Below are 280,299 nucleotides of genomic sequence, written 5' to 3' on the forward strand. Positions count from 1 at the left end.
ACTGCAAACTAACTAGCAAATTATAATAATAAAAACTATAAGTAAAAACTAAAATTACTAGGCTACCATAACTTCGTAGAAAGCTCGAACTTAGTCATAACTTTACTGAGTGCGTGAAAAAACACAGTGCCGCATTTTCTCTATGACAGCCCGACATGAACTGACGGCGGCACGGCTTTCCGATAAAAGGGCTTGGTTTGGTAGTTCCAGAAGTTAACTAGTGGAAAGTAAAAATGCTAGTAAAAGCCCGCTCAATTATGATGGTGACTAAGCGTCGGAAACATACCTGATTGAATGTGTTTTAATTTTATGTTATCAATACATTTACGAGTATGTGAGGTAATTCCCTAGGTTGTTATCATGTTAATTATAAGTACCTTTCTTATTGGAAGGTTTACAAATTAAATTTATTGGTAGTAGTGTAGGTACCAATTATAAAAGTAGCGTTTCACAAATTAAGAACTCTTTCCAAACTAGCAAGAAGAAATAACATCACTGTACATTACAATTAATATAATTAAGAGCGTCATATATCAATTCTTATTAGCTGATACCAGCGACAAATAAATCCGAGTGGAATTAAGGGTTTCCCATGGATATTTTTAAGGAAAAGTTTAGTAATTACATGCGTTTTCAGAACGCTATGCCTAATCACGTACAAAGTTTAACCCCCGATTTTTAAGCTGTGAGACGTGGAGGGGGGCTTACTATAATCGTTTAAAGCAATATTATTTTAAAATATGAGTTTAAATGGCGTACGTTGACTTACCTAAAATAGGGTTTATAATTAATATAAAAAAAAACGTCAAGCATATTTAAAATGGAAATGCTTTCGGCGATACAAAACAAAATGTTTTCTTTACTAATAAATATAGGGTGACCAAGCAGATGGCCCACTTGATTGGAATTGTAAAACAATCGCATATTAACAAAGCAAAACTTCACAGAGCTTGCCATAAAAAGTGCTACCCTGTTTCCATTAACCCGAGGTTGGAGTTAAGCCATATGTCAATCAAAAATATGTATGTGTAATCACGAGTAGGATGAAATCACAGTGTTGGGGACAGAAACAAGCGTGGCCGTAGTACTACCCCGGGTGAGCTTTGTCTCAAAAAGCTCTACTACTACCGAATAGTAAGCCACCAGATACTTTCCGACTACTATTGACATTTCGACATTACGCAACAATTATGACAGAATATTGTCATTTCGAAATCATTTCGGCCATAAACGTACAACTTACCATGAGAGGTTTATACACTTTGGGATGCAAAGCTTGCAATTTCGTCGAAAATACTGTCATTTGATCTTCTTATTTAAGCTCATTAATTCTCAAATTGATTCTTCCGTCTTACTCTCACTCATTACTATAAATACTCGCGTTAATACTAGATTAAAATATTTGAAACCCTTTGTCCTAAGTGTCTACAAGAACATTACTTCCTTTTACAATCCCATCGTTCGCATGTGCCGCCTTTATAATGATTTAGTATCAATTAATCGTAATATTGACATTTTTAACAAAAGGATAAATATTTTAAAAAATCTAATTATTAAGCACTATTCCACATTACTTTAGGGAAATTATATATATATTATTTTTAAGGGTTTACTCTTTGTTTAATTTAATTTCAAGTTGTGTACACATACGTTGGGTTGTAGCTTAGAACAAAACTTGTTATTACTTATATTTAGATCTACTTTTAGTTATTACCTATTTTGTGTACCTAATGACTAATAATAAACAGAAAAAGCCAATAGGTGTCCAAACTATTATCCGATACGGGATCAAACCCAAGACCTCGTGATCCTAATAGACCATAGGCGTACGAGCAAACCGACATCCATAATTAATATCGTATCGGAAATCTCTGGTATGATTTATTATGTCAATCCCGCGATGACAGATGATCTTCGTCTAGACCGTTCCCTAGGGAGCCTGTGCCGTGGTTATCAATTCGTTGCGGGTGAACTTAGATCGCCATTAGATATCTAGATGTAAAGGTACCTAACGCATAGCTGTAATAGTCGAGTGGTTTAAGACGATGGTATAGCTACGACAAAGATGAATAGCCATGGCTCAAGCCTCTGTCCAAACAGAAATTATTATTAGTAAAGAGACAATTTTTCTGATCTAAAAATCAACTCAATCAAATATTACCCAATACGCACTGAAAATTACGGTAAAATATATTTATGTTGTTTATATATTATGTTTAATCTAGAACATAAAATACGGTATTTTATGTTCTAGATTAAAAAACATATAATATATCATGTTATACAAAACCATTTTCATCATCAACACTTCACAGTGTATGCATGGAACACAATCTACAAAGTGACGTCCATAACAACATAACATGCTAACATATACTCTCAGTCATGCATACACAAACACACACGTACATACACATACACACACATCCACACACACACTCACAAACACTCATAGGCACACACACACGCACGCACGCAAGTTACTTATTTTAAATACCTAATCGTCAAATCCCGCCATTTGAGTATCGTTATAATGAAACCTCCAAAGTTTTCCTCAAGAAAAGCTACGTTCTCAATTAATATCTCACATCCCTAGAATAAGACCACACCACAATGAATAGTGATTTTTCTAAGAGAGACCACACAGTAAGCTATTCCAGCCCACCTCCTACCTATAATCTTACTTCTTAATATGAGATTAAACTCCACAGATGCGATATTAATGGTACTGATGTGGAAATAAAACAATTGAGATCTCTTTGGTTACGGTACGATTTTATGTGGTGCATTAAACTCTGCCTACGTAATGTTTGTGTATATCGTCTTTGTAGTATCCATTAAAAACAACCCTTTAAGTTATCTTTCTAGGTAATACGTCCCATTTTCAATGTTAAGATTTGACGACGTACGTCAAAAAACTACTTTTAAAAAGCAATACCTATACGAAATTCAAATATCAATGTCACTTTTTTCGAAGAAATATTTAAATTGATTTCCATATTTGAAAAACAAAAATACGACATCGGAACACATGAATTTGAATTTTGAGATTAAATTTCGACTATAAAACGCTCTAGGAAAAAATTAAGGAAGTTGTTTTGTGGGTTCCAAAAAAATGTTTCACTTAGTTTATTAGATAAACTCCGTCCGTACGTTTGCTTTTCGCCATCATCTTCAAGTATTAGATGAGTTGAATATAATATGGAATAGTAAAGTCAACGATCTCATATTCCTGTGAAAATTTCAAGGTTCTCGATAAAATCAATTAAAAGATATATTTTTGCAAATTATATTTCATACTAAAACTCAATGGTGCATTACCATAACCTACTCGGTAACGTCCCGATGACTTTCCATCTTGAAAAATATCCATCTAGCGCAAGCAACGAGAAAAATTCTAAAACCTATAATTTCAATATCCATCAAAAAATTATAGCCAAAGAGAAATCAAAAGTTTGAAGTACTTATGTTTAATAGAGTGGTGTAAAAGCCGTAATATGAAAAAGCTCGATACGCAAACCTTATTTATAATAAAAAAAACATTTCTGAAGTTTGTACAATGAAACATATCTCTTATTATTCTTTTTTATATATTATACATATATTGTTCTTCAAACGTCCGTCGAGTCGTTAGGTATGTTCAGTCGAATTATTTAAGATCTACTTAATACTTTTATTGGTCTTGAAATAAATCATAAATTTGATTTACTAATCAGAAGCGAAGACTAACGATTGCTTTTGATTTAGTGGCCCTATTATTTAAAATTACTTAAAGATTTCAGTTTTCCTTATTAAATAAAACGAGCGTGACGATGGATGCGCATACGATGCTATAAATCAGAATCAATAATCGAGATAATCGACCATAATCGATACACGATGCGGATGCCGACCAATATTCGTTTTATAATAATCGCGTAGGGAACTCTCATGGTCTTAGAATACATTATGTATGGATAAAAATCCACTACAAAATTATTTATTTTGCGCTTAAGTTTTCACCTAAATAATATTACACCTTGTATTTTGTTCTGCTCTCGAATTAGTCGTTTTGGACCTATTTTAAATTAGGTTCAGCAGGGGAAGGTCTATCTTTTATTAGTAAGGCTCCTAAATTTAAATCAAATAGGTTCAGACATAGTGGCGTGTTGAAGTAACTAACAGAATTTCACATCCATACTTTCATTATAAATACGAGAGTTCGTTTTTTAATTTAATGCCCATGTTTGGCTCCACTAACCGACCTTGATAAAATTTGGCATAGAGTAAGCTCGCATCCTAGAGATATACATAAGATATTTGTATCGCAGAAAGACTATTTCTGTATGGGTGAAAATACTTTGTTGCGACTTAATATAAAACCGATCTTTTGCGTAAAATTTTGTATACATGGAACAATGTTTTTTTTAAGACATTATATATCTTGGGCAGACTTTTTAATATACGAATGCAGCGGAATTTATCAATTTAAAAAATATGAAACTAACGTATACGAAATCACGGGTAGCAAATTCTTTAAGTATAATATTTGTCAGTAGCTACACCTCTTCCCCCTTATTATTAAACGTGGTTAAAACGTTGGAATAGTAACGCAGGGTTTGCTAAAAAGGTTTGCTAAACATTTGAAAGGTGCTGCCAGTTGAAGTGCGAAGCAACACTTAATAACTCGAAGCTTTGCCACTTGCTTAGCATTCGTTTGATAAACTTCAAAGCACGGTAACTTTTTAAATATATCATGACTAAAAGCGAAGGATCACTTAATCTATGATCTAACTGACCCTTAGTTATCGGTGCTATGTTGACAAATGGGCAAGCCTCGGTAAGGGCCGTGAGGGGCTTAGAAAATAATAACTTAGATCCCTTATTAATTTGGAGGCTGGCCGCCACTCCTGGCCGGCGCTTTTAAAGTTGTGTATGTCGCTTTTTGTCTAATAACTGTAGCGACGTTCTCGTTTAAAACTGTTCGGTTTATCATTTCAAATATCGATCTAATTGAATGATAGGTTGTAACCAATCCTATATTTTAAATAATTGAGAAATTATAATTTAACACTATTTGAGTCTTATTTTCAAAAGCGTTTTAATGTGATAAGGTAAGTCCTATACTTAGTCTTTTTTTTAAACTAGATATCAATTTATTTGAATAATTTTTATCAACTCATGACGCGGACGGGCCCATTACAACGCACGGGTCTTTTCTTGAAATTTCACCAAGCTCGTCAATTGTGGATTGGTAGACATCATCATCATTGAAGAATATTATGGAGAACTCTCAGGCATATTTAAGGGTTCCCTCACGAAGTTAACACCGTTAAAGCAAGTGATACCTACTTACCTAACTTAAAACGCACCCAAGTCTAAAAGTTAAAGGTCCAAACCGGTTAAGTTCCGCACGTTCGCTTCGCTCGGGGGATGCCTAAAGTCCCTCATAACAGTTATCGGGATATCACAACGACTGGAACGGAAGACATTGGCATACATTGTATTAGCCTCTTGTTAAACAATGTAATACTAAAATCACAATCATCAGTGAGTTCTTACATGGTTCTAGTTTACTAGGTTTCTTACCAGGGCATTTTTGTTCGAAGTTTTTTGTTACTTGTAGCGACATCTAGTGCTGAGTAGCATATGGCAAAAATTTTATAAAAGCAATCACAGATGGACACACTGCGATGTCAAAAAAAAATGTAGGTATAGGTACCTACACAATATGCCAAAATACCAAGTTCCACGGATATATCCTTAAAAATAAAAGACGAGGATACCCGATACTCGATTCAAAAACTGAAAGGCACGTGTTTCTGATTTTATAACTCGATCAAAAATCCAAATTTGTACCTTGTGCCGTTTGGGCAAGCCTTTTTTAGCTATAGATAGATAGATATACATAGAAAGGAGAAGATAGAAAGAATTTAACGGTGATAGCCTAGTAGCCTAGTTATTAGGACATCGGCTTCACTTTAGTACGGTTGTGAGTTATGTGCTTTTCAAGAACCAAAATCCACTTGCTTTAATGGTGAAAACATCGTATGAAACCCTCGCATGTTCGATAATTCTCCATAATAATATTCTGAAAGGCGTGTGAAGTCTACTATCTACCAAGCCACACTTTGCCAGGGGCCACCAACCTACGGCCGGGTACGTATGGCCTTTACTCTTACCATTCTGGGAAACGACCTTTGCCTGGTAGTGGGCCGGTAATGGGTTGATAAGAAGAACTGAGGAACCTGCATTTCTGAGAGTTCCCGATAATGTCCTTAAATTCCTCACTTGGCTAGCGATTAGTACGTAAAAACCCTTCTCAATCTGAAAGGAGCCCTGCCGGTACTGGATTGATAATGACGTTGCGATCAATCTAGACACACACTAATACAACCGTATAAAATTAGTAAGCTATTTTAAGTCATATTTGTATAACAAGATTACGGAAATATGGTTAGGGTAAGGGTAAACTTTACTCCAAATCATAATCACTTCTCAAAATCGAGTTAAAGCAAGTTATATTTTAATTTCTTAAAACCGCATATGACTTAGCGAAGTTACAGGTGCGTGCATATCGTACAGGAAAGCACAAGCAACAAGCGATTGACGGTACATCTTTGACCATATTCCAATGACCCTTGTATAAGCAACGTGTAACGGAATTACGAATTGCTGTTGAAGGATGCATAATTATATTTCATAAGGAATCACCCTGTAAAAATATTAAATCAAAAGAAGCATAATTATTTTTTCATACAAACTAATTCAAAACATTCTCAGTATTTACTTATGACAAACCTATTGAAGATAAAAGACCGACACGTGCATAGTACCTACGCTGCGCGACGCGTACCTAGTAAAGTGAGTCACTTGATTAAATTTTTGCATGTGGTGTTACGTTTGTATCTAATTTCTTTCAGTAAAAACTATGGCAATGGTTAAGTCAAAAACTATTAGCGCTTTTGTTTCACAGATAAGTCTCAAAGGCACTAAAATAAAAGCAGTATAAAAAAACTTTAGTAATTTTTTCTAGCGATGCCCAATGTAAGATAAACATAATCTACCTCATCTTATATTATCAAAGGATTACGCAAGATTGTAATCTCAAAAGTGTCAATCCCGTGACGATAGTCGAACTAACAATCGTTTTTTCTCGTGCTATCAATACGAGATACATTATCTTACAAAATTCCTGATGTTTTAGTATGTAGTTTGATAGTTCTCGGATACCTAGTGCGAAGGCATTCTAGTGTTCTTTTGAATACTAAAATAAAAAAGTTTGTTTCGGTTAGAAAACAAAATGGATAGGCCCAGTGGTAGTAGGCAATCTATCGAAAACGTGGAAGTGTTCGAAGTTCGCGAGCACGTCCCTTACCAAGTTGAGGTGACTAAAGCTCCTGGTGCATACGATGAAGAGAGCAATGACACGTATAACTCCTCTTGGGGCTCGGCGTGGGCAGCTATATGCCAACTGATCAACTTACTCCATCATATGCAAATTGCTATTGTGGTGTTTTGTTTGTGGCACTTTGCGTTGACTTCCCAACCTAATGGAAACGTCACTAACTTGCAGCTTCACATCGTGTTTGCGGGGACTGGCGTATGTATACATATAATCATTATTGGCTTACCTCAGGGCCCCGTGCCCACAATGAAAAGGGGGTTAAGGCCGCAGTCCACCACGCTGGCCCAGTGTGGATTGGAACTCCACACGCCCTCCATCTCAGACATGCAGGTTTTCTCACGATGTTTTCCTACACCGTCGAAGCTAGTGATATTTTAATAACTTAAAACACACTTTACACCGAAAAGTTAGAGGTGCGTGCTGGGATTCGAAATAAGCCCCCCGAAAGGGAAGTCGAAGTCCTACTCCTTGGGCTATCACTGCTTCGTATTCATATATCTTCATCTAGATATACATCAAAGCAAACGCCAATGGAGCTAACTCTAACTTGCTATTAGTTGGGAAGTATTAGCAATAGAAGATTCTAGGGTGATACAGTGCCAAAACATAGGTCATTAGTAGTAGAGGTTTTTGGGACTGAGCTCGTCCGAGTAACAACTACCTTATTATTTCTTATTTGTGCCGCCAAGCAGCATTGCGGTCGGAAGGGCGTAGTTGCCGGTGTAATTTAAGGCATATATATGAGGCTAGAACACCGACGCTCAGGTTGGTGGACACAGGGCGGTACTTAATAGGATGCCTTGCGAAGTTCCACTCGGTTTACACATAGGCAATGGTTTTCCACCAACTATCAGATAGGCAATCTTCCTCAGCTTGATGGTTTCTATAAAAAAGGTCACTGTCAGGTTTTTCATCTCAGCTCTGATCTTGACATAGTAGTTTATTTAATTTATGAATAGTTGTCGGTTATGGTAAGATAAGTTGTAACGGATATTACTAAGTCAAAAGCAATCCGATGTAACCACTGCACCTTTCGTAAAGTCTACGTTCAATTACGATAATCTCATTCCATTCTAACTCCTTTACAACATTCAGGGTATAAAAAATTATTTGTGTTTTTTCCAGTACCAACTATTTCTAGTAGAATCAATAATGACTCTACATAGATATAACTCTTGGTCATTCCAACTCAGCAAAGACAGCAAAAGGGTCATACACGGATGCCTTCAAGTCGCTGGATCGCTGTTCGTAATCGGTGGAACCTTCCTTGCATTGTCAGAAGTGGGCATGCAGATCGACACAGCCCATGGGATATGCGGTGAGTTACTCTGACTCTTATCAAGGAAATTGCAAAACACGTTCGATATCGCGAGTGACAAGATAAATTCAGTAGGTATCAAAATTATTGAGTGTTCCAATTCTTACTTGAGATAAACACATATTTGTTATACCAAATAACTTCCATGTTACTGAAAATTTTGCAAACTATGATTCATCTTGCAATCGAATTAAAAGTTCGTAGTAATGTGCAAAACTTTGCTAACACAGTTGAATCTACGTCTACTACGTAGTAATATTTTAAGCAGCCAGCTTCGCTCTCATCTCCCACAAGATAGAAAAATGATTGTAAATGTTGATATTGGAAAAGAGTAACTACTGAGTTTCTTGACGGCTCTTCTCGCTAGAATCAGCTTTTACAACCGGCAGTAGAGTCACGAGTCACACAAACAAACATACTTGACGTTTCACATGTGCTAATAAAGTAGGCCTACTTGAAATAAATGAATTTTGAATTTGAATGATTGCTCTAACCAGGCTGATTTTAAAATAGTTTTAAATGACAATGTGAGATAGTGATAACAAAAAGAACACCCGGCTAAGTTTGCTGTGGGCTTATTTTAGACCAGAGCGCGTTTGGAACCCTCGTAGATTCAGTTTTAAGATTACGAATGTAGTTATCGTCATCGTCTCAATACTATGTAGACGTCTATTTGAGTAACCAACGCATCATAAGCGCCATCTTTGGGACTATTTGAATAAAGAAATATTTGACATTGACTTTGACTTTAATAACCTTCCTAATGCTTGATTATTTCCTAATATTTGATTCATATTGTTTGACTTTAGGTTTAAGTTGGCGAATGTAGTCATCTATATCCCTTTCCAATTACATAAACATATATGTATGAACGTATATGCTATAACGCTTCATAAGAGCCTTGTGTAGGCCTACTATATGAATAAAGAATTTTTTTAATTTGAATTTATCTACCTTAAATTAGGTATCATTAAACAACTTAATCATAATCCCTTGTAAATTTACATTTCAGGTGTAATCGCCTTAAGTTTCACCATCATAAGTTTTATATCGGGCATCATAGCATTATTCTCTTCAAAAGTGCGCTTGCAAATCAAGAGTGGGCCTGTGAAAATATTCCATATAGCTGTCGGTATGTTCGCGGTCTCCATGGGTCTCATCACAATGGCGATGGGATTCAACATGGAGTACTATAGCGCCACGCATGGCGGTCTTTCAACAGCACTTATGGCTTTTGTTGTTATGATTCTAGTTTATATCCTTATTCAACCTGTTATCGATTTAATATCAACTACCCGAAAAGCTCTGTGACTACATAATGTAGCTGGCTCTACCGGTGGAGACAGTAATGCTTAATTGATTAATTTTGTAGTTAAGTTATTTGTTCTGTTGTATCTTATAACCAATCCGCAATTTTCACTTTTGACAACCCTAACTATTTTTTTTTTTGGTATCTTTAATATAATAAAAGACCATAATATAATAAGAAGAGTCCATTCGCTATGACATCGGAAACTAATAACATCGGAAATTGACGTCACAACATTTCTTGCGCGTCCTTGCGCAGTTTGGCAAGGAGGCGCAAGAAATGTTGTGACGTCAATTTTGTGACTTCTTCATATAGGGTCTTTCGATTGAATGTAATAAACATAGACTAAGGAATTGTCTAATGATTAATGATTATTGATAAAGGATTGTCTAATGTGCGTTCGCCAGTTGAGTGTCACGTCAACCTGAGGAATGTGCTAGTAGTTGTGACCCTTTTTTCTATGGGGTAATCATCATGGCTACCTACTACTTACCTACCTACCATGGGAAGGCGATGCAATGAGTTAAACACGTGGGGATCACTTCTCACAAATTATTAATAGTGGACAGTTAGTCGATTTATAAGCATTAATAATAATATAAATATTTAATATTATAAATATAAAGTGTTCCTCAAAGAAATCATCGGAAACTAAACTTAATGGCTTTCAGGTGCATGTTAGGAACGGTCTTAGGATACTTTTTATCCCGCAGAAGGATAGGATCTTACTGAACACAAAAATATATCTCTACCTGTGGATAGGTTTTTCGTAGCTTCTACCAAGATCTTGCCACGTAACTCATTATGTATTCATTTTTGTATTATCATAGTTCATGAGTATTGTAAGAGATGGCGCTAATTAGTTTATCCGTCGAATTAGTGAAAAAAAATTAATGACTTATATAATTTATATTGACAATATTATACAATATCATTGACAATATTCTGATTATGGTCAACAAGCTAATGCCTGCGTTTTTCGTCCGCGATTACCTACTAAAGTTTCTTGAAAAATCCGTGGTAACCGTTTGGTTTCCTAGGATAAAAAGCAGCCTATCTTACTCTCCGTTCTGTCAACTAACCTAATTCGAAACCTCATACCAAATATCAAAGTTGCTTGGTAACTTAGTTAGAACGTGAAGGAAAGACCAACAAACAAGTTTGATGCCTTCAATAGATGTGTGTGCGGAGCCATTCACAGGACCATCTATTCATTTTTATCTATGGACCGGTGGATACCTCCCTACCACGTAACTGAAAAAACACATGACATTACAAGATCATAACTAATCAAATTGCAAACACAGCACGCCTATTTTATTACCGCACGTTTGACATCACAATGTAAATACGTGCTTTGAGTAGATTCTTAACAATTTACGCTATCGATAGTAGTGTGACAGGTGACAAGGTTGACACTTCAAAGTTCATTGCAGGCGCACCCACCTAAGGTGGTTTTGACTATTGACCATCCATTTCCATACAGACGTTATCGGCAGCCGCAGATGATTCTCGTATTAATTATTCTGTACTTAGCTAGATCTTGCTTAGTTAAGGATTTAACATAATAATTAAAATTTGGCCACCGCATTCGCAATAATCTTACGAAACGTTTGTATGGAAAAGTGACCGGTTAGGGTAATAATAATAGCACTCAACTCGCGCACGAACAGCTTTGGGTATTCTAAAGTAATTTAAGTAGATTAATTGATTACCTATTACTTATATGATAAGTTTAAACTTTTTAAAATGAAATGCCTACCGTTTGGTATGGTAAATTAAAAAAAAATGTTTTACGTTGAATAATATTTAGTCGGGCCATCTCGTTCAGAGTAATGGGTTCATAGTACCTAATGGTGATTTATCATCATCATCATCAAAGTAACCCATTACTGGCCAACTGCAGGACACGGGTCTCCTCCTAAAATGAGAAGGTGTAAAGGCAGTAGTCCACCAAGCTGGCCCAGTGCGGCTTGGTAGACTCCACGAACCTTTGAGAACATTATGGAGAACTCTCGGGCAAGCAGGTTTCCTCACGATGTTTTCCCTTACCGTTGAAGCAAGTGATATTTAACTTAGAAAAGTTTGCTTGCTGCGATTCAACTCGGCCCCCCGAAAGGTAAGTCGAGCTCCTACCCACCGGGCTATCACCGCTTCAATGATGATTAAAAACTTTTAAATCAAAAACTATTAACTAATAATATGACTCTGTACAAAGTGGCTAGTTCTATAACTCGGCAAAACGAGCATTTGTTAAAATAGATTAGATTTTTTATGCGTAAATAATTTACCCATATTAAAATTTATTAACGTTGTTTGTATGATATAGGTTGCCTTAGTTTAGGTACAACCTGTATAAATTCTAAAATATTTTTAGAATTTATACTGGTTAGTGAAATCGTCAAAGTGTGTGCGATTTATGCCTAAATTGTTGTCTGCCAACATATTTTTTATTTTTTACGAATTATTTGAAAACCTAATAATTATGTAGCCACTTCTTATTACAGTCCATTCTCTACAAATTGTCCTCTATCTTATACAACGTGTAACCAAATTACGAAATAATAGTTGAAGGGTGCATAAGTACATTTCATAAGGTACCACCCACCCTTTAAATATCACCCTTTAAAAATATTAAATCAAAAGAAGCATATTTATTTTATATATAGGGTTGACATAAGTGCTTACTTATGACAGGGTTGTCAAAAGTAAGCACTTAGTATCTTCAATAGGGTTTTTGAAGATAAAAGACCGATACGTGCATAGTACCTTCGCTACGCGAAGCGTACGTAATAAAGTGGCAGATGTTAGGGCTTTATCTGTATTCTTTCATTAAAATCGTTGCCAGTGGTTTACCCAATAACAATTAGTGTTTCGGTTTTACAGATAATTCTCACAGACAGTAAACAATGTTCCTCTAAATCATGTGAAGTAATATTTCGGTTTTCATTTACACGTCGTATAAGGGAAAAGTTAAAGTGAATGCACAATCCATAATAATGTAGGTGTAAGAAGTGAGTGTGTTTTGTAAATTAATATGTACTTGTATTGTTATAGTATAGCATAATGATATTAAGTAGAAGTAGGTATGGTTGACTGCATGAGATATTTTTAATAAAAAGTTACGAAAAATAATCATTGTCTTTACACTTATTTACTTAATTAATACCTACAGACACTCCCAACTAAATACCTACGTAAAGAGGTACTTACTCACCTCGTCTTTATATCAATAATAATTACTATGTAGTATCCGGTGCATCCAAATGCAGGGTGTGGGTCAGTACACGATGTCCCGACAAACTTTGTCCCAACACAGAAGCCACTGGCTACAACCACAAAAAGTCTCCACCGGCAAATTTTCTGCAGTTTTAATTTTTTTTTTCGGACGGCCGATTGATGCTTTGGGCAGTGACCCTGTCTTCTGAGTCCAAGGTTGTGGGTTCATGAACGTTTTTTAGTGACTGAGTGTTTATCTGTACCTATCTTATAAGTATTTATGTATATTATTCGTAAAAATATCATCATTCATCAGTCATCTTAGTACCTACCCATAACACAAGCTACGCTTACTTTGGGGCTAGCTACGGTGACGTGTGTATCGTCGTAGTTTATTTCAGTATTTATTATTATTAGTATTATTTTATATCAACTCGCCGTACGCGGTTGACGCCGGGGCCCGGGGGCCGCCAGACTACACATCGTCGATGCTGTTCACTACAGAAATTATGGCGGTGGCTCGGGTGGCGCGGTTTTGTGGTCGCTCGTGTATGTAGGCACGACTGATTAATTATACATTTTACGCTTGATTATTTTATGTAATTGAAAATCAAGACGCTTAATTTATTATACTGAGAAATTAAGAAGCCTATGAAGAATACCTACTCTTTAAGAGCAATAAGTCAAAAATGTTGCTGCCTATGATATGATTATATAACGAACGAAGCTTTGAGTTCGTTGCTGATAGTAAATAATGTTCATCATCTTCTTTTGCTTTGTTACGAGCACAAGTTACAAATACCTTCATGCAATGCTTTCCGTTTCCGCCAAAACGGTTTTTTTTTTTTAATTTCGTTCAGAAATATTGATTAAATATGCTTAGATGCTGAGCTTATAACATTATTGGTTACGAATTTACTAGTGATTTAGTCTCAGAGTAAAGATTAATTTTAGAATATTCGTGGTATTATTAAATTTCCAATTATAAGCAGGTCAGAAATAGCATTTTATTCTTAATGTTTTATTTAATCCAATTTCCGATCTTGACGAAGGTAATGCTGCTTTATTATTATAATTAGTTAATATTTTAAGATATATATATATAAATTAAGATTTTGGTTTATAGTTTGGTTTATGTATATTTATTTAGGACATTTTAAATACAGGACACTTAATACATATTAATATAAAAATTTAATAAAATAAAATCTAATTTCCGAACGAAATTAAAATTAAAAAATAAATATCGAAAACTAAACTATCATCTTTGGTTGGCTGTTTTTGCAACTGTCAAATTATTCTGAATCTGTCATTCATAATCCGGCAAAGCTACTTTATTTTTGATAAATTGTGTTTAAAGAGAATTCATAGGAATTCTGAAGACAAAGTGCATTTGATTAAAGTATTATATTCTATCAAAAATGGTAAGCGATGATTTAACATATGACCAACTTAATACGAGACTGCTAAGGCAATTATTAGGTTAGCTAGTTATTGCTTGGTCATTCCGGTATTTTACATCAAAAATGTTTTGCATTTTTACAGGCTCGGCGTTATGATACAAGAACAACAATCTTCTCACCTGAAGGTAATTTACTTTTATGTTTCTACTTAAGAAATTAATTAATTAAATATATTCTGCTGAAAACATACCCTTTCAAATTACTTGTGCATCTTTGTTAAACTAATAAAGTAGTAGTTGTCAGTGAGTGTTTAAATATTTTTGTTCAGAATATTGAATCATCTACTTTAGTAAACAGAAATAATTAATAGAACTTCTGTTATTGTCTGCAGTTAATTTGAAAAGTTGTGCATTTAAACTACAGTAAGGTATTTTTTTGTGGCAAAATGGAACCATGCAGTTTAATTTGTGCAGATCTTTTGGTAAAGATTCTTTATGACCCTAATATTATGTTGCCAATATCACATGAGTATCAATATGTAGGATTTTTTCTTCATTAATATTTCCCTGCCCTTTTTAGGAAGGCTATATCAGGTTGAATATGCTATGGAAGCTATAAGTCATGCTGGCACCTCACTTGGGATCCTTGCAACTGATGGAATCTTGCTAGCAGCTGAACGCAGAAATACCAACAAACTCCTAGATGAAGTGTTCTTCTCTGAGAAGATATACAAGTTAAATGAAGATATGGTCTGCTCTGTTGCTGGTATTACATCTGATGCTAATGTATTGACTAATGAGCTGCGGTTGATAGCACAGAGGTATTTGCTGCAGTACGGAGAGTCAATACCTTGTGAACAACTTGTATCGTGGCTTTGTGATGTTAAACAGGCTTATACACAGTATGGAGGTACAGTTTATTTCATAAATACTTTTACTTCAAAGGTGAACATCCCTAATCTCCATATTACTTTGAATTTTCAGTGATTTACTTTTTAAATGTAGATTCTATTAATCTAAATAGTGGTGTCACTGAATAACTGAATACTAAATATCATTCAGTTTAACCTTTAATGAACTGGCTAAGGACTTAACTGCAATCTCACCTGGTTATACGTAATGATGGAGTCTTAAGATGGTAAAGCTATTATGTTAGGGAGTATGGCACTTATATTAACCCAAACCCTAATCGGTTTCTTTGCAACATTGTACGGGAATGCTAAATCACTTAGCAGCACATCTTTGCCGGTAGGGTAGTAACTATCTATGGCAGAAACCTCCCGACACATAATATACATTGTAAGATGTCAACACACATTAAGCATATAGATTATTATTTATTGCGAACACGGACCGTGTTCGCAATACAGAAATATTAAGGCGAGCAAATGTCTGGGGTATCGAGGCATACTTGATGAGGCGGCAGCTACGGTGGTGTGGGCATGTCTCACGGATGTCTGACGAGTGAGTTGCAAAGCGCATCTTCTACTCTGAACTGCAAGATGGCTAGCGGAAACAAGGCGGCCAGCTTCTGCGGTATAAAGATGTGCTGAAGCGTCATATGAAGCAATGTTCCATAGTTCCGGCAAGATGGGAGACCATTACGAAAGACCGCCCACATTGGCGGCGCTTAGTAAACACGAACGTGACGAAGTTTGAGTTGAGGCGACTTAAGGCGCTTGATGCTAAACGCGATGAGCTAAAGGCACGACAACCAGCGGCCTTATCATATAACTACATTGCCGGTGTGTTGACGTGTAGCGAATGCAGCCGTACGTTTAGCACAAAATCAGGTTATGCGAGTCATCTAAGGGCTCACCAGCGGCGCTCTCAGCCGGAATCTGAAACAGTTGCTGTGACCGAATACGGTTAGGATTGATTGATATTATTTATTGTGTTTCAGGTAAGAGACCCTTTGGAGTATCCATTCTCTACATGGGGTGGGATAAACACTATGGCTATCAGCTTTACCAGTCTGACCCAAGTGGCAACTATGGAGGCTGGAAAGCTACTTGCATAGGAAATAATAGCGCTGTAAGTATTTTCATTAAATGTTTTTTTTTTCTTGACAATTAAGCAGACAGATGGGATTAAATCTAGTATAAGAAATTAATTTCGTCCAATTTCTCTGAAGTTTAGTACGCTTATAATAATTGTCATCAGAAGTACCAATTGTCATAGTATAACTAACTTCAATTACCTATTGACCCCCTTGATATGTATATCAAATATAATACTTTCGCAAGTAAAATAAAGAACACCATGAAAAATATTAAATAAAGTTGTGACCTGTCAAAACTAAATGGTGGAGTACTTAAAAAACCCCCCTCAATATGGATAAAACTAAAGTTTTTTACATTCATATCTTAATTATTATGCTGAGATCTTCTTTTAATCATATAATAGTGTACAAGTACCAGGAGGTCTCACTCTCTTCTCTAACAAAATGGGTAAATGGGTATCAAATAAAAAGGCTGGACTAGTTATTTTATTAGTCAAGGCCTTTAATTTGACACTGTACACCATGAAAAAATTGCATGTGCAAGATGGCTTCTGAATCAAAGTGGTGGATCATAGAGTTTTAGATTGAGATATTATGTAGTCTTGAAGTGATAGTAAATGCCCTCTATCAGAATCTGAGAGATTAATATTTAGGAGATTGTGATCATTGAATCAAGGTACTTAATTAAATTTTTACTAATTAAAAAATATTGCAATTTCAGGCTGCAGTATCCAGTCTTAAACAGGAATACAAGGAAAATGAAACAACTTTGGATGAGGCACAGGCTTTGGCTATCAAAGTGCTCAGCAAGACTTTGGACATGACCAAACTCACCCCAGAGAAAGGTTAGTATCTGAATTGTAATATCAATGAATTTATTATTTACAGCTAAATGGAATAAGTACTGGTACAGTACAGTATGTATACCAATCCTCCTTGACTGGGTTGTAATAATGAAGATTTATTTAATTATAAGCTTTCCCAGGGCAACAGACAATACACATAAGAGTAATATAAAAAAAAATTATGACATAAATCAATGAAGTTTCCACTGAAGATGATTATAATGGTTTTACACTACAGTTTTAATGTTGTTGCATGAAGGTTACTTTGCTTTATAGTATGTGATAGAATGAGAGGTATCCTGAGGGGTGTCACCTGTGAAAAACGCTGCATTTCTATTCTTCAACCAAAAAAATTATAGCATCCTTTGATCACTTTTTCCTGACAAAAGCTATTGTTTAGCTACTATAGAATTTTTAATTCAGTATAGAATTTGTGTGTAATTCAAACTCTATTTCCTGTTTGGACTATTTAAATATTTTATAAAAGTAACAAAATTATTATATTTTTCAGTGGAAATGGCTACTCTTACGCGCAAAGATAATAAAACTATTATAAGAGTCCTCACAAGCGCTGAAGTTGAGAAATTGATTACCAACTTCGAAAAGAGTGAAGCTGAAGCGGAAGCTGCCAAGAAACTGCTACCCAAATCGTAATTTTGTATTTTTCAAATAAAGGTCTATCTTATCAACTGCAGATTACATTTTTTTCACTAAACGTTTGTGTTTTATTCTAATTAATTACTTTAAACCATTTTTGTCGCATGGATTTAACTAAATTCATGTTTAGACAAACATAAACCAACATAATTTATAAAATATGTAAAAGAAACTACATGCTATAATCAATTGGGCATCTGTGGGCGATGCCAATCTGCTTCAGAGCAGCGTGGTGAGTTTATGCTCTAAGACTTCTCTTACATGAGATAGCAGTGAAATGTTAACATGCTGAATGCAAGGACATCAGGACTGGCATTAAAGATAAAGAAGTTCTTTTAATTATTGCGCTTCGTTGCGTCTCTCTGTGAACTGACCCTCACATTGTCAGTTTACGGTTGGTGTCTCAATGTTGGGACGTTTTTAGTTCTTTCATATTATACCACGAAAGTGCGATATTAAGAATTATACCCTTTTCCCGGTTTCCTGTCTGCACACGCGGTAAAAATCGAATGATTGATTATTTAGTTTTTTCCAGAATTATTCAATTGCCTATAGCTGTCACTAGAAAATAATGCTATTGTATTAGGTATTTTGTAAGATTTGACTATAAGGGAAGATACTTTAGTGTGGTGTCCCCAAATGGGTCCAATGGGCTTATTGATTATATTATTTTATTTATTTTTTACAGTTTTAGTTTCACCGTTCGTTAACAATGAAGAAGCGATCATTTGATTTTGCAACTGACTATCGGGGCCTCGAAGAAGCAATAAAAGATATTTTTAATGAAGAGTTTGTTCTGAACACGAAGTTATATGCTGCACAACACTACAACCATGACTTTCAGATAACCATTGATGACCCCAAAATTTTTATTGGCATTCTACTACTGACTGGATACCACTCACTTCCACAATAGTGACTGTACTGGTAGAGAATGTAGATGAAGACTGTTATTTTTCCATTGTTTCAAAAGCAATGTCAAAAGATTCCTGCATTTTTGCGACAGTGAAGCTGCTGCGGGATCTACCGATAAGATATTCAAAGTACTTGCTGATGTGCTGATCAAGAAATTCTTTCAGTGGAGTGTAGTCCATGAGCATCTAACGATAGACGAGTCAATGGTGAAATATTTTGGACGTCACCCAGCCAAACAGTTCATAAGAGACAAGCCAGTTCTATTTGGATATAAGACTGAATGATTGCAAGTGCAGATAGTTATTGCTATGCTTTTGATATATTCTGTGGGAAATCAGTAGGAGAGACCAATAGGAGCCTTTGGGATCAAAAGTTGAGAAAGTGAATGAAAAAGTAACTCCGAGCCGAATTTGACTACCGATTCGTTACAGTAAATCGAATTTTGTTCGTGCGATGGCTTGACAACAGTGTTGTTACAAACTACGACTAAGTTTACCCTCTGAGCTTGGGCTAAAAGGTGGAAGTAAGGCTCGGCATATCCTGTCCGTGGAAGACAAAATGGACCAAGCTCCAGTTTCGTCGAAGTATGGCCCGCTATTATTTAAGGGCTATAGAAACCAAAAGACCCGATAGAAGACAGCGTAAATCTTCAGTGGTGCCAGGTATGAATCAGGATGGAGCTGGACACTTCCCTCAGAAGCAACCAAGCCAGCTTCGTTGCGTAGTATGCCACACGAAAGCACATTGGCACTGTAAAAAATGCATCAAGACATTGTGCATCGAAAAAAGTGGTTTCGAAACATATCATGCATAAGCCCATTGGCCCCAGTTAAGGACGGTGTTTTTTTTAAATATATAGAAGATTTTTTTTAGGTTTTTGCTGTAAAATGTCTAACTAGCCACTAATAGTTCGTTTAATAAAGTTTTTTTTCAAAATATTGCTGCTGGTTTGTATTTGGGTCCAAATGGGTTAATGTTACTACTACATTCGTGCTTCTTTTATCCATATCATAGACACAATTTCTAAACGGTAAATATATGTCAATGTCAAACACGACTTTGATAGATGAATGATGACTGATGTCATGTCTTGTCAACAAAATTCAATACCTACCGTCTACGAAACCTACCTATTTTTGAAATTTTGTATAAATTTTGTTGATTTGTAATTTCCATATGTTCTATTTCTAAGTGATTTCTATAAGAAATTTCATATAACCATGGCTGTTGAGAATGTAACACTTCCAAAGAAATCAAGACTGGAAATGAATGTACGGCAACTGCTTAATAAATGTGAATTGATTGCAAAACAGGAACCGATAGATGTAAATTGCAGATTAAAACAATATGTGAAATCTCTTAACGATATGATAACTGAACTTAAAACTGGTCCCGAGTAAGTACGATACTTTTATGTTTCACTACTAGTGTTCGTAATGCCAGTACTGAAATTTAAATAAAACGTATTTCAAATATCGCCTATCTGTCTACTATGAGAAATCTATTTACTGTGATAATTCAATATGTATGTTAATACTATAAAAATTAAGCTTAGTTTTCTGTACTCCACAAAAAGCACGAGAATCTGTACTAATTACTATGTAGTTTATAAGTTCTTCAATGTTTATACTCCACACCAAACAGATATTTGGCAAAGTAATCTCGCTCCAACACATGTTTACACAGATGTTACCTTTACAATGAATAATTATTTAATCATAGTAAAGTCAAAATCTCCTGAGGATAGCCACCTTTCATTAATTAATGCTTGTTTACAGAAAACCTGCCAAAGATGTTTTAGCAGAGTATACTAAGCGAGCCACTTTCTTAAAAGGGTTAATTCAAACAGCTACTCTGAATAGTCCAATAGAAAAGGTATATGGTTATACAATGGCTTTTTAAATTTCAATAAAAAATACCTTATGAAAATGTAAAAAATACCCTTGAAGTCCTAAATATATCTCAGAAAAAACACCTAAAAACTTTTTTTGGTCTCCTTAGAATTATTTACGAAATTTTCATATACATCAAGTAAAAACCATTGCAATATCAATTCTTTTAAAACATTAATTTTCTCTAAAGTATAATCAAATATATTATCGATGTCAGTCTATTGAAACATCTTCTCTCGCTTCAATAGATTCTAATTACAAAATAGTTTTTTGGAATTTTTGAAAAGGGTGTGCTAGACCTGATGAATTATTAATCAATTTATTTATATTTGAATCACATTTAAGCTTGAAGCAGTACAACTATTGTCACATGGTGCAGCAACCAATTCTGCAGATGGTTCAGCTCAAGAGATACATCAAAAGACAGTTGCTAAATATGGGGTTGAGTTGCGATCAGAGTTATTTGGTTTAGGTAAGACATTCACTTTTATTACAGTTTTTTGAAAATCCTGTGGGAACTGCGTTTTTCCTAGCCCATGTTTCTCTCAATTTTTTTAACTCAATGCCAAATCACCACTGAAACTGTTCAGAAAGACAACTCTACCGTGAAGAAGTTGGCAAGAAAATCAGCTGTTGCTCTTCAACATTCACTTTCCTATCTTGTGAGAGATGAAAACAGAACCAGATGCTTTCTAGCAATCTTGTCATTTTTTTTATATATGCTTATAGATATGTTATTATATTTGTTGCAGAAGACAGCGATGATACACTCAGGCAGCGAAATATTATAAAAGCAGCAAACTTTACAACCACAAGTACTAGTCAAGAAGACATAGACTCACTGCTCAAATACCATCAGAACATGCAAGAGAAAGTTGCGGAAAACATGGTCATGCTTACTAAGAGCTTGAAGGAGCAGTCACAGATTGCGAGCACTATTATAAAAGCTGATACTGAGGTAAGTGATTTATATGTCTGTTATTTAGACACAAGTGCCTCTTATCAAATTTCAGTTATTATATATTTGATCATCTGCCTCATTGGCCTATTGATTATCATGTTTGACTAAGGATCACAAGATACCACTTTCCTTTCCTGGGTCAGGTTAAAAACTTTTAGTTATTGGATATTTCCGTTTAGTTAGGAAATTGGGGCTCCTTGCCACTATGTCTGTTTTTCTCACTGCCTAGTTGAATCCCTACCGGTTTCTTCATGCTCAATTGTCCATAGGACCATAGGCTACCTTATATGTCACTAAGAAAGCCTATGGACAATGGAGCAAGAATGCCTATATGTCAATGTATTTAAGGAAATTAACTGTTTAATAGAACAAGGTTCTACTGTCAAAGACTATACTTCTTTAATCACAGATTTCGCCAAGGATTGTCGTTTTGCCTGTTTTTTTTAAACAAATTATAATGCAAAAAATGATTTTAAAAGAGTATATAGTATATGCATGTATATGTTAAATACATGATTGCGTGTGGGAAATGATTAAAAAAGAATATATATATATATATATATATGCTTGTATGTATGATATACGTGGCAGTGTGTATAATGTGTTTTTTATTCATTTAATGAATATTTTTATGCATAATATAACAAAATATGAGTATTCTGCACTCCTTATTTATATTTAAACTATAGGCGTCTAAAATGTCATACTACTCCGTCCGCGCAATTATCGAAAAAACGGATACAAAATTTTTGCTTCACGTATTAATAGATAGATTATATTTCCCCCATCATCCCGCATTAAAAGTGCCTTCTATTTTAATAACAAAGTTCTCGATTAGATAGGTTTTAGTTTATGAACAAATGCCCGTTTGCATGAACGACTCGAAATTACCCTGTTTTGCAATTCCGAAATAAGTAACGCCTAATCTAAGGAAATTCCTAGGCATACATCAAACTTTCACCAATAGTTATTAACTAAGAGTTGCTGAAACTTATTTTTTCTATAGACATCGCATAAACCATTACGCATTGGAGTTAGGCGTTGTAGGTTTAGTGTAAAAGGGCATAAATGTTGTTTTTAAATAGTTTTCTTTTATCTGTTTTATTTTAGGCGCTTAAGAAATCATCAGACTTGACAGACCGGAACCTCATTTCGTTAAAAGTGGAGTCCGAAAGGCTACAGGAGCACAGTCGCGGCGCTTGGAAATGTTGGCTATGGCTTATGCTTGCTGTCATTGTGGCCATATTTATAAGTAAGTGTTAGCTCACTTATAAATTAGTACCTATGTATTAAGCAAGCTTGAAACGGTGATAGCCTGGGTTGATCTCTGGCACCCAACTCTAACTTTTCAATGTTGCAATTAAATATTACTTGCTTTAACGGTGAAGAATATCTTGCATGCCTATCCATAATGTAAAGTCTACCAATCATAACATATTGTTTATGAGAAAACTCAACGAAAACAACTGTAATAGGTCAAGTCAGACTCGCACATTGAAGAATTCCTTTGAAGGAAATATACAAAATAGTTATATCCTGACTATTTTATAGTACTTACTTAATATCCTTACTATGTTATAATAGTTATAGTTATATCTTATCTACGATGTAATAGATGTGAAAGTGTGTTAGTATTTTTGTCTTTCCTTGGCGCCCTAAAGGAACCAGTCGCCTAGATTATTGGCATAGAGTTAGTTGAAAGTAGAATAACATAAACTACTTTCGCCTAGATTATTGGCATTTTGGCACTTTTTATATTACGAGAACAAAAGGTTCCCACGGGATATGTAAAAAAACTGTTATAAACGCGGACGCAGAACTGGGGCTGCAAAAATGTTTTTAAAGGGTTATTATTAGCAATGTATGTAGTCTTAGTTTCCCGTGAACATTTTTTTTTGGTTTTGTTTCGCTTTGCAAACTTCGGATATGGTCTTTTAAAGTATGGTTTGGAACGTAAAACGATTTGCCAAACGCCCGTTTGGCATCTTTAGTAATAAAAATATTCTTTTTTTTCTCACACAATCAAATTGAACTAGCATTATCCAAATTTGAGGTTTGAGATAGCATTTATAACTAACTAACTAACGATAAGGGCAGTCGCACAATAATAGTTCGTTTTGGTAACGGCCTACCCTACAAGAACCCTTGTATAAACTGTAAATGCGCGAAGTAAGCCCCACTTTCACTGAACCTAGATCAAAATTAAAAAATCAAATTATTTTATTTTCAGATATGGTGCTGTTTATGAAAGTGATGAAGAAACGGAAATATGATACGTAAACTATGATCTCGGTGGGTTTCGACATTATGTAAAAAATCTAATATTAAATATTTATTGTGTTGACATTAGGTATAAGTCTGTATATTTTGATTTTTAGGTAGGTATGGATATATAATAATTTATAGATAATGTTAAAATAAATATAGGCCTTCAATCCATGATGCTTTTATTATATATTATATTATATTTTTATTTAGGTAAGAAAGACACAGCATTTGTAATGATGAACATTGACCTTTTTACAAGTTCTTGCTTAACTTGAAGACCTCCCAGCGTTGTTGCGAGTGTTGTCTCTGGATCGATCCCTGGCTGTTAAAAGAAATAGTTTTTACTGTTACGTGCAAGTGAAAGAGACAGCGTATATAATATTTCGAGTCCCAGAAATCTTATCCATATTGATATAACGTTTCCGATCGTATTGAACTACATATACCGATCACTGCTGATTATATACGCCACTTATTATTATATACAGACGCACGAACAGACAGACCGGAAGGATTCAGTTGTTTGTTTACCCTAAAAAATATATAAAAACAAAAACCTGACTGCCCCAAAATCTGCTATCTTTATTAAACTCATACAAGAACTAAAAAGATAGAAACAAGATTTTAATTTGAGTATTTAATCTTAGTTGACAGTGTTCACAAACGCTATCGGAGGCGTAACACGCTCACTTATCCTATTTTGGTTGGTTATTTAATAGAACAAAAAAATCTCGGAGCGAGCAGATGCCTCCGACTGTGTTTGTGAATGTTTAGTCTCAAGAGCGTTCCAAAGAAATATACATACAAACATACCTACGTACATACATAAACTCGAAAAAAAATCCCCCTTTCGCAGTCGAGTAAAAAGTAACCTTACCTACTTAAAACTTAACCAAAAGGCGAAAACGAATAAGATCAATGAAACCAAAAGAATTATTTGTCAATTCAATTTATTACTACTTATCATTTTTATACTAGTCTACATTATTCAGATATCATGAATATACCAAATCCAGTTTTGGTCCTTACTTTTATATTTTTGTATAATAATTAAAGTTGTAAAGTTGTAGAGCAACGCACCTAAATCTTGCGTGGAGTGCAACTAGTAGAGGCTTCGTGAGCGATTTAATCTAAACATAGTACCGATATTCGATAGCGTGAAAGTTAACTACAATATGTATGGAATCACAAAAGCGCCATATATTGGCAATGCGGTCCACCCAGTATTGTTACCAGCTGTTAAGCCGTTGCGTATTTGTGCATTGTTTTTTCTCCGTCTATCGTGTGTCAAATTAATGATGACAGACAGAGAAAAATAAGTGTTTAGTTTTTTATTGGAACAGTTATTCGATCTATTAATGACACCATTGCTGGGCACAATCCCCCAAAAGATCTTACCCACCACGCTGCTCTAATATGAGATGGCGGCCTTAACAATTAATATCACATAATGATAATAACTGGGACCAACGGTTTAATTTGCTCATTTGATTAGGTATTAAAGGATCCATTTTTTTAATTAATCTTTAAATAGAACATTTCAGAGCGATTCCAACATCACGTATGTGTCATTAAATCTTTATGATTTTTTTTAATTTACCTTTCATTTAAAAAATCTTTCATAAGTCGTAGAGACTTAAAAAAATAATAAGTCAGGAATGGGAAAACTACAACACACAGAAATACCACTGATTTTATTTAAAGTAGCCTGGCAACCAGTTTTGGAGCAACGTGGAGCATCTATGCTCTCAATCTCTCTATCCCATGAGAGAGTAGGTCTTTTCCCAACAATGGTATATTCAGTAATCTGCGAAGGATGTTCATGCTCCAAAAAGCCCATACCTTCTATGTCTACATATATTATCAAGCTATTTTTTAGGTTAATAAACATCATATTATATATTTTACTCGGTTATAATAAATAATTATATGCAATAGTAATGACTAATATTGTCATATTGTATATCATCTAAGATGTCTTTTAAATTGCAGACCTACCAAACGTTAAATACTTTCAAATCTACTACGTATATATTAGAATATGTTAATAATTTTTCTTATGTGCGTGATTTTATTGGCCCTACTTGTTTTCATAATACAATATTATTCTTTACTTTTACACAATGCCTAAAATATTAAGGGTACGATTGTGGAGGTGAATTTCATTAATATTTTGATTTTGAATAGTTAAGGCCTTCGCATACTATATCGAATCTACACCGACTCGGCACCAACCCCTTTGTAATTGAAGCATTTAAAAGAACTTTATGTCGCAACGCATAAAGTAAGTTGTTATAAAGACCGTGAAAATAGTAGTAGGTAGACTTCTGAACTACAGCTTGCATACTAATGGTCAACAACGATTTGCTAACTCTTTTTTTTAGTTATAATAGCCGGAAACAGAAGAGGGGGAACCTGCCGGTGTGTTGAAATCCATCGTCATCGTGCGGAACTCGCCGCACAAAATGGTGCCCTGTGTCCATCCAAATGAGGTGTAGATGTGAAGCCTCATATGACTGTAATCACACCGGCAACACGGAACACAGCAATTCTGCTTTGCAGTAGTATTTCCCCGAACAAGCTTTACCACAAAAAGCTCTATGAGATGAAGTACGAGTGATGGTTCATGCCGAGCCTAGACTGGCGTGTAGACTGGCTGACACATTGTCCACTCATTGACGACTCGTGGTCGACAGACGCAGAGTCGATCGTCTGACTATGAATTGTAAACCTGAGTTTAAACTGGCGTTGGAACGGTGTTGAGTGAATAAATGAGCGAAGGCCTTTACTCTACATTTCTCAATATATTAAAATTGTATCTACTTATACTTTTCTACACTCGTATTAACAAACATGACAATTTTTCGGTTAAGAAAGCCTGTGAGACTTCATAGTGATGTTTGTGAATAAGGATGCTAAGACTTTATAGTCTGTTTTAAATACTTCAACTAACACTTAATTCCATTTCGGAAGTGAATATATAAATTTAAAGTTACAATAATAACTAATAAGGTACCACAACTAAAGAAGCACCAGCGTGAAAAAATAAATATATTATCGTATTTTTATTAAATTCTTATTATAGTATAATATAATTTTACTATGAACCTTTTGATTAACTCATTTAACAATAGGTATACTATTAGAATATTAAATTTATTTTCGTTTTATTTTTTACGTATTTAAATTTATCTTGGGGATTAATTTCAAAACGCATTTAACCTCAAAGTTAAAAATGGCTAGGCTATGCTATGTTCATAAAGAAAATACGACAGGTTCTTATGTGCCTACCAATAAAATTTGACCAATTTAAAGAGTACACTGTTCTACAGGGCGCTAAACCCCGAAATAAGGATTTAAATTTTGGAATAATATTTAAATAATACCTACTGCTTTACGCAATGTATTTGAAGGCTCAGGATTAGGACTAAACGGTAAATCGCTTTATCCTAAGATAGAGTAGGCCTGACTCCAGATACACGTTGAAGACGATGAAATAAAATATAAAAGTTAGACATATGATAATATTAATGAATTTTAATATTTCAAATTCATTTTGAAATTGCCCCCATGATATTATTCATTCAGAAATATGTAGATGGTAATATTTTTAATAGATATCATCTAAATGTTTATATTGCGAATCATATTCGCGCCATTATAAAGCGGTAACTATTTTTTTAAATGAAGCCTACAGCGAAGTGCATTTCAATATTCTACTTCTTGTCATAGACATCAGTTAGTTCGAATTTCCATATTTTGTTTGGTCCTATTTCCGTTACGTAGAGGTGGGATCCGTTTCTCGTTACTGCCAACGAGTGAGGATTTGTGAAACCCTGAAAAGAAAGAATACGATATCATTAAAACGATTCGCTAATTATCAAAGTAACCTACCGACGGAGAGAGCTGCTAGTGCAATTATTGCGTGTTCTAACAAAATCAAAAATCAGCTTGTTCATTATAGTAGAGATCCTTGACAAAGCTCAGTGAGTTTCAGGTTCTGAATACCACCGGTAAACAATGGTTGGTGAACTACCCCAACTAGACGTCAAAGGAGTCGTAGGTGCTTGCCACAAATGTCACAAGACATTTGGAACTCCTTACAAAATACCTCTTTCCAGTAGTACATAGATATAATGGTGATGAATGCATTAAAGAAAGATTCGGTTCATCATCATCATATCAACCCATAAACCGCCCACTACAGGGCACGGGTCTCCGTCCACATTGGGGCGGGGTTAATTTGGGATTTGTGGACTCCACACACCTTTGAGAACATTATGGAGAACTCTCAGGCAGGCAGGTTTCCTCACGATGTTTTCCTTCACCATTGAAACAAGTGATATTTTAATTGCTAAGTTTAAAAAAGTTAAGAGGTGAGATTCGAACGCGGCCCCCCGAGAGTGAAGCGAAGTCCTACACTAGGCTATCACCGCTCCTCAAAGAAAGATTCGGTTAGTAGATACAAAAGTCTCACCACCATAGTCGCGTATGTACTTAACAATTTGCTATAACCTATAAAGGTAGCTTAGGTTAGGTTAGTCGTACCAGGCACGAGGTGGTAGCGTCCGTCGTCTAACATTAGAGCGGCAGCTGAGAATGATTACGAATGCCAAATATGAGAACCCCGAAAAATATATGTTGCTGGCAACTGTGTCAGTTCTTTCCCCTTCCCGTTATGCCGCTTCCCGGGTACAATAGATATTGAGAGATGCAAGTCAATATTTACTCAGGTTCCTTTTATGAAATAGTGTTTAAAGATTCTACGCTCAAAAGGGGATCATAGGAGATCATATATATCGGCCATTTGGCAAATCTCCAGATCCATATGACTGTCTGAGCTGTCTAGAAAATCTAGATGAAAAAGGCAAAACATGGTTATCAGAAATCTAATTCAATGAACAAAGATTATAAAACCACCACTGCAGACAATATAAATATACTTATATTCAAATATGAATAAAAAATAAATATACTACGGCAATATACACATCGCCATCTAGCCCTAAAATAAGCGTAGCTTGAGTTATGGGAGACTGATGAATATTATTATGAATAATATATATATAAATACTTATAATATACAGATACAGGTTTATCACACAAAAAAATTCCAGATGTTGGAATCGAACCAACGGCCTTGGAATCATTAAGCAGGGTAGCTGCAAACTGTGCAAATCGGCCGTCAATATATAAGGAATCTAGCTGTCTCTGCGTTTTTTATGGTTTTTAATCCCGTGGGAACGGTTTGTTATCCTTTGATAAAAAGTAGACTATGTTACTCTCCGTCCTTTCAATTTACTCTTTGCCAAAAATTAAGTTTTATTAGGACGTAAAGAAGAGACAAACAAACACTCTTTCGGATTCGAGTATAATGTTAGTACGGATTTAACGCGTCAGTAGACGTCCGGAGGCAAAAAAGTAAAGCTTTGTTAGTAAAAAACTCACTGTAGCTGGGTCCCAAGTGTCCAAAATATTTCCATATACAGCGTTTACGGTAAATCCTCGCACTGCGATATTCTGATAGGTGGGACCGTTGACTGCATAGATGATGTCTCCATGTGAAGCCACTGCGAAAACGCGCCCTAGCGTCGGATCCTCAATAACAGTTGCTGGCTCCAACATTTTGATAGAACTCTTCAATCCAGCTTTAGGGCAAACAATCCGCATGTTCTCTCTATCCGCGACACAGACGATGTCCAAATGTTCCAACAGTGTGACACTGTGTGGAACATTCAACGTGAGCGTGTCAGAAAACGATGGAATGGCAAACAGTAGTGTTCCAGCAGCGTTGAATTTCAAAATCTGATTATTGCAGTAGCCATCAGCGACAAAGATTTCTCCTGTCGTTGCAACTGCTACTGATGTTGGCATGCAAAGTAAAACACGGTGTCTGTAGGGATATCCAGCTGTGAACGCTTCTCCGATAGTCAGGGTGGGGTACTTATGGTTCTTCGGTGTATACTGAAAGATATTAGAGAGTGTTATTAGACGTCCTGTATATTGAGGTACCAATATAAGAATTAAAACTACAACTCTTTTAATAGTTTATAAGATATGCACACATGCACGAATTAGGCGCTGAAATACTCATCTCTTGCCACCCCGGAAGACAGTAAAAAAAAATCTTGCCAGAAATAGGCCTTTTATTAACTGCCCCAGATCTTTCTCAGACCTTAATTCTTAGACTACATAATAACCATTACCAATCATAGCAGCGGTAAGATGTTAGAATTCACCCAAATAAAACCTTTTAACATAATGGCATCAACTGATCAACTATAAGTATAGGTACGTACGTAAACACTTTGGTCGAAAATATTGAAATATAGTACCTTAAAAACTTGATGCTTTGCCACATCGGTAACCCAAACGTTGTCATGATGATCAACAGTTAGTCCATGGGGCATATAAAATGCATTGCCTCCCCAACTATGAAGCACTGATCCCGTTTGAGGATCTAGTACAAGTATGGTATCCTCGATAATCGGTCCTTTATCGAGATTTTGGTATACATTGGATTCATTAAATGTACTGAAAATATATAGATATTAATTCGTATAAGCATAGAAAAAGCATAGAAAATAGAGCTCAACAACAAATACATAAAATAATAAAAGGAATGCTAAAAAAAGATAATATGGTACGCAAACATTTCATGAATTTTGACTCACTCTTGTGAAAGTAACTCTTAAAGCATTTCATATCTTTAACTGTATTGTGCCTTTAGCCAACAAGGTTTGAATAAAACTAAGGAAAATATCCAAGGTCACATTTACGAAGACACATTTTATCGCCCGTTTTATATTACGTTTATTTGCATATTATTATAGTTTGAGCATTGTAAACTGAATAATAAATTACCTTTCGTCCCACACCCTTTCGGCCCGGTGGAAAATTACAGGCTGTCCCAAAGAATTTATTGAGACGGCAGTTATTTGCCCTACATTCAGAGACTGCTGGGGCCAATCCTTTACTTCCTGCGGTCGTAACACAATTTCGTCTTTTGGCTGAGGCTGAAATAAATTTAAGTACCACCATTGAAGTTGCATGCGTGGGAAACTTATCGAAAGAGAATTTTATTAGGCACAAAAATCTTACCAGATGAAGATTGAGATTTTTCAAAAAGTTATCTTCGTTTCCATAGCTAAAGTAGTCAAAATTATCCCTCACTGTTTCTGGTTCACAATTTATTCCGTATAATGTAAAAACTAATAGGAGTACCGGCCACATTTTTGATAATTCTGTGATTTGGCGTAGGAATTCTTTTAGTGTGTACTTACTGCGTATTGATTGTTGGTTCTACATTTACTTGGCCAGCACGCATGCGCGTTTCAGTAATGGATTTCCAGCTCACCCGACCAACTTACAGTAATATACTTTATCAAGGCCAAAAATAGGTATTACGAAATAGAAACAAGATTCTTTAACTATTATATGTTTATTTTACGTAAATTCAACAATTTTTAACAAAAATGGTCGTAAGAAACAAAATGCGTCCCTATTCTTTGAGACGACAAACAATACATCTTAGGCTAAAATACGAAAATAGAAGGTGAAATTTGATTTCTTTTCCTACCAAATCAGTCTCAGGTATTCGTTAGAACGTGGCACATTTGCAAATTCAAAATTTTCATGGGATTTGTAAGGCATTTTTGATTGGGAGGAAACACTTATTTTTGTACAAATAAAATATGGGTTTACTGGTGCTCCCTTATCATTGGCCCCTCCATTGAGAGTTAGGTTGGTCCCATATGTAACCAGTCTCAGTCATGGAGCAGACTGCATTGTAATATCTACCGGGGCTTCGGCAGTAAGACCACGAGGGGCACTTGCATCTGAATAATATTTGGAACTCCTCCTTACATATTTCGTTCCACCAACAGGTTCTCTGTAAAATACATAAAACACATATCTAATAATGCCTTGTCGCCAGTATCGGATTTGTTTTTAAATACAAAAAACCTTTACTTATTTTGTTTATACACATTTTAGATGGTTTAATTTGAAATTTTCATTTAAAATTAAAATACATCAAATAGGTTATATAAGGTAATTTTCTAGTTAAATCCTCTATTTATTTGATAAATCATTAGTGATAGATGTATGAATTCTTACCTCTGTAACATATCCCTTTATAGATTGATCGGAGTAGCTTCGTTTGCTTACCGCAGCACCCTCAAACACGGCATTCAGCACAAGTACATACGTAATCACTAAGTACATATTTGTGTCAGAGCCATCAAAAACACAGCCTCACTAATAGCCGATCACAATTCTTGATATTACTTAAACATGGGTATCATTTTGGAATAAATTTGTTTACTTCAACTTTGTAGACATTCCCCGCTCCCTGTCGGAGCTTTTAGCTTTCGTATATGAACGGGATTGCGCTGTCTGTATATAGGTATGCCTAGGTGTGTAGTGAAATTGAGAGGAGGGCGGAGATTCTAGACTACAGCCGTAGAACGTTTCATAAATGCCATCTCTTTTCTTTCTTGAATTGCACTTTCAACATACTTTTGGTGTTTTCATAACACTTGCGTTCTTAATGTGATCTCAGTAACAAACTGGCATAGATAAAAGCTTTTGTCTTAGATGTTTAATTTTAGTTTAAATTAGATACAATACTATTTTTTTCTTCCTGACTAAAAATGTGAACTAAGAATCCAAATAACAATCAATCTAATATTATGACACCATGCATCTGATCTAATAATAGCGTTCGGGGTTTTGGAAGCGCTTAGTTTAATTTAGTTAAGCGATTGTTTATAACAGAATTTAGTCCAGCGGGTGCTACAATCGCAATTGGAATTGTTGTCATTAACATTTTTCTAACAATATCATGGCAGGATTCTGATGAGGGTTGACTGATAAGTTATTTATATAAGTTTGAAATATTATGAAATAACGTATTGTAAAAAGATATTTAATTCAATTAGATAAGTATTTAATATTATTTCCTATATAAAGTCTTAACTAAAATAAATAGATTTACAAAAATTACAACTATAAAATTCTAGTAGGATTCTCGCTAAACAAAAATTTAACAAATATAAAACATAACAGCATAAATTTAAATGTTAATAAAATCCTGACAATTTGCTAATCTATAAAATCTATATTGTTTATAATAATTACGTATTAAACAACACAATTATACAAATAGACGTTTTCCCCACTGCCCTGATTGTCTATTACATTTTAACCTAAAATGCACAATACTATTTCAAGTATGTCCGATTTCTTTAGGATTTTTTCGTATTTTGCCATATTTTACATAAATTTTCATGCGCAATTATTTAGCTCTCAATGTCATAGAGAATAAGGGCTGGTCTTGTATTGATAAAAATATAAGTTGTTTATCGATACTCTTTCAGGATAACAAGACAAGTGTACAACGTCCAGTCATTCGTTGTATGCTAAGCATTACTCAATGGCACTTAGATAAAATAAATATGGCATATAAATTCATAAAAGTTTGTAAAAAGGTTATTCAAAATATACTTAACCAAAACGTGTTGTGTCGTGGGACACCAGATATTACATAAATATTAATTTCAAGTTCTAGTCAAGGTAAAAAGAAAATTATAAATTATATCATTTGTACTGTGTAATATTGATCATATGGTTCTACATTTGACCATCAGACGGTGTTGTTATCGAATGATATAAAAATACAAGCAAACTGAAATAATATAATAACCAGTCATCACGTACAGTGTACACTATACTTAGCATAATATACATCAACTATACACAAAAATCTTACTCCACGAGTTTTAGGTACACACGCTTTTGCCGGCTTTCGCTTTCCGCCTAGTCTCATAAGGAGCTTCGTTCCAAAATAAAAAATAATATAAAAGAATAAAATAAGTGTGTGAATTAGTAGCACCAATAATATTTTTAGGACATTACTGCCTAGAATAGTGGAAGGTTTAGTAAAGGGTAAAAAAAAAACTAGACCGAACACCTGGGCGCTGGTTTGACCAGGTAACACAACTAACAGGCCAATTTAAGAGACTATCAAAAAGGCCAAAGTCAGAACAGGAAGGAGGACTTTACTTTAAAAAAAAAATGACCTCCAGCAATTAAGAATACTACTGCAACAAAAAGTTCTTTCTACCTCGACATATTTTGGATTCATGTAAGCAGTTCACACTGTCATTTAATATATTAATCGGAAATCGTACAAAAGATTAGTCACAAACTTCTATGAATTTACTACATTCATTTTAGTAGACTAAAATAAATTGCGTCAACTTTGGTTGAAAACTACCGCTACATTTGGAATTTCGATTAGGTCTAAGGCTTTAGCCTACTTTTTGGCCATGATGATTTGTCTACATAGCTTTGAATTCCATCTCGTTGTTATCGATGCTATCTTGCTCTTGTCGCCTGTGTAGAGTTTCCGCGTCTTTCCTGAAAATGTTAATTTATTGCAATATTTTTTCATGGGATTACCCTTCGTCATCAAAAAAGGCATCTAGCCAGCATTCATGAATGTCTTTACAAATTTGCACTCTGAGTGCATTCAATCACAAGAGACGCTGACTTTAAAAGCTTTTTGTTGCATGATGTAAACAAGTGTGGCGGCCATCGCTTTACAACAATCTCAAAGCCGGATGCAGCGCATGGGGAGGGGATAACAACTCGTACCGCAAGCGGTTTTCAGTAAAAAAATAAATTCTAAATAAAAAATAAAAGAAGCAAACAGCCTAGCATAATGCATTAAAGTTGCGTCTATATTCTTAATCTCTCATAATACGAGAGCGACAGCCTATCCTCAGTAGAAAGACAAACAAGCCTCCTGTCTCGTGGAAGTAAAGGTGGAGTTTAAAAGCTCCAGTCTGTGGGTTGATGGGCTCAGCAAAATAATTGCGATTCTTGAGTAATGTTTATTATCTACTAGTATGTTACTTTATTTACTTTTTTGGCTTTTAGGTAATAATGAATAATAATAAATAAATATACTACCACAATACACACATCCCCAAAGCAAGAGTAGCTTGTGTTATGGGTACAAAGATAAGTGATGAATATGTTTTTAAGAATGATATACATAAATGCTAATAATATACAGATAAACACGCAGACAATGAAACACATTAATGTTCATTACACAAATATTTTCCAGTTGTGGGAATCGAACCCACAGCCTTGGACTCAGAAAGAAGGGTCGCTGTCAGCCAATCGGCTGTCAGCAATATCATATGTGTTTGATACACTGACCCATTGATTTAATATGTTACTATCACTGAACTCTTATTATACGCGTGGTATAGAGATCAGTGGTTTGATATTGTCAGTGTAAGTGATCCGTGACGCAAGAGTCAATCAAAAATTACTTACGAATATTTATTTGTGGAAGGCATGAAGATACTCTTAGGACAGAGTCTGTAATACGGCCAGCATTCTCCACCAGATTCCCCTGCGCGCTGAGCCTCTACATATTCCTCTATTAAATTCGCATAGGGTGATTTACTGGGGCTGGAAAATAATAAAATATTAGCGAGTTTATCGATGTTATGTGGACAATTATGTCACAGAGGTTTCTTGGCCGAGTTGCCAAGAGTTAAATTGCCTTGGAATAGGTTTTATTGTGATTCCGCTTGCTTTGATCAAGATGGTAATACAACCAACATCAATATAATACCTAATAGAAATTTTGTAAACGCGTAGTTTTTTGAAGCGGTGATAGCCCAGTAGGTAGGACCTCGACTTAACTTTCAGGGGGCCGAGTTCGAATCCCAGCACACCTCTAACTTTTACATAACCAAGTTATGTGCGAAATAAACAATTCAAATATCACTTGCTTCAACGGCGAAGGAAAACATCGTGAGGTAACTTCCATATCTGATTAGTTCTCCATAATGTTCTCAAAGGTGTGTGAAGTCCACCAATCCGCACTGATCCAGCGACATACTCTAGCCACAACTCTACTTCATTACAGTTAAAATATGGGTTTGGCCGTTTCGTAACGACAAGAAGTATTGTATAACAGAAAAGTTGATATGTAAATAAATAAATATACTACGACAATACACAAATCGCCATAATAAGCGTAGCTTGTGTTATGGGTACTAAGATGACTGATGAATATTTCTATGAATAATATACATAAATACTTATAATATAAGATAAACACTCAGGCTTTCATCACATAAATATTTTCCAATTGTGGGAATCGAACCCACGGCCTTGGACTCAGAAAGCTCAGGGTCGCTGCCCACTGCGCCAGTCGGCCGTCAATTTATTTCACCTCACGCCCACGTATCGAAATCAACAGTCTGACTAACTGGCTGAACAGATTTGGATGAATCCTTACATGATCCTGAGAGACACTAATTATAAATTGGAATAAAAACGATACCTAGCGGTTTTATCGTGCCATTTTTACATTTTGTGACTTTGGAAGTACTAGAATAATGATTATAATAACAGAAAAGTGACTTAAGTATTATATTTTTGTTCCTTACCTGAAGAAAAGCTTCATGACTTCGCCAATGAAGCCGAAATTCTTCAATGGGTGAGCGTGTATCTCACAAATGGCTCGCAAGAGGCACTCTTTGCCATCTAGTCCGAAGTTTGCCAAAAGATCCTCTGCGATGCCATACAGAAGTGCTCTATGAAACGGAAAATACGTCTGTGATAAACAAACTTCAAAAAACGACTGACTCACTGGCTTAGACTGTTACACCATTTGATTTGTGGGAACACACTGGACATTGCTATAAAATTTGATCATATCCCTCGACTTTTTTTGGTGGGAGGTTTCTGACGTGGCTAGTTACCACACGACTCTGAACGATTTAGCGAGCCGGTACGATTACAAGAAGAAAGTGATTAGGGGTATGGGTTTAATATTACTGGTATACCCTTAAACAGCATCACTTAGCCCTCGGGAGTATGTGCGTTTTAAGCAATTAAATATGACTTGCTTTAGAATGGTAAGCGAAAACAACGTAAGGTATCCGCTTGCATTAGTTCTCCGTAATGCTACCAGCGCAGTTTGGTGGACTATGGCCTAAACCCTTCTCATTCTGAGAGAGGACCCGTCGGCTATACTGCCTATCTGCCTATCCTATAACTGGTTCTGATTTTTTTATAAATTATTTATGAGGGCTTCGCAAGTTTGCATTATGTGGGTTAGGTATACGTATATGCACAGGGGTGCCATTTTGGAGTACCGCAACATACTTCTAGGTAATATTGGAAGGTTGGTTGGTACCCTTGCTTTGAGATGATCACGATAAGGGCAAGGGTCTATCGTCATTAAATTTTAATTAGAAAAACTCTCCGCAGGTCGGCTGTAGGTAATGCATTCAGCAAAAGATTCTATCAAAGTATACCATTTAAGACTCGTACATAAACATATGGTTCTCAAGTATCGGTCAATCTATGATTGAAACTGAACTTACTTGTTCTTGATATCGGTTTATTATTGAGGCACAGCGCACTGATGAATTAAGGGCAAATATCATCTCAAAATGGGCCCCAGGAAAAGACGCCGTGGCCGACCAACCAACCGAGTAGCAGTAAAGCTTTTTGTGACAGAGCTCGTCCGGGGAAGTCCTATCGCCATGCTTATTTCTGCCGCTAAGCAGCATTGATGTAATGCTGTGTTCCGGTCTATAGGGCTTGGTTGCCGGTGCAGTTACAGGCATATCAGGCTTAACACCTACGCCTCAAAGTGATGGACACAGGGCGGCATGTTGCAGAACGTGCTCTTTGCATGCCCTGTCAAGTTTTACTCTGTTTATAGGTAATGGTTTTCACATACCATCGGTTGGGATATCTGCTTGGTTGGTCAATTGTTACAATAAATAAAAATAGTGGCAAAAATTAGCAACAGACCGTTGTAAGTAGAAGAAAGAAAAGGATTCAGTTACCCAACAATGGGGTACATAAGGCTGCAAGTAAATAAACAAGGAACAAAGATCGCGGTCAACGTTTTTATTATCTGTTAAACTACACGAAACCTACCACACAAGAAGATACCTCATACTCACGTCCACGTGACTTTACCCTGCAGGATAACGTGACCATAAAACAGACCGTCACTTTCCCTCGGCAGTAAAGTTATCGCTTATCAAGAATTCGGAACGCACCATGCGGTACCACACTAGGTATACGTGTACATATAAGAATCGTTTGAAATTCGTTCGGCGCTATTCGGTATCGTTGCGTAACTTTATTTGGTCACTATATAGAAGTAATAGGCACCTGATATGAATTTTCTAGTACTCGGTAAGGAGATTTACAACTATAATGTTTTATTCTTAACCAGTAGTTGCCCACGTTTTTTACAAACCCTGTGGGAACCATATGTTTTTTTCCTGCGATAAGAAGTATGTCTGTGTTACAATCCATCTTTTAATTAACACTATGCCAAAAATGCAGTTCAGATTTCTTTGTTAGGGCGTAATAAACAAACTTAAGGATTTCATGACTTCACTGGTGATAAGCGATGAGCCAGACTAAGATGGTAGCGGCCTAACTTTTAAAAGGAATGACAATTTCTCGGGAAATCGGTAACGTCGAGGACGGCCAGTTAGCGCAGTGGGCAGCGACCCTGCTTTCTGCGTCCAAGGCCGTGGGTTCTATTCCCACAACTGGAAAAATGTTTGTGTGATGAACATGAATGTTTTTCAGAGGATGTCGTCTGTCATATTATAAGTATTTATTTATTCGGAATCGAACCCACAGCCTTGGATACAGAAAGCAAGCCCACTGCTCCAAACGGTCGTCAAAATGCTAAGTAATAATGAAAAACGTATTAATTTACGGAAGGAAATTATAAGCTATTACATTGATTCATACAATCACCTCTCTCCACCATGAAACCTGTCCAACACCATGCCCTCAGCCTCAGGCGGGATCGCTTCTCGTGTTGACCTCTTCCCCCTCCTACCATCCAAGTATTGGCCCACGTAGTCCGCCATGACAGACGCTGCAGCTTTTCCCATGGATCGCGCGAAAATAGGCGGCAAATCACCGTATGGATTTTCGTTGTCAGTGAGTCCTAGCTTGTCGAAATCAACTGCCAACGAAAATGAACATGTCAGGTATATAGTCTTTCTTGGTCGCAAACTTCGGGAGGCGCGATATAGGCTTACTATAGTAAGGATCCATTGAAGTAGGGTCTTATCGCGATATAGGTGTAAGAAGTCAGTTAATTGAAAGTCAGGTTTAGGATGAGGGAGCCTGCGCAGTTAGTTTTTGTCAAATTTATTTTTATCATCCATTAGTATTTACTACTTATAATTCTTCTATTTTCTAATCTACTCTACAACTAAAGATAATATTAGAAATGCTAACTTAGCGCATTTTTTTCTGTGAGGAATAAATTTGGTAGATTGCCTACGCAACAACTGTAAAATGTGAAATTTATTTCTCAAATATTGGGCTATTGAAAGAACAGTTATCATTTCATATATTACATACATCGTTATGTGGTAAAGAGTATTTTTTACACTATTTATGCATTATATTTTTTTTAAGTATTGGTACATCATTAGTTGCAATTATGAAGAATGAAAGTCATTTTACTGTTGTCACTAAATACATACTACATTAGATCTACGTGCACCATTAGATGCATAATGTTATAACTAACTGTTTACGTAATTGATTACGATTGCGTTTGTAAATTACAAGTCTACGGTATCTAAAATTACCTATGTTATTATTATTTGCGTACTTTTTAGTTTAAACTCTACATTTATTATTGTATCTACTTGAACTTTTGAGAATACTGACTTTTGACTTCCAGCTGATACATTATGGTACCTGTAAAATCGTTAGTCTTAGTTTCACGGAAAAAGTTTAGTTTCAAATAGTTACTTGTTCCTTCCATATAAGATTGTACTCCTAGATTCACAAATTTAGCAGAATTTCACGTCATAATTATTGCAGTCTTAACGAAATACGTTATCTTTTCAAAGGAAGTTGCAATTTCAGTATCTTTAGAATGCTTTTCACGATAAAGGGTACCTAAGTCTATTCAGTAGGCAAAATCGATGTGAAATAACAATATATTTATTTGTTGCAGGATAATTGAACCAAACCATTCGTCGTGTATAAACTTGGACGTCTTGTATAATTAATTAGAAACAAGGAAATATCCATTCCTTTCTTAAATTTGTACGTTAGTTATAAATTCATTTTCTCTCATTTACGACTTGGCGGCTACGTGGAATATCTTGTAATAATATTTGTTTCCCAAAATCAATATAATAGATAGGTATTCAACATTTCCACTAAATCTCTCTTTTTTTCTTTTATTTGAGATTATTGTTACTTAGTCTAGTATAATAACAAAACTGAAGGACAAGCTAATGTTCCTTAGTACACCTAATGAAAATTCTGACCAACTGAAAGCTCTTTTTCATTCACGAATGCTTCGTATACGATCCTTTATCTGCAATTTTTGTTATACATAGATACAAGGAAGTAAGGTTATATTTACCACAATATTTTGTACAACGTAAGTTGTTGAAATTCTCAATAATTAACTACTTTAGTCGATAATGACATTAAATTTTTTAACTCGGCATACTTCAATTCATCTACGATTGCTACATTCATACCATACCCTGTGCATCCACCAGCGCCATTGTGGAGGATTTTTGAACTGTTATTTAGCGCATACACTGGACACTTTTTCAACTTTTCTCCCATATAAAATGACTCTCCTTACCTCTACCCTCCATATTTTGTATGAGTCTTATAGCGACTGTAGCGCCATCTAGTAGGAAATATTAGTCTCCATCTATTTTTTCAAAGGTCCATATTACAATGAGACACGTTTGAAACAAGAGATGACAAATTGCTTTTTTTATAATTTTTATTAATATTTTTACCTACACTTGGAGGAATAACAAATTTTATAAATATAAAATAAATATAAAAATTTCGGAACCGACAGGATTTGGCCTGCGACTCTCTGGCAATCGCGGAATGACCGCTTTAACCAATTAAGCTACTGCTCTCCTACCATCGATGCCGAAATTAGTATATGACTTTTGATTAAAGGACTAAGACTAATATTAATTGAAAAAAAAAAACGTTTCCTTTTTAATTTAGTTTCATTTTGCAAATACAGTGTTTCATATTCAGTTATCTGTCTGTGTTTAGCAAAACGTTAAAAGTCACCTTTTTCATAAGCACAGCAGATTTGTTTGGTCTATTAGGTCATATTGAAATCCAGAATGACATATGAACATACTTAAATATTTTTTTGGTCCATTAGTAGGACTGAGCATACATTTTAATTTTAAATTGTAAACATATAAAACTTACTGGTAAACGGAAAACTAACAGTCATGTTAGATAAGAACCCTTTTGGTGGATGCCTCACAAAGGGCATTGATATCGATGGTGTGATTGCCATCGTGGTCCCCGGTGGTAGAGCAAGCCGCCCATCATTAGTTATCCAAAGTATCCTCTTCTGGCGCGAGTGTGGGACGTTCTCCTTAGCCATCTCCTCCTGGTTCTCTGGTGAGGCTATCGGCAGAAGAGCTGCGAGTGCTATACTAATTAATACGCGTGGTATTCTCTCCATTGTAGACCTAATTAAAAAAAAAAATCTCATCATCTTCATTCTTTTAAGCATGAACAGCCCTATTAGTGTGACCATAACATTATTAAAGAGAGTTTTAGTCCATAAAGTATTCAAACTTTCTTGGCCATGGAATTAAAATCCTCATTCTGCCATTATTGTATGAAGTGCATTGTGTCCAAATAAAAACAGTGAAAACGATTCGCGCACGTCTGACTTCAAACCCGCGGAATGTTGCTAGGTTACAAACCTTTTTTCATTTTCCCCATTTTATGTTAAATGTTTAGAACATTAGAGGTAAAATAATTACTGTCAAATACTAAATGGAATGAAATGAATAACTGTCTGTTCGAGAAACACTCTAAAGTGAAGTTGTTTGTGATGCTTCAAATCGTGTACACGATTTCTGTAGTTTTTAAATTATATGCTTTATGCATATAGAGTGGTATGATTTTAATAATATAAATTGAATTAATTATATTAATTGATATCATAAATAGATAAAAATTTGAATTAAAATACTAAATATAATGTTTCAAATACAAGATGTAAAATCCAATTTGCCATAGTTATTTTTCATTTTAATGATTCAAAAAAGTTATACACCAAAGAGTAACTATACAAACACAAAGATGAAAAATTATAAATGTTATCTATGGTTGTGTGTCATTAATATTTGTAATAAATTGTTATTGTTGATTTGTTGAAGGTTTCAAATCAGATTCCAATCGATAATGCTCTGTGCAACTTTTGTATATTTTTATAATTTATCATTTTAATAGGTAATGCTAAAATTTAGTATAATTTATCATAAAAGACATAATATTTTTGTTAAACACTTATAATAATGAATGTATCGCAATACAAACACTTTCGAATTAGAGATAGTAATGATTATGCTATGGACATAGAAGAATTTATAAAATCTATAGAAATGCAATTCAAAATTGATTTTACTTCGTTGTCACAGTGGAGGAAACTTATTGAATTGATGAATATTGTTCAGACGGAGTTTAAAACTAAAATTAGATATTCTGCTAATCGTAAACATGAAATCATACGAAACATTTATATACAAAACTCAAGACCCTCTCCATTTGAATTAACAGATAAATTTGCAAGAACTTCTAAAGTGTGGCAAGATATGAAACTAAGGCTCGAAAAACGTCAAGTTTCTAAAGTAAAAGACGAACCTTTCGTTATACATTGTGATGAAATGAATGAAACGTCAGAATTAATTGATGAAATAAGTGCGAATGAATCTCTTGCACATCCTAATACAGAAGAAGGACAATCAAAATATCTTTTAGAAGAAAGAACGGATACTGAACTAGAGCCTAAATCTTCTAATTCTTTTCACCCAATAGCTATATGCACAAATCAGCATAAAATCATTTCTTCAATCACTTCAAATTACACACCCTTGGAAAATCGAGACATTGGGCTCAGTAAAACCCAGCTACCAGTCCAGCTACAGAGTGCTATGAAAAATTCATTACTTCCAATTTACACAAACCTAGTCAGATCTTATCCGGATAAAATAATTATAACGAATAACACTCTAAAGAAACAGTCTGTGAAATTATTTTTGACAAATTGTTGCACTGAAAAGTTGTATTTAAGAATACTAAAAATTTCAGATTGTTCACATTTTAATAACATTGAGGTACTTCCTTGTACCCCATCGGTACTTTTTCCAGGATTAACAGCCGTTTTAAAGATTAAATATACACTTAAAAACAAGAATAATGATAATTTCGTTTCATCGCTACATTTTAAAATTGCTCGTAATTTGCTCTATGAATCGTCTGAAGAAGGTATTTGCATACCAATTGTAAGTAGTTTTATACAATCGAGGACCATAGCAGTAACCGAAAAAGTTTTTATTCATCCAAATTATAGTTGGCACGTAACACCAAAACTTGGATACCCAAAAGCAATTGTTCATATAATAAACAAAGATGATGCTGGATATTATTTACATATAAGGAAAAGAAATGTAGACTTTACGAAAGAATTTGGCGAAAGTATCAAATCAGATGAAGTAATAACTCCGGACTCTGAGAGTTTAGAACAAAGGCTAGAAGACACAGAGCTGGAACTCCAAAATACAATTTTATTTTCAACAAATGCTAAACAAATGAAAAGTATTAATTTTGACAAATTAAACAATGATTATGATTCAGTAAATACTGTTGATATAGTTGAATTAGTTTTAAAAGATTTGATAGATGTTGCTCTTGAACCTTTTATTTTTAAGCAAACATTTGTTCGCATTCTACCTCGCTCTAGGAAATTCGTTTTCGTATATTTTACAAAAGTGCATCATATAGGATTTCATCAAAGTTACTATGATTTCATATTTACTGACTCTAAAGACGGTGATATAACTATAACTAAAACAGTTAAAGTTTTTTCTGAAGTGCTGCCTCATCCTATTGCCCTACAGCCGAAAATACTTGATATGAGTAAATCACCAGTCAAATTTGGTTATTGGGAAGATTACTTCACTATTACAAATTCACACAACATTTTTCCGGTGACAATTAAAATAACAACAGCCATGAAAATGAAAAAGTTATTTAACATAATTCCAATGGAAACTTTAATTCCCAAACAATCAAGCGCAAACTTTTGTGTTAAGATACGTTCTAAAACAAGTAAAAAAACCATAGGACTTGATGATTTAGCATATTTCACGATAAAAATTATAATTATTGGACACAAATCCGTCTATAAAGACGTTCCTCCATTTTTCTATGAAATTATCGCACCATGCGGGGAAGAGTTCAAACGAGTTTACGGAGCAAAATATTTCAGTGATTCAAGTCAAATAAATGTCAGTGATGAAATCGAATCTTGCGAAAATGTTAATGTTTTAATTTAATTAAATGTTAGCAAAAATATTTTTTTACTAAATTTATATCATCAATTATTTTTAGGATTAGTAAACTGCCTTGTAATCATGAGTCATAAAAACCGGATAAATTTTCTACAGTCCGCCCACTTTATCACGAATAAATAATAAAGTCCATCTTCACTCTTGAAAAAACAAGCAATAATTTACTTTCTCGCGTCATAAAAATTACATTAACAAGTGAAGTTCCAAGGAATGTCGTTGAGGACGGCAAGGATTAAACCTGTTGACCGACTTTTATGTGTTACGGGTCAAGTAAGATTGCTTGTTCCCGCATAATATTCCAGTTTAAGTCTTATTGGCAGGTCGTGGACCGGTTCTGAACAATCGATTGTAAAACATAGTTATCGATGTTTTATTGATCGCCTGTCGTTTAGGGAGAGATTTCTTTAATGAAATGAGCGTAACAATGACATCATTTGGTTGTTACGAATAACGATCTGTTTATGTGATATGTATTGCTCATAATGTAACAATACTGTACCAAAAAAAGACTTTTCATGGGAAAGAGTTTTACTTTCGCTTGTGAATTTTTCATTGTCTATCGCAACATTTTCGCATTGAGTGATCAATAATAAAATCTCTTAGAGAAAAAAAAGAACAATGGAAGCCACAAATCAATATGGCACATTGTTTCATGTAGAACTTTCAATTGGATTAGGTTCAATATATTAAACAAATCTTTTAATAAACAAAACATCAAAATGATTTGAGCTACCAGAGCGTTGGCTATGAGTTGTCATCCAAATATCAATTAGTAAAATCTATACTAATATTATAAAGCTGAAGAGTTTGTTGGTTTGAAAGCAATTTTCTCAGGAATGACTGAAAAATATTTTTTTTAGTAGATAGTCTACTTACTGAGGGAGGCTAATATGTATATTGTATATAGATACCATAGCCAGATAGGAGTGGAAAATCAATGAAAAATGTTATAAAAACGAGAAAATTATTCCTTTTAAGGTTGATGATCTCAAGGTATTTCCCATACAATTGTTAAATTAATGTAAATTAATTAGTGCCGCCTTTTTAATAATTTGTATTACTTAATGTGCTCATACAAATAATTAATATTAATAGTAAAATTTTGCTAAAAGTTGATGAACTTGAAGACTTTCCTAACAAACCGTTATTGGGTATGTAAGGGAATTTCATTGTTTTGTCACCGTCCATTGAGGGGACCGTCACGAACTTGTGTTTTTAGTATTTCAAGCATAATTTACTCATGTAAAGTAGGCGCGTGTCAAATGTTAGTGTTGTTCCGCATGTTATTATGAGAATATTTCTTGTAAAATACGGACGCTCTTACGGACCTGGCCTTATTCACAAAAGTTTAGTAATTTTATGAGTGTTTTGCACATTTTCTAAATTAACCTGTCCCGTTTTCACTATTAAGATTATCATTGGAAAGTGTGTTTATGGTTTTCTCCCTTATTCACGCAGCAACGCAGCATAGGTAAGTTTTCAGTGATTTTTGCGGGGAGCATAGACGATCAAATCTAATATATCGCTATATTTAAGTTAGATGACCTGACTGCCGCCGCGTGTGTCTTATAATTGTAAGGCCCCTGATTCGATCCTGGGTGGATTAAATATAACTGCTACTTACATTACGTACTAAAAGCTTAGCCCCCGGCCATCTTAGACTGACTCACTTATCGAAGATTAAAAAAACTGGTCAAGTCGGACTCGCTTACCAATGGTCCCGTACAAATTTGTAAGTAGGCACAATTTATAAACATAATTACACCACATAAATTTTGAGTATCGAACGTTTTTTTCGACATAAATCTTTTTAGAAGTTTGTTTTTTTTTTCAGCTTCAAGGGACTGTTGACCTGAGATAGTAAATGATATAGGTATATAGTTTTAATTTCAACTCGATACCAACCACTCGTGTTAAAGGGGATTGACTGACGGACAACGAAGTGATCCTATATGGGTTTTCCTAAATAAATAATGTGCCAGATAAATGCACTAGATTCAAACTAAGTTGGAGACAAGAGGTTGACAGCTAAACTCTTGAGCTACTTACGTCGCGCGATGGTGCTACGTCCGGTCAGCAATGCCCGGTTACCCCATTAATTGTTAACGTGTAACACTATTGATACCCACTATTTAGCGCCTTGGTCTTATAAGTGGGAGGTCCCGGATTCATTTTGGCGACGAAAATTTGGAAATTAATAATTTTTGAATGTTCTCAGGCTAGTGGGATAGCTAACCTACAAAAAAGCCGTTCCGCCACGCGATTTAGTGTTTCGGTACGATGCCGCTGAATTGGCGTAGAATCCAATTAGGGACCTGGGCGTAATGAAACTGCCATACCCTTCAGGTTAGCCCACTACCATATTAGACTGCATCATCAAAATTTTTTAAGAGTTCTTTCAATTAGTCCAGCATCCCACCGTACATAAGATACATCGGCCTGGCGACAATTGATCACTCCGGAAGTATACAGATTCAAACAAGAAAGATCTGTTCAAATCGGTTAATAAATGACTAAGTTCTGAGGTTTAAAACAAAAAAATATAAAACCTAATAGAGAACCTCCTCATTTGAAGTCATCATTTTGAAGTCGATTAAAATGTGATAAACACTTGGTTATTACTTCTTTTACCCCGCGAGGCTAAATAGCCAATATAAATATTGACAATACACACATCGACATCTAACTCCAACTTTGCTACGTCCACGGTCCATCGTACCTCTATTGCGATCACCCATCCTAATTTATAAACAAAAATATAATATTAGTCTTTATAAACAAAAAGTGGATATAAACAGTCGACTTACAAGAAATGGTCATCAATTAGTGACATCTGCATATCATCTGCGAAAGGTACAGAAGTCATTTGTGGGCTTTTATAATATGATTTCTAAGGTAAATTTGGACCTACCAATGCATAAGTTTAAAGAATATGTTAAAACACATTTATTAAAGCGAGGTTACTATACAATTGATGAATTTCTTAATGACAAGGTTGCTAGGAAGCATCCGGCTCCGCTTTCATCTCTCACAAGATAGAAAAATGAATGTTTCAAATGTAAAATGTAAATTGTTGATGTTGGAAAAGAGCAACTGATGAGTTTCTTGCCGGCTTCTTCTCGGTAGAATCTGCCTTCCGAACCGGTGGTAGTCACTACAAACAGACAGACTTGACGTTTCAAAAGTGCTTATAATACAAGGTCTATTTGAAATAAATGAATTTTGAATTCATTGTGTATCATGAAATTCCACAAAGTAACCTGCTTCTATCGAAAGTGAATAAAACTATAGTTTCCTACTCGAATATATCTAAAAGGTTCGAAAAATTTCTAATCGGCATCCTTTCATTCATACACGCATCGTAAACCTACTTGTCATGCTTAACGCCATCGAACACGTATAGATAGGAATGCTATCGAATATCGATAAAAGATCGGATCGATCGAGTGTCGATATTCTCGAGTGTAATCACGAATTAAGTATTTCGCATGCCATCCGCATATTGCTTTCGCTGTCCAAATTTGCACAGTTTTAGAATTTACTTCATTATTTTTAAACTCTAAAAAGCCTTGCAGTTTTTACGATCTTCCCGCGGAAAAACTGCGATTCTACGGGATAATTGCCATTTGATAATCTAAGCCCAAATATCATTGAAATCTGTTAAGCTGTTTTAGCGTTACACATTTTCTCTAGGTACACCACAGAGAAAAATCTTTAAAAAATGCAAATACAATAGAGCGTTCAGATAGGAAGTACAACTTTGCGGCTCTAACGTTATTCAGTAACAAACATTAAATCATCAACATCTTCGGAAATAGAATTCTACCCCTGCCTACCTTAGGCAGGAGACATTTATCTCCACGGTTAAAGGATAAAATGTTTATCTTCTCCCACAGTTTTATTTAATTTCCGAACATAAGCGCACGGATGGAACTCATCCTCATTATCATCATATCGTACAGTAGTATAGGCTGAAGTGCGCAACCCTGCCCAGTGCGGATTGGTGGACTCCAAACCTTTGAGAGCATTATGGAAAATTCTCAGACGCACTCTCAATTTTCCTGACGATGTTTTCCTTCGCCGTTGAAGTAGGAGATATGAAATGTACATAATTTAGAAAAGTTAGAGGTGCGTGCTGAGATTCTAATTCGGCCCCCAGACAGTAAAGCCCAAATCCTAACCACTAGGCTAGCACCGCTTCTATTAGGCGGATAGAAATAATAACCAAATAATATATGCGTAATATTAAACAAAGCGAACAAATTGAAAACGAAGCGAAGCGGTGATAGCCCAGTGGGTAAGAGCACGACTTCACTTTCGGACGAGTTCGAATCCCAGCATCTTTAACTTTCCTAAGTTATGTGCGTTTTAAGTTATTAAAATATTACTAGCTTCAACTGTAAAGGAAAACATCGTGAGGAAACCTGCATGCCTGAGAGTTCTCCATAATGTTCTCGAAGGTGTGTGGATTCCACTAATCCGCACTGGGCCAGCGTGGTGGAGCCTTAACCCCTTTTCATTGTGGGAGGAGACCCATGCCCTGTAGTGGGCCGGTAATGGGGGGATATGATGATTGTGATGATTAATATTAAACGGTGTTAAACTTCTTGTTTGCCCTATTGCCGTGCTTTGGCAGATGGACAGGTAAAATTTTATGTTCTGTCAGTAGGTATAATCGACGTGCGCTTCATGTTACCCATACTGTTATGTCGAACATATTGTACAAGCCACTACTGACGTTCATTCATAACTCATTCATGATCTTCTTCAGTCCTCATTCAGAATACTATACAGAAGCACCGTAGCGATAAAAAGCAAATTATATAACGAATGCCTTAAACTTTTAGTACGGGTTTAAGGTTTTTAACCTCGTAAATGTCAAGGTTGTTAAGTGCTAAAGACATTTTTATGAGGTCTCAAGGCCAAGTTCACTCTTTAAAGATTTTTTTTCTTTACCGTTTGAGACAACAGTTAACATTAAAGTCATAATGTTCAACAAAATGCAAAATGTTAATGTTTTTGCAAATGTGAACTCCTATAGAAATAATGTGACCTAAGAATAAAAAAACATCTACTAGATATAAAAATACCTGGCGTGTCAAATGGTTAGCCTGCTTGACTACGTATCAAAAGGCCCTGGGATCTATTCCAGAATCGGACAAAAAAATTGTTAAGTTCCTATCGGGTTTTTTTACCAAGAAGTTTTTAGCAGTTAAACAGACTGCGCGGAGTTAGAACGATTTTACACTAACATGTGATCAAAATAATAAAAGAAAAATTTTGCGGAATTTCTTCATAGGTAACTTTGACTTAATCGTGTACAAACCGTTTAGTTATAACAGAGCGGTGATAACCTAGAGGTTAAATACGTAAGTCTTCTCTTTTGGGGGAGTAACTTTTCGAAATTTTGTATGTGTACTAAAATATAACTTGCTTTAACGGTTAAGTAAAACATCGTGAGGAAACTCGCAAGCCTGGGAGTTTTCATAATGTTCTTAAAGATGCGTGTTGTCCTCCAATCCTCACGTGTCCAGGGTGCAGTCCTCCAATCCTCACGTGGCCAGGATGGACTCATTTTGAGAGGAGACCCGTGCCTAGTAGTGGACCGGTGATGGGTGGTTAATGATGAGTACAGCGGGTATCCTTGATGGATATAAAATATGGACTGTAAAATATCGAGAAAATTTTTTTCTTCTTTGAAGAACTTCATACATTTAACTAGTAGTTTGAACCTCACTTTCACATCATAAACCTTATCAACGTGCTAAACAAGCCTTTTATCACTCTCTTAAGGAAGAAATAATGGAGTGGTACATTAATAGACTGAGAATGATGATGATAAAGACTCATAGAATCCCCACTAGATCATCTAAGTTGGAATTCGAACAACGTCTCAATTTTAGGTGACCCCAGTAGAATCTAGATTTCCGGTAGTGCATTGAGGTATTGTGAAGACGTGCCATTCAAAACGCAAATCGCGTCGTTTCATCCGCCGAATGTGTTATTGTTTTAAGTTGCGGTCTCTTTTATTACACCGCAAGTGCATTTTATGCTAACAAACTTGGTCACGCGATTTTGTCTGTTAGAAAAACGTATCCCGGTTCCTCTCTCTACGCTGTTATAATGCGGATAAGGGCTTCAGTATGTAATGCTTATTGAAATTATTAAAAAAATAAGAATTTAATAATGATAACTGACGGTTAAACTATGCCACCCAAGGAAAACACCTTATGGGATTGGACATCGGTAAATCGGTGATCAACTTTAGAAGTGTATTTTCGAAATCATTTGTAAATAATATAGATAGGTTAATATAAAAGTAAGTATGGATAACTCATTGTGGTTGTTTTTCTCTAATTCCACTACAATTTAGCAAGTGCATTCTTACTTGATTATGCAGCCTAAGATGGCAGCGGGCTAACCTGTTAGGGGTATGGCAGTTATTTTAAACCCATTCCCGTAATCGGTTTCTACACGGTATCACAAATGACTCTATCGTCACAAAACGCGAAATGTTTTCGCGGCATGTCTGTGACGATAGAGTCATTAGCCACTGAGTCGAAGTTGAAGTAGAGTCTAGGCTAGACCAGAGAAAAGTTAAACAGAAATTATAAATTCCGAAATTGACCCTTCCGGAGATCAAACCAGGTACCGTCAGAGGCCGTGAAAAGTTGTTGTTGCAGCTAGGAAACCTCCCACAAGAAAATCACGTAGAATTCGAACAATTGCTGAATTCTAGGTGACCCCTAAAGAATCCACATTTCCGGCAGAAAATTGTGAAGACGCCATTGAAAACGCAAATCACGTCGTTTCATCCGCCGAATGTGTTATTGTTTTAACTTGTGGTCTCTTTTACTCCACCGCAAGTGCACTTTATGTTAATAAACTTGCCCACGCGACTATGTTTGGAAGAAAAAGTATCCTCGATCCTCTCTCTACGCTGTTAACGGTGATAAGGGCCTCAGTAAGTAATGCTTATCCAAAATTGCTAAAAAATTGAGAATTTAATAACGATAACTGACGGCAAAACTGTGCAACCCAAGGACTACACCTTATGGGATCGGACACATGGGCTGTCGTAAATTTGTTCACGTCACATAGAGACCAGGAAAATAATAATTTTGAGTATGGACATGATGGTGACGCGGGTGACATACGGTTTGAGATATAAGCTTTCCAAAGTTTTGTCACGTGGTCTCATTGGTATCACTACAATAAGAAATGTAATACCTGCAAACGTCGATGATAAGATCTCACAAAAACTTGGTCTTGTGATCACCTTACTTACAACGACGTAAATGATTGACGAACGATTGGCGCAGTGGGCAGCGACCCTGCTTTCTGAGCCAAGGCCGTGGGTTCGATTCCCACAACTGGACAATGTTTGTGTGATGGACATGAATGTTTTTCAGTATCTGGGTGTTTATCTAGATATATATTATAAGTATTTACGTATATTATTCATATAATTATTCATCAGGCATCTTAGTACCCATAACACAAGCTGCGCTTACTTTGGGGCTACATGGCGATGTGTGTATTGTCGTAGTATATTTATTTATTATTTATTTATTATTAAATGATAATTTTAAGTACCAAAAAGATAGTGTTGCGTGCCATAGCATCGGAGATACGAGATTTCAATAAATTTAGTCACGGTGACACATATACCTCACCTAGCGTCAGTGATTGGGATACCACATAAACAACTTAACAATATCATAATGTTATTGCCAATGTAAATCTAAACTAAATTATTATATAACGTTTGACAACCCTAGCCTAGCCTTAATACACTGTTGAGATCAAAGGTGGGGGACTTCTGTAACTCTTTTTTAAACTATGCTATCAGGACAGTAGTGTAACCAAGACAGATGCCAATTACCTAACTCCAGTTTGTTACTAAGAATTATGAATCAGAAAAAATACTAATTAATAATTTTGGTCGTACCTGGGAAAGCCGGGATCTCGTGATTAATAATAAATCTTGGCTACAATTAAAACGACAGGCAGTACACGGTACGTAGGGTTTAACTGAAATTAGATAAATAAGAATTGTGTTACGATATTTTTAATTTCAATGAAATAAGAAAAAAATAACACTTTCTTGTAACATCAAAATATAACCTCAATATAAAGAGCGCGAAAAAATTACAAACTCGTTTCCATCAAGTACGTACGACACTAAAAACTTGTCATATTTATTATCTCGCCTTAAACGCTAAAAATTTGTAGCTCGCCCGAACGTAGAACTCGTGAAATAAGAAAACCTTCCGAGTACAATATTTTCATTTCTATTGAATAATAATGAACTGATAATATTTTTCAAGCATTAGTTTTTTAAAGCAGTTTCTAAGTTAGACCCACTTTATTACAAAACGCCTCTGCAAATACCTACTTTAAACCGTCAAATATTGTTTAAGTGCTTCTATTTAAAAGGAAACGTTTTGAGCTTTGTCTATGTGCTCAACCGAACCCTGCAAATCCGTGATGGATATATTTTTATTATAGCTCGTATCACATATACCCATAATTATTGTTATTACTATTTGGAATCTGATAGAACAAAATAAAATTGTATGATTATTCATTTCATTTACATCATTAAAAAATGCACGAATGATGAATTGTGGTATACTAGATCTCAGATAAAGAAAGCCGGTTTCATGAAAAAAGCGTTTAATAAAATAATTTCATTAATATATATTTTTCGTTTCATCGTGTGTGAAGTGAAGTGCCTTAATCCCATGATTCCATCGTAATACATCGAATTACTAATTAAGCATTAACTGCGTAGAGAAAATACATTGTCTTATGCACTTGTTCTTCAATTTTCTTTTTTATAGAATTAAAAAGTTTTAGGTTTCTAAGATACTACAAATACAACGACTTGCCTTGTTCAGTCAATGAATCAGAAATATCTTCTTTATAAAGGCATGGGTTCAACATTAAAAATTGTTGCCCCCGATGTGACTTCGAAGAATTACTGCTCGTAAATGAAAGCAGCTATCCTTTTAATTGCAAACCACCTAGCATTTTAACTAGGCCACACTTTATCAACTTGTATAGATAGTGTAGTGGCTAATTGCAATAAATGTATGAAACACAACTAGTTTTAGAATAAACTGAGTACTACTATGTATAATCATTAATCATAACGTTTAACCTCAATCACCTATTAAAGTCCCACATCTAGGCAAATGAGAGAGGGAAAAGCTCTTATAGGAGAGAACGCTAATATAAGTATGTTAGCAAATCTGCCTTTGGTTAAAGATAAAAAGGTATCTTCGTTCTGACTGGTCAAAATTATGCATAATCTGTGGTCGGTATAAGTTGGATTAAAAATTCAAAATGACAGGAACCCAGATCAAAAAGGAAGGTCATATGAAATGGCGGGAAAAATAGGTGATAAGGTACAGAGGAGTACAGACAGAAGTGTCAAGGGAAGATTGCAGAAGTTATCTCTTTGTAGTTAATTAAGATAAGTTCAGATAGATTGATGTTTGAGTTTATAATGTGCTATGTTGTAATTAAAATGATAATAATAGTAAAATGATTAAACGTTGTAAAATATGATTATGGGCTTTCTTTTAGTATAGTTTAAACCATCCACGCTGCTCCCAAACGGCTCACTTGTGATCAAATTATTGTTTTGTTACGACGACGGGCAGTCTAAACGGCTATTGATAAAATTCAAATCTGTATATTTTCAATTTTCATTAATACCTTATAACTTGAAAAGCGACTTAGCGGGCTTTGAGTCTATCTAAAAACTTAAATAAATTTTACATTAATTTTTATTTATTTATTATTTACTCTGACTTTATTGCTACTAATAGTTAAGAAAATAAAAAGAAAAGTTAAAAAAATATCATAATAAATATAACAAAAAACATAACAGCCCAATAGACAACTTTAATGAGCAAAATAATAAATTTAAGTTCAGATGTAGTTTTCAAACAGGAATAAGTTTGCTTGAGTAAGCGAAATTATTTACTTATTTATTAAATGAGGTAAGTATGACCCTATGATAACATTATTGTTCGAAACATAATTAATAACCTCTATACTTGAATAAAAAAAAGGTTGTGCAAAAAATGGAGAAAAAGAAATTATATGAACACTATAGGCGAAGTACTTAATACTTCTAACATCTAAATTCTAAATCAGTTGCTAAAACACTCACCAGTGAAAAATGTTCAAAACTTCAAAGCACTCTTAACACAACACAGAAAAATCAAGATGTCCCGAGACTGTACACTATTAACGTTCCTGTCGGACGATCATCACAAAATGTATCCAACAAAACAACGCGCGCACTCGCTTAGGTTGCGTCGTTGCCAAAATTTCGCTAACTTTCGGACACACGCTCGCATAACAAACACTATGTCTCGCCCTCCTTTGTAATAATCCGAGTCGAATTTCCCCTGGCTTCTTTTTGACAGTTACAAAATTTACGCTAACCCTCGTGTCCTTTGGCCGATGGAGTGCGGTATTGATGAGCCCGTAGTTCGTATTCACTTGTCGAAACTCTCTTTGCTAATTGGGATGCACGTAGCGTCCTGCGCTTTCCTCTGCACGGAACAATGGACGCGCAGTGCTCCGGGGTGACAGGTTGGCAGTCATCGTATCGTTTAGTGAGACCTAATTGTTCATAGCAGATAGTTCGTGATGAGTATAGCGGGCGGTTCGTCTGCGGTGCGGTTATGGAATGGAGGCTCGCGCGTAGTAATCGTTTGATGTCGGCTCGCACTTGGTTACTGGGTTAGCGGTGCTCCTTTTCCTGCTTCGCTTAATGGGCATGATGCCTACTTGTGGACAAACCCGCTCGGGAATCCAATCAAACCTGAAATGTAAATCGTTTCATATCACTCGACGTTACTTCTATACTTCAGGCGTCTAGACATTCATCTAGATGCATTTGGCCAATAATAAAAACAACGAAAATTATTTTTACTACATCTGAAAATCCAAAAAGAGACTGTAAAATTTCTGACATCCCGTGAGATTGATGTTTTTTAGAACTTTTAAAAAGAAACAGTCCCACCATAAATTATCTTAACTAAACTGTAACGGTTTATTCAGCGCACTGTAAGATAGTAGTATTTTCCGACTTACTTGAGACTTTTTGTTGTATTTAATTTACAATTGAACTATAAATTATAACTGAAGTCTTATTCGGGTGTATAAGCTATATTACTGTACAGTTTCATCAAAATCCATTCAGTAGTGTTTGCGTGAAAGGTTTACAAACATCCGCACATCATCACAAACTTTCACGTTTATAATATTCATAGGATAGGATTAACAGGTTAGTAGGATATAAGTTGGAAGAAGGATTACAACCTCTTTCGAAATGTCTGTCTGTTTGAAATTACTCTACAAGTGTACCTGTCCCGAAGTCAGATGATTCTAGTAAGAAAAAGTAAGAAATAAACAACATCTATACATCAATCTTCAAATGCTGGGTAATAATAATAATAATAATAATCTTTATTGAAAGGTATAAACCCAGTTATAAGAATATAAAAAGATAAATTAAATAACAAAATAATAATAATAAGTAACAGTATTGCAATATAAAAATATTGCAAACTCACGTCCGTCATAATAATAATCATTAATTACATAGTTCGTCATAGTTTATGGGTTTTCTTATACCTAACCTTTACAAAATCACTAAGAGCATGTACAATTACAATAGATACAATGTAGCCGATATATGTAAGTGATAATAAATGACCAACAATGACCTCTGAAGCAAAGCCAATTTTAAAAAGGCTTCATGTGGCCGGTGACTGGACAGCGATAATTTCCTAACTCCGGGCTTTTACTGAGAATTTCTTGATAGAAAACCCCATGAAGTACCTAACAATTTCTCCTCGACCGACTCGTGAATGGAAGCTAATATCTCGTGATCTTTAGTCGAATATACTTACCACGTAACCTAAGCCAAAAAACCAAAGCAGCCAAAAAAATTTAGGTCTTTTGTAAATAAATTAAAGTCACGTATTGTATAAAATATGCTGATTTTATGTAAACAGGCATAAAATAAATTCTCCTATAGACACAATTGCATCTGATTGCATATTCTTTGGGCGGTGTTTGTATCTCTTGAAATGCAGCGGTGCAATGCAATGAAAGCGAAATCCTATAATGAGATCTTTTACATACAGCTGGGTGCTTTATTGAATTGAACATTTTAATCAATATTGTATGAGTGAAATGTTTTGGAACATGGTATGTTTTCTTTTATTCGATAAATATCATCATCACCATCATTATCAATCCATTATAAGCTCACTACACAGCATGGGTCTCCACTCAATTTTTTTCCGCGATTTTTTTTGTCTGCTTTTATTTTCGGTGTTTTAAAACTCGCGCCATTCTTTAGTTTTCCTGGAACAAAAGTATCCTACGTACTTCTACAGGGTGCAAGCTATATAAGTATAATATATGTGATCAATTTCATCACAATCGGTGATAGTTAAGCTGAACATAGATAACTGTCGAACATACCCACTTTTGCATATATAATATTAGTATGGATAATATATATAACCTAATTCCGGGATGGTTTGCCACTTTCCTTCACTTCACTACTATCCCGTAGTGAAATGAAGGATAGGTGCCACTTATTGATAACTATTTATACTAAATTGCTAAAACCACGTCATGATTACGAAACCGATAAGATCTCCGTTTTCCTAATTCCTTTGAATCCTCACTTGAACCTGCTAACTAATACTTGATCTACAAAGGAGTTAGGTTCTAAGTACGGCGCCCTAACTGTCCCAGCTTTCATTTCAAATCTTGGCGATTAAAATTCAAATGTAAACAGAAACCAGTCATCACCCGTGTTGGAACAACAATAAATAATGCATTTAACGCCCCATTGTTGTGTTAATCACCCGTTCAACCCAGATAGGGTGAAAACACTGAGATTTGCAAGCATTTTAACGTGAACTATATCCGACACTAGTTTGCTAGCAACTAGTTTTCAAGCAAGACTTGTATTTTCATAATGAAATGTCCCGTTAAAATACTTTTTGAGGCATTAAAAAAGCCGCTCCGTCTAGTTTATATGTAGCCTGTTGCCTAGGCCATGAATGGAGCTTTCTAGGAAATCAATTAAACAAATGACATTCTCGATTAACATACGAGACCTTAAGACGTGATTGAAATTTTATCACTATCTAACCTAGTAGATTCCCGCAATATAGCTCCTTGAACATAGATAAGACTCTAAGTACACACGGACTGCATTAGAACTGCACGCCAGCTACAAAATTGCGGTTTCAATGCAGTTAAATCAACTGCAATAGCATTGGGTAGTGGGGTAGTTGACCGGTCTCGATAGCTATGCAGTTCTATTTCAGTTTAAATGCAGTTTTACCGCACTAAAACTGCATCCAAACTGCAATTTTAAATCTGGCGTGCAGCTTAGAGCTGTCGCAGTCTGTATTTGCTTACTAAAAAAAATAAAAAAAACAAGTCGAAATAAATAACCTAGACAAGAATAAAAATTGATAAGATAAGTTTTAACTAATCTGTCTTCAACATATGTTTTACAACAAATTTTTTCCGTTTTCTTTTAAGGGTTTTTCGGAGAGCGTCATGATAAACCAAAGTCGTCTTTGACAACGATTACATAGCCCCATGGTTTTTCCTCGAGACGTGCCTAAGTTACACAATTAAAATAGGTAGATAATTAAGTTTCTTCTTGACCAAGATATTTTCTCTATAATTGTTTTACAGTGACAGTTGAAATAATCTTATAGTGGACATGTAAGATCTAAGAATATCTAAGTAATTAAGGAGGAAATTTATAGCAACGTACCTAAACGTACCTACTACTTTTGACATTTGGCGCAACGGTGAGCGCTGTGAATTTAAGTAGGAGGTCCCGGGTTTGATTCCCGTTCAATGTTCTCTGGTATGTTCTTGAGGCTTTAGCCGTGGCTAGTTAGTTATCCGCCCTAGAAACAAAGGCCGAGTGGCGCAGTGGGCAGCGACCCTGCTTTCTGAGTCCAAGGCCGTTCGATTCCCACAACTGGAGAGTGTTTATGTGATGAACATGAATGTTTTTCAGTGTCTGGGTGTTTATCTGTATATTATAAGTATTTATGTGTATTATATTCATAAAAAAAAAATTATCAGCTATCTCAGTACCCATAACACAAGCTACGCTTACTTTGGGGCTAGATGGCGATGTGTGTATTGTCGTAGTATATTTAATATTTAATTTATTTAAAGACGTGCCGCTAATCGATTTAGTGTTCCGTTTCGATGTCGCGTAGAAACCCATTAGGGATAAGACTACCATACTCCTTAACATTTTAGGCCGCTACCATTTAGACTGCATCATCACTTACCACCAGGTGAAAATGCAGTTAAGGTCTAACTTGTAGTGGAATAAAAAAAAATATCATGCTGATACCTATTTACCTTTATATTACTTTTAATATCAGTGAACTTGGTAATCTAGATATAACATAAAAACTAGCTTTCCGCGTCTCTCTATTTATCCGCTGACTCTAAACTGCGCAATAGATTTTGATGCAGAATTCACCATTGAATAGATTTTCACCGATGGGTTTTATTCGTCATCACCGGACAACTACAGGGCTAAAATCATAATTAAATGCAATAAATTCAAATTCCAATTTCTTTTATTCCAAGTATGCCTAATACAAGCACATTTGTAACGTCAAGATGGTCTGTTTGTAGTGACTATACCATCGTTACTTACAACCCATTACACGGTCTCCTCTCAGATTGAGACGTGTTAAGGCCGTACAGCAATTTCAATATTACTTGCTTTAACGGTGAAAGACAGCATCCCGAGGAAATCAGCATGCTTCAGAGTTCTCTATAATATCTCAAAAGGGACTCTAACAATTGTCGCCACGGTGCACTATAAACCCTTTTCATTCCGAGACTCGTGTATTAGCGTAATTAAACTTCCCCAATAAATTACCCCAGAGAACCCTGGCTTTTTCATGACCAAAAAGGATCATATATCGCCCTTCCTCTGTCCATAATCTCAATGAAATAACAAGAGATGAATATGGAATATTACAAGTAGGTAATTAAAAAACACGATTGCCGAATTCTACGATATTTCAATTTTGAATATGCAAAACGCTGACCTGTAATATAATAAATGAACTTTGAAGTTTGAATTTTATCGCCATACCATATCGTACCATAATAAAGCCTTTATTTCCAACTGTAAAACATTCGCATTTGTGTTTACACATAACAATTTTTAGTCGTACATAGTAATTGATAAATTTATTCATTGTAATTTTAGTCAGTTTGTTTATATCAAAATTTTACAATCATTTGCTATCTTAACTTTAATCTTAATTATTTTTGTTGATTTACTTTGTCATTTATAAAATCGTTGTATGTCAATGTTAGGTATTCTACGTCAATTGGAATGCCCATTTTTGGGCATAGGCCTCCTCCATCCTTTTCCATCTGTTTCTCTCGTTCTCCAATGTTTTTTTTTAATATAACCTGTAACACTCAGGATGATGTAAGGACACCTCATACATCAAAATCTGATCAGACATTAAAAAATAAGGTGGAATGAAGGAACTCACATACATACATACATATATTGGTACATACATACATCCTCAACACTGAAAACATTACACTTATTTTTTGGTCAGCAGTACAAAAATCAATAAAAGAGCTTACGCATATATCATATAACATATGGTTCTAGGAAACAGGATCTAGTTAAAAATGTTGACATTATACATCTCGGTTTAAATACGTAAAATCCAGAAGCTTTTACATAAGGAGTTGTTTTGTTCTTAGCAATGTTGAAATACGATAATGTAGTTTAAATTCATGTCATGTTATGGCAAGATAATAGGCTAAGATGAAACTGACTGATATGGATAACCGCCAATTTAAGCCGCTAGTAGAAACTACTGCGTAACTATTGAGATTCCTTATTCTGTTTGATATAGAACACAATTTATATCTTTATTTCGTTTTCTCATTCAGTTTGCTCATAACATAAGTTACGAATGGTCTTCAGAATACGTAATAAACTTCAAGAAAAACATATTTTGTAGACCAAATATTTAATTTTAAATTAGACATTAAATCAGACTATTTATTCATTATCATCAGCATCACTTCAACCGATTGACGTCCACTGCTGGACATAGGTCTTTTGTAGAAAGTTTCAAAACCTAGGGCGTCTATATCGAGCCGCGGTCTAACTCGCTTGATGTCATTTGTCCGCCTCGTTGTGAGTTGACTAACGCTGTGTTTTCTGGTACGGGGTCGTCATTTCAGCACTTTGGGACCACAATTTCCGTATACGAGCCACAGCAGGAGCGTCGTACTTAGATTCATGCCGTTCGCTGTTTCAAAGGTTGCGCATTCTTCCACTTATACCGTGCATGTATATCTTTGGAATCAATCACATTTGTCAAACGAAATGACCATCTGTTTATGAAAGCAGTTGACCTTAACCCGACGAATACTAGACAAGTTAGCAGACTAATACTTACACATAAACTCTGCTTTCTACCTCAAAAGTAGTTATGCCATGTGCGTAAGAATATATAACAACTTTTCGAACTTATTTTTATCACCAACGGTTGTCTATAAAAGATAGAGCAGATAGCAATAAGACCGCCTTTACACACTGCCTGTATCCCTCCTCCTTACCAACTTACAGAGCAGTGAGCAGTGAACGCTATGGTCTTATAACAGGATGACATGGAACAGGCCTAGGTTCGCTTCGATTCAAATTTCTAATTCCAGACCAGGCTAGTCTGGACGCTTTGGCAATTTACATACCGACAAAGAAGTAGCGCAAAAAGATTAAGCGTTCTTGTAAATGCCGTATCGAAATCGATTAGGTTCATGGGATTAATACAACTGCCATAGCCCTAACAGGTTAGCCCACTACCACCTCATCACTTAACACCAGGTGAGATTGCAGTCAAGGGCTAACTTGTAGTGGAACAAAAATAAAATACCTTTAACGAGAACCGCTCGCTCCATCGGCTGGAGTTAGTGCGTAATTAAAATATCTATGCCAAAGAGAATATGGGCCCTGAGTGGTATAAACAGAAAAAGTTTATATACCTAGCTATCGACAGATTATAAATGTAAGTAAGTAATGAATAGCTACATATCGCTGATTGTAGTAGTTAGCGGGATTGCGATCGCCACGTAATATTATAGCTGTCTCTTGGTTAAATAAACATGTATTAAGTTTGCACGTTTCGTATAACTACTGGCCAAGCAGGAATACTTACTTCGATATCTTATCACTTATGTACTTAGGTACCTCCGTACCTATGTAGTTATTTTGCTACTTGCCGAATTTTGATATTAAGTTAATTAAAAAAAACTAATTCAAAATTCAAAATTATTTTATTTCTAGTAGGCTTACTCTTTGTACACCAATCCGCACTGGGCCAGCGTGGTGGACTACGGCCTTAACCCCTTTTCATAGTACGAGGTCCCGTGCCCTGGAGTGGGCCGGTAATGTGTTGATATGATCATGATCCTTTTGTAAGACTTGAGTCTGTCTGTTTGTAGTGACTCCACCACCGGTTCGGAAGGCTGATTCTACCGAGAGGAAGCCGGCAAGATAGAACCTGTAGTCCTTAGAAAAAGTTTAAAAAATATGTAAACCTGTGGGATTTGTGTGTGGTTCTCAAAGCATATATTAAATTCAATTGCATACGTTTAAAAAAAATGTTAAAACATATTTGTTACAGCGTGGTTACTATACACTACGTCAAATTTCAAATCCAAGATGGCCGCCACCACAAAATTATAAATTACTTTTTTTTTTCATAACTCGTTCAATATGGGTATCAATGACTTGTAGAATAATACACATTCTATTGAAAGCCCCATTTTTGTACGACACTGGTGGGAAGGGATAGGGTGGTGACAATTACGACGATTACGATTTGACGGCCGAGTGGCGCAGTGGGCAGCGACCCTGCTTTCTGAGTCCAAGGCCGTGGGCTCGATTCCCACAACTGGAGAGTGTTTGTGTGATGAACATGAATGTTTTTCAGTGTCTGGGTGGTTATCTGTATATTATAAGTATTTATGTGTATTATATTCATAAAAAAATATTATCAGCTATCTCAGTACCCATAACACAAGCTACGCTTACTTTGGGGCTAGATGGCGATGTGTGTATTGTCGTAGTAGTATATTTATTTATAAATTACTGTATTCCGTTACCACACGGCACCGTAGAATAAAGCCGGTGATAATATGATGAATGTGCATTTAAATATAACTTGTAGCCCTCTACAAGTTATATTTGTCTGTATTGCCGCTACAAGGAAGCAGCCTGCGTTTCTAATCCTACATACCTACTCGTATCTATAATAGCATGCAATATAATATTTGATATTTATATATGGTTTACTTACATGGTTGGTTTAATTGACAAGATTAACTTGCTTAGCCAGAACCGGCAGTTTGTCACTAACACGGTTAGTTGCAAACTTATTTTCAATCGAACTCCCATTGAAAACCTATAAATCGATTTATTACCCACTAGTAGCGAATTTCTGTTTACTCCTTTCACGTAGCACTCTTTGAAAGACGACGTATTTTCACTATTTCCATTAAAAAAAAAAAATTAGATTACCAACTCCTTGCAAAATGCCTGTTCCGAGTTGGCACGAACAAATAGACGGATGAGTAGACAGCGAAAACCTAAGCATTGGATTTAATATAACAACGGGCGTGTTTACCCTAGGGCCAAAAGAGAAAGTCAGAGTCAAAGTCAAAGTCAAAAACATCTTTATTCAAGTTTTTGACGATTTTACACAATAACTCCGACCAATTATAACCGATTTCAATTATTATTTTTGTACTATAGAGGTTATAATATGTGTTTAATTTTGCCCAAACTGTGGTTGGAGATAGAGGACAGAACTCTTCAGCGGACAGCAGCGAACCCCTCATTTAAGGCTTAGCGATACTTAATTTTTTTTTAGATCTACAACTAAATTTAATGCCACATCAAAAAACAAAATCAAACGCAGACGAAGTCGCGGGCAACAGCTAGTAACTCATCAACGAGCAGCCTTTTATAGCTCATAGGTGGCACTTTTGATGCGTACATAACATGAGAATTACACGGTAGTGAGATGATGGCCATAACCATATTCGTAAACATAAAACTAAAGCTACGAGGGTTCCAAACGCGTCCTGGTCTAAGAAGAAGCCCACAACAAACTAAGCCGGGTGTTTTTTTTTATTACCATCTCACATTGTCATTTAAAATTATTGTTTTTTGTTTAGATCATTCACACGCAAGCTTTTTTTATAATAGGACTTTTCTATAAGCTTGCGGCAGGTTTCCAGGGGCGGCGCATGTCTTGCGTGGCAATGGTTTATCTTGAAATCACAATGCCCTACCATAAAAATACCAAAAACTGAGATAAATTATTAAAATCTAATTGTTTTTTCATAATCTGAGATTTAAAAAAAATGTAGCGATACGTATCTAAACGAATTCAAAGACTTACAATGAAATTACCACAGATTGTGACCCTCATTTCATGTTATAATAATTTGTTCCGTGTATAGATGGCATCAGATCTTTTATTATAATTTTTTACTTCTGCCCTACCTGTAACCAATCCTGCTCGAATTGGACTCTAGCTACAGCCATGAGGGCGCTGAATCTTAAAATACGCCACTGAATATAACTGTAATACAGCTAACAAGTAATTAATATATGGCAATTGTTTTAAATCCATAGGTGGGGTACCTATGGATTCAAAATAACTGCCATCCTCCTAACTATAGCAAGTTAATACAGTAAGTTAATGGTTATTTCTACTTTGGACTGCATCATCACTTACCACCAAGTGATACTGCAAAAAAAACAAGTGCTTATTATAGTTTCTTGCCAATATGTCTTGACTTTATAGGATGTTTCTTCGCAACCGGTGGTTCGCAAAAGAGTCACTACAAACGGACTTGTTTTAAAGTTTCCAAAAGCATTCTAAAGTAGTTCTACTTAAACTTGGCTTGCCTATAGGTGTCTCTAATAGGCAGGGATGAAAAGTTCGGCTGAGTCAAAAAATTCGCCCGTTATGTATGCTGTTTCGAAATATTGCATCTGAAATTTAGAAGCGCCTTCAATCCTTAAAATATGAGCGCGTTATAACAAGAATTTGAATAAAATATTGCAACCCAGAAGCCTACATAGTTTTACTTTCTCGCAGTATTTCCTTATCATTCGTGTCTGTATCACACATAAGGAAATCAATAAAACACAGTACTGTATTGTATCTTAGCCTTATTTTGCTTAGTGAGAATGCTTGTTGAAACAATTTTTTTTCTTATGGAATTAATTAACTGGCTGAAATTATCTATCTAATCTACACTCTCCATTTTGAAAATAGAATGTTTATCGCAGATATTTAATTAAAGTGTAGCCAATTTATACCTGGACCAAATGTAAACAAACAAATGACAGATCCTTAACATTTAAGATTAGGAACTATTACTATTACAAAAAGATTTATTTTTGTTACCTAACCTAACCTAGGATAGGTTAGAAAAATAAATCAAGTTTATATGCATTTTTAGGTATTTGTAGCTATCAGTCATGTTAGTTGGCTAAGGCTAACTAAATAATAATTTTAGTTATTTTAGTATGTAAGGGGTAAACAACATTTTTTTTATTAAATTTTTATACAAGACTTAAATGTTGACCCTTCACTAGACGAACGATCTGTCGTTTATTTGTTTACATTTGATGCACGGATAAATAGGCAGCATTATAGATAGCTATATATTTATTCATTACCAAAAGAAGCGAACTGCCTCTTTGGTCTAGTTTCCAACATCCGTCAGGTAATAGTGAAAATGTTTGACCAGTCTGGCAAGACTGAAGCGACTTAGAAGTTAGCACTCAAGCATTGGTGCCGTAGAAAGATTAGTGATTAAATTAAAAGGGATTTAAGATCACTTGTCCTTCACCATGGCCCCAACCGATTTCCTGAATCAAGTGCAACGTAAAATTATAAAACTGATATTGATAACAAGTAATTACTTTAGCAATAAGTATTGTTTTATGGCAAATATATAATAAAGCATGAAACACATAGGCGCCGAAGGCGCATAGGGGCGACATAGCGTAAAGTTTTGCGTCTTTTCCCAGCTAAACGGTTGCTTCTAATACCCATTGCCGTTGCTTCTAATACGGGAATGGGTATTAGAGGCAACCGTTATAATCACATGATTTAAATACGACGATTGCGGCTCCACTGTGTTAAATAAAAAAACCAGAAACCTTTAGGCCTTGTAGTTCCTATTACTAAAATTCTGTATTAATTCATTTCAGATGAAAAAAATTATAAATAATGTTATTTCTGTAAAGTGGCATTACACTGTGAAACCGAATACGTGTGATTCAAGAATGTCGCGTAGGCGGGTCAGTGACTGCACGATAAAGTCGTGGTTCGCACCCTGTTGCCGATAGATATATTGAAGAGTATACTTATGCATACAGTAGTATATACATATATTGAAGAGTATATACATATAGTAGACTATATACATACATACTCTATATATTATTTATGCATCCGGTTTGTGTTTGGACTGCGTAAATTTGATCACATATCGGAGTACCGAGCTAGACTAAAATGGTTGCCTATCCGTTTACGCCGTGAAGTTCATCTACTTTCCTTCTTTTATTCTATTCTTTATAGTCATTTATCTCCCTCTTATTTAAGGGATCGTTTTCGCTTTATTTCTGACTCATCTTCTCATTCCAACCTTCGATCCCGCCTTGGTAACCGTCTGGTACTCCCTTTTAGTAAAACGAAGTTCTTCAGTAATTCTTTCACCTTTAGAGCAGTTATGCTCTGGAACAATCTGCCTGCTGAAATCCGTGGAAGTAGTTCCCTTCCAATATTCAAGAGTCGTCTGAAGGACTACTACCTCTCTTTGAGTGATGAAATTTGAAGTAGATTCTTTATATTCTTATTTTTTTTTTTTTTTTTTTAACTGTGTGTTAAAATCTACTTATATATATTATGTTTGTTATATATTTATATATATTATGTATATTTTCTATTTATATATCATGTAGGTATATTTTATATATTACGTATATTTATTTAAATTATATATGTATTTGTATCTTTACATTTTGGTATTTATGTATATCTATCAACACTCTTGGCACTATCCCGTTCTCTTGCTGTTAGTCCTATCTACAAAGGTTGCCTGTAAGAGATTGCTTGCAGCAATAAGGCCGCCTTTGCATGTCTACATTGTGTACTGTATACTCCTTACTGTTTCTTTTCCTGTATGTTATACGTGCAATAAAGTGTTTCTTCTTCTTCTTCTTCTTCTTCTATATATGTATATACTCTGTATGTATGTAGACTATGTAATATATGGAATATTTTTGTTTAACTCCATAGTTATGGAGTTAAACAAAGAGTTAGATAGAAAAATTGTTAGTTCTAATGAAAAAAACTACAGGCCGAGAGCTTTCTGGTAGGTATTTTTATTTAACCCTGTATATTTACAATAGTCCGATTTTTTATGGAACTTGTGCTTATCGGAATTCCACATACCTACTACCTACTACATACAAAATTCACATAAAAATACAAACAAATAAATTCAAAATTAATTAATTTCAAGTAGCCCTAATAAAAGCAAATTTGAATCGCCAAGTAGGTACATCTTGACTCTACCACCACCGGTTCGAAGGCAAGATATACAACGTAGTATAAAACAATCCCTGGGTAACCTGGCTTCTATGTGTTCTATGCTTTATAATTACGTAGGTACCTAGTGTAAGTCAAGCCCCGTAAAATGAACGCTTTGGGTGTTTTAATGCGCATCGGATGAATTTTATTTATATATTTTAAACAATAATTGCAATCCGCACTTGGCCAGAGTGGTATACTACAATCGCCTAACTCCTTCTCATTCTGAAAGGAGACCCCTGGTGGGTGGGTGGGCAGGCAATGTGTCCTACATAATGATTTGTATATTAATCTATACTTGTATTATAAAGCTAAAGAGTTTGTATGTACAATCGAGTCGCTAATCTTGGACACTACCAGCCTAGTTTTTTTTTTTTGTAGTTTATACTTTTTAGCAGAGCTAAAGATTTAAATGCATTAATTCGCAGTTGAACTTTTCTTACCTATCTTAGAATATAAATATATGGTACGGCACTCTTTAGCGGAAATCTTATATTAAGAATCATCATCAAAGAATCAACCACTTACCAGGTTGGTAAACGTGAAATATTAAGAATAGAAAAAAAAAAATACTTAAAACATATTACAATGTTCTGATATATTTATCTTTAATTTCAGACTTTTTCCATTAAAAGTAGATAAAAATTATGTCTAAATTTAAAGTAAGAAAAACACTATCGCTCGTTTTACGTGAAACCTACTACAATACACACCACGCAAGCTTGCTAATATAGATATCTTATCGAAATTGACTAATCGTAATTTTAAATCAGCATAATCTGATAACAATATCTCTTATGACTGATATTGATTCAGTTTTAACTATTCAACGCTTACAAAAAGGTGTAAAAATGGCGGAAAAAGTGAAAAAGAAGCAGTCTTTCTTCCTGAACTTCAAAAGGTTTAACAGTCAAAAAGGGGAGGAGGCTGGGCTACCAAGTACTCCACAAATACAAAGTGCGCCTCCGATGTATAGGCCAACGAGCCAGATTACATCCCGACATAACAATTCAGCTTCATCAGATAATATGAAACCCAGAAAGTAAGTCTTTATAAACAAAAGGTTAGAATGTTGGAATAGACGATCCCCGTGGCCTAGCGGTGAGCGCAGTGGCTCTGACGAGGTCTGTAAATTCCTCTGATTTTTTCTCTTTATATAATTCCAATTAGTCACAATCTCAAACGATAGACGTCCACTGCTGGACATAGGTCTTTTGTAGGGAGTTCCAAATTCCACGGTTTTGTGCCGTTTGAATCCAGCGGCTACCTGCGACGCGCCTAATGTCGTCCGACCACCTCGTCAGGGGTCATCCAACGCTGCGTTTACCAGTGCGGGGCTGCCATTCCAGCACCTTGGGACCCCAACGTCCATCCCTCCTCCAAACTATGTGCCCCGCCCATTGCCACTTCAGTTTCGCGACTCGTTGAGCTATGTCGGTAACTCTGGTTCTTCTACGGATCACATTTCTGATTTTATCACGTAGAGATACTCCGAGCATAGCTCTCTACATCGCCCGCTGAGTGACTCTGAGCCTTCTTATGAGGCCCATAGTTAGCGACCATGTTTCGGAGCCATAGGTCATCACTGGCAACACGCACTGTTCGAAGACTTTGGTCTTCCGGCACTGAGGGATTTTTAAAATTAATAAACCAAACAATTAGTAAACACATAATAATAATTACAAATATTAATGTTTTAATATTAAAAAAAATATAAGCCCAAAATGCTGGCGTCTTTGAATTGCTAGAATTAGCCGTTGGGCTAAGTCTCTTCTAGGTTCTAAGCTCTGGGGTCACCAGACATCAAGACCAATTTTTGAGACACGATGTTATAAAATTTTTGGTCAATGGATCGATCTCCGGCGGGGAAATTTGACAATTTATAATTTATGGTCTGATCCTTTGGAAGGCCTCGACAGTGGCTAGTTACCACCCTACCGGAAAAGACGTAGCGCCCAGCGGTCTAGCGGCCCGATTTGATGTCGCTTACCGGGTAAAGGGTAATAGGTTTAACATAACTGCCATACCCCCTAACAGGTTAACCCAATACAATCATAGACTGCATCAATTATCATTAGGTGAGATTGCAGTCAAGAGCTTTAACTTGTAGTGAAAAAAGAGCAACTGCGTTTTTAGGCGGCGACTTCTTGGTAAAATCTTTCTTCCGAACCGGAGGTAGAGTCACTAGGAACAGACAGAGTTGACGTTTCAAACGATTTTTTAGAGTAAGTGTACTTAAATAAATGAATTTAGAATGCGATATTCTCAAGATTGGCATACAATCATACTTCGTCTGCGTACATTTTCCAATTCAAATAAAAAACCAATATGTAAGTACTTTCGTTACTTTATTCACATCCTCATATCCTCATAGAAGTTCTCTAAGAAACCTCCATCGATTCAGTTTTATTTTAAAAAAAACGTACTAAACTTGAATAAAAGACGCTTGTGATCTGCAAACTGGACGTCCTAAATTTGCATATAAGACACTTGTGACCTGCATACGAGACGAACTAAGCTTCCATAAAATAAATAAATATAAATATAAATAAATATACTACGACAATACACACATTGCCATCTAGCCCCAAAGTAAGCGTACCTTGTGTTATGGGTACTGAGATAGCTGATGAATATTTTTTTACGAATTTAATACACATAAATACTCATAATATGCAGATAAACACCCAGACACTGAAAAACATTCATGTTCATCACACAAACATTTTCCAGTTGTGGGAATCGAACCCACGACCTTGGACTCAGAAAGCAGAAAGCAGTAAATTAATGAATCAATTTTTAATAGTACTAATATCATTGCACGAACGAAAAAGAACATCTCATGAAACTAATTTGACGCCACTTGTTTCGTTATGTAAAGATCATCAAATTAAAATTATCAAAATTTTTGTTAAATTGCCGTTGACCAACTTTTATTTGAATTAATTTTTAGTTGATCATATATGTGGGACGTATTAAAAACAAAGTACGATGTTCAATTAAGGTGTCTGATAATTAAAGTATGTAGGTAGTTAAACTTTTGTGTCTTATCGTTTGACCGTAATGAATTTACAGCTCTAAGTTTATTGTACCTTCACTTTTTGAATACATACGAGTAGTAAAGTACAATACAATGTAAGTACTCTTTGAATGGGAATAGGGATCACATTAAAAAAATCACTGCATTTATGGAGTGAATATGTGTTACATGACCGGATTCGATTTTGGAACATTGCAAACTAAAACGCGACCTGAAATGCTATGAGGCCGCTCTGTGCAATTTTCCTGTCCACTTTTTGACAAGTTTCAGTTGTTGCCTTAATTAATCTTAATATTAGAGAAGAGAAGGGCCTTAAGATTAAACAAAAGCAAAAAAAAACTACACCCAGTCTTTACATAATATATTATAATAATATTTAGTTAAATACTTATTTAAGTTTTTAATTTTTTTTTTTATTGTGACCGGAGATAACAACGATAATGCTGTATACACCTATAGTTGATTATTGTAATGGCACTAGACAGAATTTGTAATTCTAACACATAATTTTTTTTTTTTATGAATGTAGTTACAATTAATTGCTGGTGTGTCTTATGAATAAAATAAATAAATAAGTATATAGCTATAAAAAATATATAGCTTTTTTTTGTTGAGAAAATCTTTCTTACGCGTGTATATTTTCGCTGAAGTTTCAAGAACTAATGTGAAGAATTTTATAAATTGAACTAGCTGTTGTCCACCTTCTTCGTCTGCGCTTATTACGGTTTTTTATAAACCCGTGAGAACTGTCCGTCTCTGATACTGATACTCTCCGCCCTTTCAAGTAACTCTGTTGCAAAAAACAAGTTGTTTGCTTACTAAGTTAGGGTCTGAAGGAAGGACAAACAAACACACACTTTCACATTTATAATATTAGTAAGGATAATAAGGATAATAGAATATTATGTCCAAACCTCATTTTGGAAAACTTATTATCTTAAACAATTTGTATGCAATGCGCGAGCGCGTAAGTTGGCAGCGCAAAAAAGAAACACAATTCATGCGTGGATGCACATAAATTTCCACATAAAGAACAACAATTGCAATTACTTTGTTCATTTCAAACGTTTCAGTTACAGTCCAAATGCTTATCGCGTACATAACAAGGATTGTTGGTTAAATAGATTTAAATAGCATTCATAACAAAAATTTAAGCAAAAGAAAACTTAACCCTTCATGACTTTTTTCCTTCCCTTATTGGGTTTTGATTCCTTCATGGCTCGTTGACAATACAACGTTGGGTGAAACAAGCCTTGGCAGAATACGACTCATCAAGAAGAGAAAACGAGATCAGAATCTGCTAAGTGAAATGAAGTCAACAAATAGTTGTCATATTTTGTCTTTCTCAGATTATCTGGTGGAATCAAAGACTTAATTCAATGCGCACTGTGCCTTGAAATTCTCTCAAATCCGAAGATGTTGCCGTGCCAGCATACTTTCTGCGGTGCCTGTCTTAAAATCTATGTTGCAGGTTAGTAATCGAATAGGTACTTGACTAGACCGCCTAGTGAGTAAACCGCCTAGTTACTAGACCGCGTAGTCACTACATCGCCTTGTCACTAGACCGCCTAGTCAATTGACCGTCTATTTTCTAAAGCGATGGTGTCAGGCTGTCAAAACTTACTTCCTTCGTCATATAGCATCGTATAAAGCATTATCCAATTTTAATTTTAGAAGCAAAGTTTGCATTGTAAAGTAATACGTTTACTTGGCTTGGCTAGTCTTTTTAAAGTGTTCATATTAAGTAGATGCACATATCGTGGTATCATGTTTTGACTGCACGACATTTTTATTCTGTTATCAGAAATATCTCAGTATCTTTCCGTAATTCGTCTTCTAATTTAAGATTAAATTATAAATGTTATTATAGGAAGAAGCTTCTAATGTGAGCATTTTGGCTTCAGCGATAAAGTGATTATATCAACATCATATCATTATCGAAACATTATCTGCAGAGCACAGATCTTCCGCAATGTGAAGGGGTTAGACTTGACACGCCTTTGAGAACATTATGGAGAACTCTCAGGCATGCAGGTTTCCTCAAGATGTTTTCCTACACCGTTGAAGCCAATAGTGAAGTGATATTTAATTGCTTAAATTGTTAACTTACATAAATTAATGGTGCGTGTCGGGGTTCAAACTCGGCATCCCCCTCGAAAGTGAAGTCCAAATGGTATCAACGTATCACCCATCTCCTAACTACTAAGTAAGTACTTAATTTATAAGTGGCGATAGCCTAGTGGCGTTCTTTCCGGGGGACCGAGTTCGATCCCCAAACGCACCTCTAACTTTTGCGGAGTTATGGGCGTTTTTAATTTAGTACCTGTATGTAGCTGCATGCCAGAGAGTCCACCGTAGTGTTCTCAAAGACGTAGGAAGTCTACCAATTAGCAATTGGCCAGCATGGTTGACAACGGCCTAATCCCTACTTATTGTGAATGGAGACCCATGCTTAGTGGCCGGACGAGATGGATTGTAATAACGAATATCTGCTATCCGAATATCTGTTATCAAAAATTATTCTAAAATTTCAGATCTTTTAATAATCAACTGCCCCATCTGCCGTACGCGAATTCAAGTGCAAAATGTGAACTTTGTGGATGGACTTCCATCGAATCTGTATATAGACACATTGCTGGCCATGGTTGGTGGTACTGAGGATCAGAAGCAGCTCGAAACTCCCGCAGCGCTGATGAATAATACCTTACAGAGTGTAGAGTTATTTGCTTCTGGAGTCAGATGTTCGCACTGCCGAACGATATGCGATAATATGGAAATTTCAAACTGCGAACATTGCAAATCGGTACGTACTATAAAAAAAAAACCAGATCTACATGGACTAACGATTACAAATTATTAAAGTGCTGAAGGTTAAAATGCAATTGCCATATCTAGCTTTCAATTTTGATTCATTCGCCAAGATTTACACCGCTGTTCCTCATCTGGCTATAAAATTTTCCTCGGTAACATATGACAAAATACAGTAAAGCAAATTAATTATTATTTTTATGTTACAACAGTCGCGATAAAGAATAAAATAAAGTCATAAGCGATAAAGAATAAAATAAAGTCGCGAACCATAAGGTACCTATTTGGAAGATGTCTTCTGATCTTCGCATCTTTGATCTTCGATCTTCGAACCGATGTCTAAATATAATTAAAGCATAGCAGCATTCGAAAAAAAAAATTACGAGAATTTACGTAAATGAAATTAATAGTTCATAAAAAATAAAAAAACCCGCTTGGTAAAAACAACTTAACTAATTTACACTTGTTAGTTTAGTTTATTTACAAAAGAATTTAAAATGAACATCATTCCCGCCTTGTTGACTAAAGATGAACATCATATAAATTAACAAAAATCTTATATTTCAAATAGAAAATTGGAATAATCATATCAAATTAGTGTATTATCATCGGTCCTCGATATATCTACAAAGTTTGAACGAAATCAGACCGTTTAAAGAGGGTGTAAATCAAGTACAAAGGAGTCGGTTACAAACATACCTACAGGTGAAGCTAATATAAAGCGTGTAATAACAATTATTCGAAACAATTACTATTGTGTATGAAAAATAAAAAAAATATTTTTATATCACACATCATAATTCATAATGATATATTATAATTATATACAGTGTAAGAAGAAAATTAATAGAGTAAACAATTAGAGTCATCATCATTCTATGACAATAGAACGAATTTCGCAACTTACGCTCTAATAATGATAGGTTTGTTTGTTTTGTAACTATTTTGTTCTAAATTCCATAAACATGGAAGCATTTAGGTAATTTACGTCATTTTATATAATCTTCTTACTTATTACTCTTTGTATCTATCTAAATGGAAGTATTAGATGCACTGGATTAGTTTGTTTGTTCGTTACATCATTAGTATGATTTGTCTTACTAAAGAATATATTTCCTTATTCCTTTTAAATAAAATGGGAATTCAATCAATGTTAAAATTGTTCTAGAACTTCTGCAAAGTTTGCTGGCTACAGCATTTAGAGGATATGCGAACTCAAATTGGATCTATTTTGAAAGAGCTGGACTCGGCTGCTAGTCGGCTTGATCATAAAGTTGAACATTATGAGGTAAATATATATCTTGCAAATCTATAACGCTTAAGTTTTGAGACTGGTACCTCCTGAGAGACCATCACCTCTCAAATAATACCAGTGCTAATTTTTTTTTTCGAAATCTCCAAACTGAACTCTAACGACCATTTTCTATATTCAATCCATCTGTAAGTAATCTGTTGATAAGTTACAATGCGAAGTTGTTATTTGCAAAAAAAAATATGGCTATTTTAAGACAATAACGCCGTTGCTAAGTAAAAATAGTATGGATTACGGATACATTGAATATTGAAAATGGATTTACAGTTTTAGAAATAGATGGATCGGATGACCCTATTTTTGGATGATTCCGACTTGACTTTTGTCGTACGTACAAATTTTGCAATTTTTAGATATTGTAGAAGTAGGTACGTAGAGACTTAGGTAACTATGCTTACTTTATTTGGAAGACTGATAAATAAAACAAAATCACATCTTTTTATTCGTTATCAAACCTTTTGATTTATAATGATAACGCACTGAATATCTTAATTACTATTTTGTTTTGTTAGATATCGATAACTGTCCGCATTACTTCAAAAACTGCGCTTGAATGACCTTACCCTATATAGGTATTGTTGAGTAATAATGTACTACATAAGAAAATTATTTTTCGTTAACGTTCCGTCTGTTAATGCCTTATAACACATAACATATATCATATCGTTTTATAATATTTTTATTTGATCTATTTTATATATATATAACAATATAGCTGATAGTTATCTAAATAAAAACCGGTGGCTGGACACAGCAAGATTGTCAAGAAATCCAAAGAATTACAAAGCATGCTAGCTAGCATATTTGTTTTAGGTCAGGTATCAAGAAGTGAATTATAATTAAATAGGTACCTATTCAACAGATTGTTTTCTAGAAATCAAAACTGGAGTCAGGCTCTTGTCTAGATCAAATCAGGTTCCTTATATTATTTATGACAATTTTTCGCGACGCGACAGCTTTTCTGTCGTTAACTTTGTCATCTCCGCATAAAATAACTGAAAAATAAACGCGTCAACAATTACAGCTGCTGATATTGCAACTGTATCGCTTTGATCTTACCATCGAATACATAACCATATATACAAACCTAAAATATTATTACTATGCTTAATGCCCGCTGAGCTTTAAGCATAGTAATAATATTTTAGAAACATAGTTATAAGATACAATTTATACAATCCAGCGAACGAAATTGGTACGAACAGAATAGTCTCACAGAACACTACAACAACCCTACAAAAACGCGAAAAAATATATATTTTTTAATTTCAGGACAGATTTGATCGTATAGTTGAACAGATAAACACGTCAGCAGAAGAGAAGATCAACGCTATCCTTGAAGCGAAAATGGAGTTGCTAAGAGAAGCATCTGAGCTGCATAAGCTAGGTGATATGACGGCGTTAGCGTTGAAATCTTCTTTGGCGGAGGCTTGCGAAGTAGCCAAACGAGCTATGACGATCAGGGACAAAATTGATGACGAGCAGGTTTGTCAATTTTATAAAATCTGTACCTACCTTATACCTATTAAAGCTGTAGAGTACGTTTTTTGTTTGCTTAAACATCCAAAACTGGTTGCGTTTTCATCTCTATGTTGTCAAAAACTAGCACAACCCTGTATCCATCTTCTTTTCATGGCTAGGGTTTGGAATTCCCTTCCGGGTTCTGTGTTTCCTGATTCATCAGGAATGCTATAGAAATCTGCACCTAATATTAAAAATGAAGATACGTTTCTCGTTTGCTTAAACACGCTAATCGCTTAAACTCCGGTGCAAATTACTAGTCGCGTTTTCAGCCTATGTTATAAAAACTAGCGCAAAACTATTTTCATCTTCTTTTCCTAGAAGCATGGCTAGGATTTGAAATTCCCTTCCGGTGTTGTTTGCTTTGACAGGGACACCTTCGTAAAAAGGGTAATTATAAATATCTGCAAAACAACCGCGCTCCATTCAGACCAAAATTACTCTTTCTATCAGTTGAGATTGCGGTCAAGCTTGGACGATGTTGTCTGGGGTATAAAATTTGGTATGGGATTCTATCCTTTGTGGTCCTAGAGTGCTGGAATGGCGGCACTGTACCGGAAAACGCAGCGTTTGTAACCCACACTGCTCGGAATCGAAAAGACTATATTAATCCTAACTATAACATTATTTGTAACTGTAAACTATTTTTCTAGGTGATGACATTCATAAATTTACACACAAACACCTTACAACTTTTAACCGAAGTCTCCAAATGGGACGCCGAAAAGTATACTTTCGACAAAGAAAATTTCCGCATAGAATCTGACTCCAGCACACCCTATGACGCCGAGTCAGATGATCCTTTGCCCGAAGCAGCGAAGCAAAATAATCCTATGGAGAACGAAGCAAGTTTAACTCTGCACTATAGGTAAGAATTATTTAGTGGGACTGATCTCAATAGCTCAGGCTATCCTTAAATATTGGGTAGAAGGAGGCATAACTTTACGGAAATCTATGATTTATCGAGCTACAACGAAAATTACGTCATCTTTCGTTATATAATTAGGAGTTCGTTGGCTATACCTTGATAGATATTGAAATTGCTTAGTGGACAATTTCAACAATTTTTCCTTAGGCAGTGAACATCTACTCCATGAGATTGCTTACAGCAATAATGCCGCCTGTCTCTTATCCTATAAATTTTGCGTGAAATAAAGTGTTTCTTCTTCTTCATCTCCCGAAGAAAAACGTGCATCATAAAGATTAAACTAGGCAAATTAGACCAATCAAAATTACTTTCGAGCTATTGACATTTGGGCTATTTTTAAAAAGAAATGTATCGTAGTTTACAAACTATATTGGCACAGTGATCCTCGCGTTCTCACATATATGTAGGATACCTATATCAATACGTATACTATGTAGTGGCCTAATAAAAAAAACTTTTTCTTCTTTTTCTATCTTGGTAAAGCACTTTGGGAATATAAACTTTATTACCTATGTGCCTACGGTAAAGCCGATCATGAAATTTAAAGATTTGGAATTAGATTGTTGATGACTGCTAGACTGATGTCTTTGTTTTAGATCCCGCAACTTTATACCACATTACATATGGCGGAAAACCTCCCGGCCGTCCGGAGTAGGCATCAGTCCATGGAATAACCACCTCTACATCTGTGGCATGGACAGTCATAGCGTCCTGGTTGTGGAACGCTCGCAAGCCAAGATTGTCACGAGACTATCCTGCGACGAGATGCTGTGTCCAGTCCAAATCGCCTTTATGAAGAGTTTAGGGGAGATTTATGTGACAGGTGAGTAATTATTAGTTTTATTTTGAACCACTTCTATGATAATGTTTTGACGACCTTCCTGGCACACGTCGGAGTCTGGGAGCACATAGTGGGAGGTCCCAGGTTCAATCCGCGGCACGGGCAATTCGAGATTTTATAATTTCTTAATTTTCCCTGGTCTGGTCTAGTAGGAGGGTTTGGCCGTTGCTGGTAACGCAGAAAATGTATAAACCCTATTAAAAAAATGTATGGCGGCCAAGAAACAGGCAGCCAGACAGATAAAAATTTAAAAAAAAATTCAATATCGACTAAATAGAGACCCTATAGAAAAATCACAAAACAGCTGCGGACGATCTGGCCTAAAAAAATCTCACTTGTTCCATCTCTAGACCAGAAGCTGGGTATGCCTATGGTAGTGTGAATGACAAAACAGCAGCGGAAGATCTGACCAGAAAAATCGGACTATCGAAATCGAAAAATCGAAGGAAAGGCCAGAAGCTAGGTACGCCCATATTAAAGTAACTAAGTACTGAATCTAATTGAAGCTTTTTTGTTACTAAAATGCGCATTATCATTAATAAAAAATGCGCATTTGTCCTACCCATCTTAAACTTACCTACACGAGAGAAGAGCGCTCGTAATAAGTAGGTATGTTTCTGAGGTCTGTGCTTTGACAGCAAATTTATCTTCACTCAAGGTGCTGGTGAGCATTCCACCTCATAGCAAATCGATAAGACGTAATAGAAGATAGTAGGTAGTACTAGTAGATATGCTTTTTAAATAGCATTTATATTCCAAGCTTTAGCTAAATTAGTTGCAAACACATTAATAAGTTATACTAAGTCGTTTAAAAGCCTTCAATGATTGGCAAGTATGTGCATGAAGTGTTTGAGGCAATTCAATATCCGGCAGGTACCGCTTTGCGCGTGCTTCGAATGTTTAACGGAATTGCAGTTTCAGTGATTCGCTTCGGCTATTTGAATGCTTGACGTCACTTAAACCTGAATGTTAGAGAAAGCTGTATGTTAAGCTTTACATGACTAATCCTAAGGTTAGCTGAATACGTTTGCGACTTGACTACCCCTTTTTTATTTCACTACAAGTCTTTGACTGCCATTTCATTATTTATTTGTCCTTGGAGGTGCGTGTACGCTTATTATACTTTAGGACTCACTACTGCGCCACAGCCATCGAAAAGCCTTATATAAAATGTTGTAATCGATAACATGTAAAAACAGGATGTCATCAACTCAACAAGATTTTTTAGCGATAATGTAAGTTTGTAGATAATAGTGTCAATTCTGTTGTACACAAATTTCTAAACTCAACTATATTGACATGCCTCCAGGGGTACAGACCCAGACTATTTATAGATCTGTCAATTTAGTTTAGTTTAGAGAGTGTAAGAATCAAATACCATTTACCATCATTACCTACCTACTATCCTACGCAATATCTTCGTCAGCCCTAAACCAATTTCGATAAATATTTCCTATTGGTGCAGTTCCTACCATTTCCTACCATTGTTGTTTTAACCATTCGTTTTGTATTCAGTAATAATGCACAAATGTAAGTAAATAGATACCCGAGGTTAGTAAATACTATAAATAATATTAAATAAATTGGTAAATATTTTTATTCCAGATAAATGGAAGCACTGTATTCACGTGTTCTCAAGAGAGGGCGAGTACCTTCGCTCAATAGGGCAGAAGGGCAGCCGGGTCGGAATGTTTCGATCTCCCGAGGGCATAGCGACTGACAACGCGCAACATCATATTTACGTCGTTGATACTGGGAATGATAGGGTTCAGGTAAGAGTACCTACCAACTACCAAATTAGCTACTTTCTGCGGCGTTGAAAGTAGATAGATATGGGTAGCATCTTCACTAAACAAACGCTAACGAATAGTTTAATTTCAACAAAATTCGATGCTGTATATGTGGAACAAGGACAGCTACTTAATATCGGAGTCCGTGTTAGAGTGGCTTATCTTTTAAAGAGCTGTCGCGAGGCCGTGGGCATGGAGCTTTGGCCCACGTTTAGCGTTTTACTTGGCGTAGGCCAATTCAACTGGACAATAGTAAAACCTTAAAAGATTGAACGTGACTCAAACGGCAATGTTTAAAGTGTTTAAAGGGATTTGTTTTGTGAAAAATACTTAATTCTAAACAACATAACGAAGAAGAACATGAGGAAGGCTTATCACTGCAAGAGATATATTTCCGCCATCCTCCTAACAACCTATATTTTTTCCAGGTAATACAGTCTGATGGGAAATTCGTCGACCAATACGGTGTGGCGACCAAACAGCAAGCAATGCACACCGCTAGCGTTTGGGAGACCAAAGAAATACTATGCACTGAATTCAATGGACCCACTGCTGTCGCAGTTACAAACGATAGAGTAATCATCCTCGACAGCGGCAACAGGCGGGTCAAAGTTTACAATAAACAGGATAAGAGTAAAATCATCGAGTTTGGGTCGTTGGGCCAAAGGAAGGGGCAATTCAGACAACCGGAATGCTTGGCAGTCGATCCCATGGGATACATCTTAGTGGGGGATTCAGGAAATTGTCGAGTACAAGTTTTTAAACATAACGGTCAGTTGGTGAGGGTGTTTGGAAGACTGGGCAGTGAACCAGGGAAATTTGGTTGGATTTCTGGTATATATGTGACTAAAGAATTAGATATCATTGTTAGCGATACGAAGAATCACAGCGTTAATTTCTTTTAGAGAGTTTAGCAAACAGATAAAAGGTAAGTTAAGGTGTTTGGGGGGCCGCTTTTTCAATGTTAAATAAATCATCTGCGGAAAAAAACTATCGCACCGTCACATTTATCCAACATCCTCAATTAAGGATTATCTGGCTATTGACAAATCTAACCTAAAACTACTGACTAACATTTCAAAGTATTACGGGAAGATGTCACTAATACAGTGTAATACCAAATTTCTTAACTAAATAGCCAGGTCTTAACGTTACGTTAATCTCTAAAATGAGAGATTAAAACTTTACAGCACTACTTAATGACTTTCATTTTAGAGATGGTTCCACAGACAACAATAAAAATGATAGCTCTAATTTTGTTTCTTTTCAGTTTAGATATTTTTAGTACTAAACTGGCAGGTGAAAAAATAATGCCTACTAATCTTTTTCACAAGAGACATTGTAAAAATCAGCACACTAAATTTAAAATCCACACAAAAATAGTAATAACCCTTTCAAAAGTAAAAATCATGCAAAACAGCACCAATTTTAGACCTGTCAATTTAGTATAATATTAGTGTTTTAGCCGAATTACCATTATTGTTAAAGGTACCTATAACATCTTCTCTGATCGATTTTGTTACATTTAAAATAAAGTGGATTTTGGAATGCTCAAATAAAAATATAAAAATATCAACAGAAACATATTTATTTAAAAGAACAAATTTATTAACATATTATTATGTAAAAAATAAAGTAACTAATTATTTACAAAAGTGGTATTATTATCAACCTATCGGTTCAGAGTATATAACACATTCAATTAATATTTAGAAATAATAGAACCGTTTTATTGTAGAGATTCCTTATCACATAACGTCTAATATTTATTAGATTCTTTAGTGCTAAATTATTTTTAATCAATAAGGTTTCCATATACATACATAACTTTATCCTTAAACGTAACTCCATTTCCGGAGGGGCCCATTTTGACTGGTCGATGACAAGGTTGATACCAATGCGGGGATCTCCCGCAAACAGCTAATGACAAATTAAATTCTCTAATTGATATTTCATACTATTGGAATGCTTTTTAGTTTTTACAAAACTGACCTTATGGCATGCTTTATAGAAATCTCCTCTACCCCGAATGCTATCGACCAATCAAAATACGTCCTCAGACTATCTTTCCCTTAGATATGAGAGGATGCTTAATGAGTAACGAGGGGTGCCTCTGAAATCTACCAAAAGGATAGCTTGATTTTCTTCGTGCCCGAAAAAGCACTCTAACGTGCGATGTGTGTAGATTTTTTTGTTTTCATAGTGTATATAGCTTTTGTATTGAGTAGACCAATGTACGAACCTTAACTTATGGAAAACGGCACAACAGTAGTATTGATTTATTTCAGAAACTTAACTTCGTGCATAGCTTAGCTTCTCTAGAGCAACTTCGCACATTTTTGGCAAAGAACAACCTTAACCCTTTTCAAGACTAACAAACTACTCTCATATACGCCGAACATAGGTTATACGACATGTTACATACGTTTTTTTAACGTAGATAATGCATGAATCTTATCTCATTGATTTGTCGGTTTAAAAGGGACTCTTTTGTATAAAAATGCGGACCATTGAGGTTCTTAGGTAGTACTCTAATCCGATAAATTCGATAGTTCGACTGCCCTGCAAAACTTTTGTCGGACTACCGGAGGTCCGCTGTATTATATTTTATTATGCCAGTTATTTCGGAGCAATGGCCATAAAAGCTCTGAGTAACCTTATTTTTCTGAAATTTATAAATAAATTTACTTAAGGTAATTTATTAGTACTTTGGTTCTATTGCCTGCAAAACCTACCTTACCTATTGGTTTTGAAGTCAGGCATATCACTGATTCAGCCCACCATTCTGATCTATCAATTATCTATTTTTCAATGACATATTTTAGTTGGTTGCTTTTTGTGGTTGGGCAAGGTTATTTAATTTATATTCATATAATTTCCATAACTTTGCCCAATTTCCTTTGCCCATTTACTTGTCTATACCATACCTATGGGCCAAATTTATTACATATAAAACAAAATCACATACTTTCAGATAAATACCGCCACTTGAAATTCATTGAAATTGCAATTAACGCATTTCCAACGAGTTCAATAAAGGGAAAGGTGAATATTCGAACTTTTTGTATGAAATGTTTCATCGACGTTCACGAAATTATATTTTTATTTGAACGGATCGTCAGGTTGGTCCCATTTGAGTGGTGACGATATAGTAACGCTCCTCAACGCAACAGTAAATCAGTGCAAGAATTTAGTTAACCGTAACTCTAGTTTTGAACCATTCATAGGTACTAATATGAAAAGCTAAAGAGTTTATATTTTTTTTGTTTCTATGTTTTTACTAAAGCGCTAGTTTCTGGAACTACCATCCAGATTTAAACGATCTTTTCTTGCATTTGACATAACGATTTTTGATGAAAATTATAGATTAGGTATATGTCTTGAGCCGAGTAAAAGTCACAAAGAACGCTAAGTTAAAACTAAATAGTTCATAGATAACGCAGGGCCGATCTAGCCTACCAACTGTTGCTATTTCTGTTGTACACAAATCTAAAAAAAAAAACTAAATTGACAGCTGTTAAAGTTCCTAGTTTTGTCACAGTGTTATCGACCTGTCAATTAAGTCTTTAAGACGCACTCCTGCAAATGCCCCAACTTTTTTTACCCAATTCGAATTAAGTAAGAAAATTCAATACCACTATAAATACAATACTACCAATACACAGGGTGACTTTCTTATAGCATACAACGGCAACCTGGCTCATTAAATCTGTCCGATAGAAAGCATATATTGTTAGGCAAGATCTTATTTAGTTTACTGCACTAGTGATTAACAATCTTCAATATTTTTTGCTAAAGCGAAAAATAGGAACAGTACACCCAATTTTTATTTTTTCATTGCATAACTTCGTCAATAACCTATAACAGCCTAGTGCTGATCTTTCTCCGGGCCTCTCCCAACAAAAGGTTTTTCCCGTTTGCCCATAATCACTGTTAAATAGTTTAATTGAATTTCAATCACTGAATAGAATGTGAACTGGGTCGACGTTGAACGACTATGTAAAAGTCAACGTGTACATTTATATTTCATTAAAGTAGATTACATTATTATGGCGTGTATTTCAGTCTCGAATAGGTGGTACAAATATGCAGTAATCTTATAATAAGGTATTTACACTATCGAAACTGACTGACGACCTTACAAATTAAAATTTACTTAAAAGTATAGCATAGCCATTAAGCTACTTATGACAGCTGTCACTGATAATGGTGTTTAGACTTTAACCAAAACTTATTCATCGTTCCTCGCCAACCCTCTGTCAATTCAGATGATTTACTAAAAGTCAACAATCTTCACATGTCTTCATTTACATAAGTATTGAGTTCACAAAATCACATAAAAGTTTTTACAATTTCTGAAAAAATTTACAGTTATATTGTGTACATTTTAAGATATTAAAATGAAGAATTTAATAAAAAAGATGTCTTAAAATTGAAGTATCTTCAGAAATTTAACTAAACCGACGGAATATACTTTCCAATAAAAGTATAATTTCCTCTATAAATGTCGGAATCAAGAAAATTATGTACCTACCATCAGCGAAAAATGTCAAAAGTGTTTACATAAAATGGCTATACTTTAATGAGATTTTTTCTTTACAATAAAATCAATTACTATAGAGCCATCACAAAATAATCAAGAACAGTAACTGATAAACCAAAGTTACAAAAACTTAACTAAACTAAATTTACACAGGACTTAAAATATACTCGTGACAAATGCTTTGCAAACAAATTTCTAGACCAAACTAAATTGACAAGCATCATTAGTGCCATCCTTTTCATTAAAGTTATCTGTGGAAAAGGATAGCCATATTTTAATTTTTATAAAGTCTGTCAATTTACTTTAGTTAACAAATTTGCATAAAACAGAGTTTACTTTATACCACTGTCATCTTGTATTTGCACTATTGTAGCTTCCTAATAAGTCTTAGTACTTCATGACTATTTTTATTCACAGTATTTTAGTTTAGTTAATCTTATGTAAGTATATAAATAGATTAATACGTGTATAGTTTCATTATAATAAAGAGGTAGTGTTAATTGCTCAAGTTTTATAAATTGATTTAGAATATTGCTAATGAATGTAGATTTATCACAATCCAGTAAAATAAAATAAACCACATTTTAACAGAAAAATTAGGCTTTCTAAAAAACTAAAAAAGAATTATTAAAAGAAATAATTAAGATAATTATCAAATTATGTGTTTTTTTGTTCTTTTTATAGCAAAACCGCTAGATCATTTAAAGAATCTAAAAATAAATTATACATAAGTAGTAAATTCACGTAAGAATGTGATTTTAGCACCTCAATAGGTACATATATGTAATAAAATCTATCATAAAATTACTAGTTAGTGATTTGTGACATTTGTATTATATTAGTGGTAATAGCTGTACAATACGTAACAGTAGGTATTATGTTAACTTGATTTTGCACAAATGATAAACTCAATTTAAAGCTCCTAGGAACATCCTTTTCAATATATAAAAAATGTGATAAAGATAGCGCCATTGATACATATACACCATTTCGTTTTAGTAGTATAAGTATTTGTGTAAAACTAAACTTTATTTAGTATATCAATGGTTCTAATTTATGATGAACATATAAACTGAAAATGGATACTGATATTTTAAAATATAGCTAAGTATACTTTTCAGAATTTTACATATATCTCGAAACTTAATTGCATATTTAGATCAACATCTAAGAGTATTTTTGTATCCTTATATACCATATATAATATTATGTAGAATTGAATAGTATTATTTTTAGAAATGCAATTTTTTTGTTTATTTTGTGTACATCCGAATTATTACTATTGTCTTCATATTGGCCCTAGAAACGTGATATTAAAGTGGATCCAATTGTTAGTCGAGAGAGCTATTTGTGGCAAGGTTGGCATATTTTGACTATAGTTGGGACTTTAGGAGGCCAGGTGTTAGGTTTTAATTTTTTTTTTTTCTTCAACATTTACAGTTTCTTGTATTCATATCAACCTCCTGGCTTTAGCAGGTTTCGCAACATAAAACCCACACCATAAAGAATAGATTTCTACATCGCAGGGATGTGGTCTTCTGCAGACAAGATTTGTTCGAAGTCTTGTAATATATAGCAGTTGCTGTCTTCTTCTCTCGTCTTGTGCAAGAAGCGAGCAAATTTTGAAGGGCTGTTTTTTATGTGTTGTAGCGCGAGAATCGACTTTAGTGGTATAGATATGTTTAACATCTTCCAAATTAACTTATGATGTAAACACTTCGGCAACTAGCTCTGCTAATTATTCCAAACTCTCAATTTAGAGCTAGGGTATTAAGTACAAGCCGCCTTATTATGTTAAAAGTTTAAGGGGCAGATAAAGGATAAACTCTGTGCAATGCTAACACAAAAAAATAGGTTAATATACTATAGTGGAGCATATGTTTTAAATTTCATCTGACTGTACAGTATTACCAATAATTTATGATGTTTCAATGATAATATTAATATTTACAAAGCGTTTATAGCAATTAAATTGTGACATAAAAAAATATTTGGTTATCATCCAGGCCACTAAAATTACAAGTAAAAAATGGCAGATTGTCTATGGTACTAGGATTTACCTAAGAGGACCTACATGGCTGACACCTAGTTACGGAATGGCTGTCTCCAAGCACTACTGAGTCTGATTCTGCAGGGGGGCCTTCACTGTTGTCATGTTGTCTCTAGAAAAAATAATAAAGTAAAATGTTGTTAGTAGTATAGGTGTAAACGGTACAGTTTTCTAAACCAAGGAGTTTGTAATTCTGTAATGCAAGAGCTATAGAGAGTACTACAAAACATGTTCTGTATTTTCCACCATAAATGCAAAGATTTTCTTTATAGTACTAATTGACGGACCAATCCTATTGCCCACCTGATAGTAAGTGCAAATCCATTGCCTATGAACCGAGCAATACTGTCAAGGGCATGCAAGAAGTTCGTCCTGCAACCTGCCTCCCCCAGTTCCCCGTCAGAGCCTTAAATTGGTATATTAAAAACTGGTTGCTAATTATTTATTATTGTTACCTTCAACTCTGTTGCCAAACTACGGAATGTATCCTCAACATTTGTATTATCCTTAGCAGATGTCTCCATCACAAACATAATCTCAGGGACATAACGACAAAATGACTTAGGTTCATCAGGTTCCACCTCCCGTTGATCTGTGAGGTCACACTTGTTTCCTATTAAGGATACTATAACATTGGATGAAGTGTAACGTCTCACTTCTTCTATCCATTTTTGTAGGGAGAGAAATGTGGACCTTTTTGTTATGTCATACACTGTAAACAAAAATTTAACAATCTAAAACAAAATTCCTTTCAAAAAGTTTTTAACTAAAGCTATAATTAAGGTATCTGGCTACCCCTATTAATCAAACTTAATTTTATTTTTATTTTAATAATGCTTTAATTCTTAGAGAAGCAGAAAGTTTTCTCTAAGGAGCTAAGCATTTTTAGATGTAAATTTAGTCATCATTCTAACTAAAGTATGTCTAAAAATACTCCAAGAAGTCTTTCGTACAGATTTTCAGCCACTAAGTATTTTATAATAATAATAATCATCAGCCAATGTGCATCCACTGCTGGACATAGACACTAGCAGTGCCAACTCTTCATATTCTTGGTCCTTTGCATGCATTTTATATATGCCACAATAACAAAAATCCATTTAATTATCAGAAGTTAAGTTTTAGTTAGGGGGTGATGCTTCATTGCTTATGACAATGCTATTTAGTTGAATGCATTAGTTAGATAAGTTACCTTACCACTACCGCCTTAGAGGTGGACTCCACTTGATACCAATTATTATGCCTTGGAACAGCATGGTCTAAGCCTATACTATACCCCTATTTCCTTTCTTATAAGAGAGACACAGCTTTAGTCTAACATTAGGCCATTATATGTGTGATAATGATAAATTACTCTATTCAATGGACCTCAGCAATGTAAATGTTCATCATTTGATGAAAAGTCTTATGAAATTAATTTGTGCTTTTATGATCTCCAATTACACTATTATCAAATAGAAGTTTTCTACTGCCAATCAAAAAAAAACTTAAATATAAATATACATATACATATACATATACATATACATATTTACATGCATGATTATTTACTGAACTGTGTAATGTTGCACTACAGTATTTGTATGGTAGAACATTGATAGTGTAGAAGTGATAACAGTAATATTTAGGTACATCATGAGTAATATAAGTTACAATGAATAATAATACAGATGTGTAGTGTGAGGCCACCCAGAGGCATGGCAGGTTGTAGTGTATTGCATAACAAAAATTCTTCTGTGCAATATTTTAAAATTATTGCACAATGCCATTTACTATGTTACCATTATACCTTTTACTGAAAACTTACAAAAACTTAAGAAAGTCAACTGTCTTTCATAATTTACAAATTAGACAATTGTTTCCTGGTAGGTGTTGAGTAGACAATACAAAACTGCTAATTATACCATAAACATACCTATAATTACGCCGTTCGCCGACCGATAATAACTTTGTGTTATTGTCCTGAATCTTTCCTGCCCAGCAGTATCCCATATCTGAAGCTAATTTTATCACATTGATTACAGTTATACAAAGGTTTTAAGGAAATTCAAGTAGTATTGCTACGTACCTTGACCTTCTTCCCGTCTACTATTAGAGTTTTCATTGAAAAGTCTACGCCTATCGTATTGCCGTGTCTTTCTATGAAGTTACCGGATTTCAATCGTTGCACAATACATGTTTTTCCTGTACCACAGTCACCAATGAGTACTATTTTGAATAGATAATCGAATTGCTCGTCTGGAACACTCATTAAAGTATTAGGATTGCGGCTGCTCATGACTACTACAATCAATTTTACAAAAATATTATGTTTTCGTTGTTCACCTGACAACAAACATAAAGTTAAAGTTTGACAGATGAGACTAATGACAACTGACAAGTTAACAACTGATAGGCCCGAACTTCAGTTTAATTTAGCCAGTTTTGGGCCCGAGTCTGCCAAAAAAGCATCGAAGTTCAATTTAACCCAGTGCAAATCGATGCGAGATTTTATTAATGAACTAGATAGTTGTAGCCCGCGACTTTGTCTGCGTTTGCTTTTTGATTTGGCAATGTGGCAAAAAATAAATTAGTTGTATTTCTGAAAAATTTGAAGTATCGGTATTCAGTATCTATCTAGGCTGATACTTTTCGCAAAAAATTAACCGGCTCGTCTGTCTATGAATAATATTGACGACTGGGTGCCAAAAACTTGCTTGCTACGAAATTAATTATAAGCAGGCATATTAAGGCTAGAATCCAGAGCCAAATAAAAAAAAAAGCAAAAGTAAATGTCAAGTTTCCGCTGTGACCGTAGACAGAGAAGTAAAGTTGTGACAGTGTGAAGTGAGAACTGACAGTTTAAACAAAAATAATCGAAAATAAAATTAATAATTTTTTAAAACATTAATTTTGGTGCTTTTTACATAACAACGTAAATTATCAAACCATTATAATGACGGCATATCTGAAGAAAGTTTTATCATTGTTGGCTTTCATGTTATCTTTTTATCTAAGCGTTGCGTTAGAGGTACTTAGAGTTTTCATTCAACTTTTTGAAAAAAAAAGGACTTTATTTAATCCCAGTGTCAATTTTAGATTCCAGAACAATTCCAAAAGTCGAACCACACCAATAATTGGGCGGTGTTGGTTGATACATCAAGGTTTTGGTTCAACTATCGGCATGTAGCGAACGTGCTGTCAATATACCGCAGTGTGAAGCGGTTAGGAATACCTGATAGCCAGATAATACTGATGATATCCGACGACATGGCCTGTAATCCTAGGAATCCCCGACCGGCGAATATTTTCAACAATGCCCTTGAACAAATAAATGTTTATGGCGATGACGTTGAAGTGGATTATAGGGGCTATGAGGTAGAAAATAAAATTATTTCATGCGGTTTTAGGCTGCAACTTCTTCTATGTGAAACGTGAACTGATATTAATCCTGCGCATAGTGTATTGGCATGATAAATTTCCATATAATCTATTGAGGCAGGTTTCATCACAATGTGCTCCTTCATAAGCAATTGTTTCCTTATAGTAAGGGATATTTACATCTGCGTCAAAGGTTCCTGCAGGTATAGAAAGCGATATTACATGTATTTGAAGGGACATGGTTCCAATAAGTCAGAGGTCCTTGCCAAGTATTGAATTGGTCCTCCAGAGCTTGGCTTACGTCCTTACCATTATTATAACAAAATAATTTATTGATTCCTCTTTAAATCTTTTTTGTAAATAAACATAACTATTAAACTTAAATCTATTTCAAAATTAGTTAATCTCTTAAATTTTGGAAGGTTTCAGTTGAAAACTTTGTGCGGCTTCTTACTGGCCGTGTGCCTCCAGACACACCAAGGTCTAAGCGTCTTCTTACTGATGAAGGGAGCAATATACTCATATACTTGACTGGACATGGTGGAGATGGTTTTCTTAAATTTCAAGACTCAGAAGAAGTAACAAGCCAGGAGCTTGCAGATGCGTTTGAGCAAATGTGGCAGAAAAGAAGGTATTGAAAAACTTTCATAATTAATTCTAGTACATTCCAAAATACCTTTGTCTAAATGATTAATAACTGTTACTTGGGACTGCATTTAATACAGATTTTATAAATTCTGACACCTTGTGTTCTCTAACTAAACTGGGATGTAGAATTTTTTCAAATTGATTTAACTGTTAAGCCCTATATATATATAATCCTATCAACCCATTATTGGCCAACTACAGAACAAGGGTCTCTTCCCACAATGAGAAGGGTTTAAAGGCTGTAGTCCACCATGCTGTAGATTGGTGGATATAGTGTATTTGTATGTATATACAAAAGGGTTAAATTTTAAACATTGCTGGCACTTTTCCAACCCTCTAAGATGCCGGTTTTCTGTGAACCAAACTCTTTGACAGACGTCTAGACATTGCATATGTTTGGCTAACTAAGAGAAACACAGCTTATTTTATAATAAAAGTAATTAAAGTGGGGACTTTTAAATAGTTGCTTAATTAATAATTGCATATCAATATGTAATTTGCTTTACTATGATTTTTTTCTTTTTCATTATTAATTAGTTTAATTTCCTGTATCCTTTGCTGACTACTTGAAACCCCTGCACATTTTCATTGTTAGGTCAATTTGTTCTCAGGTATAATGAGATTTTCTTCATCATTGACACATGCCAAGCATCTTCCATGTATGAAAAGTTCTATTCGCCAAACATACTTGCAACTGCCAGCAGTTTAGTGGGAGAGGATTCACTTTCTGTAAGTGTTCTACCATTCTAATATTTTTACAGTTTCATACCGGAAGACTGCCAATGGGACCATATCACTAAACTTCCATTGTCTGTCTATCCGTCCGCCACCCTCTGAGAGAAGAATTCTAATCAAAAATCATATCTACTAATTACTCTGCTGCTGTATGATGAAACTGTAAACAACTGTAAATTTTTATTTTGACCTTGTAATTATTCTTAGATTGTTATTTCGTTTTCAGCACCATGTTGATGCAGCTATAGGAGTGTATATTATTGATAGATACACCTATTATGTTTTAGACTTCTTGGAAAATGTTTATCCGGATAGTAAGAAGACAATGTCGGAATTTGTGAGTAATTTTTAAACCTAGCAGATGATATGAGGCATGCTATATGTAATATCTTTAAACTTCATGCATTCAAAATCTTGTCTTTTCTTTGTTATAATCATTTGTTTATTATTGCAGTTTGCAGTGTGTCCGAAAAGTGTCTGTATATCAACAGTTGGTGTTCGTAAAGATCTGTTTAAGAGAGATACGAGCAAAGTGCCTATAACAGACTTCTTTGGATCTGTTAGGGTGGTCATCATAACCACTGATCCCATTGATATTCAAGATGTACCAAAGCGAAAGAAGAAATTATCATTGTGAGTAGTCTGTCTAATTTGATCAGCTTACTTCCATAGCTGAAAGCATGATTATTTTGACATTTTTGATGTTTGATATGTCATATAGTCTGCTATTTTGAAATAACATATCTTCTTATTCCACCTGCCATCCACGTCAACATACTTTGCATCTCTCATATTCAGGTTTGTATTAAAAAAAAAACAGCCTTCAATTCAGAAAACATATCACAATATTCACTCGAATTCAAAGGTACTTATGGCAAAAGCCTCCTCAATCTTACGCTCTTATTAATAAACGTGACTGAAATTTGAATTAGTTATAATTTGAAGTACTGTATTCTATCACACCTTAAGTGACATGTTTCAAATGTCAAAGAGTCTATAAACACTATTTAACTATTCGGAAGTTATGCCACGTTTATTAATGTAGGGTTTTGCACCGCCTTTCCACTATTTGACATTCTAAAGGTAAACCACCTTTAAACTGTGACAAAAACTTCGCAGCTACTCCGACGTTATGCCTTTTATCCTCCCATTTCAACAAACATCTTATTTCCCGTTTCCTATACTTTGGATACCACATTGACTGATTTTTGCTTTACATTTCTATTGCACAGGCACAAGTTATATTACAATATTACTTACCTATATATTTTTGTATAATTTTAAATTATTTCCGTTTCGTTGCAGGAACAAAACCAAAGTATATGAAAAAAGGGAATACCTACCTCAGTTCCCTATGCATCTAGTCAAGACTACAGTATAAGTTATCTATTATTAGTCCTAATTGTAGAAAATAAAATAATAAAAAAGGTTAGTGCCATTTTACTTTGGTATTTTATTGTAATTACTAGTTGTACCCCGCGGTCTATAATTCGTTCGGTTACTTTGTTATTACATGAGGACAGGATGATATTTGGTGAAAAAATACGAATGTTCCTGTTACTCTTGGAATATTTTGTTTTCCAGGACTAAAAGTAGCATATGTTATTCTCCGTCCTTTCAACTAACTTTACGTCAAAAATCCAGTCAATTGGTGGCTTAGTTTGGGCTTGAAATAAGGACAAACAAACAAACAAACTTTCGCAGTTATCATATTAGTAATTTTAAATCACTTAAATTTTTATTACATATTGTAATATATCTTTAAATATTCAAAGAATATTGCATAGTGGGTTTGAATATTTTGATGAACGTTAGTGCCCCAAGGTGAATAAAGGAAATGGTAAGAAATAACGACCGCACCTGTAAACTGTGTTTCCTGCCACGTATAATTTGTGTACCTTCAAGGATAGAGTGAATAGGCTTTTTCTAGGCAAGCGTGCTCCAACCTAGACCTCATCATTGCTTTCTAAGGGGCATGATTGTCGTCAAACGCTGGCCTATCGTTAATAAAAAAAAAAAAAACAAAACGCAGCGTTGATAGTCTCCCGCGTAGGTAGACAGAACACATCAAATAACTCGCCAGTGGCTGTTAAACGCAATAGGTGTAAGACCGTGGGATTTGGAAAGGATGCATTCTAATTTTTAGAATGCATTGATCTCTAATAGCTATATGAAGAACTAAAAAGTTTATTAAAATGTATCATAATATAGTGGCGAGTAACTTATATTAAGCTATAACTAAAGGTAAGATGAAAAACCATTGTTTTATTTTGAATTAAACTCATATTTATTTACTATAAGTACTAAGAATAAAATTTTCATTAACATCATTTAACACAACCGATTCGATAGTATGGAATCAACACAATAGCAATAACACACACGCTCTCAAATTGATATGAGATCAAAATCTATATGACTATAGCACCATTTCAGTTACTATCTAGGCCATTCTTTTTGGTCTAACATTCTTTCCATAAAACTATTACAGTCAAAAACAACATGTACAGCGTGCAGCGTGTTTATCGAGTGCATTAGGGGAATACAACAAAGATAGTTACTGCTAGCTGTACTCACAATATAACCTGACCATTGAAATATTTGGAATATTCGAATGCTGAAATTGAATATACAATAAAAATATTTTTTGTTATTGTTTTACATACTGTTGCTGTTGACTGTACACTAAAGCCTATTCTACAAGCAACTGCATAGATGAATTAATTTTATTTTATTTTTTTATTCATCAACATGATTAAAGTGAAAATAATTTATACATATATTACGCATTCAATTTGCGATTGGCCGATTTATACGGTAGATTGTCGTAATAAAAACGGTCACTCGAAAGACTTTCGAGGTTTTAATATACTATTTACAATAATTTAATTTTTTTTTTTTTATTAATGTTCTGTAAGGCCACGGGAACGTAAAATTAATTAATTAATTTAATATTACAATTTAATTTATTACATATACATTTTTATACGTTTCTAACAGATTTGCAGACAAATTCCTTTTTTGTAAGCAATTAATAAATGCCTGTAAGAAAATCTCGTACCTAATATTAAAACCAAAAAAAAATTTAATTAAATTAATTATATAACTACATATTTGAATTAATTAAATGTCTTTTAGTCATCTAAATTGGTTTGGGACACAATGGTAGGTAAGTATATTAAATATATGAATAAATACTATGAATATTATAACGAATAAATTAGCTATAATAAGTGTAGTAGTATACCTAAAGTAATCATGTTATGAAATTAACCTATTGACTTTATTTTCGTAAAAGTATTTACGAAAAGATGGCAAAGATGCAACAATTTAATCTTATTAGTAAACGCATATATGACAAAAATAATTATTTAAAACTATTAAAATTAAGATATTTAACGGGAGAGGCTTATCTTTTTATAAATACATTCGAAAAGTTACCAAATACTGACTTACATGTTCATTAGTAGCAAGAAAAAAGGCAGATTAATATGTGAACATATAATAATATCTGAGTGAACATATAATTTGCTTCTGAGTATACTTCATATAGTATGGATTCTACATAATATATGTTAATATATATAAACAAACATTCTTAAGAAACATACTTAAGAAATATATATAAAAAAATAGACATAATATACCTACCTATGATAGCAGAGGATATAACATTAAAAAGTGGGGTGCCCACGAAATATAAATGTGAACATTAAAAGAAAAATAAAAGTGATTATATATTTCATGTAAATTCAAAGGTCAAAATGTATACATTAACAATGTACATATTATAAAATACTTATTTGTCATAATAAAAATAAAATAATAAAATCGGCACGGAACATAAATACAAATAATTTATAAATCATGCTTTTTATGACCATTATGTGCCATTATTTTTATGAGAAAATCTTGTCCTCCTAACAACTATAATAATATATAAACGACTAGGCACTGTAACTCACCAAAATGGTTTTGAGGTATAGTATCAGAAAAAAATATAATAATTATAATATAATTTATACATCATTGAATTCATTAAAATAGTTTATAAGCGGAATAAATAGACAGATAGTTAATTACAGATAAAAAAAAATATCCTATGGTTGTACTTACATGTTTGTATTTTATTATTGTTTTTGTATTTAAATAATAACTGATATTATTTATTCGGGGTGGTAACAATAAACTTGTACAGTCGCAGATCTGAATCTGCATCATAATACGCCCAGAAAAGTTATTTTACTACCTTCTGTGTATTAATCTGGTAAAATTATGATACATGATACATAATAATATATTATATAATACCGAATACACTATGATATCAGTAACTACTTTAATTCAACTTGAAATGCTGTCGACATGATAATTAGAAATGCAGAATTAATAATAAGGAATTATAATAAGTTTTAGCATCATAATATTTATTATAGATCGCGTCAGTTAAAAATACCTCACAGTCTTAACTGCGTAGTGGGCGAGTATATTCAATGAAGGTTATTATGGTATGTATATATGGATGCATCCATGCAACTTAATAGGTAGGCCAATAAAATGCAAGGATAGTTCAGTATTTATGTATCTATATAAGGTACCTATTGAAAATTAAGTTTTCTATAATTTTCCAAAATTATTGAGAAGCTGGAAAATTTACCTATCGATATACTTTTTAACAATTTAGTATTTTTACAGACAAATATGATTATTTGAATGCATGCATGCATGCGACCAATGCTTATCTTTGGCAAAAAACAAATGACATAAGATTCCTTCAGATACTTAAGGAAAAAGTATTTACATATACATATTATGTAAAATGATGTTTCTAGATTTTTTGACAGTTGTTAACGAGATAGCTGGTAACTTTCTCTATCAATATACTAACATTATTTTTTTAAATATACTTTATTGTTTACGCGTACAAATTGATTACGTAAAACAAACAATTATTAAACATGAAAAATATGGATTTTTATCAATATTTTCTTTGTATTGGTAGGTACTAATTTTGTACTTATTAATTCTGTGCTTTTGCGATTGCAACGTGTGGTTGTTTACTTTGCATACATAATAGCTTAGTATATAAATGATAGAGAAACAACTGACTATCATTTCGGGCTCACATTTATTTCTAAATTGATCCATTTTTAAATACAGATTACATATGCATTTGTATGGATTTATGTTTTCTTTCAGCTTAACTATTCAGTAACTTTTTTTAACAAAATGCTGTAAGCGATATAGAATTCGATAAATATCAACCCAGTCAACATTCACACAAATACTATCTATCAGTTCGTTACTAAGCTAACAGATTTCGTTTGTAAAGTACACGATAAATACAATTTTTGTTAGTATTTTTATAGAGTTGTATCTAAATATTATTATTTTATATTATAAATTTCAACCGTAATGTTATCACTCATAAGGGGTAAATACCGGAAAAGAAATAAGGGTGTTTTTTATTATTTTATATAATGAAAAATATAATGATAATGAGTATTTACTCATTTCAGTGTATCTCGGATTTTACTGGCTGTCCTATAAAAGAACCTAGACTAACAGATTGATTAGATATATCGCCGATAGGTTTTTTAGAACGTCATTTCTCTTTTTACGTGATGCCACTTTTACTGATATTCGAAATTTGAAAGGCAGTTAAATCAATAAAAATATATATTTGCAAATTATTTTCAAATATAGCTCATATTTGAAAATCATTTGAAACAAAAATTATATGTACTCGGGGATTTTTTTTGCAAAAATACACTAATTTTATTAATCGTATGTCCGTATTTGTGTTACACCCATTTCGTAAATGAACAGCGAGCAGCTGAAATTAAGCACGAATAAAAATGATTTGAATGATTTCTACACACAAGTGGCCAAAATTTAATTTTTTTTAAATAATTTACAAATAGTTTTATATTTTAACAGTGGCAAATATATTTATATCTTGCATAAATCGATTATTATTTACATCTATAAAATTGGTAATTTATCTCATTTTTTAAAAATGTTTTTTCGTATTTACCTAATGGTTATATTAGACAAGATGGTAACGATTTCGCTTAATATATAAAATATTAACTAACGTATTGCATATTGCACAATTACTTTTTTTCTATATTTACTTTGTAAACCTACAGATACGGAAGCACTAATAAATTTTTGTATCATATTAAAATAGAATATGTTGTAAAATATAGTATTTTCTAATACCCATATTGATTAATTTAGCTAGTAGATATATTATGGTACATAGATTATAACACTAAAACAACGATTGTTTCTATAACAATAAGTGCACGCACACAGGATGTCCCATCTTCCCATTCGAATCCCGCTGACCCCGTTAACGGGGACGCAGTCAAAGGGGGCAATGGAACTACGGAACACACAGCAGTTTTAAAATGTTATCTATTATTGAAATCACAAAACATTATACAACAAATAACTTATTTATAAACACAGTTTCAAATATTTTTCCTTTTGTACGCAATATTATTCAATAAATGCAAATCATGTATAACATATATTACAAAATTGAGTAAAGAGGTTATTGCGTCTGTGTGTAATCTAGTAGTCGAAAACCGAAAAGAAAAAGAATTATTTTACATATTATATATATATGGGTCATCTAAGGCCGCCTCTGTAACAAGTTAATTGTTTTTTTTTTTTACTTTATTTTATTAAATACATGTTACAAATTGGAACAATTTTATATTATTTGAATTACGATAATTGTAGTGTTTCAAGACATTGTAAAACTTCTGTGTGCCAACATTAAAATATTTACAAGTTTACATTAAAACATTTGGGCTTTACATTTTTACTACTACTAAATACTTATTTGAATTTAATTATCGAATGTTTTTTGTAACAACAATAGATTAGTTAACAAATTAAAATTACATAAATGACTTACTTTAATTATAAGGTACAAAGATCGCTGCGTTTGTGTTCAGGCGAAGCCTAATTTTTTCTGACTGCACATTGGCTTCGACACCCTGAGTAGGTAACTAGCTTATGTTATGGAGGATTAATAATAGGAGGTAATTAATGATATGAAGAAAATAATGTAATCATCCATAATTTTTTTAAATTTAAACTTGTAGCTTCACATGTTATTCTAAAAAAGGTAAAGAAGAATGCTCACTTGGGACCAACTTTCGACACGAGAGAGGCTTATCGCAGATGTTTTTGTCATATTTAAAATTTATTTGCATATTGGTTAATTCAATAACAGTAGCTTGACATTATAAATAGGTAACTATATTGCATTTGCAGGCGATGTTTTAACAAATGGAAAATTTACGTATCCGGACGTTACTAGTATGCCCAAACTTGATGGGTATCGTAGTCGAAATGAAAAATATATCAACTGACATTAAATATAAAAATTACATATTTTACTTATTGTGCCAAAAAACTATGTATTAACAAATGGGAAATTTACGTATCCGGACGTTACTAGTATGGCCAAACTTGATGGGTATCGTAGTGGAAATGAAAAACATATCAACTGACATTAAATATGAAAATTACATATTTTATTTAAAGTGTCAAAAAACTGGGACAAAAATCGTATGTGAAAACCTTTATAAAAATTCTTTAATATGAAAATTGATTTACTTCTTTCGAATACATAATAAATAAATAATTAATTTACTTTTGTTAATAACTGAAATTGATTAAGTTTATTTTCTATACTGACCTGTCGCCTAAGCAATGGGCAAGTATTTCGACTAAATGGATAAGCAACTTCCGCTTAAGCTTCAATAAAGTTGAATGCTCCAGTTACAATAGACAATGTTAAGTACAACACATATATGTACATTGAACGGCTACGGAATAAAACAAAACAGCGGAATAATGCAACAAAAACTACGCGTTGTCCGATAAAGGGACAAAAGTTATTTTTTGCTTGAAATATACTTATCCACGTAAGCTTAAAAATTACACTTGTTTACAGTTGTCCGACCTCTTACCATGTAACCACATTACTTAGTTTGTAAATAATAAAATGTTAAGATACCTAAAGTTCAAAACATACAAGAAACAAGAAGTTTAAGCCTAATAAATACAAGTCTTAAAAGCAGAAACAGCTATATGATTTTCTGACTTCTGTTTTACCCCGATTCTCTATTTTATTTTCTATTATTATTGAAAGCTTCTAATCTTTCTGAAAATTTGAGATTCAGATTTTTTATAATATCACTGAAGGCGTTAATGATAGGATAAATCGCGCTACTGTTGTGTTTTTAAATGTTATTAGGTATAGGTATGGTTTTTATTCATTTTAATTAGTTATTGACTAGCAGTATTATGTAAGTTTCGATTGATAAATTTTCCAAAGACTTTTATTTTTACTTTAAGACAAGTATTATAATAAAGCAAGTACTAAAAATACTCGTTACTTAATTCTGAGTAGGGATGTGTGTAAACATTCAATTAATTCATTGTAGGTAGGTCCTTACTTTTAATAAAAAAAGTTGGAGGTCTTTCGATTTTCAGAGAGAATGTTGTTTCCTTATATTACAAAATAAAATATTGGCGCTGATTCTGTAACACACAAATCTACTATACTAAAAAAGTAGCACTATTTTTAAATGTCAATTTAGTTTTGTATGCAACTATAGTTTTGTGTACAATAAAATAAGCATTATTGTTGCCAATTCTGTTGTACATAAAAACAATACTGAATTCACAAGTCGTAACAATAGTGTTACTTTTTTACCATGGCATTCAGCTCAAAGTAACGAATAAGATATAAGAATTAATTTAACTTTAAATGATAATCATTATTGACGTGACAACGTCTTATAAATTGGTTTGCCGGGTGACACTTCAAGAAACTGCGTTACGCTCCGCTCACGTTATGCGCTCACAATGAGAGCGAGTGAGAGGCACGCGTCCCTTCCACTCGGGCATGGTTAGCCCGCCTAAGAGCGAGAGAGACAGACATAAAAAGTGAAAGGCACGCGTCCCTTTGTAGTAAACGCTGTTTCATTGTACGCAAATGTATTGCAAGTTATTGTATGTATATTTGTATATAAATACGTATGTATCTTCTTCTTCTTCTTCTTCTGGGCAGTTTCCGCACGTAAGCGCTTCGCTTGTTGTACGTGAAATTTCCCAATGTTGCTCGCTACTCCAGCCATCCAAGCTCGTTCCAGAATCCCAGCATGCCGCCCAGGTTGCTAAGGATTTCTGGGATAGTGGCTGGTGATCCCAGGTAGATCTCGCGTTGCTCTGTCACGCCCGTGCACTCCAGCATCACGTGCGTAGGTGTTTCATTCTTCTCCATGCATGCTCTGCAAAGAGGACTGTCGGTGACACCTATAATGGAAAGATGTCTGTTTAAGGAGCTATGTCCTGTTATGAGTCCCACCACCTTCCTAAGTTTGCTTCTATCCAGGCGGAGTAGTTTGTTAGTTAGGTGTTGGTTTAGGTTAGGGAAAGCTATTTTGGTTTGTTTGCAATCTTTTGCATTGGCCCAAAGTAGGGAATGCTCCCTATGTGTTTGTTCATGTAGCCATGTTTTGTACTCACTGAAAGGAATCGGTACGATCGGTTCTGGTCCTACTACCTTCAGTGTTGTGGCTTGGCGAGCTAGTGAGTCCGCCACTTCGTTGCCTGGGTTCCCGTCATGCCCTTTGACCCACCTTAGGGTGATGTCATTAGAGGCAGCGAGTGTTTCCAGGGCGTTGTGGCAGTCGTATATGAGATTAGAGGTTGTGCTGCTGCTGGCCAGGGAACGGAGAACCGTTTGGCTGTCAGAGTTTATGATTATTTTATTGTTCATTACCTTTCTGTTTGTCATCGCTATGGCTGCAGTGGTGATGCCGACGCACTCTGCTTGGAAGACAGAATTGTTCTTACCAAGTGGGTAGCTGATCCTCATGTTTAGCTCCGGGCATACTATACCGGATCCTGTGCCTGTTTTGCTTTTGGAACCGTCCGTGTATACTTCGATGGTGTTTTGTTCTGTTTTACTACTTTGTTCTTTTCCTATGTTTATTTTGTATTGCCTGTCAAATATGTAGCGTTTGCTAATTTTGTCGCATTTCCACTCTAGTTGTGGTTGTCTTTTGTACGCCTCTTCCAGGATTTTGGTGTGTGCTGTGCTGGTGTTCTTCCAGAGTCCTGAGGCTTTGAGTCTCAGGGCTGCAAGTGTAGCCTCCTTTTTGATATATAAGTGGAGCGGCGGGATGTCCAGTATGGTTTCAAGCGCCGTTGTTGGTGTCGTGCTCATGCCGCCAGTGATGGCTAGGCACGCTTGTCGTTGAAGTTTTTGTAGTTCTAGCTGGGTGGTTATGAGTTCTGTTCTTGGCCACCATATGAGTGCAGCATATGCCAGAGTACTCCTTACTACTGCTAGGTAAAGCCAGTTCATTATTTTAGGTTTTAGTCCCCAAGTTTTACCTAGCATGCGTTTACATTGGTGTAGTATAATAGTTGCTTTGTTTGTTTTGTCTTCTATGTGTCTTTTCCAGCTGAGCTTACTGTCCAAGGTGACTCCTAGGTATTTTATATATGGTATTATGGTATAAATACGTATGTATGTGTAAAGGTAAAAATAAAATTTTGTTAATATGAAATTCAGTGCGAGATTCTTTGTATAAATTAATGTTTTAAATATAATTCTTTGTATAAATAAATGTTTTAAATTGTTACTATTATTTCATCCTTCTTCCTACTATACGAATGAATATTCACATTAAAATTATTTTACCACTCAAAGTCGTTGTCACGTAAAACTTTCGCCCGTATACCGACTTTACAGGCAACCAATTTTTTTTTTTTAACCGGTTTTTTGTGAATAATGAATAATAATGAATTTATCAACATTTATCTATTTTATCATAATTCTGAGGATTAAAAGTTTCCTGTAGGAGCATAAACATAGCGGCAGTAAATATTTTTCAAGAAGAGGTTATCCTGCGGGACAACTTACAAAGGTACCAAAAGGGACACAAATTCTGAAATAACATTACTGAAATTAAAAAAGCTCAGCCTAAATTACAAATCGGGAAATCTTTTGTCTCTTTATCGTATCGCTTATTATTCCCTGATACTAAGGGCGTATTGCGACAATATATTTCAACGGAGTTTAAAACGCTAAGTTACTGAAAATGCGTTGATTATCGTTGTACATGTAACATGTATATGTTTTTGTTGATATTACAATAACTTGATATCCATAAGTTTTTTAGATAATTGTAATTATATTAAATTTTAGGATATAAAGTAGGTTAGTAGCAATGGCTTGCATAGAGGGTATGCACAGGGTATGCAGATGATACAAAATGAATAAAATATAATACACAAAATGAATAAGTTATAAATACTTAAGAGTAAGCTTTTTATAACTTTTACAATGCCTATCTTTAAGTTTTTTTAACTCGTACTGGAGATTTTTTTCATTTTATATCATCTGAATACCTTCTATGCACGCCACTGGTCTTAGTAGGTATATATAATTTTAATTCAAACATGTTTAGGGACGATAGTAACAATACGTTTCTGGCCTAGAGCATGACCTTGTTTCAGAAATGACAAATCAGTTCTTTAATAATACGTCTTTGACCTCGAACTTTTTATGACCTGATTTTTGCACTGCAACGTAGAGCGCACACTTCAGAAAGGGCCACTTCTTCATCATGTCTGAGTATGTCAATGCTGAATCGGATTTTTAAACTTAATATTTATGATTTTCATTATCAACTACGGCACAGATACAATTGTGAAATAAAACCGATTGACAGCTAATCCGAACGATTAATATGCTAATTAGAAAATTTGGTGTTCATACTTATGAACTAGCTTTACAATTTAACGGGTAGCGGGCATCTTCAGTGAATGGTTAATATCTATACGCATTTAGGTATAACGATCAATGATTAATTATAAAGTATATGTTATATTAACTATCCATGGACAACCTTACACAATAGCATTTAAGTTGATGAAGCTAAAAAAAAATGCTACAAGAAGCGTGTTTATTACGTATAAAACACACCTAACGTATGTAGCGACGCTATGAAAGCAACTAAACATATTAATATTCGTATATCGATAAAATTTCGACTAACGTAACTTTCGATAAAATTCAATCTGTAACAACCAGCCCTTAGGGTATTTTTTTGTCAAGTTACCATGATAAAGTTACACAATAGCAACGGATCGATAAAGTGGCCATTATAATATTCCCTTGCAATCAGTCTTTCCGATATTTTGTTCGTCATCAATCAAGCTTGTCGCGCTTTTGTGGCGTATAAAATAAAGCATTCATAATGCGGAGGTCTCGTCGTTCATCCGTGGTTGCTGTCGTCCTTTTGTATTATTTCGTAATAGTTGTCTATGGTGTAGTTGAATAGCTGCAAATCGTACCTAAAAGAAATAAATAGAATTAATAAATTTAGAAAACAATTATATCAGGACATTTTATGGTCTATGGTTTGGAATGTAGGTTTGGCTTTCCACTATTGCTGTCCTGTTTCTATAAGCCTAAGGCCTGTGAATCAGTTCCATGTGCCTATAATTACACCGGCAACTACGCCTTTCAGACCGGAAAACAGCAATGTCAAGTTTATGTCACAGCCTGATGGTTCTTACAGCTTATAAGTACTCTCATGTCTCTCTTAATCGTTTTTTCTCCTTCTAACTGACAATATAGTTTTGTATTCGCAAGTTGTGGCAGTCTTTCAGTGGGTCTACGATATTACATTTATATGTTTTTTTCTCATTTTTTGTTTAGTTTTTAAGAGTTGTTGTTGTAACCTGTTGATTGTCCCTTAAATAAATAAAATTAAATAAATAAATAAACAGCAATGCTATTTAGCGGCATTAATAGGCAAGTACTTAGTACATCGGAGAGGGCTCTGTCACTAAGAGGTCTACTACTCTCCTCCCACAATAAGAAGGGTTTGGGGTGTGCAGTCCGCCATGATAGCCCAATGCATATTGGTGGACTTAAGACGGCTTTGAGAACATTATGAAGAACTGTTATATATGCAGGTCAAGATGTTTGTATTCACCGATAAAGCAAGTGCGTTTTAATTACTCTCCTTGTTTACTCAGTGAAACAGTTATTAAACCCCGTCATATTCCTGCGGGTGTCGTACGAGGTGACTCAGCGAATTTAACAGATCTCTGGCAGGAACGTCCTAATGCCAACCCATTTGCCCAGTGTGGTAGGCAAATCCTCGGGAGAGTCCTGTAGTCTAGCAGTGGATTTTTATAGGCTATAGATGAATGTTTACTCAGACTGTTATGAACTTTAAAAAGCTTTACTTACTTGTATAAGTTGTACAGGCCGTCGAGTTGCGATTTCCTTAGACGCGAGTACAAATGGTTGATGTTGTGCAAAGTGTTCGTCCCTTTACCGCTGTTCCTCCACTCCGGCTTTATGACCTCGTGGAGCCGCGCCATTTGTATCAGGAACCTTTGGTCTTCCTGAAAGTCAATACAAATACTTATTATTAAACTATCTATACCTACTAGAATAAGAAGTAGCCTGTCTTACTCTCCGTCGTTTCATCTTTGCGAAAAATCAATTTGGTTGTTTAGTTAGGGTGTGAACGAAAGACAAACAAACAAACACACTTTCGCATTGATAATATTATAAGTCAGTAGTAAACTAGTCAGCAGCGAGGATTTGAATTACGCGTCGACCGCCTTCATGACAGACGCATTTCTTAAACCATTATCATTATAAATTAGACCAAGTTTTTACAGGTAATTACGGCCAGTAAGGCGTAAAATAACAGGTAACTACAAGATGGGTACTTATAAATAAAATAAATAAATATACACGCAACGCCATCTAGCCCCAAAATAAGCGTAGCTTGTGTTATGGGTACTAAGATGACTGATGAATATTTTTTTATGTATAATATACATAAATATTTATTATATACATATAAACTCCCAGACACTGATAAACATTCATGTTCATCACACAAACAATTTCCAGTCGTGGGAATCAAACCCACGGCCTTGGACTCAGATAGCAGGGTCGCTGCCCACTGCGCCAATCGGCCGTCAAAACGACGTCAAACGACTTATAGTCCAAAAATAAAAATTGCCGAGCATAAGAAACGACTAACGAAGCAATGAAAAGCTGTGTAGGAAATTTTTTGGTGGCTTTTCAAAGGCACTCATTCATTGACCTCCAATAATATTTGGCAGCCTATTGGCGCAGTGGGCAGCAACCGTGATTTCTGAGTCCAAGGCCGTGGATTCGATTCCCACATCTGGAAAATGTTTGTGTAATGAACATGAATGTTTTTCAGTGTCTGGATGTTTAGCTGTAGGTATATGATAAGTATTTATGTATATTATAATTATAAAAATATTCGTCAGCTATCTGAGTACCCATCACACAAGTTATGCTTACTTTGGGGCTAGATGGCGATGTATGATATGATATTGTCGTATATTTATTATTTATTAATTTATTTATTGAAGTCTGTGTTTATTGAAAATGTGTTTTGCATTTGTTTGAACTTGATATAAAGGAAGGGACTGAAAATACTCGACTATTGTAGCGTGTGTGACATGCCATGATATAATTTGCACATATTAATAATTAATTGCACTCCTTGTATGCAATCGTGATACTAATTGAATGTTGTAATGCATTACAATCCATTTCGTTCCATTTTATTCCATTTACTTTCAATGCAGGGCCTGTGTAATTTGACGTAATTGCACTTTAAATACATATTTCAACGTTGTGAGCATGCAACTGATAAAAAAATTAGGAACCAGACCGTGTCAAGTAAGTACCTATTATAAAATGCATATCTGAACATGTGTAAATACTGAAGGTAGAGAATATGCGGTGGTAAGAAGATGTCATACGCGCATGCCAAATAAGAGTGTTTGTATACTCATTGCCTATTTCCTTATACTTTGCGTTATTAAGGTTGCGCTGCCCATACAAAAAGAAATCAATACTTACACTACACTACTTTACTATATTATATCTTGATCTATTTGTAAGTTCACGCAAGCTTCTAGACCCTAAATTTATTTATATAAGTATACATGATAAAGGTCTCGGACAGCTCTGACTAACGAAAAGGCTCAGAGTCGCACATCAGGCGATTAAGAAATTAGGTGATCCGTAGAAGTACCAGAGTCGCAAAGCTGAATTGGCAATGGGCGAGACAAATTGCTTGGAGAACCAATGGATATTCGGACCCTGCGCTGGACGCCAAAACAGACGTCCAAAACCTTGGAATTTAGAACTCCCTACAAAAGATCTTTGTTAAAAAATTTTTTTTGAAATCTTTATTTTTTTGGGGACTTTTATCCTCGAAGACATGCCAGCCCCATCGTAAACTACACAGTGAGATCCTTAAGATTAAACAAAATAAGAAACAAACATTATAACGAATACTAAAATACTATTGTATGATTCAAGGATGAGCCGAAGCAACTAAGTCATAGAAGTCCATCGCGATCGCTGATGTTGGGCTACTCAGGGCACTTTGCGCAATATTTGTTAAGATGATGAAACCTCTTTCGCCCATAAAATTCCGCGTCTCGCGGTGTACATTCAATATAAAACAAATAATTTTTGAAGCGCGTTTATTTAAAATAATTTCATCGGCTACCTCACTCTTAATAATTTATCTACTATACTTGATTACTTACCTGAAGCTAAAAACTTCAGCGCCAATCGACAGTAAAGTTTTAATTGACGCTTAGTTTTAAAAAGTCGCAAAGGAAATTCAAGACGTTGCTCGGCGCAGTCATCAACTTTTAGTTTGACGTCAAAGACTCAAAGCTAAAGTTTTTTATTGTAAGATGCGCGGACGAACTCTAAGCGAGGGTGGATTTCTCATTTATTATTCGTAGGTATTTTTCTCAACACTCTGTTGACCGTTAATGGTGAGTATGTTGAATCACCTGTCTTGGGGTTCGATTCCCAGATTTTTGGTACCCACCATATAACATGGAGAATTCTATAAACCGTAGATCCTTGATAATATCACTATCACGTGATAATGATCGTTAAACCCCGCCAACCAGTATTCGAGCTGCGAGGCGGGTTATCCCCTTTAACCCTCTCTCCTATAAGGTCCACCAGTGTGATTTTAATAGGACTAGGTGACTTTTCCTGAAAGTCCCAGGTTATGTTAGCCTGACCGAAGATAAATCACGTTCTTGGCTCTAAGGAATAAGATGAACTTCCCACCAAGTCTTCTTAGAAGAAAGTACCTACATTGAGCTAAAAAAAACCGGCCAAGTGCGAGTCGCGTACCATTGTGCATAAACTGCATAAAAAATCATGGCTGTTATTTTTTTAGTTATATGGAAGCCCCCCTAAGTAACTGTTTTTTTTCTATATTTATCGTTAAAGCGGAATCAGTCTAACTATCACGGTTCATGAGATCTACATCACCCTGGTGATAGACGGATCGACAGACTAATGGACAGCGGAGTCTTAGTTATAAGGGTCTCATTTTACCTTTTGGGTATAACGAATTCTTAAAAGAGAGAACGCTAAATCGACTTTTCCAATGCAATGCATCATGCCCGGGCCTCACAAAGAAGATTCCTAGGCATACATACATTAACCATTCGCCGATCGATTCACTAGGCAAGTGACATAACCTAACTTGTCTATGATTCAACAATAATTGTGTTTCATATTTTTAATTTTTCGTATGGATTTAAGATTATTAATAAAAAGCGAATTTATATTTTTTTCATCTGTCAAGTGCCAGTTTTCGATTTCCCTAAACATTGTGCACCGCCGTATCTGTGTCGTAACTTTATATGGCGCCTCTACGTTAACGTCGTTAGTCTTCATCTACGAGTTGGTACAGGGCTTGTTTCCTCTACGCATCACCCAAATGTTAGGCACCCGATTTTAAGCGTTTTCTAGGTTTAGTGAAAACGGGCATAATTTACGACAAAATAACGTTAGTAAATAAGGTATTTGCACTTACGTCCAGTGTTTCAAACTTGAGAATGACGTCAAAGTTGAACTTGCAAGGTGTGCAGAAGTCCGAATAAGGAGTCCAGTGCATATCCAGCGATCGCTTGACCCTGGCTTCGTCCAGCACGTAGGAGACGAACTCTTCGAATACGGGGTACCTCTCCGTTGGCACCGGTTTAGTTCCTGCCTGTGGGTATTGAAGGTATTAGTATAAACGAACTCTTATTTTGCATGCACGAATGACGCATTTTGCATCCTCGCATATTCTTTAAGAGATTCGCAAAAGAACCAAAGTCACTGACATAGCCCAAACCACCAGGAAGTTGAAATGGCGAGAGGCATGCCATGCTTGTGGTAGGTTCGATGGCCGTAGGTAAAGTTCTAGAGTGGAGACCGTGAACAAGCAAGCGTAGTTCATTGTCACGGGATGAATTTTTAATAATTATATTTAAATACAGCTGTCCGCGTTAACTATCCTAAACATACATCACATCCTTGAACATCATATGCCTGGGGGGGCAGTGGAACTTGAAAAAAAGTCGTCCCGTTGCCTCCTTTAACGGGGGTAACGAGAATTGACAAAGGGGGCAACGAGGCGACTGACAAACGCGACAGTGCACTTAAAGAAAATTATAATCAGAAGAAATAGGCACGGAAAATTAGTAGTTAAAACCACGACTCTCGTCAACGAAAACAACTGTATGAGAAATTAAAAGTCACTTACTTTTCTGTACTTCTTTATTATCCTACGCCCCATCTGGTCATGAAAGGACTTGGGCCATGCATGGACGATTTTGTCGTTGTATGCCGACGCTAGCCTTTCCAACGGGTGTCTCACAATAAGAAACGTGATCGAGTCACCTTGCGCCTTTCTAATCATTTCTACTGTGGGTCGCGCGTATTTCTTCCTGGCTAGTTCTAGAGGCACTTCCTTCGTTCTGTCTAAGAACGCGGCGGTGTAGTTTGCCATTAAGTTGAAGTTGTACATCCAAGATGTTGATGCCGCTTTAAATATGTTGCACCTGTTAGAAAAAAAAAATATACTACGACCATTCGACACATACATACGACACGTCGCCATCTAGCCCAAAACTAAGCGTAGCTAGTGTTCTGGATACTTAGATGAATAATATACATAAATACTTATAATATACATATAAACACCCAGACACTTAAAAACATTCATGTTCATCACACAAACATTTTCCAGTTGTGGGAATCGAACCCACGGCCTTGGGCTCAGGAGAGCAGGGTCGCTGCCCACTGCCCCAATCGGCCGTCTAAAGCAAATAAAAAGCAAGCATGTTTTAAATATCGACTAGTTGAATCCGGCTTTTTAATTGCCTAAGCACTCCTGTATATTACTTGATAGGGGTGCTTTTACTTGCGACGTTGTGTGTGTAACAAACTTTAAATCAACTACAACTGCTTTCAAATTTTGCAACACTACCTAGAATTTTAATATACATATTATATAGATGCTCATATATCTACTATGTAATGTCACATTTTGGCATCCGCAGCCATCGATTGATTCAGTTGGTTTGCGGAGATCAAACAGGAATGGTTCTTGGTAAAAATTGACTGCAACTACAATTATCAGGCACTAACCCGATATCAACAACTGCGTCGTTGGTCTAGTGATTGGCATGTTTGGTAAGATACTACAGCCGTAGTTTAAATCCCAGATAAAAAAAAATATTATTACTGTAAACGCTAATGGCTGGAGCCTTCCTTTAAGGATAGTAGATCAAATCAAAATTACCAACCAAAATACCCACAGGAAACCTATTATATGAAATGAAATAGTAAGGGATTTGGAAATTGGCGTTGTTTTAATCCCAGTTTCCATGACTTGAAGAGCACACTAAGATATGGATTATTTTTATAATAATTTGCTATAGATAAAGGCCGCTAATACGCAGTGGAGGGTCTAAGCTCCGACCTATGAGAGACATTGACAACTGCATCGATCTATTAAGTTGGCTTGTCAAGGTTGAATAACAATGATTCAATGTAAAACTTAGCCATAATGCTACAAAGTATCTACCCTACCTTAGGGTCCTGATGCTTTTAATTAGTTTGGTGGACTATTTCATGTACAGATCCGTCAGTACTTTTCAACGAATCCCTTAGATTTTAAACAGAACTAAAGCAATAAAATATACAAATCGAGTTATAATTTCGGCGTGAAATAAATAAAAGTTCTCACCATATAACATGGTATTGCCGGTTGATCAAGTACTCCCAAGCATATGCCTTATGTCCTGTGCCATCTAAGCCAAGCCTCGAACATTCACTCCTTAGGTAATCCCTCCTGGCGTCCATTCTAGCGCCAACTTCCAAGAACTTGTCCCGGGGTAGCAGACCTTCTTCGTGAGTACCATTCTCGAAGAGATACTATAACAAAAGAAACATAAAATTACTTCATCTGAACTATTAAATAATCTTATTAATTCGGCTTTATAATTTTCTTCAAACAAAGCAAGCTACTATAAGTACACTTGTTTTATAAGTTACTAGCGGTCCCCCGTGATTTCGTCCCGTACTATTTCTATTATGCTCCCATACAAACTTTCTTCCGCTATTCTACGCAATATAACACGACCCACCGCGGTCGATTCGCCTGCGCATTTACGTTACGTTGACTATACTTACGTTATAACGAGAGTACAAATTTTAAATTTTCTGTTGTGTGTATGCTTAGTTTTAACAAATAATCTTTCTTTAATCAAATAAAATAATCTTTAAATGTGGTACAATAGTGGTGTTCGTTCTCATTAAAATTGATGCTCTCATTTTGCAATATGAATATCGTGTGAAAATATTTGTATTTTATATTTAGTATACTAAAGTGTTTAAAAGAAACAGCCCAGTCGATGTATCAAATACCAGCAGCTGGGCTGTAAAAAATAACTCTAAAGAAATTAATATAAGTAGATACCTCATACCTACATATTTACAAGAAAGAGAGATAAGTAAAACCCATATATTTTAGCCTTTCTATAAAGTATTTTTTTTTTATCTGGCTGGTAGTTTTGTGTTTAGAGCGTTTTGTGTTTTAATTGTCAATCTAAATACGATTTTTTATCGATATAAATTGTAAAAAGTTTCAGTCCCTATTTAGCAACAAATCAAAGGGGAAAGGGTAAGTGCAAAAAAAAATCTTATGCTTTATTATTATTATACATAAACTTTTAGGGCAATTCAGCATTTCGTGCATGTACCATTGTAGATGTGCGATCATCTTTATAGTCTTTCTAGACTGAAGTAATTGCTACCGTCGTTTAAAACAATGCCTTTTATATTCCTTGTTTTTAGAGCTACATAGATTTCTTAGTATCCCAGAAAAACAAATCCAAGCGTGCAAAATCTTTACACTTAATAGAATTTCTATTTAATTGCTATTTATAGAGAATGGTAGAAAAATCGAATTGCCTACCTAATAGGTAATAAATAATAAATGCTGTATAGCTGTTTCAGAAATTTCTAGAACGTGAATGTTAGTTCAGTTATTCGGTAATTAGAATAGTTTGTTTTACGATCGAAATACAATTCAAATGAAACTTTTATTGAGTTGTGTCAGCAATGAAAAGCATTTTACTAACGTCATTTAGTTTTCACTAGCCGCCTAAGAATTAAAGATTCTTATTCATATTAATAGTTTTATCATCAAGGGTAGTATGTTTATATTGATACAGCAGTAAAATACATTTTAATTCATTCCGATAGGACATTTAATGTAGTTATCGCGAATTTAAAAAAATGTAAGGATAAAAATACAAAACTTAAAATATGCTTTTTAATAAACCAAATGCGGACAAACTCGCGGTATTCAGCTCGTTGAGTATTAAATAATAAATAAATAAATAAATATACTACGACAATACACACATCGCCATCTAGCCCCAAAGTAAGCGTAGCTTGTGTTATGGGTACTAAGATAGCTGTTGAATATTTTTATGAATATAATACATATAAATACTTATAATATACAGATAAACACTCAGACACTGAAAAACAATCATGTTCATCAAACAAACATTTTCCAGTTGTGGGAATCGAACCCACGGCCTAGGACTCAGAAAGCAGGGTCGCTGCCCACTGCGCCAATCGGCCGTCGAAAATTTATTAAAGTAAGGATAGTATATAGTAGTAGTGGAGCTTCTTGTGTCAGAGCTTCTCAGGGGATTAACTTCTGCTATGCTTATTTCTACTGTCAAACAGCACGGCTGTGTCCCGGTTTAAAGGGTGTGGTTGGCGGTGTGATTACAGGCACACCTACGCCTCAGTTTGATGGAAACAGTACGCACTTTAAAGAATGTTTTCGCTTTCGTTTTCAACTTACTATCCGGTGGACCAACTGTTTTGTGCGTCAATTATTTAATGGATAAAGCCGGCGTTACTTTGCGGAACTCCATGATATGTTATGAAAATTAAGCTTAATTTGCTTTACTTCGCGAAAAGCAGGAGAAAAGGATGTTGAGGGTACATTGCCAAACATATGTTTCGTGTGGAGTATAAAGATTGAAGAAATTATAAATTACACCATACAGATTCTGCTGCATCTCCCGGAGTATAGCATATTAAGCTTAATTTTCAACATCTTCTGAGGATGCTCCGGTTTCGGAGCGAGACGTGCATAGAGGGCACATTGCCGACGAATCTGTTTGGTGTGGAGTATAAGGATTGAAGAAATTATAAATTACACCATACAGATTCTGCTGCATCTCCCGGAGTATAGCATATTAAGCTTAATTTTCAACATCTTCTGAGGATGCTCCGGTTTCGGAGCGAGACGTGCATAGAGGGCACATTGCCGACGAATCTGTTTGGTGTGGAGTATAAGGATTGAAGAAATTATAAATTACACCATACAGATTCTCCTGCTTTTCGCGGAGTATAGCAAATTAAGCTTAATTTTCGAATAAGTCAATTATTAAAAAAAAAAAAAACTGCTGTATTTATTATTATACAGCAGATATACCTAGATGTTTGAAATTAGTTCAACCAGTTGCGCATAACAGAACAGCCGTTATTCCTGTCCTCTGCAATATATTTAACCTCACTAATTACCCGTCACCTAAATACCTACATAACCCATACACACCCGTTACCATGTAAATTAGTCATAATTGCTATACAGACTACGGAGCCGCTCCTAAATAATAGTTGTAGAGTTCCGTCTGCTAGAACTCTAGACAAACTAAACGTCGCTGGCCCGAGAATTCATGGCAAAAGAATGTAAAGGTGCCCTTTTAATAAAATTCGTGACAAAATTAACCAAAAATATAAACAAATTGAGAATTTTTAAACAAAACGTTCGGTTAGATTAGGCCGGAGAATAGCGTGGTTGCGATTATGTGCCTTTCGCAAAACCGCAACCAAGTTCCCGTGACCCGTTCACCAGGTCACGAGTTGGAAGTTATCTTGAGATTTCAGACTTTAAGAATCCGATATAACCACTGTAACCAGTAAAAAAACAGGTGAATAGTGTTTTCGAGCATTGCTGCCAAACCAAAGAAAAATATTTTGATTCAAGTTCTGAGTTCAAATTTATAAAAAGAAAAATTCTTCTCGTTCGCTTTTAACAATACAACAGTTTCACTGATCCGCCACGGTGGTCAGGCTCCACTGAGATTTTCCAGCTATACAGGAGATATTAGGGCATACAGTTGAACTATATACTCCCTTATTCTTATGGACACATGACGCAAAATATATCAGGCGCACCACAGACAGCATAACTTGATTTCCGCGAGGCTCTGGAGTAAATCGCCAATTTCCAAACTCTGATACAAAGAATTTCTTGATAGAAAAACCTAATAGGTACTGTTCATTGGCCGGACCAGGGTTCGAACCTAGGACCTCGCGATCTGCAGTCCAATCAGAAGTTAAACCAACTAGGCACTTAGCTCTACAACCCTTTGTGGGCCCGGACCTCTTTTGTTGAATTTCCACCAATCCGTCCTGTGCCCATGTTTTCCAGTTTCGCACACCGATTGCGTTTCGGTTTACTTCACCTATTCAACGCAGATTTGGCCTCTAAATCTATTTAATTAATTTAGCTATTATGAAAATTAAGCTTAATTTGAGTTACTCCGCGAAAAATCTCCGCAGGAGAATCTGTATGGTGTAATTTATAATTTCTTCAATCCTACTACTCCACACAAAACAGATCTTCGGCAATGTACCCTCTACGCACGTGTCGCTCCGAAATCGGAGAAGATGTCGACTTTATTATGAACAAACTTAACAATTATTAATTTCTCTTGAATTACTCTATCTCTTGCTAAATACGTTGCGTAGTTTTAAAGCTCCAAGTGTACCAGGGTAGGAGGGATTTATTCTATGTAATGATGTATGTGTTTGTGTATGTAGAGTACGGAACCCATTTTTTCTATACAAGTTGCTGCCCCACAAACCCAAATATACCTACTATATTAATCATTTAAGCTTATTAACACGCAACACTGTTCATTAAGCGTTATTACTATCGGATGTTTTAATTAATAGAGTATTAAAAACTTCCATAGTATTTGTTATTCTATACCTACCTATGAGCGTACCCAGGTTCTGGTCTAAGGGGGGCAATTGAGATTTTTTTAAGTCAGATCGTCTGCGGCCTGTAATCAATATTGGGTCAAAACTGTAATTTTTTTTTCACTTTCGTCTGTCAGTCCCCCTTTAACTTCGAAAAGATAGAGGTTCTTACGTGCCGAGGATCAAACTCCCTTTTCCCGAAAGAGAGACCGAAGGACTAGGCTACAATCGCTTAAAGAGATCTCTCATATTATGTGTCATACTTTGTTTTCTTTGTATTCTTGAACCGGGACTCAATACTCCCATCACCAGATACTTTATCAAGGTGTGTTCACGTAATATATAATTAAGGTGACATAAGTGTTAAGTTAAATATGATAATCCAAGGATGTGCAATCCGCATAGCTATATGCAGACTCATTGTTCTCGGCAATCGTTATTCGAGTCACGGACTTGGTAACCAAGTAGGCAGTTTTATTTGTATCTGAGAGACTTGAGAGCGTTCTCAGCTCGCGTTGACGGAACATTAAGTTGTCTCTTGTTAGCAAGGCTAAACTAAAGCATCCTGGTCGCATTAGAGTTGGAGTGCAAATGTTTCCTCATGTCACCTATGTCCAGCAGTGGACGTCCATTAGTTGACATGATGGCTCTAACACAACTGTACGATAGCAAGCGTTCAAAACTCATACTAAAGCTAAAGCTACGAACTGTAGTAGTTCGTCGTAACGTGTAAGCGCATGTCACTTTCTACACCCCTCCATTTGGCTGTAGGTATTCTAAGGCCTGTATCCTTAGTACAAGATATACTCGAAATCGAGGAGTCGTTTTTGAATATCAAACTCTTTCCCGCCAAAGTAAAATGGACCTAATATACCTCGTTTTAGAATCGTGAAATGTAAACTTTTGATATTTATTTTAACAAAGGTCTGCCCTGCCACGACTACCGTACGTAGGCAAATTTGAGCTTTAACAAGATGCTATTAATGCATATTTTCTTTATGTCCTAGGATCGGACATTAAAAAACCAACCAACCAACCAACTTCTGTCAAATAACTTATTATAAGTTCTAAGAGCTATGTGAGGACACTTTAGCACTTAACTCGGTCTAACGATGAAAGCGTTGGTAGATCACCGACGAGTCGCACCGAGGGATCCGCTAGAACCAAGCAGCACAAGACCGTGGTACTTGGAACTCCCTACAAAAAAGGCTGGCAGTAGACGTTCGTTGGTTATCATGGTGACAACATAAATAAGATCCATTTTACTTTCCTGATGTTCAAGTAATTCTGTAATCGAAAACGACTCCTCGATTGCGAATCTTGTACTAAGGGTATGTGTGCGTAAGTTTATGATTGACTTTCACTGCACACGCGTTAAGAGGATTTCCTTAGTGCGACGACTACTTACGTCTATTTGCATTTCCTTCTAAAGTTATGTAATGTGATACCTACCTATATTGCTCAATTTGTTTCTATTTCCGCCCCAATTGTGTTTGGAATTTAATGACTTCATTGGTTAAGATCGAAATAGGCAGTACAATCTGGGGTCAATGTTCTTCAACATTATATTCATACATATTAGTATATTTATAATTTCTTCATTCTTTATACTCCACTCATAATATATCTTCGGCAATGAACTATCTACACACGTTTCGCTCCGACACCGGTGCATCCTGAGATGTTGAATCTTCTATATATATAAAAGAGAAAGTGTGTGGGTATGTTCCGTATAGGCTCCGAAACGGCTGGACCGATTTCAATGAAACTTTCAGGGAATCTCCGGATTGACCTGGCGAGTAATCCTGTAAAGTTTGGTGACGATCGGAGCACTCCTATTTTTGAACTGTCAAACTGTCAGTTTATTGTTTAAATAAAATAAAGCAAAATCTAGCCCGGCGAAGCGGGCTGGGAACGCTAGTTTACAATAAAATATTGTTGAGTATGTGTGTGTGTGTGCTACCTAATCTTTGAATATTTGTTTGGTGCGGAGGATAAATACTGAAAAAAATATAAATTACACCGATTCTCCTGCTTTTCGCGGAGCAGGTACTTATAGCAAATTGAGCTTATTTTTTATTTAATATCGGTATAGATTAAATCGATCAGTTAATATTATCATTTATAGGTGCGTCAATTTTATAATTTTAGTTCGTTAATGTGTAAAAGAAGTTTGGAACTTTTTCCGTCATAAGATAAATGTCTAATACCCAAAAAAATAATGAGTTGGCTATTGTGCCTGTAAGTAATTCAAAATCCTACGAAAATCTTAACCACGAAGGCATTTTAATTTAAAACATATCCAACATTGTAAGGAAGGTATAAAAGTAGGTATATGTTACGTAACTTTCATCAAACTGGCAGCGGAATACCATAATATTGTAATACTATGAGAAGCAATTTCATTATGACGGCCGCAACAAAGGGCTGTCTCACGATCTCGTTATTCAATGAACTGTATCAAAAATATGGGTTTTCAACGAGGCGTTATGAAATGAGGGATGTTTGACTATTATTGTTCATTTCTATAAAGGAAATTCAATATTGTATTAGGTACATTTTCGACTGGCTTGCGAAAACCGCTAAAATGTAGCCTCTATAAAAATGAACGTGCTAACGATTTACGGAAGGCGCTGAAAACATTTGTGAAGTACCTAAGTACATCAATCGCCTATGATAGTCCTCTGCTCTGGACTAAAGGCCTCCGAACGGGAGGGTTTGCCCATAATCGCCACCCTGGAAACACCTGTTGCCTGTTGGTGACCGCAGCAGATGGTAGTAGTAGCACAGAGAACGCTTCTGCCGTTTTCCGTTATATTCTCCTAATTGCCTCGTACGACAACCGCGGGAAAAGAGGCGTTGTGACCTGCCGTCACTACATGCCATAAAGTTTAAAAACCCGCTTTTCCGGTTTATAGCATGGTACACGAGTCAAAGAAACTTAAGAAGGAAAAAGGCCAGGGGTACCGCACCCCTTCGAGATCGAATTCGATCGTTCAATGAACCTTGTCAAAGCTTACACAAAGAAACCTATCATCAACCGGTCAATGGATTGCATGACATTCTCATATTTTTGACAACGACAACAAAAAATTTACCGGCCGATAATCTTTGGTATATCTTTGGTAGGACTTAATGTCATGATATCGATATCAATCAATAATAAGCTAAGTCACAGGCATAATACGTTTGTAGACACACGTGAGGTAAGTGAAGCAGCATTGTTCCGGCATTTGCCTTAGCAGGGGACAGTCTCACGCTCCCGTTGCCCAATGAACCGTGTCCATTATATGGGTTTGAGGTTTCCAACGGGGACTCGTGGTTATGAGGTTAGTGACATTATATTATTTAGAGCGTTAGTACAACCACCATACCATAGCAACGAATGTTGTAGATCAGCGGTAGTTTGTGGTTTTATGAATTACTAGCTGTTGCCCACATTCTTCGTCCGCTTTTATTACGGTTATTTACAAATCCCATGGGAAGCGTTTATTTTCTGGGATAAAAAGTAGCCTTGAAGGACAGAGAGTATCGTAACTCTCCGTCCTTTCAAATAACTCTATGCCTAAAATGAGGTTTCTATGCTTACAACCTATTACATTTATAAGATTAGTTGGATGCGGGTAGAATGCAATTTTTTATGGAAAAGGAACATCGTACTTAAAGAGCGGTATTAAATATTTAGATATTCCGTTGTTACGCCTTGACTTGAAATGTTCATGCGGGCGTAATGATATGTTTTGTGTAAGCGGTGATAGACTAGTGGGTAACGCTGTGGCTTTCTTTTCGGGAGGACCGAATTCGATCCCCGCCGCTCCTCTAACTTTTCGCAGTTATGTGCGTTTTAAGCAATTAAATATAACTTGCTTTAACGGTGAACAAATTCATTTCCGTAAGCCTAAAGCCCTCAACTGATACTGATATTTCGTTGTGAGAATGAATGAAAACGGACAAGAGTACCTACGAAACTGACTGCCAAACTGATAGTCGTATACGCCCGTAAGAAGAATTTCTAATGTAGTCGCATTGTTATTTGCTCTGTTTACCGATTATCAATGCAGCATTGATTTAATAGGAGCTGTGATAGCCCTTTGGGTAGAACTTCGACTTCAGGGGGCCGAGTTCGAATCCCAGCACTCTCCTCTAACTTTTCTTAGTTATGCCCGTTTTAGCAATAAATATATCACTTGCTTCAACGATGAAGGAAAATATTTTAAGGAAACCTGCATGCCTGATGTCTCCATAATTTTCTCAAAGGTTCGGAGTCCACCAATCGGCACTAGGCCAGCGTGGTGGACTATGCCTTAAACCCTTATCATCGTGTGAGGAGACCCGTGCCCTGTAGTGGGCCGGCAATGGGTTGATTTGATGATGATGATGATGAACTGACTTAATATGTTACTCGTATTTAACTCTCACTGACTCTCGTTACTCCATCATTAAAATAAATTATTAATCTTCTGTTGATAGTTCCACTAGGAACTTCGTTGGGATTAACAGACGAGCGTTCCAACTAAATACAAACTCACCTTAGTAAAGTAGGCGACCTTGTATCTCGAATAAGTGGTTGAACTTGGCAATAGATTTCAATTAAGTCATTTAACATATCTAGTTTTTCTATAGGAAGGACGGCCCTTGAAGTTAGCATTCCGGCTCAACTGATTCAAGTTACCAAATATGAATGCATTGGTGACATAAGTAGATATATCCCAGTCAATGGCGCAAATTCCGTTACACAAAATTCTTTAAACTCAACTAAGGATATACGTTAAAGAAACCCCATATCATATCTTACAACGTTTAATCGTTTTAGTATCTCGTATTACAACATAGCACATAATAAACTCAAACATCAATCTATGTGAGCTTTTAGCAAACTTTTACTTAACTGCAATGAAATAACTTCTTCAATCTTCCCTTGACATTACTGTCCGTACTGAGTACTCCTCTGTACCTCTTTTTTCCCGCCATTCTATGACCTTCCTTTTTTATCTGGGTTCCTGTCATTTTGAATTCTGAACTCCAGCTTATACTGAACACAGATTGTACATAATTTTGACCAGCCCGAACGAAGATACCTTTTTATCTTTAACCAAACGTACATACTAATGCAGATTTGCTAACTTATGTCTTAAAATAGTGCTATCCCTTTCGTCGGAACATTATGAAACGGACAGCACTACTTTTAGACCCTTCAATGTAGTTTAGTTTAGACATTTGTGAACAACAGAATTAGCAACAATGTATGGACTTTATCATGTGCATCTAGCAAATACTAAACCATTAAGCTTTTAGCTCTGCTCTTATATCTTAACGATAAGCAACTCTGTGACTTGTGAGTGATAAAACAACTCTGTGACTGTTATAAGAGAGAGAGTTCTACACTAAAGATCCACTACGCCGCGCTGCTCTAATGCGGGCTTGTAGTATTTTCATATGTAAGCAATAATAACGAACATCGACAGTTTCACGTGTTCCAACTTTCAAACTTTTGTTAATTCTGAAAATTTCTTAACAGCAGAATCCAATAAGTACTTCAAAATTCGCAATTCAAAGTTCATTTATTTCGTGGAGGGCTAGTTTACAAACATTTTTGAAACGACAAGTCAGTCTGTTTGTAGTGACTACCACCGCGTTAGGAAGGCAATACTATCGAGAAGAGCCGGCAAGAAATTCAGCACATTGCTCATTTTTAACATCATTTTACAGTTTACAATCTTTAGAATTTTCTATCTTGTAAGAGATTCAAGTGTAGCAGCCTGTTTCCAAGCGGCCTTGCCGTTAAACATAAATGTTTATCGCACGTGTTTTTTAGTAAAACATGCTTTCCACTTCAGTAAACTGCACCTAAAAATGACGACGACGCTATCAATAAAGTATCTTTTCTTAACCAAATAAATAATCATTGAAATAATAGGAATAAGCAATTCAACCTGTTCAACCCAGAGAACACTCCCAATTTTCATTTAATGTTCCAATACGTTAATAACGTACGTAGAAAAACCGTAATGGAACATTATTAAGTTAATAAACCAAGTCATCACTCGGTAAAGGGACAAAACCGCTTTCATATACGACTTGACGGTTTATTCGAAGATTTAAGATACCGTTGCTTTATGCCTCGGGTAAGTTTTTACGACTGTCATTAGCCTTTATACCCGTTTTGTGGCTTGGATTTTGCGAGCGCGAAGAAAACAATTTGTACGCTTGTGCCACTTCATACGAGTATGTAGCATAGTTTAAAAGATCTAAGCGTACCAGGGCTTAACGTTTCCATGGTAACTGAAATAGGAAACAAAATGTGTTATGGATCTCATTCTTTTCTATACATTCATGTGTTTCTTTATCTACATATTATTAGTTTCCATGGTAACTAAAACATGAAACTGAGTATGCGATGTATTCTATCTCATTCTGTCCCATACATTTTTATTTTTTTATTTTTTATGGTGACGCATTTCCGTTTCATCAAGTTTCAAATCCCAACCATTTAAAACGTTTCACTTCAATGAACTCTCCGTGACACGGGGGTGAACTCCGTGACACGCGGGTGTGCAACGGCAATTTCCATACTACGGCCTTACCTAGCCTAACAATATTTGGCCCACTTGGAAATCAAACCCGTAGCTCATGTGCCTTTTTTGAAAATCTTAACCAGTCTACTGGAATAACTTAGCAATTATGTGTCGTGAATCGTGAAACATATACGTAGGTACTGAGGACGCTCCGGAGTAGGCGCGAAAAGTGTGTGGAGAGCGTATTTTCAGAAGATACTCGTATGTAAATTACACAGAAAACATTTGTCTGGTGTCATTTGGTGGTGAATTTACTTCCAACTTACACTTAACTTATACTGAAGATCCGCGGTCTGCTTTTTTTATCAATTATTGTTGACTATCTTATCAACTTAACGTTGTAGGTAAGCAGTGGCGTGCATAGCCCTTGGACCCAGGGTATGCACAAGGTGTTCAACACAAACATAAAGTAAAATTTAGATTTTAGATATGTCGGTTTATAATCAAATTACTTTACGAAAGTTAAATCTTTGATTGATTTAATACTATCGTGTATCTACTGCTAATTGAATAAAAGTACATACCCTGATTTACGTCACAAAATTATGACACACCATTCGGCAGCATTTTCTAAGCACACTGATGATGATAATATTTTTTTCCAACATATCATGTTTTTAGAGTCTCTATGAAAATTATTAAGATCACAATATCCTTTATCATTCCACACTTTACGTATATTGGACAATAAAACAAAATGAAAGCAAAATAATCGATTGGTGTGTACAAAGCCGCTTAGCCAAGAATAGTTTTCGTAATATTTATTATTAAACATACGTGTTACTTTATCACCCCCTTTTTTTGGGATATTTGTAACATTGGTACACACCTTTCTTTGCGAATGATTTCTAATTTTACGATATAGGGATAGAAATTAAAGTTTTCTCTAAGTACTTTTTACAGGCACACTGAACCCAAACAAAGGCCGCACGAATATGCTTTCATTATAAAATGAATGAATAAACTATAAATTAACTATAACACATTAAACTATCACTCAAACTTTTATAAGTTACTGAATTTATGCACTTGAACCGTTTATTTATCACCAACGCCATTGAGCATTGTTCGAAGTATGTTCGAAGGTAAACAATAATGGCGATTGAATATGCCAATGAAAACATTGCAATCGAAATTAGTCAAAATATGTTTTTATTTTTTTGTAAGTATAGGTTAGAACGCTATTTTACTTTGATATGTAAACAATAAATAAAAACAATATTTATTGTTAACTTTCTCACTTTCCAATGTTTCCTGAAAAACGTAAACTATTCATTCGTCATAATTAAGACAGCGTTTGATTTCATAACTCATTTTTAAAGCGAAAGACTAATTTGATAATATTAGTTCCTTAATTTTCTTAAAAGACACTGTAAGGTATTTACACTTGTTAATGATATTTTTATTTCTAAAAAAGAATAATGGCAGTATACAACAATTACAAACCAAGCAAATCATTTTATTCATAAAAAAATCAAACACGTAATTGATTATCCACTTCCGTAAGCAGTGCTTATAGACACCTATACTTAGAGAATTTATGAATGAAACTGTTCACACAAGACCGATGCTAATCTTGTAAGTACAAGCGCACGATTATAACATTACACGACACACACTACTAACTTGCACGCACACATCTAGCAGAACGATTCTTTCTTTGGGCGTGATTATTTTATTTGATATTTCTATGCAACAGTAGATGGCGTCATATGTCGAGTGATTTATAATAATTGATTTACCCTGCAATCGATAACATGAGATTTAAATAATAATATCGGTATTTTTACGTGTTTTAAAAGGTAAATGATTAGCATTTACGGTTAGATATTAAAATACGAAGTATAAGATTTTATTTTGTACGCTATACGCCTCGCGCGCGCTGGTTGCGCTGTCGCCTGTCTAGCGACAATTGACTTTTTTACTTAGTGTTTTTTTTATTACAAAACTTTAATGGTCCTATCTGAAGGCTCTTTAAGACCCTGAGGGTAGGGTATGCACTGCTTATTTGCATATATGCAATGCACGCCACTGTAGGTAAGTATGTCTTGTAATTTCTCTAAAGCTGGCAGCGAAATGACAAGTTACCGATATTAGGTACAGTTCATAATTCAAATTGATTTCAGATGCAACGTCACGCGAGAATTTACATAGTGTAAAAAGTGCGACATATATATATCTTGATAATAGTTCTAACACAATTTATCTTCTCTTATAATTATTTACATATGTATGTTTCATAAAAATTAATTAGTGGCTTATTATGAAGTATACATTTTTTTTTAAATTTCACTAGTAAACCTCTGATTTCATGTAACCTAATTCATTATGCATTATGTAAATTATGAAAACCGCAACTTTCATATTACTGTGCGGTTTTAACGAATTTTGGGCGTATTTTAATTGCTAATGTGTACTGTAGTCTTTGCGGTTTCTATATTATGGTCAGTGTAGTATAAAACGCAGGTGTACTTTTAAAGTTAACTGGATTGTAACGAGATAATATTTTTAAATCTTACTTGTTTTTGAAACAACCCGTATATTACCTAGACAATAAATTTTACTTTAAATATAGCGTAATTAAAGAGTGCAAAAATTATTTTAATGACGGCGAAGCTGGGCTATAAATTTAAAATATTTCAAATGTAATTTTCGAGCTTAAAAACATTTTTAACTGTACTAATTAAGCACTTATTATGGATGTTTTTTTTTTCTTGTCATAAATATGCTTACATAGCGAATAAACGAGCGGAGAGGTCATTCACCTGTAGGTACAACTAGTTTATCTGATCAAGTTAGCATATTTACCTTTGAAGTACCTGAAATCTATCTTTGTTGAAGCCTTCATGGTAGAAAAAAATACTTTCCACGTTTGCATTTGATAATATTACGACTTATCATTTGTGTGTATAACTGAGTACCCTTGAGAGAAAATTCTCAAATTGTAAAAAATCTCAGGATTCTTCAATGGCAATCAGTCCTTTTCTCCGGACTTTTGGTTTTTTCATCTGGTAACCCTAAGTGTGGTAGACTACTGTCATTTAGTGCCTTTTAGTGGGCCGCTAATAGGTTCAGAATGATGAAAACTGTGTAGTGTGTCTACACAGTTTTCATACAAGGTCAAATATAAATAAGTATATTGTCCTTCGTAACGTACATTAGTTACGTACAATACAGTATAATTCCACGCAGGAAACGCAATTTACCGGTTTGTCACCGCGCACCTTGGTAGGTTAGGCTTGGGACGCATCGGAAATTAAACCACCTAGCTCACTGCTTCCGGTATGTCCACGGCATTTCCTGTCTCCTGTAGCTACATCATATTTGAGTTTTGATTCTAAATAAACAAATATTATTCAAAGTCAAAAATTTCTTCATTCAAATAGGCACATAGATGGCACTTTTGATGCGTACATTACATGTAAAATATGACATAGGAGTGAGTTGATGGCGATAAATAAATTCGTCAACTTAAAACTAAAGCTACGAGGGTTCCAAACGCGCCCTGGTCTAAGAAGAAGCCCGCAACAAACTTAGCCGGTTGTTATTTTTTTTTTGTTATCACCATCTCACATTGTCCTTTAAAAACTAATTAAAGAAGCAACCTGGTTAGAGCAATAATTTACACCTAAGCATTTTTATCGTTGACGTAGTCCTTAATACTATAATAGGACTTTTCTATAATTGAGCTTACGTTTAATACAAACTTTGAACTTTTTCAGAGACATCTCCAATATATCAACTGGTAATTTATTGTAAAATTGTGTACAATTTCCTTATAATGAATTACTTATTTTATTTAGTCTAGTATATTGCACTGCAAGTTTATTTTTGCTTCTAAAATTCTATTAACAGATAAGGTATTACACTAAAAGCTATTGAATTGTGAAACGCGTTCCTACTATATATACCACAGGCAAAATCGCTTGTTATTTTAAAATGCGGTAAAATCATATCACCTTGCTCATTGAAAACGACTTTTAGAACCTAGTTTTTTTATGTTTAAGCTGTTAAGTATTTATGGTATTAATGAGATTAAAATATGGGTTTATTTTTTTATATTTATTTACTATATTATTCTTATTTGTGCATGTTTGTTTAATTCGCATTTAGCTTATTTATTTAGTATATTATTCTTATTTGTGCATGTTTGTTTAATTTGTATTTGGGGAACAATTTAACGAAAGAAAATATGCTGAGACATAGCAAAGCAAAAAAGTTCATAGATGTATCTATATATTGGAAACTACTACTAAAAGAGCAACTGCTGAATTTCTTGCCGGCATCTTCTCGGTAGAATCTGCCTTCAGAACCGGAGGTAGAGTCACTGCACACAGCAGACCTGACGTTTCAAAAGTGCTTATATTAGGCCTACTTGAAATAAATGAATTTTGAATTTTTGAAATTGGATTTGCTATCAATAAAAAAATATATACACGCTTGCTATATATAAGATATACAATAAATAGGTAACAATCATTATTACCTATTTATTATACGTCTTTAGAGAATAGGATATTTTTTATATATATGACATATGACAAAATTCTCCGGTTTCTCAAAGAGTCAAATCAACTGTTAACTGAAATAATTCAACGCATGCTATTTATAGGCCGTCAATTTTGAAACCACAGTGAAGTGTAAAAACCGGGTGCAAGGGTGCAATCTAGATATTAACATGGGGAAGTTTGGACTGATAAATGATATAATATAGTACGATTATGATAAGAGCGTGTCAGAGGGGTTTTTTTACCTATGCGATAGGTAAAAATATACCTCGTTACTTAAGGGTATCTACGCATCAAAAGTGCCATCAAATTATCGGCCTACTTTAATAAAGATACTTTTGACTTTGATTTTGACTTTTGTAGTTTGTGAAAAACTATCCAATCGATTATTGAATACTAGTGATAAAATAATGATGCAGCGGATCTGCTGATTGATCTATGCTAATCGATGTACGTTTCAGAAACTGTAAGTAAATTATATCTAGTAAATACTGAGAATGTAGATATGATAATATGGTAAGTAACAGGTACCTAGAGGATGATGTCGCATGTGCTCACACAAATACCTCGCGTGCAGTCATGGGATGGTGGTTTTGAAATTACTTTGCGGTTAGATTGTTAAATCAATACTATCGTATCTCCAGACTACTTTTCTGTAACATTTAAACTATTGTTAAATGACCGCTTAAAAAATGAGTTTAATGTTTTCAGTTTCAATGTATTTCTGATGTTTTAAGAAATTAAAATATCACTATCTTCATCGGTGAAGGAAAACATCGTGAGGGAACCTGCATGCCTGAGAGTTCTTTATAGTGTTATCAAAGGCGTGTGGAGACCGCAAATCCGCACTAGACCAGGGTGGTGAACTACGGCCTACACCCTTATCATTGTGGGAGTAGACCCTGTAGTGGGATGGTGATGGGTTGAGACGATGATGATGATAATTAATATAATAAAAGCGAAAGTTTGGATGGATGTTTGTTACTCAGTCATGCAGAAGGGCTGAAAGGTTCTAGATAGGTTATAGTCTGAAATAGCTAGCTCATAGGCTGCTTTTCGTATAGTGATTGCCTGTTATGTTATTTTTTTTAATACGGTTGCTGCCATGTGAGCAGCTAATTTGTTTATCAGACCATCGCAATGCAAAGTACCTGATATCTTCGGATTTCATCTGCGTTTTTTTTTTAATCATAGCGGCTGTTCTTGCCTGAAATAGCTATGACGAGGCTTCGTGGCTAGTTACCACTGTCGAGTGGTAACTAGCCAACATGAAGCCATGAATAATCACATGAAGCCTCGTACCACAGACAATTCAGAACCACATCGCTCGCCACTTTACCAAACTACTTACTTTGTGTATTTATCACGTGTAATTCTTTTGATTTAGGTTTTGTTTATTACTGTTTTTAATTATTCTGTTATATAATGGTGTAGATGGGTCATATTTACCAAATAAATAATTATTATTATTTGAGTTTAGTAAAAACTTAATATATCTTTAAACGAGCAATTCTTGTATATATATATAATTGGAATCTCGGAATCGGCTCAAACGATTTTCATGAAATTTAGTATGCAGGGGGTTTCGGGGGCGATAAATCGATCTAGCTAGGATTCATTTTTAGAAAATGACATTTTATTTGTGTTTTCCGGTAATCGGTTATTGGTGCAACGAAGTTGCACGGGTCAGCTAGTATTATATTAAGTAGCAATTACAGTTATGTTAAGATACCTACTGCCTATGCATTGTTTATCAACTGCTATTATCGCACTAGCACACACTTCGCTATTCGTAAAACAAATATTTATTCCGGATAAAGCGCTATGCGAGCTCAATGTAAACAATACGGAGCAGAAGATTTTATCCTTCCTTAATTGCTTAAGGTGGTGGCAGATTAACATCCTCTATTTTCTGGGTAACCGTCTTTCTGGACTGTCCCTAGTCTAGACATGGCACTGAAATGGCCTGGCGAAGATGAAAATGTCTTTCTATCGAGTATTCCTTAATGGACCATTTCGGAATAAACACGTTTTGAACAAAAAAATATCTTTGCAAATCCGTCTATAAATGACGGAGTTGCATGCGGGGGCATACATACAATAAAAAAACCGAATTCATGGAGGCTATTCGGTTTTTTTCATGAAGTCGGTTAAAAAGCTCTACTTCTGAAATCTTCTAGAAGCTATACTCGGAGAAGGTATATATCAATGCCATTGAGAATCAGGACCTGAGAATTTGTTTTACCTACAAGATTCAGTGCCTTAGCAAAGTTCTTCAAATAAATCCAAATTATTACCTTCTTTTATTGATTCAAACTAAGAATTCCTATGAAAATCGGCATGCCAGTGTGTGCTTTTTTGGTAACAAGCGGAGAAAATCCCTGTAGATGTAAACGGTTTCGCGTTCTAAAATAATACAGACGAAGACTGTATTACAACAATGTACGTGCAGCTTTACCATAAAGTGTGCAAGTGACGTGAAGCCTTGTGTAAGCCAAACACGTGTTTAGTGTCATATCACTTGCTGACGACGATAACTGTAATGGCTGTAATTTTCATTCAGTCCAGTAAGTATAAACTAAAACCGTGTTGTGACGGCGGATCAGAATCTGGTTGTAGGCTTCGGTCGTGGCACCTTACCGAAAAGACGTGCCGCTATGCGATCAAGCGATCCTCTTACGAAACGAGTAGAATTCATTTCATACTTGGACTTAAATCTATACTAATTTTACAAAAACAAAAGTATACATAGTTTGTTTGTCACACATTCGCGCCTGAAAGGTTGTATGGATCGGGATGAAAGGACACGGACACGGAACACGGTTTCGTTTGGTGCCTCATTTAAATTGGTATCAAAAATTAAGTTTTTATTTTTAAAAAAAAACCTCTCAAATCCCAAGCCTAAACTTCGACGGTTAAAAAATCTTTTAATGAAATAGATTAGTGGTTCTAATATATTGTATAACCTTAATTCACGAACTTCATTTGCAAGTACGTAACTCTGAAATCCGGCGAACTAGAGTTTTAATGTTTTTGGTAATGTATTGTAATTATTAAACCCTTCAAAATGAGATAAATTCCAAGAAGGCACCTTATAAGTACTAAATGAAACCAAATCCCATACTACATCCGGCATTCTCCTTTAGTACACAGATAGTTTATAGCAAATAGGCTACTCTTTATCCCGGAAAATTTGTTCTCGAGGATAGATATGGTATAGATTTGGGAAATAAGATTTTGACATGTTTTTTTAAATAGTGGTAGGTCGGAGAGTAATGAATGAATGAATGAATACACTTCTACGTTTAGAAAAATTGTAAATAAGAAATTTACACAGTGACATAGTCAATAGAATAAAATTACAAATTTCCGAACGTGAATTACCCATTGCCCGTAATGGGCCGGTGCGGGTTTCTAGGCTTCTCAAAGAACAACTACTTATGCACTATGTAGTAAAATATAATGAATGGATGATAATTTATTCACATAATAAATTCATCATAACGTAACTGTAACTAGAGTGCAGTCCTCGTTACGTACGTAATACTACCCCAGTTCCAAGTTATTGTTCCAAGCAAAAACAACCCGGCACTAACGGTTGGTGCAGGCAGTGCGAAACTACAAACTAGTTCACAACGTTCAACAAACATACTTAGGTACTCACTCATATTAGCACATTAGCTTTAGTACAAGATTTGCTCGCTAACATAAAAAAGTTTCTTATTTAAATTGTGTTAAAGCTTGTCTATTATTGTTTAGTCCTGGATTTGTACTAAGCACTTTTTTTTTTCTCGTGAGGAAATCCTCATGGATAGCGGTGAACTGTATATGACTATTTATAATGCAAATGAATAAAAGAACCGGGCTAAGATCAGTATCTTTAGTAGAAGTAGAGCTTTTGACAGAGCTCATCAATGGGAGTAGGTACTCGACATACCACCGTCCTTATTTCTAAGATTCTGTCTAAGATCTTCAGCAGTCTCTTCAAGTCTTTGACACTTGTCACAGAGCTTGACCAAGTAAGTACTACTGGCATGCTGTGTTCCGGTGTAAAAGACCTGGTTAGAGGTGTAACAACATGGGGCACTTTGTATGGCGTGTCCTTCTCCTTGCATACCCTGCGAAATGTTGCTATGTTTATAGGTGATCAAGTGTGATTAAGTATTTTATAAAAAAGTAGGTATCCGATGCCTGTTGAAATCAAGTAACATTATGGTTGAGGAGTTGAATGTTCGTTGTTAATCGCCTCGATCCCTACAAATACTATAGAAGAGAAAGTGATCCTGTTTTTTTTCTATCTATCACGCAGCAAGTATCAACATAGCAATCACACACACACACACACACACACACACACACACACACACACACACACACACACACAAACGCACGCACTTACGGGCGTTAAAAAGGCTATTTTTATCTTAGTGCACTTTTGTGCGGTGTAATTAGGTAAACTCTATCTAATTAGGATATCACTGCGATATAAAGAGTCACTTATACAATTACGATATTACTAGGTTTCACTTCCAGAACTAATTCATTACGACACAACAAAACCTTCCCACGATCCGTACAATGTTCAAATTAAACGGGCGGCGTGTCATGATGAGAGGCTAGGGTTGCCGTATAACTGACACTGAAAAACACTTATGTTCATCACACAAACATTTTCCAGTTGTGGGAATCGAACCCACGGCCTTGGACTCAGAAAGCAGGGTGGCTGCCCACTGCGCCAGTCGGCCGTTAACTTCTGCTGATCTTTTTTTATTTTAGACTTTTTCGTTGGTCTAGTACTGAGGATGTGAAACTACAAATCTTGGGTTCGTTTTCTGAATCGGCCAAATAATTATTGGGTACCAGATTCTACTGTTCAATATTCAAATGGCACTAAAATCAGTGCCAACTAAAACGTGTCTTGGAGAACACGTAAGCCGTAAAGCTTAAAAAATATAAGTAAGAAAAACCGAGACGGGCTTTGATTACTTTTTTGCAACATGCATTGGAGCAGCGTGGAAAGTCTTTCCTCTAAAGTTACTTAAAGTGTTGCAAATTATAATGAGGCATAATTTATTGATAAAATATTTTTCTTTCTTTAAAACCTATCTCTCAGTTTCGGTGCATGTGGTATCTATATTATGAGACCGGAGGTTAATAGGCTGGTTGATCATGATAAGATAAGAGCAGACGCTACTACGCTACTACGCTACTACACTGCGGATGTCCTAGATGTACAACTAAGGCTCAATAAACTCCAAGAATTGTTGCCTTAAGACCGAAATAACATACTCCGCTGTCAAAGTAACACGTGCGACGAGAGTGACGTTAGAGGCTGTTTGGTTTTAAAAAAAAATTGCTTGTCTGTAAATTCGGCTTACTGACGATAGTTGAACGTTTCAACGTCGTAAGAAAATACTGATGGAATGGTTGCATTTTTCAAAAGAAAATTTTAATTTTATTTGTTTGATAGATATTATCGTTGCTATAAACAATTGACACCACATTCACTTTTCACTGCACTTCATCCTTGCCGAAAACATTTAAATGTATTATTTTGTATAGAAGCTGTTCACGCGGACGCATCGCTCACTCAAGTAGGAGAGAGACAGATGTCGAACGCGGAGGCCGACTGTGCCTCTTTGTCGCTCGTTCCGCGCTCTCGCTTGCACTTCAAGCCTTGAATGGAACGCCTCAGAGCGAGGTAACGCCGCATACGTCATGTTTTTTCGTGAGTGCAGCCGACTCCATCGAATTATAAGACGTTGTCACGTCAAAAAAACGGCCATATAGAGGCAATTGAAATACAAATTTTATAAGATAATGCCCGTTGACAGATTAGTAAAAAGGTTCTGTTGGCATCATGTGATACAACCCCTACTGTAAAAGTAAACCAAAGATAAGTAACAATTTGTGTTTTTAAATTTAAAAGAAATACTACCCCTTGCAAATTTAATGTAAATAATTTCAACTAGTTGGCAACCCTAGCTGGGAGCGGTGCATCTGCAAGGCCAAAGTCTGCCGCAGTGCGACATTTGCCGACACCTAATAAAGGTCTCCATACACGAGGCAATCCATCACAGGCGACGGATCGCACATCTAACGCTCGAAATTAATCATCAATAGCCTATAAAAATCTAAAGGCTTGACCCAATGTTCATAAACACCACGCACACAAAGCGACACCCGTGGGAAGAGGGGGGTGGTTACAACTGTATTCTGATCTGCCGTCACAACGCGGCACATACATACACAAACAGACAAAAAAACCCTTAGATAAAAGAACGAATTAAGTATTGATTGAACTAATAAATTCTATCCGCCAACTAAGGATTTAGGATTTGATTAATCATTTACTACGGGCGTTAATCGAAGGTGATTTCGAAAAATGCATGCATGCATGCAATTCCGGCGCAGTGGTGTGAACTTGCGCTGGAATTATTGCTTAAGTTTTTACACTTTTTTTGTTACTTATAACAGTTTCGGTGCATGTGGTCGATATTTACGAACACATGAGAGTTAGGGCATTCTACTCGCACAGGCTATCTGTAATGTTATGTCTCTTTGTAAACGAGGCATAGCGATCGAACGCAGCGACCGATTGCACGTGTGTGTACAGCGTATCCCCGCGAATGGGCACCCTTAAGCATGCCAAAAAGCCCTGCTAAAACAATGCGCAGAAATCGTATATTTACTGAAGCTATGGCAACTTTGGCATTTTTCAAATGTCAAATTCGTAACATTTACGCCTACAAATAACAGCCTCGTTGGCCTAATTGTTAACATCTTTAACTACGCTTCACGAGGTACCTACTGGGTTTGAATTCCAGGTCGGGCCAAAAATTGTTTGGTACTGCGTTTATTGTTTTAAAGAATCTTAGGAAGAAAAATAAGGAGTTAAGGAATTGGCAATGTTAACTCCGGTGCCTCGAAGAGCACGTTAATTGGGTATTGAGATTTATGTCAAAAATTATCAGTACCATTGGCGTTACTTGGTGAATATTAAGCCGTTGCGTAGTTTCGAGTTATTATCAGTAAATTGTGAAGAGATTGTCTTTTTTAAGCGACTAAATCATACGAAGCTGCAGGACGAATTATTTGAATAAGATTCCTGTGATCTCACCTGGTGAACTACTGTAAAATGATATGTAAGTAACCTGTTTGGGTTCAGCAGTTTTAGTAATCCCATACACCAATCAGTTTCTACGCGCAATCGTACCCAGTGGCGTGCACTTCATACATGCACAAAAGCACTGCCTACCCTAACATTTTCATATAATTATTGACTTTTGAGGAGGATTTTGACATTTTATGCCACTTTAATGCTTGGTCCCCTGGTCCAAATTACCAGAATGCTAAAGCGCTTGGCGGCTCCTCTTTGTCGGTAAGGTGTTAACTAACCACCGCCAAAGGCTAAATATACATTGGAAAATTGCTACTTGCCAGGGTCGAAACCCGGGACCTTCCACATTTTAGGACAGAACATGGCGCCGATCACTGCACCAGGGAGGTCCTCAAAAGTAAATTGGCTCATGTTACTTTAGCGCATACAGTTGTCTGAAACCTTCCTTTTTCCGCGGGTATCATACGAGGCGACTAAGGGAATTTAACGGAGCACGGGCAGCAGTATTCTCTATGTTACTACTACCATCTACTGCCAGCCAGTCTGCCTGGCGTGGTGGTTACAGGCAAACCCTCCAGTTGGGAAAGTCCAGCAATCAGTGGCGTGCATAGAGGGTATGCACAGGGTATGTAGATGATATAAAATGAACAAGATCCAGATCCAGTCTTAAGTAAAACTCGAGCATTAAAAACTTAAGGAAAGGCATTGTTTCTCTCTCTTTTTGTGCCTCTCCACTACTGGAGGTTGGCCGTCAGCTCAGCGAACTTCCCGCGGTCTTGCGCCAAGCGAAACAATGTTTCCACGCTTACAATATTGGTCCATTCACGGATGTTGCGCAGCCATGACTCTTCCTCCTTCCAACACGTCGTTTGCACTCTACTTTGCCCATCATTATGAGCTGGAGCAGTTGGTATCGCTCATGTCTCAAAACGTGGCCCAGATATTTGACTTTACGCTTTTTAATGATAAGCAGTAACTCCCGGCTTCAAGCGACGCGTTGAAAAAAACTACCCTCAAGTATTTATAACTCTGGAAATCTCAACTATACTGGAAATTTTCCTCATTTTATATCATCTGCATACTATGCACGCCACTGCCAGCAATATACTGTTATAGACTATAATTTGCTTGTGACATTTATACCTACTGTTGTAAGGTATAAATGTTCCTGGTAATGAGGTTATTACGGTAAATGGAGGAGATAAATATTATATTAGGAACAGAAAGACTCACTTACGAGCTTTTGTTTGCCTCGTACAAGCCACTAAATAAATATCAATTAGACGTCATGTCCTATTTATAGATACGGATGTTAACCGCAATCATGTTATATTATTATTCATCATCATCAACCCATTAAGGTCCACTACAGGGCACGGGTCTCCCAGAATGAGAAGGGTTTAGGCCGCAGTCCACCGCGCTGGCCCAGTGCGGATTGGTGGACTCCACACGCCTGTGAGAACATTCTGGAACTCTCAGGCATGCGGATTTCTTCACAGCTAAAACAAGTGGTATTTTAATAACCTAAATTTAAAAAAAAACAAAATTTATTACCAACCTATAAAGATAAAAACTTTTCTAAAATAGCAGCTAGACTTTTTTAATAGGCACTCCTGGACTTGTATTCTTGGACCTTTTAAAAAAATCTAATTATTTACAAAAAATATACGAAGTACATATATCTTTTGCTTAAAATATGTGCAACTAAGTGCACATATTTTAAACAAATACACGGTGTCAATTTTTTTTGTAATCTATTATCAAACTAACCATACTTTTACAAGAACGTATAGGTCATATTTATAAATTATGCGACTACTAATTTTTATTTGTGTAAACGTGATATGAAATTATAGAATAGCTTATTTTTAACCATTTGGAAACTTCGTAGGTTTATATATATTTTTTTTAAGTTCACGAATAAAGTTATCACTATTAATCAATTACAAATGTTGTACATACGCATAAAAGGTGTTTGTATCCCTATTTGAATATAGAAATGTTTGTATTTTGACTTTTTTTCTAAAGAAGGAAGTTTATTAAGATCGTACTTAATTAAAAATCTCTTAAGGTGACTTGATTTTAAAACCACATACCTACTTTTGTTTTATGTTAACCTAAAGGCTGATCATACTGCCGCATTACTGCGAGGATACCTGGTAATTACGCCATTATGGTTTTGTGTAAAGACATTAAGAGCGATGACAGTGTTTAGAGTTGATTCCATTTAGCCTGACACCCGAAAGATTTCATCATATCAACCCATTACCGACCCACTACAAGGCCACGGGTCTCCTTCCAAAATGAAGAGGTATAAAGACGACAGTCCACCGCTTCAAATACCTATTTAGTTAATATAAATAGTTCAAGTAATTATGTCTTCAATATTGAGTTAAGAAGACCTTTAATTAATTAATATTTGCAGCAATAAACAAAGGCCAACAATAGATAGTTACAGAAAACAAACTTTGGTCTTTGACTTTATTTACATAAAAAGAAAAGGACATAGATAGTATACTAGTTTAATACCTATTAGTTAATTATCATTTACGAAAATTACGTGTTTACTATTATCAATAATTTCCTATTTTTAATTGGCCTTTGTTTATGACAGATCGATAACACTTGCATTCCGAGTGACACCGAATATATTTTGTTCATCAATAGCAGGTACAGCTCCTACCAGTGCCAAATAAACCTAAAGGCAGAAATATGAAAACCTTGATTGCAGAATTATCCGCCTTCGTCCTCAATGACGTCTCTCAGTTGAACATAGTCCTCCATCATCAACCATTTTAACATTCCAGAGCCCAGCAGAATAGCTACTCCATCTTCTATTATTAGTATCCCAACAGCTGCGCAGAGTCCTCCATCATCAACTCATTAATGACCTACAATTGGGTACAGTCCTCAGTAATCAACCTTATTGATGTCTCATAGTTTCGCATAGTCCCTACAGGGGAAGAGGAAACCTTATTAATGTCCCACAGATTACTATAGTCCTCCATCATCAACCTTGTTATCATCCTAGAGCTGAACAGAGTCCACCATTATCAACCGCTAATTGAAGGTTTCACGCCGCTCCAATGTACGCTGGAGGGCTTAACCGTTTTTTAAGAATACTCTTAGCAATCTCTCTACGAAATCTCTCACTCTACGAAAAACGGCTTCATTAAGCTCTAGACATAACTTACTTCAGGCCACTACCCTCGCAACCCTTTCTGTCACAATGTTCTTATATACTGAGCCAACAATAATAGAAAAACTAACTATTGTTCAATTTCATACGTACCTACATACTCGTTGCATGCAAAACAATTTAAATCATTGAATGACTACCTACCTATTCTATCTCATTAAACTATCTTGATTACAAAGCGATTGTCGCTATTGGTAACTATTACCTACTTCCTACAGAGCGTATTGAATTATCACGACACAACTAACAATACGAGTACGAGACAACGCGCAGTAAAATCAAACTGGTATAGGAAATAAAAGTTCCGTGGAACGTGGCCCAGCTAGCGTTATCGATTATTTGAGCCAAAAATGTACTTCTATCAATCTATATATAAATTTATACTAATATTATAAATGCGAAAGTGTGTTTGCTTGTTTGTTTGTCCTTACTTTACTTCCTGTTTTGGCAAAGTTAGTTAAAGGATGGAAACTTACGTAAGCTGCTTATTATACCAGGAGATTAAACGGTTCCCACGGGATTTGTAAAAAACCGTAATAAACGCGGACGAAGAACGCAGGCAACAGCTTAATATAAATAAAAATGAAATGCCTCGCGTGTGTTGTGCTAAATTTTATTTTCGTTTTTTTTTGCCTCATGCGTGTTTTTAAATGAAGAAAATTATGAAAACTTTAGGTTTTTCCCAATTTCAAGGAATAAAAATAATCAAAGGATCAGCCGGAAAATCTTTTGTATGACAATTCACTTTTTGCTTCGTCTCCATAAATGGCGTTCTTTAAGTGATACGAACAACCTACGTCTACATTTCCACTCAGTTTATTGAATTGGCACGGCACGTAACCGAACAATACGAGACAAAGCGCAGTTACGAGTATATGAAACTCAATCAATCAAAACAAAAGTGTCACGAATTAAACGTGCCTCAACTTATAAGGATGCCAATGAGTTAAAAAGTTGAAATAATTATATTAATTATTGTCTAGTATTTGGATAGTAATGACTTAGCACACGTATGTACAAATAATAAGATTACACAGAATAACTTCCATGCTACTTGAATCTATAACTATGCACAGATCATATTAAATTGTCACGGCACGTAACCAACAATACGAGACAAAGCACTATAGGAAATACATAGGAAATAAAAGTGTCATGCATGGCACGTGCCTCAGCTATTAGGGTTGTCCAACAAAAAATACCAACTTATATTTTTTTAATGCCAAATTAAGCTTTTTGGTACAAAAAAATGAGTGAATTGTTTGACCCTCCTTACAATTAACAGTATATATGTCAATATTCTGTGAGTAGTGAGTGATATTTTAATTTTATAACTTACCAGCGCTACTCGCGTTGATCAAGTCGTTCGGTTGCTTTATTAAAAAGTGAAGGTTGGTGTAAAAATACGAATGTTCCTGTAAACCAGCCCTGGAAATTTAATAGTTTTTCAAGACCAAAAGTAGCCTAAGTTAGTCTCCATCTTTTCAACTAACTCTATGCCAAAAATCGAGTCGATCTCTTACTTAGAGCGCGAAGGAAGAACAAACAACGAAACAAACATACTTTATCATTTTTAATATTAAGTATGGATTAGTTTGATTACCCAAAGAACGCACGCGGGCGAATTATAATATAATTTTATACTCTTAGCTGAACAGAGTGTAAAATCAAGTAACAAACACAAAATAAGCTAAGGCTATAAGAGAGTGGGATACAATGGACCCTTATCGCTGAATACCGATCACTTCCAGGCAACCCTTGGGGTAAAGGTCACAGCACAATAGTGCCGAATTAGGGCTGTACCACGTTACTCGTGACATGCAACATATTCAGGCAAATATATAAGGCAAAAGGAGTGGACACCATAACACAAGCAAAGTATACAGATTCACCATAATATTATAATAACCTGCTATCTTCACCTGTTATTGATGATATGTTTGTTTATTCGCTGCACTGATCAGTAGTGGTAGCCCAGTAAACAAGATCTTGGATATTTTTTTCCGAGAAATAGCTTGCATCTTCGAGACAGACATAATATACTTTGTATGCCGTTAAAATTAATGGTTCACGCAAGATTTATACACCCGAAAAAAATCAGGACGAAGTCGCAAGCAACCGTTCAGCTCGTTTTATTTAAAATTGCCTTGATAAATTATTACAGTTTAAAGCTCATTAAACTCATGCTGCTGAGTTAAAAAAGATACCGAAAGCAATTAGTGGAGCGTGATACGTTTATAGAGCAACCATTAATTTTACATAGGTGACAAATAATATATTAAAACCAAGAGAGACAAAACGGATTATGGAGTTTTTCGCCGTAGTACATTACATATTTTTTTAATTACTATAACGTATACTGATGATTTTACTTTAAAAATTTATTGAGTCTTTACATGCTCTATAGTTTTAGAGACAACCCTATTTAGCTAAACAGCTTGACAATGAATTTTATGATTTGGATAGTATACTCGAAGGTACGGCGGCATAATTCAATTGTATCCAACTTTGGATAAACATATAATGTAATTAATCTATATAGATATAAATCTGTCACTCATTTGTATTTTGTATGTAATCTATGTAAATATTAGAAACAGGCAAGATTTGTTTGATTGTTTATAAACGATAAACTCGGAATACGGAATCGATGTTTTTTACCTTTCACTACTTATGGTTGAATACTTACGAAATCATATAGTGTCAACCTTTTCAAAATTCAAAATTCATTTATATCAAGTAGGCCTAGAATGGAAACCTGCATACTTGAGAGTTCTCAATAATGTTCGCTAAGGTGTGCGAAGTCCACCAATCCGCACTGTCCCAGCGTGGTGGACTTCGACCTTAACCCCTTCTCATTGTGGCAGGAGACCCGTGCTCTGTAGTGGGCTGGTTATGGGTTGATGAAGTAGGTCTAGTTTAAAAGCACTTTTAGAACGACAAGACAGTATTTTTGTAGTGACTACCAGCCTTTGCTAGCAGTGTGGGCTTTATATCGCTATATTGGCACAGGAACGCGAATCAATACTAGTCTGAGCTAAGAAGCGTGGCCGGGTAGGTCCAGTAGTTATACGTAAAGATATGAATCTTATTAAAAGCACCTAAGATGGTAAATTTTACGTAATAATTTAATATGAGACACATCGGCGCTATTATAAAATAAGGCGGTAATTTTTTTCTGAACTTGCGAAGGCTAGGTATTTTAGCTACCTCATTCAAGTCACTTAAAAATTTCATTGTCGGAACAAGAAGTCTTGCTAATGAAAATATCGAAAAAAAAGCTTTCGGAGCTGTGATTGATGCAAAGATGTAATAAGGAAAAAATTTATTCGTAAGTAGGTAGGTAATTTATAAGTCCGTTCGCAAAAACCTTTTTCATCTAAGACGATTTTAAATTGAATGTTCGCCCGAGCACTTAAAATAATTATACTGAGCAATATTTATTTAGGGCTCCGAAACAACTACGACATTTGTTATAAAATTTTAAAAATCACAAAAATGCAATTTATTATAAATATAAATAACACAAATAACTATTTATTATTACTTACTAATATTAATACTATTAACCTACTTTTTATTTACTTGCTATTAGCAGGTGAAAGCAACGTTCGCTGGGAAATCAAACGACAGCCGTAAACTCAGTTTAACGTGTTAACTGTGTTTATCTTGCTTGATTGCTTTTAGTTTCAGCAGTAACATCTTGCTTCTTACTCGTAGTTAAAACTGTTAGGAAGACTTGTTTTAATGTATGAGATACCAAAATACAATGAATCGAGCGAGCTATAGAATCTACTAAGTGAGAATATATTGGATTATCGCCCAGCTTTTATAGTGTCCTATTGCATCGTGTGCATCACTGTTATCGCAACCTCGCTAGATTTTTAAGTTTATTAGTCGATCCCCAGAAAAAGACAAGACCTTTAGCTATTTTATATCCTTACTCCAATGACAGTAGACCCCTCCTTCTACCGGTCGATCCCCAAAAAAAAGGTAGCTATTTAGCTATTTTATATCCTCCACTCCACTGACAGTAGTCACCACCCCTCCCTCCGCCCCTCCCCGCGGGAGTCGTACGAGCCATTTAAGGGAATACAACGAAAAATGGGCAGCAGCAACCTCTTTGCCACAACTACCATCTACTGCAACTACCAATCCGTCACAGCGTGATGATTACGGGCAAATCCTTCCGTTGGATTAGGATAACTGCCTTATTTATTTATCACTAAAGTAGGTACCCATTGTCAAATAGTTCCCACGCTCTGGTATAGGTTACCTGCTATTCGTTTCGTTTCTCACTTACCGTTAGGCGTTGACCTAAGGTTACGACGTGAATACAAATCTGTTTCTTTCAAACCGCTTCGAAAAAGTGAGTAGGTACCAATAACTCGCCTTTCTTTTGGTTTGAAATTCTGTTTCTGTTATAAAATAAAAAGAGGATACGAGGCATATTTTAAAACTGACGCTCTAAGTAAGAAACATGGTAGGAGCATAGATTTATAAGTAAAACGAGTGCAATACTCGTTTATTTTATGGCCAGTGAAAATATTGCTCTGAAATGCGATCCCCAGTCTGTGCTGGCCCTTAGTTGACAACACCAGCGAGCGCTATAAATTTCTAATCATCATCATCATTATTTCAACCCAATATCGGCCCACTACAGGGCACGGACCAACGGCTCAGGGGTCTCCTCTCAGAAGGGTCTAGGGTCCAAGTACGGATTAGTAGACTTCACACCCCTTTGAGAACATTATGGAGAACTCTCAGGCGTGCAGGTTTCTTTACGATGTTTTTCTTCGCCATTAAAGCAAGTGATATGCAAATGTATAAATTAAACGCGATCATAACTCTGAAAAGTCAGAGGTGTGTACCGGGAATCAAACTTCGTCCCCCCGAAAGGAAAGCCGAAGCCCTTTCGCTATGTAGCGATAAGGCCATCAAATTGTATACGGTGTGTTGTGATAGATTTCATGTTTTATTTACTTTCTGTGGTGTACAATGAAAGTATATTCATGAACATGATTATCTAAAATGGTTATTAAGGAGTTAGGAAGAACAATTACGTCAACACTCATCGTCGCCGAATACAAAGTCCATCAATACTTACCTACCTCGTCTTAACTGGTTTGATGACCAAATTTACAGACAAACTATATAATAGGTATCGATAATTGAAAGTTTTCGATTACCTACACACCTTGACGACACTCCCTGGCGCAGTGATGAGCGCTGTGGTTTAAATTGTAGAGGTCCCGAGTTCGATCCCCGGAAGTGGTAATTTGGAAATTTATAATTTCAGAGTTTCGTCTAGTCTGGTCACGCGTGACTAGTTCCCACCCTGCCGACAAGTGCCGCTAAACGATTTAGTGTTCCAACTTCCGTTATGATGTCGCGTAGAATCGGTTGTATGGGTTCAATATAACTGCCATGCCGCTAAAAGGTTACCCCGTTACCATCTTAGATTGAATATAGAATAATAGAATTTTTTACATTCACATGAATTTTAAAAATTTATAAAGTTGAAATCATTGTTTACGTTACCTGTGCACATCTGCACAGTAAAGCCGATCGTGATGAACATTTGCATATACATCTATGCAAATGTTCGTCAAGATCAACTTGTATCCTGATGATAATTATGGGATTTTTTTTCTAAAGAGAAAAACAAAAGATTCTCGAAGTTTCGAGCTAATAATATATGCAAGATTTCTTTATTCTATGATGTTGTGTTGCTCCCAGCGTGCAGCGATGCGTTTGATGTCGTCTGTCCACCTAGTAAACATATTAAGACCAAATCCAGACTTATATCACATACAAAAGTATTTGCAGAAGATATATGTACCTTGTATAAATGTATACATTTCTTCGCCATCGAATATCGAAACACTAAAACGTCAAAGTAAAATGGACCCAGCTCCCCTTATGTAGGATAGCAAGTTCTGTATTACTCATCGTTATTTTACAAACCTTCCGCCATAGCGCTGTACACATATCGACGAATTGGAGCTTTAAAACCAATATGTTACATTCCATTTTATTCTGGCGTTACTGTGTTTCAACTTTCAATACACAAAATGGACTGTGATATGGTTACATACGTAAACGTAGTAAGGACTAAGTGTGTAGATATTATGTAAAGGTTCAAATCTAAGTAGGTATATACATGCTCGGGAAGTCCCGAGATTGTAAAATTTCACTGGGTTTGAATAAAAATTTGCATCTTAATAAAAAACACGCAGTAGGTATAATAGGCGTACCCAGCTCAGCTGAACCTTTTTAAGGGTAGGTGTCTAATAAATTATTTCAACACACAAACACAGGTGCCTACATGTATTTTTAATTTTCTATTTGAACCAATTTCGCCTGAAGCGGTGTTTACGCATTGTGTGTTTGCCTTTATCCCGCGAAATATAATATTTTTCTCGGAAAAGCCTACTGCAACATGTTATTGTATTGCAGTAAACTGTTTAACTGTAAACGAAACGAAATTACTGCGAGGCGATTGTTAAAGTTATTTGTGTCAGGAAAATAAATGTCTGTTATAAAAAATACCTCACAGTTTCAGTGCAACTCTTTGTTATTGAGAGGAAAAAACATATTTATTTTTGTTTCCCGTGAATTTTCTTTTCTAAACCAATTAGGCAGTTAGCTAAGGAGGTAATTGTGATATATGTTCCTTCTTATTTCTTATTATTATTTATAATATATATTTCCACGATACTATTGTTAGATCTTGTTAATAAAAGGTTTACGTATGTACCAAGTACTTGTTTGTTATCAAATAGAAATTTAAATAACAATACATTCAGTTTTTCATTATAGAAAATACCTATTTGGCGGGATAAAGGCAACTTATTCGTGCTGAGTCGTTTTTAGACCTTTGTTGTTGTAAGCGTGTGCAACGTTGGCGTTTGAGGCTACACTACATCACTTTTAGTAACTTTAAATACAAACCTATTAGGTATTATTACTCCGTAATTTTATGAAACATAAACAATGAAATACAATAATGAAAAATCCAAAAAACTTACTTGACATTCAGAGACAGAATTGGTTCTAATTATGTCTAAAGCAAACAATATTTACTGGTCTAAAAGAAGTGTTCTCACAGTGAACTTCGATCTGTTAATTAAGTCTACTTTAGAGACAATGTGCAACAGAATTATCACCATTGTTTATTTTAATTATCAAATCTAAATCGACAGAGTGTAACATGGACCAGGATTTTTAGGATGTAACTAGTGATAGGTTATCTGTAAATATATTTTTACTGGGTTTTGGAATTTTAGTTGTGGCACAGCACCATGACATTTTTGACATCTGCATTTTATTGATCGCTACGTATAAACGACCAACTGTCTTAATTAATTATTTAATTGATCCTTCAACACAATGCACCTACTATACTATTAACTAATTATACTATAAAGCAATGCTGGATCCTTAGATCATAGCCATGCTCGTACTGGCTGTCCCTAATACCAATTACTCATTTAATGCGGCAACTTTGAACGCAATTTCGTTGTGTACTTTCCGACAGCACTGCTTGCCATCTTGAGATAAATGACAAAATTGTTTTATAAAGCTAATGTGTTTAGTTACTGTTATGAATACAGCATAGCAAATAAATACCTATAAGATCATTAAATATTTACTCGAGTACGTAGGCTTCGGTGAAGTAGGTATATTTTGCGGCCAAGTGCCGACTACGTAATAGTAAGACCGCAGACCAGTCAATCATTATTGAAAGCTACAAATTAATACGTATCTTTTGACCGTCGGTCTTGTTATTTGCGCCAATTGTTATTGATTATAGTAATCAATCTATATAATTTAGTATTTCAGTAGAACAGCGTCTACTTTGTCCGTTCCTACCCGGGCCCCGGCGAACTCGTTTTTATGCACCAAAAATGATTTTTATGTAAACCAACTTTTAGTCTAACCATTGAAGGCACAAACAAAGACATGACTGACGCACGTGCCTATATAATTGTTTGACATATTATGTTACAACACTATTGTAACTGTCATAAGTGTCAACGTACTGTGCCGCAAGTTTATTAAGTTTATGCTAGTGGTTACTTTTGGTTCCGGGAAATATATTACATGATGTGGTATTAAGCGTCCAGAAATAAAAAAAACCAGAATCGGAGTTCTTTGTCATTAAGAACCAGATACTAAAGATAGTATAGATAAATCTATAAGGACCTTTTAACTCTAAAAAGCAGATAGTGGTAATCTAATTTGGGTGTGAGTGAGTGTAGCGTAGCCTCAAAACTAGTGTCAAGAAATATTCGATGTTTTTACCTGTGTCCGTAAAAATGTGGGCGTTAAATATGTTCCATTAATTTTATAGAAGTCGCTCTGCAAAAAAAGAAATCCAGATTGAGTTAGTTTTATTTGTTTTAAATTGTTTTAAGACGACGAGACACGAATTTTTTTAAAACTAATTTTTTTTTGCTAAATAGATAACCGAACAAAAGTTACTTTCGTTTGTAATAATAGTAAACATAGTTTTTTCTATGTCGACATTTAGTTAAAGTTTGTGTGTTGGGCTACCAGAACTTGAAACCCGGTTATTAATTAGCTTACCAGTTATATTACTTTTTAAGCGCAAAATAAATATAGAAATCGCTTCAAACAGTTTGTACGGAACGGTATCAGTGGTAAAAATACGTTGAACGGTACCGTGTGAACGTTGACTGGGTTAATGACCGCTCATATTCGATCTCGCACAGCAGAAATTTGTAATTATGAATTCGTCGGATAGCGAAGTGATGAAGCCGGTTAAACCTGAATTAATATCGGTTACTTCTGATATCGAAATCGGTTTTAAGCCTAGGAGTCCACAATTGAAACTTTCACATTTCAATTTTTACATTTAATTTTATTACTTAATTTTTTTATTACTTATTAAAATATAAGTGTAAAATTAAGGTAAAACTTTAAAGTCGGGTACATATTAATCGTTACACAACATAACATACAATGCAGGCCTAACAATTGCGAACAGCCGGTGGCTACACTGAGCGCTTCAGTCTTCCACTCGCACAGTTGGCTGGTATTTATTCGCGGCGCGCACTTTCTTCTAGAAAACGTCTAAAGCGTACCACGCGCAATAAAAGTAAAAAAGCCGTGTGCACTGCGGATGCGCTGATTTTATTTTGGTGTGCTCGTGAACTCACATTATTTGGCGAATAATCTGTACCCGACTGAAAAATTGAGAGTTGTCATAAATAATGTAAAATCAGTAAAGACACGGTGTTGAAGGTTGCATCATCTTGAACAATATTAAAGACGCAAGTTGAATGCCAGAGTGGTTTATACTCTATACACGAAATATCTCTAAACAAAATTGAATTGACAGGTTTAAAAATAGTCCTTTTCCACAGGAAATATAGTGATAATGATCCTATTTTTAGACCTTTTAATTCAGTTTCATTTAGAAAATACTACTAAATTGGCACTTTCACGGTTCTAATATATCTATTACTATTAAATAATTCATTTGCTTACCTCTTGATAGAAGACCCTTTTGGAGTTGTAAGTCAGATTGTACTGCTGATCAGCAACCATCAGCAGGATCGTGAAGGGAAGCAAGAAGGTTGCTGCGGCGAGGAAAGCAACGCACCTCCCTAACCGCATCACACTCACATTTCTCCTCGCCATTCTGATATTAAATTAATTTATTTGTCAAATAATCACCATCACTGTTTGTACCTACTTTTGCTTGACACGAATGTTTATTTAATAAATTATACACTTTTGAATTTTTTCACATGTTTTCGATTACTTAATTTCTGTGTAACTTAATTCTTGATCTATTACCTTGATTATGTGATGGACACATGAGAACGATCATTTGCATTGATTAACTTTATAGATAAAGAAAAACGAGAAATGATTCTTTTAGAAAAGAATCTTTTCTCTTTTTTCTTCCGCTTTATAGAAATCTTTCTACGAAACTAGACTAGAGAACTATTTTTGAAGTGCCTTTATCGCAGGGGAGATTATGAAAAGATAGTTTTGTCTACATTTGGAAAAGGTCAGTTTAGCTTTTAGAGCAAAATATCATCGATGCCTATCAAACTAAGTCTAAATCTTATTTTTCTTTCTTACTTCGTTTTCGTGTACTTTGAATTGCCTTTGTAAAAAAAAAAAACCATCTAATACATTAAGCATCTACCGAATACAATTCAAATCCCTATTTACATAATTCACAGAAACGTTCAGTAAAAGCAGAGTAGAGTGTTCCTAACTTCTAAAGCTATCCAGTATCTAGTTCGATATAATATATCAATCAAAGGAATCCGTCTTAATATTGACCTAAGTGGCACAATTTTGACGTGACAACGTCTTATAAATTGGTTTGCCGGGTGACACTTCAAGAAACTGCGTTACGCTCCGCTCACGTTATGCGCTCACAATGAGAGCGAGTGAGAGGCACGCGTCCCTTCCACTCGGGCATGGTTAGCCCGCCTAAGAGCGAGAGAGACAGACATAAAAAGTGAAAGGCACGCGTCCCTTTGTAGTAAACGCTGTTTCATTGTACGCAAATGTATTGCAAGTTATTGTATGTATATTTGTATATAAATACGTATGTATGTGTAAAGGTAAAAATAAAATTTTGTTAATATGAAATTCAGTGCGAGATTCTTTGTATAAATTAATGTTTTAAATATAATTCTTTGTATAAATAAATGTTTTAAATTGTTACTATTATTTCATCCTTCTTCCTACTATACGAATGAATATTCACATTAAAATTATTTTACCACTCAAAGTCGTTGTCACGTAAAACTTTCGCCCGTATACCGACTTTACAGGCAACCAATTTTTTTTTAGATAGCAAATTGATTTTATTTAACTTTTTTATGTTTTAGCTACAAAAACATTGACAGTTTAATTATTCTAGTGGGTGAAAACTTCAATGAAATAATTCAAGATAAATAATTCTATATAACTCAAGACAAAAGTCTCCGAGATTTATATGATACCTACTAATTGCTTAGTGATTATTTTAACCCAGATTTGGTTAGAATTAGGAATTCAAATACTGGTCACCCAACCAGTATTTGGACACCCAGACAAAGAGAGTGCCACCTGACCTCTTGAGCTTACTATCTGGGTGGTACAAACAGCAATAAGTACCTACTAATATTCTGTACCTAACATATTATATACGAAGCATTCGTTTAAATGTCGCATTCTCCTAATGTTCGCCAAATATAAAATCAATCGCCAGTACCTACTTAAAGATACATTACAAGTTTCGAGAAAAAAAAAAAAAAAATTTTCGAAATTCAGAAATCAAAAATGCGCTTCATATGCGCCTATGACGGGCACACATGAAGCGTTCATACATATTATTGATAACAAAGCAAGCATGTTGAATAAAACTGTGCAATAATAAATGCCTTTGAAACATAAAAAAAGCTATGCCCAGCACATAGGTAAAAATAAAAATTGCAAAAGCGAGTTCCTTTTGTGAGAACGATGCGATGGTCAAATTGCTTTAATATAGAAAAGCAATTTTTCCGAGGACTGAAGAAGCAATCTTTGAAAAATTAAATTTTAATCTGCGAGGAAATTCTATTTCAGCCGATAAATGCTCTTGCGTTTATTTTTACTCTTTAACAAGAAAGCTATTTCTGAACGTAAGTAATTAGGTTTCCTTTGGTAAGACGTTCAAAATGTGTCAAAGTCGTATTAAATTAATTTAATTAAGTAACTATGAAGTTAAAGAATTTATTTTTAATTATTAGAACGGGTAAGTACTACCGCAATGCTTATTTCTGCACTTAAGACGCATTGCTTTGTTCGGGAAGTAACATAGGCTATAAGTTATTAATAAAAAATGGAGATATTTAATAAAATTGCAAGCATCATATCAACCCATTACCGGTCCACTACAGAGCACGAGTCTCCTCCCACAATGAGAGCGGGATAAGGACGCAGTCCACCACGCTGGCCCAATGCGTATTGGTGGACTCCGACACCTTTGAGAACATTATGTGGAACTCTCAGGCATGCAGGTTTCCTCACGATGTTTTCCTTCACCGTTGAAGCAAGTGATATTTGAATTACTTTAAACGCACATAAATTAGAAAAAATAGAATTGCGTGCTGGAACTCTGGCCCCCGAAAGTGAAATCGAGCTCCTACCGCTATCACCGCATTTTTAATAAAATCGCAAATTTATTACTTGGCGTGTGCTGAGAAAGGTTGTGGTACATAAAAATTTAGTACTTTATGATTTAAATACTCATTATTACCTAGAAAAAAGTCCGTGAGAAAATATATCTATCTACCATATCATATATATATCATATCATAGTTAAGTCACAGCAGCAACTATAGTGTTAAAATTTTATTAGATCGCCGGTAGAAACAAAAGTTGGTTACACTCCCAGCATGTAACGGAACTCTAGAGATCTTTTCTAAAAGGCTAAACGCATATTGATACACACATGTCTTGCCATGCAATGATAAATACATTTTAAACGACGGGTCGTATCTACACCTAATTTATCTTGGAACAAATCCAAGTTTTCCCATGTGATAAAACTCATTCGTCTTTCGCCAACTGTATTGTTATTGATGACCATACGAAATTATAATTATTATTCAGTATAATAACATAAAGAAGACTACAAGTATAAATTCTTTATATCTATTTGTAGTTTTCTTTTCGTTGTTGACTAGCGAACTCTATCTGTCTATCTTCTATCTATCTTTAGGAGCAATAAAGCTGAAAATTTGTTTTTTGTGTTCTCTTAAAATAACCCAATTTTTCGAAAAATATTTCTTTTGAGGATGGAAGTTGAAGGAAAGGCTAATAGGATCATCCTACGATCCTTATTAGAGAAGGGGCGGGCAATGCGATGCGGTGTGATTTATATTGTGTAGAATAGAAATGTATTGAATGAACAATTTACAAAACTCCTGCACACACACAACAACGTTTTGTAACGATTTGTTTCCAGCACCGTTAAAGCAAGTGATATTTAGTTGCTTAAAACGCTCATAACTCCGAAAATTTTCACTGTTGATCGAACTCGGTAGTCAGTCCCGAATGGGTAGCTGAAGTCACTCCCAATGGGCTATCCCCACTTTATATTTCCACCGAAACGTCTGATGTACGGTGAGCTTTACCTATTGTTACATGGAAATTTGGAGAATTAATCTTTCCTATGTTAGACAAGCATTGTTTGTAGCCATGAACGATACTTTTGTAAATGAAGAGTGACACCAAAGTATACACTAAAACATTATTTTGGAAGAACTCCAAGATTTCCAAATGACATTGAGAATGACAAAGCTTTTTTTTCATGCGCCAGCACAAAGATTATTATAACTATTGTTGAGTATGGTATAAATTGATGATATCCGAAGTTGTTTATAACGACTCCTTTAGGGTCGACGAAGTTCAGCGGTAGTGCGAAAAACTATACGGCAGGAGGTTTGCCAATTGCTCTTGTACTTATTTGATGATTTGGAGATTGAGAAAGAAAGTAAGTTGAGGATTGTTTTGATATTTTACTATCCATTATGTTTGTCATCTTTTTGTTCTACTGTCTATGTAAGATATAATATTGGCATAGATGTCCTCACTATAAGATTAGCAGCAGCAAACCACTCGCAATTATTTCCATACTAATGAATGAATGAATGAATGAATTAATGAATACACTTTTATTGTACACCAAAGAGAAAATTTACAGAGATACAAATACAACAGCACAATAAGGTAGAACGTACAATTTGGCGGCCTTATCGCTAAATAGAGATCTCTTGTTGAATGTTATGAATGCGAAAGTGTATTTGTTTTGTTTGTCTTTTACGCCCTTAGTTAAGTAATCAATCAACTTGATTTTTGGCATAGATTAATATAGTCTACTTTTTATCCCAGGAAAACAAGCGCTTTCCACAGGATTTGTAAAAAAACCGTAGTAGTTTAATAACCTTACATTTACTTCAACATAATTTGTAAACATATTTCAAATATTTATTATACAGGTATGTTATGGTAATTTTGGGTCACTATATTAATATGTCACAGAATATTAAATCACTGTATATTTTAAGCTCAAGGCTCGTTTGAATTCAGAAAACCGGTTTTTAAACATAACTATGTTGCGTCTTTATTTTGAAACCAGGCAAAATGCGTAAGATTTTATAGTTGCCTAATGTTATCCACCAGCATCTGTTGACTGAAATTTATATTCGAGGAAATTACGAAACATTAAACTTCCCGAAAGATGTTAAATTTAACTATTATGTATAAACTATACATGAAAGTACGAAAGTATACTTTATTGTTCACCAAGAAACATATACTAACACAACGATATATATGGTAGTTAAGTTGTAGCTGGTGCCCACGACTTCGCTTCGCATTAGTTGCGGTTCTATAAAACCTTTTCTTTTTCTTCAAAGTATCTTAAGTTTATCGACAGCATGCACAAGCTATCTCATCACTCATCTCTCCAAATAGCAACTAACGGGGAAATATTTTTTGAGCTGAATTTTCAACAGAAATATCCGAAAAAACTCTCAACGAATACCTACTTTTTAAATCTTAATCTTTACGCCTAATTATAATTTCTTTCCAAGGCTGGCATCGTAACGGTAGCTTCTCTACTATAGAAGCAGAGACAAAAAGTACTAGCTTATCAGCAATAAGAAGTCAACGTGAAATAATGCGATAAAAATCTTACCGTGTCGTGACTTTGAGAACTTTGCTACAAAAACTGGAAGCACGATTGAACTATAACAACGGAATAGATATATACTCGATAATTTACAAAATTAATTAAAATTGTACATATCGATAATATGAGTGGCGTGCAATTCATACACGTGCAAAAGCACTACCTACTCTAAAACGAGTACTTAAGCGGGTGATACGCTCGACCGTAACATTAGAAAGAACTTACACCGAGAAAGTGTTGTACTCGCGGACCGAAGTCCGATCATTCATCTATGGAAGTTATATTAAGTATAGCTATATTATTATAGCTATATTGCGATGTTGATTGTCTTGTGGCGCCATCTAGTTTGGTAACGTGGATACCGCCCCCACGATAGGAAAGCGTCAATATCCCAAACGAACCCAACACCACAAAGTTGGCACCAAAAATACGTAAGCCCTATTAAAAAGGACTGAATACGAAAGTCATCAAAAACAGATCAACAGATCTTCGGCAATATACCCTCTTCACACGTTTCGCTCCGAAACCGGAGCATCCTCTGGAGATGCTGACTTTACAATGAATAATTGTTACACAACAACAAACGTGTGTAGAGGGTATATTGCCGAAGATCTGTTTGATGTTGAGTATAAGGATTGAAGAAATTATAAATTACACCACACAGATTCTCCTGCTTTTCGCGGAGTATAGCAAATTAAGCTTAATTTTGATAGTTATCTTCTATGATCCCACTGGCATTGGCTCCGCCTCTCACATAGGAGGAAGGAATTTAGCTCCACTGTCTTGGTTTTTTCAAGTTATTATTTATTAAGCCAGACCCAAGCCGCTCTAATTGAATAGAACTATCAAGTATTATTTACAATTTTTTGCTACAGTTTCTACAGCTTTACTATTAAGGACCTGCTGGCCCAGTGGTGATCGCTGTGGATATAAGCGGGAGGTCGAAGGTTCTTACATGCATGCATCATCACTCACTCGGGTCTCAGCTGATAATTGTACACCCTTTCTGTCTGGTGTTACAGACAGACATTTTGTTGTTTTTTGATATAAGATGTACTGTTTGTAACACTGAACTTAAATAAATGTATTTTGTTTCTTTCTTTCTATTTATAGGCTGTAGGTATGTTTGTAGTCAAGGACTTAAAGTAGTGGAATAAAAAAATCTAAAAAAGTTAAATATTTCACTATAGAACAAAAACACGGTCTACACACCGACTTAAATTTAAAAATACGTTGTTTACTAAATAGAATTTCCACAATTTTGGACTATTTGAGGCTTTTTAGACTGTAGTTCGAGAGAGTGTTAATATTTTAAACCTTGACATACTTTAACAAAGATTAAAATACATTAGGTACGTAGGTAGGTATAATGTTACCATATGAGCAATGATTCTCATTCCAATAGGAAAGACAAACAGTATAAATAGTCAAAGAGATTGCGAGAAATACCGCCGGAAGAACAAACATGCTTAAACTGTTTAGCGAAATTTTAAGATTTTAGAGGAATTAAAACTATTGTCTTGGCATAATAAAACTAAGGCCGTAGTGCGTCGATAGCGTAACCTGTCACTATCACAGTTTATGATTTTAGTAAATTTTAGTGATTTTAGTGAATTTTAGTGATGTCAAATTGCGTATTTTAGTAAACTATGGCAATCAGAAGTCAGTGTGATTGACACAGTGTTTCAATAACTGTAAGACTAAGTTGTGATGACAAGTGACGATTGTTCAATGAAATCGTTCATAATTTACGATTAAAGTAGTATGGTGGAGGTTCATACATGCTGAACTTATTAGATCATCGGCAACTGAGGTGACGAGAAAGAGAAAGAGCGTTTGATCGTTTCACTTAAGTACCTATACCTATGTGGGAAATTACAAAAATTCAATATTTTAGATTGTGAAATATTTACAGAAAAAAAACATTACTGCGATAAGTTACATTATTCTAGTTTTGAAATTTAAACCGCCGGTCAAGTTTAGGTCTGTGAAATAAACAATGATTATGCCTATCTCACCTATGACCTGACCTATATGTCAATGACCAATCTAATTAATATACAATTTGTGACGAATTATATTAATATACAATAGTCATGGATTATATTAATAAAAGGTAATAATTGAACCTTTATTTATAATTTACACAATAATTTACTTAATTCCCATACAGATTTGCAGTGGCATGCATAGAAGGTATGCAGATGATTTAAAATGAAGAAAATCTCCAGTACAAGTTATAAAAAGCTTAAGGATAGGCATTGTAAGAGATATAAAAAACCTACCCTACCCGTGTTTATAACTGTTACTGGAGATTTTATTCATTTTATATCATCTGCATACCCTCTATGCACGCCACTGCAGATTTGCTTCACGTAGAATGAATGTTTTAATATTGTAACATGATGGTTTGATTCAAGACACCGGCTCCCAGCTTACATACACTATTGCATGTTTATGTGCATATGTCATCGCTATACACGAAATCAGACACTTGGAAGTAGTGACGTGACTTAATCAATTAGGACAAGGTACAAAATAAAGTTCTCCCGAACCTTGTAATGTACCTTCAATATCCAAAAAATCGATAAAATTTACAAATAAATTAGCTATAAACTATGATCCTTTCATAATAACTATTGTTCGGAAGATACCAATTTTGTTGACATTTAAAGCCAATTTGAAGCGGACACATTAGCGGTCTTCTGCTTTTGTCATTTGTGGGGCCCATTCAGTTGATTGAATAATACATCGGATCAAGTTTCAAGGTTACCCATTAATTTTTAGTTAAGTCATAGGTTATGAAGTTTTTATGTACCGAAAAACACAGTACAATAGAAATATCTATTGAATTTTGTATCGAGCTTAACTAGGGTTCTAATTTAAATATGTAATGTACAACACTCCAAAATTCGAAATTCAAAAATGTTTTATTCATGTAGACCTTATCACAGGCACTTATGAAGCGTTGATACATTTAACATGTTTACACTAATGTTAGGTGACGGTGAAAAATGCATTCGTTAAATTAAAAATAAAGCTAGGAGGGTTCCAAGTGCGACCTGGTCTAAGAAGTGTCCACAACAAACTTAGCTAGGATTTTTTTGTTATCACTATCTCACATTCGAGTTAATGTTTAGCTATGAAGTTAGAGCAATTCATACCCAAGCTTTCTTATCATACATATAAACCTTAATATTATAACAGGATTATTCTATAAGCTTACGTTTTATATAAACTTTGAACTTATTGAGAGACATGTTAAGGATTTCATCTCGTAATTTGTTATAAAATGATATAAAATTGCCCTTAAATGAATTACTAATTTTATGCAGCCTAGGAAACTGCACTAACGAACTTCGTAGGGCATACAAGGAATACGTCAAACAAATTGCCGCTCTTTGTCCAGCAATGCAAAAATAAGCATGCGGTAGTACTTCCCAGACGAGCTGTCACATAAAGCTCTAACTGATATCTTTGAGCTGATTTGCAGGTTACTTTTGTGTGTCGCTAGATTTTTTCCAACTTGTCTTATACATAATGAAATATAAATAATAAATATATTACGACAATACACACATCGCCATCTAGTGCCAAAGTAAGCGCAGCTTGTGTTATGTGTACTAAGATAGCTGATCAATATTTTTTTTTATGAATATAATTCACATAGATACTTAGAATATATAGATAAATATGCAGACACTGAAAAACATTCATGTTCATCACACAAATATTGTCCAGTTGTGGGAATCGAACCCAGAAAGCAGAGTCCCACTGCGCCAATCGGCCGTCAAAATATAGAAGTGATAAAATGAAAAAAAAAAGCGTTTTTCGTTATTTAAGTGTGGTTTTATTATTTTCTTAACAATTTTAAATAAACTTTAAGCTAACAAAAAGATTGATAATATAATAGCTAATAGGACAGCTAAGAAAAAATAGACTTTAGCTAACTAGATATTGGCAACTAAGGGCATTTGACTTGTCATTAGTGGCTAGCATGTCCAACTACGAATCACGAGGAACTGGGTTCGAATCCCCGGTCGCGCCAAGAACTGTAAACCCTCGGGTTATTCGGTGCAATAACTAACAGGTGCTAATTATCATTAAAGCCCACCAACACGTATTGGAGCAGCGTGGTGGATCTATACTTTAAAACCATCCTTCCTATGAGCGAGGAGCCCTGTGCCCGGCTCTGGGACGTTGATAGGCTGATGATGATAAATCTAATTGTACTTATTCAGAAAACTTTATTGCACATACAAGGAAACAATACAAGAAACACAAGAAGAAGAAGAAAAATACAGTTATGTGCAAAGGCGGTCTTATTGCTTAAGCATAAATTATCCGTTGTTTACTAATCTAGCAATGATGGAGTTGAGAAGTCGCAATGAAGCTTCCTGATGACTAACGCTAATAAATGTCACACAGGCGGAATTGGACTCATTTGTTTTATTATCATTTTAACTCAGCAAACGTCATGATGACGATTGTCTTGATGATTAAATAACATTCTTAATACCAAGCTGTTGCCCGCGACTCCGGCTGTGTGTTGCAGTTTTTTTTTAAACAAATTTGTTATTAAGATTATTTTCTTCGGCCGAAAATACATATTAAAGTCCTTTGTTGGCAAAACTGTTCTTCTATAAGAGTTTGGAAAAGAATAGAATAGGCGATGCTTGCCAATAGATACTCTTTAGCATACTGTAATACAAAAATATATATTATAGTATATCTTGTATTTTTCGCCGTTACCTAATATAGGTAACTACCAGGAATATAGGTATAGGTACCTAAATGAATACAGATACGGATTATAGAAAGGGAATCTTGCTGCATTCATTCGCTTGGCATTGAATAACGCTGTTAAACTAAAAGCGAACTTGCGAGTTGTGATATTAGAAGCCACCAGTTGACCTCGACAAGAAATAGGTAGGTAGGGTACATAAGTGAATCATTAATTTGTTGTAGCAAATTTATAATATTCGTATAATGTACTCCATAGTAGAGAGGATCCCATACAAGTAAATACCCGAAACTTTTGTTTTGATACCAAGTAGGTAATTTAAGTTACCAATGATTCTTTTTCGATACGTTTCGGTATATTCGGTACCGGAAGAAAAATCAATCGAGCTATAGTCAATTTATTATAACTTTTTTGCGAATGTAGAGTTGACTTTAGATAATAGAAGCCACAAGAAGCAGGTTGAACCTACGTGAGTGAATCATAAATTTGTTATATCAAAATAATATTCCTATATCTTAATATTAATATAAGTATGGATATTTACTCATACCGAATGAGTATAGATACTTTTGGAGTAGGCAATATTATGCACTATTTATTATATTAGTGTCACAAAACCATTTCAGTATAGGTAGGTACGTTTTACTCACATGAGCAGGTATCGTCACTTTGGTGGTATCGTATCATCCGTTTTCCGTAGCAACCCTTTTTAATCCACTACTGCGACGAAGTAAAGCCTTCTTTATATGTTTTTTTTTCACCTGAATCCTTGAATCCTATAATACGATTGAATAAATCCACTTATATTGATTTGTGGAAGATCAAAAAATACCTTCTTTAACAGATACGATAGATTGCATAGGTAGGTTGTCCGTCTCAAGAACTCATAGTAGGTAATAATTAGGTATTTATATATTAAAGTATTCATAAAGATACATAATTTACGTAATATTATGTTTATGGGAATTTATATTCGTAGTTTACGTCAAATTTTGTCTGAAGAATTTTTGTTATTTTACATAACCAGTTGCGCAATCCAAACTTTCTGTTTCTCTTTAATCTCTATAGAGGTGAAATCTTATAAATTCTTCAGTTGGATACAACATTACCGGTTCGGAAAGAGTACCAGTCAGGTGCTTAAGTATTAAACACTTTTCAATCGACTTTGTGAACCTCTTTTCCGATGTTTTTTTAAGGAAGTATTAAATGACGGTCTAAACAGATGGCCTGGTTACCACCAGCAGAAAACCATATCTTGGTAGGCAGGTGTAGATGATAGGTCTCCTGACCCTGTAAAAACACCGGCAACCATGCTCGTGTTAATGTAAAAAAATATCTTTCGTTTGTTATACATGAAAGTCTATGTTATTGTCCTTTTTATGATTATTTTGTTATTGTTTAATCGCGGGGAATCAGTGACGACGAAGATAATGGGGCTGGCTGAAAACCAGTGCTGCGCTTTTTAGTATGCTGCTATACTGAGCCAGTTTCTTTATCACACTTTTTTTTTTTTAAACTTTAACAAATTTATGACTGACCCAAATGTAACATTTTACACAAATGTGTGACAATAAAGACGATTTTTCTTTCTTTCTTTCTTTGGCGGCAGAAATAAGCATGGTGGCAGTACTTAACCGGGCGAGCTATGTCACAAAAAGCTTTATTACTATTAAAGACATAGGTACATTTCAAAGAATGTGTTATCATCACAATATTAGATTCACATCATAATAATTTCATTCAGCCCGCTAAATAAAAAAATCGTTTGAATCCGACGTATATTCGAAGTAGGTAATCATAACGAATGGCTGAATGAGTGCCAATATTTGTACTGTCATTCATTCACTGTACGAATGACAGAATTAAGAATAAATAATTACACTTTCATGGTACCCCACAGAGAGAAAAACAGAAATATAAATTCAATAAATTGAGTTGCAGAAGGTGTTAGGCCTTTACTAAGACAAATAGAATATAGACAAGTAGTAAAACACCTACGTCCCGTCACGTGTTTGTACGAATGTAACCCACTGACACAAAGGTACTGAATAAATAATTCGATACGGCAATCAAGTGTGGTTTGAAAGTAATTTGCGGACCAATAATTTGTGCATCCGCACGAATATATACTGGTACGAGTAAATTATCTACTGTAAAAGCTTTCGTCACGCGATAGACTCATTCAAGTTTGTGGAATAACTGAATAGGTAAAATAAACTTTGAAAACTCACGCTATTAGGCAGCTACCTTTAAAGTGAGTCCATCCTAAAATCATAAATGTGAAATGTGTCTGGTTGTTCGTTCGTTTGTTTGTTTGTTACCTTTGCTCAACTCCGCTGCTAAACGAATATGTGAATATGGCACAAATGTAGCTTGCATACTGAAGATGGACATGAGATAATAGTTATCCCGGAAAAGCTGCTAGTAAGTGAAAATTTTATGAATAATTAAAAATAATTAAAATCTATAGATGACTTGACCACTTGTTAAAATTTTGCGTAGAAATAGTTTGCATGCTGTAAAAGCTTATAGGATGTGACACATTTAACCCCGAGAAAATAAAAGGTTCCTGCGGGATTTTGAACGACTCAAAAATAAGCTCGAGCGAAGTTGCGTGCCACATCTAGTAAATAAATAAAGTATCTGCAAACAGTTAAAATTGAAAATAAATATAATGCAATAAATATTAAGTGCACATAAGTCACACATTTAATTTTCAAAATACGATCTCGAAGCGCGTTTCGCTCCGAATGATGTTGACTTCTTGAAATACAATAAGATTTAGATTTGGGAGAATTTAACATCGATTTGAGTCATAAGCCAAAAACCTAGTTTTAATAATCCACTTTCAACTCATCCTCAGTGCTGGTGCGTGACCATAATCACGGAATAGTGAGTCAATTTAACCTTATAGAGCAGGTTCTCAACAGAGTCGTCTAACTCTTTTTGAAGTTATACTTCTTTTTGCGCGTTAGGGAAAAATGATGAGACTAAATTTTTACGATGCGCGCGCACACCGTCACAAAAAACCGACACCCTGAAGTTAGCTATGGTCAACATTTTAGATTTTCACAAAAAGGTTTGACAGTGTACACTTTCAATTCTCAAATTCTGCGGGCTTATTCCGGTGATTTAATTGATAATCTCAAATTTTAATTCTGAGTAAAACTTGGTTGGATAATGAGATAACAAGAGAATGCGTTGTAATAAAACTTTGAATGTATTAAATACCTTTTTTCTATTGTTTGTGCCGTTTTTTCTTACAAGCGTCGAATAAGGCGAAAGATACAATTTTTGAAAAGATATTTATCTTTTTAAGCACGCCAAAGAAGTAAGTTGTACTTGTAAGTTGTAAGTTGTACTTGAAAATCTAACGCGTGTACATAAGTACACACACGCTTTTTTTTTTAATAAAACCAGAGACCTACATGAAGATCAATTATCAAAATTTTAAATCGATGTGTAACGTAAGTTCATAAAACGTGGATAGCCTAGCCTGAAATCTATTTCCAAAGGATTTAGATCTAAATCCAAATTAGTTGCAATCTTTGCTGTCAAACGTCATAATTGTATTTTTTATATGCAAGAGAGAAGTTTGACGGCAATGATCGCGAGATTTACGCCTTTTTCAAACCTGTTGAGAGATACGTAATCTCCCTGCCGGTAGGTGGTGCTGTTTTACCGCTGTCTGGATCCGCTGGTAATACTATCAAATAAAATTAACTGCTTTGATAGTAATTTTATGAGACCGCATGTCATCACATCAACCTACCACCGACCCTGAAAAGTTATAGGTACGTACTGGGATTCGAACTCCAGAAAGTGAAACCGAAGTCCTATTTGTGTTTTTAAACCAACCATATACACACAAACCGGAGCAGCGGTTTAGGAACAGGTGTACTTTATGTCATTATTTATTGCCCATTAAAGGTATAGGTCTCCTCCCACAATGAAAAGGATTTAAGCCGTAGTCCACCACGCTGGCCCAGTGCGGATTGGTGGACTCAATACCGCAACACGCCTATGAACACATTATATTGAACTTACATGCATGCAGGCTTTCTCACGATGTTTCCGTTTACCGTTGAAGCACGTGGTATATTAATTGCTTAAATTGCACGTAACTAAGAAAAGTTGGAGGTGCGTGCTGGGATTCGAACTCTGCCTCCGATAGTGAAGCCGAAGTCCTAACCACAAGGCTCTCACCGCTTACGAGAACGTAAGTAAGAAATTATCAATGAAATAGAAAGTTGAGATGCGTTGTTAATGTTGGGACTGTTTGAACAGTTACTGTGGGATGGCTTGATTGCGTGATAGTGCACACATAATAATATAACGGTTGATATAATTCTATTACATGACTTCAAGTTCAGGTTTAGTCTGGAGGAAGAATTGTGGCGATTTATACGTACAGTATCGGCGAGAGTTATCATTGGCTTTTTAATAGTAATAATTGACAGGCAACAGACCAAGCAGATGGCCCACCTGGTATGCCCATATGGTAAGTGGAAAACCATCGCCTATACACAGAACAAAAGGTTGTCTTGAAGAGATAGCTTTAGTGATAAGGCCGCCTTTGCACGCTCTATTTTCTATTCTAAGTTTTGTTCTGTATATGTGTTTAATTTGTATAAAACCTGAGGTGTAGGCTCATGTGCCTGTACTTAGTTACACCGGCAGCTCTGACACAAAGCTCTAAACTACTATTTCTAGTAAACGACTACTTCACTGGTCTAATAGTTAAAATGTTCAACTATGGATCAGGAGATCCTGGGTCCCCAAAATCTCCTCTCAAGGTTCTTCTTCTAAGGCACATAGCTATTGGCTAGGCAAGTGGGCAACTATAGTCTATATGATAAATGACTAAAACACCGGGAGCCATCTTTGCATCGTTTGAGTGCATGTAGGACTGGAGTGTATCTTTTTGCTTTTTCGGAAGGACATTTGCCGATAACCGCCTGAGGGGTTGCTACGGCGTCAGCGGGGGAGTGGGGCGAGCGCGAAAGCTCGCCATGAGAAGAGCCCCAGGGCTCGAAGACATCGGGGGGGAGAGTGGGAGACGTCGACCCGACGGTGCCTCCTGCGAGGACTCGGACCTCGGCTAGGCTCGACGTTAATCTGTCTGTTGGTGGAGTTTTGGACTAATCATTGTTTAGTCCGAACGCCCCCGTGACCGTGGTAAGCAATGGCGTGCACAGGGTTTTTGACCAGGGTATGCATAAAGAAGGAAGATGGCAAAAATTCTTCCCCTTTATGAGTAATACAAAGATTTTAGGGTATGTAGTGCTGTATGAAGTGCACGCCACTGGTGGTAAGGATCCACGTCCGGATGACGGACGTCAGAAATCGGGGGCCTCGTCTTCGCCGGCGAAGACGCTGTGTTTGTTGCGTGTGTGTGTGTTGTTGGGACTTATTTTATCGTCAGGGTCGTCAAGGACATGCTTCGGACGTCGCCGCTTTGGCTCGACGTCGGGGACGGGGGTATAAGTGGACGCCTCGACCACTAGGGGGTTGGGGTGTCGGACTGCATTTTCAAAGTAGGTCTTTGATAATGATTTCATGTACTGGGCTATGGTGGGAAGATCGAGGTCTTGGTGGAGATCTACGTTGCGCATGAACCACGGACTGTCCGTGGTCATACGCATAAACTTGTTCTGCAGGAAAGCTCCTGTAGGAGCTGTGAGGGCGATGGGCGAATACGACGCTGGCGTATGTCATAATGGGACGTATGCACGTTTTATACAAGGTTACCTTGTGACGGAGGGATAATTTGCTTTTGCGGCAAATCATCGGATAGAAGAAGTGTATCGAAAATGCACCCGTATTTATATCAAAATACCCACCAACTCAATGTCATGAACATTGGTTATTAATCAAATATAATTTTAACTGAAAACTATCTATTAAGTAATTAATAATTATTAGGGTATTTATAAAATGCAATACGAATTTATACATATCAAAAGGTTGGATATTTACCCACTTTGTAAAGTTACTGTAACATTAAGACTTGTTGTTTCCACGGCCGTAAATCGTGTAAGGTGCGAGTGCGAATTTGGAAAGCTGTGAAATTTAAGAAAGTAACCTGCATGTGTTCTCGCTTGAAAAAGTAATGGAGTTATAACGTAGTGCTTATTTCGTCTTTAGGCAGATGAGGGAATGTGTCCAAAATTATATTTTGTCTTTAACAATTGTTTTCGGAGTATCCAGATGCTTTACGGTTAGGGTATTTTTATGCATCAAGCATACGTGGTTTGAACTGCAACAAGAACTAATTTTAGGGTTTAACAAGAACATTTGTATTTTCCCAACTATAAATATATGCCACCTTATCAAAGATGCTGTGCTTTGAAAACCCCCCTTTTTAGCGATTTCGTACTACGACTTTGCCTTAAATATATACAAGTGATGAGTGTTTAGCGTTTTTTTTTTGAAAGTTATTTACTACTGCTCGATGAGTAGGTAAAAAATGGTTAAAAAAATGTTTTTCAGAGTTCCTGCCCAAAATTGTTTTAATTTTTTTTTATCGTCGAGCATAATTGTTTTTCGGAATTCCACATGCTTGTTGAAAATGATGAACGATACTTTTTTTGGCTCCAATTAATTAGGTTAACTCAAAAGATTGTAATATTTCAAGAAACTTGTATAATTGAAGTTGGTAGCAAAACTGCCGTAAATAGAGGGTTCATCTGTGTAACTTTCTTTATTCGACTAAAACTAGGTGTCTTGTTGTAGTTGAATACATTAGGATTTGTTTTGTATCGTTAGAATCCTTACATCATCCAAAGTGACATTGGCTGTAATTGTTTTGAAAAATAATCTTTATTCTTCTTCTGTTTGTTTAGCGCATTATTCAAATAAGAAAAGTCGTACATAGCGATAGGCAGTCGCGTTTTTTTCATTTAGGTAGTTAGCTACCTACATACGTAGAAACTTATTAAAAAATACATAAGCACTTGTTTTTGTATACCATTAAACACGGGAAGTTGTCCTTAAAGATCACCCCACAGATATAAAAACATACAGAGTCCTCATTCAGCCATTATTGTATGTTTCCTTATCCTGAGGTTTCCTGGCAGAGATCGCTACTAAGCGAAACTGACGCCTTTTGTATACTGCTTCTGTCTGTCGTTTTTTTTATTCTTCTTCGGTTTTTTTTCCAATTTTAGTGTGCTAATAAATAAAATAAATAAATTAATTGTATACAGTGCATCGTGTCCCACTTTACACCGACGGAATATTGCAAAAAAACTCAAAAACGTTTTTTCATTTTCCCATTTTAAGGTAAATGTTTAGGACATTAGGTAGAATAATTACTTTCAACTGCTAAATGGTATGAAGTGACTAATCGTTTTGGAAACAACTCTAAAGTTGAGTGGTATTTGATGCTTCAATATTAGTTGTGCATACGGTTTCTGTATATTCTTAATTCTATGGGTGACAATATAGCTATATTCTCCGAGAACTAAACCTATAATAAACCTAATAGCACACTGTGTTTCTAAAGGCATAGCTGAGGTACACAATGACCTGCGTAATATCTACACGTGGAAATGCATAGTGTCAATCCGTGTATCCTAACAAATCTCAGGTTTATCGTTATTCAATCTGCCTGCAGTTATCCGTCAAAGTTATATATACAAATATATAACTTTATTTATCAATTTATTATGTTTATTAGTACACTTTTAGCACTGTCCCGCTCTCTTGTCACAGGTTCTGTCATTCAAAGGTTGCCTGTAAGAGATTGCTTGCAGCAATAAGACAGCCTTTACATGCCTACACTTTTTAAATTTTTACTTTTTATTTTTGTTGTGTTATCTGTATTAGTGTTTCTTCTTCTTCTTCTTATATACGATTTTATTATTCTTTAATGTCTTCCTCATTTCTGGGGAGGTTTATGAAAAAATAATGTTTAAGAAATTGGCAACAATAATATGTGGTACCAAGTTCATCAGGTCATCTAGTTGAATAATAAATATGGAATATTTATGTTAATGAAGCTGTTACACCGTACAAGTGCCGTTACGTAGAGTTTTACCTATCCCACCTAATCTATAACTTCATTTACTAAATAAGTACCTTCATATTTAATGCACTTAATTATATTTAGTTAATTAATTGAGTTCATTAAGCGGTGATAGCCTAGTGGGTAGAGCTTCGGCTTTCGAAGGATCGAGTTCTATCCCTATCGCATCTATAACTTTTCGGAGTTGTGTGCGTTATAGTTTAAGCAATTAAAATATCACTTGATCTTTAATGATTCATCATAATCAACCCATAACCGGCCCCCTTTAAGGTACCGGTCTCCTCTCAGAATGAGAAGGGTCACGGCCGTAGACAACCACGCTGGCCGAGTGCAAATTGGTAGACTTCACACGCCTTTGAGCACACTATGGAGAAGTCTTAGGCAGGAAAATTTCCTCACTATGTTTTCCTTCACCTATTAACCGCAAGTGCAGCATCAGGCTGAACTAAAACCTATTTTATTTAATTTGCTTGATGGTTGCGTAACTTATTGGCACGGGCATGTTGAACCTCATTTAAATTTAGTAAAACCTCATTTAAATTTAGTAATTACATATAATCGTAGAAATCGCTATGAAGCGATAAGGCCGCCAAATTGTATGCGTTGTTTTGTTATACTTTTCTTTTTTTTATTTACTTTTTGTGGTGTGCAATAAAAGTATATTCATTCATTCATTCATTCATAATAACAAACACAATTAGGTTGTTATAAATCCAAGACGTATTCTTATTTAATTCTGTATAATATTCGTATTCTTACAACAATAAGAATACCCGGCGCATCCGATTTTGGTTAGATCAGAGACCGTTTCTCTACTAACTCGTCCTTCATAGGTACGCTGCTTTAGTTTTAAGCAATCAAATTTAGCTTATTTATATGTAGGTAAGTAGGTACGTATTTAAATTACCTACCATCTGTAATTCTCTTAAGCTATGTAGGTACTCGTATATATTTGAATAAAGAAAGTTTTGAGTACAGATCTATTGTTAGATGGATACATATTATATAAAAAACTTGTTAGAGGCTTGTTACATGGGTACATATTATATGAAAAACTTCGCAAATGATCGTTCTCCGTAGGTGTCCTTAATGTTAATCATGATGATAGATTCCAGTTATGAAATTCCATCAAAATTCCTATTCATTCAGTATGTCACTCAATAGACAAATTACGAGTCTAGGATGCATGCTCCTAAATCCGGCCCTGATGCAAAAGTTGACAAATAAAATTCCTATGCATTTGGGGTAGGCTACACTGCTACTTGCCTGCTAATGCGCTGTGTGGAGTGTGTCATGTCAATGAGTGCCTTATAAAATAGCTAGTGACTTATAATTATGTTATGTATATAATTATGTGTATGTAATAATTATGTACGTTGCGGTTTAATTGTGTAATATCTGTCACCGTTTTATAGTTATTTTACATATTTCAATAAAAAAAATTGGTGCCGGCCTAAGGAAAATCAGTTCTATAGTATATTTCAGCGTGGCAGATGATGCCAAATTTGTAATTTGTTATACTGCTAATAAATAAAAACTGGTTGACTGTTTGTATCCAACTGATACAGAAAGAAATGAATTTTATAACTACGAAAATAGGTATAATACTTTCGCTAAATTAATACATCAATAAAGTTTATTATAATAGGTACGTCTAGTCACGTCAATATTTCATTTTGTTGTTAATTATTTAATTTTTCTTTGGAAATTTATATTTAGCCCTATAATATGTGTAAGGGTAAGATAAACATATATATTTTATGCCCTTCGTAGTTAATTCGATGCTCTGAATTAATTCAAAATATACTAATTCCTACCAAAGGAAGAAAAATATAAATAAAGGTAGTAAAAAACACTATAAGTATTGATGTTGCGTTTGTAACAAAAAAAAAATTTTTATGTGACAACCCTAATTATGCAGGCTTTGGGAGCATCCACCTAGGTAGGTACAAGCCATAAATACATAGTTTAAGATAAAAAATAAATATTTTCAATTTAAGCTATCGACGCTAGTAAATAAATTATTTATTTTGTGTATTATAAGTACCTAGATCTGCAATTTATATTTTAATAAGATCCTGTTTCTTCCTAAAGCCGCACATGGGCTTTCACCTTCGAACATAAACATTGAACAAAACAAGCCACTTTTCACTGCAATAGCTTTTAGCAACGCTCCGATCGCAATTCTAAAATTAACCGACGTGATTAAAGTAAATAAACATTTGTTTATAAATAAAAGCTCCGATGTTACATGCAAACGTGCGGTAATGGCATCGACTACGAGCCTAAACATCCGCGCACGATGGCAGACGCGCCGGCACTGGAGTGAGGTTTGAGAAGTCCGTATCGACCTCACAACAATGAATGGAGGAGGGCCAGCACCGCAGTCTGCCGCTGCAAGCCTGATACTGCACTGCAGCTTTATTTTTGGCAAATCACCCAAGCGGAATCCCCGATGAAAGTCCTATAGAAAATTGTGCCAAATGACCGGAGTAATGACATGCAACTTGTCCAACCTATATTGCACTCGCGAAACCCAGATATTTATTTCGGTTCAGGAATCAAATTTAGACGCATGCGTGACAGGCAGGCAGCCGTTGTCTGAATGACCTTGTTCCCACGGTAATAATTGTGTCTTCGACTGGATGATATGGGCTTGGAGGTCGAGTCACGGCCACACAGAAATAAATACCTATCATCAAATGTCACCGCACTGATTTGCTACATACTCGTAGTTGCGAGCTGAATGCTGTAACGTACTACAGTCCTTGCTTGGCACGCTGTAGGTGCATTGGAAATGGAACTTACTTTCTATGTAATAATTAGGCGGTCGTAGCCAAAATATGAGTAGAATAGCGCCGAAAATCATTCGCTACAGCCAGGTGACCAAAAATGGAAATAATGTCAACTGGTTTTGTATGGAGGCTAATAGTTCCATACCGCGTAAGTTATATTATGTTTAAATGGGTACTAATTGACCATAAACAATACCGTTTAAATGATTTAGTTGACAAGTACCTACCAACTTCATAAAAATGTCGTAAAAACAAAAAGAACATGTAGCAACTGTGAGTTACGTATATGCATTTTTTTTTAGATCTTTTCTATGAATTTTTATGTAAGTTCTCCTATATTTTTATTGTACGGAACTAACATTTTTTTTTATTTAGTAATATTACAGTTTAATAGGTCCTACAAAATTGAGTTGTTTAGTGCTGTAAGTTATTATTCTAAGGTTTGAACCTGGTTTAATCTTCAGCAATGGAAAAGTTTTTGTTTATTCTTTACTAAAAAAATTCAATATAAACCGATCAGATTTCAATTGGTTCTATAATTTATCGCATTGAATTTCTTGATAAATAATAAAATCTACATGAAGTTAGTACAACTTGGCAATCAGAAATACATTAATTTATTTGTTACGCTAGAAACTAATAATTCTTTGTTGCGCTTACTAAGATATTTGCTTAATAAATTTTACTTCTTTACTTTGAAACCTATGTATTAAACCTATTTATTAAATAAGGTAAACTCTGATCTTAAAATTGTCTTGACCTCCTGTCTCATGATCGACGTTGCGGTACTGAAATGATGAAGATAAAGATAAAGAAGGGTTGGAAACCCCACAATGGGGCGGCAGTCGACATCGTGAGGAGCTAAAAACCTATGTTCAAAAATCGGTTGATATAATATGAATAAATATATTGCTCCCATTTGTCTAATCAACTGGAAATAAGTAATACCAGAATAACTACAATAATGTGGTAACCTTGACCTAATTCTGGACAGTCTGCGGACTAGGTATTGGGCTCATTGATATGGTCTTGATAGATATTATATTCAAGATTATAGGCCACGGCGCCACGGGACGCTGCAAAGTTGCTTGTAGAATTACTAAATAGGAACATAAAGTATTTGGATTTGTAATGGAAAATTTTTGGAGCACACAATTAAAATGATTTAGGCTTCAATAAACACTATTTGCTATAAGCCAGCCAGACATAAATTAAATTATCTGTACCGTGCAATTTATAATTTCCTGTTTCTTTATATTACACTTTGCAAATACCTTCAACTATACTATTTCCCAGGTATTTGTACGCAGCACAGTAAATATACTTTAGCTAATATATTCACTGTACAACCTCTGGCACCCAGTTTAGGATCTAGGTTCAGTTCAGAAAACAATGACTATTGATGATTAGATTTTTTTCTACCCGATGACGGAAGTAGTCAGCCCCATGGCAGAAACAAAGGGTTGTAGAACGCGTTCCATAATCAAATTAGATTATGATTCAAACAAATGAGTGGGCGTTCGTATAAACTGCCGCCCGAGGCAGGTAACCTGCAAGTTTTACGTTCGCAATAAATGAAAAAAGAGCACGTCAAACCTCAAAATGTAATACACCAGCTCTGTCTGGTATTACAGTACTTACGATCTTTATATAACTTTCTATCTTTTTTCGAGTAGGTACAATTCACTCAAATAGTTTGCGTGCTTTGATAGCAGCCTCTGGCTCATGCCAAAAGACGGGCGTTGGATATTTCAAAGATGTCGCAGTTTACATTGGTGATTCCGATGACTGGGACATTTATTTTACTCTGTTACTATTGTAATTAATGTAAAGAAAAATTTAAAAAAATGAAGTACGTTTGTTTATTTATTTTCAGATAGTCTTACAAGTAACATTAGATTGTACTGCAAACTATAAGAGTGGCCGAACTGTACAATAGGTACAGGTAAACGGTCTTTGAAGGATTACGTAAACCAAAAATGTGACGTCTTGACAGATATTTTCCAATCCATTCCATATAAACTCTGTCTCCCAGTCTTTATATTACATCTACTTGGCCCTACATTGTTCTTAGACTTGGCCGCAAGTCGTGCTATGGTATATAGTAATATGGTTTCAATCTTTTGCATTCATAGAGATAACATTGTTATATTGGTTAATGTCAGTCATCCTTATCACTAAGATAAAGGCGTCAAATAACGGATCGACTAACGGAAATTTTATAATCTTACCTTCATCTAATTAGTGCCTTTTTGCAACTCTTTATAATAAGTAACTGGAATCAGATCAGGCATGTTTCTTGTTATGTGAAACGTCTATTGGCGCTCGCGCCTAGGCTGTTATATCAACCCGTATTCCGACACGGTAAACGGCAAGACGCCTTCATACGCCGTCATGTCACCTCTCTCCACTAATACTTTTTTAAATTCATAAATTTAAATAGGTATATATAGTCTCCTTATTTAAATCTATCAGAACAGATAACCTAATTACATATATTTAAAATTAAAAATAAAATTCATACACCCTCACAAACTTTCACGTTTATAATATTAATATGATATTATTATATTTAGTATAGAAAATACTTTAAATATATTATGTATTTATTTACAGGTACTTACGTATTTAGGTGTATGTTTATAGCAGTATAATATGTATATTCTTGTGTAATACATTTTATAATGACACTCTACAAAAATTCGAATAAAACTCTGTATCCACTTCCCGCTTGACTGCTGAGTAACAGGGAAACTTCCGATGGCACAATCAACTTGACCGTGTTGAGGCTACTGAACCGTTCCACCCGCAAGTCCTGCATTACGAGCACCTGGATTGATCCAAATCTTCCAGGGGAAGTAGGCGGCCCGACACTGGCAACTTCCTACCAAGGAATGTGTTTAACCTCCCCCCTAGTATGTCGTAGCAACTTAGGATTTTCAGTACAGAGGGGCTGGTTCTACTAAGAAGTGTCGTGTTGATTAGTTCGGTACCTACTAAAACAAAAGCTAGATTTAATTCTATGGGCCACTCTACATGACGATGCGACGATGCGACTATCTTATACCGCTCGAATTTAGTAAGTACCTAATCACTCCAATCTAAAATCTGCAGATAAAAGAGTAGAGTTAGAGCAGCCTGCATTCAACTAGGAACATTAAGGACATCCATTTGAATATTGGATAGTAAACTTAACAATTATTCATTGTAAAGTCAACATCTCCTGATGATGCTCCGGTTTCGGAGCGAAACGTGCGTAGAGGGTATGCTGCCGAAGATCTGTTTGGTGTGGTGTATAAGGATTGAAGAAATTATAAATTACACCACACAGATTCTCCTGCTTTTCGCGGAGTATAGCAAATATAAGGATATGATTATTATTGAAGGCGTCGAGCTAACAAGCTTCTTCACGATGTAATAATTCTTCGCTGTACCGTCCTGTGCAGATTGGCCTAATAAATTCTAACGAAGCTTAAGATGATTATACAAACATTAATCAAGCGTCTCAAGCGCGTCTACAATTCTTTGTAGGCATATTTGTATCGACAAATGCAGCAAACTGCGTTTTAGGTACTCCACCAATCCGTACTGGGCCAGCGTGGTGGACTAGCCCTTAACCCCTTCTCTTTGTGGAAGGAGGCCCGAGCCCTGTAGCGGGCTGGTAATGGGTTGATAGGATGATGATGATGACTGCGGTGGTCGCTGTAAACGCACGTTCGTGATAAGCTATGTGTATAGGCCCTATTCTCTTATCTCATAAATCACCTTTGACACCAAATAAAATGTAGTTTAGTTCATATTTGTGGTTATTTATTGAGCAGTCTGGGAAGCGGATGCAGTATCAGTCTGATAAAGAAAAAACAATGTGTAATGAAATACCCTATAGCCGTGAAACACTGATTATTACCCGTTAAAATGTGTCGATAATTTGTCTTTATTTTACGATTTGGATTCGACTGTCTGCATTTGTCAAGAGTTACGAATATCTAAAATCTTTCGTGTGACCATGGAAGAGATATTTTCTAGATAGATATCACCAAACTGAACGAAAGGACGTACCTAGTAGGTACAACCACGGGGTGGAAGGGATATATAAGTTCTTTTGAGCACATAAGAAGGAGACAAAAATATTAACCCTTGATTTTAGCAAGGGATAAAATAGCTATGCAAAAAAGGCAGGAGCCAAAAATAATGGAATGTTTTCGGAGTGAATCATTATTTTCTTTAAGTAGATACACTCCTTTGAAATACGAAGTAGAAGTACCTATGTTTGGTATTCATTTTTACGCTACAAAAGTACTTAAATCGTGTTTTGACCCGCGAGATGAACTAATTTAACGTCTTAAAAATATCATACAGTTCTTTCCAAGTACAAATATGTCACCATTTCAAAGATACAGTGCTTTGAAGCCCCCCTTTTTAACACATTTGTACGACTCTGCCTTAGTCATGAATCAAGCGTGAACCGTATCAACGATAAACAAAATATTAATAACAAAAGCAATTCTTCAAGGTGCCTTTTAACAGCTAAGCCTTTATACTTACTTGTAACGATTACGTAGGTACATAAATAAGTAATTGGATCAAACAGTTGGGCTACAATCGATTTAGCACGTACAATGTGCTGAAGCGATGCATACACGTGCGACAACGTTTACGATAATTCTTGTTAGGAATATTACACGTATGGGCTATTTATGAGTTGGTTATGTACCTTTCTTTATGCACAGTTACTAACGTACACCGCAGGGCAGGTCCTCCATCATTATAAACCTATAACCGACCCACTACAGGTAGGTTTGTCTAGTCGCCAAACGAAAGACAGGCAGAAGCTCTAACCACAAGGCTATCAGTGTTTCTAGCGGCGAGCGGGATGTTATAGCTCATAGCATGCGGCACGCGTCACATTGCAACGGCATGCTTAGGGACGCGAAATTTCGAGGTCAAAGACGTATTATTCAACGAATGAAAGAACTGATTTGTCATTCCTGAAACAAGGTCATGCTCTAGGCCGTAATCGTATTATTACTATCGTCCCTAACATTGTTTATATTAAAATTATATTTACCTACTAACCTACTTGAGGTAATATAGATTATAATATACCTACCTACCTACCCAAGTATCTCTTTTAATAACTTTTGTTTGGAATTGTACCCACGTAGATTTATTCTACGTCTCTAAACTTAATTTTACCTCAGTGGTGCATTTCTATGCATTTTTTTTAAACTCTTAAACCAATAATTTTACAATTTGTATCAATAAATTAATACTTACTTAATGATGTTGACCTTGGTATCTAAATTTAGATATCTAGGTACAATGGTTGACGACAGAGGGGATCATAGCCTTGTAAAAAGTACTCTTTGACCGAAAACTAAGCATTGGTCTTCGAAAACGCATAGCGCGGTGCATGTGTTCTATGTACTCCTATATGGCGTAGATGCTTGGACGCTGGCAGAGACCACGTCCAAGGAACTCGAAGCGGTCGAGATGTGGGTGTATAGACGTATGCTAAATATTGCTTGGACAGAACATGCACGTACTACGGAATAGCACTGTGCTGTAGAGAATGGTTAAGGTTCCAGAGGTACTAATAATAATTAAAAGAAGAAAAAGTATGAACTTCTTCAACTTATCATGCAAGGTATAGTTTATATGAGTTAAGACAATGATTTTTTACAAAAATTTCTACATCAAAATAAAATCAAGAAAATAATATATAAAACTGTCACTTTACAGCTGAATTTATAAGACACAAGTGTGATTTAATATAATTACTGACTGTATTAAACCTGGAATTACTTATAGGTAGTAAAACCATTAATTCAGTAAGATATTTTGTACCAGCCCACTACACAGGTACAGGTCTCCTTTGAAAATCAGAATGGTTTAGGCTAAAGTCAAACACATGTTAGTTTTCAGCAACTGCCTTAGATAATAGCAATTAATTGGATTGAAGTAAAGGTGGACAGTAGTGATGAGGGGTAAACTAAGCTCGGCTGCCTACGCCGTCAGGAAAATTAGACAGATTACTGACGTAGAAACAGCAAGACTTGTTTACTTTGCGTACTTTCATAGTGTGATGTCTTACGGGATCTTATTATGGGGCAAAGCTACTGATATTGAAACTATATTCATGTTGCAGAAAAGAGCTGTACGTTCAATATATAAACTTAAATCACGTGAATCCCTCCGTGAAAATTTTAAAGAAATAGGTATACTTACGGTAGCCTCACAATATATTTATAACAATATAGTATTTGTAAGACAACATATTAGTCTTTATAAACAAAAAGTGGATATAAACAGTCGACTTACAAGAAATGGTCGTAAATTAGTGACATCTGCATATCGTCTGCGAAAGGTGCAGAAGTCATTTGTGGGATTGAGTATACGCTTTTATAATATGATTCTTAAGGTAATTTTGGACCTACAAATGCATAAGTTTAAAGAATGTGTTAAAAAACATTTATTACAGCGAGGTTATTATACAATTGATGAGTTTCTTAATGACAAGGTTGCTTGGAAGCATCCGGCTCCGCTTTCATCTCTCACAAGATGGAAAAATGAATGTTAAAATGTAAAATGTAAATTTTTGATGTTGGAAAAGAGCAACTGCTGAGTTTCTTGCCGGCTTCTTCTCGGTAGATTCTGCCTTCCGAACCAGTGGTAGAGTCACTACACACGGACAGACTAGACGTTTCAAAAGTGCTTGTATTAGGCCTACTTTAAATAAATGAATTATGAATATTGAATTTTGAATCTTCTCTATTAGTACCTATAGATGGTGCAGTATTTAGTGTTTGTTAAATTGTTGTTTTCAACATGACACAAAAAGTTTATTAACTTATCATACAAGGTAAAGTGGCAGGCAGAAGAAGGCCTGGCACTAGAAGAATATCATGGCTCAAAGACTTACGTCAATGGTTTGAAAAAAGAACACAAAATCATTATTTACAGCAGCGGTGTCCAAAGTATAGATAGCCCTAATGATTGCCAACCTTCGTAAGGAGACGGCATGAAGAAGAAGAAGGTATATATTCAATGTTTATTGTAGGAAAACATGTCAAACTGAAATTACCGTATGGCAAATAAGAAGGCAGGGTAGGTATAAGGTCAAACATAATAGTCTATAAAGACTTCGCTCACGTCGTAATAGAGTAGGTACCCGTAAAGCACGGCTCCTGCATAACCATTTATGGTCGGTGGCAATCACCGACCATTCAAAGGAAGTGTGCCATTTATAGGAACTATTTTAAGCCGTCCTGTCCACGGTCATATTAGGTACGTGTGTATCCCGTGGTGGTCTTGTCTAGACACTTAAGAGTCATATACTTACCACTTAAATTTGTACCTATAAATAGCCGTTTTGGTTATTCGTAACAGATTTTAAAGCACGTAATCAACGCGTGATCGCACCCTGTAGGCTGGAACGAACTGAAAAGTTCAATGGCCTTTATTTTGTAATTTTCCAACAAGTAGGTACATCGTGCTGCTAGGTTGGATGATTTGTAGGTATCTAAATAACTAATAGCATGATCGGTAGAAACTGTTTAGCATCATATGTGATTTACTATTCTCTGAATCTCTGGTCTGGTCAAGAATTATTAAAATTCTAAAAAATTCAAAATTCAAAATGAATTTATTTCAAGTAGGCCTAATATAAGCAATTTTTAAACGTCAAGTTTGTCTGTGTGTAGTGACTCTACCACCGGTTCGGAAGGTATATTCTACCGAGAAGAAGCCAGCAAGAAACTCAGCAGTTGCTCTTTTCCAATTTCAACATTTTACATTTTACATTTTATAATTGATTTTTCTATCTTGTGAGAGATGAAAGCGGAGCCGGATGCTTCCAAGCAACCTTGTCATTAAGAAATTCATCAATTGTAGAATAACCTAAATGTAATAAATGTGTTTTAACACATTCTTTAAACTTATGCATTGGTAGGTCCAAAATTACCTACCTTATTAGATAATAAAGGCTAAGGAAAAGGCTTTTTAATTAATCAAGAGATGAAAAAAGCGATTTTACTCCCACAACAATAGTTGCTGCTGCAATAATAATATTTCATTTTGTTTCAACAGTTTTTCTTATAATAGTAAGGAACCTGAAGTGCGGATATCGATGAAATAAGTGAAAGATGATGCGTCATAAAATCTCTAGTTTTAGTATATTATCTATGTCACGAAACATCGAAAGAGATCATCGAACTTATTCAACGATGATTATTGAGCATAACTAATATAATATTGACAAATGACATTGACTTTTGAAGTTTTAGCTGTGAACATTTTTCTAATTCTTGTTTGTTATATTTTTCATGTTTTGATTTAGCATTTTTGGGATATGCACGACATCTTTTAATAAGCAGTAAATTAAAATAAAGTAACAATAATCTACTGTAATGCTCCGAAACATCATATTGTGCAGCAATTTTTTTCTCCACATTCACAATGGATCAAAGTCGTGTATATATTCGACAAGCTCTTAATAAGTTGTTACCGTCATCTATTATTGGTGAAGTTACCTGCTTTGTGTTCTACGATCACCATCCAAGTGACCAACGCAGCTTGGACGTGACTGTATATACGAATAGTGGTGAAGTACTGGAGTATAACCAACGTGAACTTGTATCATCCTTACGTCTACAAACCGTTAGTGAAGTCACGAATTTAGAAATTTTACGTAATAACAAATGCGAGCTTTTTTATTTAGTGGCCGCAAAGGATGAGATCTTGATTTTATCAACGAAAGATAACCTTCGAATTCATAATAGAGTTACTAATGTTGGGTCATACACATTAGATGATGTAGAGTGTACGGGGCAAGCTTGTTTGAACATAATTCGGAGCGACGATGCTGTTCCGCTAGTATTTGATGATAATTTTACTAAACTGACTGAATCTGAAAGTGTATTCACAAAAATGCAATTGCCCCAAGAAGAGAAAGCAATAAAGAATATACAATCTGAAGAATCCCTGCCTATTGTCAAACAACTTATGACTAAGCTAACTGCAGCAAAGTACACAACAAAACATAATGAGACCAAGTATAACGACTATGTCAACATGAGGCAAGCTGCAGCTTTTTCCCTCTATCAAAAGGAAACATTTAAATCAAACGATGCTGTTTCTAAACTTGGTTTATATGAGGTAAGACAATGATTTTTTACATAAATTTATTAATTATGCTGATCTACATGAAATAAAATCAAGAAAATAATATATAAAACTGTCACTTTAGAGCTGAATTTTTAAATCACAAGTGTGATTTATGTTTCATTCATTAGTGGTTAAGATATGTTATTGTTCACAAACAAATAAATAAAAAAAAATATATTGTTAGCAGTTGCTCTCCCTGGCTGATACCTACGCTACGCCATAAACATGTTGTAACATCCCAACAAGATTCATCAATATAGAATTGCTTTAATAGTTCTAATAGTTCTATATATAATAACTGACTGTATTAAACCTGGAATTACTTAAACCATTAATTCAGTAAGATACTTTGAAGTCCATCATCATAAATCATCAGCAACCCTGTACCAGCCCACTACACAGGTATAGGTCTCCTTTGAAAATCAGAATGGTTTAGGCTGAAGTCAAACACATGCTAGTTTTCAGCAACTGCCTTAGATAATAGCAATTACTGGATTGAAGTAAAAGTGGACAGTATTTAGTTATTTTTGACATGATGCTAAAAAGTTTCTTTTACTTATCATACAAGGTAAAGTGGCAAGCAGTTGAAGGCCTGGCTGTTGTAGAATATCATGGCTCAAAAACTTACAACAACAGTTTGGAAAAAGATCAAATCATTATTTAGAACACTAGTTTCCAAAGTAATGATTGCCTAACCTGTTAAGGAGACAGCACCCTAAGAATAAGAAATTGTTTAATTGATTTGGCATTCAGGTGCCATTCTGTGTAGAAACCGATTAGAGCCATGAGTTTAATATAACTGCCATACCACCAGTAGGTGAGCTCACTTTTATCTCAGACTGTATCATCACTGACCTGGTGAAATTACAGTCATCAGTATAACTTTTAGTGGAAAAAATAACCCAATGGTAAAATGTGGCATCCAAATCTGCAGTCCATTCATGGATCATCACAGATTAAATTATCCGCTCAAATACCTCCAGTAAATATGAATAACATCATGCTTGATTAGTTTTATTTCTTTTTTTCAGGTTTCCAATATACTGCAAGTAACAGTAAAACCTCCTGTTGTAAAAATGTGCAATCAAAAAGTAGTTATTATAATAAACCTAAGAAATAATAACAATGTGTAAGTAATTTCTTTTTTTTTCTTTTTCCTGTTATCTGTATATAAGTATAAATTCAAAACACTTATTTAATTATTTTACAGGCCTATAAAAGAAATATGTGTTCTTCTATTAAGTGAGTCAAAGCAAGCCATAGAATACAGTACAAAAGTCTTTGAGAACACTCTCAAATCACCACACTGGAAGGAATCAGATGCCCAAATAACTAGTTACAATGAAGCAACAGTAGTTGCTGTGGTAAATCTAGCAGAGCTTCAGTTTGATGAAATGAGTAGAATAGATTTTGAAATTGCAGTATCTTTTACTAAAAGTGGCAAAACTCATATGCTACCGATTGAGAGTGTTTCAATATCACCAATGGATGTTATGGGAGAGAACTTTGATGTATTGTTCTGCAGTGATGTCGGTAAGTTTTCTCCTAAATTGAAAGCAATGTTATTACATTTAATATAGCAAAAAACTAAGACAAATATGTTTCCTGGGGAGTATGGTTTTGTTTTGTATCGGATGTGAGCATTCAGTGAGATTTAACCAGTTTGAGAATGAAAATAAACAAAATAAAAAACATTTTTTTTAAAAAAAGGGCAAATATTGAAGAAGTGAACTATTTTTTGTTACCCCTCCCAAGTTTTAGGCTAGTTTAGGAATTTAAAAAAAAACACCAGTCTCATCTATAAGTTATCTTAAAATATCTGTTTATTTTTACTTTCAGACTCCACATACTTGATTTTATGTATAATGTCTACTTCAGAATGCTTTGATCTACGCCTCAGGCATATAACAAAATTGGACGACAATGTGGTTACACTGTCTGAAATATTTCACACGCATTTAAAAATGGAGAAGTGCCTAGATAATGTTGCTATACATAAAGTTACACCATTTCACAAACTTTACGGCGCTATGGTGGTTTTTCAGGATAATATTGAGAACACTAAGATAATGAGTGTAAAAGTTTATACACGGTAAGTTGGTGATATTTATTTATTTATGATTCATTCATTCATTCGTTCGTTCATTCATTCATTCATTCATTCATTTATAAGACACACCAGCAATTAATTGTAACATCATTCATAAAAAAAAAATTATGTGTTAGAATTACAAATTCTATCTTCATATTGAAGTAGCATAGTTTTAATTTTTTTTATATAGTGATATTTATCGTACCAAGCAGATGGCCCACCTGGATAGTGAGTGCAAAACCAACCCCATTAACAAAGCAACACTTTGGATGGCATAAAGAAGCATATCTTACAAAGTGTTGCCCAGTGTCCCATCAACCTGAGTCATCAGTGTTAATTCTCATGTTCCAGTAATTACACCAGCAATATTGCCCTTCTGCCCTTTAAAATCGGTGATAGCCTAGTGGCCAGTGCATATATTACAAACCATTGGTTGCAATTTACACATAGAATCAATTTAAAAACATGCAATTAAGTAGATAAGTTCCGTTTTTACACGCTTTATATTAGCTTCACTTTGTATGTATGTTTGTATGTTTGTAACCGACTTCTTTGGACGCTATTTTGACCCACTTTAAACGGTCAGATTTTGTAAAAACTTTGTAGACATATCGACCGATGACAATACACTAATTTGAAAAGATTATTCCAATTTTCAATATAAAAAATAAGGTTTTTTAGTTTTTTCGAACTATTAATTACAATTACTACAGCGCCATCTAGACCCAAATGTAAAAAACCTATGGCGTTACCAACAGATGGCGTTCGCGTACCTAACAGCGAAATCTAAGGTAAAATTCTTATTCCACAGAAAACATTAAGCTACTAGATGGTAGAGGGCGTTAGCTGTTACCTTTTAATGGGCTTTTTTAAATAATAATTAGAACTTGCATTTCGAGAGATGCTCTGATCGGGCACTCAGCTTAGCAGCACCCGCGTAGGGACTCTTATGGTAGTTACGTCTTAATATAGATTCCTGAGCGGGTAATGGGGCTCTTACCGTACACATTAATAGTTTGGAAAATAATTACAGTTACTTAGAGTTATCACGGAATTGATAGTAGATTAGATCAAATAACAGTTTAAAATAATAACCAAAAAGTAGAAAAGTAATAATAGTTTAAAAAAACTAAAAAACCCGAACTAAAAAATAGAAAATAAATTTTAATAAATTTAAATTAAGAATAGTGTAAAAAATTTCAATAATTATGAAAGCGATTATAAAGCTTTGAAAAAAATACTTCGTTACATTAATTTTTACGGCCAAGGGTGCAAGATCCATACGGACAGACATCCGGACGTCCTCGAATATTTTTGTAATTTAATGTTTTTTCTACTGTAAAGAAATTAATTGTTTTTAAAAAATATGAAATACGTTTTGTAATGTGTTTTTAATATTATCATATAAGTGCAATGTGAGAATTATACAGTCATTTTTAGTTTCGAAAAGCCCTTGACTTTCATATATCGGGTGTAGAGAATCAGAAGCAAAAGAAAAGTTGACCACCTTTTTTTAAATTCGACAACTCCTTTCACAGGTTCCCTTCTCAGGTATTGGCGTTAATGCACTACATATACGACGCTGTACCATATAGAATAATTGCGACAACATCCGACTACAAGATATCAGAAATTAACAACGATCTGTCAAGTTACAACGAAAAGTCGCAAACGACTGAAGATATCAATTATATAGGTTGTGCATCATCAGTTATGAATCAAATAAAATTAATAAATGAACATATTAATGAATGCACGATAAAGATGAGCCAAGATAGAAGCGCAGCGATCCAGAATAAAGTTGGGATCGAAGTAGACATGATGGCTCTAGGTGTGCCCAAATATTTAGAGTTCAGAAAAAAAATACTTGAAGAAAACTTGATGGGAATTAAAAGTATATCATTCAACGAAACCCCTTCATCTGATGATGCTGATCCGGACTGTATGATCATTGATGATTTTTAAATGAAAAATAAATGTGATAATAAAGTTAGAGCTACGGTCATCAAGGTTAAACGCGTGACTGAAGAATTTATGGATGTTTTGAATTTAGATAAGAATTCATAACGTTAAAATTTAGATATGAGTTATTCTCAAAAATAATCATGAATGTGTAATGTTGGACAATCCATAATCAGATACTGATGTGGATCATTGATGTTTGATATTTGTATTTCTTAAACAATTGTGATTGTGCCAAACGGGCTGAGTAACTAAAGTTGAATATAAGAAGATGGAAGTACAGGGCATGAAAAGTAATGTGATTATTTTACTGTGATTTTTATATTTATTTTAACATATGCTTGGACAATAAACACATCGCCATCCAACTCCTAAAGTAAGCGTAGCTTGTGTTATAAGTGCTAAGATGAGTGATGAATAATGTGAATAAACACTTTTATATACAGTCACTGAAATCATTCATGTTCATCACACAACCGTTTTCCAGTTGTGGGAATCGAACCCACAGCCTTGGACTCAAACAGCGGTTACTACACCAATTGCCGTAGAAATTTTAAAATTAAAAAAACTTAACTAAGTTTTCAAGTTACAAAAGTTTTAAGTTAAGTAACAAAAGTTTTAAGTTAAGTAACAAAAGTTTAAAATACACATACAATTATTCAGGTAAAGCTTTATACAGTATAATATTTGTCATTTGATGGTTTTGGGTATGCAAATTTTATTTATTTAGGATTTAGAAATTTACATATTTACAAATATTTGAAGAGTTCTCAAAGGGAACTAGGGAAGTTTAATTCCAAAAAAATCCAATATCTGATACTGACTTAGATAGCCTTCTTTGGCAATTATTTATAGTTGAAAACTTAAAATCACTGTGTTATGGAATACGAATTTAGTAACTGAAGTTGAAGATAAGAAAGTTGAAGTACAGGGAATGAAAGATAAATGTGATTGTTTTGTACTTGTTTAGTAGCAAATATTTTATGGCTTTACATGTATTTTATTATAATTTAGACAAAAATGCTTGAACAGTTCTCAAACGAAATTAAGAATGTTTAATTTTAAGGAAATCCATCATCAGATACTTATGTGAACAGCATGATCATAGACAATTGATGATTGAAAATTTATAAAAATTGTTATCTACATTGTAACTTAGTAACTTAAGTTGAAGATAAGATAAAGATTTTAAAAAGATTTTCGTGGATAATATATAATAATATATTTCTTAAATATAGTTAAACAGGTACACACCACGATAATATTTATGTGCGGGACCGCGATCCATGGATCTACTGGGTCGTAATATAGACAAATCCAAAAATATTATAGTGGTATGTACCCGTTAAACTATACTTAAGAAAAGAAGATAAGATAGTTGAACTGCATGGAGTTAAAAATAAATGTGATTATTTTGCTCTTATTTAGTAGTAAAAATGTTTAAAAACTTCACAAAGGTAATTAAGAATGTTTCATTTTAAGTAAGTAAATCTGTATTCAGTTACTGGTGTAGACTGGCTTAATCATTAACTATCATAGTTTTGGTAGCAAAAAATGTATGGTTTATTTTTTATTATTTATGGTAATAATTGACGGACCAAGCAGATGGCTCACCTGATGGTGACCACCGTCTATAAACAGACCAACTTTGCAGGGCATGCAAGGAACACGCTCTGCGACAGTCGCCCTGTGTCCATCAAGTTCGAACGTAAGTGTTAAGTCTCACGTGCCTTTAATTACACCGACCGAAACACAGCGTTGCAACAATGCTGCTTAGCCGCAGAAATAAGTATGTTACTTCCCCAGACGAGTTCTGTCACAAAAAAACGTCTACCAAGTTCTAGGATCTAAGGTACTACAAAGTTCGGCTTTGGGTGTGCCGATATATAGAATGTAAATAAAATACTTAAAAGAGGACAACAAGGTCATTGAATTTCAAAAATAAATGCGATTTTCGAAGATTGTTTAAGTAACCAACATTATGAAAATTAAGCTTGATTTGCTATACTCCGCGAAAGCAGGAGAATCTGTATGGTGTAATTTATAATTTCTTCAATCCTTATACTCCACACCAAATAGATCTTTGGCAATGTACCCTCTACGCACGTTTCGCTCTGAAACCGGCGCATCCTCAGGAGTTGTTGACTTTACAATTAATAATTGTTAAGCTACTATCCCAGTTTTAAGATATAAAAACTTTGATATAGGATAAAGTAAATTGTTTAAAAAAATGTGTGTCAAGTTTTGGAATTTAGCTTTACTTCAGAATATGTTAAAATAAATAAAACAACGTTCATAAATACAATATTTTTATTAAAAATTATAATGCTTATTATATTATAATTACAATAAAATAAAAAAATAAAATTCATATTTAATTCAGACTTTGTCTATTTATTAAGCTTACCTAATACAATTTTATATTACCTCTGACTAAACTTATAATAAAACAGTGACATAGCCTCGACTTATGTAAACTGGTTACTTGTTATTAGCCTTACATCAGCGACACTGTTGTGTTCCATCACTGTTACTTAACTATTATATATATAAAAGAGAAAGTATGTGGGTATGTTCCGTATAGGCTCCGAAACGGCTGGACCGATTTCAATGAATCTTTCAGGGAATCTCCGGATTGACCTGGCGAGTAATCCTGTAAAGTTTAGTGACAATCGGAGCACTCCTATTTTTGAACTACTATGGTGATAGTCTATTGTTGGGTGTACATGGGTGTAGAAAATGATCTTCACCCGCTCGAGAAGAGAATAGAACAGAATGAATACGGAGAGATATAAATGATCTAATATATTATGAGACTTAAATTAAAAATTGAATGATGTAAGTTTATTGTTTAAATAAAATAAAGCAAAAGCCGGCGAAGCGGGCTGGGTACGCTAGTTGAAAATAAAAATGAAAACTCGGTGCTTATGGAACTCTCTGTATCGAGGGCGAGTGAGAGAAAGATATCTCGCGAGTGATAGATAGGGTCTTTAACTCTAGCGTAAAGAATATTCGAATTGTTGTTATTTCCATTAAGGCTGTTTATTAAGTAAGTAGGTATGTTAACGTGATAATATTTTTAATATTGCATACACAACGGTTCTTATAAACAATTACCCAGGGTGGTTTGGAATACTAGAGGCCTATTCTGCAAACTGATAATTTAAGCAAAATTGATTTGGACTTTAATAATAAAAGTTACGCGCGTTACGCCGGAAATCGAAACCTTAACTGCCGGTTTACACGATGCATTGCGGCAATAGCGCGACACCTGAGCCGCTACGGTGTTTTACATGGTATGTACAGCGTTGCAATACACTCGCGTCGGATTTTTTATCATTAAGACAAGGTGGGGAGGGCCACCTCGTTTTAATGAAAAAAAAATGCTTACGCGTTGCCACAAAGAGAAAAGTAGAAACCGCTGCGGCGATGCGCATGTCTGACTGCAAATGCGGTGAGATCTTTCCAGTGCGGCGCCTTAACGCGCCGATTGGAAGTGGAGGCCCGAGCCCCGCAATAGGCGTTGATAAAGGACTATAATTAAAATCATTGCCCGTTGATAAAATAAATGATTTATGATGAGATACTAATTATATTAGTGCTTAAAAACTTTTTTATATTTATTAGTGTTTTCAATGTTATTTAATATTTGGGGCGCATCTTAAACAGGGGCAAAAGTATAATAATTAATGTAAGAGGCGAACGGAGAAACGCGCTTTCGCGTTCCTAGTCACAGTTAATTAAGTACCCAAACCCAAAACTATGTCACTGCTGATTAAGAGTAGTTTACATCAACCGAGTCATTCTGCATTGTTTCTCCAGAACTTAAATCGTAAGTTACTCAGTTCAGCAACTCGCTTGATGTAAGCTAGGCTTAAGTATTACAACAATACTGTATGTAAAGAGAGCATATAATACAGATAATTATTTGTTTCATTTTTTAAAGGTTTAACAGACACTTGATGTTTTTTATTAAATCCTTTTTGTTTTTACCTGTCTTACAATTATTTAAGTAAGCTTTTCGGTTCGATTTTTTTTAATTAATACAATACAATTGTTTTTTTTAAAACATACTCTATACTAAAAAGTAAAGAAAATATTGTTCACATCATACGACATGTTAGAAAAAAAGCCACAAGGGGAAATTCATCAATTTCTTTATGCTAAAATAAAAAAAAGCAAATCTAAATTACTTTGTCGATTATACTTATAGAATTACTTATTAGTTACTATAATTATGTATTTCACTTAATAGATTGGTTTAATTTTCAAAGATGAGCTTTAAATGTGAAACAGACGCAACCGTAAAAGCCGGTCTGAGCCGCCAATGGGATTGCGGGAAGCACAGTGAGCGCTAAAACGAATTCTCTTTTATATGATTTAAAAAAGAATATTAGAAGAAGAAGAATATTGTTGTTCTAAAAAAATTATCTGCACATTATGTTTTTGACTTTGCAATATTTTTTTGATTTAAGTTGTGAAGTTTCACATCTGCCAGGAGTCCGGCTACTACCGCTCAGTTTTTTTTAATTAATACAAAAAACACAATTTATATTATTATTATAAAAAATATAACAGACCTTTTAATAGTAACAAAATTAATCTACTAAAAATAACGTCAATATTCAATACCCGGTTTATTCCTGTTGCTAGCACCATATATCAGCTTTTATAAAATAAACACAATAATTTATTACGATAATATTATATTCTCCTAAAATACCCACAACCGAAAAATATGCGTTGGGAATAATCAATCTTTGGAATAAGCTATGAAACAGTTTAATACTAAGTTTGGAAGTTACTTTCTGAGTTAAAAATAGTTTCTAAGTTAAATTGAACGAATATATGGATTACCATCTCGAAAAATCTTTACGTTATATTCTGAATTAATCATATCGAATTTATTCCTTTTTGATGCAGGTTGATAATATAGCTAAGTATTCAAAGAAAGATTTTTCTTTGCATAGTGTTTGTGATGACTTTGGTTAGTGTTTCAGTGTTGTTAATCCTAATTGGTTATTCCCAACAAATAACAACCAAATAGTGTGTGCTCTATTACATAACGGAGGGGATTCGAAATATTTGCATTTAGCGTACAATTTGTCGCACATTGCTGCAATAGGCGTTAGTAACGTACATACTACAAAACCGGTCAAGTGAAATTGGAACCAGATTTTCTCACAATCGTTCGTAACTTGGAAACAAAATTTATCACTTATCAGAAACTAAAATTAAATTGGCAGGACTAAAAAATTGTTCTATCTATATAATATATAAAAAATAGGACGGTAGTAAATAAAATAAGTATTAAGTTTGTAGGGACGAAGGGGAAAAAGATGTTGGTTTACTAAACAGAACGTTACACAAGATCGCTTTGAAAACCGTTTTGCTTGATTATAAATTGTATGTTCTTAAGCCCAAAAAATTTTTGGCTCCGTCGCCTTAACGACTCTTGCGCCAATGTGCGATCATCTTAAAACCCCACTCCGGAGCAATCTATATTTGTCAGGTACTAGGAAGCCAAAATCTGCTGCCTGACTCTGTTTAATATTTACAAAAAGTCAATTTATCTAGCTATCTATCATACACAAAATAAAAACTATTATTTTTACAGTATAAACCCTAGATATAATATTAAGGTTGTAGATAAAAATCTCTTACTAAAATAATAAGATAATAAATTAAACTTGATAAACAAAAATATTATGACTATATTTACTAAACATTCTGTTTAAGATCTAATTATACTATTATTGCATTGCACGTCCGGCCTATTTTCGTCAAATTATAACTAAATAAAATTAATTTACACAATTTATGTCAGAGGTATTGTATGTATTATCTACATTCTCAATATATATAAAATACATCTAAAATATACTTACAATACTATTTAATTGTATTACCATTATATTGCACTCATTTAATTATTGCACAAATTTCACTGGCTATCATTTTCACTTCTAACTTTAATTTTTCTTCTACTGTCTTTTAGCACTTTAATAGTGTTTTTTATGTTTTCGTTATTAGCCTGTAATTTCTGGCAATTACCAAAATACACTGAGTGTGTTTCTACACTTTCAGCACCGGATTCACTTCGAGCTTCGTCTTCAGTATCGTCACTTTCAGTGCAACTTGCTATTTTTGCAATAACAATATTTTTGCCTTGCAGCTCTTTTTGAAATTGTTTGGAACTAGTCGAGTCACTGCTTAGGTAACCAGAATCTTCGATATTGGTACCTCTTTTCCGCCTAAATTTAGTCCTATGAAAATTATCTCCCTTCTGACTTCTTACGAAAGTAGTAGTGTTTATACCGCTACTACTAAAACTTTTCATTCTTTTAGAAGCTCGGCAGTCCTCTATTTCATCACTGTGGCTCGTATTCGCAAGATTAAAATCTTTATATTCTGAGTTTAGAAGAGGAGTGGCTGAGGATACGATTACTGGGCTCCGCGAACATGGACGAACAGAATTACGAGGAGATATATTCGAGGAACTGAGCTCTAATACTGTATCCTCACATATAACTTTTCTATGCGAAACTCTTGGGTGCTCGTACGTAGCGTTATCTTCAATTGGTGGTAAAGGTGGTAAAATATCAGGTCGAGCTAAGTTTTTTAGTTGTTTTATAGTAGGTGGTGTGATTTGTCGTTGCCTCTTTGAGTGTCTTAGTTCTAATGTTAGTATTCGACTATCTTCAGAGGTCCAACCAGCATTATCATCCCAATTGTCGTCATTTATATCCTCTAGTGATTTTGAACCACTGTTAGCCGACAGCTTAGGACGACTAAGAAAATGTCGTTGATGTTCATGATCATTTCTCAAGCTTTTGAACTTGCTTAAAGTTTCAGTTTTTTCATGACTTTTCGAAAATGTTCCACTGCTTCTTATTTGTATGTGTTCATGGTTTTCAGTGGTATCGATATTTTTCAAAAGATCTCTTCGACTGAAATTAATACTTTCTGTAATCTCCTTGTGCTTTAGGTGTTTACGGTCTAATGTATCTGGTTCAAAACCGTCTGATTCGTGTATTTTGATATAGTTTTCTGGAGGATCTTTTACTTCGATTGTCAAACAGCCGGGCCTCTCTTGTGCATTATCCAATTTCAATATTTTTCTACTTCCTATTGAACATTCCGAACCACTCGGTGAAGTCGGTGCACTGCCAAAATTGTAATTGTTGTTAACATAAACTTCACTTACCAAGCTGTAACTAGAATTCTGTTTTAATGTTACGTCAATAGTAGGCTCTACTTTCTTTGTTTCTGTAATTTCATAATGACTATCACCTATGCGTGAATATCTTTCTGGTGATGAAGTATTGCTATTCCCACTTGAGTGTGTTTTATATACAGCATTTCTCATCGTAAGTTCTTCTTCTAACGGCAAAGCATTGCTTAAACTTGGACTAGCTTGGGATGATGGAACATCAGGATATTCAATATGACCAGTTTTCCCTTTTTTATTTGACGTTCTTTCAAGACTGTCTGTTTCATACTCATTTCCTGAGGGTATGTCTGCGTTAATTTTTGGATATGAGGTTTTGTCCTCACCTGGCGTTAATTTTTTAAGACTGCGTTCCTCATCTGAACTGCTTAAATTATATGAAGATCGCGAGAAATTATCAAGAGCAATGGCTTCATTAACCATATCAGGTAAAGTGTTATTGTTTTTTAATAAGTTACTTCCGTTTCTTTTAGTACCATCCAGCTTCTGCCTCAAACTCCCAGAAGTATATTCATTAAAATCAATAGGCCTTATATCGTCAACACGTGACACTGTTTGATTAGAGAAATGGTTATTTTCAGTTTCAATATCGTCGAATTCTGGCAAAGGTATATTGTAGTTTCTTACAGATGGTTCTGATCTTACTGAACGGGAGGAACTTCGTTTAGTGCGTGCGAATTCATCTGTTGCATTTGTAATATGAGTTGCGCAAAAACTGTTTTGCTTTTGTAACTGACATTGTTTTTCATTGTTAGGTAAAGATAATAATGAAATTGCTAAATTTTGAGTTTGACTATCATTGTAAAACACTTGTTGTTTTGAATTTGGAATATTCTCTAACCATTTTCGAATGCTATTTTGTTTGTCCCCTTTGTCGCCTAAACAGTTTGTGCATGTAGATATACTATAGTTCTTAAATTTCTGGACATCATGGTTACTGTTATTAGTTTTGCATCCTGGACAACCTAAACAATTTGATGATCTTTTCCTACTATTTTCTCTTTTAAGACTAACTATACTTCCACTTCGTTGACTGCCCATACTGTGATAAAGATCAACGCTGTTAACCTTAGATGGATAAGTTTCTTCTTCTGGTATATGATTTAATATTGGATGAAAACGCTTTGTTGCCATTTTCTGTTTAGCGATGGCTATAACTTCTCGGATTTTCGAAAGGAATTCAATTGCTGCAGCAGGAGGATCCTGGAACAATTTTTTTCTAGTGTTATAATTGCACTAAGCAAATGGTTTAACATCTCAGGTTGAACTTCTTAGTATTATTTTCATTAAAAATAATTGATTATTTGTTGTTATGATAATTTAGAATATGTTTAAATTATTACTTACTGCCATTAATTGAGGTTCAAAGTACGCCGGGTTGAAGTAAAGTTTGCGCCTTGTCGTTCCCACTGGTCTTGCGATCTCACGATCGTCTATTGTCTCTACTATGGATACATGCTCATCTGGAAGACGTTCTATACTTGATTCATCTCGATGGTTAAATTCCAAACCATCACCTTGATGCCTTAAATCTTTTAGATGCCTATGTATAACTACCGATGTCGTTTCAGTCTGAAAATTTAAATAACTCGAGTAAGTAACTATTCTTTTTAATAGATAGGTATCTACATAATATAATAAGATGATATACATACATTAAAAGTATTTTCTTCTCCTCGACGACTGCTTTCACCGAAATCTTCAGAATCGGAAAGGTCGCTCGTGAAGCTTTTATTATCATGGAACTGCCTTCCTACATTCAATAATGGGTTTTTTTTAATCACACCATCATCTTGGCCCAAAGCATTAGCCAATGATTGAACCCTTTCATTATTAATTCTTATGATATCATGTTCTGTTATAGCAGTTCCATCTTTTTTTCTAAGTACTTTGAGTTTCCTTAAAGCTTTGTCTCCACGGGCGGCTTTTCGGCGTTTTTTAATGTGTAGGTAGAGAAAAACAGATGCGACGTATATAAGACCGAGTAGTAAGGAACTTATTCCGATAGCAATGTACTCTGTGACACTCAGTCCAGATGTGGTAGATGTTCCGGAAGTGTGTGCGTTAGGTGCGAATTGAACTTCAGTTATATCTGAAACATGACACCAAACAATATTAGAAATATGTGAAGTAGATAAAGGTTTTGACGATCTGAATCCTGGCGCAGCGGTGAGCGCTGTGGTTTTGAGTTAGAAGTCCCCGTTTTGATTCCTGGCTGGGGCATTTGGTAAATTACAGTTTTTGCACGACTCATCAGAGAGTGCTTTACGATCGAAAATTTTTTTCGCCTCATTTCTGCGGCTATTTTTATTATTATAGCCTTGTTAGTTCACGGAATCAAGATATTTTGCATACTATTGTCGAGATAATTTAATGGAGATTAATTCCATACTTTTAAAAAATTGATTTACTGCAATAGAATTGGAAAAAAACATCAAAATAGGTCAAAAAAATTTCCTGTCCGTCATGTGTGAAACCCGAAAACACTCTAACTTGTGAAAAATCCATTATTTGAGTTATTTTTTTTTTTAAAAATTCTAATCGACGATTGTAGGTCACTGAATGCGAATGATTAAATAATTCAGTGTAGTTTAATTGCAATTAATAAAAAACGAAAACTGCAAGACTGTATATCTATATATATCCATGTAAAATTAACATGGATGGTGATATATCTATATCTATAGATATTATGTACATTTTATAGGGGCGCCTGTACATCACTTTCCTAGTACAGCTGTTTTAATTTTTTTTTTTTTTTCAATATTTGATAATTAAATGAGATTATGAGTCGTGCACTTTAGGATTTTCCAATTTTTTATTTTCTCTGTTTTCGTCGGGCTTTGGCAGTGCCTGGTTACTATCCTACCGACAAAGACGTGCCGCTAAACGGCGTTAAGCGTTCCGGTACGATGACGGGTACCAGTTTTGGAACTTGGGTTTAATATCATTGCCACACTACCTTACAGGTTAGCCCGCTACCATCTCAGACTGCACCACCAGGTGAGATTTTGATTGCAGTCAACGTCTAACTTTTAGTGAAATAAATTAAAATAGGTTCTTATAGCTTCAGTTTAAAACTGAAAATAATTACGTCCATCCTGAATTTCTCTTTTCAAGTAACCATCAATGTTTTATTTAAGGACTTACTGTTAGTGTGCCTTGGAGGAGTTCCCTGGACTCTGAACGCGACACAAGGTGTAAATACTCCCCTTAGATCTAAGGGGGATATTGGCGTAGTTGAGATGTCCCTACATAGCAGCCGCACCACCATGACACGTCCAGACATGCGCTTGCGTACTTCATCTTCACCACTCCACTAAAATGAAATAAGAAAAATGTTATATTGAAGCAGGTGTTACTTTGCAGAAGTCTTAAATAAGGTTCATAATAGCATGTAGAGTAAGTATTGTGTCCATAAACAGTGAAAACGCCCCACGCACGTCTCACTTCACACTCGCGGAATGTTGCTGGCTCACAAACTTTTTCCCAGTTTATGGTAAACGTTTAGAACATTAGAGCTAAAATAATTAGTGGCAACTGCTAAATGGTATGAAGTTTGGAGTGGTTTTATTTTTTTTATTTAGAATTTGGTAAGTCGTGTTACAATTCCCAGTTTAGATTCCTTGCAGGTGCAATTTGGGAAATTACAGTTTATTAATTTTCTCTGTTTTCTTCTGGTCGGAGGCTTTGGCCGTGGCTAGTTACCATCCTACCGACAGAATACTAGACTAGTGTTACGGTGCGATGTCGAGTAGAAACTCATTAGGGGTATGACTACCATACTCCGTAACAGGCTAGCCCGCTACCATCTTAGACTGCATCGTTACTTACCACCGGGTGAGATTGCAGTTGATGGCTAACTTGTAGGGGAATAAGAAAAAACTGACATAATAGAGTTTCGATACAAGAAAACGACTCCATTGTTGCGAGTACCTATGCAAATCCTTTACTAAGGGTAATATAAGGATTGAACAAAAGACGGTTATCGCGAATTACCTGTAGAAAAGTTCTGCCTTCATCTCGAAACAAACTGAATGGTACATCAGCATCAATTGTATTGCGCAGATCGAGAAATCCCTTTCGTGTCAGATACTGGGCTCCCGACACAGCGCAAATTGGGGTCTTCACATCTGAGAAATATGGAATAATATTTGGTTACTATCATCTGGTCATTCGAAAAGCGAGGATCCGTAAAAGAACCAACGACATAGATTCGAGTCGCGAAGCTGAAGTGGCATTGCGCTGGCCGCTACAAAGCTCGGAGATCTGATGGATCTTGGGGACCCAATGTGTTGGAATGGTAACCACATGAAACGAATCGCTGGATACCAGCGACACAAAATCGTAGCAAAGGAAATTCCTACAAAAGACCTATGTCCAGCAGTGGACGTTCTGTGGTTAGTATGATGATGATCATGATGTCAAGTCAAAGTCAAAGTCAAATATTTCTTTATTCAAATAGGCACATAGATGGCACTTTTATATACAAAATGTGTACATAACAGTGAGTAGTGATGGCGATAACTACAATCGTAAACTTAAAACTAAAGCTAAACCAGGGCGCGATCGAAACCCTCGTGTTTCGATCGCGCTCTGGTCTAAGAAGAAGCCCACAACAAACTTAGCCGGGTGATTTTCACCATGTAGTAGTTACTCACGGTACGGAGTTCGAATCCCAGCAACTCTAACTTTTCTAAGTTATGTGCGTTTTAAGCAATTAAAATATTACTTGCTTCATCGGAGAAGGAAAACATCGTGAGGAAACCGGCATACCTGAGAGTTCACACATTCGCGTGGGCCAGCGTGGTGGACTTGTGTTAACTTGCGTGCCTTAACTTCTTCTCAGTATGTATGTTCTCTTCTAATTATGTATGTATTTATATCTAACAATTTTGGTATTTATGTATATATACAACACTCATAACAACACTCTTGCCGTAAGTTCTGTCTACAAAGGTTGTCTGTAAGAGATTGCTTGCAGCAATAAGGCCGCCTTTGCATGTATGCATTGTTTACTGTATATTCGTTACTGTTTCTTTTACTGTATGTTATACGTGCAACAGTGTTTCTTCTTTCTTCTTCTTCCCGAGGTTACCCGTGCCCTGTATGGGGGCCGGTAGTGGCTTTGATAAGATGAAGAATAGATAACATAGACAGTTCACTTAACAGTTATGCATTAGTATAATAAATTATGGTACTCACTGTGGAAGGTGATTTCTCGAGATGGATGTATGATTTGACCTTTGAGCGGCAAATAGACGAACGGGATCCTTTGTACACCGGTGCCATGGCCAAAGGTTGCCAGGGAGCATTCTGTAATAGATGCAAGCAATAACATTACATTACACTCTTAGTACAAATGAACGTATTTAGGACTCTATAAAATACTCTTCTACTTCTACTTTCTTTAAAATAGGGGTAATTCGTCGCCTTACAATCCGTCGCTGGTCACATATACAACGTATTACAGAATTACGAAATAATATTGAAGGATGCATTAGTAGGGGAGGCCGGGGCTGAAAGTTCCGATTTTCAAATAACATGAAATTTTATGTAAAAAAAAAAAATTAAAATTTTGATATTTGATTTTATTAAAAAGTCTTAATCGGTATCTGTACTAGTAAAGACGTTTTTGCTAGTTTCTCAATATATTTTTTTTGTACAGGCATATTTTTGGAAAGGAACATTCAACCCCACTTTGGGGCGACTTGTTCCATGTGTGGGGCAAATTGTGCCACTTGGATAATATAAATAAAGTATAAGGATAATGTATGATTTCTTTGAAATAAAACAATACTTTGTATAGTTAATAAAAAAAAACAAAAATACATTAATAGCTACATCTAGATTAACATTTTGTAGTGGTTAACAAATAAAATTCATAAGGTTCCCAGTAAAAATATTAAATCAAAAAAAGAAAATTCTTTTCTCAATATTCTTTTTTATACTAACGAATTCAAAATATTCTAACTTAAGACAACCCTATTGAAGATGTAAAACCTGCATGCCTGGGAGTTCTCCATAACGTTCTCAAAGCCGTGTGGAGTCTACCGATACGCACTTGGCCAGCGCGTCGGACTAAGGCGTTGGTAAACCCGATAATGACGATGATCACAATATCATATAATTAATCCCCAAAATATATCCAAAGCAAATAAGGTTTCTTTTTTGATTTCATATTTTATTTAAATCCCATTTTTTAGGTATTAACGCAACTGCCATATCATTTAAGATTAAATATCCGCAAAAACGGGATGAAAAACGAAAAGCCCGTCAATAAATCGGCTTTACGTAACTTTGAACAGATTTTATTGATAATCCAATTTTGGTACCGATTTATTACAGCTTAGTGAGAATAAAATACTTATGTCGCAACATTTTTGCTTTCAAAATGCCCTGTCACTGATAATCCATCGGTTCCACTTATCTTTGCCGGTTATATTTGCCGGTGCCATTTCAGGATTTAGAGCATTTTTAAACCCATGTGATATGTTCATTGCTGTTTCACTATATAGATTTCTTAACCATCACAGGCACTCTATAAAGCATGGGTTTCTAAAGGTCCGTAGTCCACCATGCTGGCCAAGTGCGCATTTTAGTTTTATTATTATTATTGGTGTTTTTACCTACACTTGGAGGAATTATCAATTTTATAAATTTAAAATGCATATATAAATTTTGCGATTGCCAAATCTGGCGATTGCCAGAGTCGCAGGTTTAAATCCTGTCGGTTCTGAAAATTTTTATATGCATTTTAAATTTATAAAATTGCGCATTGTAGTCTTCACATGCCTTTGAGAACTTAATTTTATATTTAACTTAATTAATTAACTTAACTTTATATAGAGAACTCACAGGTATGCAGATTTTCTCACTATGTTTTCCTTCAAAGCCGCTATACGTAACACACGTAACTCCGTAAAGTTAGAGGTGTGTTACCTTATTGTTGTGGTGATTTAAAAATAGTTACCTCGTTCCCCTCGAAAGGGGAATCCCGGACCACTAGACTATCACTGCATTTTTTGTATTAAGCTTATTTATGTACAAAAGACATACTAAGGCGAAAGTCTCGTGCACAGCAGCGTGCAAGTTTGCGACCAATAACAAGACGCGCCGGTTTAAGCAGGACCTTTGACCAGTATGGCGCACAATTAATTATACGCCATCGCGGACATTGGTCGTGGGATGGACAGTAAAAGGTATAACTATTCCACATCCAGATATCGTATGTGTTTATTTCGTGCCTATTAACGACTCTGCTGGGTACACGCCTCCCATAGGAGAAACGGTTTTAAAGCATAGACCCACCACGCAGCTCCAATGGGCTGGTGGACTTTAAGGACTATTGTCAGTAGTGTTGACGATTCTCCGAGGCACGGCGGTCGACTGAATATTGTTTAGATTATAGAAAAAACAGAACACCTAACAAATTGGCTTTGACGGTATTCGAACTAAACCCCTTTTAGTAAGTGATGATGCAGTCTAAGATGGTAGGGGCCTAACCTGTTAGGGAGTATGGTAGTCATACACCTAATCGGTTTCTAAGCGACATCGAACCGGAGCACGAAATTGCTTAGCGTTACGTCTTTTTCGGTAGGGTGGTAACTAGCCACGGGAAATCCTCCCACCAGACCAGACAGAGAAAATTTTGAAATTATAAATTCCCAAATTGGACCTACCGAGATTCGAACCCGGGACCTCCTACTTAAATTCACAGCGCTCACCGTTGCGCCAGGGAGGTTTTTACCCTTAGTTAGTAGTTGAACTTGCTAACTATTGGACCAACGGGTTACGAAGCATGTAATAAAATTACTGTAATAAATAAAAGAATATTGATATAATGTTTGCATGATTTATTGTGATCCGGTTATGACGTGTATAAAGTGTGAAATAACCCAATAATATGGTAGAAATATTTCAGTTTACTTAAAATTATCGTAGGTAGGTAGAGACTTAAACCTACTGTGAACTTAATCCGATTAATAAGTATGAAAGTTATAATATAAAAGATAGCTCGAATCCGTTAAATGATGCAAATATTTAACGTAGGTACGTTGTTTACGGTCAATTTGAGGTGGCTTAGTGATGGGGTAGGTGTATTGAAAGTAGCCTATGTAAGTTTAATATTTCCAGGACAGTAAAGCTAATCGTAAACTTTATACTACTGGTTCAGCGTTTTCTCTATGATAGTGAAATCTAAGATCATAATATAAACGGGACAGTGCTTGTTTGTTTGTCCTGTCTTCATGCCCTAATTAAGTCAACCATCAACTTGTTTTTTGGCATAGAGTTAGTTGAAAAGAAGGAGTAACAAAGGCTACTTTTAATCCTAGGAAAACAAGCGTTTCCTACAGGATTTGTAAAAAACCGTAACAAACGCGGACGAGGACGCGAACAACAGCTTGTACATATTCTTGACGATTAACTACGATTTTATTATAATAGAGAGAGCAGCGATTCAATTCGATTTTGCATATCTAATGAGCGAGGGAAGGTATGCCGTATACGTATCGGAATCTCAAAAATCAAAAATGTGCTCAATAAATTAAGATTTCAATACGTCAATTTATTAGTATGGAGATATTTAACGCTTTGATTTACTTAGAGTACAAGTGTGAAAAAATTATGCATTTTCCCATTGAATTCCACTCACGAAACTATCTAAAGAGAAACCATAAAAATGTTCAAATATTCATATTGCATTCTGAATTCTAAATATTTTTGATGTAAAATTTCACAGTGTTTTTCAAAGAGATGCCTATATATACGATGGTTGAAATTAGTGAATTGTGATCGCGCATATAAAAATGCTCTTTTTTCTTTACCCTAGTAGGTAGTTTTGAAGACGCTAAATGAAGTTAAAAACTCAATAGTTTAATTATCTCGAAATCTTTTAAGATAAAATTAAAGCACTGGCTGATGGAAAAAGTTTTTATGACATAAATGTATTTTTGCGATTCAATATTCATTAAAAGGTTCCAAAAATTAATTAAATTACTAACACTGAAAGTTTGGACTAAGGCTGACAATATTATTATAATATTATGACATTAAAATATTTCGTACTTTAGTTTATAATTTGACATGTACGCACGATAATTATTTTCTTTTTCTTAGTAGTTATTTTTTATTATTAATTGGATATAAATTATATAAAATCCACGAGTAGGTTGCCCTAGTTTTGTGTAATCATTTAGTTTATAATAATTAGAATTTCTGCATACTATAAAATCAGTTGAGTGTTTAGGAGTCACAAATAATTATTGTAAGACCAAAACATTTATCACATTCTAGCAAATAAAGTAATTCTATTCCATTTTATTTTATACACTTTGCTGAAAACTGACTTAAGAATTTATATCAACTTATGATGATTAAACTCACGTTATTTACTCAAAAATGTACTTACAACATATCAAAAATTTACTTAATTGGTATGATAAGACCAATTTTTCCCTATCGGCATTAAAACTAGTCAAGGTCTTCTTTAAAATTGTTGCTGGACACTTAGGTATTGTACGGGATTGCAGTAGAAGCGACTCAGATACCTACTATTTAAGGCAATTAAACTCAGTAGGGCTAGCACAGGTAGGAGACAAAAATTATGTTCCCCGATTATATCCTCTGACAGGGGAGATATATAACGTGTCCTCCTGCTAAAGCACGGGAACATGGAATATGAGAGGTTTACTCCTGTTTATTATTACACATATTTGGATATTATTTCCACTTGTGCGCCAACGCTCTGAGATTTGATAAAGCTGTGGGAGAAGATAAATTTTTATCCTTTCCTCGGGGAGATAGTTTAGCCTTGTTTTCCGAGACTCAGTCTCAACTAGTTCGGAGAACAGGTACACATTTGTGCAAAATAAAACAAAATTTGTATATATTTTATGTGTTATGTTTAAGTACTTTTGATTCTGTTTTGTTTTTCTTTATGACAATAAAGCATTTTTCATTTCACATTTTCATTTCATTTCACATAGTTGCATCCTCCCCATGCTAGCCATGCTGAATGGGGGTTGGGGTTTTGGAAGTAGTCCGTTACGCTGTGGGGATTGGTAGATTTTACAGTCCTTTGAGAACTACGAGTATCATGTATGGACTTTTTCTTCACAATGTTTTCCTTTACCGTTAGAGCTAGTCATATTTTATTATATCGCTTAAATTAAAGACCCATACTTCTCCTAAGAGGTTTGTGCCGGGTATCTAGCTCGGGTCTCCCCCTAAAGGAGGTTAGTCCTAATCAGTACACTCCGCCTTCATTTAAGCTTTCTCTTATATTAAAGTAACGTTAAAATTAATTCGGAAAGTGACTTATGTATTAACAACTGTGTACAATAAAGCAACGTTTATACATTTAATTAGGTAGGAAGATCAGGCAAATGTTTTCATTTCGGCACTTTTAATGGTCAAGTTTTTTCTAAACATGTTGTTAAGTACTAAGCGGTGAAAGTATTCTAACCGCACGTTTCAAGTGATCAGCTTGTGCGTAGATAAACGTACACACGTCATGACAACCGTCAAGGTTTTGTTTGTAAACAATGATTACGCGGTCTCGCCTGAAGACACTGGTGACGGCAATGTCAACCGGAAATGTTCCGGAGATACTTAAGTAGGTATACCTAGACACATTGATGCACATACACTCCATTTTTCTAACTTGTCTTATAATGCACAGTATTTGTTCATATTATAGTATGTTTTAAAACATTAAACACATGCGATGAAATAAATAAAAGCAAACACAGTAAAGAGAGACTCTCTTTACTTCTTTTGTCTGGTAGGAGCCTTCGGTCGTGGCTTAATTACTACGTGCGTACATATACGTGCCGCTAGGCGATTTAGTGTTCCGGTGCGATGTCGCGTACAAACCCATTAGGGGTATAACTGTAATATCTCTAACAGGTTAGGCCGTTACCATCTTACATCATCACATACCGTCAGGTGAGATTGCACTCAAGGGCTAACTTGTAGGGTAATATACAAAAAATCTTTAAGTAAGTTTTGGTGTTTTTATTATTTTTTTAACTTAAATTAACTTTACACTATAAAGTTAATTAAAGATTGTTTACATGATAAGACAAGTAAGTAAAAATAGAATTTACCTACATTGGTAGGTCTAGTAAAAAATAGAAAAAATAGGCTTTAATAATTTTTAAAAAGTAAAAATAATCTTTACCTACGTTGGATCTACCAACGCAGGTAAAATCTATTTTGACTTACATTACTTTAGTTTTAATTTTTGTCATCTTTATCATATGGGTATTAAGCCTGAATTAAAGTATTTTTTTAATTAATTTAGTATAGGTACTAACTTCAGTCGCACACGCGTAGGTCCAGTAAGCATTTAATATAGGAAATTCTTGACCTACCAATGCATACATTTAAAAAATGTGTAAAAACGCATCTAGTACAGCGAGGTTACTATACATTTGATGAATTCCTCAATGACAAGGTAGAATGGAAGCAGCCAGCCTCGCTCTCATCTCCCGCAAGATAGCAAAATGATTGTAAATGTTGATGTTGGAAAAGAGCAACTACTGAGTTTCTTGCCGGCTCTTCTCGGTAGAATCTGCTTTCCGAACCGGTGGTAGAGTCACACAAACATGCATACTTGACGTTTCAAAAGTGCTTATAAAGTAGGCCTACTTGAAATAAATGAATTTGAATTTGAATTTGAATATAAGTTAGACGTTCGACGTCTGCAACTAATTTATTACTAACCAGCAGTTATCCGAGATTTTATACGCAATGAACGACATGGAACTACTCCAGATCAATTCTAGTACTTTCATTGAGTTATAGTTTCCATTCCGTTTGATTGATCGGAACGAATTAAAAACAGCCTGGACATTGTTGCCATTTAATTGTTACACAACTTGCCATTCATATATATCCTTACTGTATTATTTCTTTTAATCCTTACTTAATAATATTATAAATTTAATTTATTTTTATTTCACTACAAGTTATCCCTTGACTGCAATCTCACCTGGTGGTAAGTGATGATGCATTATTAGATGGCAGCGGGATAACCTATTAGGAACTATGGTAGTTCTGCCCCTAATATATATCGCAACGAAACACTAAATCGCTTAGCGGCATGTCTTTGTCGGACAATACCTCCCACCAGACTAGACCAGAGAAAATGAGAAATTTTAAATTGCTCTTGCCAGGAATCGAATCCGTGACCTCCTACTTAAATTCACAGCGCTCAACAATCACGTGCCAGGGAGATCGTCGTCGTCGTCAAAAATCAACGCTGAGCATTGTTGCCAATGTACAGCATAATGCTGAGTTTTCGGCCAATTGCCATAATGTTATGTTACATATATATATATATATATATTTATTTAACCCTGTATATTTTTAATGAATTTAAACTTATGCATTGATAGGTAATTATTACCTAGGCTATGCCGTGTGGTGAAGGTAGATCAGAATACAGTTGCCACAAAGAGTGTCGTACGAGGCGACTAAGGGAATATAACATCTGTGTTATATTCCCACAGCCGTCAGCGTTCTCTGTGTTACTAATACCAACTACTGTGATCACCAACCCGCCTGCCCAGCGTGGTGATTATGGGCAAATCTGGTGGATTCTTTTTGGCTATTGTGATATAAATAAATATACTACGACTATACACACATCGTCATCAAGCCCGAAAGTAAGCGTAGCTTGTGTTATGGGTACTAAAATGACTGATGGAAATTTTTAGTAACAATACACATAAATACTTGTAATATAAACACCCAGATACTGAAAAACTTCCATGTTTAACACACAAACATTTTCCTCATAAAGCAGGGTCGCTGCCCACTGCACCAATCGGCCGTGATGAGCTGGGCCAGTAACACTTATTGCTTAGGCATTTACCTTACATTGATCAGACTTCCCCGATTAAATTATTATTATTTACCTCTTTATTTGTACACTACTATGAAGTTAGGAAAATAAAAGAACAATAGAAATACAAATACAGCAGTAGAATACAAAAGGCGGCCTTTTCGCTTAGTAGCGATCTCTGCCAGGCAACCTTTGGATTAGGACAAGATGAGCGAGAGAGATAAAGATGGTAATTGCTTTAATTTCCTCACCTGGAAGGTCGTCGACGCATAGCTCCCGATCCTCCCTAAACAAGGGAGCTCGCTGAGGACACGAACAAGCGCATTCCCCCTTCACTGATGTATCCCTTGCGATCGCCGCACCCGCTCCGTACTCTATGCATTGTGCTGGACCACATTCACCACCTGAAGTAAGAGCAAGCCTTAGTAGTAGTACAGCTTTTTGTGACAGAATGAATGAACGAATGAATACACTTTTATTGTACACAACATAAACATAACAAATTATAAGTAAAAATTTAACAAAAAGTATACAATTTGGCGGCCTTATCGCTACATAGCGATCTCTTCCAGGCAACCAAAGGCGTTAAAAACAGCTCAAGAAGAGAGGTAGGTGGTGCATTTAAATAAACATGCATAAAAAAGTACCATGTTTAACTACGACAGCTTCTTAATGGAAAATAACTTTACTATTGATTATGTCCGAAATTCTCATCTTTATTACTTAAAACGAAATTATTACTACACAATCTTTTTTATCATTTTTTCCCTTATTTGCCTTTATTTGCGTTACCTTGATTTATTTTTTAGTGTTTTAGATATGTTGTTATTATATTCTCATATATAATAACAAAATATCTCACGATACCTTTACTTTTCATGATATATATATTTTTTTTTCATATGCTGTGTTTACTTTTAAGAAAACATTACACGGTTGTATTAGTGTAAGTGTTTGTAAGTAAACCTAGTAAATAAAATAACAGAAACCTACATATACAAATATAATATATACATATAACAAACTTACAATAAAATATATAGATAGTGATAATAATTAATATATACCTATATAATTAATATCAATAATAAATAAATATATACAATATTGTCAAACCACAAATAAAACAGAGCTCGTCCGGGGAATTTCTACCATCTAGTTATCGCCGCCGCTCAGCAGCAATGGTGTGTTTTGCACAGTGGCGTGCACTGAATTTCTTACTAGGGTATGCAAAAGGCAGGAAAATTGCATAGAATGGAAAAATCCTCCTGCTATACGAGTTATATATACATTTTAGGGTAAGCAGTGCTTTCAAGCATGTATGAAGTGCACGCCACTGGTTTTGCAGTATTGCTGTGTTCCGGTTTGAAGGGCGTGGTTGCCGGTGTTAGTGAGGCAAATGAGGCTTAACATTTACGCTTAAGGTTGATGGACACAGAGTGGCACTTTGTAGACCTATTTCATTGCATTCTCTATAAAGCGTTTATTTGTTTATACTCGTAGGCGCCGGATAGTGGGTCATCTACTTATTACGGCTATTATTGTTATAAAAAAGGCCACTCAGCACAGGCCACCTGTCTCCTATGAGATAATATTTTAGAGCCACCAAGCTTGTTCAATGTGTGTTGGTGGGCTTTCATATTTAGTATCATACCTTAGCCTTAACCCGCTCTACGAGACACGAGTGCAGGCATTTTTATACAAATTGTAGTTATATCCAGAAAGCAATTATCCCTATCTCATAATATTATACACATACAAAGGCCTCTTCTCTCATAGGGCTTTGACCCTCCTCATTAACTCATGACGGGCTCGGTCATCTATACATTGTTCCAGCCTACATTCACCACCTAAAGTACCAGTATTTCAATATATGAATAAACATAACATAATTTCTACATCCATAAGAAAGCGGTTGAACATTATTAACATATTTAATTGCATATTCGCGTGGATTAACATAGCGTATTATGTGATTACTAAATCCTAACTTGATTGTTGAGTAATTATAAAAATGAGGACTTCTTTGTAATACTTTGGTAACTGCTTATCATACTCATGCTGCTATCCCATATCTTAGCACAGGTATCTTCTTTCAAAGGATAGAGGGAGTGCTTAGATTTCCCACGGTGTTCTGAATCGGTATGGATGGCTTTTAAATATAATATTATCACATATCTACCGAGTAAAGTCAACACGTCCCGTCTCGCCAGGTCGCTGAGGTAGATCGTGCCGATCGAGTTTATTGACCACGTCATCAGTGTCTCGTCTCGCCAGATCCCCGAGACAAGATGCAGATGATATCTCAACAGATGCATTAGGAACAGCACGGCCATACTAGTCCCCATCGCCCACGGTCACCCATTTGCTGTGCTGCCATGCCCTAAGGGAAGTAGCTCGAGTTGTAGCACCCATTATAGTGAACACGTCGCCGGTGTCCTGTCTCGCCAGATCGCCGAGGCTAGCGGTGGCCGCGGTGTTTAACAGATGAACTACGAGCAGGACGGACATGCTAGCCCCAATCGACCTCGGTAACGCAATCGCTTTTCTGCTATGCCTTAGGGAAGTAGCTCGAGTCGTCTTACCCAGTATAGTGAACACGTCGCTGGTGTCCTGGCTCGCCAGACCGCCGAGGCTCTCAACAGATGCATTAGGAACAGCACGGCCATACTAGTTCCCACCGCCCACGGTCATCCATTACCGTGCTGTCATGCCGTAAGGGAAGTAGCTCGAGTCGTCTTACCCAGTATAGTGAACACGTCGCCGGTGTCCCGTCTCGCCAGATCGCCGAGGCTAGCGGCGGCCGCGGCGCTCAACAGATGCAGTAGGAGCAGCACGGCCATGCTAGCCAGCGCCGCCCTCGGTCACGCATCCGCTGTGCCGCCGCATTCTTACCACCTGAAACAATACAGAAATTTATTACATTATATTCGTAGCCAAAGAAGCTAATCTTTTTATTGTCTACCTGTTCAGGGCTAAATTTAAAGATCCAAAAGCGAATTAAATGGTCGAGGTTTAGCTGATATTTTGACTATGGATAAAAGCTCTTAATAATTCCAAAAAATATTTTAAGTCCTATGCAGTGGTTCCACGCGTACGAAATTTAGAGAATCAATAGTGAATATCATATAATCATGCACCTAGAATGATCCTTGTCCCAATGGGAACGAGATACATTTTTTTGTAGAATAATAACTGCGATCCTATATAATTCGATACAAAAAAGGCTATTAGATATCTGACCTCATTATGAAGAATCTAGGTAAGTGTACGTGCTGGCTTTTAGACATTTCAGATGACTGAACAGGTCACATGTGACCTAACTTCTATCTACTGCTGGTTCAGAACCCATAAAAAGCATTTTCTAACAATTTAACAGACATTTTATTATCTTGCGGGAGATGAGAGAGAAGAACGGATCCCTTGTTATATGTCTGTCTGCAACTTTTATATCTATTGAGTACATTTACTCGTAATCGTTTAAATCAAACCATAAAATAAAAACCCGTAAACGGTGAAGTCACGGTGTCGGATCAATGTGACCGTTACAGCAGTAAAATTGATAATTTAACAGTATAGTAAAATTTCACAGATCACGGTAAACGTAACGTTCGCATACACATGAGATAACTCGACAGTACAACTATTTTTTGTGTCAGTTTGAAAAAGGAACAGTTTTTATTCGAACTACTTGGACTGTCATCATCAGCCTTTTTTAATGACTTGTGCTGTCCACAGAATATGCAATGGTATTCTTACGTATCGACTCACGCTCACTCGGATAAAACGTTTTTTTTTTTATTGTAAAATTAATTGCATATTTTTGTCAACCAACAATTTCCAACCGGTACACTACAGGGCACGGATCTTATTTTATTTTTTATTTATTTATACACTTTATTGGTACACCACAGTAAAGAATTAAAAAAAAAAAAAAAATACTCAAAAAGAACAATGGCCACAACAAAAATAAACTTAAAAAGTAGGATACAAAGGGCGGCCTTATCGCTTAGTAGCGATCTCTTCCAGGCAACCTTTGGATTAGGAAAACCAAGGGAAACCGATTGGTGGGGTGTATTATTATTATATACATACTTACGAACAATTACACAGTAATACTTATCAAGATTACACACATAAAATACTAAACATAATAAATATAAAAAATAATAAACTAATATATACTAAAACATACTTGAATATGAGTAAGAGTTAATCACTGTCGTCTTTATTGCTCAAGATAATGGGCTTTAACAGCATTTTTGAATATGTCTATCTTGTCTTCTCATGAGACGGTTTAAGGTCCCTGTTCCACCACGCTGGCCGATTAGGGATTGTTAGAGAATATTATGGAGAACTCTCAGGCACGCAGGTTTCCTCACGATGTTTTCCTTCACCGTTAAAGCAACAGATATTTAATTGCCTAAACGCCCATATTTAACTGCTAAAAGTTAGGAGCTGCGTACCGATGATCGAACTCGGTCCCCCCCAGTATAGAGGCCGGGGGCCTAACCTGGCAAAAGTTATTAATCATTTAATTAACTTTTATGTATGGTAAATCCGAATACATTTGTCACTACCCTTCCTTCGTTTATACAATATACATTTTTGGTATTTATGTATGCCTATATTAAAACACTCTCGGCACTATCCCGTTCTCTTGTTGTAAGGCCTTTCTACAAAGGTTGCCTGTCAGAGATTGCTTACAACAATAAGGCCGCCTTTGCACGTCTACATTGTTTACTGTATACTCCTTAATGTTTCTTTTCCTGTGTGTTTACGTGCAATAAAGTGTTTTTTCTTCTTCTTCTTCTCTTTCCGCGTGGTCGTAAGAGGCCACTAAGGGAAAAGGGATAAAGGGACGGGCAGCAGCGTCCTCTTTGCTACTACTAAGTACAAACATCCAAGAGATTAATATCCCGTCTACGGTAATTAAGGCAAAGCCTCCCGAAGCTTCTAGTCCAGCATTTGATTGTTAGTCGTTAATAATGATGTTTTTACTTCTTGAATCAAATGCGAGTAAAGCGTCAATGAAATATTACCTACAAGTTTTGATCGGTTCGGTTAAGGTCCGGCCATTATCACTCAAACTTGTTAGTGATAATGACCTGACCTTTTGAGCGTAGCCCGCATTTCTATCTATAGACGCAAATTTTCAACATAAGTACAGTTGCTATAGACATAAGTGGCGACCTCCGTGGCGCAGTGGTCTTATAAGCGGAGGTCCGGAGTTACGTTCCGTTGGGGCCAATTTAGGAATTGATAAAAAAAAATGTGTTAAAAAATTCTCGGCAAGTAGAATTTGCCGTGGAATCCAATACAATGAAAAGGGTAAAAAGATTAAAAAAAATGTTAAGTAGTAACTTAACATATTTTTAAATCTTTTTACCCGAGAATCAAATCCAGTAACCTCGTTATAATTTAACCTACAACCATGCAACAAACACATGTAAAACATGTTAACCAAAGAGATAAAAATCTTTTTTTTTATTAACGATGATGAGATCCGGCCAATTTAGCCTAGAAGGCAATATCAATCTACATTACTAAGAAAATAAAAGAATTGCTCTACATTGACATCTGAATGTAAGAAATAACAAGTGCGGACGTCTGTCTTCTAACATATATAATGCTTTAGTGAAAGCTCGCACGGTATCGCAAAAATTCATTGTCTCGGTTCGATTTCACTTGGTTCACATTATTATTTGCGATAACCTTAGAAAATTAATGGGAAAATGCCGACACGGTTTGATGTTTTTCTCTTACTTAGTTCAAATTTTTTTTATTCCAATTTCTTTCCAAACACAGCCGACGCTGCGCTGTGTGGTGGCAGATCACAATACAGTTGTCCTCTGGGTGTCGTACGAGGTGATTAAAGGAATATATATTTCGTAGAACTGTCTGTCTGTTGGGAGGCTTCGATCGTGTTTAGTTACCACTGAACTGACAAAGGCGATCGCCAAATGATTTCCGCTCGTGATTGCCGTTAGAAACACTCCGGTAAGATGTGGTGTAGAAACCGATGGGTTTTATATAAAATATAACTACCATAACAGGTTAGCCCGCTAACATTTTAGAATGCATGTTCATCATTTCTTTTTTTATTCCACTACAAGTTAGCCCTTGACTGCAATCTCACCTGGTCGTAAGCGATGTTGAAGATGGTATCGGACTAATTAACTTGCTAAAGTATCACACCCCAATTAGTTATAATAAATTTAGTTAATAGAAAATTTAGTTTAGAGATGTGTGTAAAAAAAGAATATACACCGTTATCGTCATTATCACGATCGTGTTGAAACCAACAATAGGTTACTTCTTCTTACTTATATTGTAACTTTTCCCCAATTTATTTATATAGCTCTAAACGTCCCGAAACTACTTCAATGTGCATTCGATGCTTTTCGTCGATTGAATTGATTTGGCAAACAATAAATCGTTACGCATTTTATAAAACGATTATTAACGTTAACATCTTCATATTGTAATTGCACGGGCGTCAAATATTGTCTTACTGTATTGTGCCTTGTGTACTCAGCAGTCAGCAGGGCCAGTGAAGAACCACACAGTTCATTTATATATGTGCCTACTTATAGTGGGCTCGTTCAACTGGCACGCGTCCGTACTGAGCACATATTGACTCTTCGTAAATCTGTTTCCCTGTTCGACAAGCTTTTGGTAGTGTTTGCTCGGTCAGCGCCGTAGCCAGATGCTAAGCGGGCGCAATAACACAATAATTACTGACTTAGTAATAGTGATGTTGGACTGTTTATGGTGCTAGTATGGTGCGTAAAAGGGATAGGTACTATTGTTGAAGAATCACGCAGTTAATTTTTATATGTTACTTCTTATATTGGGCTCGTTGAACTGGCACGTGTACGTACTGAGCTCATATTGACACTACGTAAATCTGTTTCCCTGTTCTACAAGGCTTTCGTAGTGTTTGCTCGGTCAGTGCCGTAGCCAGATGCCAAGCGGGCACAATAATACAATAATTACTGGCTAATGTCTTAGTAAAAGTGATGTTGTACTGTTTATGGAACTCTATTTATTTGGCAAATATTTTGACCGAAGTACCATAGAGTGCTGTTACGTGCTATTCGCTGACGTAGATTTATTTCTTAATTCATAACGGTTTCCTCGGAAAATTCGGAATTAACTCTCGACTCGTTTTACCCGAGAAATGAAATGAAATGAAACGAGGTAAAATATATATTTTACCTCGTTTCATTTCATTCAGTCTTTGATGATATGAATAGCTACCTATTGATCATCGTGATCAATAGGTAGCTATTCAGTGAAGAACTACGCAGTTCATCTATAAAGAACCTTCTTGTAGTGAACAACTTCACTATCAGAGATAAGGCCGCCATAACACCTTGATGTTGTTTATAAGTTGTTTATGTATTGCGTATTATGTTTTGGTGTGTAGTAAAGAATATTATTATTACATCATTACATAATATTATTGACAATTCCTTCATCTGTATCCTGTTCTAAACACTTTAAGTAGTGTTTGCTCGGTGAGTACCAAAGTTTTAGTGACACAATGTAAATACTTCAAACTTAAAGTCAGTAAGGCGAAAGCCTAACAAAATTATTAGCAAGTCTAAAAGAAATATTTTTTGTGGCTAGAATTTAAAGAATTGGGTGCAAAAGATTCGGCATCAGTGGCTTGCATTTTAAATATAAAAACTGTTCTAGGTGCACAACTCAAATGCGGCCCTGTGCGCTAATGACCCTACGACCACGCACTAAAATCGGGAACGCGGTTTAAGATATTATTGGAGTGACAATATTTCACGGTGTAATGACACTGACAAACTCACTCGACGGTGGTCCGACCCCCCAGCCTTTGGCAAACGATAGGAGTTTATCATTTATCAGAACACCGCTTTATTAGGCGTGAAATGTACGCCATGTTTGAATTAATCGATGCTATGATGAATTGCAAGGCATCACTAGTCTAGCCTGTAAACACAAGTCGAGGATTCAACCCACGTTATATATCCACCTATATCCACCGATGTGTTTAGTAAAACTGACTGTCTGTGCCGTGGGGTGAGGGCAGATCAGAATACATTTAATTCCCCCTCTTCCCGCGGATGTATTACGCTTGGTTTCACTTGGTTGGGAAAATGGGAAAATGACGACATGGTATGATGTTTTTCTCTTACTAAGTTCCAAATTTAGTTTTTTTCAATGAGCTACGTACTGTGCCACAGAATACATCTGTTCAGGATACAGTTATCACCACCCTTCACGGCCGACGTACTAGGTATTAAAAAATAAAATTTAAACATGTTCTATGGGTAGATCCTGGTTAACCTTATAATATACATAAAAAAAAATTGCACTTCACATTTTCCGTAATCAAGTCGTCGGAAAACTATTTCTTTATAGCAATGGACAAGGAGAAGTTAAAAAACTGACTGCTGACTGCTGACCTACAGCAATGGAGAGGCATTTGAAGAAGAAGAGGTTTCTGGAATGCAAATATGTGATCATCACTCTTATAACGATCGCTGCGATTTACGTGCAATCGATCGCTGCAACGGATCGGCCGTGACTGAAGCCATTTAGATATCCTAGGCCTGCAACTAATGATTGGTTATACAAATAGGATACTTAACTACAGTATGTTTGAAACGGTAGCGACACTAGACAGGGCATTAATTATTATTATCATCGCCATCGATACATCTGACAAGCAGTTGGTTTCCGGGAGTTTCTGTACTTAATGGTAGGCTGCGATTCAGGTTGCACTAGAGTCTTGTTCCAGATCTGTGTAATGAAGCCCGCTGTGATATATTATTGGGTACCACTAGATGAATCGTCATTATGTACCGTGCTAGTTATATTTGAGGAATTCTCGTCTACAGTGTTGCGTACTTAGGAATATTTTCTAAACTGTCTTGGTCCGGGTTAAGGAATGCTACTCGCTTCATTATTTAACTGTCTCTTTGGTTTTGTGGTTCGTATGTTCAATCGCCGATCACGATTTACGAGGTGCCTAGGATAGTAAGGTATTGGATTTTTCTCTAAAAAGGATTTAAGTAAGTATCAGTTCAAAGTTAGGAAATCAGTGTCCACCTCCGTGCCCTGGAAAGCACGTTGAGCTATCGGTCTTTGTTTTTATCAATATGTGATAATAGTCGTTATAGTACCAAACCGCGTTGGCGCAGCGTGGTGGTAACATTCTAAAACCCAATGAAACCTGTGCCCAGCTGTGGGATGATGCTTTTATGGGACTCACTGGATCTGTGGTTAGTTGCGCAGGTACTCATTGTGTCCCTAATAAAGTTTGAAAGTAAACACACCTAGTATTTGCAGCAAAATGATTCATAGTATAGGTTGGTAATTTGGCTGCATAACATTTATAAGCATCGAATTGCATTTAATTAAACGTTCTTTAGCGCAACTAAATGCATGGTCGAGTGATAATAATAATATTATTCCGACAGAACTATATCAGAATCAGCTTACAAATAGTAACTTATTAAATCAATGATCAGAATTATGTAAGTGTGTAATTATGTAGAGTTACGTTAATGCTTATTTATTATAATTAGTATAAGTTTAATTAGTTCGTCTGCAACCGGACCTATTTACGCAACATCCGGTTATTGAAAGCACCTGGAACACATCCTATGACTAAAACTAAACAAAATCCTATTACTCTAGCAAGCGAGCTCACTATGCTCAGGTAAATGATGGACAAACACTCAAACATTGACAGGACTTTGTGTTCATAAATCCAAAGCACAATGCTTTTCTATTACAGTAATGGTTTTCACCATTAATTCTTCAGCTTCACTGTATTTATTATGAACCCTAACGCTTAGAAATTTCCAATAATGCACGAAGCATTAACAATATCACTCCGAATTACTTATTTAGATTCATAATTTATATATTACAATACAGAGGAACACCATCGTCCATCTTACTACTCTTACTTATTGAAGTGTTATTGCACGACTCATGATGCGAAGCATCAGAGAGTGCTTTACGATCGAAAAATTTTTTTCACCTCAATTCGGCGGCTATTTTTAGCTATCTATAATAATATAGCCTTGTTAGTTCACGGAATTTAGATATTTTGCATACTATTGTCGAGATAATTAAATGGAGATTAATTCCATACTTTTAAAAAATTGATTTACTGCAATAGAATTGGAAAAAAACATCAAAATAGGTCAAAAAAATTTCCTGTCCGTCATGTGTGAAACCCGAAAACACTCTAAGTTGTGAAAAAATACATTATTTGAGTTAAATTTTTAAAAAAAAAATTCTTATCGACGATTGTAGGTCACTGAATGCGAATGATTAATTAATTCAGTGTAGTTTAATTACAATTAATAAAAAACGAAAACTGCAAGACTGTATATCTATATATATCCATGTAAAATTAACATGGATGGTGATATATCTATATCTATAGATATTATGTACATTTTATTCCACCAGGAGCGCCTGTGCATCACTTTCCTAGTACAGCTGTTTTAAATATTATTTTTTTCTTTTTATTTTGCACGACTCATGTGTTTTTTTTTCCTTATTTTTTAACAAATAATTGGATAGCTATTTTATTAATGAGTCGTGCACTTGGATTTTCCAAATTTTTTAAAATTCTTTTAGAATTATAGTCCGTGTTTAGGGGCTTTAACAACTCTGGTTGATTGTATTTTTGTTTACATAAATTTTTGTAATGTGTAGCAGATAATTTATTGTTAGTTTTCTCTATATATGGTTAGTTAACTCCATCCTATGAGTGTAAAAAAGAAGCTAAAACTTACCTACACATTTGGACGTTTCCAAAAGTTCAGAGCATAGACTAGTATTTGCATTTTGCTCACACACCCTACGCCTATGCCCCCATATGCCACAAATCGCCTTTTCTTTGAAAATTCAATACGCAGGAATGACAAGCAGTAAAAGCCACCTTTGTTTCGCGCCGAAATATTGTCTTTGAACCAACAATAGACCATACACCTCTAGAATCACTAACGTAATGTAACCTCTACGGTATAGTTGATGGTTGCTGTTTTACCCATCCTTGTATAGAATTCTTCACGTAAAATGATATCCGAAGATTAAACCACATTGTTGATGACTTAAATAAGTTTACAATAATTATAAAAGAAAGATGTTTTATCACAGGCAACGGCTTTTCTTTACGAAAGTAAAGGAAGTACATAAAGTATGAGAAGATGAATTAGATGATAAAAAATGGAACAAAAATCTCCAGTAAGAGTTACAAAATCTTAAGGTTAGGCATTGCACGAGTTATAAAACGCCTACCATTTTCTCCTTTTTATATCATAGCATATGCTGTATGCACACCACTGAGCTTCAGTGAGAGTTGACGACCACAAAGAACTATTCATCTTCATAAAATCCAGAAAGCTCCAAAAAGCTAGTCCAAGTAGAATGCTCCAGTAACATATGCAATCCGATTCGTGGTTTTAGTAGTGCGTTGATAAGTCATTCACTCAGTCAGTCAGTCAGTCAGTCAGTCAGTCAGTCAGTCAGTCAGTCAGTCAACCTTTTATCTTATTCTTATATCTTTAAACGAGCAATTCTTGTATATTTATAATTAATTCATCATCATCAGGAATATCGGAATTGGCCCCAACGATTTTCATTAAATTTAGTATGCAGGGGGTTTCGGGGGCGATAAATCGATCTAGCTAGGATTCATTTTTAGAAAATATCATTTTATTCGTGTTTTCCGGTAATAACCGATTTGGTGCAGACGAAGTTGCACGGATCAGTAGTTTATAGATACACGAACAATCGCATTACTTTAACAACAATATCAATAGTTTCCCTGACCGATTTCGATCACGGTGGTCCATCTCCAGATAGATATACACGGGAGATACCTATTTTAGTGCACAATCACAGGTGCAGTCACTTCGATTGGATCGGCATGAGCTCAGGCGCAGGACCGACAGCTCAACGTGCTTTCCGAAGCACGGCTGGATATTAAACATTTCTTTATAGAAAAACCCAATACAATTCATTGACCCGACCCGGAGATTATTCCTCATGATCTGCAGTGAAAAATGGTAAACTCTAAACCAAACCAAAGAGGCAGTATTACTTTAAATCGAGGTGTAAGAAATAAATATCTACGAGCCACAGTAGATCTTCCTACGTGCACGAAGGCACGTGCGGTATCTACAGTTTTTACAAACCAAGTGAAGTAGGAGATTCCACGTTCTACATAAAATTGCCACTTCAGTGGCCAATAAGTGCCCACTCTTGTCTCAGCATACCTAAACTGCTAAAATTAACACCTCAACGGATTTTTTCAATGCTTATTCGATTCTACACGACGTCGTGGATTTATCGAAATATATATAAAAATAGAAATAAATAGGTTTATAAACCAACGCAAAATATATTTTTCTAGGGAAATAATAATAAACAAACTAAAATTAATATTTACAATAAATATAAGCCGTCTAACTGTTCACTTATGGGCATGGTACCCAAAATGCGGGCGCTATTGCCCCTTCGAACTGCTAGACTTAGCCGATGTCTCTAGGGTCACCAGACGTAAGGACCAATTTTTGGGACACGTGTCCGAAGACCATGGGCCCAGAGTCTCTAATGCAAGCGCCGCAAAAACGCAGTCATTACAAATAACGGAGTATTTACGGCGCTTTAGCATTTGAGCAGATTCGGCAGCTGCTTCCGCATTTTGGGACGTACTAGGCAAGAGTTCTTAGTTCTTATAACATAATTATCATGTTGAGATGGCAAAATGCAAATTGAGAACACATGTCTTTGAGAATATTATAGAAATCTCTCAGGCATGCTGGCTTCCTTCCTTATAATGTATTAATAATATAGTGATATTTAATTGCTTGTTACACACATATCTCTAAAAGTTAGGTATAGACTTCAGTCCTCCCGAAAGGGAGACTAAAGACCTAACACGTTCAGTGCAACAAAGTGATCTACTGAGGGATATTTCGTTTAGGCAACTAATCAACTTAAAATTTTAAGTCAGACTGAATTCTTATAAAACTAATAATTATAATCTGTATATACAAAAGAGAAAGTGTGTGGGTATGTTCCGTATAGGCTCCGAAACGGCTGGAACGATTTCAATGAAACTTTCAGGGAATCTCCGGATTGACCTGGCGAGTGATTCTGTAAAGTTTTGGTGACGATCGGAGCACTCCTATTTTTGAACTGTCAAATACAGTTTTTATTTACTATGTTGATATTCTATTGTTGGGTGTACATGGGTGTAGATAATGATCTTCATCCCGCTCGAGAAGAGAATAGAAGAGAATGTATACGGAAAGAAATAATATAACCGGCGAAGCGGGCTGGGTACGGTAGTAAATAATAAATATAAGTCTATATAGCTGCGCAGCGTGAATGAAGGTTTTTTTTAATAGGTGCGCAACGCTAAATATACTATAGTTTCAATTTATAATTTTAATTACTTTTTTTTAAAAAGAATTGGGTATAAATGATCAAAGACATCCTTTGAAATTGCAAACTCATTGTATAAGCGACACATTCTTACCAGAGGATTAAAGTTTCATCTAATAGTTTTGACAATGGCGTTGGGCGTTAATGTTTGTGACACAGTTTATGCTACTGCAACGGCTATCGCGGCACCATGTTTATTGTATCAATTCTGCACCCTTAGCATTTTTCTAAATAAATAAATTATTTTCAAACACAATGCTGTTATGTATTGGACCCTGTCCCCGCGAAAGCTTAAAAGTACCGGGTATTGCAAAAACCACTTCATTATTCTGAGCTGAAAACCATAATAATAAATAAAACAGTTCATTACGACGTAGCTAATATGTATACTTATGCGTATTTTATATTGGATTTATTGGTAGAACCTAGTTTTATTACCTATCTCCGAGTCGTAATGTGACATGAAAAGGTAATTCTGTTACGAATTCCGAGTCAGCTTGCCATAAGTGAGTATATTCTGCTTAAGTAATTGCTTTTTCAAATAAAGCAAATACCGCCAGTTTCGAGTAGTTTTTTTGTTAAACTTGACGAAAATTTGCCGTCGGTTATTCTGAAGAGTATGTAAGTACTAGTCAGAAACGGAATATGATCAGAAACGAATGTTGCGATCTTAGGTGCTGTTTTTTTACTTTAAATTACTATATCAATATGTTTAGCTTATTCGCATACTCATAGTCTAGGGATAGACGGCCGCAATAGTTATTTTAAGTATACTTCGATAAGTATAAATCTTATTAAACCAGTTTAGTTTTTGTTTGTCTTGTTGTTAGAATATTAGACTGCTGAGTTTGGGACCTGTGTTCGAGTCTAGGGTCGGGCCGAAAATTGTAACGTATTGTTTGAAATTCTCACTGACAGCTCTGAGGAAATTGAAGGTGTCCATTCCCTTGGGAAGCGATTGTTTTATCACTAACTTGCGTTATTGATGTTTAAGCCCACCAACCAGCATTGAAATAGCGTGATGGTTTTCGTTGTTTACTGTGTTTTTTTGACCAATTGACGGACCAAGTAGATGATCCACCTGATGGTAAATGGCATACCATTTAAATAGAGCAACACATAGCAGGGTATTTGCTTTGGAGATTTAGGTACTAAAACCACTACTGCCCTCAGTTTGTGGCAATGGCATCAGTTTTCAATTGCCATCCTTCTTTCATGGCAAAAGAAGGATGAACATGTAACAAAACTGCAACGTACAGGCCGTTGGTTTAAAAAAAGGCGATCTTCGATCGCAATAACTTGGGATTTGGAGTTTAAAATGACAACAGTCTAAATCCATTTTAAGAAGCTTAAAAGAGAATATAAAATATCAAAATCGGCAATCCAAATTGACAGAGAAAGAATTAAGTGTCAAAACTGAGAAAAGAAATAAATTGAAATAAAAGTTAAAACAGTTTTTATTGTGGTGCCGTATTTAATAATGATGTAATTAGACGATTGAACACTTTAAGATAAGAGTAACAGTTTTCTTTCACAAATATGGAAAAAACCAAGACAATTTTTAAACGGTGCTTAAAGCAGCGGCACCTGACAGCAGTGAGACGGGCTAATTGTCGGATATTATTTACATCTAATGCGACTGCGCGTCCTGAAGATTAATGATCGGTAGGTTGAGGATTTCCACTACAGTAGATATGTTGTTACGTCTACCCCGGGGCTGGTAAAAGGTGTCATTTTAACTGTCAGTGTATTTATGCAAGACTGCAGAAATGTATTTAATCATTAAGTCGAGTTGAATGACTGAATGCATGAATGAATAAATGAATGTTGTCCCGGCTAAGTTTGTTGTGGGCTCTTCTTAGACCAGGGCGCGTTTGGAACCCTCGTAGCTTTAGATTTAAGTTGGCGAACGAAGTTATCACCATCCCGTTACAATTATGTAAACAAATATGTATGAACGCTTCATAAGTGCCTGTGATAGGCCTACATGAATAAAGAAATTTTGAATTTTGAATTTTGAATTTGAATGAATGAACACTTTATTGTACACCAAATTAAAAAAAAACAAGCATAAAAAAATACACAATTAAAATAAAGGAGAAAATGTACAATAGGCGGCCTTATCGCTTAAAAGCGATTCCTACCAGGCTACCTACCAAATCAAATTGAGTACATGAAGTTAAGAAGAAGGGTACAAAAAGTAATACTTAAATAATAAACATACATTACAAAAATAAGTAAATAATAATAATAAATAAAATAAGATTACCACCATGTGGACTGTTGAGCCGACCAACATCTTAAGAAGCTTTCGCTGGGTTGTTAGATCAAGGGTCGGATACAGAAGGCAGTAGTCCTTGAAACGGCGCGTATTGTGAGGAGGTTCCTCACTCTGGAGCCCTGATCGCCGGATGCTCGGGCATTCAAAAGCACCGCAAGCGGAGGGTAGATGATTTTTTTTTTAAATTTTTAATAGTCTTTATTTTATTTTTAAGCATTGTTAAGAATTAAAAAAAAAAAAAATGAAAAAGATGAATAAAATAAAATATCCCTACATACCTCATAAAAAAAAAAAAAACGAGTTGATCCCCAGCCTAATGATGGTCCGCCTCCATAACCTTTCGTCATTGCTGCCCATAAGTTTTTGATATTGCAGTAGTAATCTGTGCTCCAATTTGGCCATAAAATGTAAACAATGCTGGTTGTCACCGCGTATTTTAGCGACTTCTCTGCACAGTTGTTTTTATTAGAGTTTTTACAAATCGAATGGGAACAGTTTGTTGGGTTGGTTGGGATGAAAAGTAGCCTATGTTACTCTACGTGCTTTTTACTAACTCTCTGCACAGAATCAAGTCGATTGGTTGCTTAGTTATTGCTTTATGTAAGGACAAACCAACAAACAATACACACTTTTAATATAAGTAATGAACAGAACACTAATACAGCATTCGCTTAGTACCTGATCACAACTTAGACGAAGAAGGTATTTTGTGCCGTCTATACATACAGCAATCGTTTTATGCAGTCTTGAGTCTCTCAACAAGACTGTCGTCATCGTTGGAAGGCCTGTAGCTGATCAACACAAGGGTTCTAACAGCACAATTTGTGCAATTGAATAAAATATCCGGCACATATCAAATTATAGTTATCAAAAGTTTAATAATTTACCCACTTTACTCAAAGTTTTCCTGGCCGATTTCTGCCATGATGGTCAATCTCCCGAGAGATTTTCACGCTCCTTCCCCTCACTCTCAAAGTCCGTCAACGTGCTCTCCGAGGACCACGTGGTTGAATCACTGCTTACCCACTTTACAAAATACCCCATAAACTTAGACCTCATTTCCCTTGTATATTCAATGTTGTATATTTAAGAATTATTTTATTATTATTTGTTGTATATTTAAGAATTAGGACCCTTCATTTTTTATTGGTTTTTGAGTGTCCCCTAAAAAATTATTGACCATCCACGCAGGTGCTTAAACTAACGCCTACGTAAGACAAAGATGAAGTAATCATTAAAATATATCGCCGTTTTAAAATCATGATTTACCGAGTTTTTATACGATCAACAAATTACATTTTATAGAATAAACTTTACCTCTGCTACCGGGATTTCGATTGATAGCGGGATAAATTACAAAATACTATTTCATTACTTGTAGTATCTACGCCAGTAGCATTGAAAACAGCTAAACCAATTTTGATAAAACTGCCAGTGAGTTGCAGGTTCAAATCCTGTCGTTTCCGTAAATTTTTATATGCATTTTAAATTTATAAAATTTGAATAAATGTATTTATCTAATAATTATTACTGTAAAAAGAAACTAGCCAGGCAATTTCCGACGAAAATTCAATCTATCAATTACAAATTCAAAACATTATTCATACTCAGTGGCGCGCATAGAGTGTATGCACAGGGTATGCCAGACAAACAGACAGACAGAGATATAAAATAAAGAAAGTCTCCAGTACGACTTTTAAAAAACTTAAGGATAGGCATTGTAAGAGTTATAAAAAGCCTACCCTTAAGTATTTATTACTCATACTGGAGATTTTCTTCATTTTATATCATCTGCATACCCTGTGCATACCCTGTGCATACCCTCTATGCACGCCACTGTTCATACTTATATACATACTTGTAAATAGGCGGCATTACAAGCCTCAGAAGTTCTTCAGTATGTTATTTATATTTGCTCACCTGAGGCGGGCCGACCTCACTTTGTTATGCAAGCTTTACTCCATAAGGACGTCCTTGACTACGAAAGATATATTCTCGTGATCATCTAGGTATGACAGACACTGGTGGTAAAAATTGAAATACGAGTAAAGGGAAAAGTAACAACAATAGTCTTTTTTTATAGTAATACTAGCTGTTGCCAGCGACTTCGTCTGCGTTTTTCGATGTGGCATTAAATTTAGTTATAGATCTAAAAAAAATTAAAGTATTAAGTATCGCTAAGCCTTAAATGAGGGGTTTTCTGCTGTCCACAGTAGTCTCCAACCACAGTAACCAAAAACAGTTTGTGCAAAATGAAACACATATTATATATATATTCAATAAAATATTATACATATTTAGTTAATTTACCTTAACGAACGAATTATATTTTCGGTATCTTGATAATTTAGATGACTCAGCATATTCTTCAGTTTATTTGTAACATTGTAATTATTTAAATGTGTTATTTTTAGTTTTTTATTAATGTTTTTATATAAAAATGGCCCTAAGTACAAAAACTGACGCTGTGCAAATGCACTGTTTGTTCGAGGAATATGTATTGTAGGTCGACGACGGGGAGAAATTTTAATAGATTGGATTCGATAGGTCCGGTGGTACCGTGTAATACTACGTAGGATATACAGTTGCCGTACTGTAAGAAGTTTGGAAATTGTATAAAGTTCAGTTGTAGGAAATCAGTACAAAAATAATTATTTAAATCGGTTATAATTTGTCGGAGTTATGGTGTAAAATCGTCAAACACTCATCTCCTCTCCCAAAGGAGAATGCTGAAGCTGAGAACCAAGCTGAATGTCGGGATAAAAAGTATCCTATATTACTTCTAACACTTCCAAGAATATGTGTACAAAGATTCATGACGATCGGTTATATATAGTTTTTGCGTGAAAGCGCAACAAACAAACTTACATTGACATTTATAATATTAGTAGGGATAGGGATTTCACGGACCAAGCACCAGTGGACAGCCTTTGAACAGAGCAACACTAGCAAAAAGAGATCCTGCAACGTGCCGCACTGTGTCTAGCAACTCTTAAGCCTCATGTGCTTGTAATAACTATAGACAGCCGATTGGCGCAGTTTGCAGCAACCCTGCTTTCTGAGCCCCAGGGCCGTGGGTTCGATTCCCACAACTGGAAAAATGTTTGTGTGATGAGCATGAATGCTTGTCAGTGTCTGGGTGTTTATATGTATATTCTAAGTATTTATGTATATTATTCATGAAAATATTCATCAGTCGTCTACCCATAACACAAGCTACGCTTACTTTGGGGCTAGATGGCGGTGTGTGTATTGTCTTAGTATATTTATTTATTTATTTAATAACACCGGTAACCACGCCTTTCACACCGGAATCGTAAAAATGCTGCTTGACGTCAGAAACAAGCATGGCGGTAGTTTCTCCGACGAATTCTGTCACAAACAGCTGCTAAAAAAGCTTTGCTGCCTCTTTTTTGAAATATATTCAAGGCATTCTATTATGCGGGTTTAAATACAAGGGCAACTTTTCTGGCGAGGATTCCGACCTAGATGATGTCTTAGCACGCGTAGGTACCATATTTATTTTTGGGTATTACTGTCAATTTCCGCACACCGAGTGATTCTCCAACTTAAAATGTTGCTTTTTTAATTCTTAATTGCTTTAAATATAACACTCATTATATTTTTAAATCTCTTTTTATTATTTAAATTAATAAAAAAATTGTTTAAAAAAGTTCTGTCTTGGACGTCCGCGTGTCTGTATGTGCGGATCCGGTATCTTGTGGTCACGATAACGAGCGAAATACTTCACTTATCGAGTTGGTTTTTTTTATAGGCTTCAGTATTTTGAGGAATAGAAGCCTATTACTTTTCACGGTATAATTAGATGTAGTTTAATTATTATTTACAAATAATCTCAATTTCTTTGTAATTAATGAGATTATGAGGCGTGCACTTTTGGATTTTCAACTATTTTTCTTTCCTAACGGTTGACTAGAGTTTTTGGTTGACATATGATTCTTACGATACTTTTTGTGTCTGCTTCACTTTAGTTTTTAGCACCATATATCTCTAGTGCAATGTACAGAGGGCGTGTCTGACATTAACATGGACACTGGTTGTCTTTGTGTTTTTTAGTTTAGCTCTGTAAATTTTATATTTACTTTTTTATATTTATTATGATCAGATTTAAGGTTTTGGCATGAATGAAGCATTCGCAAGCACGTGTGTAAGCATGCAGGGCCCCCCTGAAAACTAGCGTGCTGGGGCGAGACCCTATTTGTCCACAAGCTTAGTGTAAGTGGGCTTTCTTTACACTGAATGTAAATAAGCTGAACTTAAATAACGTTGCAGTAAACAAATGCCAAAACCATTAATAAAAATAACCATTAATATTCCCATTTTAGTTTCTTAAACTATTAAATATAAAAACAAAAGAACAGCAAACAATATTTGATATTGACATACTGTAGTTATTGTTTACATAAAACCTCGTTTGCGTATGGTTAGCAGCAGTTTAATAAAGTGTTAGAATCTATAATGAGAATAATTTTCATAATCAATTTGTTTATCTTACAGTAAGTAAGTAACGCACGATTGAGTTGCACTAAGAAGAAAGCATTATGGGATATCAAATATCATATTCATTTACAGGTCATTGCCCACTACGTGTTTGTTCATTTATTGTCTAGGAATTGCAGTAATACATGTATGTAATAGGTAATGCCTATTCTATATTTCCTCTAAGAAAATAATGTGAATTGCCTCATCAAAGCCCGATGAAAACGGATTTCAAATACAATGTATCAAGCTGCTCACCGAGATTGCATCCGCTGTATTTTTACAGTTTTTCAAAAATCCTGCAGGAAAACTTAGTTTTTCCGGGATAAAAAAACCTATATCGAGGATGAGAGCTATTCTACCTATACATTATGGATACAAACCTATTTTACAAAGCAAAGAATTATATACAAACACAGTTTTTAAACGTCTTTAAAAATACTAAGCACAAAATCTAGCCAAATGTTCCCTTTTACAAACTGTCCAAATTCTTGGTAGTCGTCAAACAACTTGACACAAGAGTGGGGTTTCCAAGTGTTGGATTCATACCGGACAACATTTTCTTAAATTTGTATATTCACTTTATGTTCCTTTGATTTGATTTTAATGGTGTAACTTTCTTAAAAGGCTTTAAAATTTAAACTAACTGCAAAATTGGTATAGGGATTAACATGATTCCGTGTCGGGCTACAAAATTATCACTGTCAATTCACAGTGTCTCAGAGGGCACGCTAAGCGGAAGGTCCCAGTTGTTATAATATTTTTTAAAGGAACCCGCTTTCGACTAGCTTGAGGATCTTCGCTCTTAATCTGCCTCTCCCCTCGCCCTCACTCAGGTCTGTGCCCACAAGTTGGACTTTAATAATTTGATGAAGATAATTTATAGAGAACTTGTCCAATCCCATGGTAAAGTTTTATATATAATATGGCGACCAAGAAAAATATTTTAAACGTCCGAAGACTCCTAGTCTTTTATGTACACTAAGTACATAAAAGACTCCTATGGGGACGTCCAAAACATTTGATTGCACATTAGGTTCCATTTATCAGATTATTAGATCAGAACTAAGACACAATTTATTGGTGTATAAACTATAGCTAATATATTCCTTATATATACAATATTTAGCTACTGATAAGTTTTTGAAAGAGAATGTTCCTACAAAACCATGATACTGAGTAAACCTAATGAGGAGTGCGTTTTTAAAGAGCATTTAACACACTTAACATATAGTAGAACATGTATTCCATTTTCAAATGTAATTTAGTACTCGCAACAGTCTCATAAAACTGTTCAATATTATGCAGGGTTGCCACCCTTTCTTTTTAACTAAGCATTTAATGTTTTTTCAGAACACAACTTGCGGACTGTGAAATACTCTATCCCTGAAGAGCAATACAATATAGCTGAAAAAACTATGGTTTACCCATTATGAATGTTCATCATCATGTGAAATGCACGTTTAAGATACGAATGGCGTAATTTTTGCCTGTAACGGAATGGATTGCTATAATATATGAATAGATAGAATATATTTCGTTTTGCACAAACACTAAAAAACTCTGAAAATGTTGTTAGGTTTTCTGTATTTATATAATTTTAAGACGTTATTATATAGATAGTAGTAGTAAGTAAATGAAAGTGTTATGCTTATATTATAAGTAACCTAAAAAACTGAAATGGAATAAAATTTTATGTTCAAACATTGTGCATCATTTTTTAACTGTAAAAATTCAAATAACATTTTGTATGTGTCTTCAAAAAAGTAGCAGCCCTAATTGTTACTTATTGGGTCTTTATTGGCGGTTTTTTCGATTTGGCAACTAAACCCGTTTGAAGTGAGGTCGTCTGTCTGTAAACTAGTTCCGTTTAATGTGAGTGAAAATGTAAGCAATGAACGAATTACCATAGCACGAGCCAGAAATGAATATTTATAAGTTATAGTTTTTTTATAGAAGTAATTGCCAATTTCGTGTAGAAACGGTAGCACAATAACAGCTGTTATTAATAGGTAGTCTAGTCTATTTAACTGTTGCATATGAGCACCTACGCTCCATAAAACCTAGTGATGTATAGTTTCTAGTGATTTTCTTATAACGTAACTTATTACGATAAACAACCCAAGAAGAATACAGAATAACAAGAAAATATAACAGAAAACTAACAGAAATAATATGTTTACCGATTACATTTGAGCGATTTCATAAAGTCGTTGATGTTGATTGTTTCAGTCATTTTTGAAACCTGCAGAATCCGTTTAATTTCCTGCGATTAAAAGTACCCTATGTTCTTTCCCACGGTGCCTTGCCGAATTTGATCAGTGGCATGACATCTGTTCAGTGGCTTGAAAAGGAATCAGATAGTACGGATGTGCTGTGCTCCTAGTAGATTGAATTTAGTAATGCTATCCTTTTTCTTCATTTCGCTGTTAATAAGGATAGTCTACTAAATTCAGTCGCCATTCGAAGATTTTGGGATAGATGTATTGCTAATTTCGGGCGCTAGCCCATGTCATTATAATACGTTAGTGATTATTCCAGGACTCGGTGGCTTAGCATGCTTTTCAAGGCACGGGGTGGCGAACGTAGATATAATAAAACTCGTGTTGTGAATTTCCTGACCGAAAAATCAATTTATTAACCGACAATACGTATTGTTTCCACGCTCCGTAGTCAATTAACTCGATGTAAAAAAAATATTTTAATAAACCTCCGAAACGCAATCGTGAATGTTGGGACATTATGCCATTCACGGCAGACGATTCACGGCAGACGCAATGTGGCTTCAACGGTGACACCGTATTCAAGGGAAAACTAGTAGTGAAGTAAAAGAAATTATCATCACACATAAAGGTTACTTCGTTCGTTGATAGTTTTGTACTACGTTCACCAACCAACGAATGGTTACCAACTAACGGTTTGACGACATCATTCACCTTACAATTATAAATTTGATATCGGCGTCGTAGTCTCCTTAAAAATGCACATAAAACGAAATAGCTCCATAAACTTTATCGACGTGGTAATTCGGTTCTGATGAAAGGATCCTTTTGGAACGCAATGTCACTAGTCACTTTAGTCCAGCGATAAACAAGGGTAGCTGGAAAGAGGGGGGTACCTACTAGGCCACTCACAAAAATAAGGTATCAGATATAGAAATAATTATAGTTTTAAATAAAGTATTTAATTTTTCATATACTAATGACTTTAATGAATTATAAGTACAAGTGTGCATTATTGCTGAATTATTATATTGGTCCATAGAATTTTTGAAAGTTATTCTTTTCCACACTAGTGATATTTGTTTTCCTCCTTTACATTTTGCACACATGTATCGAAATGTAGGTACTATTTAAAATTTTATATTTTATAGCTAACTAAAAATGATTACCTGCGTAAACTACGTAATGTGATATAAACACACTGCAAAGGCCTCCTCATAAGAGAATGAGATTTAGAACATGTCAAAATACAACACTCTTCGTTTCAAATCTGTAGGACATATCATATTGTTTGTAATTGTAACACGCAAAGTTAAAAAATTCCAGTAGTAGAGTCACCGCCCTAAACGGCGGATACTATTGCCAGTTCAGCTTCGCAACTCGTTGGATAAACTGAGCATTGCTCGGTTCTGAGTGAATCTCAGTTTTCTTAACAGGCACATGTTTCGGATCTGTGGATTATTATAGCATTAGTTATTACTGGTAGTGGTAACATGTAATGTTCGAAGAATTGTAGTACAAAAGTTAGCAAGCTAAATGGGAAAGATGGGACCTCCGAGTTTGATTTTCCAGTAGGTAATAAAACACGTTTCAAAATTTAGTGTGACATTGTATGAGCGTTAGTGGGCAAAGAAAGGGTATAATGTCATCTAATTATCAAAATTTCTCGACACCGTAACGCTAAGTGGCGACATTCGACCGCCCAAGAAAATGTTTTATTTTATTTTTATCATGTCTATTAGATATTTACTTACTTGATAAATATAATATGCGCCCTATAATATGATATGGCCCTTGGATTAAAAAGTAAAAATATATACTTACTTAATATAAGTAAATAAGAACAACCCAAATAAAAACATATCTTTGATTACAGTTCGTACGAACTTACGTACGTACTTATTATTGGAATGCCCTCACCGATTTATTTTCGTACAAAAAAATATTTAATTTCTCTAAACAACCAAATGATAGGGTTAGTGTACATAATTATATTTAAATTTTGTGAATCATTGAGTCTAATTTCATTCAAGCCACCATCCTGTGAATACAAAAAGCAGAATATCTAACGAAGAACTTTTAATTGAAATTATTGAGATGTAATTTGAAATCATCAATCATTAACAGAAATAGTTTTCGGTGCCTTGTAATGTCTAACGCTACTTTCACATTGGCTATTTTATCGCACGGTTTAATAGCTCCATTCGGGTGATAGATTGTTACTAAGCTTAGCAATAAGTAACTTGTTTTTAAGTTGCTAAATTTGTATCATTTTGAAAGAAATAAATGAACATGAACATTAAAACATTGCCTTATTGGTGCTTATTTATTTTATTATCTATGACGCAATTATATATTTCCTGGAAAAAGATAATATTTCCATTAAAGGTGCGTATGTAACAGTAATGTTCCTCTTTTATCTCTCATAGACCACTGATGCTTAAACTGAGTATTGATATATACTCGTATTATAGTTATCAGCGCTCTCTCCTTCACATGAACGAGTTTATTGTACAAAAACAGATCATAAAATAACTAATTTAACTAATTTAAAATTAAAAAACTATCTGTGTGTTCGTGTGCGCGCGCGCGTGTGTGTGTGTGTGTGTGCGTGCATGTGTGTGTGTGTGCGTGTGCGTGTGCGTGTGTGTTTGAGGTTTTATAAGGTTAACTTTAGAATAACAAGCAAGTTTTCTATGTTGTCATTATTATCTGAAAATAACTGTGCCGTGCAATAACAGCAGATCAGAATTCAATTGTCGCCACTCCTTCTCTCTCAAACGTAGTTTAGGAACATAAATAAACATAACGTACCTATTTAATTAGAATCATCACGGAATATAACTGTGCCGTGCGATAACAGCAGATCAGAATACATTTGTCACCACTCCTTCTCTCTGACGCGTAGTTTAGGAACATAAATAAACATAACGTACCTATTTAATTAGAATCATCACTGAATATAACTGTGCCGTGCGATAACAGCAGATCAGAATTCATTTGTCGCCACTCCTTCCCTCTCACACGTAGTTTAGGAACATAAATAAACATAACTTACCTATTTAATTAGAATCATCACTGAATATAACTGTGCCGTGCAATAACAGCAGATCAGAATTCATTTGTCGCCACTCCTTCCCTCTCACAGGTAGTTTAGGAACATAAATAAACATAACGTACCTATTTAATTAGAATCATCACTGAATATAACTGTGCCGTGCGATAACAGCAGATCGGAATACATTTGTCACCACTCCTTCTCTCTGACACGTAGTTTAGGAACATAAATAAACATAACGTACTTATTTAATTAGAATCATCACTGAATATAACTGTGCCGTGTGATAACAGCAGGTCAGTATACATTTGTCACCACTTCTTCTCTCTGACACGTAGTTTAGGAACATAAATAAACATAACGTACCTATTTAATTAGAATCATCACGGAATATAACTGTGCCGTGCGATAACAGCAGATCAGAATACATTTGTCACCACTCCTTCTCTCTGACGCGTAGTTTAGGAACATAAATAAACATAACGTACCTATTTAATTAGAATCATCACTGAATATAACTGTGCCGTGTGATAACAGCAGGTCAGTATACATTTGTCACCACTTCTTCTCTCTGACACGTAGTTTAGGAACATAAATAAACATAACGTACCTATTTAATTAGAATCATCACGGAATATAACTGTGCCGTGCGATAACAGCAGATCAGAATACATTTGTCACCACTCCTTCTCTCTGACGCGTAGTTTAGGAACATAAATAAACATAACGTACCTATTTAATTAGAATCATCACTGAATATAACTGTGCCGTGCGATAACAGCAGATCAGAATTCATTTGTCGCCACTCCTTCCCTCTCACACGTAGTTTAGGAACATAAATAAACATAAGGTTCCTATTTAATTAGAATCATTACTGAATATAACTGTGCCGTGCGATAACAGCAGATCAGAATATATTTGTCACCACTCCTTCTATTCTGGCGGGAGTCTTATGATTCTACTAAAGAAATGAAATGGAGAACGTGTAGTAGCGTCCTCTGTACTACTACGACCATTAGCTACTGCGATAATTACCCTTCTACCCAGCGTGGGGATATACCCATTATCACCAACAGTTCCATAGAGGTAGGCCTTGAGTCCAGTACAGACTGAATTTTATACGGAAAAAAGTTTTCTTCTTTTACACTTTCTTAAGCCTTTTTGGAGAGAGTCAACTTATTCAAACCGATGTACATGCTCTTTAAAAAAAAGTCGATTAATCTCAACGACGTCTCATTAACGCCGTACACTCATAGATTTTTAGCGGGGAATTAGTAATGGTACGTCTCGTGTCTCATTGAAACCAAAAAAAAACATACTTAAAAAAGCTACTTGTTAAAAAAACATACTTAACAGCAAACTTATTTTTAGTCACCCATTGCTCTTTAACAGCATTAACAGGAATTATAAATAGAGAATGGTAGATTTTTTTTTAATTTGACAGGTTTTGTGTTTGAACACCGTAATAATGAATGGGGTAAGTGATAATTAAGCTTTGATGCGCGCTTACATGCGAGCACAAGCTGTATAGATATTATGTTATGTAGTGTTTATTTACACGTTTTTTACGGTTGTACAACTAAGTTCGTTAATTTACTGGTAACTTCATTTTTGTTTTGTAGTAGCACAAACCAAGCTTACACGTTGATTACGAATGCTGACATTCAGGTTTGTGGTTGGAAACTAAGGGCATATTTGCGAGAATCTTTTTTTTTTATATCAACACAGGTTAGCCCTTGACTGCAATCTCATCTTGCGCTAAGTGATGATGCAGTCTAAGATTCGCTGAGTATTAGCTGCATGAGGACTATCTAATCATATTAAAAAGTAAGAGATACATAGAACGATGAGCAAAGCTGAAGTGTCAACCTATGGATGTTGGGCTCTTAAGAAGCTGGAATGGAACCGAAGTGGAACGTTCGACGGACACTAGGTAAAGGGTTAAATCAAACCTTATTTCAAGGAAAATTATTTAAAAGACAGATAGAGGAACTAGTTTATGATTAATAATTACTAACTCCTTACTTTGTGAAGAGAGGTCCGAAGAAGCCGTTTAGACATAGAGCAGATACACTTACTGGCCTCAAGTCTTAAAGACTGTCGCGATGCCATCTAGACGATCGATGTCGGCATTTACCACAAGATCAAAGGCCTCGGATTGCTGAATCTATTTTTTAAATTGTGTTTAATGTTATATGCAATAGTCGACCATGTCACTAACTGCCTCTTTGATAGAATAGTAAAATTTTTGGAGCATGGATCACGAGGTCTTTGGTTCGATTCTTGTGAATCCCAGACCACGGAAATCACAGCATGAGGGTGAAGTTTGGAAAATCTATTTTATTAATCGGTAAATCTCGCCAAGCTATAAATACTCCTATTAAACAAACAACTAGAACAACTAGAACCAGGTGGCTAAATAATGGTAACACAAACTAAGACTACAAATATTCCGCTACTTCTACAACAAAATCATAAGCAACGAAAGCAAAAAAAAAACCTTGACAAAGCTCCGTTGCTTTGTTAATGATGTAATAACCACCTTACAAATAAAATATACCCATAATCGACATCTCATAACTGTAAAATTAATATCGAAAACAATATTGGTATTGTCTCGCTGAAGAACGTCACCGTGTGAAATATTTCCATCGTGATGAGCTGTATCACATTTGTAAAAACAATCGGGTCAAACGAGTATGTCTATTACTCCTATAGCTTTAAGGGGTATTATAGTGTGGTTATATTTGACGTTTAGCACAATAACGGTGACACGTCAATTGTCAATCGGTGGAGACTGTTCCACAGACAAGATTCCCATGGTAGCTTTCGCATATATACGTGACTCTTCGACTCTTGTTATGAGACGGAGTCGCAAATTCTAACCGGGGCAATCTACATGGCGGCAAAAATGCAATGCACAATGGCTTATTTTTTGCACTCTAACAAAACGTTTAGTCTTATGAGTAGATGGGGTCAGGTGACCAGAGGGCCGAACATTCTTCAAACATGATTTATAAGCATTTTTTGACGTACATTTTGACATCTCGTCATAAGACATGTCGAACTGTAAGATGGATATGCTCCCATACCTACACACCTTTGCCCGGTTGTTAACAATAAGTAAGTAGAATCTTTTGAAAGCTGACGCCTGATAGATAGTATACATTTGGCAAGGTAGTGATTAAGGAGGTACCAGTTGGCACTGACAAAAGCCCATAAACAAGAATAGTATTGATTTTGGAGGTAGTCTTTATCGATTTTCGAAATGGATGTTGTATGTACACAGAGCTACACTAATCCTTAATAGGAAATATAATTCATTTTTTCAAAAACACAAGGTAAATTGTATCTATTTAAATTTGATTTTCATCATATCAAATCAGCAAGGCTATTCTGAATAATGCCAGCTCGATATCGAAGCTCACTCAAGTGAGTAAGATCACTTCGAAAGCGATCTCACATAACCTTGATATGACATTCTCTAAACACCTTGCGAAGTGAAGTGAGTTTCGAATTCGAAGCTCGAACAAATAGAGATGGCCTTTTCTCATAATTAAGGATAAAAAACGGACTTTTCCACACAAAACTAGTGTTACAGTAAATTTATAAAGTAAATTAATAAACTTTAGATAACTATAAATTAATATTTGCCAGATATTAAATACGACTGCATTTTCGATACACTTTTTTTCGATCGATGCAAAGATACCTACCGGTGTCTTAGTCGTTTATCACTAGCTATATGAATGCGAGCTAAACGCCAGCTATCATATCAAGCTAAGATGCGCTTCCCTTGTGACACCCTTTGCATTTAAATCCACCAGGCGGTAACAGAAACTTTTCCTCAGTTTGATGATGCTAACCTTAATCGATAAAATTTTATAAGTATCAATTTGATAAGAAAAATCACACTTTATGGGGCGGTTAACCGATAAACGGTCATTTTAAATAAATAAATACTTTATTTATTACCTTTATATTCATATAACTATAGGGACAAATGTGATGATACCAGTAATTTATAGGGAAATTTGACAAAATCGAAATAAATATCATACTAATGGAGCTTCAGGTAATAAAAATGAACACCTTACTTAATACGGTCGTTAATTTATATACCTAATGGTTCTTTTAAACTTAATGTACAAATATTGCGTCCAAGATAACAAGAATCGAGATGGTAAATCCAGCATTTAGAAAGGTAAAGAAGTGTGTATAGTTCCAAAAGAGGATAGACAACTTGGAGGGGATTTTGACGCTACTTTACCTTTTTAAGTTAAACAGCTAAGCCGGCCAGTTGGTCCGCCGTCCGTGGTAAGTTCTTTTCCTATTTAATATTATTGATGTTAAAGGATATCTATAATAATGTTAAAATGCATCATTTATAAAAAATTGCAACTAATGTCAGAATAATATATTATTGATAAATCTTCGTCATTGTATCGGCTCCCAATTTGCCAGACCCATCTTGAAACGATAAATGCTGTAGATATTATATTAATGTGATAAAACAGGTAGGTATATTTTCTATTGAACTAAATTGCCGTTTCTCTAACTTCGCTTCATCTCTTTCATACGTTATTATGTTTTATCAAAATGGAAGATACACTAAAATCTCAAGTAATATCTGGCTATTAAACTGACACATTTTGTCATATACAGCTCACGATTTAAAGTTTCAGCTTTAATCAACCATCCCAAAAAAATAGTTCACGCCCTCTTGGGTAATAGATTCAACTAGCGTTAAGGTATATATTTAGTATGTAGGTTCCTACTACGAGTTTAAATAAACATGTTGTGAAAATACAATAAAACTCAAAACATACTTTACACATGTGCAATATTGACATTACTTTTTCTCATAAATAAATTTATGTTAATTAAAAAATTAAGTTCTTTACAGTGTCAACGATATTTTACGACAGCGGCAAAATAAGTTCCGGAACATTAAAATAACATCACTGAACATAAAACTTCTTGTCTTTATTTGCACGGTTTACATGTTAAAAACCGATAACGAAAGTATAAAACTAGTTAGATGTTCCGTATATTTCTTAGCGGTTTTTTACATCTCAGTGGAAAACCACGTAGTATGTGCCTCACTACATACCTATTATGTACACAAAACAATTTTTTTAGGTACTAAGCAGCAAAAACAGAAATCTGCATTATAAAGACATAAAGTGGTGATTAGAATATCATAACTCAAATCAATAATAGTATGTTAGCAATATGTTGGTGCGATAGTATTTTAGCGATGTAACAGTATTGTCGGAGACTAATGAATATTTTTAGCTCTTTAAAGCAAATTAAAACTGCGTCTCTTAAAAATTACCTATAATGTGCCTTCATACTACATTTTAGCTATCTCGTTTTCTTGCTGCTGTTTTTAATAATCATGTACCTACCTATTCTTTCTTACCACTTACTGCTTTACTGCTCTGCTCAATATTGCAAAAAATTTCCTATTTAAAATTGATGAACTTTTTCAGCAATGCTTAGTTTATAATAAGATTGTTTTTATGTGTACTAAGTTACTTCTATGTAATGACTGTTGTAGCCAGAAAATACTCTATTGATTAAAGGTCTTGTTTCGCCTCTGTGGATTTATGTTGAATGCTTTGATCGTAATATTCTGGTAGCCCATTGGCTACCAGAATTCAAAGCAATATTACAATACGATTCAAACTTAAATGCGTCTGCGTAAAGTTAGCAGATGTGCGCTGTTACCCTTCCCGCTACACCAGACACCCAAAATGTGTGTGGTGCGCAACGTCGTGCGCAAACTTCAGGGCGCATTTACGTTTGAATCGTACTGTACGTTGTTGAAGAGTCTAATAACAATAATGGAGTCTGAAAATAGTAAATGCTGCACTGCTAGCATATACTGCAGACAAAAATGAAATCCCCCGATTACATCCACTGACAAGGGATATCATTTACTTGTCCATCTGCCAAAGCTTAGCTACAGTGGAAAGGAGAAGTTAACCTCCGTTTTAATACGCGTACTATAGGAATCATTTGGATATTATTTCCACCTGGACGCCCATGTTCAGAGATTTGATAAAACTGTGGGAGAAGATAAACATTTTTTTCTTTTTCCGTGCCGAAAAATGTCTTCTGCCCATGCTAGACTGATGAACTGACTGGGCCAAATGGAATAAAGATTATTAGCGCAAATAAAATACCTCATAAGGTAAACAGCGTTAAAGTATCTCTCCAATTTCGCAGTTATATTTTTTGTACATAGATAACTGGAGATGGATCCCTAACTTTGTATTCAGTTAATATTTTTATAACCACTTTATAAAAACAGAAAACGTCCAAGATTGGCTTTATCATAAGCAAATATGTTTTAAGTAGATGATTAGAATAAATCTCAGTAGGTAGGCACTTAGTTATCGTAAATATATACCTACTTAACTAAATAAAATTACTGACTAATATTTTACTAACTTTAACTATACTTATAACAAAACTGTAACTGGAAGATTTCTGTGTATTTAATATATTTTGAAAATTTTGACCGGGGCATGCTTTATAATCGATACTGAGTCCAAAACAGATTTTTATTTTATTTTTGGTCTGTCTGCCTGTCTGTCCGGGCATCACGTGAAAACTACGAAACTGATTTAAATAAATTTTGGTATAGTGGTAGCTGATATTCCGGGTCAACAAATAGGATACTTTTTATCCCCATAAACAATAAGTTGCCTCCGGGAAATGGGATGAATTTTAGTATCAACTTTGCTTCACAGCTTCGTTAAATTTGAAGATTCGTTGAATTAGATTTCAATAATATTTTTATTTGAAAGTGTATACTATCAAACATGTATTGCATAATTTTAATGATGATCTGGTAAATATTGTTGGAGATAAAGGACATAACTCTTCACAGATATCAGCAAGTCTAAAGGCAATTGGGACAACGATCGAATGCATGTGTACTACCCCACTAACACTATAAATGCCAACGTTTGTGAGGATGGATGGATGGATGTATGTATGGATGGATGGACATGTTTAATGTTATAATTCCGGGAGGCTATATTTCTAACTGTTAAGTAACCGCTTTTTGTTACAATTTGTCAAACACTTTTTGTTACAATTTGTCAATGTGACATTCCTATCATGATCCTTATCCAAATAAATCGGTTTATAATTAAAATTGATCATGTACCTGAAAATTCCTCTTTAAATTATTCAAATAGGACCTATCGTTTAGAAGTTACGACGGGTATTGAAATTCTAAAAGAAAGAAAAATGCAGAGGGCCGCCCGGCCGCGTAGTATATAATATAGTTAAGGAAATAAAACTGGACCCGGTAGGTGGCGCTGCAATAAGTTCTTGGGTTTTTTAAGATATTAAATCCGATTATAACCGATTTGATGCAACGAAGTTGCGCGGGACAGCTAGTCGTTAATAATGATTAACATTGATTATCGCGAATTTGATTGAATAATCCCGAAACTTTAATCTTTGATTACATTAACATGATAAGATAACAAAATTCTATATTAATATAGCATAGGTAAAACAATATCATGAATAAATTGAAGTTTTAATAATAAAATGTTAATAAAAAAGTTAGACAATCTAACAACGGGAGTTTTCGTTAATAAACAAATAATTTACAGTTTAATATAGATTTATTTTAATCAAATTGAAATATTTAGTCTGGCTTTAGTTTCTATTTTTCATCTAGTAGGTAATAACAGAGATACATAGGTATTTCCATATGGACTCTAAAGCTTTATTAGGACCGGTTGTATCAAAAGTAGACTTATATTTGCAGACTTGTATAATATGTACGCATAGAAGTGTCGATATGTTTATTTGTGCAAACATAGGCCATAAAATAAACTTATATACAAAATGGTATCGCTCATCACCACTTCGAATAGGAGATAATGCTATATGGGGGATCAAAAGAACAATACAAACTGTAAGTAGAATTCAGATTTTTTAGTATGCACAGTGAGTTTTTTAGACAAAAAACCGTGGACTTTGTTGTTGTTTGACAACGAGGTTGTTTGTCCAAAATGAATTGGTAAAAAAAAAAAAAAAAAGAAAATTAGTAGTTTGGTGTATAAGAAGCCACCTAAATAGAGGCGCGGTGCGGCGGCGCACAAGGATTCACACAAAATTTAATATTCTGAAAGTAACGTCTTATTTTTTATCACAATATTGCTTTGAGTTACTGTAGATTGGATAGATTTAAGATGCTGTCGATGTTCGATGATAAAAAAAAATCTCTGCGTACTTTTGAAAGATAGTGACTGGACTGCCATCATCACTTGGCATTATTCGATTTTCGATCTTTGTTTTACTTATTTTCCAGAGTTCTCTTATCAGAATAAGAATCCTTCTTTATGGGAGAGAAGGTTATAGGTAAACAAAAAACCTAAACCTAACCTACAGCGCTGGCTACTTAACTGAGTTGGTAAGCTGTCACCTAGACATAGTTGCGGTACAACTGTACAAGTACTAATAATTTTATTACTAATATTATAAAAGCGAAGTATGGTTGGTTTGTTTATTGCCTAATTTCAGCTCAACCACTGCACAAATCTTCATAAAATTAGGCACTTACATACTTGCATGTTGGAGATGGACATAGGATAGTTTTTATTTCGGAATAGCGCCAAGCAAAGTTTTGTAGATAAAATTACCTATTCACCGATGCAGAGTTTAACCGTTCTTTGTAGAATTTTGCATTGAGATGGCTTGTATACCGGAGAAGGAAAAAGGACACTTTTTATCCCGGAAAAAGTAATGTTACTCGCGGGATTTTTCTACCTGTGGTTACAACTTGGACTAAACCGCGATCTATAGCTAGTTAAATGAATGAATCTCATGCAAAGTATGTTTTTCCTTATAAAATGATTTAGGGAGCTTAATTTGCGTGTCGGTTGAACAAGTTGGGGCCGGATGGCCTACAGGAATGTTGTTAACACCATATTATTGCGAAATGAAATCGGATATATATTGGTGTGTATTTACATACACACCAATATAATTTGTGAGGCACGCATTTGTTTGTATAAATATTTTTTATTTTATTTTTTCTTTAATTGGAAAAGCAACAGTTGTAGATACTAACTAGTTAACAGATTGATTGACTTAAAACTAATAACAGGTTTCCACAGATAAGTCTTATATAAACAAGGGTACCTGATAGAACCCAGCAAAGACGCAGCGAACTAAAAAAATTATAATAACTACTTTACATTTTAAAAACTGTATGTACCTACATTCTTGTGAATAAATAAATTATTATTATTATTATTATTTGCTTGATATTGGTGACAATTCTCTTAACTTAACTGTGTTATCAGATAGGAATACAGTTGTCAACATCCCTTTTCTGCCTGCAGGAGTCGTACGATGTGACTATAGGGATATAACGGAGAATGGGCAGCAGCTTTCTCTGTGCTACTATACTACTACCAGTGACGTGCAAAGGGCCTTCGACCAGGGTATGCATAAAGCAGGAACATGGCATAAAATGAAAAATTTCCCCTCCAATACGAGTTAAATAAAATAATTTGGGTATGCACTATGCAGTGCTTTTGTGCATGTATGAAATGCACGCCACTGACTACTACCACCTACTGCGATCACCAACCCTTCTGCCCAACACGATTAAAGAAATTAAGTCCAGAAGTAAACTATTATAGGCTTATGATGAACTGTGTAATGTAATAAGCACAGGCCTTCTCTCGGCTTAGCGGGGCAGCACCAATTTCCTAACTCAGCGCTGTGATTTTTTTGGCAGACAATTTTCTGTTCCCTGGCATTCATAAGAGTTCGGGACTGGACTACCTTAATCATATTATGTTATACATTTTATTTGTATTTATATGTAATATATTTATATATATATATTTATATAATAGTTATATATATATTTTATTTTTATATTTGTATAATTTTAAATCTTATTTATTACCACCACCTACCTCTTTTCTATGTTTTTTCCTTTTACGCCATTGGTTGCCTGGATGAAATCACTATGTAGCGATAAGGCCACAATATTGTACTCTTGATATGTAGTGTTGCCCAAATTCAGTCTTGGTCTTGCAGTCTTGGTCTTGTTCTTGCGTTTTTGCAAGACCAAGACCAAGAACAAGACCGCGTATTTTTAGCAAGACCAAGACCAAGACTGACCGTGCAAGACTTGAGCAAGAACAAGACATAGCCTGCAAGACTCTTGCGTCTTGCAGCTAGGACTTAGCGCTATTTCACGGAGTAGTTAGGTGTAACAGTTCGGTGTATAGGTAGGTAGGTACGCTTAGGAATTCTATGAGACGCAAAAAACTATATCAAAGAATATGAAAAACTGGACCTATGCGCATTACGACTAATACCATAAACATAGCGAATAAAAAAATATCTATTAAAATCAAACTGAGTGCATGCATAGTTATGTTTTAACCATCGGCACTTTGATAATGCGGCATCAAAGGTTTTGTACTTACTTCTCAAAGAAATTTGCCGCTTTTCGGAAGTACATGGTTATGATACACGCGCCGGCGGCTTCTTTTGAAATCTAAAACAATCGTTGCCGCCGCGCCGAAATCATAACATTTGACACTATTCATGCAAAATAATTTCGAATTTTAAGAGTACCTACAGGTGTTCCAAAGAATAAATAAGTTTCAGATTGGTGATTTTAGATTGGTGGAGGACGCATGAGACAGAGTATCCGATTTTATCGAAAATGGCCCGTGATTTTCTCTCAATACCTGCAACTTCAGTACCTGCTGAGAGGTTATTTTCTAAAGCATCATTAGTAATTAGAAAACATAGAAATAGGTTAAGTGATGAGTCAGCCAGATGGTTACTTTGTATTAATTCTTGGTCAAAAGAATTGATATAAAGTATCATAACCTAATGATAAAGCTGTTGATTTGTGTTGTATTTTATTTTTTATTCAAATAAATGATAAATCGTAAAACTCTTTTATTAAATTTCTTATAAGTTGAGGGTTCAATCTCTTTCTAGACAGATAAGTATTGTTCTTTAAAATACAGTCAAGTTATTGTAATTAATTTGTTTTTTTACATGTTTTAGCAAATGTAAGCTTATAAATCATAACTGTTTATTAAGAAACAGTTACTTCCATGGAAAACGACATATAGGTCAGATGATTTTTCGAATTTCTTATCAAATCTTCAGTTATTTATTAATCTGCTTGATCTTTACTATGGCTATGTTAATTCAAGCTCACAATGTTCCAATTCTAATACGTTTTTCTAAGATTTAAAGTAAACTTTAATAAATAGTAATAGACTAATAGGTAATTGCAAGACTTGCAAGACTCTTGCTGCAAGACCAAGACCAAGACCAAGACTGGGAGCGCAAGACCAAGACCAAGACCAAGACCAGGTGTATTGGCGCAAGACCAAGACCAAGACTGGCTAAGTCTCGTCTTGTTCTTGCATTTGGGCAACACTATTGATATGTATTTAAACTGTATGTATTTATATATTTACTTTTTTTCTTTGGTGTACAACCCAAGACATCTTCCATCAATCTACCAACAGTCGGTAGACTAACGGTGCAGTTATGTCGCGTATTGCAGCAATATCTGCGATTTACATATACAGGTACTAGGGAAACAGAATATACAAATAAGTCTCTGTAATTACTTGTCCGGTGGTCCGTGCTCGAACCAGTTGGCATAGGTGATAGGACGGACACCGCCGATGTACTTGTTTCATGCCATAGAAATCTTTTAGCGCCCATTTGATTTGACACAGGCAAAACTACTAAGTTTACAACGACGCAATGTTGCTTGGTTATCGGTTTTCCTAAAGTATATATTATGTTCTTCGAAAAGTGTGCTCAGGAACTAAACAATCTTTTACCAACAACTAAACAGCGAAAAGCCGTGAAATGAACACAATTTTTTCTAACGTTATCATCCTAAATCTTTTCATTTCTATATAGATAAAAGTTTTTTTTTTTTAAATTTAAACCCATAACACATAACACACTCTATTTAATTTATCACCTTATTTTATATAAATATGCTTCACAGTAAAAGTTAACCTTTACCTATACCAATAAAGTACCTACAGACCAAAATGTTTTATTATACCTATTAAGTAGGTATAAAGGAGTTTGGATAGATCTGAGGATAAGAAAGTTCTCGTTTTAACAACTCTACAAACATCTTACAGAGTGCATAATATTTGCATTTCGATTTATTCTAAAGTAGGTAACTAACTCTTCGGTCCTCATAAGACTCATTAATGCAAATTATATTTGAACTCCGTCAAAGCACGTAGCTCAGCTAGTTACAATATAACAGTAAAACTATAATTCTGAGTTTTTAACCAATGATGTTATAATTAAACAAATGGTACAAAAACCTCCTTTTTTGAACCCGGTTAGGAATAGGTCCTGAAGTCTGCACGGTGCAATTTATGAATGCTTCATTCTTTATACACCACACCAAACAAATATTCTAAAAAGCACTTTCTACGCACGTTTCTCTATTGGTTTTCACGGATTACAGCAAATTAAGGTAATTGAAAAATGACATTTACATTTACTGAACCTCAAAGCCAAAACATTAAGTGTACGGTGGGCTAAGGAATTAATCAAAATGCCATATTATGTGAAGTTTGTCTTGATTCTCGATACAAGACCGAGCTGAGGTAAGCTAGTTGGCCAAGTTTTAATGTATCGACCTCTGATACGAGTAATACTAAATGATTATCTATCTCTTCATTTATAACATCAATGTCAATGATTGCAACGCCATTTTTAGGGGACCGAAATAAAAAAGTATGGAAAAAACTAACGCAGCATCGACTGTATTTCAATGGATGTAATTTGTGATGAACGAAACTTCGTTACGACATATTAGTCACGTTAATAGGAGAGGTAACTATATTTGTATATTATTTCCTTAAATACATCCGTAGAGGGAAGCTATAGAAATCGTGCATGTCGAATTCGGTTTTAATGAATGACTCGGGATATAGTGAGAACCGAATAATCGAATTGCAAAAAGCTTTAGATCTGTTTGTAAATCACAGTATCATGTGTTTAATGTAATGGTTGTGTATGTTTGTGTGCCCGTTAGTCAAAAGTACTGAGCCGATTTTGATGCGGTTTTCTACGTTATTGTAGAGTAAGTTTCTTTTATATTAGTTATTCCGTGGCTAAGCAGACGATGTTTATTTATATCGTGCTTTTAAAATATTTCGCTACAGGATGAATTATGATATTTGTTGAGGTTAAAATAGACTACTAGGTTTTACCGCGACTTCGTACGCTTCAACTTTTGGTTTTTAACAATCCCGCAAAAACATTTTTTGAATGGGATTAAACCAGACAGTTTTTAATAAATTTAATTTTTACTTTTATGACTATGGAGACAGGCCTCCAGTATTTTTTTTTTATAGTTTATAGTTAAAGGTTCAAGCAGATAGCCCATCTAATCAGTAATAATATAATCAGTAAGTGGAAAACATCATCAGTATGGATTAATTATCATCATCAGTATGGGTTGTAATAGTAAAGTTTTGCCCTGTGTCCATCAACCTAAGGCGTAGATGTAAACCATCATGAGTCTGTAAGTACACCGACAACCATGCTTTTGAAAACGGAACACAGCATTGCGACAATGCTGTTTAGCGGCAGAAATAAGCGTGGTGGTAGTACTTTCCCCGACGAGCTCTGACACAAAACGCTGTAGTACTAGATACTAGTGTTAGTATGCAAGCTACATATGTGCAAGTGATCGGTTCAACGGTTAAGTTAACGTTACAAGCAAAGAAAATCTAAGATCAAAGAAACGGTAATGTTTTTGGTATTTATAATATTAGTATGGAATTATGGATACTAATATTATAAATACCAAATTATTTGTCTTACTTTATATCTTTGGAAAATTTACGGTCTCGTATTCATGTAAGTAAGGAGTTCTCATAACTCCTTGCCTACATCATAAAATAAACATGAGAACTCAATGAAAGTGCCTACAAAGTTTAAGATAAATGTGGGCAAATAGTGATTAGGGCTCTAGAGTTATTGGGTAGGGCTCCTCACTCTCAGATCACAAACAATACCGCATCCGGCCCTTGATCCCAACCGCCAAGGGAAAGCCTCTCGAGATATTGCTCGAAACTCATTTCTATTAAACCATTGACCGGGTATATTACACCGTCCATAAAAGGAATTGAAAATATTATAAAAAAAATTATTTTATTTTTATTGTAGTTTTCGTATAAATTAAGGAATGTAAAAAAAAATTCTGTCCTGTCTTCAGGCATGGGATGTTGAAAATGTTTTTGTGATTGTACAAAAACCAATTTTCTAATCATTATTTAGTCACTTGGTATCTTTTATTCTTAATAATGTAACAGCTTCTTTTTGTATTTGTTACTCCTCTTTATCTCAGAGTATACTATTGAAATGTCACATAGCATCACAACCTTTTTTCGCAGCTCTACTATCATGTGGAAAGCCAGCATATTTCCTGTTGGCTACTTGGTTATTGAAAAGGTCACACAATTTGAATTTTTTGGCGCATTTTCTTTGAGCCGTAGAGTCTTTTGACTTTTGTTTTGACAGAGCGCATCCGGGGAAGTACTACAACCATATTTATTTCCGCAGCCAAGCAGCTTTGCTGTGTTCCGTTCTGAAGGCCGTAAAATAACCCAATTCCAGCTAATACAGAATGGAAATTCATCATGATTTCTATCGGCTACATAGTTTTCACGAGACTTCAGCAGCAAAATCAGCCACTAATGAGCGCAATTAGATTATCAAAAGTTTGTAAACGAGCTTAATCAATTTAATCAATTTTTGCTCAGTTTAATGGATCTTCAAATTTCTTTATTTTCGAAGCAATTATGTTATTATATCGCATTAAGACTGAATATTTCTTTGCATTGGATTGTTTGCACTTAACAAAAACTCAATACCTTTTCCACGACCACGACATCGCGGCCTGCTGTTGAATTTTCTAACCACTAGACCAACGAATATATATTTCTCATGATAAATACATCATGAGAAATATATACATACCACAACCCTAACCATTAGGCTAGTTTATACTGTCTGTCGAATTGTATAAGTTACATGAATCACGATTATTTTTGTCACTCAGTCAAAAATCTGTGTTCATGTCAAGCAGTCATGTACGCTAACATTTAAGCTATTATAACACAACTGTCGAGTTTGTAGGTCTTAAAAGTGGACAATGACCATCGTTAGGCATTTTGGTACACGGCCCGTTGACCCGTGGTTTTGTGTAATTTCTTTGTAAATCTCGTCGGAATTTTTTGAAACGTACCCGTTACTGTTATGGGACCAGTTCCTATGAAAACGTTATCGTAGCTACAACAAGTTATGGCGAATCGTCACAGTAGTTGCGCCAAAATAATTTTATGTAGGAAGGTACATTATTGCCGACTGATTTGAAGCGGTGATAGCCTAGTGGTCCAGACTTCGGCGACACTTTCGGGGACCCGAGTTTGAATACCAGCACCTCAAACTTTACTAAGTTATGTACGTTTTAAGTGATTAAAATATCACATGCTTTAACGGTGAATGAAAACATCGTAAGATTTCTCCATTAAGTTCTCAAAGGCTTGTGAAGCCTACCAATCGTGTATATTATTATTTATGTATATTATTCATAAAAATATTCATCAGTCATCTTAGTACCCGTAACACAAGCTACGCTTACTTTGAGGCTAGGTGGCGATGTGTGTATTGTCGTAGTATATATTTAATCTGCACTGAGACTACGTCCTTTACACTTTTCATTGCGGCCGTCCCGTCCCGTGCCATGTAAGCCGGTAATAGGTTAATATGATGATGATATTATTACCAACTGGCAACTGCCTCGAATGGTAAGGATGTTAGACCACGGACTTATTCCCCGGGTCTCAATTTTTATTTAATTTTTTATTTATTTTTAATATTTGTGAGTTGTTGAGTTCTAATGCTCTGATAACTCTCTTGTTTTAAATAACCTATTCCACAGCTCCTATAAATCCCTGGAGCTAAATTTTGCATTGTCCTATAGCAGTGTAAAATATTGCTGTATTTTGACATGCTATCATTGTATTATATTACCACATCACGTTGTATTTATTAATTTTGGCTTGCAGTTGAAATTTAAACCACTCTCTGTTTGCAATTGTGACTATACAAATTTTTAAGTGAAGCTAAATATATATAAATTCATGTTACCCATTTCATGTTCACTCAAAAGAAAGTAAGTCGATAATTTCTTGGTGTACCTATAATTTTCTTTAGATATCCAATTTGTTAGCGAACGAGGAGTTTTAATGTATTAAAGAAAGTATGGTGTGGAAAACAAAGTTATTTATTTAATACTTGTAATGCCACTTGCTTTTGCGCATCGTTAGATAGGTACATTGTCTGCGTAGAGTGCAGAACTTTGGGTGTTTCTCCTCTTATCACAGAACAAAATTGTCGGGCACATAAAGGTAATTCTTTTTAAAACACGATATCGAGCTCATTTTAAGATCTGCCATTTTATATATTGGTAAAAAATGTGTTTGTTAAATCGTTTAAGCCTGAATAATAAACGTGGCATTAAGTCGGAACTGTAACACAGCGTTCTTTCAAGCTCTGACATGTGGAAGATGCTTTCAATTAAAGTGTGACATTCTGTAAATAATATATTATTGAAGAGTAATTTAAGCATCAAAAACCCAACTCAATTTTAGAAGTGTTTCTAAAACGGGCGGTTAGTCACAGCATAGCATTTAGAAGTAGTTGTTTTACCTCTCATGTATCAAACGTCTACTATAAAATGGGTAAATGGGAAAGTTTTGTGAGCTAGCAACATTCCGCGGGTGTGAAGTGAGACGTGCGCGGGGCGTTTTCACTGTTTTTGGACACAATGCTCTGCATGCAAAAATGGCTGAATGAGGGTTCTGTATGTTCTTAATTCTATGGTTTCCGCTTTTATTTCTACACCCGATTCAAGAAACGTTAAGAGAAACGAGAAGAAATACATGCCGGCTTGTTTTTAATAGAATCTATATTCCGAACCGTTGGATGGTAGGTAGTAGGATATACTACAAATGGATCGAAAAATTTACCATTTCTACCATACCTTTCATTCTACCTTGTGTGAGATGAAAACGTTAACAATACAGGTTTTCTTTTAGATCCCATAAAAACACTACATTAAATCATCAAATGTGATACATACACACCTATAAGTATCCGACTACTCAAAGATACGTTTTTTATAAGTACCCGTAAACCGCCTTTATCTTTACAGCTATTAAGATGAGAGAACAATGGCTTCTCGTGAACAAGCTACCAAGCTACTGGATAGTGGAGCAGCGATCTTATCTTAAAACGATGACACAATATAAAACGACGATTAGAAACAAATGTCTTAACTTTGTTATACTGAATTTATGTTTTCTAGTCAGTAAATAATAATAATAGTAATAAAATTTTAAAAGACCACATTAATATCGCAGTTAAGAAGAACTGCGATTACCACTGCACCAATGTGGTCTTATAAGTGGGAGTTCCCGTTAGCCCTTGCGTCTAAGATTGCACTCATTGGTGAACTTGTAGCGAAATAAAAAAACAACCTTTTCAAATAAAAATATTTTAAAATAGCCACTCCGGAAATATTATGAGCCCGCAATTTCTTCCGCGTTCTTAAGGTTTTTTAAAAAATCCTGAGGGGACCGTAATATTTGTATCCCGGAATCTCAGACTGCAGGTTTTCCGTGAAAACAAAGTAGCGGCCAAAGATTAGGATAACATAAGAGATAACGCCATACAGGTAGTGAAAATTATTAATTATCACGATAGTTCGAAGTTCAATCATAGAAAAAAAAATCTTAATAAGATACTTGGCTAACTATCAGCTAGATGTTATCAGCTATCAACTATCAGCTAGAACTATACGATAAGCTTGCCATCCACAAAGCTGTCGCGGACAATAAAAACTAATAGATAATAAGCTAAGCAAAATCAGCGTCTATGATAAATCCCTTTCAATAAACGCTAGCATGTCGATAACCGCATTGGGCGTCTTCACATTCACCGATAACGATATCGATACCGGCATGACGGCAGCTTCAAGTCCGATATCGATACGTCGGCCCGATTATGTTGGCCAACGCATCAAAGTAGTACTTCTTCATTCTCTGCTCCTTCCCCTCCGCTTTGATTGTCACATCGCACTATTTCGTTGTGGGATCAGTAGAGATAAATGATACAGTTCGAAAGCGTTAGTGCTAACGGTTTATTATCAGACCGAAGTGGAGATTGCTTGGTGAAGCGATGATAGCATAGTGGTTCGAGCTTCGCCCTCCTTTACGGGGAGATCGAGTACAATCCTCGGCACGCACCTCTAACACCTTGGTTCCTCTTTCTCCGGGCGGATGTTGGTGCTCGGGACCGAGATGAGAGGTCCGACCATTCATCATTCGAAGATGTTATACCTGTATGGTCATTATTTCGCTAGCGCGATGCAGGATTTTTGTGGCGCCATCTAGTTAGTTAATGTGGGAGGCCGCCACAGAACGAATGCATTTAGTTGTAGAAAAGCCTTTTGTGACTGTTTTTGTGACGCCATGCTTACAGGCATATGAGGCGGCACTGGGATGTGTTCTGCGAAGGATGCTATTTAAAGGCGATGGCGAGATGGCGATATTTCCTCTTTTAAGAAACAATGAAAGGCGCGCATACGATTACCCGGACCATGCTACAATGAAACTAATTCGGAGTGAAAACATTTAGTATCTACTTAATATACGAGATTATCTGTCCACTGATATCGGGTCGATATCGTAACGAACATCGCCACAGCTTGTTAGAGTGGAAGCGATTTCGCACTAAATGTGATGGTCTTTAAGCCGACATCGGGTCGTTATCGGGTCTGTGTCGTTATCGGTATGTGTAAACGCTCATCTGCGCAGGCGCATCCAGCGGTCCCTGTCACGTCGCATCCCCGATGCGTGCGCAATCAAAGCGATTACTATTACGCTACATTCGCGATGCAAACACGCGCGTCCGTCCGTTACATGACGATCACTAATATCGACACGTAACTAAACTCAAAAGCGAAGCGAATTTATCATTAAAACGATCGATTTAAGACGCTCACCCATAATGGAATAGATATGTTCATATTTTGTTGCGTAGAATTGAATCTGGTTTTGCATTCTGTAACAGTAACTAATTGAAAACTTTAGCTAGGGCGTTTCTTTTCATAATCAAAAGAATTATTTATTATTTACTGTAAAATATTAAGTTATGCAGCCACCGTTGTCAGAAAAGGTAAAAATTTGAAATTGGAAATCTCGCCAAAAAGGCCAATAACGATATTTAGCTCCTCAAGGTATTTTCCAGCATCACGTTTTGGAAACGTTTTAAATATGCATCCTAATCTTAGCTTCCCCATTGGGAAAGGAAAAAAAAGTATAAATACTTATCGAACAGTTTTATCTACTCTCCAAGCATTAGCGCACGGTTAGCAATAATATCCAAATATTATAAATATTGTATTAAACGAAGGTTTCCGTGATTGGGCAAGTGGACAAGTTAGTTTTATCCTTTGTCATTGGATCTATCGTGGGATAACATTTTTGTCCCTTGCCATGCTAGCCGTGCTGCTTGTTTAAAGTGTAATCGCCGTCTATCTAATCTATCTTGGTAACCATTTCCTAAGGAAAAATATATCGTCATTGTTTCAAAATAATGCTTTGTTTAATTAAACCTATTATACACAAATTCTTTTATTTCATTAGTTATGGCAACGCAAGTAAAGGCAAGTATAACCGTTAATCAACAAGCTCAGAAGAAAACTTTGAGCAATCAATTAATATGATACGTGTCATCAATACCACAGAGTATAATATAATGATGCCTACTACGTATCAATACGTATAATCAGAGAAGCGCGTACGGAACTTAATTCTTAGGCTGTGTACTGCCGGTAATGAAGCGAAGTTATTTTCAAATGTATGATTAAGCCTTCAGTGCTACTTGAAGTAGTCATTACGACGTACACATTAAAAACAAGTTAAATCTATAGAAATTAATATGACTGAAGTGTCTGCCCAAGCGGTGATAACCTAGTAGTTCAAAATATTCTACTGGGTGACCGAGTTTGATTCTCGGCACGCATTCGTAACTTGTCAGAATTATGTGCGTTTTAAGCAAGAAAATTTTAATTGCTTTACAAAACGTCTTTAAAAACCTGCATGCCTGGAAGTTTTTTTTCGTCTACTAGTTAACCCTTTACTGTGATCCCACTTTGCAGTTTTAGGTATTGGACTATCCTGTCAAAGTTTTTGTCAAAACTTTCATTTGGCCGGACGTCCTTCTATTTATCTTTTGTCCGTTCTTCGTGCGTCTAACTATATGTTCGCTTGCCAGGGTAAATTTTTTGACCTAGTGCCGATAAAGAATTAATCTTGAATTACTAATTACCAAATAAAACTTTACACTACAAGTTAGCCCTTGACTGTAGTAAGTGATGATGCAACAGTGGCGGGCATAGAGGGCATGCACAGGGTATGCAGATGATTTAAAATTATGAAAATTGAAGAGTTATAATAATCCTACCCTCAAGCATTGATAACTCATCTTGGAGATTTTATTCAATTTTATATCATCTGCATACCCTGTGCATACCCTCTATGCACGCCACTGTGACGCAGTCTAATATGGAGGCGGGTTAACCTGTTAGGGAGTATGGTAGTCAAACCACTAATCGGTTTCTACGCGCCATCGCACCGGAACACTAAATCGCTTAGCGGCACGTCTTTATCGGTATGGTGGTAGGTAGCTAGTGTGGTAGCCACGGCAAAACCTCCCACCAGACCAGACTAGAGAAAATTAAGAAATTATAAATTCCCAAATGGTCCAAAATTCCTGTCGGGAATCGAACTTGGGACCACCTACTTAAATTCACAGCGCTCATCGTTGCTCCAGGGAGGTCGTCAAAATACTAAAAGTCTTAATCCTGGTTATAATTTGGTTGTGTAATAATTATATTTACTTTACCTTACTTCACTTATACATGTGCCTTTGATAAAAAATATATATATATTTTCGGCACTACTTAAAAGTTAATAGTCATTTTCTGTACTCTGCGAGGTCTCAGTTAGGGGTGAACCGCTTACTATTTATGCAGTGTTGTAAAGTAAAGTAAAGATAAACCAAAGACCACACGTTTCGAAAACACAGGCACTCAAGTGTCGCCATAAGAAAAACATTGTGCGTCTTTTTTTCGAGTCTATACCCGCACCTGTTAAGCAATAGAACACGGAATCAAGAAAAAAATCATGAGTTGCCTCACTCAAATAAAATATCAATCAAATCCAATAAGGCTGTACGCTATACGCGTGCCACATATTATTCCGTTTGAGACGAAATATTTGCTTTGGAATTTTAGTCTCTTCGCCACTAGAATTAAGGGTTACAAATAATATATTTTTGTAAACGATTGTGTATACACGCGGTCTATCAAAATAACATTAATAGGATAAGTAAGGCGTAATTGTTGATTCTGATTTGCTTGACCTCAATATGGAGGAATTCAACAAATCATTTCTCGTAATAACACGACTGAAGATGCTATTAGACATAATTCTATATTATTTAGTGTACAAATAAACTTTGTGGCATTTAGTTGCGTTTTAAAGACGGTAGCAGTTTGTATTGGATATAAGTATTATTGGATGTTTATTACAGCTAAAGTAACTGAGAATTTCGCAAAAAGTTATAAAAATAGGCACCATTATCTCAAAATTATCCTTGTTATGAGGTGATGATTACCTCAATCACTGATCAACATAATTTACGTAATCTATTATTATTAAGTTTCGAATTGAAACAGACTAAGTCTATATTATTTATTGTAGGTAAATATTGCCATTGAGTTGCGTTTCAAAGACAGCAGCAGTTTGTTTTGGGTATAAATGTTACTGGATGTTTATTCGAGGCAGATTGCCTAACTGACAATTTCGCAAAAAGTGGTAGCTAATTACCCACAACTGTCTAAATATTATCCTTGTTGTGAACTTTAATCGTTGATCAACATAGTTTACGCTATCTACTTTTGTAAAGTTTCGAACTAAAACATGGTTTTACGACTTCCCAGTCGTAAAAGCATGTTTTAGTTCGTGTATGTGTGTTCGTGTCGTGTTCATAGTCAATGAAAGCACAATTTGCGCATATTTTCTATTGAAATCTTCGTAAACTATCTATCTCTATCTATCGAATCAGAAAGAGGAGGTCCACAAGAACTACAAGTTGGTTACACATGCTGGTGGAATGTTGACACCTGAAAAGGTGAACAGGCGACATCAAACGAGTAATCTTCCGATAGAAGAAGCCGGATGCAAGCGGCATAAAACAGTGTATGGAACATTTTGATACTAAGATTGGCACGCATAGATCGCTACTATACCGCGTTTTGTTGTGTTCTTTTAGTGTCTAGAACTGTTTAATTTTTTTTTACTTATAATAGACTGATGATGATGATGATAGCTGTATTATAGTTATAAAATGAACAACCATAGTATGCCTTACTACCTTCTAATGTCTTAGAAATGCGCAACTTGGCAAGATCTTTAGCATATCGCATCTATTAGCAAGATTGATAAATTACCGCTACATCGCTTTCTGTATGCCATGACTTTAAGTTTTGTTACAATCTCTCATATTTTCTTATCTCATAATGATATATTTCAACGTAAAAGATAATATCAAGTTGGTAATATTATAATGCATTCCATATTATCTAGGTATACTATGTTAAAACCAGCCACGCAGCTATTTATTTGCCCTTGTTAGCCGATTTCAAAAAGGAGAGGTTCTCAATCCTTCGGAATCTTTTTTTTTATGTATGTTACTCCATTACTTGAAGACACCTTAACCGATTTGAAAACTTTTTGTTTTAAAGGATATTTCCAGATAAGGGCATAATTTAATTTTTATCGAATTCAGTCGAGCTGTTATTAAAAAATCAACAATAATGTAACCCAAAGTAGAAAATTCTTGCCTATAAAGTTCATTATTTGGCATGCGCTGAGAAAAGTATTGATGATACATAGAAAATATGGAGGTACATCATGATTAAAGTACTCATTATTACCTACAAAAAAGTCCGCGAGGGAATATATCTAACTATCATATTTAGGTAACAATATAATAGTTAGATTTATTTCGTTTCAATATAATAGTTAGATAGTTTCGTTTCGTAGCGTTTGTGTTCTAAAATTTAACTAAATCGTTGATAGTAACAAGTATTATTTGATTTTTAGTCCCTGGACTTATGTTGAAGTCAGTTTTTTTTTCAAAACAAACCGACATTATTATAGTAAAAGCGGTGATTTAGTGGGTAAGACTTTGGCTGCACTTTCGGGGTACCGAGTTTGATGCCCGGCACGCATTTCGGACTTTTCGGAGTTAGACCGTGCGTTTTTTTTATTTAAGAAATTAAAATATTATACCATCTGAGAGGAGACCCGTGCCCTGTCACTTAGAACGGTAAGGGGTTGATAATTATGGTTCTATCAGTAGGAATAGGCTTTGAATACTTTGGCTTGCGTAATAGACCGCCATGTTATTTTTTTCCAAAATAGCGGTCACGCATATACCTACCTTGTTCGAATCTATGGAAATAGTTATTAGTTTATTCAATCTATCTCGGAATCTTGACGCTTCTCAATGATTTTGTTTAATGTAAGTATTTATTAAGATTTTGATTATACAGTTCAATAGATGGAAAAGCAAAAATGGCGGACAGTAGGTACGCTAGGCTCCACATAAAATAAATAAACCCCTTTGTGTAAAACAGGTAGGTGCTGGGGTAGGTCTCGATGATATTAATCTTTGTCGCCTCCAAGGAAAAGCAATAAGTTGAGAGTACGTAGCTTATTAGAATTTTAATTGAACCGTCTGTTACGGTACCATCTTCGATAGAGATTGCACATTCAGGTGAACAATGGTAGGTAGCTACGTTTCTTGTTTGTTGATTCTGCTTGCATTTGTTGCGTTGTCACAAAAAAGGTCGTAATGAAACATCTTACAGACTCTTTACGATTTAACGGTGTATAAAATAACTATTTAGAGCTATTAATGCTGTGCAATAGTGCATATCATTTTATCATTATCAACGTATTACCGTCCCACTATAGGCATGGGAGTCATCTCAGAATGAGAATCCTTTAACCCGTAGTCTCAACCAAACTGGCCAAGTGCTGCATGGTAGATTACATTACAGAGAACTCCTAGGCAAGGCTTACTTTAAGGGACAGTATCGTTACAAACCTAACGATACTGTCCTTCAAAGTAAGGCAAGTGATATTTAATTACTTCATCATATCAACCCATTACCAGCCCCCTACACGGCATGAGAATGAGAATGGTTTGGCCGTAGTCCACCACGCTGGCCTAGTGGACTTCACACAGCTTTGCGAACATTATAAAGAACTCTCGGGCATGCAGGTTAAGCAAGTTTTATGTAATAATAAACATACTACGACAGTATACACATCGCCATCTAGCCCCAAAGTAAGCATAGCTTGTGTTATGGTTACTAAGATGTCTGATGAATATTTTTATGAATAATATACATAAATACTTATAATATATAGATAAACCAGACACTGAAAAACATTCATGTTCATCACACAAACATTGTCCAGTTGTGGGAATCGAACCCACGGCCTTGGCTCAGAAAGCAGGGTTGCTGCCCATTGCGCCAACCGTCATTCAATTCAGTCAATTTATTTTGTTTGATTAATTAAAATGCACACAATTCCGAAAAGTTGCTCGCCGGGATTCGAGCTCTGACTCCCGAATGAGATGCCGAAATGTTAACCACTAGGCTATCACGACTCGAATTATCATACATCGCTACTCTTGCCCATTTTTAACCAAAAAACGCAACGCAAAAACGACGGATTTCTACAAGTTTGACATGTCTGTGTGTGTGTGTGCATGTTTGTGTCGGTATGTGGCATCGTATTTTCCAAACAGATGTATCGATTTTGAATTTGTTTTTTTTGAAAGGTTTGTTTTTGATTGATTATGTCGGGAGTGTTCTTAGCTATGTTTGATGAAAATCAGTCCAAAATGGCCGCCGCCAAAAAATGGCACATTACATATTTTTCCATAACTCCCTTAATATGGGTATCAAATGAAAGGGCTTGACTAGTAAAATACTATACACTACGACCAATTACAAATCCAAGATGGCCGCCACCACAAAATGGTAAATTACATTTTTTCTCAACCCTCTCCTTATATGTATGACATAAAAAGACTTGACTAATAAATAGTGTACACTAGATAGGGGGTTTTAAATCTATATATATATAATGAAAATGGTCTTCGTTTGAGGCTCAATCACGCCTAAACCACTGATCGTATCGACATGAAACTACCACCATTCGATGCGAAATTTTTCCTAGATGGTTTATGGTTATCTATTTTTTGAATTCCAACATTCCTTCATTTTTTTATTGCTGTTTTACTTTTATGAACATTTATCCCGCTAATAAAAACAAAATATAAGCATTTTCTCTTGATTCTTTTGTTTTCATGGATTTCAACAGAGTGTATTAAACGGATTATGGTTTTTTACATTCAGCTAAGAATCTACTCACGGTAGTGGAGAACGGCTGGACCAATTGGGCTTTTTTTTTATCTTCAGAATTGTCAGGAGAAAGTTTTGTATGTAAGAAAATTTTAAAAAAGCCCGATAAAAAGTTAAAAATTTCGATGATAATCGAAGAATTCCCATCTATATAGTCACTCACCACGAAATCTCGGGAACCATAAGACTTAGAAACGTGAAACTTGGTAGGAATATTACTTTTGCTATGTAGAGGTCAGCTATGAATAGATTTTAAGAAATTCATTCCCCAAAGGGGATTGCGGGGGCGTTAACAATGAACAATTCCCGTTTTTAAACTATAGCTCCTATAGACTTCAAATTTAGTAGGAATCTTCTGTAAGAGGTGTAGAAATAGGCTATGGACGAATTTTACGATAGCTCACCCCACAGGGGGTTGCGGGGGTGGGTATTAACAATTAATATTTTTAATTTTCAAGCTACAGCTCCTACAAGCTCCAAATTTTGTAGGAATTTTCTATAAGTGATGTAAAAATGATTTATGAACAAATTTTACGATATCCCACCCCAAAGAAGATTGCGGGGGCGTTAACAATGAAAATTTTCAATTTCCAAGCGATAGCTCCTATAGACTCCAAATTTAGTGAGAGTGTTCTATATGTAATATAAAAATGATCTTCGAGCGGATTTTACAATGAATCACCTCCAATAAGGTTCGCGGGGGTGGGTGTTAACAATAAAAAATTTCAATTTCGAAATATAGCTTCTAAAAATTCTAAATATGGTAGGAATCTTTTATTATTCACATAAAGAACATCTCAAAATGGATTTCAATAAAGTCTACTTCCGACAGGAATTGCGGGGGTGGGTGTTAAAATCTAAAATTTTTATTTCTAACCTGTAACTTCTACAGACTCCAAATTTGGTGGGGATCTTCGTGTATGTAGGGATATTCGTGTATTTCCTTACAACAATCGTCTTTTTGGCAGCGGAGAAAAGTCATTGAGAGGTTTCAAAAACTTAACATTACATGTAGCTATCCAATCAACGGACTAAGAATTTTACATTCATTTTCTTTTGCAGACTACATAACCGACGAATTCTTTTATTGCGGGATCGCGGAAATGTAACAGATTAAAATGAATGCATTTTCCAAGCACATGAGATGTGGAAAAGAAATTTAGTTACTTATTCCAATAGAATTCATAAAAAACATGCACAATTAATTTTCTATAAAAAATTGATGTCACGGAGAAAATTTTAGTTAACAGAAAATTCGTCGCAGACAATTGAACCTAGACAGATTTCAACTTCACATATGAGACTTGCAATGATTTTAACTTAAACTTTCAATGCTCATTTCAAATTTCAATGTTCATGTCAATTATTATTAATTTTTGGAAGAAAGGCACGGAAATGTTATAATGATTGCACATTGAAAGTTACAATGAATATTAGTGAGAAAAATCACCTGGATGTAAGATACAGGCTAAATCGATGGAATTTGGAATTTGAGTAAGTCTAAACAATATCGATGCTTACAGTTCTATCCGCGGGGCCTATTTATGTTCATACAAAAATAAAAAAAAAGGAGAATAATAAAAATATGAAAAAAAAAATAAAAATGAAAAATAAAATGTAATTTATTTCCTTTTTCAATTCGCCCAGCGAAGCGGGCTGGAAACGGCTAGTTTTAAATAAATTGAAAAATAAATTTAAAAATTTAATATATTTACACCATAGTTTACAAATATATATATAATATATATTTATATATATGTCATCACACTACCTTATTAACTCTGTCACGGTCTTCTTACTGATCGGCCTAGTCTGAGCATTGAGTCCGGGGATTTATAAGTACATCGAAATAAATACGGACAAAGACAGCTAATAAAGTTGCCTTCGACGAAAAATATGCTTACGAGTCATGAGTCTTCCCGTTTGTAAGTGTTGAAAATTTATTGTATCAATGCGCATTAAAATAACGTCAAAAACATTTTACAACTCCATTGTTTTCCAAGTTCAAAGTTCTGACCCACAAATTTACCTAACACCAGAGGTCAGATGTATCGGATACAGTCTTTAACTGGGATCTTTACAATGATCATCAGCGTCACTATAACCGGAGAACAATAATGTCAATATTACCTACTTACAATACTGTAGCCTTAGTACATCGAGGAGTCGTTTTCAAACTTTTTATCGTCAAAGTAAAATGGAAGCTAATGTAATATTACGACGTTTTAGAGTCGCAAATCCTGTAATTTTGATTTTTGTTTAACAAACGTTCTGCCGAAAGCCAAGCTATGGAGTTGTAGGGAAATTTGAGCATTAATGCAATATAAATAAGATCTATTTTACTCCGATGTTCAAGTATTTTTATACTCGAAAACAACTCCTCGATTTCGAGCGAGCAAATCTTGTACTACGGTTACTGAACGTTTTGTTTATCTCAGGAGATGAGATTGTAACAGTTAACACACTTTTTATAAACCGCAAAGCAAATAAAAGAATCGAAATGCGTCTAACATAACAGTTTAACACCCGACCTGTCTACACCAGCGGTTCCCAACTTAGGCGCGAAAGTAAGTACATATATAGATGCATAGCGAGGCGCCCGGCGGCTCCTTCTTTTGTTACTTCAAAAAATCAAGAAAAATCAGTGTCACGGGCTTGAAAATTTGAAAATTGTTTGGGTAGTTTTATTTTTCATATATCTTTGTTAAAATTTATCATTAATATTGTTTTATTAGGTTTATAATTGCAATGTTTTATTTTTTGCGTCTCACTAACAAGTACTGATTTATTTTAAATATCTATGATAAGGCGCGGGGTCTGTGATGAATTTCTTAACTTGTAAGTGCGCTTTTGGCTAAATAACTTTGTGAAAAAAAAAAAATCGAAGATCTGATTGGTGATATAAGGATTGAAGAAATTATGAATTACACCATACATTCTCCTGCTTTTCGCGGAGTATTACACGTTAAGCTTAATTTTCATAATATATCATGGATTTCCACAAAGTAACGCCTGCTTCTATCGAATATTTAATAACTTTGGGAACCCCTGGTCTTGACTTTACAGAGAAAACTACTTACTTACCTAATGTAACCATGTTTTTTACAAGTTGCCCTTGAAATCACCTCATCTTGAAATGAATTTAATCTCATCTGGTGGTAAGTGATTATGCAGTCTAAGATAATAGGGAGGTCATTTCAATAGAGGTATGGCAGTTATGTTACTCCCTAAACCCATATTTCTACGGTTTCTACGTGGCATCGCTATGAAGTTAATGTAAAGTAAATCTTATTTAACTCGTTTAAGGTCGCTTATTCTATGATCATGACAGAGCTGCTGTCTGGACGGTGATTGCCTAGAGGGAGGAAACGAGCTCGATCCCTGGCACGCACCTCTAGTTTTTCGGAGTTATCTGAATCTTTAATTGAAGCAACTAAATATCACACGCTTTATCGGTAAAGAACAAACATCGTGAAAAACCGTCTTAAAATAATAATTATTTCTTACGTATATAAAGTGCAATATGATCAATATAAAGTGCAAGACAGTAAATAAATCTTAATTGGTTTTAATAAGAATTATATGGTAGTAAGGTATGGTTGGTTATATAAACTACTATATTATAAAATGACAGGACCGATGTCTACTATATGGTATATCGGTCGTGGCTGTAAAGAAGTATTTAAGAAAATATTTTAGACCGCGTAAGCGTAGCTTGTGTTATGGGGACTACGATGACTGATGAATATTTTTATAAATAATATACATAAAATAATTATAATATACAGATAAACACCCAGACACTAAAAACATTCATTCATTGAATACTCAGTAGTGCTCTTATTTTTCGGCCGTATTTGAGGTGCTTATCAAAATCTAGTTCGAGGGCTACTAAGGAAGCAGGTATTATAGTCACAAGTCACGACTCTTCACTTGCTACATACGACTGAGTTAGCACTACGTACGTAAGTGTAAATAAATAGCTTGCCCATAATCTATATCAGTCATAAAGAGGCAAATAAAGTTACCTTGTCATCGAGAAAGTTTTCTTTCTGTTAGAAAAGTGTTTTCAAATATTCAAAGTCACCAGTTATCATCCGTGTTCGAATTAGAACTATTTGATCCAAGCGATGGCGACACGACGACGACAAATAGTATTGCATCTTACATAAAAACTCTCTTACTAAAAAAAGTTGTAAAGCGGTTGCAATGTTTTGTCTCTTTGTTTTTAATGGTGACAGACAGAAAGAAAACATTGTATAAGTAATCATCAGATAAACCTACAACGATTATTAGTTAGGCCCTTAGTTTTGGCATTCAAAAGTAATTTATGAATAGTAAATTATTACGACATATGCGATCTAGTTCAGTTTTCATTGACAAACCATCTACAATACATATACTCGTATCTAACAGAGATCTGCGCGTAGTATAATGCGACCAGTATCGCTGATGTTATTCTGTGGAATGATAGTAGATTATTTATAAGCAACAACATATAAATAATCTAACATAATTCCACATATATATAGTAAGGGATCGACAATATAGCCTCGTGAACACCTGCTCTATGCGTATTATTTTTATATTTTAAAGCCAGACACCACTAAAAAGTACCACTAAAAAAATTGTTATGCATGATTTTAGAGTTTATCATAGTCGTGTTGTGTAAGCAATTCGATTTAAAAATACTGGCCAAGACTATACACATGTCATATTCCGTGGAAACTGTAATTTTATTTGCAATTGATTGCCATTAATTTTTTTTTTTCATTTATTTATTTCTTTTCTTTCCTTTTTATAATTTTCCCTGTAAATTGTCTAACGTTTGTTAATAAGACCATAGATATAGGGAAGACACTGTCTCCTGTAACACAGTTTTAACTACCGCAGGAGACAGGGCTTCACACTCATGAAATGTATACGTTTATTTTGATAAAATAAAGATATTATTATTATTATTATTATTATTATTTGTAGAGTCATCTGGCGCCTGAGCAATGTATGTACCTAGTTTACAAATATTAACAACAAACAGAAATGACTGCATAAAAAATTGCATGATTTAAAGGGTATATAAGACCGGCTGTTTTGTCTGAGCATGGTGATATTTTTTTTAAATTGCTGGCAAGGTTTTCATATATGTCATCCGTGGAAACGGTAATTTCATTTTGAAAGTCATCTTAAGCAAAGTATGTACCTAATTCTCAAATATTACAATGCAAAAAAAAAACTACTGCATAATAATGTGCATGATTTTAAGGGTCGGCTTTGTCATAGTCATGTCATGAAAGTAATTCGATCGCATTCTGTCGGAGAAAGCTTGGAGACAATTTTAAAATTGTTGTACAAGATTGTAACACATGTCATCCGTGGAAACGGTGATTTCATTTTGCAATTGATGGCAATTTTGTAGTGTCATCTGGCAGGCGGTGGTTCTGATGTGGTGCACTGCAATCTCTACTTCATGAAACCTAATCAACTATGATTAGTTTCACTTTGTAGAGACTTTTTCCATGAAATTGCCTTTAATTTTCATAAGCGGAACGTTGGAAGGCAGGAGCCGTTAGCAGCGAAATATCTTACAAACGCTTTTTATTTTATTCATAAACATGATTTTGCGTCTTTCTGAGTTCGTCCCAGATTAAGTTTCTTTTATTGTGCCTAATAATTGACGGACCAAGCAGAACAGGTCCACCTGATTATAAGAGGAAAACCATCATCTAATTATAAACAGTGTAACATTATGAAAATTAAGCTTAATTTGCCATACTCCGCGAAAAGCAGGAGAATCTGTATGGTTTACAATGAATACTTTACAATTAATAATTGTAAAGTATTCATTGTAAATAAGTCAATTCATTGTAAATTCAGAGCAAAACGTTCGTAGTGGGTACATTGTCGAAGATCTGTTTTGTGTGGCTTTGGATTGAAGAAATTATAAATTATACCATTAGCAAATTAAGCTTTATTTTCATAATATATCATGGATTTCCGCAAAGTAACTCCGGCTTCTATCCAGCAGTGTAACACTTCGCAAGGAACACACCCTACAGGTAGAAAGTGCCACGTAGTATTTCCCGGGGCGAGTTCTGTCAAAAAAAGTTCTAGTACTACTGATTTTAGATGCTATTATAACTTTGGCCAATGCGGAGTGTTTCGCAAACTGACGCGTCGGTTATTCGGTAGGTTGTTTGAAGGTTTAAAGGCAATTTTAACAGTAAATAAGACGTACAGCATTCTTCCGGCAATATGGCCGCTATTCTAAAACAGTGCCGAAAAAGAAGAATGAAGAATTTCTCCCCAGTTCAACCGTTCCCGAATTTCGGCAGTGATGTTGTCATTCGTTCTATATATTTTTGGTTACATTTAGAATAGAGGTATCTATTTCAATAACTAATTTTTAAGTTAATTTTTTTGGGGATTATTTCTGAAAGATCTAGAGATTTAGCGATCTTTAAAATCGGTTTCACCATTGTTTTATATATTTAGATATACATTATATTGCATTAGTTTGATAGCCAGAGTAATTTTATTACTGATAAACTCCCCCTCATTAATGGAAGGGACTTTCAAAGGCTTGCAAGAAACTGTCATTAATCAATGATCACGCCCAAGCAGGAATCCAATATGAAGCTTAATCAAAAACCCGACAAAAACAGTTTTTGCAGATAAATAGCAAAATAACCTCAAACGCCGGGATTAACCAGAGTTTGATTTATCATTCTTGCTTATCAAACGATAATCAAAGAACTAGTGATGCACTGAGTCTATCTAATATCTAATTATTCGTTGAGCTGGAGGAATAGATCTGTGTGGTCCTTCAGGCTATTATGGCCCCACTGCTGGGCATCGGCCTCCTTTTTAAGAGGCCGGAGTTAGTGCTCCCCGCGGCATAGGGGTTGATACCGCCAATTTCTTAACTTCAGGCTGGTACTAAAAACTCTATAACAGAAATTCCCAATATGTAGGTAACCAGTTTTGGTTACTGGGGTTTGTACCCATGATCTGTTTGTTCGTTTATGTTTAAAGTCTTTGTTGCACACACACATTTTATATAAATTAAACACAACAGAACAGAAAAAACCTAAAAAAATAAAAATAAAATAGAGCGTGCAAAGGCGGTCATATCACTAAAGCGATCTCTTCCAGACAACCTTTGAAGTTAGGAAAAAAATGAAGGAACGGGTTGTTTCAGCAATTTCAGTATAAAAAATATATATTTATATATATACAAAATAATTTTAATAAACTACTTACTCATAAATTCTAATACTACATAAATATTATACATAATATATATAAGTATATACATATTTAAGCAATATACTACATACTATAATATTACATAGATAAGAAATCTGATCTGATGCTATCTGGTGATCCGATGCGATTAAACTAGCTACCTACTACCTATTAGACGAACGAGACAGTTTGTGCGATATTATGTACCAGATACCAATTTCTTTATCGCCGTATTTACCAAGTAAAAACTGAGAAACTACTTAGCCCCTCTCTACAGTGAAAATTTCATTACCGCGGCTTCATTATTCGAGAACAATTGTTAAGATACGTGTGCACTTCGGCGCTTCGGCGCTTCGGCTTTAACCTTGTGACCTCTATTTCCGACCTTCGTATCGAGGAACCAAAACCGATACTTGAAACGAATTTGCAAATCATCGAACATGAGAATTAAACGAGCCAAATGGAATGTTGATGATATAAATTTCTCTATCTACGGCATCTGCCTTATTACGAATGAGGTATGTAATGATATAGACTTAACTACACAGTCGATCGTTTCCTTTGACCATGATGTTGTTTCTGCTCAATTATTGTCTATCCAGCAGATGGATTATGTGAAAAAACCGCGTGCCGCAGCCAAGCACGCGTCTCTGATTGCAATCGCTCGCGCCAACGAATAATTCTTTGTTAGGGATGTGACAACATTTGTTACAAGTTTTGTTATTTTCATGGAGTGTTTTAAATACCCAAGTGTTTAATACTAGCAGCTATAATCTGTATCTTCGAACGGTTAGAAAAGCGTCTTCAGATCGCAAATTTTATATAAATATGACAGGTCGCCATTCGTTAAGTGATAAATAGTCAAAAAACTTGGAAAAATACGGCGATAGGTTTATAGCTAGTTTCTGAGTTGTCAACAGTAATTATGTATATCATTCCATCTACTCGAAAGTGGATAAGCGCCTTGTGCTTAGTTTGGTATAGCTGACTATAAAAAAGAATGAAATTAAAGACAATTTAAGAACAGCCTGTTTGAGGTTAGATTATTGAATAAAAATATTACTGGTTTGAATTATTTTAAGATATTAAATTACCACTATCACATGGTTTCTATATATACTTATTTCGTGGTTTGATTGCACAATACCACCTGTATTTAGGATTAATCACGTAATATTAGATCCAATCTCATCTAGACAAAATAAACTTACTTTTTTAACTCAGGTTTTTTTATTGCATAAATAATTTCTTCTTATTCCATGCATTCATCAATTTGAATATCCGGTTTGGCGAGATATTATTTTTTAATTCATTTGTGCATGTAAAAATAAATTAGTTACAATAAAACATTTGATTTAGTTATAAAAAGGCATAAGTTACAACCCTAGTCCCTTTGCATTTGATTTCTAGCAGTGATAGCGCTGCATCATTCCACAAATGTTTCTGGATAGTTCTTGAGCCATTGCTTTCAGCGCTCGAGTTGTCAATACAATGCGTCCTCGTATGACACGGATCGCGTGCCTAGCATTACGTGTGGCTAATGCCTTACTATTTGCGGTTAGACACACTGAGATAATGCCTACCTAACGCAATGTCTTTTGATGGGGATGCACTACTTCCAAGTTCCATTAGGTCTGGAATTTAATCATCTAGAAAAAAAAAGTAAGTGAATTGTGAGCTTTTTTTTTTATTTTATTTCTTGCATATTTCTTTTTGTACCCATTTGCTTCGGTATTTGTTGGTCTTATTGTTTTTATTTACGAAACGACTCATTTTTATAGTTTCATACTTAACTCTTTTATTACATTAGATACCTACTTACTTCACCATACTATGTAAATGAGAATATCTTTATTTTCATATTTAGTTTACCAGTGGTCTATACACTACACTACACTGGGTAATCTGTATCGTGGAGTATGATTTCTTAGTTTACTTTTAACATGGTTGTTTATGTGTTCTTTGGATGATGACACTGAAACTGCTGGGCATTTTGGTGTTACTTCTCAAGGCAAATCATGGAATATTAAAGTGACATTGGCTTAACAGATCATTTTTACGTTTTCATGTTGTAAGTTTTGTATTTCATTAAAGAATAATATAAATAGCGTAGGTCCAATTAAACTACCTAGATATACACCTAAATTCTGCAAGTCATTTTTTTAACTTTGACACCCTGTTTAAAAATAACTTCTAAATCACAATTTTAAATTTATTATTCATAAAGAGTTTAGAACATAGCTGTAGATTAAAGAAAATACGTAACGATCATTAACAGGACATCGTAACACATAATAACGCGTCATTATCAAAGGAAGCCGCTCGCGATCGCTACTCTATAAATAGACCTTTTATCGTAACCTGCAGTAGCTGCAATAACACCTTTGAGCACCCATGATGGATTACGTAACGAATCGTCAACACTTGGTTATTACTTAAGGTTATTACGGGAAACACGTTAGGGAAATAGAAAATGTACATAACTAAGTACAATCAATTGATCGTTTTTATGTCCACTCCCATTCGTTGTTTTTATATTACATTTTTTAAGGGAGTGCTTTTCGACGATAATTTAAAAAGAAATTTCTGGGACGAACAGGGGCACAGGCCCACAACAGAGCAAGGGTCTTCTTCCACAATGAAAAGGGTTTAGGCCTAGTGCGGATTGGTGGACTTCACATGACTGAGAACATTATACAGAACTATCAGACATGCCGGTATCCTCACGATGTTTACCTTGAAAATGATATTTTAATTATTTAAAACGCACATAATTTAGAGGAAGTAAAGTTAGAGGTGCGTGCTGGGATTCGAACTCGGCCATTTGAAAGCGAAACCGAAGCCTTTGCCACTTAGTTATCACTGCTTCACGTACATCTTCACAATGACTATATACTTTATATTCAATATATATAGATATATTACCTACATTTGATATTAACCTATATCTAAATTAAAATTGCTCTTTTAAATCTTAAATATATACTTAAATATAACTGCACTTGATGAGTAGGACGTAAAATCCTGAATATGTGAAATTAAAGTTTAGGATTTTCTAAATTGTAATTTCATTCTAATATTATAAATAATTATCTATTATCATCTTACATACCTTATGAATTCATTTTTAATTTTGTTTGTCGACGCTCTGAAAATAAAGAAAAAATAATATTAAATTTATTAAAGCAGGTAGTGCATTCGTAATTGTAACGAAATTGAAGTAAACTTAATTAGATCTAAAACATTTTGGATTCCACCTCGTGACCGCAGCGAAACATAGTAGGTATCTACTTAAAGATGCCAACAACATTTCTCCTTTGAATGGCCAAACTAATTTTGTGCCTACTATACAGAACCCCGAAAAATTCACAAAATAAGAAGCGATTTTATACGAAAGAGCACAAAATAGTTGATGACCCAGCACCATTTTAAACTTAGACTGTATTGTACAGTCTAAGTTTGAAATGGCGCTGGGCTAACCATGTAGCAAGATGGAGCCACAAGCGATGGACAGTAGAATCGACGAGATGGAAAGGACCTAGCGAAAAAAGGTGAAAGGGACGACCTTTGAAACGATGGAGTGATGATATCATAAAGACAGCAGGAAAAGAGGGGAAAGGGGGAACGAGCCAACGATAGGGAAATCTTCACCAAATTGGAGGAGGCCTTTATCCAAGAAGGGGTTCCCGCCCAAGAGGCATAATGTTATTAGTTTAGAAGTAAATAATGTACATAATTGGATAAAAGTAGGCCTTTGCAGAAATTCAAGATAGAATCTACAATATTCACAATTTCTACAACGTAAAATTCCAAAGTTTTTGCAAACGCTTGTAATTTTTTTTAAATGGTTATCAAAAACTGTTTCGACATTGTAAGACCAAAAAGTCACCGTATATATATAGATAAATCAAATGTTAAGAAAAACCGTTATCAGTTATTAATTTAATATGAGTTTATTGCAAAAATAACGCATGCTCATTGCGTTTAGCTCAATGTACATAATTATAATTTCACTTATAATTATATTTACACTTATAACTTTTATAGATTATACACATAAATGTAATACTTAGGTAATAGGAAATAAAAAGGCTTTGTTATTATTATTATTATTATACATAACCCCGAAAAGTTAGAACTATCGAACTCGGTCCCCCGGAAGGCATGCCGAAGCCTTGCTCACTAGGCTGTCACGGCCAATACTTTACTTCTGTTTTTTTTTTTTTATTTTCTAACGTTCCGCCAAGAACGCTGGCCGCAGATGTGCAGCTTTGAGCTTTAAAGTAACGCAGACAAGTTAGTTTTACTCTGACGTTCGTTTTTCGTTAGACATCTTTTTATTAGTGATCGATGATACCCATCACGAAAATGACTCTACGGTTGCAAGCGTACAATTCTACATTAGAGTATCAAAATAATATAGATACCAATAACACAGCAATACACAATATGCGTAACACACACCGCCCACCGTAAACAAACAATATGTACAAACATGTTCTACCTCTTCTCAAAATTCTTTGCTTAAATGTTATTTTACGGAGCCGGGGAGCTATTGTCGTTTAGGTCATAATGTAAATATTATTATATGATAAACTGGATAATATTTTCTCGGTACGTGTATTTACATTACAAACGGATTACGGATTCAGATTTGGTTTTGGTTTTATAAAGTGCGATACACAAGAACAGTGCCAAAAAACGTAGGAGATGAATTCATAAATTTATTTTAATATTATTGTGTTATAACATTTTTTTCGAAACTATGGAACGATAGAACGAAATCGTGTCTTGAAAATACGTGTCAACACATAAGTAACGCGTATTAATTATTATTTTTTGAATATTATATTATTATAGATTGAATTTAAGTAGTAGTTAGTAGGAAATGGGAACATCTTAATTAAAGCAACACGCCTCTTCAGACGTTGTCTTCGGTAATCGCGTAATACATTCGGTCGCATTGTGACAAAAAAAAACGAATAAACCAACCAGCAAGTGTTCAAGAAAAGGCAATCACGGTTAATAAAATCAACAAAACATTAATTACTTTTCTACAGTAAAATGCGTTTCGGTCAGAGCAACTGCCGCGGGACGTAATCTGCCAGGTGTGAATTATACATTAGATTATTTATTATAAAAAATACATCCTTTGATGTATGCTGTCTTTACTAGTATTATTAAATGCAAAAAATGGTTCCTATTTCACGAAGCAACAGAGCAACGGATCGTCGTGATTTTAAGCAATGAAACAGATTTTGGGCTTTTAACCCGAAAAATAGCCCGGCTTATAAAATAAAGTACAAAATCATTACTACCTTAATGCTAAGCGGAAAATTGGTGTGTGTTAGAATAATTACAGCAACCCTTTTATTCCAAAAATCCTACTATATTAGGTACTAGCATGTTCGACTACAAAACCCGAGATCCAGAGTTATACTCCCGTGCCGTGCTAAAGATTTTTAGGTACACATTGGCGTTTTCGGTCAAGAAAGTAGTACCACACCGTTTTAGAAATTCTGTTGTCCAACCTCAAGCTTCGAGAACACGTTGAGCTGGCGGTTATTAGGTAGGTACCTTCTCGAGCTCGAGACACTCCTGGCTTGCGTAACAAACACCGCATTGGATAATAGTAGGCCTTTGCAGAAATTCAAGATGGATATAGGTATTTATCTATCTACAATATTTGCAATTTCTACAATGCACCATTGCAAAGTTCTTGCAAACGCTTGTACTTTTTTTAAATGGTTATCAAAATCTGTTTCGCCATTGTAAGATCAAAAAAGTTACCGTATATATATAGTTAAATCAAATGTTAAGAAAAACCGTTATCAGTTATGAATTTAATGTGAGTTTAGTACAAAAATAACGCATGCTCATTGCGTTTAGTTCATTCACTTAAGAAGCAATTATCATGAGGGTAAACGTGGAGAAGTTTAAAAAAAATTATGAATTTAATCTGTATGGTTATGTAGATAAGAATGGTTTTCTTTTGATTAGACCTGTTATTTTGTGTTCAGTGGTTATGAGGCATTAGGCAGTGCGATATGGTAGGATGGTCGGCACTGGAGCGTGTTACTTAACTGCCCAAGTACATCGGGTCTTGGAAATTTCTTCCTGACTTTTTTTTTTGATGCAGAATTGATTTTTATTAACATTAAGTTGTTCGATTTGCTGGAGCGTAACTATCTATTCCATAGTTTTTATGGTTACAACTAAGTACTTAATCATGATTCAGGATATGCTTGGTGGAACTAAGGAAGGTAGGGTAAAGAGTAAACGTACTTAACCAGCGTAGGTACCGCTTGAACTTCGATCAATAATAAAACTAGGTTTCAGTCGACAGGTGAACGTCTAAGATAAGACTTAACTCATGAGTCCGGAGTGGGTTTAAATATATGGTCCTTCACACTTTTTTCTTGATCTTGTAGTTTTTCAGAAGAAAATATTTCAAAATGAAACCATGGCAGCATACGAATTAATTTGTGTCACGCTTTAAGTTTGCAAAAAAAAAATATCTGATAATATCTATTTTAATATGCGAAATTAATTTTTAATTTATTCAACCGGGTTTCTGAAAAAATATATAAAGAAGGGAAACCATAAGAGGCACAGATTAATGATTATACGCAGAGGTAATTCGATAAAACCAATAACAAAAGCTCAAAAGAATAGACACTGGCTACATACAGGAAACAGAGCACATTCGCCGTTCTCGTAGCTTATGAGAAACTTTATGTATGACCACCGCTGCACCAGGGAGATCGACATTTTTTTTTCAATAATCATAAATTCAAAAATGTTATCACAGGCACTTATGAAACGTTCATACATATTTTAACATGTTACCACTAATGTTAGGTGATGGTGTTAACTACATTCGTTAACTTAAACCTACTACATACGTAAATCGTTCCCACAGCTTATGAAAATCGAAAAACTACGTCGGTCACAACATATAAATTATCAAAGCAATTTAGAACCTTGTTAACTTAACGCAAGCTCCCACGGCTAACTTTAAAGTTTATCCAACACAAACCGCAGGCTTAAATTTCATATGGTAACAACTGTAATATTTCATTTAGACTAAAACCGCTAACTGCTTGGCCGGTAAATAAGACACTTGTCGCAAACTCCGCTTGTTATGGCGAAGTTTTGAGTTACCGTCTCCCATAAGCTTGCATCTAGTATTAAAACGTTAGTCCACGTAATTTAGAAATTATAGTGTAGTTATAAATCTTATTTTTTTTTAAATTTCAATACAAGTTAGCCCTTGACTGCAATCTTGCCTGGTTTGTAGCAATGATGCAGTTTAAGATGTTAGCAGGCTGACCTGTTAGAGGTATGAGAGTTATATTAAATCCATACCCCCTAATCGTTTTCTACGCGGCAACGAACCGAAACGCTAAATCGCTTGACGGCACGTCTTTTTCGATTGGTAACGACCGGACCAGAACTGAGACTATTCAGAAATTCCTAACTCCCAAAAGGAAGTTCTATCCACCGCTGGGGACAAAACCCGGGACATCCTACGTACAGCATAGCGCTCACCACTGAGCCAGAGATAGAAATAATTATATATTTACAAAAAAAACATAGACTAAAATAAATTGGTACCTGTCAAACCATTCTATAAATAGAAATCTACCTTTTTTGATAAATAATATCACCTTGCAAGCAATCTCTATCCTAACATAGGTTAAGCCCAACTACGAAAATAATACTCGTGTATTTTAATAATACTGCTTCCTTGATTCTACTAAATATGGGCACAAATCTTTGATATAATATATCTTAATTGGCTCAGGACACAGACTGATAAGCAATAACAAGAAATCCCGCACAAGAATCTCGATATGCGTATATCGAGCGACAACAGGGACCTCCTCGAAGGCATAACTTAAAGCATGTTATAATAATGCCTGCGTCAAAAACTTATTATTAAAATTTAAAAGAAGTTTTGCAAAATCCATTACGATTTTAGCCAATGTAATTTAAATATTAACTATAAAGCTATCGAGATCTATAATTTGATAAAAAAGTCTATATCATTTTTATTTACAAAACTATATATATATAAGTTTTGTTTTTAAACACATACTTAGCTTTTTATATTTTATCTAAACTAAATAAATTAAGCTACTCCAATAACCACCATAGTATCAGACACTCAAAAATTAACGTTAATACCGTACTCCATTTTTCAATAAATAACAAAGAAACAAATCAAAAACATCATCCAGACCTAGACTAACACAACGAAATAAGATGTGCAAAATCTAGCATCCTCGTCCCGCGACCCAAGCTTCCCATAGAGGGCACAAAATTATTCTACCTAACTAAATTAAATAAATTGATTATAAACCTAAACGTAGGGCATTTGGAATAAACTAGGCAGACTATTTGGCTTTTGAGATATCGGCCTTTAAAGGATGATAGTTAAAATACACCACAACGCAAGGTAAAAAATTGAGGAAATTGTAGTAAATTCAATGTTCTATAAACAAAACGTTGAATGCCATCACCATTCTCTACGCTATAAATGAATTGAGTGATAGATTTATTTGGTTTATTGCCGGCATCGTCTTGTTAAAACATCTCAACAGCGTTTGCGGTGGATTAACATTAACAAGTGGTGGATTACTAGATTTATTAGCAACGCACGAACCTTTAACAGAACATGTCACCTGAACATGTTATAAAAGCCTTACAGAAGGAATTTTGACGACCTCTCTGCGATCCGTATCATTGCGATACCACCTTAGCATATCTAGGGTTCGCAATTTAATTTCTTTTGGTTCAATTCAACCATCATCATGTAGAATTCTATAAATTTGTATATTTTGTCAATTTTTTTCATGTTTTGATTATTGCCCATCGAAAGCAAATACAGCAGTAAGTAACAATTATTCATTGTAAAGTCAACATCTCCTGAGGATGCTCCGGTTTCGGAGCGAAACGTGCGTATAGGGTACATTGCCAAAGATCTGTTTGGTTTGGAGTATAAGGATTCAAGAAATAATAAATTACACCATACGGATTCCCCTGCTATTCGCGGAGTATAGCAAATTAAGCTTAATTTTCATAATATATTATGGATTTCCACAAAGTAACGTCTGCTTCTATCCAATACTTTCCATATTTTAAAACTTAAGTATATTTAGTGGTTATTGTAAAAATATCAAATATCAAGTTGTAATGTAATGTTTCGTTTATTTATACCATTTTGATACTGAAACCTTAATTTACCTTGTAAGTCTTAACCGATCAAGCAGTGAATCATAGTCAAGTTTTATTTGAAGGCAATGTATGAAATACGTCACTCATTTGAATTCGAAAATACCACACAATAATATCTAACTTAAGTGAGTTGGGAACGTTTAGTAATCCACATTTCTAAATGTGATCACATAAATTCAGCTCACGAATGAACCGATTAGCTACATGTCTACCCTTTGGTATGCGCATTGTAGCGAATTCGAAATCCATTTCGAACTAGAGTCACCATTTTCAATACGTTGCAATATTAGCAACGAATATACTTACCTAATATTTTATCAGAAGTGTTATTAAGGATTCTTTCAGTAACGAACTGACTGATAGTTGTTAGATAAACAACAATGTTAAACTAAGTAAATTTCCGCCTTGTTAAAAAAAAAAAAAAATCATAAGGTGCATTTGGTCTCAATATTTTGTTTAAGATCGCCAATTTGCCATTAAAGTTTACGCAACTTTGGCGAAAGATGTATTTGAAGTTCTTTGGTGCATCCAGATATTAATAACACTAAAATAAAAAAAATCTGCGGTACTTAATATTTTATTTCTAGTAGATATTATTTACTTTTAATATTTCCACGTGACGTCTATCGATCGATCTAGAAGTCCCTAAAGAGTCCGTTTAGCCGTTTGAGGAGTGACTTGAAATCCGGAGCAGTAAATCAAGCAAAAAAAAATCTAAATTTATGAGTTTAGAACAAGTAAAAGTAACAAAGGCTGGTTTTAATGAAATAATAACTGACTGAATTCGTTTTGGCAGCTACTTAGACCATGGCACTTTTGGATCCACTATGTAGCTTTAGCTTTTAAAGTAGCCAAATATACTTTCATCGTCACTAAGTAAACCCTTTTATCTTTAACATTTAAAATGGCCAAATTTAATTGCATCGTCACTCACACTGTATATTAAAATAGAAAAACTCCCGTTGGTATAAAAACCTCGTATATTACGATGTTGAGGTGGTCACCCTAATTTTACTTATTTACATTGATAGCCAAGACATCGGCCAAAAATGATGTCACCAACATATTCATTGGCATACACCTCAAAACTAAATAATAGGTTCAATGCACCGGATCTTTTATTAGCCACCACTTATTAGTATGTTAAACATCGTTTGCATTGAAGATCTTTTGACTGATTTTCAAGATATTCCGAACTATTTGCATTTCAACAAAAACTAGATGCGAATCTATAAAGCAGGTAAAATCCCATCGTTAAATTAGCATTTTTCGAACGTTTAAGTAATCTGAGGTCATACGGTTTGATTACCGATCAGTTCTAGTTACGCTTGCCCTATGGCCCTTTACTTAATGTCTGTATTGGTCACCGACTTGGCAACTCTACTTTAATGATCATTCAACTTAGTAATCATTGATAGTATAAAAGAAAAAAAAGGGAATATATCAGCTGGGTATTTTTTCTAAATGGAGTTTTGGAAGTAGTGGGCATCACTACTTAAAAAAGAAGTGGCTAAAAAAAGTCCTGTTATTGCTGTCAACAGACTAACATAAAAGTATACATATATAATATTATATAGAATTAGAAGTAATATCCTTTTGACGACTTTCCAGGCGCAGCATTAAGCTCTGTGGTTTTAAGTTGGAGGTCCGGGGTTCGACGCGTATGCGTTCCGGTACTATTTAAGGTGCGGATCGGATTAGGGGTTCAATATAACTGCCATACCCCTAAACAGGTTACGCCGTTACCATCTTATACTGCATCATCAGGTGGGATTGCAGTCCAGGGCTGACTTGTATTGGGATGAAAAAAAATCCTTTCTTAGTATTTTCATTGAAACCTGGGTAAAGGATTTGTGGTATGCATGCCTTCGTCCACGTTCATACTAGTCTTGAGCAATTAGCACCCTCTGGTCATACACATCCTAAGCCACAATAAATCAACATAAGTAATGTCCTATTAGATGCTATCAGAACAAACCGCGCGTTTCGCAATTAAAATTTTCACATTCACGTGCGATTTATGAATTTTATTTTGATTTAAACACTTTTACTTATTTGAATTTTAATCACCCGGTGCACGTTGTACATTGGCTTGTAAAACTTTATGATCTTCACTAGTAATTTAAGGTACCTATATAACAAAATTAAATCGAGAACTACTAATTTATAGAACCCATACATCGTCACCCTCAGACTCATAACATCCCACTGGGGGTAAGATTCCACTCTTATAGGTGAGAAGAGTTTAGAGCAAAACACGCAACGCTGCTTCGGATTAGCGGTTTTCTTTTACCACTTCTGCACCTCTCGCACTTCTGTTTTGTAACCAATGGTGACCTGTTATCTCTTTTGAAAATATGCGCTACGTAGCTATACAACCTTCGCTGTCAAGTTATTTGTTTTGTATGCAGACTAGGAGTAGGAAACCAGTTGCAAATGTCACGGAGTAGGCATCATAAAGGATAATGGGCCTTGCGTAAAAAAATATTTGACTCTGACTTTATGAATTAGTATATCCCCTTGGTTATTCGCCTAGCCACAGATCGCAAGTAAATACTAATCTTTTGCTATCTATCATCGCAGCTAGTTATTTTTGCCATAGCATAAATTTTAAAATGTGTGTATTAGTAAAGATAAATTAAGAGTAATGGTGATGAAGTTCTTAGATATGTGTGCGATAAACAATCTACGATTTTACATAGATCAACAAAAACTTAAACCTGTACCTACCTGTCTACTTCGCAAACAAGATCTGAATATATTTTATCTTATGCTAGCGGCCTTACGCGAGTTCATCCGCGTAAAATTGCGGATAAGTTTCAAATACAAAATATCTCCCGCTGTTTTACACAATTTACTTCTATATCTCCAACAACATTTGCTAAATCTTAACAAAATATGGACATAATTAAACTAAGAATAATAAAATTAAAATCGTTTAAGAACTTTCATCGTCTATCCCGAACGAACCCAAAATTTATCAAATTGCACTAAAACGCGTTCAATTGTTTTTGCGTGATGCGCGCACAAACCAACAGACATACAAACAAATAGACAATAATTAAAGAATGGTGAACAGGTTTTCTTTCTATTATGTATTTTCAATGTCTCCCAGTTATTTTTTTTTCCAATATTCTTTTATTGTACAGATAGCTAATCTACAATTTGATTATATTTATAGATTATATAGATTTTGAAATAAATGATTTTCTGTACCGTTAAAGCAAGTGATATTTAATTGCATAAAACGCACATAACTGCAAAAAGATGGTGATGATGATGATGATGGGAAGGTGCGTGCTGCGGATCAAACTCAGTCCCTCCGTACGGGAAGCCGGAGCCCTAACCACTGGGCTATCACCGCTCGTTTAATATAATACATACATACTGTCAATATAATAATATTTCCGGGGAAAACAAATTATGCATAACGCGCACACCTGAAATTACGACTTTCCATGGTGTTGCTAGCTTGGAACGTGATCGCACATTAGTGTTGCCAGTTAAACACACGTTCTGGACAAATATTTTAGTTACAGTTGTCTTGCCACAAATTTATTTGTCCAAAGCAAGTGGATGTTACGTGTCCGCGGCTTATGTTGAATTCATAATGCTAGTTTGTTTTAGAAAGTTGTGGAAGCGCCGAACTATAATACCTATCTCCCTGCCTCTTTAGAATTTATGAGTGCCTAGTAGAAATTAAATCTATTGTTTAAAGAACATCATCACCATCCTCACATGTAGGTAAGGTTTCCTGTCTCATATGCGTCCTTTTAAGGTTTACGTACCCAAAGGGTACAACGGGACCCTATTACTAAGACTCCGCTGTTAGTCCGTCTGTTTGTCTGACCATCTGTCACCAGGCTGTATCTCATGAACCGTGCTAGATATGCAGTTGAAAAGGTACAGTAGATGTATTTAATCCGCTATACCTAACAGCAAATACTTAAAAACAGACAAAAATAAATATTTAATGTTGCTCCAATAAAAAAGGCATGATTTTCTGCCTTTTTGCGGAACCTTTAGTGCACAAATCCTACTCGCAAATGGCCGCGTTTTTTTTACAGTTACAATTGGCGGATCAAGCAGATGGCCTAGCTAATGGTGAAAGGAAAACCATCGCCTATAAACATACCAACACTACGCAGACCGTGCAAGGAACAAGTCCTGCTGCACTATGTCCATCAACCTGAGGCGTAGAACGAGCATGTTAAGCCACATGTACCTGTAATTACACCGGCTACTAGACCAGTACACAGCATTCCAGCTTGGTGGCTGAAATAGGTATGGCGGTAGTATTTCCCCGTGCAAACTCTGTCACATAAAGCTCTACTGCTAATAAAAACTCCTTTCCAAACTAAAATCTCATATAAAACTGGGGTTTAGAGCAGTGGCGTGCTCTTCATACATGCATAAAAGCACTGCCTACCCTAAAGTTGATTTTCTCTAGAGGATTTTTGCCATTTCATGCAATTTTGCCTGCTGCATGCAAACCCTGGTAAGAAATCCAGTGCACGCCATTGGTTTAGAGGCCTCTCTTTTGTTGATGGGCTTTAACAATAATTATTACCAAATGTAAGTGGTAATAATTTGTAGCTTAAAGTGCTATCTGGGGCACGGGTATGGACACCGCTAGTTTCCCTTCTGCGAACTGATACTGAGAATTTTCAATAGAAAAATTAAATATCTAACAATACTTGGTCCTTGACCCGAGAATCGAACCCAGACCCTCGTGATTTATGCTGGAGTCTACTGGAGTCTACTCTACTCCAATGGAAAGCAAGACAGTTTGTGACTTTATGAGTACCTTCGGAATTGAAAACCAGGTGGGTGATAGAAAATTATGATCAATTTCCGAGCTGGCTGGGATATAGAGCAAAAACCAAACACGCTTCTCTAATGTGGCTTGACGTTCTTTAACAATTTTATTTCCGAAATGTATATAGATTAGAAATGTTTATTAAACAACTGTGAAATTATAAATAAATTAATTCTAATTATTATTACTAAGCCGCTTAAAGCAATAAAACTACTAGAATAAAAATTATAAACGAATAAACTAAGAATACAATAAAGTTAGATAACTACTTATTCTCGTAGAATAATTATTGTTATTGTAGGCATTAAATTATGCGCTTTTATCGTTAAAATTCGCACAACTGTTGTTATGAACGAACAATAATTTAAATAAAACTTAAAGTTAAAAATCGATTATTTTCGCATATGTACACTGAAGTTGACTGCTGAGAAGCTAGCTATTTGTGAACTTGTAGCCTAACCACGTTAGCGGGTAAAGTGGATTCGCCAATGCTAAAACTTTTTACAGAGATTTGAGTGTTACAAAACGGGTGAATTAATAATTTAATTTTCTTATATTTTATCCACTAAATATTTTATCCACTAATTTGTACTTAAGTTGTTTACTAAATTATAGATAATCATTATTAGCAATATTTATTAAAGAAATTGTATATCATTAAGTGTGGTCGTAACAATTGGTAAATGAACAATACCGAAAAAACGAGTAAGTAATGAAAGATGTGCTAATTATTGTGACTAAGCAAAACTGCTGTTTAGACTAAGAAAGATCGTTTATAACACACTATACTTTTAGACTAAATTAATCTTAAAATTAAGTTCTCATTAGCCGATTCAATTACACACACAAATCCAAAATTAAACTTTATATAATGGTTGTTCCTAAGCGTTCGCCAATTCTTTTGTATTGAACAAAAAAGCATTATTTGTATTAATTCACAGATTGTATATGAACGGTAGATACATTGTCCTAAGTAGGTATTTCTGATATTTCATCATCCTCAGCCGAATAGCTTTCCACTGGGCACAAATGCAGATTAGCGAACGTTATAACCTCGGATCTACGATTTTACCGAGCTCCATCTCCAATTTTATATCAATTGATTTCCTATTTATGAGTTTATTATATGACAGCGACGGGATTTCCCCTGTTAAAGACAAAAGGATGGAAAATGCATTCCAAAATCAAATGAATAATCGATTGTACGATATAGGTACGATGACGAAAAATTCTTCAATTTATGAGTGGCGCGCTGCCTTCTGGAGCAGGTTACCCGGTTTGCTCTTTAGGTTTTTTAGGTTTGCCTTCCTCCACACGTTAGTTCCATAGCTGCTAAACTATCGCCAGTTTCCTAAACTCAGGCGATATAGAATTTCTGGACGGGTCGTACCGAGGATCAAACCGAGTACTTATGCGTAGTTGCACATGCATGAACTACTAAACAAACGCGAACAGGTAATCAACAGCAACTCAGAAGTACTAAATGGCAAAAAATTAGATTTGTACTTTTCATTGTTTCTCAATGCAGCGATATTTTTAACTGTAGTTAACTACTAGTGTTTAGATTCTAATCAACCTCCAGTGAACCTCACGTATCTTCCTACTGCTTCATGGGAAAGATCAATGCGTTTTTGTTCGTTTAAACAATTTATCTAGAAATAGTAGAAACTAAGAACAACGAAGTTGTGAATAGAGTAATTTTGTTTTGATTGTTTTTAACAGCAATGGGTTTACTTCCATCATGTATTATTAAAATAGTACTTACTTTTCATGCTCTTGATTTAGAATTATAGTTGGTTATTTTACGGATGCCAAGGTACGTACTCGTATTTTAAAGTAAAACGTTCTTAAGCGAAGGCTTACTGATATCGAAAATGTAATAGATAAACTAATAGTCAATATATATTTAAAAAATCTCACACGATATTGGTCTACGGTTTCATAAGAAAGACTACATTTAAAACCAAAGCTTTATTTCTCAACATCTGAAATCTGTTAATATTTTTTTCTATGTTACCTGTAGTTCCATTTTATTATCATCACACTACAATGGAAAAATATTTATTAATATACTGTATAGCTAAACAAAAGAAAATTAATAGGCATATTTGTATTAAGACAGTTTTGTTTTTTAGTGGAGTCACCAAATACGCCCCGAAAATAGCAGGAAAAATTTAAGAGAAAAATGGGTTTTACACCAATAACAGTCAAATATACGACAACCAATCCTGATCTACATGTGGACAGCTTTACAGAATCGCGTGTTATATCCCCCCGTTATGCTTTACTGTTACCGTTACCGAATTGACCATATCCCGTTCACACAATATCTTGAAGTAAGCCGACACTAACTTACGTCGCAGTCGCACATATCAAGCAAAATTCCCAGATGTCATTCAAATTTAGCCCTTACGTTCTACTCTTTAGGTATATTATACTAGTTATGTATATCGTGGTGAGAGTCACATTTCTACAACTTGGACGGTAAAATTATTTACCGAAAGATTCTTCGAAATATGGGATTTTATTAATTTGTGTCTTAATCAAGATGCCGTTAAAATTTGTATCCTAATACGTATATTTTAAGTGACTATAGTATGTCTTCGTGAGTAACTGTGCCAGTTATGTTTACATTATGTTTGAAGCTTTATGGGTTTTTTTGAGGTTATAATAAATTGCCTGAGCATATTCGTTATATTATTACAGATTTTATATTTTACATTACATACCCACATTATACAAATGTTATGAAAAACCTTAAATGAAAGTGTTATTCTTTTGTATAAAAATATATAGCTGAGTAGAAAGTTATCTTTGCATCATCGATCGTATCACTTATGTAAAAACGGGACCCGAGACGTTACCGAAAATAACGGCGCGTGCGCATCATACGTTTTAATTTTTATGATAATTAAAATAGCTCTTCTGACGTTTAAGCGTACTCGTATTTAATTTCTTGACTCACTGATTCCTTTGTTGCAAGTCTAATGAGTTACTTAGTTAAAATTCACTTTTGTACAGTTCCCTAGTAAAATAAGGAACCCTTCAAGTTTCTTGATCACAGAGCAACAAAAGAATTCAAAATGTCGTGGGTTGCAGTTACTCATAATATAATTAATGTAAAATTACAAAGTTCTTGGAATGATATATATGTCTTTAGCAATTAAAACTTTATGTAATGAACCAAAGAAAGAAAAAGAGACATATCATAGTACTTGGTAAATAGATACGAAAAAATAAATAATAAAAAAAAACGGATAACTTTGGTCTGAGGTGCTAAATATTGATATTGGTCATGTCACGGTCGTAGACTATCTCGACAGTACGAAGCTGCAAAAAGAAGGCGCAAACAGAAAGCAACCTACGAGTATGTAGCATATCTGAGTACCGACTGAGAACAATCTTCGATCCCAACGTCCAAAAGAAGGCTGGATCACAAATAAAAAAAAAACATTGTAACTTGTACTAAAAAATGTACTGCTAGATGAATCTGCAAATTTCAGCTCAGTCTGAAACTCGAACTCAACATATCGTGATCGGTAGTCATGCCAATGAGATTTTTTTGTCACGAGCTAAAATTACGTTGCCTAGATTCTGGCAGGGTTGCACCCAGAATACGGAATTTTGTGACAGAGCTTGGCCGGAGAAGAACTACTGCCATGGTTATTACTGTATTCCGCTCTGAAAAGCACATGAGGGTTGACACCTGTATCTCGGGTGACAGAGGGCGCCATTTCGTAAGACGAGTTTCTTGTATGCCCTCGCCCTTGTACCTCTGTTTATAGGCTACGGTTTTCCATTAAGGGTCAGGACATCAGCGTTATCCGTCAGTTATTACTATAAACATACAACTACTACTGAACCCAACAGAATGCATATTCGGACTATATACGGTTATTAACTGCTCTATGGTTGTGAAGCAACTCTGCTTTAGTTGTTACGTAGACTTATTTATAGCCATTGTGAGTTTTTTTATACTTGTACTTTTTTAATACAAGAAACTCATGTATAAAATAAAATGATTTAAATTTGAAATTGCCTATCCAATCTTTTATAATAATTTCCGTAAGAATGCCAAACATATTATCAAGACTGAATTTTAAACTATAAAGTATTTCTTGTACATTACGGCCATAATTAACGGTAATTTTATGTTATTACGTGATTTTATTTAACACGAGTAGTTAGAACATATTAATAATTTACCGCCGAAGAAGCGTTACAAACAAATCAAAAATGTTCAAAAGATGGTTGTAATTAAATAAAGGTTCTTTTTATTAGTGATCGATGTTGTCAGACACTAAGAGAAGTTTGTCTTCTCCTTTGGATCTGCGTGATTGACATCCAAAATTAGTGTAGTAAACGAGTTAGAGTAAGTATGGGTTTGGCCGTGGCTAGATACCACCCGATTGACAAAGTCGTGCCGCTAAGCGACTTAGCGTTCCGCTACGATGCTGTGTAGAAACCATAGGGAAATGTGTTTTGATGTAACTGTCATAACAGGTAGGCCCGCTACCAATTTAGACTGTATGAATCTCACCTGTAGTGGAATTACATTAATACAGGCAAGTGAGTTGATAAACGGAAGATAATTTTCGAACGTCAGTTTACTGCATCGAATTAATAGTCCGACTATAGGAACTTTGTACTTCGGTGTTAAGTTGCCTATTGTTAGTCCGTAAATGGTAACCTTGTCCTAACTATCGGTAGGTAAGTACTATGCATGGTCGTGTGGTGGGGATTGTATCACTTTACCGTTAAGTTGGCCACATTGGTCGCGTAATCTGACTAAGCACCGCCTGCTGGAGGCGGCGCCGTTTGTATCAATAATGTTTTCTGTTGAGTACCAATTAACCAAAATGCTTGTCAGGTCGTTGCGCTAACTAGCGAGCTGCTTTTGCCAACAAATGAATTAGATTGTTATATTCATATAGGCCTATCACTTGCGAGACGATCACCGTGGCGCAGAGATGGGGGCTATGTTTTTTGCGAGGTCTCGGGATCGATCCCCGGCAGTGGCGATTCGTGAATTTATAATCTATTAATCGGTTGTGGCTAGTTACCACTCTACTGACGTGCCTATTGTTAAAACACTTACGATAGCCGAGCGAAAAGTTAACAGAACTTGAATAGGCCAACGATACAGGCTTGCCTATTGTGAGTACCCAGACTAACAGTTAGATATTTAATTTAAGTGTAAAATTGTTCAGTGTTAACACACGTTTCTTCATTTGTTTTTCATTGATACGACCAACATCCTGCGGCTTAGGTATCATATGCCTCTAATAACATCGCCGCAACCATACTTTGCAGTGGAAAAAAGCATGGTACTCTAGTACATCTCCGGATGGACACACAAAAAGCTCTATTTCTACGATCGCGAAAGTACTAAGGGTCACCTTAGTATTTCAGCGGCTCCCAGTGACTCGCTTGGTATTTGTCCACCTCGTTGGGGGCCGACCTACGCTGTGTTTACCGCGGCTGGCTCGCCGTTCCAGCATATAGGATCCCAACGTCCATCGGTTCTCCGAGCTATGTGGCCCGCCCACTTTAGTATCGCAACTCGCTGAACTATATCGGTAACACTAGTTCTTCTACGGATCTCCTCATTTCTGATTTGATCACGCAGAGATACTAGCATAGCTCACTCTATCGCCCGCTGAGGGACTCAGCCTTCTTATGAGGCCCATAGCAGGCGACCACGTATCAGATCCGTCAGTCATCCGTGTTTGTAAAATAAAAAACTGTAATATAAAATAGAGACACTTGATACAAGCGGCACAAAACCGTAGCGAGTGCAAATCCCTACATTGGGCGTATGTCTAGTAATGGACCTTCTGCGGTTGGAACAATAATGATAAAAATATAATTTTTATTTATAATTTGCGACTCTAAAGCGAGTGTGTTTAGGTCAATTTTGCTATGACAGTATAACGTTTCGATACGCGTAAACGACTGCCTGTTTGCGAGCTTGAAAATCTTATACCAAGGATACTGATCGTGGTTACTCATGCTACACTACATACTATCTTATTTAAAGTTCAAAGAAAGCAAAACACAGTATAAACTGGTAATAAAACTTCCAAAACAACGGGGACAAGTGTTAACATGGCACACACTTATTGCTCGTATACTTTTAGAATCACCTATTCTTTCACTTCACTAACTTTTATTATATTGTTATTATGCATTCAACTCTGAGAATACTGCCTCTTTTGAAAATTATTGTGTTACGGTCGTACTAATAAAGTTTGTGTACATAGCTGATTTGTTATAGGTACAACGATTTTTCTCTTACTGTCATCAGGAATGAGATTCGAAAGAAGAAGACAAGACATTGTTTTTAGCTTAACTATTTTTTGATTTTTTGAGAAGATAGTATAATTACTATTAGGTAAAACTATTGTAAAGTTGATTGAATTGTTAGAATTATGTTTTTGTTACTGTTTTTATTTTTGAATTTTCTTTTTTTTGTTCTCGTTTTAATCTGCTATGTATTTAATTAGTGTAATTGGTTTTAATCGTACTAATTGAATTAAAAATAAATTAATAAATAAGACATTGCGTATACAAACGCTTTAGTTTAGCATTCAAAGAAGTAAAGATAAATATACCTAAACTATACTTAAAATGGCTTTAAATTTAAGTACTGCGCTTAGAGAAACGGAGATGCCAGTTAAAATCAAATCAAATATGTATAAATCAAAAAGGCACTTATAGACTTCATTCTAATTTATTCTTAGCTTTTACCCGTGGCTTCGCTCGAAAAACGTTATTTGCCAGGAGGAATAGGACACCGATCATGAATACAGAACAGGGCACTATTTCAGGACGCTTGTGACTCCTTTATTCTGCGTCCTTTCAACTATTTATATGCCTCAAATAAAGTGGCTTGGTTTGGACGCGAATGAAAGACTATCTTTCATGTTTTTTTTTAAATGTAACTGTAAACCACCCTTTTGGGAATTAGATGTTTTTCCAGGATCAAAGGAGCTCATGTTACTCTCCGTCCTCACAACTACTTATCTGTTTGTTTGTTTCTGCGTGATTAAAGGACAAAACGTAAGCGTAAACGTATCATTCCACATGAACTTTGTGTTTTCTTCGGAATAAAAAGTAGCCCATGCCACTCTTCGGCTCATAAACTACGAGTATATCTATGCCAAAAATCACGTTAATCCGTTGCTCTGTTGCTGAGTGATTGAAGGACGAAACGTAAGCGTAACCTTATCTTCCCACTGGAACTGTGCAGTTTTCCGGGATAAAAAGAAGCCTATGTCACTCTCCGGCCTATAAACTATCTCTATGCAAAAAATCACAACCATCCGTTGCTCTGTTGCTGCGTTATTGATGGACAAACACACTTTCGCATTTATGATATGAGTATGGACGTGAGATGAACTACATACTGTTCAAAGGTTCCAAACACACCCACCTACCGGTAATAACCAGCCTCTCGAACTGGAGATCTTAGGTAACGTACTTGGCGTCCTTGGCGACAGTCTGGCATCTCCGGCATGGCATCCGACTAATAGTATTCTCTTCTTTAAACAAATTTTTTTGAGGTCAATAGGCTTAAAGTACACTTGGTTACAATCACTCCAAATGGAAAGCAACAATGAGACCTAGGTTTTTTTTTATATTAATAGCGGGCAAACGAGCTAGTAGGTCACCTGATGATAAGTGATCACCGCCGCCCATATACATCTGCAGCACCAGAGGAGCCACCAATGAGTTGCCAGATTTTAAGGAATTTGTTTATCCGCCCCTTGAATAACCCTAGATTGTATTTTTGAGGAAAAAAAGTGAGCGGTAGAAATGATCTGGTATTTCGAACAGTAGAAGAATACCAGGCATCCAGATGATGAGGGTGGAATTTTTTTCTACGGCGTGAGGTGCGTTGTTGGCAAGAAGAAGCATAGAATCACTCATGCTCTGACTCCGATGCTCTGGTGAGATACTTAAGTTATGGCAGGAAATGGACGCTAGAAAACATTCCATACCATGGTTTTACAAAACACCATCGAGTTCTATAATAGTATGATATAAGAGAAGTTTCTGTCAAGTGAAAACAACACAATTCATGCATCAAGAAGCGATATAGTAAAATTCGGGAAACTCAATCTACATACAGTTCTCCACCTAGACCTGTCAACATCATTAATAAATATACTACGACAATACACACATCGCCATCTAGCCTCAAAGTAAGGGTAACTTGTGTTATGGGTACTGAGATAGCTGATGAATATTTTTTTATGAATATAATACACAATTAACACATAAATACTTACAATATACAGATAAACACCCAGACACTGAAAAACATTCATGTTCATCACACAAACATTTTCCAG

At 35.2% G+C, this 280,299-nt stretch overlaps 14 protein-coding genes across 17 annotated transcripts; 7 read left to right on the forward strand and 7 right to left on the reverse strand.

Moving 5' to 3' along the window:
* The first annotated feature begins 7,282 nt into the window (after positions 1-7,282).
* On the forward strand, positions 7,283-10,016 carry LOC120633452. Its single transcript, XM_039903660.1, has 3 exons — positions 7,283-7,582; positions 8,513-8,705; positions 9,718-10,016. Exons 1-3 carry the CDS (start codon positions 7,283-7,285, stop codon positions 10,014-10,016), a joined length of 792 nt encoding a protein of 263 aa, XP_039759594.1.
* A 4,500-nt stretch (positions 10,017-14,516) lies between these two features.
* Positions 14,517-18,197, forward strand: LOC120633451 (proteasome subunit alpha type-4). Its single transcript, XM_039903659.1, has 6 exons — positions 14,517-14,657; positions 14,779-14,821; positions 15,216-15,545; positions 16,539-16,669; positions 17,359-17,482; positions 17,994-18,197. Exons 1-6 carry the CDS (start codon positions 14,655-14,657, stop codon positions 18,134-18,136), a joined length of 774 nt encoding a protein of 257 aa, XP_039759593.1. The 5' UTR covers positions 14,517-14,654; the 3' UTR covers positions 18,137-18,197.
* Positions 18,198-20,179: 1,982 nt separating this feature from the next.
* On the forward strand, positions 20,180-24,299 carry LOC120633179 (vesicle transport protein USE1). Its single transcript, XM_039903311.1, has 6 exons — positions 20,180-20,450; positions 20,833-20,929; positions 21,292-21,418; positions 21,699-21,904; positions 23,018-23,159; positions 24,138-24,299. The coding sequence occupies exons 1-6, from the start codon at positions 20,275-20,277 to the stop codon at positions 24,185-24,187; spliced, it is 798 nt and encodes a 265-aa protein (XP_039759245.1). The 5' UTR covers positions 20,180-20,274; the 3' UTR covers positions 24,188-24,299.
* Positions 24,300-25,854: 1,555 nt separating this feature from the next.
* On the reverse strand, positions 25,855-31,464 carry LOC120633356 (peptidyl-alpha-hydroxyglycine alpha-amidating lyase 2-like). The gene is made up of 5 exons (XM_039903556.1): positions 31,277-31,464; positions 31,040-31,191; positions 30,511-30,709; positions 29,624-30,139; positions 25,855-28,011 (listed from the first exon to the last, which is right to left on the reverse strand). Exons 1-5 carry the CDS (start codon positions 31,406-31,408, stop codon positions 27,892-27,894), a joined length of 1,119 nt encoding a protein of 372 aa, XP_039759490.1. The 5' UTR covers positions 31,409-31,464; the 3' UTR covers positions 25,855-27,891.
* Positions 31,465-31,697: 233 nt separating this feature from the next.
* LOC120633361 lies at positions 31,698-32,517 on the reverse strand. Its single transcript, XM_039903562.1, has 2 exons — positions 32,294-32,517; positions 31,698-32,066 (listed from the first exon to the last, which is right to left on the reverse strand). The coding sequence occupies exons 1-2, from the start codon at positions 32,399-32,401 to the stop codon at positions 31,893-31,895; spliced, it is 282 nt and encodes a 93-aa protein (XP_039759496.1). The 5' UTR covers positions 32,402-32,517; the 3' UTR covers positions 31,698-31,892.
* Positions 32,518-33,756: 1,239 nt separating this feature from the next.
* LOC120633207 lies at positions 33,757-55,330 on the reverse strand. Its single transcript, XM_039903357.1, has 6 exons — positions 54,827-55,330; positions 41,480-41,748; positions 39,005-39,218; positions 36,655-36,801; positions 35,528-35,665; positions 33,757-34,597 (listed from the first exon to the last, which is right to left on the reverse strand). Exons 2-6 carry the CDS (start codon positions 41,739-41,741, stop codon positions 34,519-34,521), a joined length of 840 nt encoding a protein of 279 aa, XP_039759291.1. The 5' UTR covers positions 41,742-41,748; positions 54,827-55,330; the 3' UTR covers positions 33,757-34,518.
* LOC120633434 lies at positions 42,586-44,625 on the forward strand. Its single transcript, XM_039903642.1, has one exon. The coding sequence runs from the start codon at positions 42,586-42,588 to the stop codon at positions 44,623-44,625; it is 2,040 nt and encodes a 679-aa protein (XP_039759576.1).
* A 12,907-nt stretch (positions 55,331-68,237) lies between the features above and the next one.
* Positions 68,238-81,154, forward strand: LOC120633171 (RING finger protein nhl-1-like). Its single transcript, XM_039903302.1, has 9 exons — positions 68,238-68,442; positions 71,790-71,911; positions 72,975-73,243; positions 74,417-74,536; positions 75,833-76,045; positions 76,735-76,949; positions 77,606-77,832; positions 79,456-79,622; positions 80,069-81,154. Exons 1-9 carry the CDS (start codon positions 68,252-68,254, stop codon positions 80,543-80,545), a joined length of 2,001 nt encoding a protein of 666 aa, XP_039759236.1. The 5' UTR covers positions 68,238-68,251; the 3' UTR covers positions 80,546-81,154.
* Positions 81,155-84,879: 3,725 nt separating this feature from the next.
* On the reverse strand, positions 84,880-88,561 carry LOC120633505 (ras-related protein Rab-43). Of its 2 annotated transcripts, none has more exons than XM_039903722.1 (4): positions 88,302-88,561; positions 88,149-88,227; positions 86,689-86,945; positions 84,880-86,345 (listed from the first exon to the last, which is right to left on the reverse strand). In XM_039903722.1, the coding sequence occupies exons 1-4, from the start codon at positions 88,509-88,511 to the stop codon at positions 86,244-86,246; spliced, it is 648 nt and encodes a 215-aa protein (XP_039759656.1). In that variant the 5' UTR covers positions 88,512-88,561; the 3' UTR covers positions 84,880-86,243. The 2 variants fall into 2 exon arrangements, with proteins under 2 accessions (XP_039759656.1, XP_039759655.1); XM_039903721.1 differs by having other exon boundaries at positions 88,149-88,233.
* Positions 88,562-89,061: 500 nt separating this feature from the next.
* On the forward strand, positions 89,062-92,419 carry LOC120633159 (putative GPI-anchor transamidase). The gene is made up of 7 exons (XM_039903288.1): positions 89,062-89,243; positions 89,312-89,590; positions 90,016-90,224; positions 90,853-90,970; positions 91,203-91,313; positions 91,431-91,609; positions 92,282-92,419. Exons 1-7 carry the CDS (start codon positions 89,169-89,171, stop codon positions 92,355-92,357), a joined length of 1,047 nt encoding a protein of 348 aa, XP_039759222.1. The 5' UTR covers positions 89,062-89,168; the 3' UTR covers positions 92,358-92,419.
* Positions 92,420-96,757: 4,338 nt separating this feature from the next.
* Positions 96,758-101,378, reverse strand: LOC120633436. The gene is made up of 2 exons (XM_039903643.1): positions 100,648-101,378; positions 96,758-96,812 (listed from the first exon to the last, which is right to left on the reverse strand). The coding sequence occupies exons 1-2, from the start codon at positions 101,376-101,378 to the stop codon at positions 96,758-96,760; spliced, it is 786 nt and encodes a 261-aa protein (XP_039759577.1).
* Positions 101,379-102,426: 1,048 nt separating this feature from the next.
* Positions 102,427-165,684, reverse strand: LOC120633355 (carbohydrate sulfotransferase 11). Of its 3 annotated transcripts, XM_039903553.1 has the most exons (9): positions 165,622-165,684; positions 165,418-165,482; positions 145,401-145,554; positions 144,192-144,248; positions 110,152-110,339; positions 108,664-108,961; positions 107,950-108,126; positions 104,283-104,440; positions 102,427-103,375 (listed from the first exon to the last, which is right to left on the reverse strand). In XM_039903553.1, the coding sequence occupies exons 3-9, from the start codon at positions 145,551-145,553 to the stop codon at positions 103,297-103,299; spliced, it is 1,110 nt and encodes a 369-aa protein (XP_039759487.1). In that variant the 5' UTR covers position 145,554; positions 165,418-165,482; positions 165,622-165,684; the 3' UTR covers positions 102,427-103,296. The 3 variants fall into 3 exon arrangements, with proteins under 3 accessions (XP_039759487.1, XP_039759489.1, XP_039759488.1); XM_039903555.1 differs by lacking the exon at positions 144,192-144,248 and having other exon boundaries at positions 165,418-165,676; XM_039903554.1 differs by lacking the exons at positions 165,418-165,482; positions 165,622-165,684 and having other exon boundaries at positions 145,401-145,658.
* An 8,771-nt stretch (positions 165,685-174,455) lies between these two features.
* On the forward strand, positions 174,456-179,829 carry LOC120633249. The gene is made up of 5 exons (XM_039903412.1): positions 174,456-175,321; positions 176,362-176,459; positions 176,541-176,863; positions 177,170-177,422; positions 178,961-179,829. The coding sequence occupies exons 1-5, from the start codon at positions 174,623-174,625 to the stop codon at positions 179,385-179,387; spliced, it is 1,800 nt and encodes a 599-aa protein (XP_039759346.1). The 5' UTR covers positions 174,456-174,622; the 3' UTR covers positions 179,388-179,829.
* Positions 179,830-185,328: 5,499 nt separating this feature from the next.
* Positions 185,329-202,345, reverse strand: LOC120633227. Its single transcript, XM_039903381.1, has 8 exons — positions 202,212-202,345; positions 199,720-199,872; positions 191,821-191,931; positions 190,615-190,748; positions 189,766-189,934; positions 188,271-188,707; positions 187,963-188,187; positions 185,329-187,818 (listed from the first exon to the last, which is right to left on the reverse strand). The coding sequence occupies exons 1-8, from the start codon at positions 202,309-202,311 to the stop codon at positions 185,329-185,331; spliced, it is 3,819 nt and encodes a 1,272-aa protein (XP_039759315.1). The 5' UTR covers positions 202,312-202,345.
* Positions 202,346-280,299: the final 77,954 nt, after the last annotated feature.

Source organism: Pararge aegeria, chromosome 21 (genome assembly GCF_905163445.1).
Source record: "Pararge aegeria chromosome 21, ilParAegt1.1, whole genome shotgun sequence".
In the NCBI taxonomy this organism is placed as follows: Eukaryota; Metazoa; Arthropoda; class Insecta; order Lepidoptera; family Nymphalidae; genus Pararge; species Pararge aegeria.

Bases quoted from the DNA above. Each gene is read 5' to 3' on its own strand.
- LOC120633452 (XM_039903660.1), top strand. From the start codon at position 7,283: ATGGATAGGCCCAGTGGTAGTAGGCAATCTATCGAAAACGTGGAAGTG. The intron at 7,583-8,512 runs GTATGTATACAT...TGTTTTTTCCAG, and splicing joins TCGTGTTTGCGGGGACTGGC to TACCAACTATTTCTAGTAGA. The intron at 8,706-9,717 runs GTGAGTTACTCT...TTTACATTTCAG, and splicing joins CACAGCCCATGGGATATGCG to GTGTAATCGCCTTAAGTTTC.
- LOC120633451 (XM_039903659.1), top strand. The intron at 14,822-15,215 runs GTAATTTACTTT...TGCCCTTTTTAG, and splicing joins AACAATCTTCTCACCTGAAG to GAAGGCTATATCAGGTTGAA. The intron at 16,670-17,358 runs GTAAGTATTTTC...TTGCAATTTCAG, and splicing joins GCATAGGAAATAATAGCGCT to GCTGCAGTATCCAGTCTTAA.
- LOC120633179 (XM_039903311.1), top strand. From the start codon at position 20,275: ATGGCTGTTGAGAATGTAACACTTCCAAAGAAATCAAGACTGGAAATG. The intron at 20,451-20,832 runs GTAAGTACGATA...GCTTGTTTACAG, and splicing joins GAACTTAAAACTGGTCCCGA to AAAACCTGCCAAAGATGTTT. The intron at 23,160-24,137 runs GTAAGTGTTAGC...TTTTATTTTCAG, and splicing joins CATTGTGGCCATATTTATAA to ATATGGTGCTGTTTATGAAA.
- LOC120633356 (XM_039903556.1), bottom strand. From the start codon at position 31,408: ATGTGGCCGGTACTCCTATTAGTTTTTACATTATACGGAATAAATTGT. The intron at 31,192-31,276 runs GTAAGATTTTTG...AATTTATTTCAG, and splicing joins AAAATCTCAATCTTCATCTG to CCTCAGCCAAAAGACGAAAT. The intron at 30,710-31,039 runs GTAATTTATTAT...ATATATTTTCAG, and splicing joins GAAAGGGTGTGGGACGAAAG to TACATTTAATGAATCCAATG.
- LOC120633361 (XM_039903562.1), bottom strand. From the start codon at position 32,401: ATGTACTTAGTGATTACGTATGTACTTGTGCTGAATGCCGTGTTTGAG. The intron at 32,067-32,293 runs GTAAGAATTCAT...TGTATTTTACAG, and splicing joins TAAAGGGATATGTTACAGAG to AGAACCTGTTGGTGGAACGA.
- LOC120633207 (XM_039903357.1), bottom strand. From the start codon at position 41,741: ATGGAGAGAATACCACGCGTATTAATTAGTATAGCACTCGCAGCTCTT. The intron at 39,219-41,479 runs GTAAGTTTTATA...TTTCGTTGGCAG, and splicing joins TGTTAGTTTTCCGTTTACCA to TTGATTTCGACAAGCTAGGA. The intron at 36,802-39,004 runs GTGATTGTATGA...TCCGTTTCATAG, and splicing joins AGGTTTCATGGTGGAGAGAG to AGCACTTCTGTATGGCATCG.
- LOC120633434 (XM_039903642.1), top strand. From the start codon at position 42,586: ATGAATGTATCGCAATACAAACACTTTCGAATTAGAGATAGTAATGAT.
- LOC120633171 (XM_039903302.1), top strand. From the start codon at position 68,252: ATGGCGGAAAAAGTGAAAAAGAAGCAGTCTTTCTTCCTGAACTTCAAA. The intron at 71,912-72,974 runs GTTAGTAATCGA...CTAAAATTTCAG, and splicing joins TCTTAAAATCTATGTTGCAG to ATCTTTTAATAATCAACTGC. The intron at 74,537-75,832 runs GTAAATATATAT...TTTTAATTTCAG, and splicing joins ATAAAGTTGAACATTATGAG to GACAGATTTGATCGTATAGT.
- LOC120633505 (XM_039903721.1), bottom strand. From the start codon at position 88,511: ATGAGCAGCCGCAATCCTAATACTTTAATGAGTGTTCCAGACGAGCAA. The intron at 86,946-88,148 runs GTATGTTTATGG...TTTTGTTTACAG, and splicing joins GGCGAACGGCGTAATTATAG to TGTATGACATAACAAAAAGG. The intron at 86,346-86,688 runs GTAACAATAATA...TATTTTTTCTAG, and splicing joins GTTTGGCAACAGAGTTGAAG to AGACAACATGACAACAGTGA.
- LOC120633159 (XM_039903288.1), top strand. From the start codon at position 89,169: ATGACGGCATATCTGAAGAAAGTTTTATCATTGTTGGCTTTCATGTTA. The intron at 89,591-90,015 runs GTAGAAAATAAA...AAATTTTGGAAG, and splicing joins TGGATTATAGGGGCTATGAG to GTTTCAGTTGAAAACTTTGT. The intron at 90,971-91,202 runs GTAAGTGTTCTA...TTTCGTTTTCAG, and splicing joins TGGGAGAGGATTCACTTTCT to CACCATGTTGATGCAGCTAT.
- LOC120633436 (XM_039903643.1), bottom strand. From the start codon at position 101,378: ATGAACTGGCTTTACCTAGCAGTAGTAAGGAGTACTCTGGCATATGCT. The intron at 96,813-100,647 runs GTGGGTCAAAGG...GCTTAATTTCAG, and splicing joins TCTAATGACATCACCCTAAG to CTGCTCGCTGTTCATTTACG.
- LOC120633355 (XM_039903553.1), bottom strand. From the start codon at position 145,553: ATGGCGAGGAGAAATGTGAGTGTGATGCGGTTAGGGAGGTGCGTTGCT. The intron at 144,249-145,400 runs GTAAGCAAATGA...CTTTTTTTGCAG, and splicing joins AAAGGGTCTTCTATCAAGAG to AGCGACTTCTATAAAATTAA. The intron at 103,376-104,282 runs GTAAGTAAAGCT...TATTTCTTTTAG, and splicing joins GGCCTGTACAACTTATACAA to GTACGATTTGCAGCTATTCA.
- LOC120633249 (XM_039903412.1), top strand. From the start codon at position 174,623: ATGGATCAAAGTCGTGTATATATTCGACAAGCTCTTAATAAGTTGTTA. The intron at 176,460-176,540 runs GTAAGTAATTTC...ATTATTTTACAG, and splicing joins CTAAGAAATAATAACAATGT to GCCTATAAAAGAAATATGTG. The intron at 176,864-177,169 runs GTAAGTTTTCTC...TTTTACTTTCAG, and splicing joins ATTGTTCTGCAGTGATGTCG to ACTCCACATACTTGATTTTA.
- LOC120633227 (XM_039903381.1), bottom strand. From the start codon at position 202,311: ATGGCCGTGCTGCTCCTACTGCATCTGTTGAGCGCCGCGGCCGCCGCT. The intron at 189,935-190,614 runs GTAATTCGCGAT...ATTTCATTTTAG, and splicing joins AAGGCAGAACTTTTCTACAG to TGGAGTGGTGAAGATGAAGT. The intron at 188,708-189,765 runs GTAAGTCCTTAA...GTCATGTTTCAG, and splicing joins TCCTCCAAGGCACACTAACA to ATATAACTGAAGTTCAATTC.